At 44.8% G+C, this 288,358-nt stretch overlaps 2 protein-coding genes across 3 annotated transcripts; one reads left to right on the top strand and one right to left on the bottom strand.

Moving 5' to 3' along the window:
• Positions 1-18,035: 18,035 nt before the first annotated feature.
• oatx (organic anion transporter X) lies at positions 18,036-149,638 on the top strand (the record flags this gene model as incomplete). The annotated part of the gene is made up of 14 exons (XM_084336608.1): positions 18,036-18,062; positions 25,391-25,570; positions 29,257-29,330; positions 31,123-31,285; positions 31,753-31,856; positions 83,929-84,083; positions 86,475-86,643; positions 102,930-103,053; positions 105,787-105,902; positions 116,200-116,254; positions 129,402-129,561; positions 130,183-130,291; positions 139,244-139,322; positions 149,507-149,638. 14 exons carry the CDS (start codon positions 18,036-18,038, stop codon positions 149,636-149,638), a joined length of 1,647 nt encoding a protein of 548 aa, XP_084192734.1.
• A 50,882-nt stretch (positions 149,639-200,520) lies between these two features.
• Positions 200,521-283,585, bottom strand: LOC311245765 (uncharacterized protein). 2 transcript variants are annotated; one of them, XM_084335742.1, is made up of 5 exons: positions 283,468-283,585; positions 279,457-279,648; positions 254,035-254,148; positions 223,450-223,566; positions 200,521-202,114 (listed from the first exon to the last, which is right to left on the bottom strand). In XM_084335742.1, the coding sequence occupies exons 2-5, from the start codon at positions 279,623-279,625 to the stop codon at positions 201,624-201,626; spliced, it is 891 nt and encodes a 296-aa protein (XP_084191868.1). In that variant the 5' UTR covers positions 279,626-279,648; positions 283,468-283,585; the 3' UTR covers positions 200,521-201,623. The 2 variants fall into 2 exon arrangements, with proteins under 2 accessions (XP_084191868.1, XP_084191869.1); XM_084335743.1 differs by having other exon boundaries at positions 279,457-279,644; positions 283,468-283,525.
• Between the last annotated feature and the right edge of the window lie 4,773 nt (positions 283,586-288,358).

The following is a 288,358-nucleotide window of genomic DNA, read 5'->3' on the forward strand; positions in this document are numbered from 1 at the left end:
GCAGGTGTTGCAGAGACATTGAGGGAAAACACTGAATTTAATTGTTTTTCCTCGCTGCACCCCTTCCAAAACATTTCAGTTTAAATAAGATATATTAAAAATATATATATTGATCAATTTAAATGTAATTAGATTACACTTACAGTATACTAATGACTATCATACTAAACATGTGCTTTGTGTTTGTACATGAAAGCACATAGAAAGTACCAACAATACAGGTTTGACTTTGGTCAGCTGACTATTTAAAAATAAATACCTGAGGATTTGAGCTAAAGCTAGCAATCTGTTTTCCATTTTTGAAAAGTTGATTCATAATGGTTTTTGAAGGCCTAATTGATTGCCTCATTGTATTGTGTTAAGTTCATGCAATTATCTAATGGCAAAGACCACGGTTGTAGACTAACAATAGCTGGATATGTGGAAGAAGTGTACAAATGTTTGATTGCAGTTCCACAATTTGGACAACTCATGTGAATTTGGTGTGAGGTCTCTATTATATATGACCTTTTGACCTTTTATTATAGTGCCGACATTAGGCCGATAGGTGTGATATTTGTGATGATGTATTGGCACCAATATCTATCATTGTGGCAAATGGCATGTCTCTCTATATTATGGCAAACACATATTTATTTTATTTATTTGGGGATAGACAGATGTCAGACTGACAGTCTGACAGACAGATACACAGATTTGGGCCTTTTCCCCGATGATCCCTGTATTTTGTATTTGGCCTGTGTAAACAAAAACTGTCAGCAGAATCGTACATAGTTTGAAACGTTTGTTTTGTTAGTGCATTTGTCTGCATGTTAGCCTAGCTTAGCACAATGAATGGAAGCGGACATGGCCGGTTAGCCTTCGGGAGAGGTGTTAGTTGGACAATGCCTAGGCTAACCATCCATGTCCGGTTCCATTAATTGTGCTAAGCTAGGCTAACGTGCAGCCAGATAGATTTCTACTTAATGCACAGAGAGGAAACTGGTATCTATCTTCTTGTCTCTCTCTGGAGAAGACGATAAGCTAATTTCCCCAAATGTTGGCGTGTTCTTTTAAGTCAAGCAATTACTTTCCAACACTATACACCATTGAGCATAGTGAGCATTGGGAAAAGTTACTTTGATCCGTCGATGATACGATGACCTCTTCAGTCTTCACTGTGGTATTTCACCATTCAGCTGCAGGATACTTCCTCATTTACCTACTAGACATTTAATATTATGCTTATGAATCTCTGGGTGACCTAAACCTAAGAGGTAATGACTCTTTCTGTTTTGTCGTAAAGTTGTAGTTTGTGAACAAACACTATCCCGTTTACTCCCCAAGTTGTTTCCCCCCCCCCAAAAGAGGCGTGGCCTGATCCCAGATCAGGGAGGATGACGTGATGCTGGTCTGATGGATGGATGGACCGACAGACTGACTTAGCCGTTTGGTCACAGCTAGAAACACTGGTACTGGACGTCCTTTAAGATAAGTCAGTGAACAAAGCCAGCTACTTTAGGGGACAGCTACAGACAGGGGACAGCTGTCATCTCACTGAACTCTGTACCAAGGTGACAGCACCCATCCACCCCCCTCTCCCTCTCTCTCTCTTTCTCTCTCTCCCATTCTCTCATACTCACCACCGTATAAACTCTGAACTCTGAACACTGCCTATCTACAGCGGCCTTCACTCTAATCATAACTATCTCAATGTATAGTATACCCATATGACACTGTATGATAGCCATGTATTGTACAATAATACAGTATATATACTTCTGTTTGAATATATCTGCATATATATCTGCATATATTCCTTTACATCGGCTACCTGTATACAGTATAGTATACTATATCTATATTTGTATATATCCCATATCTACTAGTTATACCACTGGCCAGTATGGCTTACTACCATAGTGTATTTATACCTGTATCATTGTACATAATAATACTGTATACACATCAGATTAGCATATTTAATCAGTAGCAAGGTGCTCTACAAAATAGACAGTAAAGGTGCTCTAGTTGATCACGCTGTCAGTGTGGACACTATCACAAGCTGCAGTTCAGCGAGGCAGCCATCATGCTGGCGGTATGGACACTATCACGCACTGCAGTTCAGCGAGGCAGCCATCATGCTGGCGGTGTGGACACTATCACGCACTGCAGTTCAGCCATCATACTGGCGGTCTGGACACTATCATGCACTGCAGTTCAGCCATCATACTGGCGGTCTGGACACTATCACACACTGCAGTTCAGCCATCATACTGGCGGTGTAGATACTATCACAAGCTGCAGTTCAGCGAGGCAGCCATCATGTTGGCGGTCTGGACACTATCACACACTGCAGTTCAGCCATCATGCTGGCGGTGTGGACACTATCACAAGCTGCAGTTCAGCGAGGCAGCCATCATGCTGGTGGTGTGGATACTATCACAAGCTGCAGTTCAGCGAGGCAGCCATCATGTTGGCGGTCTGGACACTATCACACACTGCAGTTCAGCCATCATGCTGGCGGTGTGGACACTATCACACACTGCAGTTAAGCCATCATACTGGCGGTATGGACACTATCACAAGCTGCAGTTCAGCGAGGCAGCCATCATGCTGGCGGTGTGGACACTATCACGCACTGCAGTTCAGCGAGGCAGCCATCATGCTGGCGGTGTGGACACTATCACGCACTGCAGTTCAGCCATCATGCTGGCGGTGTGGACACTATCACAAGCTGCAGTTCAGCCATCATGCTGGCGGTGTGGACACTATCACAAGCTGCAGTTCAGCCATCATGCTGGCGGTGTGGACACTATCTCGCACTGCAGTTCAGCAAGGCAGCCATCATGCTGGCGGTGTGGACACTATCACGCACTGCAGTTCAGCCATCATGCTGGCGGTGTGGACACTATCACAAGCTGCAGTTCAGCCATCATGCTGGCGGTGTGGACACTATCACAAGCTGCAGTTCAGCCATCATGCTGGCGGTGTGGACACTATCTCGCACTGCAGTTCAGCAAGGCAGCCATCATGCTGTCTGTATGGACACTATCACAAGCTGCAGTTCAGCAAGGCAGCCATCATGCTGGCTGTGTGGACACTATCACAAACTACAGTTCAGTGAGTAAACTGTAATTGGTCCAGTTTTGAGGGAGATCACTTCAGCCGGCAGCCGACTCACATGGGGCAAACGTGCGTCAAAGTACGTCCACTAGAAGAGATTATTTTTGCCACTGACAAGTTCGCTACTGAAACACACGGATACAAGGGGAGGGGATGTATTATATAAACGTATGCTTGTGCTATTACTGTTGTACACAGTTTTGGGGAAGCTACCCAGAGAGCCAAGTACAAGGAGTTGAACTAAAGCAAAACTACCCTCAAGAGAGATATACTTTAGTTAACTATAGTTACTACAACAAAGCTACCCTCAATAGAGATATAGTTTAGTTACCGGTAACTATAGTTACTACAACAAAGCTACCCTCAAGAGAGATATAGTTTAGTTAACTAAAGTTACTACAGCAAAGATACCCTCAAGAGAGATATAGTGTTAGGTTTTGTAGACAACCCCAACAGCACGACACAGACAGGTAGTTCAGAGTTAGCCAAAAACGACGGGCGTATTTATTTTCACAAAAAACAGAAATGTGCAACAAAACAGTAACTCCATTAGAGGGGAATGTCTTCTAGTCAAGTAGGGCTCTGCTGCACTGCCCACAGCAGGGTTGACTCTGCGGCTCTGCAGCCCTGTCCTTAGCAGAGTCAACTCTGCGGTTCTGTGGCTCTGCAGCGCTGTCCTTAGCAGAGTTTACTCTGCGGTTCTGCGGCTCTGCAGCGCTGTCCTTAGCAGAGTCTACTCTGCGGCTCTGCAGCCTTAGGTTATCCCAACTTGCGGGGAAAAGGAAACGGAGAATCTCATTAGTCCCAGAACGCAGAAAATACAGGGCAGAGTCCAGTAACCAAACAAATCTACACTTCTTCAGTGTTGTAGGAAACACACAAAAAACGGAACCAAGGCGGAGAGTCCAGGACAGAACGAGGATTGCAGTTCATGGAAAAATAGTCCTCCAAATGAACTCACCAAAAGCAAAGTCGAAGTGGGTAACGAGGCACGGGTCCACGGGTCCACGGAGGCAGAGAGAGAAACACAGCAGTAACTTCCAAGGGGCGCACTGGAGAAACAACAAGAGGGAACAGCAGTAGAGCTGGTGGTGACAAAACGACCCGACACAGAATGATCAGCAAACCGAGTATAAGAGTGCTCCCGCCGAGCTGATTGGAAACTCCTCTCAGGTGCGTGATGGTAATTGGCACTGAGAAGCGTGCAGTACTGGGCCAGCCCTCACACAAGGACGCGGGAAGGGGGGGTGCGGCAGGGGCTGCAGCACCCCCTGCTGGATGGGAGTGTAACTGCAACTGCAAGGTTGTTTTGGATTTTATTCCAAATTTGTAACCGAGGCTACTCATGTCACAGAGCGGAACGGCACTGCAGATTTACCCTACTCTTGGAATTCATTCAGATCGTCATAGGGGCGCTGTCTCGATAATGCAGTGTTATTAACAGCGTGTAGCCGACGCATGAACCGGTTGGGATTCGAATAGACGCGGCCTGGAAGCGTCAACACGGAACTGGAAATCCGTTGGAAAAAAAAAATAGACACAGCGGCTGCGCCCTGCCTGGGATAGTTAACTTTTGGGACACTGAATTCGCAGTAAAGGAATATATGAACAAGCCAGCAGAACTATCCGAGCCCCCGGGAGGGTGATCGAAGACCTTTTGCATGTCGGCACTCGGCGATCATGTATGCGGGGAACGAATTGCAGAGGGAGGGCGCAACAGCCAGGTGGGGTAAGCTGGGCTGTGATGTGTGCATCAGAACGGTTACATTGTTTGTCTGGCACGCTCAGAGCGCGGAGTTGGGCAGCGGTTTTGATTGAAAAGTTTGATTGAAAAGTTTATTAACAGATTGCAGAATGGGTACAGTACAGTACAGCTCAATACATACAATTGTTTTTTTATTATCCACTTTTTCTCCCATTTTTCTATATTTTCTCCCATCTCAATTTCGTATCATCCAATTCAACCCCCCCCTGTCACAAACGCTGTTTCTTGCCTCCCACAAGCCGGCTGCAATGTGGACTAAGTCATACATAGCACAAGTCCCCTCCGGTACTTGAGGTAACAGCAGTTGCATCTTTTCACCTGCGCAGCTCGATCTCTCAGTGGCGAGGAGTAACGCGTGGGAGGCTCACGCTGCCCTCGACACTTCCTGATTCTACTGCGCAGGCGCACCAACCGACCTGTAGGAGTCGCTGTCCACAACGCCCGATCCCCACCCATCAGTTTCCCACCCCCTAATACGGCCAATGTGTATTAGTACGGACGACCAGCTAAACTGAAAGCAAATGTGGAGCGCTGGGCTCGAACAGGCGAGCCCAGCGTCTCCAGATTTCGTGGTGAGCGCCTTGCCCACTACGCCACGTAGCCGCCCAATACATACAATTGTTAAGGGGATGCAGACCAGAGAAAGACTTTCGTCTTGTTTACATCAGGGTCCCCCATTTTCAATTCATCATAGTATCCTCTAGTGAACGAGAGTGTTGGTTATGACGTGACAGACAGTGGAGCTGTTTGCAGATAGCGAGCATTTTGACGTGTTGACGTTTGGCGATGTCTCGCAGACAATACAACTACAAGTATAATTATATAATATATATATTTTATAAAAAAACGAAATTATATAAAAAAAATGTATTATTATTATTATCGATATCTCAGCACCCCCACTCCCCGCGGACTTCTCGCGTCCCTGCCCTCACATATAGTTTAGTTAACTAAGTTACTACAGCAAAGCTACCCTCAAGAGAGGTATAGTTTTGTTAACTATAGTTACTACAACAAAGCTACCCTCAAGAGAGATATATAGTTTAGTTAACTAAAGTTACTACAGCAAAGTTACCAGTTAGGGGCTGAAACCCTAAAACAGCACAAAATAAATAAACAGTGAAGTATCTAGGCTGCATGTTAGATGGTAGTCTAGATGGGGAGGCTATGGCCTCCCAAGTACTGGGCAAAGTCAATGCCCGCACCAGGTACCTAGCTAGGAAAGCCAACCTCCTTGGCAGAGGTACTGTAGTCTCAGGCTACTAGCAAATAGCCTAGTACTCTGCACTTTGATTATGGTAGTGTGTCTTGGTTTGAGGGCCTGACAGAGACCATAAAAAATAAGCTGGTATGGGTGGTAATGGGTCTTGGCCCCCGCACCCACATAGGGAGGAGTCACTTCCAGGAGCTAAACTGGCTTCCTGTGGAGGCCAGAGTTACTCAGCTCAGACTCAACGTAGTGCACAATATTATCAACCAAAGGTCCCCTAGATACTTTCAAAACTACTTCACCCCGGTCAGTGAATCCCACAACCACAGAACTAGTATATAGAGCAGGGGTCGGCAACCCTAGGCACGCGTGCCACCATTGGCACGCAGGAGCATTTTGATTGGCACGCAGCACCCATTGACATTTTGTAAGTCGACTCTTTTGCACACCCCTATGACATGTCAAATCACCTCTTGAACAGCCATTGGCTACACTTTTTTTATTTAGTTTGATTGAGGTGTGTGGGGCCTCCCGCTTGCATTTCCCTTTGTAAGTGCCGCGGTTGCGTTCTGCATAGTTGTAGATGTCATGATGGCAACCGTGCTAGCTAAGAAAGCTAAGGTAAATGAGCTTTATGTGTGCTTTATGTTTGGAAAATGTTCTTAATGAGGTTATGGCTACGGTGGCAACGATTGTTAACTGCTCGAGGAAATACAAAACTTGCATGTCCCGCTCTACTCCGCGGTTAGGTGGCTACGCTGTGGAACAGTTTGTCGGCTGCTTTGATAAAGAAAGGCCAAGACTACCCGGCCAGAACTCGAGGACGAGAAGTGAAGTGGGTTGTGAAACTGATGTTTCTCACGGATATTACGCGACACGTCAACAAGCTCAATCTCCGACTGCAAGGTGCAGGGCAGACTGTTTTGGACATGTTTCGGAGTTCATAAGACGATTTGGGGACAAAGCAAAACAGGGATCACATCACACTTTATTTTCCTACAGATGGGTTTGCATGTGAACATGAACTTGAATGTGCATATATAGATCATACGCGCATATATGTGGCATGTTCATGCATGCGCACATGTATGCACTTACCTGGGATTGATGTGTTTTTAGAGACTGAGAAACAACCTTATTTTATTGGAGATCTGTCCATAAAGACTCTAACTCTCTCTAGGTGCCTGTGCTTTGTGTGTGTGTGTGTGTGTGTGTGTGTGTGTGTGTGTGTGTGTGTGTGTGTGTGTGTGTGTGTGTGTGTGTGTGTGTGTGTGTGTGTGTGTGTGTGTGTGTGTGTGTGTGTGTGTGTGTGTGTGTGTGTGTGTGTGTGTGTGTGTGTGTGTGTGTGTGTGTGTGGGTGTGTGTGTGTGTGTGTGTTTGAGGGTGTGCGTATATGGAAGTGTCGGGCTAGGGGAGCCGTCCACCTTGTATGTATGTGGTGCTGAACTTCCTCCTCCTTCCTTCTGCTTGTTATTCGTCAGGTCTTCACTATAGGCGTTCGGAGATAATGCGGCCGGTTCCTGTTCTGGACCACCACTAAGCTCCATTTTTCTTATTCTCTCGTTCCTTTGCCCTCGGCATAGTATCCTAGTACTACTCTTTGTGTTCTTTACTATTAAAGTCGAACCTGTTTAAGAGTATACCATCTCCGTCTCTATGATTGCCTACAACAATTGGAACTCATCTACCTCCATCCTGACACTACCCTCAAGAGAGGTATAGTTTAGATATAGAAGTTACTAAGTAATTCAAACTAAATAAAATAAAAAATGCAATGACATCTGCAATGATTCGATTAGATTCAAATGTATTGTCATCATACAGCACCAGTACAATATAACGAAAATAAGTTTGCATCTAACCAGAGTGAAAAGGTAACGGTAAAGTGCATTAACAATATACAATCTAGAAGTGTTACAGTATTAATATGTACTGTGTTACAGGTATAAATACACTATGGTAAGCTATACTGGCCAGTGGTATAACTAGTAAGAGTAGATATACAGGTATAGATATAGTTTATCCCGGTATGTAAACAGGTATATTCAGACAGATGTGGATATGGAGATATATACACAGTATATACAGTATTATTGTACATGGCTATCATACAGTGTTGGTGTACACAGTGGGTAGACTATAGTTTGAGGTAGGTAGTTATGATTACAATGTAAGGGAGTTGTAGGCAGTGAAGGCAGCAGATGGGTATAAATTGAGTATAGGCAACTGAGTTCAGAGTTCCTACAGTATGGGCAATGCAACGCACAATTATAACCTATAGGCTAAGACTAAATAAAGTGACATAACACTCAATTGAAAGTGGGGGGGTGATGTCATCCATTTTTATGGTAGCCTCCACCCAAAATTGTAGTTCCAGTAGTTATCCTACAAGCTAGCCTAGCTCAGCACAAATTTATGGAAGTGGATACGGACCAGCTAGCCTAGCTTTTGGCTAAAAACACCTCTCCCAGAGTTTTAAGCTAGTGGTCCATACCGTCCATATCCACTTCCATTCATTTCGGCTAAGCTAGGCTAGCTTGCAGCCGGATAGCTTTCTAGTGAACGCACAGAGAGGAAATTGGTATCTTATCTTCTTATCTGACTCTTATTTCACATAATATGTGGAGTGTTCCTTTAAACTACTACTGTAACTAGACAAGTTGTGAAAGTGTGGGTGACACCTGTGCACCATCGACCAAGGGAGGCGGATCTCCCTACCGAATCCAACGACCCCTCTCGCAATTCTCTGCGACAAACGGTTCAAAAGATACAAAAAAGGGGCGGGAGTTAAGAAAAGGGGGCGGGCCAAAGGGGAAAAAAGAAACGCGGATCTCCCCGCCGAGTCCAACGACCCCTAGCAAGTCTCTATGACAGTTCATGGGATATGAAAGGGAGCATGGACATGGCTTCAGGGTGGGGGCGTGGCTTCTGAAACTGGCGTGGTTAATCTAGACCAATGAATGTAGAAGTCTGTATTGAGTTTATTGACACCTCCCATATCAAATCTTAACACATTGACCGCCAATAACGTTGTACGACTGGTTTGCTGGTCATGCGAATTCCGCCAAGCCAAGGCGTATTTGAGTTCATATTTCATTTTTTGGCCATGGTATTCATAATTCCGCCACCCAGCCTCTGCTGAGACAGTGGGACTCTGCACAACCGTGCAACGTCAAATAAGTGGGATCTTTTTCCTCCAGTCTCATCGGCGAACGGTAAGAGGACAGTAACGTTACTTTCAGCTTGATTGTTTATTCTTTTCAATGCAAACCGCTCTGATCAATATATCACCCATACTACATAAAGCATTTACTGACGATCACAGAATTATAAACGACCCCCCCCCCCCCCCCCCCACTTTCATCCGTGCATGATGAGTCATAACGTTTAGGATCGTATTCAGTTGAATTTTTTAATATAGTGTGTATCGCGAATAAACTGCAATCGATCATCTATATTATGCGTTTAGGCCTAACTAGCGTTCTAGGAATTACTGCAAAAAACGCTAAAAACATACTTATATTCTAGACGGTATTTTCGTATGAATCTATGAATGAAAAGGTATAACGTTCCTACATCCTGAACGATAGCTAATCGATGTTGAATGGGCCATAGTAATGTAAATTTAGCAATACAATTTAAAAAGTTATAGCCCTGCAAAGAAGGTGAACATCTCCATAGGCTTAGACTGGTGGCAGTGATCATACATTGATGGATAGAAGCGTGGCAGTCAATGTGTTAATGGACACACATCCATCTTCAATGCATTTCAATGAGGCGGTGCTTCACGCATTTAGAGTACAACAAAAGCAAAACTATAAGATATGAAGCTTAGATATGTTGATATGAGTACTAGAGGCAGATGATAATGGAAAATGGTGCTTTACAATTTTGTTCCTCACATTCACCCATTTACTCACACACCGACGGCGGAGGGAACCATGCCAGGTGCCACCCTTTTCATAGGAAGCAATTAGGGGTTGTGTCTTGCTCAAGGACACTTCGACACGCTGCCCAGGAGGAGCGGGTATTGAACCGGCAACCTTCCCATAACCAGACGACCTCTCTACCTCCTGAGCCACTGAAGGTTTATATACAGCACAGAGAGCGTGACTGTAAAACAGTCAATGAAAGTGTCAATATCATCAAAATGAAAAGTCCTGACACCATTGTATATGAACAAGATAGTCAAATGGCTTTGTCATGTTTTCATTATGACAGTTCACTATGTAAGTGTTTTCCAAAGCAAAAAAGTCAGTTCTGTATCGTTAGTGGCTTAGCTTGGCATCGCTACTGCACTATCTCGCGTACGTGCACGCGTACTGAATAAACCACAAATGTACCTCTAATACCAGTATTAGTCTGACCACACCCCTCATCAGCTAACCTTCATAAGCAGGTGTGTGGTCACCTGCTCTCCTCCTTCTCGCTTTCACCACAAGGAAGAGGTGCCTCGGTAGATCCCCACACTTGACACCATGATGGAAGAAATTGGATTAGGAACAGCTTGGGAAACAAGGATACGTTGACATCATATCTTTATTTTCTCTCTCACTATTTTCGAGAAAATACGGCGATATTGTCTTCGTACTGGAGTGTCTAGAAGATGATGATCATTCTACAAACCCTCCACCGGTTTTCGTATTGGGAGCACGCCGCTGCATGCTTCTCAACTGCAGTTCCTTGCTGTGTTTGTTGGGGTGAAACCTGTCAGGCCACAGCTGAACTGTCGGACATGCCGCTGTTGTGAGGAGCGGTGCGTTCCAGGTTGGGTGAGTAGTGTTTGCTGGCGGGCTCCACTTGTCTGTTAGTGCTATGGGGGCTACTTGACAAAGTTTATGGAAACCGGCCCCAGGCTAGGGTCCTTTGTTTAGCCGTCTAGGCGACAGAAGGCCTTGGTCTGGCGACCATTATAGTTTTAACTAGTGGGCCGCGACCATTGACACTGGTGATCCCTGTGTGTTCTGGACGAGTGGATTCTCTCTGTCACCGTGTTAAGACCCCATCTTTCATATCCAAATGAGAGTATTCCTTCACGAGGGGATATGTGCATGTAATGTGCGATAGCGGCAGATTCATGTTCAAAGTCAGCTATACAGGCCAGTTGGTACTGTGCTGATTCCGCCGGACGTGGTAATGTCACCGTTGTGAAGCGGTGTTGACGTCTTGTTTTCTCTTTTCTCTTAAAAAGTGAGGAGGGTTCAGAACGGCGGCCTGTCTGGGTGAGTGTTATGTCATTGTTTACATGTTCATAGCTTACGGTTAGCCGGTCGGTGGCCTGGCGCGGGGTAGCTTTGCTTCTCGCGCGCCGCCGGGAGCTCGCTCCTGATCGCGTGCGTCGTTAGATCGGCGTCTCGCGAGCGGAAGCAATAGCACCCGAACGGTTGGAGCAGCCGTTAGCTTGATGCTATTCTGTTGAACGTGCTTTGATTTTAACATGTTTTACACTCTTGACCACGACGTCATCCTTGACAGGGGATGTTCGTCGACCCTGCCTGAGCCTAGACGGGGATTGCGTCAACAAAGAGGACTGTAGCGACTGGTGGAGCGGCGACGCTGCCCGGATCGAACAACACAGGACGGCTGTGTTCTACGGTGTCTTGTGACTGCACTTCACTGATCTGCGTTCCGGGTAGGTACGGGGTTGGCCAGACCTCATAACACGTCTTCTGGTTTTACCTTGCTAAATGTATTGTGAATAACGGTGTTTTTTCCCAAAACGTGTGTTGTTGCAGTGCATTTGGGATACGTTGCGGGTTGTGTGTGAGCTGTTTTTGTCACTGGCAGTTAGCTTCTCCGTGCAGATCGTGATGTATTGATCTGGTTGTTGTGTGAGAAACATCATGGTGTTTATGTGTACCGTGTACTCACTACTAAGGCAACTAACCTATGAAGCTATGCTTGGTGACGAGTGAGTAAAAGAATGTTCTTTCTCAGACTGTAATGACAATGAACAGTGAGTTCACACATTAACAGGTTTTCCTGTTTTAACTGGCCGTATTGAGGGTAAAATAGGAGGATTGTGTTTCCCCCCCCGGTTCCCTGGGGACTTTATCACCTCCTATCAGACATGTTGTGCATTAATTGTGTCTTTTGTGTGGTAGGGATACGATGTAACTCTCAGCTTGGTTGCTGAGGTTGTGCTAAATCTGCTGGAGAAACTTATTTCCTAAAGGGAAATTGGTTTGGTTGCTGTCATGTGTGCTTAGCAAGGCCTGTGGTCGATACTAATCAAGAATGATGTATTCTCTCATTGTGAAAAAAACGGCGTTCCTCTGTTGAGTGTTTTTGCCATTTTTTGTAGGTGATGATGGGTTGTGTGTGTCATGTGACCTACGACTGGGTTGTACTGGCCACAGAAGCACATGTGTATGTTGGACCGGGGTTCTTAGAGCCCTCTCTATTCTGTGTTTTTCCTTAGTAAAAATCAGATAGCAGGTTAGCTCGTGCGCTGTGTGGAGCTGTGAAACGCTTCATAGAGCTGACTATGACTGTGTCATATTCTCTTTTTGTCGTTACGTCGTATCATGGGTGTGGGGTCGTAAAGGGGTGAACTGGTAACCTTTCCTCTCCCCATTGTTCTGTCGGTCAGGGGTACACCCCCTGTCCTTCAAGGTTCCCGTCACGTGGCGGTTCGGCACGTTACGGGGGGGGGGGGGGGGGGGGGGGAGGGAGTTCCTGGTCCCACGGCCTGGTATATTGGGCGTGTGCACCGCAGGAATTCCCCCGCCATAGAGTACGTCACCGTGCGCGTCTCTGTTGGTAGGACTTCCGTGTGCTGTTCAGGTCCATGTGATGGATCTGTTTTCAGGGGGGGTGGTCAGGGCTCCTCCTCACCAAGCGCCTACTCAGGCCTTCTGTGAGTTCGGACTCCTTCTTCCATGTGAGGAAGCCTCCATCAGAGTACAGAGCCTTCCTCCTCAGATTGTCAAAGTGAGTGGACCCTCTAGAAGGGTCCTTTTCTATTGTATGTATATTCGATTCAATTCGTTTATTGAGTGTGTATGGGTTCGGTGCCTCTTCCCCGGAGGCCCTAAAACCAGTTTTTTACATGGCTCAAGGTGCAATATATTCTTTTCAATCTGTACAGCTCGCGTGGGAAGTCTCTCTGGGGATCCCCGTCTCTTTCCTATGGGAGGGTGGTGGGATGTAAAAATGTGAACATTTTTTACCCCGGCTGTGTAGACTGGGATACATACTGTTGATGCTTCCTTCTTTCTATTCCAGAAGTGTTGGAGTTAGGGAGTGTCACACCCCTCTTGTCGTTCCCCTGGGCGCCTTGGGGATTCAATGACAGGTCTAAATAGCCTGTTCATTGATGGGGGTGTGTCCCGACGCACGTATAGTGCTAGCTCGCTGTAAACAGGCGATTGACTGGCACGCCTTGGTTGCTTGTGGTTGAAACAGCGTTTTTATAAAGCAACTGAGATGGGGGTTTTTCCTCTTCCGGCGACCACATCCCATGACCTGGGTGGGTTGTCGACGGATTCTCGTTCATGTCTGGGGGATGATGACGGGATGGATCTGAACATATGTAGTGGGGTCTCACGCCCTTGGGGTGGGCCACCAGGCGCGGTTCGTCCGAACGTCTGGGTGGCGCCTTCTTTTCATGTTAAGATCAACACGCATATCTGCCCTTCTCCTGGAGTAGGCATGTCGGCGTGGTTAGGGCACGGGACTGGTTCTGGTCACGCTGGTCCAGATCAGTTGAACCCGTTGTCCGCCGGGGATGCAGATCTGCTGTTCTGGTACCCTGAGGGACTTGGGCTTTTTTCAGGGGGAAAAATGCCAGGTCGGTCTGGGTGTCACAGGGTTAAGCGCTATGGAGACCCTGGTTGGGTATGTTTTTACTCAGCACTGTCGTCATGGCTTACAGCCATGCCATTCTGTACGCGCTCGATCTCGTCGGATCTCGGCCGCTACACAGGTTGGTCCTGGTTAGTACTTGGTTGGGAGACCGCCGGGGAATACCAGGTACGGTGTGCTTAGGGGCTGGTTCTCCATTATTTTTCGCTCCTCTCTCACGCATGGCGAAGAGGGGCCTGTGGGGGTGGTTTTTTGACCTCCTCTGGTGACCCTGTGCTTCCCGTACCGCCAGGCCCGGTCCGAAGTGATGTTTGCGACCCGTAGGCCTGGGTTAACCCTTTTTGGAAACTGAAACACTTGTACTGCGGTATAGCCGGTGTATACCCGCAGGTGTGTTTTGGAGTTTTTTCTTGAGGGGTTATAGGAACAACCACCGCATTGGGTAACACCGAGGTGGTTGATTCCCTGGTGTGTTGGAGCAGTGTCAACTCCCGGGTTCACCGTTTGAGGGTGCCCCTGCACGTTCATGACGTCTGCCAATCGTGTCAGCCTTCTCTGCCTCGACCCCTCTGGGTGGGGGTTGTTAAATGGAGGCTTGGTCATGCAACACCGCCAGCTTACGCTCCTTCCGCCGGGGCGGCTGTGTTCAGCTGTCCCCTCTGGCGCCTGTCTCGTCCGCAGTCTCCAGGCTAGGGTTAACAGCCTGTTGCCTGGTTTTTCCCCGGTGCGCTGCCTGCTTCCATTGGTTAACCTTTTTGTGTGCTTACGGCCATGCTGACTGCCTATTCTGCAGGGTCAGTGTGCCAGGCGGTGTGCTATTGGGGGGACGGGGCCCGCTCGGCTTACGGCCATACCGACCTGAACACGCCCGATCTCGTCCGATCTCGGAAGCTGGGCAGGTTCTGGCCTGGTTGGTTCCGCCTGGGAATACCAGGTGCAGTAACTGAGGGGCCTTTGTCCGAATACGCTGGCGATGTGGGGGGCGGGGCACTACGTGCCCACCTGGTGGGGTCTTGATGCTGGCATCATGGACTTCTCCGGGCCCCCATTCTAGGGAGTCCAGTCCTTTTGGTGGGTCTGGGTCTTCCTTCGTGCTCCGCTGCTACGGCCTTGCCACGGGGTTGGGTTTGCCCTTGACCCCGTGATTCTGGGGGCAGTAACGAGGTTGTTCCTCCGTTCGTTCCCGGGTGGCATGCGGGTTGTGCGTGTGTGTAGTCGTGGGGTCGAGCCACGGTCTGCTCACCCTGTGCGTTGAGTTGCTTGAGTGCCTCTTCGCACGGTCGGGTCCGTCGCCCTCCCGTGACGTCCCTAATAGGGGGGCTACCCTCCATTAGGGGGGGTCGGGGGGGCTCGGCCCTCCCTGTTCTGATGGTTTTGGGGGGCTGTCAGCGGGGTGTATTTGTCAGCCAAGTGGCTCCGCTTGGCCTCCCTTGTGCAGTAGCGATGCCAAGCTAAGCCACTAACGATACAGAACGTTAGGTTATGACTATAACCAAGTTCTGTTAGTTAGGGGCGATGCTTGGCATCGGACGGCCGCTGCAGCCCTTGTCCTCACCTTGTGGTGAAAGCTTGGGAAGGAGGAGAGCAGGTGACCACACACCTGCTTATGAAGGTAAGCTGATGAGGGGTGTGGTCAGACTAATACTGGTATTAGAGGTACATTTGTGGTTTATTCAGTACGCGTGCACGTACGCGAGATAGTGCAGTAGCGATGCCAAGCATCGCCCCTAACTAACAGAACTTGGTTATAGTCATAACCTAACGATCTTGGTGACACTAATTGAAAATGCTCAAGACAGCACTTTGCACAGCCATTTGAAAGTTACACATTACTGTATTTAGTGAGGTAAATGAGTACAAGACACTGAATGTAACTGTAATGTACAGTAAACATGAGATATACTGCTTTAACCCATTATTACTGTAGTGTATAACAGTGCTTCCCACTTGTAAAATGCTGCAGTACAGTACCATACTGTAAATATGGCAAATATTTACTGTAACACTACTTTACACTACAATACAGTAAATATGTGCTGCAATAAAGCTGTAACTCTAAATGTAAAATGTAAAAAGTGACATGTTCTTGTCCCACTGTAAGCTTCATGTATGACACAATGGCAGTAGTGCAGTGCAGCTTGTTTAGTGCTGAATTACTGTCCAATATACACACCTGTTCTCCTGACGAAATGTTTGAATACAGTAATTGAATTTACAGTGGTTCTCCCAACATTTGGCTGCAGCCTTCAACCAGCCTCAGCCGTTGTGAGGCCGTGATTGACAACATGGTCCACAATTCGAATTGAATACCCATTTACATAGTACATAAAATGTATGTACTTGGCCTCTTCTTCCTCTTCTCCTTTTTTGTCCCCTTCCCCTTCCTCCCTGCATCGTCGCCCCTCTTCCACGATGCTGACCTTCCATTTCTGTGTCACAGTATTGTCGAAAGACTATGTCCTGCTCGGTTCATATATGTTTGCCAATTGAGGGTTCATGGGATTCAACTCTGAGTGACTGTGGCGAAGTGGCTTATCATTGGTTACAACTAATGTTTCACACACTCCTCCTCATCAGTGAAAGCTGAGGTTCACCCGAGAGATTTGGGAGACATTTTCAGGAAAATATTATAAAGAAATTTATAAGATTGGCTTGACAGATTTTGACAACTAGTTCAACATGTATGTATGTAATGACTCAAGAAATGAGGACATGACATAAGCAAATGATAATGTTATAAAACAGCAGATAATTGTATGAAAGCAATGATGCATGTCCAAAAGCATTTGCAATTTGTTGGAAGGAATGAGAAACTGCTATATGATGTGCAGTTGTGCACAAATGACTAAATGTTGTGGAGGTTGAACTGTTATGATCATTTTTATTCTGATCGGAGAAATGCACCAAATCAATTGAGAAAACCCGAGGGGGGGGGGCAGAGGAACAGAACATTGTCAACATTAACTCAACCGATGTCAACCGGCAAATGACAACCATTAACAAGCGAAACAAATAATTATCCACTGTCAGGGTGATCATTAACAACATCTTTCGAGTCGCCGTCGACTTGAATACTCTGTAGCAACAGGTGCTATATGGAGGGGTGGACTTTATCCTCCACATAAGTTGATGCGGAGTTTCGCTGAAGTGCGCATTCGGTTATTTCCGTTCGCCTTTTCCCATGCGCAGTTCCAAATACCAGTGCTTTCTGGAGAGCATACTCCCTTCACTGCTCCATCCATTCAAGTCCAGATGCTGCGACAGGACTTTTCTTATTGGTAGGTGCGCTATAGAAACATAGATTTAAACAAACAAAACGTATTGTTGGGTTTTACTCTGGCTTTAGGGGGAATCCTGTTGTTAGGTTATGTGGATGAATTGAAGGTTAAACTGTATAGTTCGCGCTTACTGCATGTTTAAACCAGTAGCAGAGTCTCTCTTTTTGTATTTTCTTCAGGAGTTATATATTTATATATAAAACAGACATTGCACCGCTTTGAGACAGACGATAGGCAAGCTTTGGATATAGGCCTATACCGATTTCTGCACAATAATACTTGGATCATTGGTGGTCCCCCATCCCAAGAGCAAAGACTGCCTATTTCTGATCCAAGTAGCCCAGGCTGCTGTTTTTCGAAGTCTTTCTTCGGAATATTCAGAATTAGACCAAAATTCGATCGTATTTATTCCCCCGCCCGTTTTATAATAGCTATTTTTGGTATTTTATTTTATTCCCTTTGGAGTACAAGAAGTAGGTATAAAGTAGACCAATACAAAGATCCCCCCCCCATCCATTTTCTTTCATTCTAAAAGATTCAAATGGATTCCTGTGGACTTTTGGATAAAAATAAAATCAAATGAATGTGTAATGTAGGTGGCAGCATTAAACAATTCTAATAGGATTATTCAGTTTTATGTTGGATTTATATAGGTCTAAAAGTGCTAAATTAAATACCCTAAACAACGTAATGCATGAGATGAGACGGATTAGTCTTTCAGACAGAAGTCCTATTTTGAGTTAATATTTTCAAGAGGTTAAAACAACACGCATGTGCGCGCACACACACACACACACACGCACAAAGTCAGGTGCCAATCTTTGATGCTGAAAGGCGCCACAGGCCTCAACAGGCGAGGAGAAGCCAAAAGATGGGCTTTGCTGACCTTCTAGAACAGGTGAGTAATCGTAATATACTATAGAACTGAACTGAATATAGAACTCAGAGGTGATGATGTCTCAGTCGCAGGGTAGTTCTTCCAGAATTACTTCTACTTTGCTTTCAGTATATATGCTAGCTAGATGATTTATTGTTTGTAGCAAGGCTTTGTTAACGTGTATACTTAGGAACACCACTTAGTCTGTAAGGTCCCCCAATACCTAGTAGCCAAGAGTAAAGACCCTAACCCATATCAAAACAGCAGTCAAAGTGTATTTTCAGCACTATGCTTTTACTGATGTTTTTGAAATGTTCCGAAAATAAGAATTTAACGGAATAATGCAAATTCTATTTCTCTTTTATCGTAAAAACGCCAGGAAATGACTCAATGTTAGCATGGTGTTATTCACTGCCAAAGATGCAAATACAAATTTGAATTTATATTCTCCTTTGTTTCACAATATTTCTGACACTGGTAATACATTCCCTGAGGTCCATAGATATAGAAGAACATACTAATTGACCTTGTAGAAGTGGAGCAATCTTCCATTTACAGCTTAAGGATATAGGTTCACTATACAGACCGTATTCAAATGTTTCCAGTCACATATTACAGCTTCACTGGTAAGCTTTAGTATTGAGAAAATCCACTGTAGCTTGTCAGCATGGCTTAAACACAGTCCAATGGGGCAAGCATTTAGGCATTCTCACAGTTTAAACACAGTATAAACAAACATGTCATTTAAAGTTCATAATATATTTAACATAATGTTCTACTGGAAAAAAACGTTTAATTTTTTTACTTCATTTTGCACTTCCACAATTTCCCCCCCTCTTGGCTCCATCCATTACACTCAGGGACGTGCACAGATTTTTTTTGTGCTTAACCAAAAATAGAGGGCACCTCAAAGGTGCAGGCACTAAATTATTTTTGTGTTTTACTGTGCAGTCTGGCACATGTTACTTTATGTTTATATTAGATCCTTTTATACCGTGGGAAGGGGGGAACGCAATTTCATTTTTCTGTATGTCTTGCACATGAAGGAAAATGACAATAAAGTTGACTTTGACTTGACGTTGACGTTGAATAGAAGGCATAATTGCTTGAATAAAACTTTCAAATTCCCTTCCCTCCAAAAATTACTGAAAAAGGCTCTTGAAAAATATTGGGAAATTTGTCCTTCCTTTGTTACTTCCTTTCCTTCCTTTGTTACAGCTACTATTACTTTTTGTTACTAGCTACTAGTTACTCTGTGTTACTAACTACTAGTTACTCTTTGTTTCTAGCTACATAGTTACTCTTTGTTTCAAGCTACTAGTTATTCTTTGTTACTAGCTACTAGTTACTCTTTGTCAAAATATAGCAAGAGACCAGGGGGGAGGGAGTGTAGAGGGCATCGCCTGGGACTCCAGGGGGGAGGGAGTGTAGAGGGACTGAGACTCGGAGCGCAAGAGACCAGGGGGGAGGGAGTGTAGAGGGCATCACCTGGGACTCCAGGGGGGAGGGAGTGTAGAGGGACTGAGACTCCAGGGGCGAGGGAGTATAGAGGGACTGGGACTCCAGGGGCGAGGGAGTATAGAGGGACTGGGACTCGGAGCAGCAGGAGACCAGGGGGAGGGAGTGTAGAGGGACTGGGACTCCAGGGGGGAGGGAGTGTAGATGGACTGGGACTCCAGGGGCGAGGGAGTATAGAGGGACTGGGACTCGGAGCAGCAGGAGACCAGGGGGAGGGAGTGTAGAGGGACTGGGACTCGGAGCAGCAGGAGACCAGGGGGAGGGAGTGTAGAGGGACTGGGACTCCAGGGGGGAGGGAGTGTAGATGGACTGGGACTCCAGGGGCGAGGGAGTATAGAGGGACTGGGACTCGGAGCAGCAGGAGACCAGGGGGAGGGAGTGTAGAGGGACTGGGACTCGGAGCAGCAGGAGACCAGGGGGAGGGAGTGTAGAGGGACTGGGACTCCAGGGGGAGGGAGTGTAGAGGGACTGGGACTCCAGGGGGGAGGGAGTGTAGAGGGACTGGGACTCCAGGGGGGAGGGAGTGTAGATGGACTTGGACTCCAGGGGCGAGGGAGTGTAGAGGGACTGGGACTCGGAGCAGCAGGAGACCAGGGGGAGGGAGTGTACCAATCTCCCAACTTGATATTTTGATTCAATCAATATATCTGTTTGGCAGAGCGGGCTGAGCAGGCGTAACAGGAATGTATTTATTTATGGAAAGAAATATAACAATAATAATTATTTCAAAAGAGCACTTTCTCTCTAGGAGGCAACACGGCAGATGCTCAAGCACCCTTTGAGGTCTATGTACAGTATTTGAGGTTTATGTATGTACAGTAGGCACATGGCCTACATTCCTTTTCTCAACACTAAAGCTGTTAGTGAGGTTGTGCTGCACAATTATAAATTATGGGAAAAAACATTGTATTAAGATAATGGACATAACACTTTCAGCTCCAGCCATTACCCTTATCCCTGTTGTAGCTAATGCGCCAGCTTTCCATAGCCTATTTTCACTGTGCATCACTATGTTTGGAGAGCTATATCTATATTCTATATTATAGCTATGGAGACAATACTATGGTCATTTGACAGTCACTTTCTCCCGTCAAACAAAAAAAAAGAGAAAAAACGTTCATGTATATGTTCGCACGTTATCCCGTGGTGAATATTGTATAGTTTAGGAGTGATCGGGGCTAATTCCTGAAAAGTTGAGTTATAGGGCGCTATGTGAATTTGACTAAAGTCGTTGGCGTTTCTCGCCTGGACACGCTACTATTTCCAAATCAAATGTATATAATAGGTATTATGTTTTATCAAGCGTTTTTTGAGGCTCTGATCGTCATCAATGGCATTAGTTTTTAACACCACACACGCTGATCAGCTGGATCGATATGAAATCATTGTAGGCATGGGAGGAAACTAACTTTTTGGCTTACCAGCCAACTGGCGAGTATCTGATTTTTTTTACCAGCCAAACAGATTTTTTACCAGACAAAAAAAATCGCTAATTGTGATAATTACTTCTTTGTATGTCAAGCCGCGTCAATGTTGTGTATGCATCTGGGTAGGCACACTGTGCCTTTAAGACAGCACGGTGGTCTTACGACAGTGCTGTGAAGTACCGTCAAGTGTTGTGGTAACGTCAGTTGGGTTGGTGTGCTGTTGTGCACAGTGCACTGGTTGAGCTAGCCCCTTTCGTGACTGCGATGTGCAAGCCAGGGGCTTTTGAGCATGAAATAAAATGTCTAACCTTACGTCGTAGTCCGGTGCTTTTTTGGAAACATTATAGTCATAACAGATACACCTAGCTGGCTGCTTTGAGCACACAGGGCTAACGTTAGCTAGCAAGCAGCTATAGCTAAAACGCTAACTAGAAGCTAACCACTGTATACAGTTCCAGTAGACTAACATTACACCTCTGTGATTTAAATGTGTCCTTAGTAACTTATACTCGAGGGTTGTACTAGGGTTGGATGCAGTTCCCCGTTGGTCAGTCTGTCTGTTTTCCATCTTCTGCTGTGTTTAACGTTATCTGTTTGCGAGTGCTCCTGATGGCTAGCCTAGTACCGCGGGACTTTTATTATTATATGTCCGCGGGTTGGCCAGTACTGCGCAAACGTTTATTAAACATTATATGTCCGCGGGTGGTCTTGTGCAGTGCTCTCGTGGCACTGTCAACTAAAGCGAACACTCAGAAGACGTGCAGAATGTTTTATTTTTTTGTATACTCGCCAGCAGGGGAGGAAACTAACTTTTTGGCTTACCAGCCAACTGGCGGGTATCTGATTTTTTTTACCAGCCAAACGTAAAAAATACTAGCATTTGGCCAGTAAAGTGGCCTAATTTCCTCCCCTGATTGTAGGATCAAGGTGGAATTGACATCAGATAGTCCTTACCTTTGATCAGGGTTATTCCAAAAAGAATATTCCAATTGTCTGATCGCGATTTCCAGTATTGGTGTCCATCGGGTCCCCGACATAATCCGGCACAACACATGCATAGAGTGTCCTGGACGCGTTCCAATGTGATCGGGTGAACCACTAGGCTTGCCTGGACCAAAATGTTTCACCCAGAGGGGTTTAGATGTGACATAGGGTCTGGAACAGGGTTTCAAAAGGTGGGTGATACTGCCACCTAGCAGGATCTGGCCGGTACTGCACTCTCGGGGTCCCAGTATGCCTTTTAACAGTAACATAGAGGTCCGTGACACTGAATAGAATATTAAAATTGAGAAAAAAAAGGAAAAACAATCCAAAAACGCAATATTAGGTTTTTGGCGCCCAGCGGTTGTCGAGCAAACACGTAATATTACGTGGTTGGCGCAGAATGAGTTAATATTAATATATTTATATTTAATTAATTAATCATTATTTATTCATTGTTTAATTTATTAATAAATTATTGTAATTTACTAATTACAAATGGTAATTTACTGTACAATAGTCTACTGGGGGCGACAGTGGCTCGGGAGGTAGAGCAGTCGTCTGGTAATCCAGAGGTTCCTGGTTCGATTCTCACTTCTCCCGGGCAGTGTGTCGAAGTGACCTTGAGCAAGACACTTAACCCCTAATTGCTCCTGATGAGCAGGTTGGCACCTTGCATGGTTGCCTCCGCCGTCGGTGTGTGAATGTGTGAGTGAATGGGTAAAATGTGAGTAACAAATTGTAAAGCACTTTATTATTATTATTATTATTATTATTATTATTATTATTATTATTATTATTATTATTATTATTATTATTATTATTATTATTATTATTATTATTATTATTATTATTATTATTATTATTATTATTATTATTATTATTATTATTATTATTATTATTATTATTATTATTATTATTATTATCATTATTATTATTATTATTACTACTACTACTATGATGATGATAATGATGATGATGAGTTTTGTTGTTATTATCAATGTTATTATTAACCGTTTCTGCGCCAAAAACGAATTAACTCGTTATAGCCCGCCAATCGTTGGCCGCCAACAACGAGTATACTCGTTATTGGATCCGTTTTTCTTTTATTAGCTATTTCCATTCATAATTCATCCTGCTGTGCTGTAGGACTGGGTGCCACTCTGTCTGAGACCGCAGCGGTCCGATACGGCCTCCTAACGCAATTGCACCCCATTTGAAACGATGTGGTTTATTTTCTCGGCCGAGCTGAGCCATGCAGGTGGGGTCTATACACTCCGGCAAGACTCTGGCTTATATCGATGCATCGACTAGGCTCCCCCCCTTTCATATGCAATGCTGGATAACACTGGATACACTGACGCGACCAGTATTTGGAATGGCGATCAGATAATAGGATTATTCTTTTTGCAGTACATCCACAAGGTAAGGACTATATGTTATCGATCTTGTGTTGATCCGATAATTCTTTCCCCGTGATCGAAGCGTGTCGGGATCAGTGATGCCAGTAACGCGTTACTAAGTAACGCGTTATTGTAATCTGATTACTTTCCCCCGAAAATAGTAATCTAACGCGTTAATCTTTAAAAGCCAGTAATCTGATTGCAGTTACTTGTCCAAGTGGCTGTGCATTACTATTTCGTTACTATCTCATCATAAATTCATAATGCAGGCGGAATGCAGTATTTTATTTCGTTTTCGACAGTCAAAAATACATTTTGAGCTGTTTTTCTTTTGGGAGTGACGTGGTGTGGCAGTGAAAGGGTTAAATACAAGAATGTGTCCCGCGGCGTGACTGGTCCCTCTGTCTGTGAGTGACTCTGCTTTGGTTCAATCACATCCACAGTCTGCGAATCAGAGGCAGAGTAGGGCGGGTCTTCACAGCACGTCATGTGACATATGCGCCAATCGTGTGACAGCAGGGCTCCGTCGTCGGAGAATTCCACCCCAAAAACGCTTGGCAAAATTAAAAGTGAAACCGCAAGATGACTTTTGCGGTTTCTGTTCAGAATTCCACCCCAAAACGCTCGTCTAAACGTAGCCTCAGTCACTACTTCACGGCGGAGGAAACAAAATACTGTCTACCGCTAAAAACAGCACATCCAATTGCATTGAAAGCATCTGGAATCACAACACTAGCCGACGCTTCGACTAGGTACAGGAGGGTTGATGGTGGCAGAGCAAAAGCTCTTATTTGCCAGATTTACAGTTAATTTACATGTTAAAGAGAGACTGATTGTATGTTTATAGAGAGACATTTATAAAAACAATTTAATAGTTACAGTTGATATAATTGAATAGTTCAGCCTGCATTTGTTAGATGTGATACACTGGTTTTGTAAAACCACTGGCTGGCTGCTCTAATGCTGTGAGCATCATAGACTGTTGCTTTACCATACTTGATGGTACAGAAGCTGAAGCACTAGTTTAACAATTTACGTTATGTGCAGAGAAACAAGTTAAAAACAATTTATGCACTTTCAATAAAGCGTTTAAAAAAAAACTGTTGGGGGAACGACGACGACTTCGTAACCTAGTTACTTTCAAAGTAACTAAGTTACTCTGATAATCAAGTAATCAGTAAAGTAACTTAGATTACTTTTTAAAGGAGTAATCAGTCATCAGTAATCAGATTACTTTTACAAGTAATCTGTGGCATCACTGGTCGGGATGGTGTGTGTGTGTGTGTGTTGGTAGCGATCAAAAGCACGGAGTGGCCCCGCGTCCCCGTCTCCCTTTCATGCATGATGAAAGATAATACCGATAATCTAGCATTGATTTCAGATTGATTGTTGATTCAAGCGAGGAATGGCAACGTGTTTTGTGAATTTCACTAAAACGCTGTTTTCGCGTCTTTTAGTTTGAGAATCACTCAAACTATACTCATATTCACCACGGTATAAAACGGAAATGTACGGATGAAAAAATTATCTGTTTTTTGCATGTTGACCGGAAGAAACTCACTGACAATCGACAATGTTATTAGATCCATAGCTATAATATTTAATATAGTTTTAGCAGTTGCAAACACCGGCATTATCCCATTGAACAAACCGCTAGCACAAACGGCCATACGCCCACAGCGCCATCTGGCGATCATTGTGTTAATCAAATAAAATCAAATAAAATGTATTTATAAGGCCCGACAACACACGTTAATGTCCCCATGGGCCGTACAGGTCTTCTTTAAACAAGTCAAGAAGAAAACATAACAATAAGTCAAGAACAGAACAAGATGTTGGTGATAGTAGTGTTGCAGACGGACAGTTGGTAAGCATGCACTCGTGTGTAGTGAAACACAGATGAGTGCATGCAATAGCAACTGAACATTTTGAAAGATTAAAGATAGAGCTAATAGCGATAGCAACTGAACATTTTGAAAGATTAAAGATTAATGTTGTTCTGTGTCTTGTTTGCGTGGAGGTGGGTGGTTTTGGGCGGTTCCAGTTTCTCCATGTGACCCTGATCTCCATCCCGGGCCTGCTGATGGCCAGCCAGAACCTGCTCAACAACTTCACTGCTGGCATGCCGGGCCACCACTGCAACCTGCCACCCAACTCCACTAGACTCACCGCAGCCGTCCAGAACATGTCTCTGACTCAGGTAGAGCAGAATGATCTGTCCGTCTGTCCGTCTGTCTGTCATTCTATTTGAGCCAAATCGGCCTCACAACCTCTCTCTCTCTCTCTCTCTCTCTCTCTCTCTCTCTCTCTCTCTCTCTCTCTCTCTCTCTCTCTCTCTCTCTCTCTCTCTCTCTCTCTTTCTCTCTCTATTTCTCTTTCTCTTTCTATCTATCTCTCCCTCTCTATCCCTGCCTCTCCCTCTTCTCTATCTCTCTCTCCCTCTCTCTCCCTCCCTCTCCCTCTCCCTCTATATCCCTCTATCCTGCCTCTCCCTCTTTCTCTATCTCTCCTCCCTCTCTCCCTGTCTCTCTATTTCTCTTTCTCTCTCTATCTCTTTCCCTGTCTCTCTATCTCTCTATCTCTCTCTCTCTCTCTCTCTCTCTCTTCCTCTCTCTCTCTCTCTCTCTCTCTCTCGCTCGCTCTCTCTCTCTCTCTCTCTCGCTCTCTCTCTCCCTCTCTCTCTCTCTCTCTCTCTCTCTCTCTCTCTCTCTCTCTCCCTCTCTCTCGCTCAATCTCTCTCTCTCTCTCTCCCTCTCTCTCTCACACTCTCTCTCTCTCTCTCTCTCTCTCTCTCTCTCTCTCTCTCTCTCTCTCTCTCTCTCTCTCTCTCTCTCTCTCTCTCTCTCTCTCTCTCTCTCTCTCTCTCTCTCTCTCTCTCTCTCTCTCTCTCTCTCTCTCTCCTTTTCATTACTCCTGTTGTCATTAGTGTATCCAGAAGTCATAGAACTCCACTGTTGTTCAAAAACAAAGGTTATGTATTATAACCGTAGTTATAATAAGCCTAGCAAAGCGTCTTGCTTCACCTATTTGGACTGCTCTGGCACCAATGGATGCCTGCAGAAAGGATTTTACTCAATGCACTTATCACTGACCAAGACCACACCCTCTCTGCTTGGCCTATAAGCAGGTGTGGCAGCCGTCTGGTCTCCCTCCCAAAGCTACTTTCACACAGAAAGAAAACGAAGGGGCAACAGAGGGTAGATCTGCATCTTCGGGCCTCAGACGCACTCCTATCCGAGATCCGGGGGGTCATCAAAGAGAAGCCGGCTATTCTCTGTCCTCACTCCACAATGGTGGAATGAACTTCCCACCAGTCAGGATAGCCGAAACCTGCCCATTTTTCTGTCGTCGACTAAAAACAGACAGAAATAATCGAATAAAATATTAACCTTGAACTGTCTTTCACTAATATGCACTCGGCTACTAAGGAATCTACCTTCCCTATATTACCTACTATGCTAATATACACTCAAGTCTGTAGCACTCAAGTTCGGCACTGTTTGATGAACAATAGTACTTACCCATAGCTGCCAGAGTTGTACCATTCCTGCTGACTTCTTGTACAGAACAGAAGTCGCTTTGGATAAAAGTGTCAGCTAAATGACTCAATGTACAGTAAAAGTAAATGTAGGGTAAAGATGCTTTGTGAGTAGGCTATTCATATAACCAGGGTTAAAATAGATAACCATCATTATATCATAATGCACCATCATACTGGCTTCAGTATCTTGCTTTGCCTATTGTACAATAGAGTGAAGTTGACACGAAGCTCCGGGTGTCCGGAGCACGAAGTGTCTGAGTCGTCATCAGCGAGAATTACCACCTGGCACATCTGGGCGGAGAAGCCATCTGGACCCTCCTCTATGACCCGTATAGCAGGTGGGAAGGTCAGGGAAGCCTCGGGGGGCAGTTTTTTTTTTTAGATCCACTAGGGGGAGTGCCTTCTCTTATTGCCCTGACAAGAGCTGTTGAATCACGGCGCTGACGAAACAAGACCGGCCATCTGGTTCTTCTCTGGCAGAAGCGGCGCTGGTGATGAGGTTCAGAATATCCTGGTCATCTCGGAGGATGACCCTGAAAAGAGGTGTTCGCTTGGTGGAGCGGAGTGAGACAAGATATGATAAGAATCTTCTTATACAACGTCCAGATGCTAGGAGCAAACCTTCAGTGAGAGGGAAGCGAGAGGGGGAGGTTAGACTGCTACCACACCTGCTGTCAAGAAGAGAGGGGGAGGTTAGACTGCTACCACACCTGCTGTCAAGAAGAGAAGGGGAGGTTAGACTGCTACCACACCCTGCTGTCAAGAAGAGAAGGGGAGGTTAGACTGCTACCACACCTGCTGTCAAGAAGAGAAGGGGAGGTTAGACTGCTACCACACCTGCTGTCAAGAAGAGAAGGGGAGGTTAGACTGCTACCACACCTGCTGTCAAGAAGAGAAGGGGAGGTTAGACTGCTACCACACCTGCTAATATGTCAAGAAGAGAGGGGGAGGTTAGACTGCTACCACACCTGCTAATATGTCAAGCAGAGAGGGGGAGGTTAGACTGCTACCACACCTGCTAATATGTCAAGCAGAGAGGGGGAGGTTAGACTGCTACCACACCTGCTAATATGTCAAGAAGAGAGGGGGAGGTTAGACTGCTACCACACCTGCTAATATGTCAAGCAGAGAGGGGGAGGTTAGACTGCTACCACACCTGCTAATATGTCAAGCAGAGAGGGGGAGGTTAGACTGCTACCACACCTGCTAATATGTCAAGCAGAGAGGGGGAGGTTAGACTGCTACCACACCTGCTAATATGTCAAGCAGAGAGGGGCGTGGTCCTGATCAGTGACAGACTGCTACCACACCTGCTAATATGTCAAGCAGAGAGGGGCGTGGTCCTGATCAGTGACAGACTGCTACCACACCTGCTAATATGTCAAGCAGAGAGGGGCGTGGTCCTGGTCAGTGATAGTGAAATTCTTTCAGTGGTGCCAGAGCAGTCCAATAGGTGGAGCAAGACGCTGAAGCCAGTATCTTATAGAACTCCAGTATAATTAAGGGGCGATGAACATGGGCACTGTACTCTTCATGGGCGATGAACATGGGCACTGTACTCTTCATGGGCGATGAACATGGGCACTGTACTCTTCATGGGCGATGAACATGGGCACTGTACTCTTCATGGGCGATGAACATGGGCACTGTACTCTTCATGGGAGATGAACATGGGCACTGTACTCTTCATGGGAGATGAACATGGGCACTGTACTCTTCATGGGCGATGAACATGGGCACTGTACTCTTCATGGGCGATGAACATGGGCACTGTACTCTTCATGGGCGATGAACATGGGCACTGTACTCTTCATGGGAGATGAACATGGGCACTGTACTCTTCATGGGAGATGAACATGGGCACTGTACTCTTCATGGGAGATGAACATGGGCACTGTACTCTTCATGGGAGATGAACATGGGCACTGTACTCTTCATGGGAGATGAACATGGGCACTGTACTCTTCATGGGAGATGAACATGGGCACTGTACTTCTTGTTTGTGAAGTAGTTCTGGTTCAGGCAGACTCGAAGCAATCACTCTCACTTCATAAAGCAGTTCCAAGAAAAGGTACAATGCTTTAAAGTTCATTTCAATGATGAATTATACTGACCAGAGCAAACTGTACGGCTCTGTGACTAGTTTGAACAGTTTTTGGACAACAATGGAGTTCTAAGACTTCTGGATATGAGCTATAATGTGATTTTGGCAGGATGGACCGTACTTGTACCATACTAGTAGAAGAAATGCATTGTAGGTTTTAGTCTAGGCTATGTTGACAATAAGAAGAGAATACTTATCCGTTAATGCAATTTGATCTTTGGATGTTTTTGGTTGATTCTAGATGGATGAGAGGCAACTGCTACGAGCCTTCATCCCATTGGACGCTACAGGCACCAAGCTGGCCAGATGTAGAAGGTAACTACAGTACAACCACTCAACTACTGTACAACCACTCAACTACTGTACAACCACTCAACTACTGTACAAGTACTCAACTACTGTACATTTAACTACAGTACAACCACTCAACTACTGTACAACCACTCAACTACTGTACATTTAAACACTGGAGCAGGTAACTACAGTACAACCACTCAACTACTGTACATTTAACTACAGTACAACCACTCAACTACTGTACATTTAACTACAGTACAACCACTCAACTACTGTACATTTAACTACAGTACAACACTCAACTACTGTACATTTAAACACCGGAGAAGGTAACTACAGTACAACCACTCAACTACTGTACATTTAAACACCGGAGCAGGTAACTACAGTACAACCACTCAATTACTGTACATTTAACTACAGTACAACCACTCAACTACTGTACATTTAAACACCGGAGCAGGGCTTTTCCCGGCTCAAAATCTGACCAAGGTGGTACTCAGTTGAAACACCATTTCCTTATCTGGCTAACTATATCGATTGGCTCATTTCAAGAGGGAGGGTTCTTGTCACAGCTGAACTGCAGAAAAGGCACAATGCACATAATTTCTCAGTGTTGGGACAACCCAGCATTCTGTAAAAACAATACAACACACAGGAAAAGGGAATTTTCACAATAGGTGTCCTTTAACCTCTCAAGCCCTAGCCATATTTGCAGAAAGTTTTAAGATTATGGAAGTAAATGGAAGATTGCTTCACTTCTACAAGGTCCATTTGCATGTTCTTGGTATCTACTGGGACATCTATTGACCTCAGGGAATGTATTCCCAGTGTCAGAAATATTGTGTCTGTTACTATGCTTGAGTTGTAATGAACCAAAGGAGAATCTTTTTTTGTATCTTTGACGGTGAATAACACCATGCTAACATTGACCAGACATGATTCTGAACAATTGCCACTGAGCTCATTCAGCACCTTCTTGAGATCAAGTGTACTAAAAATGCAATTTTAAATATGAATATAGAATATAGAATATCAGGCCTATAAATGACCTTATTATGGCCTATCTATGGATCTCCTCTTTACAATGACAAAGTTAAATCTGGATGTAGTACTTCCAGGCACTCATTACAGTGCAGCAAAGACCGTGAATTAAATCTACTGTAAGTAAAGTTACTTTTGTATAATGTCCATAGTTCCACGTTCTTTTTATAGATGTTCACAGAAAGGTAAAGAAACAATATACGTTGTATTTTATGGCAGTTTGTTCGACCTGTGAGATATAATCACGAAAATAATGTAAATATAATTTTTTCAAGTCAGCCAGCTGCAACTTTGACAGCGGCTGGTGTGAGCTGGGTAGTGTAGCCCTGGGTCTCCTCTTTCATAGGACTACAACGATTTCATGACTACTTAATTTCCTCTAATAACACTTAAAATCATTGGTAAACAAACGTAGTGCTGAAAATATACACCTTGACTGCTGTTTTGATAGGGTTAGGGTCTTTACTCTTGGCTATATTTGAAAAAGAAATGCAACATTAGTATTGATCTTATTTATGACGTGAAATAAATCTTGGCCCGGCACCGATCGGGTTTAAGGTGTTAATGGGATTTTCCATACTACATTTCTCTAGCACTGACAATACATGCTAATAATATATACCTCCAGTATCTCACAAACCAAAACACCAGCACAAGTGGTTTTTATATGAAGTTAAATTATTCCCACCTTGTAACAAAAATCAGATTCTTAAAATGGGTGGAATGTCCCTTTATGTAATTATGTTGTGTCCTTCCCTCTCTGAAGGTATGTAGAACCACAGTGGCAGCTGTTGGGCACCAGCAATGGCACACTGCCTTCGTTGTCATCGGGTCGACCCAACGTAAATGTTACAGAGCTGGACACGGAGGAATGTGTGGACGGGTGGAACTACGACCAGACAGAGTTCCTGTCGACCATTGTCTCAGAGGTATCTATCTATCTATCTATCTATCTATCTATCTATCTATCTATCTATCTATCTATCTATCTATCTATCTATCTATCTATCTATCTATCTATCTATCTATCTATCTATCTATCTATCTATCTATCTATCTATCTATCTATCTATCTATCTATCTATCTATCTATCTATCTATCTAGCTATCTAGCTATCTAGCTATCTAGCTATCTATCTATCTATCTATCTATCTATCTATCTATCTATCTATCTATCTATCTATCTATCTATCTATCTATCTATCTATCTATCTATCTATCTATCCTGACACTGTCTTTCTCTCTATGTCTTTGTTCTCCCTTCCTTGTCTCTCTCTCTCTCTCTCTCTCTCTCTCTCTCTCTCTCTCTCTCTCTCTCTCTCTCTCTCTCTCTCTCTCTCTCTCTCTCTCTCTCTCTCTCTCTCTCTCTCTCTCTCTCTCTCTCTCTCTCTGCAGTGGGATTTGGTGTGCACTCTGCGGCCTTTAAAACAGATGAGCCAGACCATCTATATGGGGGGTGTCTTGGCGGGGGCCATCATTTTTGGGGGCCTCTCTGATAGGTGAGAACACATGCACGTGTAATCACACACACAATACACACACATTAACACTTTGGCTGCCTAAGGTTAAATTCATGATATACCATAGATTGCCAGCACTATTTGTCCATGGAGAAAGTCCCCTTCTTTGCAGGGCTATAACTTTTTAAATTCTATTGCTACATTGCCATTATTAGGGCCCATTCAAAGTCCTATATGTATTGTTCATTGTGTAGCAACGTTAAACTTTTTCATTCACATATTCATAGTAAAGTATGGTCTAATGTATAAGTATGTTTTCATCTCTTTCTGCAGCTTTCTCCAGAACGTGATATATAGCCCCAAATGCATTATATTGATGATGAAATACAGTTTGATGGCAATCAGCGCGATATAAAAAATTCCAACTAGACGTACTTCTAGAAGTTACTACACGTCATCTGATGTTGACCGGATGGGCGAGGGAGCGTTTATAATTCCGTGGGCAGCGTTATACCAATCATCAAATGTGGGTCAAATGTTGATAATAGCAGTTAGTATCGAAGACGGTAACGTTACACGCTGAAACTCACCCCAGTCTCCGCGCGCCGTTGGGCGATCATCGTCGAGTAGAAATCTTATCATTATGGGATATATTTTTACCCGGTCCATCTCCAGCTTGTATAATGGTATATACGTCCAAATCATGTTGTTTATCGAGTTATTGCCAATCGATCACCGTGTAGCGTGACGAGCCAGAGTCCCATGAACTATAGCGAGCGCCCGGAAGTACTACGGTCGTCATGACAACCTCTATTCAACATCCTGTTTGGCGATTGCGCCGATCGGCCACCAGATGGCGCTCCTGAACCGCCAGAGAGCTCAGTGGGTCCTGCTGGTGGATCTCAGGCCAGCGGAGGGGACATATGAATCCGATCGCAGATTTTTGAAATATTGATATAAGGACGACGTAACGCGTCCTCCGGCAACTTTAGCATGGCCAGCAAAGACGTCTAAAGACGGGTCCCGGCACTCAAAGTGTTAAAGGTAGAATCTGACGGTTCAGCTTTAACGAGTTTAGGGGACACAGCAAACATACTGCTCTCCGAGACTGAGGCACAAGGAGATTTCCATGTCCGAACCGGCCAGGGAAGAGCGGAAATCTTCCTCCACATCAATCTTCAACACACGAAGCTGAGGCACAAGGAGAGCGGAAACACCTGATTCAAAGGAAAAGGAAAGACTCAAGAGTACCCAGGTCTTTATCATCTAGTACCACTACAGTACCTGTTCAGAGGACAAGGAGAAACTCAGAGAACCCGGGTCTTCATCATCTAGTACCACTGCAGTACCTGTTCAGAGGACAAGGAGAAACTCAGAGAACCCAGGTCTTCATCATCTAGTACCACCTACAGTACCTGTTCAGAGGACAAGGAGAAACGCAGAGAACCCGGGTCTTCATCGTCTAGTACCACTACAGTACCTGTTCAGAGGACAAGGAGAAACACAGAGAACCCAGGTCTGCATCATCTAGTACCACTACAGTACCTGTTCAGAGGACAACGAGAAACGCAGAGAACCCAGGTCTTCATCATCTAGTACCACTACAGTACCTGTTCAGAGGACAAGGAGAAACTCAGAGAACCCAGGTCTGCATCATCTAGTACCACTACAGTACCTGTTCAGAGGACAAGGAGAAACGCAGAGAACCCAGGTCTTCATCATCTAGTACCACTACAGTACCTGTTCAGAGGACAAGGAGAAACGCAGAGAACCCAGGTCTTCATCATCTAGTACCACTACAGTACCTGTTCAGAGGACAAGGAGAAACGCAGAGAACCCAGGTCTTCATCATCTAGTACCACTACAGTACCTGTTCAGAGGACAACGAGAAACTCAGAGAACCCAGGTCTTCATCGTCTAGTACCACTACAGTACCTGTTCAGAGGACAAGGAGAAACACAGAGAACCCAGGTCTTCATCATCTAGTACCACTACAGTACCTGTTCAGAGGACAAGGAGAAACTCAGAGAACCCAGGTCTTCATCATCTAGTACCACTACAGTACCTGTTCAGAGGACAAGGAGAAACGCAGAGAACCCAGGTCTTCATCATCTAGTACCAATACAGTACCTGTTCAGAGGACAAGGAGAAACTCAGAGAACCCGGGTCTTCATCATCTAGTACCACTACAGTACCTGTTCAGAGGACAAGGAGAAACGCAGATAACCCGGGTCTTCATCATCTAGTACCACTACAGTACCTGTTCAGAGGACAAGGAGAAACTCAGAGAACCCAGGTCTGCATCATCTAGTACCACTACAGTACCTGTTCAGAGGACAAGGAGAAACTCAGAGAACCCAGGTCTTCATCGTCTAGTACCACTACAGTACCTGTTCAGAGGACAAGGAGAAACGCAGAGAACCCAGGTCTTTATCATCTAGTACCACTACAGTACCTGTTCAGAGGACAAGGAGAAACGCAGAGAACCCAGGTCTTCATCATCTAGTACCACTACAGTACCTGTTCAGAGGACAAGGAGAAACGCAGAGAACCCAGGTCTTCATCATCTAGTACCACTACAGTACCTGTTCAGAGGACAACGAGAAACGCAGAGAACCCAGGTCTTCATCATCTAGTACCACTACAGTACCTGTTCAGAAGACAAGGAGAAACGCAGAGAACCCAGGTCTTCATCATCTAGTACCACTACAGTACCTGTTCAGAGGACAACGAGAAACTCAGAGAACCCAGGTCTTCATCGTCTAGTACCACTATAGTACCTGTTCAGAGGACAAGGAGAAACACAGAGAACCCAGGTCTTCATCATCTAGTACCACTACAGTACCTGTTCAGAGGACAAGGAGAAACTCAGAGAACCCAGGTCTTCATCATCTAGTACCACTACAGTACCTGTTCAGAGGACAAGGAGAAACGCAGAGAACCCAGGTCTTCATCATCTAGTACCACTACAGTACCTGTTCAGAGGACAAGGAGAAACTCAGAGAACCCGGGTCTTCATCATCTAGTACCACTACAGTACCTGTTCAGAGGACAAGGAGAAACGCAGAGAACCCGGGTCTTCATCGTCTAGTACCACTACAGTACCTGTTCAGAGGACAAGGAGAAACGCAGATAACCCGGGTCTTCATCGTCTAGTAGCACTACAGTACCTGTTCAGAGGACAAGGAGAAACGCAGTTAACCCGGGTCTTCATCGTCTAGTACCACTACAGTACCTGTTCAGAGGACAACGAGAAACTCAGAGAACCCAGGTCTTCATCATCTAGTACCACTACAGTACCTGTTCAGAAGACAAGGAGAAACGCAGAGAACCCAGGTCTTCATCATCTAGTACCACTACAGTACCTGTTCAGAGGACAAGGAGAAACGCAGATAACCCGGATCTTCATCGTCTAGTACCACTACAGTACCTGTTCAGAGGACAAGGAGAAACGCAGTTAACCCGGGTCTTCATCGTCTAGTACCACTACAGTACCTGTTCAGAGGACAACGAGAAACTCAGAGAACCCAGGTCTTCATCGTCTAGTACCACTACAGTACCTGTTCAGAGGACAAGGAGAAACGCAGAGAACCCAGGTCTTCATCATCTAGTACCACTACAGTACCTGTTCAGAGGACAAGGAGAAACTCAGAGAACCCAGGTCTTCATCATCTAGTACCACTACAGTACCTGTTCAGAGGACAAGGAGAAACTCAGAGAACCCAGGTCTTCATCATCTAGTACCACTACAGTACCTGTTCAGAGGACAAGGAGAAACGCAGAGAACCCAGGTCTTCATCATCTAGTACCACTACAGTACCTGTTCAGAGGACAAGGAGAAACTCAGAGAACCCGGGTCTTCATCATCTAGTACCACTACAGTACCTGTTCAGAGGACAAGGAGAAACTCAGAGAACCCAGGTCTTCATCATCTAGTACCACTACAGTACCTGTTCAGAAGACAAGGAGAAACGCAGAGAACCCAGGTCTTCATCATCTAGTACCACTACAGTACCTGTTCAGAGGACAAGGAGAAACGCAGATAACCCGGGTCTTCATCGTCTAGTACCACTACAGTACCTGTTCAGAGGACAAGGAGAAACGCAGTTAACCCGGGTCTTCATCGTCTAGTACCACTACAGTACCTGTTCAGAGGACAACGAGAAACTCAGAGAACCCAGGTCTTCATCGTCTAGTACCACTACAGTACCTGTTCAGAGGACAAGGAGAAACGCAGAGAACCCAGGTCTTCATCATCTAGTACCACTACAGTACCTGTTCAGAGGACAAGGAGAAACTCAGAGAACCCAGGTCTTCATCATCTAGTACCACTACAGTACCTGTTCAGAGGACAAGGAGAAACTCAGAGAACCCAGGTCTTCATCATCTAGTACCACTACAGTACCTGTTCAGAGGACAAGGAGAAACGCAGAGAACCCAGGTCTTCATCATCTAGTACCACTACAGTACCTGTTCAGAGGACAAGGAGAAACTCAGAGAACCCGGGTCTTCATCATCTAGTACCACTACAGTACCTGTTCAGAGGACAAGGAGAAACGCAGAGAACCCGGGTCTTCATCGTCTAGTACCACTACAGTACCTGTTCAGAGGACAAGGAGAAACGCAGAGAACCCAGGTCTTCATCATCTAGTACCAATACAGTACCTGTTCAGAGGACAAGGAGAAACTCAGAGAACCCGGGTCTTCATCATCTAGTACCACTACAGTACCTGTTCAGAGGACAAGGAGAAACGCAGAGAACCCGGGTCTTCATCATCTAGTACCACTACAGTACCTGTTCAGAGGACAAGGAGAAACTCAGAGAACCCAGGTCTGCATCATCTAGTACCACTACAGTACCTGTTCAGAGGACAAGGAGAAACTCAGAGAACCCAGGTCTTCATCATCTAGTACCACTACAGTACCTGTTCAGAGGACAAGGAGAAACGCAGAGAACCCAGGTCTTCATCATCTAGTACCACTACAGTACCTGTTCAGAGGACAAGGAGAAATGCAGAGAACCCAGGTCTTCATCATCTAGTACCACTACAGTACCTGTTCAGAGGACAAGGAGAAACGCAGAGAACCCAGGTCTTCATCATCTAGTACCACTACAGTACCTGTTCAGAGGACAACGAGAAACGCAGAGAACCCAGGTCTTCTTCATCTAGTACCACTACAGTACCTGTTCAGAAGACAAGGAGAAATGCAGAGAACCCAGGTCTTCATCATCTAGTACCACTACAGTACCTGTTCAGAGGACAACGAGAAACTCAGAGAACCCAGGTCTTCATCGTCTAGTACCACTACAGTACCTGTTCAGAGGACAAGGAGAAACGCAGAGAACCCAGGTCTTCATCATCTAGTACCACTACAGTACCTGTTCAGAGGACAAGGAGAAACTCAGAGAACCCAGGTCTTCATCATCTAGTACCACTACAGTACCTGTTCAGAGGACAAGGAGAAACGCAGAGAACCCAGGTCTTCATCATCTAGTACCACTACAGTACCTGTTCAGAGGACAAGGAGAAACTCAGAGAACCCGGGTCTTCATCATCTAGTACCACTACAGTACCTGTTCAGAGGACAAGGAGAAACGCAGAGAACCCGGGTCTTCATCGTCTAGTACCACTACAGTACCTGTTCAGAGGACAAGGAGAAACGCAGATAACCCGGGTCTTCATCGTCTAGTACCACTACAGTACCTGTTCAGAGGACAAGGAGAAACGCAGTTAACCCGGGTCTTCATCGTCTAGTACCACTACAGTACCTGTTCAGAGGACAACGAGAAACTCAGAGAACCCAGGTCTTCATCGTCTAGTACCACTACAGTACCTGTTCAGAGGACAAGGAGAAACGCAGATAACCCGGGTCTTCATCGTCTAGTACCACTACAGTACCTGTTCAGAGGACAAGGAGAAACGCAGTTAACCCGGGTCTTCATCATCTAGTACCACTACAGTACCTGTTCAGAGGACAACGAGAAACTCAGAGAACCCAGGTCTTCATCGTCTAGTACCACTACAGTACCTGTTCAGAAGACAAGGAGAAACGCAGAGAACCCAGGTCTTCATCATCTAGTACCACTACAGTACCTGTTCAGAGGACAAGGAGAAACTCAGAGAACCCAGGTCTTCATCATCTAGTACCACTACAGTACCTGTTCAGAGGACAAGGAGAAACGCAGAGAACCCAGGTCTTCATCATCTAGTACCACTACAGTACCTGTTCAGAGGACAAGGAGAAACTCAAAGAACCCGGGTCTTCATCATCTAGTACCACTACAGTACCTGTTCAGAGGACAAGGAGAAACGCAGAGAACCCGGGTCTTCATCGTCTAGTACCACTACAGTACCTGTTCAGAGGACAAGGAGAAACGCAGATAACCCGGGTCTTCATCGTCTAGTACCACTACAGTACCTGTTCAGAGGACAAGGAGAAATGCAGTTAACCCGGGTCTTCATCGTCTAGTACCACTACAGTACCTGTTCAGAGGACAAGGAGAAACTCAGAGAACCTAGGTCTTCATCTTCTAGTACCACTACAGTACCTGTTCAGAGGACAAGGAGAAACGCAGATAACCCGGGTCTTCATCGTCTAGTACCACTACAGTACCTGTTCAGAGGACAAGGAGAAACGCAGTTAACCCGGGTCTTCATCGTCTAGTACCACTACAGTACCTGTTCAGAGGACAACGAGAAACTCAGAGAACCCAGGTCTTCATCGTCTAGTACCACTACCTGGTGCATCTTGGTGGAGACGCCAGCTGGATCCTCCTCCATGACACATCCAGCAGGCGGGCAGGACAGGAAAGCCTCTATACTCTGAAGAGCCCCTGTGGAGCGGTTGACTTTTGACTCACTGCGGGGACCACCTGCTCTTATGGCACTCCCCTGAATGCTAGGTCTTACAGCACTCTTGTGGGTTTCCCTTGCCAAGCCACATCGCAGTGCTTGGGGATGATGAAACGAGATCAGCGTTCCGGTTCATCTCCGGTGGCGGCGGCACTGGCGATGAAGGTCCAAAGATCCTGGTCATCTCCAGCGGCGGCTGCTGGTGGAAGGCCCTGAAAAGAGCCATTCGGTTGGTGGAGTAGAGTTCATCCCAGCGTAGGTCAAAGAATATTCTCATACAGTGTCCAGATGCTAGAAGCAAACTTTCAGCGTGAAAGACATGGGAGGGAGATTAAGCGGCTACCACACCTGCTTATATGCTAAGCAGAGGGGCGTGGTCAGTGATAGGTGCATTTAGTAAAATTATTTCAGTGAGCACCCATTGGTGCCTGAACAGTCAAATAGGCGAAGCAAGATGCTGAAGCCAGTTTGATATAACCTTTATTTCCTACCCTGATGTCTGACCCTGAAATATTAGCACCTTATAAACTCAACCACAAAAGCTGTATACTCATAATAACTAGGTGTAGAAGGGTGGATTATCCCTGCTTATGGGAGTAGTAGTACACAGCCACCTGGTAGCAGGATACTATAGAATTGGATCTATATGTACCCCCGTCTTTGGCCCGGAACGTCGTTCTGGAGGGCTTGCAGCAGGAGTGAATGGGGCCCAGGATTTACTAACCTGGGGAATGGTACTCTGGTCTCCCTCGCCTTCCAAGGCGGTCAGCAGTAGCTCCCCACACACTCTCACTTCCCCCAGTACCTCCGACAGCCCTCCCACACCCGGTGACTGTCAGTTCAATAGTATTATTGGGCTTCCCTTTAAGCAGTACCCTTCCTTGACCACCTGTATAGACCCTTCAAATGCTATGCTGTGAATGGGGTGTAAGGGTTAAATAATTATGCAGTCACAGTATTTACCCAGGGGTTAGGTTAGCAATTGGAAGAAACAGACACACACACAGTGCTCCCAATTATATCTACTTTGTATTTAAGCCTGGGCAGGTTATCAGTTACAGGTTGTACTTCAGATTTATTCAGATAGCACGTATTCTTAAATGGCACCGGGTGCTCTCACTGATAATGTAGGGGAACACTATTCCCACCATAGGCACCGCATGCTCAATACATTAATAATACCCCGTTTGTACTAGGGGAGACCCAGGCATAAAGTAGAGAAAGCATTGGGAATTCAAACAACAATAATAATACAAAAATACAAAAGAAACCAAGTAAATGTGGGCCCACGTTACCAAAATAAAACCTACACTAAAGCCGGCTTATATTGTTTGGGGTACCCCTTAGACACTGGTTGTTAGCGTTCACTTGAATGGACGTTGATGTGGATACACGAGGTACCGTTTGTACTTAGCCAAGATGGCGGACCCACTCTTATCACCTCTCGTCCAGGTGACAAGATGGCGTCGGACGATCCCGTGAGCACAGCCAGCGGGCTGGGGCAACAGCATGAGCAGTGGTGAACTGGAGGAGCGTGCTGTGATGGCGACCTCTGCTGGTGGGAAGAGGCGTCCTCTGCGACGTCGGGGAGACGTTCACTGCTGGCTGTTGGTTGCTGCTGTCGCGCGAGCTAATACTGTTGGCTACCCTAAACACAGCTAAACTTCGGGTCTGGATGCACCCTCTTGCTATATCGGTTGTACTACTAACGCAACCTGGCTGACTGTACCACCGGTCTTCAGCGCCGCGCGCCCGGTAGTCTACTGGAGTCAGATGGAGCCGTTAGCAGCATGCTAATACACTGCACACTTACTACTATAACCCGTTAACTATAGACGTTAGTCCTTCGTTCTGTATCGCTTACTCACACACTATCACTGGTACTTCTAGGATAACACGTCAACTAGCAAGTACTTCTTATCACCCGTCGCTCTTCAACATAACTTCTGCAACGGGGCTCTTCCGGAGCACACGCCCGCTGCGACTGTTCACGGTCGAGTTCACTCCCGAAGAGAGCTTCCTGGTGCTCTGGCCCCCAGGTAATTCTCTCTTCCTCGTTGCTTCCCTCTCTCCTCCGCTCCACCTGCTACCACTGCCACTCCGCCCCCTGCTGGCAACCGCCACTGATCCCACTCTAGGACCACTCCAGAAAGGGAGAAAGGTGCTTCAATGTTATTGTTAGTGATCCATAATGAAGCCGGAGAAGAGTAGCACCTCACCTCGTTATTAGACCGGGCGAGATATCAAAAGGAACACTGTTTATCACAATTTATACACACACAGGGAAAGTAACAGTTAGTTAGCACTTCTGAATACTTAGTAGAATATTCAGGATGCTACATAGGGATATCCGATATTATCGGCCTACCGATATATTTCAGCCGATATTGGCATTAAAATGTAATATCGGAAATTATCGGTATCGGTTTAAAAAATATATATCCTTTTCTATATAATATATTCTTATTTAATTTATTGTCAAAAGTATGCATAATGTTGTGTTAATTCCATGTCAAGAAATATGTAATGTTAATTACCTGAAATTATTTAGTTTTTTTGGGGGGGAAACCCAGCATATATCGGTATCAGTTGATATCGGTATCGGAAATTAAGAGTTGGACAATATCGGTATATCGGATATCTGTAAAAAAGCCAACATCAAACATCGCTAATAATAACCATTATTCATGTATCCCCCTAAAGTTGATTATTAGAGGCAGAGATCATAGTATTCTCGCAAGTGTACAACATTGAACTATTTTGTTCACTTTAGTTGCTTGTAATCATAGTATGAGGTATCATTTAGTTGTACTGTTATTACACAATGGCACAACATCTTCTCTGCAAACTGTAAATAAATGATTTACATGTTAGAGCTAAAGTATGTCAACGGCTGCAGTCTAATTTCTGGAGCTAAAATATCTTGAAATGTCTTCTTCTCTTGTTGTTCTCTCATCTTCCATGTTTACATAGAGCAGATTTAAAGCCCAACTTGCAGGTTAAACCCTACTCTGCAATTATGGGTAGTTTACATCATTGGTATCTAATTTAATTATTTATTTTTTTCCATTTGACGCAGGAAATTTCACTCAGAAATGGTTAAAAAGGTCCACGCACGAATAACATGCACGAGCAAATCTAAAAGCTTATCAGACGCTAGCACGGCCGTGACGTCACTTCAGGAAACGTATGCCTTATGCCCGTCCGGGTCATGGTACTACTGGATATAATGGCGCTGGCTAACGTTAGCATTATATCTACTGTCTTGAACCATTTTAGATCGGGGGATGTAGAGGAGTTTGGGGAACGAGTAAAATCATGTGCAAGTCCTCTTCTCAGACCTGTGTGGCAAAGCACTGCACACGCATCATGCAAGCTACACGTCGCTGCATGTTAATCAATGGTGGCCCACTCGGTGCATCACAGTGGGCTACTATTGTGCTAACAACGTGCCGCGGCGTCCGGCTTGTCGGCCGGCATGAGTGCCCGATTTGGGGTGGTTCTCTCCTCTTTGTGTGCCCCCGTCCTCGCGGGTGTCCTGCCGGGGAGCTTGTGGACGCGACAACAGCGGCGGCCGTAGGGTGTTTGAGCCTGTAGCGTTAGTTAGCTCATAGTTATCGTGTACCACTAGCGTTACGGGCTCGAGCACCCTACGGCTGCCGCCGTTGTCGCGTCCATGGGCTCCCCGACAGGGTACCCGTGGGGACGGGGGTGTACAGAGAGGAGAGAACCATTTTGGGTCGGGCGTTAATGCCGGCCAGCGAGCCGGACGTCGGGATATGTTGTTAGCACAATAGCTACCAAGCTAAGCTATGTTAGCTTCTAACGGTGTATACACAATATGTACAACGACACAATGATTTACATTATTACAAATATGGTAACGTGGTTGTGGCTTTTACAAATAGTGGTTAGCTTTAGAGATGGATGGCTATGATCACGGAGCAATAGTGTTGTTAGGTGAAACAGATACATTTTCATTCGGCTAGTAGTAGCAAGGCTCTCTGCCTGCAGTGCCTGCAGTGCCTGCCACTAGCTGTGTGTGACTCTCAGAGCCCCCTGGTGCCCTGCACCTGTTGTGACGACATAATTTCGATTACACACGCACGTTATGAACCATTGATTAAAATATCCACGTGCGTGGTGATTGTGTTGGGCAGACTAAATGTTTGATAAAAACGCTAAAACTGGGTCAATTTCAATAATTTTATTTCCTTCTTCATGAAAGTCACCGTTGGCCTAGTCCACATTGTTTATTGAACAAAAATACAACATGCAAGTTGGCCTTTAAAATCATGTACAGGGTTTCACAGAAAGTGTTCCTCCATTTGAAAATAAAAATTAATGAAAATTGTAAAATGATAACAACCGTGATATAAGATAAGATATTCCTTTATTGATTCCCTTGGGGAAATTCAGGCATCATAGCAGCATGGGGGAGGGGGGAGGGGAGGTACAGGTAGTAGAAGACATGATACAGGTTATATAATTATAGTACAGTGGAGAAGTAAAAATACAAATATAATATAAATAGGCAGTTTAAACAATATAACAACATAATTAAGTCTGGATATGGGCAAGTAGGCAATGTAAAAAGGTCAAGGTGCAAGATGAGGATATGTATGCCCTCTCAGTTATATTTCCCCTACAATAAATATAGTTACAATATATGTATAATCTAATAACTAATATCTAATCTAAAAATGCTAAATGCAAAAAATGCTAAATATATGCTCTGATGAAGTAAGTATACAGTATACACATATGGTTACATATAATGTAACTACACCCATGGAGGCCATCGCTGTGCTGTGAGAAAGTGTTATTGCTAGTTAGCTTGCCGTGTACAGTGAGCACAGTAAGCTGGTTTATAAACAAATTCCAGATGAAGTATGGATTAGAGAGAGAGAGAGCGCGCGCATGTGTGGACAAGGAAAACTGTGTGTCCCCATAATGTCCGGGGGTAAGTCCCCCCCACTTCTCGACAGATTTTTAGTAGGCTAAAGCTGCTGGTGTGTGTGAGCATGTGCGTGTGTGTGTGTGTGTGTGTGTGTGTGTGTGTGTGTGTGTGTGTGTGTGTGTGTGTGTGTGTGTGTGTGTGTGTGTGTGTGTGTGTGTGTGTGTGTGTGTGTGTGTGTGTGTGTGTGTGTGTGTGTGTGTGTGTGTGTGTGTGTGTGTGTGTGTGTGTGTGTGTGTGTGTGTGTGTGTGTGAAGGGGGGTTATTGAGTTCGCTCAGTCAGACAGGGAATCAGCCAGCAAGTTAACATATTAGTCAATCATTCCATCGGCCATTTAATTAAGCTGCTCACTTGCCTGATCTAGGGCTTATAACAGAAGTTATAATACACTGTATTGCTGCAACAATTACCAATGTGTTTTACACAAATGGCTTAATAAAGGAATCTGAATCTGAATCTGAATCCACACTATTTTGCGATGCCACCTGTCTCTCATCCCTGTAGTTTAACACTGGTCATTGTGATTGGTTGAAGAAATTCAAACAACCTGGACCCCCCCCCCCCCCCCCACACACACGCACGCACGCACGCACGCACGCGCACGCACGCACGCACGCACGCGCACGCACACACACACACACACGCACACACACACACACACACACACACACACACACACACACGCACACACACACGCACACACACACACACACACACACACACATAACCACACACACACACACACACGCACACACACACGCACACACACTTTATTCCTAAATGCTAATCCAATTCCATGGGGAGTGCCATGGTTTCTCCATAGAGCTTCATTATACATTAGTCAGGAGAGTGCCATGGTGTCTAGATAGAGCTCCATTATACTTTTAGTCAGGGGAGTGTCATGGTGTCTAGATAGAGCTCCATTATACTTTTAGTCAGGGGAGTGTCATGGTTTCTCCATAGAGCTCCATTATACTTTTTGTCAGGGGAGTGCCATGGTTTCTCCATAGAGCTCCATTATACTTTTAGTCAGGGGAGTGTCATGGTTTCTCCATAGAGCTCCATTATACTTTTAGTCAGGTGAGTGTCATGGTTTCTCCATAGAGTTCCATTATACTTTTAGTCAGGGGAGTGTCATGGTTTCTACATAGAGCTCCATTATACTTTTGTCAGGGGAGTGTCATGGTTTCTCCATAGAGCTCCATTATACTTTTAGTCAGGGGAGTGTCATGGTTTCTCCATAGAGCTCCATTATACTTTTAGTCAGGGGAGTGTCATGGTTTCTCCATAGAGCTCCATTATACTTCTAGTCAGGGGAGTGCCATGGTTTCTCCATAGAGCTCCATTATACATTTAGTCAGGGTAGTGCCATGGTTTCTCCATAGAGCTTCATTATACTTTAGTCAGGGGAGTGTCATGGTTTCTCCATAGAGCTCCATTATACTTTTAGTCAGGGGAGTGTCATGGTTTCTCCATAGAGCTCCATTATACTTTAGTCAGGGGAGTGTCATGGTTTCTCCATAGAGCTACACTATACTTTAGTCAGGGGAGTGTCATGGTTTCTCCATAGAGGTCCATTATACTTCTACTCCGGGGAGTGTCATGGTTTCTCCATAGAGCTCCATTATACTTTTAGTCAAGGGAGTGTCATGGTTTCTCCATAGAGCCCCATTATACTTTTAGTCAGGGGAGTGTCATAGTTTCTCCATAGAGCTCCATTATACTTTTAGTCAGGGGAGTGTCATGGTTTCTCCATAGAGCTTCATTATACTTTAGTCAGGGGAGTGTCATGGTTTCTCCATAGAGCTTCATTATACTTTAGTCAGGGGAGTGTCATGGTTTCTCCATAGAGCTCCATTATACTTTTAGTCAGGGTAGTGTCATGTTTTCTCCATAGAGCTCCATTATACTTCTAGTCCGGGGAGTGTCGTGGTTTCTCCATAGAGCTCCATTATACTTTTAGTCAGGGGAGTGTCATGGTTTCTCCATATAGCTCCATTATACTTTAGTCAGTGGAGTGTCATGGTTTCTCCATAGAGCTCCATTATACTTTTTGTCAGGGGAGTGTCATGGTTTCTCCATAGAGCTCCATTATACTTTAGTCAGGGGAGTGTCATGGTTTCTCCATAGAGCTACACTATACTTTAGTCAGGGGAGTGTCATGGTTTCTCCATAGAGGTCCATTATACTTCTAGTCCGGGGAGTGTCATGGTTTCTCCATAGAGCTCCATTATACTTGTAGTCAAGGGAGTGTCATGGTTTCTCCATAGAGCCCCATTATACTTTTAGTCAGGGGAGTGTCATGGTTTCTCCATAGAGCTCCATTATACTTTTAGTCAGGGGAGTGTCATGGTTTCTCCATAGAGCTCCATTATACTTTAGTCAGGGTAGTGCCATGGTTTCTCCATAGAGCTTCATTATACTTTAGTCAGGGGAGTGTCATGGTTTCTCCATAGAGCTCCATTATACTTTTAGTCAGGGCAGTGTCATGGTTTCTCCATAGAGCTCCATTATACTTTAGTCAGGGGAGTGTCATGGTTTCTCCATAGAGCTACACTATACTTTAGTCAGGGGAGTGTCATGGTTTCTCCATAGAGGTCCATTATACTTCTAGTCCGGGGAGTGTCATGGTTTCTCCATAGAGCTCCATTATACTTTTAGTCAAGGGAGTGTCATGGTTTCTCCATAGAGCCCCATTATACTTTTAGTCAGGGGAGTGTCATGGTTTCTCCATAGAGCTCCATTATACTTTTAGTCAAGGGAGTGTCATGGTTTCTCCATAGAGCCCCATTATACTTGTAGTCAGGGGAGTGTCATGGTTTCTCCATAGAGCTCCATTATACTTTTAGTCAGGGGAGTGTCATGGTTTCTAGATAGAGCTCCATTATACTTTTAGTCAGGGGAGTGTCATGGTTTCTCCATAGAGCTCCATTATACTTTTAGTCAGGGCAGTGTCATGGTTTCTCCATAGAGCTCCATTATACTTTAGTCAGGGGAGTGTCATGGTTTCTCCATAGAGCTACACTATACTTTAGTCAGGGGAGTGTCATGGTTCCTCCATAGAGGTCCATTATACTTCTAGTCCGGGGAGTGTCATGGTTTCTCCATAGAGCTCCATTATACTTTTAGTCAAGGGAGTGTCATGGTTTCTCCATAGAGCCCCATTATACTTTTAGTCAGGGGAGTGTCATGGTTTCTCCATAGAGCTCCATTATACTTTTAGTCAAGGGAGTGTCATGGTTTCTCCATAGAGCCCCATTATACTTGTAGTCAGGGGAGTGTCATGGTTTCTCCATAGAGCTCCATTATACTTTAGTCAGGGGAGTGTCATGGTTTCTCCATAGAGCTACACTATACTTTAGTCAGGGGAGTGTCATGGTTTCTCCATAGAGGTCCATTATACTTCTAGTCCGGGGAGTGTCGTGGTTTCTCCATAGAGCTCCATTATACTTTTAGTCAGGGGAGTGTCATGGTTTCTCCATATAGCTCCATTATACTTTAGTCAGTGGAGTGTCATGGTTTCTCCATAGAGCTCCATTATACTTTTTGTCAGGGGAGTGTCATGGTTTCTCCATAGAGCTCCATTATACTTTAGTCAGGGGAGTGTCATGGTTTCTCCATAGAGCTACACTATACTTTAGTCAGGGGAGTGTCATGGTTTCTCCATAGAGGTCCATTATACTTCTAGTCCGGGGAGTGTCATGGTTTCTCCATAGAGCTCCATTATACTTTTAGTCAAGGGAGTGTCATGGTTTCTCCATAGAGCCCCATTATACTTTTAGTCAGGGGAGTGTCATGGTTTCTCCATAGAGCTCCATTATACTTTTAGTCAGGGGAGTGTCATGGTTTCTCCATAGAGCTCCATTATACTTTAGTCAGGGTAGTGCCATGGTTTCTCCATAGAGCTTCATTATACTTTAGTCAGGGGAGTGTCATGGTTTCTCCATAGAGCTCCATTATACTTTTAGTCAGGGCAGTGTCATGGTTTCTCCATAGAGCTCCATTATACTTTAGTCAGGGGAGTGTCATGGTTTCTCCATAGAGCCCCATTATACTTGTAGTCAGGGGAGTGTCATGGTTTCTCCATAGAGCTCCATTATACTTTTAGTCAGGGGAGTGTCATGGTTTCTAGATAGAGCTCCATTATACTTTTAGTCAGGGGAGTGTCATGGTTTCTCCATAGAGCTCCATTATACTTTTAGTCAGGGCAGTGTCATGGTTTCTCCATAGAGCTCCATTATACTTTAGTCAGGGGAGTGTCATGGTTTCTCCATAGAGCTACACTATACTTTAGTCAGGGGAGTGTCATGGTTTCTCCATAGAGGTCCATTATACTTCTAGTCCGGGGAGTGTCATGGTTTCTCCATAGAGCTCCATTATACTTTTAGTCAAGGGAGTGTCATGGTTTCTCCATAGAGCCCCATTATACTTTTAGTCAGGGGAGTGTCATGGTTTCTCCATAGAGCTCCATTATACTTTTAGTCAAGGGAGTGTCATGGTTTCTCCATAGAGCCCCATTATACTTGTAGTCAGGGGAGTGTCATGGTTTCTCCATAGAGCTCCATTATACTTTTAGTCAGGGGAGTGTCATGGTTTCTAGATAGAGCTCCATTATACTTTTAGTCAGGGGAGTGTCATGGTTTCTCCATAGAGCTCCATTATACTTTTAGTCAGGGGAGTGTCATGGTTTCTCCATATAGCTCCATTATACTTTTTGTCAGGGGAGTGTCATGGTTTCTCCATAGAGCTCCATTATACTTTAGTCAGGGGAGTGTCATGGTTTCTCCATAGAGCTACACTATACTTTAGTCAGGGGAGTGTCATGGTTTCTCCATAGAGCTCCATTATACTTTAGTCAGGGCAGTGTCATGGTTTCTCCATAGAGCTCCATTATACTTTAGTCAGGGGAGTGTCATGGTTTCTCCATAGAGCTACACTATACTTTAGTCAGGGGAGTGTCATGGTTTCTCCATAGAGGTCCATTATACTTCTAGTCCGGGGAGTGTCATGGTTTCTCCATAGAGCTCCATTATACTTTTAGTCAAGGGAGTGTCATGGTTTCTCCATAGAGCCCCATTATACTTTTAGTCAGGGGAGTGTCATGGTTTCTCCATAGAGCTCCATTATACTTTTAGTCAAGGGAGTGTCATGGTTTCTCCATAGAGCCCCATTATACTTGTAGTCAGGGGAGTGTCATGGTTTCTCCATAGAGCTCCATTATACTTTTAGTCAGGGGAGTGTCATGGTTTCTAGATAGAGCTCCATTATACTTTTAGTCAGGGGAGTGTCATGGTTTCTCCATAGAGCTCCATTATACTTTTAGTCAGGGCAGTGTCATGGTTTCTCCATAGAGCTCCATTATACTTTAGTCAGGGGAGTGTCATGGTTTCTCCATAGAGCTACACTATACTTTAGTCAGGGGAGTGTCATGGTTTCTCCATAGAGGTCCATTATACTTCTAGTCCGGGGAGTGTCATGGTTTCTCCATAGAGCTCCATTATACTTTTAGTCAAGGGAGTGTCATGGTTTCTCCATAGAGCCCCATTATACTTTTAGTCAGGGGAGTGTCATGGTTTCTCCATAGAGCTCCATTATACTTTTAGTCAAGGGAGTGTCATGGTTTCTCCATAGAGCCCCATTATGCTTGTAGTCAGGGGAGTGTCATGGTTTCTCCATAGAGCTCCATTATACTTTTAGTCAGGGGAGTGTCATGGTTTCTAGATAGAGCTCCATTATACTTTTAGTCAGGGGAGTGTCATGGTTTCTCCATAGAGCCTATTATACTTTTAGTCAGGGGAGTGTCATGGTTTCTCCATATAGCTCCATTATACTTTTAGTCAGGGGCGTGTCATGGTTTCTCCATAGAGCTCCATTATACTTTAGTCAGGGGAGTGTCATGGTTTCTCCATATAGCTCCATTATACTTTTAGTCAGGGGAGTGTCATGGTTTCTAGATAGAGCTCCATTATACTTTTAGTCAGGGGCGTGTCATGGTTTCTCCATAGAGCTCCATTATACTTTAGTCAGGGGAGTGTCATGGTTTCTCCATATAGCTTCATTATACTTTAGTCAGGGGAGTGTAGGGATGCCCCCCGGACCCCGGTTTTAAACGGGAACCGGTACTATATTAGAAAATACCGGAGTATTTATAAGCTCCGACGTCCTCGGTACTGCTATCGATACTCTAGAGAAATTATTATTATTATTATTATTATTATTATTATTTAAAAGTTGCGAACGATCTCTCCTCTCTCTGTCTCTGCACGAGAAGCGAGTCGCAGCGAGTCATTATTACACACACTCCTCGCGAGTCGCGCTACACATACATACGGGTACTCCTTAATGAAAGCGCTGTCAATAGTATGCAGCTGCAGCACGTCAGACCGCAGCGCTTACAAGCCCCGCACATACAAGCCCCGCACACCTGATGTGCTGCAGCTGGAAGCATCTCAGCGCTGTCTCCGTGCTGACGCGCGCTGCACACAGACACAGACAGCTCTGCATGGACTGAGTCGTGATGGCGGATAGAGCGAAGCGTTCACAAGTGCAACAAAACATTTGCCAGTAAGGGTGGCAATACGAGCAATCTATCAAAACATTTGTTTGCAAAACACTATATTAGTTTGCAGAAATGCGCCGTATTCGACTGCCTTGCGCGCAGTGGTCCATCTGCATCCACGTCCACTGCAGCCGGTAAGCCAAGATACGGAGTTTCCTAGGCTAATAACGAATTATTACAAATAGGCTAATAAACAAAATAATTGTTTAGCTACAAATACTACAATCTAAAAACTTTTTATAGATCGTCAAGCTGAGGTCAGCCACCAATGTGTCCCAGGCCAGTGAGCCCACCACACATCCTCCCTCTACCTCCACCACCCAAAGTCCTTTCTCCCTAGCAGCTAGAGGAAAGATGACAGAGGATAGGGTGAACGAGTGTCACAGGGCTGTGACAAAGTTTGTTGTCAAAGGCCTGCACCCGTTCTCTACAGTGGAGTCCAAGGACTTTAGGTAACAACTAATCATTCAGTGTATATCGTTTTTTTTGTATACATAGTTGTCTAACTTGTCTGTTGTTGTTATAAGTTATTATTGAAGCAGCTATTCCCACCACTCCACACAAATTTACAATAATTCAATCATTTCTAATCTTTACTGTAGGGAGATGACCAATGCTCTCAACTGCAAATATAAAAATCATAAAAAAATTATCAAAAAGAACCGATAAGAGTATCGATAAAGTACCGAACCGTTAAGCAGTATCGATAGGAGTAGTAGTATCGATAAAATCCTAACGATACCCATCCCTAGGGGAGTGTCATGGTTTCTCCATAGAGCTTCATTATACTTTAGTCAGGGGAGTGTCATGGTTTCTCCATAGAGCTCCATTATACTTTTAGTCAGGGTAGTGTCATGTTTTCTCCATAGAGCTACATTATACTTCTAGTCCGGGGAGTGTCGTGGTTTCTCCATAGAGCTCCATTATACTTTTAGTCAGGGGAGTGTCATGGTTTCTCCATATAGCTCCATTATACTTTAGTCAGTGGAGTGTCATGGTTTCTCCATAGAGCTCCATTATACTTTTTGTCAGGGGAGTGTCATGGTTTCTCCATAGAGCTCCATTATACTTTAGTCAGGGGAGTGTCATGGTTTCTCCATAGAGCTACACTATACTTTAGTCAGGGGAGTGTCATGGTTTCTCCATAGAGGTCCATTATACTTCTAGTCCGGGGAGTGTCATGGTTTCTCCATAGAGCTCCATTATACTTTTAGTCAAGGGAGTGTCATGGTTTCTAGATAGAGCTCCATTATACTTTTAGTCAGGGGAGTGTCATGGTTTCTCCATAGAGCTCCATTATACTTTTAGTCAGGGGAGTGTCATGGTTTCTCCATATAGCTCCATTATACTTTTAGTCAGGGGCGTGTCATGGTTTCTCCATAGAGCTCCATTATACTTTAGTCAGGGGAGTGTCATGGTTTCTCCATATAGCTCCATTATACTTTTAGTCAGGGGAGTGTCATGGTTTCTAGATAGAGCTCCATTATACTTTTAGTCAGGGGAGTGTCATGGTTTCTCCATAGAGCTCCATTATACTTTTAGTCAGGGGAGTGTCATGGTTTCTCCATAGAGCTCCATTATACTTCTAGTCAGGGGAGTGCCATGGTTTCTCCATAGAGCTCCATTATACATTTAGTCAGGGTAGTGCCATGGTTTCTCCATAGAGCTTCATTATACTTTAGTCAGGGGAGTGTCATGGTTTCTCCATAGAGCTCCATTATACTTTTAGTCAGGGGAGTGTCATGGTTTCTCCATAGAGCTCCATTATACTTTTAGTCAGGGGAGTGTCATGGTTTCTCCATATAGCTCCATTATACTTTAGTCAGTGGAGTGTCATGGTTTCTCCATAGAGCTCCATTATACTTTTTGTCAGGGGAGTGTCATGGTTTCTCCATAGAGCTCCATTATACTTTAGTCAGGGGAGTGTCATGGTTTCTCCATAGAGCTACACTATACTTTAGTCAGGGGAGTGTCATGGTTTCTCCATATAGGTCCATTATACTTCTAGTCCGGGGAGTGTCATGGTTTCTCCATAGAGCTCCATTATACTTTTAGTCAAGGGAGTGTCATGGTTTCTCCATAGAGCCCCGTTATACTTTTAGTCAGGGGAGTGTCATGGTTTCTCCATAGAGCTCCATTATACTTTTAGTCAGGGGAGTGTCATGGTTTCTCCATAGAGCTCCATTATACTTTAGTCAGGGTAGTGCCATGGTTTCTCCATAGAGCTTCATTATACTTTAGTCAGGGGAGTGTCATGGTTTCTCCATAGAGCTCCATTATACTTTTAGTCAGGGCAGTGTCATGGTTTCTCCATAGAGCTCCATTATACTTTAGTCAGGGGAGTGTCATGGTTTCTCCATAGAGCTACACTATACTTTAGTCAGGGGAGTGTCATGGTTTCTCCATAGAGGTCCATTATACTTCTAGTCCGGGGAGTGTCATGGTTTCTCCATAGAGCTCCATTATACTTTTAGTCAAGGGAGTGTCATGGTTTCTCCATAGAGCCCCATTATACTTTTAGTCAGGGGAGTGTCATGGTTTCTCCATAGAGCTCCATTATACTTTTAGTCAAGGGAGTGTCATGGTTTCTCCATAGAGCCCCATTATACTTGTAGTCAGGGGAGTGTCATGGTTTCTCCATAGAGCTCCATTATACTTTTAGTCAGGGGAGTGTCATGGTTTCTAGATAGAGCTCCATTATACTTTTAGTCAGGGGAGTGTCATGGTTTCTCCATAGAGCTCCATTATACTTTTAGTCAGGGGAGTGTCATGGTTTCTCCATATAGCTCCATTATACTTTTAGTCAGGGGCGTGTCATGGTTTCTCCATAGAGCTCCATTATACTTTAGTCAGGGGAGTGTCATGGTTTCTCCATATAGCTCCATTATACTTTTAGTCAGGGGAGTGTCATGGTTTCTAGATAGAGCTCCATTATACTTTTAGTCAGGGGAGTGTCATGGTTTCTCCATAGAGCTCCATTATACTTTTAGTCAGGGGAGTGTCATGGTTTCTCCATAGAGCTCCATTATACTTCTAGTCAGGGGAGTGCCATGGTTTCTCCATAGAGCTCCATTATACATTTAGTCAGGGTAGTGCCATGGTTTCTCCATAGAGCTTCATTATACTTTAGTCAGGGGAGTGTCATGGTTTCTCCATAGAGCTCCATTATACTTTTAGTCAGGGGAGTGTCATGGTTTCTCCATAGAGCTCCATTATACTTTAGTCAGGGGAGTGTCATGGTTTCTCCATAGAGCTACACTATACTTTAGTCAGGGGAGTGTCATGGTTTCTCCATAGAGGTCCATTATACTTCTACTCCGGGGAGTGTCATGGTTTCTCCATAGAGCTCCATTATACTTTTAGTCAAGGGAGTGTCATGGTTTCTCCATAGAGCCCCATTATACTTTTAGTCAGGGGAGTGTCATAGTTTCTCCATAGAGCTCCATTATACTTTTAGTCAGGGGAGTGTCATGGTTTCTCCATAGAGCTTCATTATACTTTAGTCAGGGGAGTGTCATGGTTTCTCCATAGAGCTTCATTATACTTTAGTCAGGGGAGTGTCATGGTTTCTCCATAGAGCTCCATTATACTTTTAGTCAGGGTAGTGTCATGTTTTCTCCATAGAGCTCCATTATACTTCTAGTCCGGGGAGTGTCGTGGTTTCTCCATAGAGCTCCATTATACTTTTAGTCAGGGGAGTGTCATGGTTTCTCCATATAGCTCCATTATACTTTAGTCAGTGGAGTGTCATGGTTTCTCCATAGAGCTCCATTATACTTTTTGTCAGGGGAGTGTCATGGTTTCTCCATAGAGCTCCATTATACTTTAGTCAGGGGAGTGTCATGGTTTCTCCATAGAGCTACACTATACTTTAGTCAGGGGAGTGTCATGGTTTCTCTATAGAGGTCCATTATACTTCTAGTCCGGGGAGTGTCATGGTTTCTCCATAGAGCTCCATTATACTTTTAGTCAAGGGAGTGTCATGGTTTCTCCATAGAGCCCCATTATACTTTTAGTCAGGGGAGTGTCATGGTTTCTCCATAGAGCTCCATTATACTTTTAGTCAGGGGAGTGTCATGGTTTCTCCATAGAGCTCCATTATACTTTAGTCAGGGTAGTGCCATGGTTTCTCCATAGAGCTTCATTATACTTTAGTCAGGGGAGTGTCATGGTTTCTCCATAGAGCTCCATTATACTTTTAGTCAGGGCAGTGTCATGGTTTCTCCATAGAGCTACACTATACTTTAGTCAGGGGAGTGTCATGGTTTCTCCATAGAGGTCCATTATACTTCTAGTCCGGGGAGTGTCATGGTTTCTCCATAGAGCTCCATTATACTTTTAGTCAGGGGAGTGCCATGGTTTCTCCATAGAGCTCCATTATACTTTTAGTCAGGGGAGTGTCATGGTTTCTCCATAGAGCTCCATTATACTTTTAGTCAGGGGAGTGTCATGGTTTCTCCATAGAGTTCCATTATACTTTTAGTCAGGGGAGTGTCATGGTTTCTCCATAGAGCTCCATTATACTTTTAGTCAAGGGAGTGTCATGGTTTCTCCATAGAGCCCCATTATACTTTTAGTCAGGGGAGTGTCATGGTTTCTCCATAGAGCTCCATTATACTTTTAGTCAAGGGAGTGTCATGGTTTCTCCATAGAGACCCATTATACTTGTAGTCAGGGGAGTGTCATGGTTTCTCCATAGAGCTCCATTATACTTTTAGTCAGGGGAGTGTCATGGTTTCTAGATAGAGCTCCATTATACTTTTAGTCAGGGGAGTGTCATGGTTTCTCCATAGAGCTCCATTATACTTTTAGTCAGGGGAGTGTCATGGTTTCTCCATATAGCTCCATTATACTTTTAGTCAGGGGCGTGTCATGGTTTCTCCATAGAGCTCCATTATACTTTAGTCAGGGGAGTGTCATGGTTTCTCCATATAGCTCCATTATACTTTTAGTCAGGGGAGTGTCATGGTTTCTAGATAGAGCTCCATTATACTTTTAGTCAGGGGAGTGTCATGGTTTCTCCATAGAGCTCCATTATACTTTTAGTCAGGGGAGTGTCATGGTTTCTCCATAGAGCTCCATTATACTTTAGTCAGGGGAGTGTCATGGTTTCTCCATAGAGTTTCATTATACTTTTAGTCAGGGCAGTGTCATGGTTTCTCCATAGAGTTCCATTATACTTTTAGTCAGGGGAGTGTCATGGTTTCTCCATAGAGCTCCATTATAGTTTTAGTCAGGGGAGTGTCATGGTTTCTCCATAGAGTTCCATTATACTTTTAGTCAGGGGAGTGTCATGGTTTCTCCTTAGAGCTCCATTATACTTTTGGTCAGGGGAGTGCCATCGTTTCTCCATAGAGCTCCATTATACTTTTAGTCAGGGGAGTGTCATGGTTTCTCCATATAGCTCCATTATACTTTTAGTCAGGGGAGTGTCATGGTTTCTCCATAGAGCTCCATTATACTTTTAGTCAGGGGAGTGTCATGGTTTCTCCATATAGCTCCATTATACTTTTAGTCAGGGGCGTGTCATGGTTTCTCCATAGAGCTCCATTATACTTTAGTCAGGGGAGTGTCATGGTTTCTCCATATAGCTCCATTATACTTTTAGTCAGGGGAGTGTCATGGTTTCTAGATAGAGCTCCATTATACTTTTAGTCAGGGGAGTGTCATGGTTTCTCCATAGAGCTTCATTATACTTTAGTCATGGGAGTGTCATGGTTTCTCCATAGAGCTCCATTATACTTTTAGTCAGGGGAGTGTCATGGTTTCTCCATAGAGTTTCATTATACTTTTAGTCAGGGCAGTGTCATGGTTTCTCCATAGAGTTCCATTATACTTTTAGTCAGGGGAGTGTCATGGTTTCTCCATAGAGCTCCATTATAGTTTTAGTCAGGGGAGTGTCATGGTTTCTCCATAGAGTTCCATTATACTTTTAGTCAGGGGAGTGTCATGGTTTCTCCTTAGAGCTCCATTATACTTTTGGTCAGGGGAGTGCCATCGTTTCTCCATAGAGCTTCATTATACTTTTAGTCAGGGGAGTGTCATGGTTTCTCCATATAGCTCCATTATACTTTTAGTCAGGGGAGTGTCATGGTTTCTCCATAGAGCTCCATTATACTTTTAGTCAGGGGAGTGTCATGGTTTCTCCATATAGCTCCATTATACTTTTAGTCAGGGGCGTGTCATGGTTTCTCCATAGAGCTCCATTATACTTTAGTCAGGGGAGTGTCATGGTTTCTCCATATAGCTCCATTATACTTTTAGTCAGGGGAGTGTCATGGTTTCTAGATAGAGCTCCATTATACTTTTAGTCAGGGGAGTGTCATGGTTTCTCCATAGAGCTTCATTATACTTTAGTCATGGGGGTGTCATGGTTTCTCCATAGAGCTCCATTATACTTTTAGTCAGGGGAATGTCATGGTTTCTCCATAGAGCTCCATTATACTTTAGTCAGGGGAGTGTCATGGTTTCTCCATAGAGCTACACTATACTTTAGTCAGGGGAGTGTCATGGTTTCTCCATAGAGGTCCATTATACTTCTACTCCGGGGAGTGTCATGGTTTCTCCATAGAGCTCCATTATACTTTTAGTCAAGGGAGTGTCATGGTTTCTCCATAGAGCCCCATTATACTTTTAGTCAGGGGAGTGTCATAGTTTCTCCATAGAGCTCCATTATACTTTTAGTCAGGGGAGTGTCATGGTTTCTCCATAGAGCTTCATTATACTTTAGTCAGGGGAGTGTCATGGTTTCTCCATAGAGCTTCATTATACTTTAGTCAGGGGAGTGTCATGGTTTCTCCATAGAGCTCCATTATACTTTTAGTCAGGGTAGTGTCATGTTTTCTCCATAGAGCTCCATTATACTTCTAGTCCGGGGAGTGTCGTGGTTTCTCCATAGAGCTCCATTATACTTTTAGTCAGGGGAGTGTCATGGTTTCTCCATATAGCTCCATTATACTTTAGTCAGTGGAGTGTCATGGTTTCTCCATAGAGCTCCATTATACTTTTTGTCAGGGGAGTGTCATGGTTTCTCCATAGAGCTCCATTATACTTTAGTCAGGGGAGTGTCATGGTTTCTCCATAGAGCTACACTATACTTTAGTCAGGGGAGTGTCATGGTTTCTCCATAGAGGTCCATTATACTTCTAGTCCGGGGAGTGTCATGGTTTCTCCATAGAGCTCCATTATACTTGTAGTCAAGGGAGTGTCATGGTTTCTCCATAGAGCCCCATTATACTTTTAGTCAGGGGAGTGTCATGGTTTCTCCATAGAGCTCCATTATACTTTTAGTCAGGGGAGTGTCATGGTTTCTCCATAGAGCTCCATTATACTTTAGTCAGGGTAGTGCCATGGTTTCTCCATAGAGCTTCATTATACTTTAGTCAGGGGAGTGTCATGGTTTCTCCATAGAGCTCCATTATACTTTTAGTCAGGGCAGTGTCATGGTTTCTCCATAGAGCTCCATTATACTTTAGTCAGGGGAGTGTCATGGTTTCTCCATAGAGCTACACTATACTTTAGTCAGGGGAGTGTCATGGTTTCTCCATAGAGGTCCATTATACTTCTAGTCCGGGGAGTGTCATGGTTTCTCCATAGAGCTCCATTATACTTTTAGTCAAGGGAGTGTCATGGTTTCTCCATAGAGCCCCATTATACTTTTAGTCAGGGGAGTGTCATGGTTTCTCCATAGAGCTCCATTATACTTTTAGTCAAGGGAGTGTCATGGTTTCTCCATAGAGCCCCATTATACTTGTAGTCAGGGGAGTGTCATGGTTTCTCCATAGAGCTCCATTATACTTTTAGTCAGGGGAGTGTCATGGTTTCTAGATAGAGCTCCATTATACTTTTAGTCAGGGGAGTGTCATGGTTTCTCCATAGAGCTCCATTATACTTTTAGTCAGGGCAGTGTCATGGTTTCTCCATAGAGCTCCATTATACTTTAGTCAGGGGAGTGTCATGGTTTCTCCATAGAGCTACACTATACTTTAGTCAGGGGAGTGTCATGGTTCCTCCATAGAGGTCCATTATACTTCTAGTCCGGGGAGTGTCATGGTTTCTCCATAGAGCTCCATTATACTTTTAGTCAAGGGAGTGTCATGGTTTCTCCATAGAGCCCCATTATACTTTTAGTCAGGGGAGTGTCATGGTTTCTCCATAGAGCTCCATTATACTTTTAGTCAAGGGAGTGTCATGGTTTCTCCATAGAGCCCCATTATACTTGTAGTCAGGGGAGTGTCATGGTTTCTCCATAGAGCTCCATTATACTTTAGTCAGGGGAGTGTCATGGTTTCTCCATAGAGCTACACTATACTTTAGTCAGGGGAGTGTCATGGTTTCTCCATAGAGGTCCATTATACTTCTAGTCCGGGGAGTGTCGTGGTTTCTCCATAGAGCTCCATTATACTTTTAGTCAGGGGAGTGTCATGGTTTCTCCATATAGCTCCATTATACTTTAGTCAGTGGAGTGTCATGGTTTCTCCATAGAGCTCCATTATACTTTTTGTCAGGGGAGTGTCATGGTTTCTCCATAGAGCTCCATTATACTTTAGTCAGGGGAGTGTCATGGTTTCTCCATAGAGCTACACTATACTTTAGTCAGGGGAGTGTCATGGTTTCTCCATAGAGGTCCATTATACTTCTAGTCCGGGGAGTGTCATGGTTTCTCCATAGAGCTCCATTATACTTTTAGTCAAGGGAGTGTCATGGTTTCTCCATAGAGCCCCATTATACTTTTAGTCAGGGGAGTGTCATGGTTTCTCCATAGAGCTCCATTATACTTTTAGTCAGGGGAGTGTCATGGTTTCTCCATAGAGCTCCATTATACTTTAGTCAGGGTAGTGCCATGGTTTCTCCATAGAGCTTCATTATACTTTAGTCAGGGGAGTGTCATGGTTTCTCCATAGAGCTCCATTATACTTTTAGTCAGGGCAGTGTCATGGTTTCTCCATAGAGCTCCATTATACTTTAGTCAGGGGAGTGTCATGGTTTCTCCATAGAGCCCCATTATACTTGTAGTCAGGGGAGTGTCATGGTTTCTCCATAGAGCTCCATTATACTTTTAGTCAGGGGAGTGTCATGGTTTCTAGATAGAGCTCCATTATACTTTTAGTCAGGGGAGTGTCATGGTTTCTCCATAGAGCTCCATTATACTTTTAGTCAGGGCAGTGTCATGGTTTCTCCATAGAGCTCCATTATACTTTAGTCAGGGGAGTGTCATGGTTTCTCCATAGAGCTACACTATACTTTAGTCAGGGGAGTGTCATGGTTTCTCCATAGAGGTCCATTATACTTCTAGTCCGGGGAGTGTCATGGTTTCTCCATAGAGCTCCATTATACTTTTAGTCAAGGGAGTGTCATGGTTTCTCCATAGAGCCCCATTATACTTTTAGTCAGGGGAGTGTCATGGTTTCTCCATAGAGCTCCATTATACTTTTAGTCAAGGGAGTGTCATGGTTTCTCCATAGAGCCCCATTATACTTGTAGTCAGGGGAGTGTCATGGTTTCTCCATAGAGCTCCATTATACTTTTAGTCAGGGGAGTGTCATGGTTTCTAGATAGAGCTCCATTATACTTTTAGTCAGGGGAGTGTCATGGTTTCTCCATAGAGCTCCATTATACTTTTAGTCAGGGGAGTGTCATGGTTTCTCCATATAGCTCCATTATACTTTTTGTCAGGGGAGTGTCATGGTTTCTCCATAGAGCTCCATTATACTTTAGTCAGGGGAGTGTCATGGTTTCTCCATAGAGCTACACTATACTTTAGTCAGGGGAGTGTCATGGTTTCTCCATAGAGCTCCATTATACTTTAGTCAGGGCAGTGTCATGGTTTCTCCATAGAGCTCCATTATACTTTAGTCAGGGGAGTGTCATGGTTTCTCCATAGAGCTACACTATACTTTAGTCAGGGGAGTGTCATGGTTTCTCCATAGAGGTCCATTATACTTCTAGTCCGGGGAGTGTCATGGTTTCTCCATAGAGCTCCATTATACTTTTAGTCAAGGGAGTGTCATGGTTTCTCCATAGAGCCCCATTATACTTTTAGTCAGGGGAGTGTCATGGTTTCTCCATAGAGCTCCATTATACTTTTAGTCAAGGGAGTGTCATGGTTTCTCCATAGAGCCCCATTATACTTGTAGTCAGGGGAGTGTCATGGTTTCTCCATAGAGCTCCATTATACTTTTAGTCAGGGGAGTGTCATGGTTTCTAGATAGAGCTCCATTATACTTTTAGTCAGGGGAGTGTCATGGTTTCTCCATAGAGCTCCATTATACTTTTAGTCAGGGCAGTGTCATGGTTTCTCCATAGAGCTCCATTATACTTTAGTCAGGGGAGTGTCATGGTTTCTCCATAGAGCTACACTATACTTTAGTCAGGGGAGTGTCATGGTTTCTCCATAGAGGTCCATTATACTTCTAGTCCGGGGAGTGTCATGGTTTCTCCATAGAGCTCCATTATACTTTTAGTCAAGGGAGTGTCATGGTTTCTCCATAGAGCCCCATTATACTTTTAGTCAGGGGAGTGTCATGGTTTCTCCATAGAGCTCCATTATACTTTTAGTCAAGGGAGTGTCATGGTTTCTCCATAGAGCCCCATTATGCTTGTAGTCAGGGGAGTGTCATGGTTTCTCCATAGAGCTCCATTATACTTTTAGTCAGGGGAGTGTCATGGTTTCTAGATAGAGCTCCATTATACTTTTAGTCAGGGGAGTGTCATGGTTTCTCCATAGAGCCTATTATACTTTTAGTCAGGGGAGTGTCATGGTTTCTCCATATAGCTCCATTATACTTTTAGTCAGGGGCGTGTCATGGTTTCTCCATAGAGCTCCATTATACTTTAGTCAGGGGAGTGTCATGGTTTCTCCATATAGCTCCATTATACTTTTAGTCAGGGGAGTGTCATGGTTTCTAGATAGAGCTCCATTATACTTTTAGTCAGGGGCGTGTCATGGTTTCTCCATAGAGCTCCATTATACTTTAGTCAGGGGAGTGTCATGGTTTCTCCATATAGCTTCATTATACTTTAGTCAGGGGAGTGTAGGGATGCCCCCCGGACCCCGGTTTTAAACGGGAACCGGTACTATATTAGAAAATACCGGAGTATTTATAAGCTCCGACGTCCTCGGTACTGCTATCGATACTCTAGAGAAATTATTATTATTATTATTATTATTATTATTATTTAAAAGTTGCGAACGATCTCTCCTCTCTCTGTCTCTGCACGAGAAGCGAGTCGCAGCGAGTCATTATTACACACACTCCTCGCGAGTCGCGCTACACATACATACGGGTACTCCTTAATGAAAGCGCTGTCAATAGTATGCAGCTGCAGCACGTCAGACCGCAGCGCTTACAAGCCCCGCACATACAAGCCCCGCACACCTGATGTGCTGCAGCTGGAAGCATCTCAGCGCTGTCTCCGTGCTGACGCGCGCTGCACACAGACACAGACAGCTCTGCATGGACTGAGTCGTGATGGCGGATAGAGCGAAGCGTTCACAAGTGCAACAAAACATTTGCCAGTAAGGGTGGCAATACGAGCAATCTATCAAAACATTTGTTTGCAAAACACTATATTAGTTTGCAGAAATGCGCCGTATTCGACTGCCTTGCGCGCAGTGGTCCATCTGCATCCACGTCCACTGCAGCCGGTAAGCCAAGATACGGAGTTTCCTAGGCTAATAACGAATTATTACAAATAGGCTAATAAACAAAATAATTGTTTAGCTACAAATACTACAATCTAAAAACTTTTTATAGATCGTCAAGCTGAGGTCAGCCACCAATGTGTCCCAGGCCAGTGAGCCCACCACACATCCTCCCTCTACCTCCACCACCCAAAGTCCTTTCTCCCTAGCAGCTAGAGGAAAGATGACAGAGGATAGGGTGAACGAGTGTCACAGGGCTGTGACAAAGTTTGTTGTCAAAGGCCTGCACCCGTTCTCTACAGTGGAGTCCAAGGACTTTAGGTAACAACTAATCATTCAGTGTATATCGTTTTTTTTGTATACATAGTTGTCTAACTTGTCTGTTGTTGTTATAAGTTATTATTGAAGCAGCTATTCCCACCACTCCACACAAATTTACAATAATTCAATCATTTCTAATCTTTACTGTAGGGAGATGACCAATGCTCTCAACTGCAAATATAAAAATCATAAAAAAATTATCAAAAAGAACCGATAAGAGTATCGATAAAGTACCGAACCGTTAAGCAGTATCGATAGGAGTAGTAGTATCGATAAAATCCTAACGATACCCATCCCTAGGGGAGTGTCATGGTTTCTCCATAGAGCTTCATTATACTTTAGTCAGGGGAGTGTCATGGTTTCTCCATAGAGCTCCATTATACTTTTAGTCAGGGTAGTGTCATGTTTTCTCCATAGAGCTACATTATACTTCTAGTCCGGGGAGTGTCGTGGTTTCTCCATAGAGCTCCATTATACTTTTAGTCAGGGGAGTGTCATGGTTTCTCCATATAGCTCCATTATACTTTAGTCAGTGGAGTGTCATGGTTTCTCCATAGAGCTCCATTATACTTTTTGTCAGGGGAGTGTCATGGTTTCTCCATAGAGCTCCATTATACTTTAGTCAGGGGAGTGTCATGGTTTCTCCATAGAGCTACACTATACTTTAGTCAGGGGAGTGTCATGGTTTCTCCATAGAGGTCCATTATACTTCTAGTCCGGGGAGTGTCATGGTTTCTCCATAGAGCTCCATTATACTTTTAGTCAAGGGAGTGTCATGGTTTCTAGATAGAGCTCCATTATACTTTTAGTCAGGGGAGTGTCATGGTTTCTCCATAGAGCTCCATTATACTTTTAGTCAGGGGAGTGTCATGGTTTCTCCATATAGCTCCATTATACTTTTAGTCAGGGGCGTGTCATGGTTTCTCCATAGAGCTCCATTATACTTTAGTCAGGGGAGTGTCATGGTTTCTCCATATAGCTCCATTATACTTTTAGTCAGGGGAGTGTCATGGTTTCTAGATAGAGCTCCATTATACTTTTAGTCAGGGGAGTGTCATGGTTTCTCCATAGAGCTCCATTATACTTTTAGTCAGGGGAGTGTCATGGTTTCTCCATAGAGCTCCATTATACTTCTAGTCAGGGGAGTGCCATGGTTTCTCCATAGAGCTCCATTATACATTTAGTCAGGGTAGTGCCATGGTTTCTCCATAGAGCTTCATTATACTTTAGTCAGGGGAGTGTCATGGTTTCTCCATAGAGCTCCATTATACTTTTAGTCAGGGGAGTGTCATGGTTTCTCCATAGAGCTCCATTATACTTTTAGTCAGGGGAGTGTCATGGTTTCTCCATATAGCTCCATTATACTTTAGTCAGTGGAGTGTCATGGTTTCTCCATAGAGCTCCATTATACTTTTTGTCAGGGGAGTGTCATGGTTTCTCCATAGAGCTCCATTATACTTTAGTCAGGGGAGTGTCATGGTTTCTCCATAGAGCTACACTATACTTTAGTCAGGGGAGTGTCATGGTTTCTCCATATAGGTCCATTATACTTCTAGTCCGGGGAGTGTCATGGTTTCTCCATAGAGCTCCATTATACTTTTAGTCAAGGGAGTGTCATGGTTTCTCCATAGAGCCCCGTTATACTTTTAGTCAGGGGAGTGTCATGGTTTCTCCATAGAGCTCCATTATACTTTTAGTCAGGGGAGTGTCATGGTTTCTCCATAGAGCTCCATTATACTTTAGTCAGGGTAGTGCCATGGTTTCTCCATAGAGCTTCATTATACTTTAGTCAGGGGAGTGTCATGGTTTCTCCATAGAGCTCCATTATACTTTTAGTCAGGGCAGTGTCATGGTTTCTCCATAGAGCTCCATTATACTTTAGTCAGGGGAGTGTCATGGTTTCTCCATAGAGCTACACTATACTTTAGTCAGGGGAGTGTCATGGTTTCTCCATAGAGGTCCATTATACTTCTAGTCCGGGGAGTGTCATGGTTTCTCCATAGAGCTCCATTATACTTTTAGTCAAGGGAGTGTCATGGTTTCTCCATAGAGCCCCATTATACTTTTAGTCAGGGGAGTGTCATGGTTTCTCCATAGAGCTCCATTATACTTTTAGTCAAGGGAGTGTCATGGTTTCTCCATAGAGCCCCATTATACTTGTAGTCAGGGGAGTGTCATGGTTTCTCCATAGAGCTCCATTATACTTTTAGTCAGGGGAGTGTCATGGTTTCTAGATAGAGCTCCATTATACTTTTAGTCAGGGGAGTGTCATGGTTTCTCCATAGAGCTCCATTATACTTTTAGTCAGGGGAGTGTCATGGTTTCTCCATATAGCTCCATTATACTTTTAGTCAGGGGCGTGTCATGGTTTCTCCATAGAGCTCCATTATACTTTAGTCAGGGGAGTGTCATGGTTTCTCCATATAGCTCCATTATACTTTTAGTCAGGGGAGTGTCATGGTTTCTAGATAGAGCTCCATTATACTTTTAGTCAGGGGAGTGTCATGGTTTCTCCATAGAGCTCCATTATACTTTTAGTCAGGGGAGTGTCATGGTTTCTCCATAGAGCTCCATTATACTTCTAGTCAGGGGAGTGCCATGGTTTCTCCATAGAGCTCCATTATACATTTAGTCAGGGTAGTGCCATGGTTTCTCCATAGAGCTTCATTATACTTTAGTCAGGGGAGTGTCATGGTTTCTCCATAGAGCTCCATTATACTTTTAGTCAGGGGAGTGTCATGGTTTCTCCATAGAGCTCCATTATACTTTAGTCAGGGGAGTGTCATGGTTTCTCCATAGAGCTACACTATACTTTAGTCAGGGGAGTGTCATGGTTTCTCCATAGAGGTCCATTATACTTCTACTCCGGGGAGTGTCATGGTTTCTCCATAGAGCTCCATTATACTTTTAGTCAAGGGAGTGTCATGGTTTCTCCATAGAGCCCCATTATACTTTTAGTCAGGGGAGTGTCATAGTTTCTCCATAGAGCTCCATTATACTTTTAGTCAGGGGAGTGTCATGGTTTCTCCATAGAGCTTCATTATACTTTAGTCAGGGGAGTGTCATGGTTTCTCCATAGAGCTTCATTATACTTTAGTCAGGGGAGTGTCATGGTTTCTCCATAGAGCTCCATTATACTTTTAGTCAGGGTAGTGTCATGTTTTCTCCATAGAGCTCCATTATACTTCTAGTCCGGGGAGTGTCGTGGTTTCTCCATAGAGCTCCATTATACTTTTAGTCAGGGGAGTGTCATGGTTTCTCCATATAGCTCCATTATACTTTAGTCAGTGGAGTGTCATGGTTTCTCCATAGAGCTCCATTATACTTTTTGTCAGGGGAGTGTCATGGTTTCTCCATAGAGCTCCATTATACTTTAGTCAGGGGAGTGTCATGGTTTCTCCATAGAGCTACACTATACTTTAGTCAGGGGAGTGTCATGGTTTCTCTATAGAGGTCCATTATACTTCTAGTCCGGGGAGTGTCATGGTTTCTCCATAGAGCTCCATTATACTTTTAGTCAAGGGAGTGTCATGGTTTCTCCATAGAGCCCCATTATACTTTTAGTCAGGGGAGTGTCATGGTTTCTCCATAGAGCTCCATTATACTTTTAGTCAGGGGAGTGTCATGGTTTCTCCATAGAGCTCCATTATACTTTAGTCAGGGTAGTGCCATGGTTTCTCCATAGAGCTTCATTATACTTTAGTCAGGGGAGTGTCATGGTTTCTCCATAGAGCTCCATTATACTTTTAGTCAGGGCAGTGTCATGGTTTCTCCATAGAGCTACACTATACTTTAGTCAGGGGAGTGTCATGGTTTCTCCATAGAGGTCCATTATACTTCTAGTCCGGGGAGTGTCATGGTTTCTCCATAGAGCTCCATTATACTTTTAGTCAGGGGAGTGCCATGGTTTCTCCATAGAGCTCCATTATACTTTTAGTCAGGGGAGTGTCATGGTTTCTCCATAGAGCTCCATTATACTTTTAGTCAGGGGAGTGTCATGGTTTCTCCATAGAGTTCCATTATACTTTTAGTCAGGGGAGTGTCATGGTTTCTCCATAGAGCTCCATTATACTTTTAGTCAAGGGAGTGTCATGGTTTCTCCATAGAGCCCCATTATACTTTTAGTCAGGGGAGTGTCATGGTTTCTCCATAGAGCTCCATTATACTTTTAGTCAAGGGAGTGTCATGGTTTCTCCATAGAGACCCATTATACTTGTAGTCAGGGGAGTGTCATGGTTTCTCCATAGAGCTCCATTATACTTTTAGTCAGGGGAGTGTCATGGTTTCTAGATAGAGCTCCATTATACTTTTAGTCAGGGGAGTGTCATGGTTTCTCCATAGAGCTCCATTATACTTTTAGTCAGGGGAGTGTCATGGTTTCTCCATATAGCTCCATTATACTTTTAGTCAGGGGCGTGTCATGGTTTCTCCATAGAGCTCCATTATACTTTAGTCAGGGGAGTGTCATGGTTTCTCCATATAGCTCCATTATACTTTTAGTCAGGGGAGTGTCATGGTTTCTAGATAGAGCTCCATTATACTTTTAGTCAGGGGAGTGTCATGGTTTCTCCATAGAGCTCCATTATACTTTTAGTCAGGGGAGTGTCATGGTTTCTCCATAGAGCTCCATTATACTTTAGTCAGGGGAGTGTCATGGTTTCTCCATAGAGTTTCATTATACTTTTAGTCAGGGCAGTGTCATGGTTTCTCCATAGAGTTCCATTATACTTTTAGTCAGGGGAGTGTCATGGTTTCTCCATAGAGCTCCATTATAGTTTTAGTCAGGGGAGTGTCATGGTTTCTCCATAGAGTTCCATTATACTTTTAGTCAGGGGAGTGTCATGGTTTCTCCTTAGAGCTCCATTATACTTTTGGTCAGGGGAGTGCCATCGTTTCTCCATAGAGCTCCATTATACTTTTAGTCAGGGGAGTGTCATGGTTTCTCCATATAGCTCCATTATACTTTTAGTCAGGGGAGTGTCATGGTTTCTCCATAGAGCTCCATTATACTTTTAGTCAGGGGAGTGTCATGGTTTCTCCATATAGCTCCATTATACTTTTAGTCAGGGGCGTGTCATGGTTTCTCCATAGAGCTCCATTATACTTTAGTCAGGGGAGTGTCATGGTTTCTCCATATAGCTCCATTATACTTTTAGTCAGGGGAGTGTCATGGTTTCTAGATAGAGCTCCATTATACTTTTAGTCAGGGGAGTGTCATGGTTTCTCCATAGAGCTTCATTATACTTTAGTCATGGGAGTGTCATGGTTTCTCCATAGAGCTCCATTATACTTTTAGTCAGGGGAGTGTCATGGTTTCTCCATAGAGTTTCATTATACTTTTAGTCAGGGCAGTGTCATGGTTTCTCCATAGAGTTCCATTATACTTTTAGTCAGGGGAGTGTCATGGTTTCTCCATAGAGCTCCATTATAGTTTTAGTCAGGGGAGTGTCATGGTTTCTCCATAGAGTTCCATTATACTTTTAGTCAGGGGAGTGTCATGGTTTCTCCTTAGAGCTCCATTATACTTTTGGTCAGGGGAGTGCCATCGTTTCTCCATAGAGCTTCATTATACTTTTAGTCAGGGGAGTGTCATGGTTTCTCCATATAGCTCCATTATACTTTTAGTCAGGGGAGTGTCATGGTTTCTCCATAGAGCTCCATTATACTTTTAGTCAGGGGAGTGTCATGGTTTCTCCATATAGCTCCATTATACTTTTAGTCAGGGGCGTGTCATGGTTTCTCCATAGAGCTCCATTATACTTTAGTCAGGGGAGTGTCATGGTTTCTCCATATAGCTCCATTATACTTTTAGTCAGGGGAGTGTCATGGTTTCTAGATAGAGCTCCATTATACTTTTAGTCAGGGGAGTGTCATGGTTTCTCCATAGAGCTTCATTATACTTTAGTCATGGGGGTGTCATGGTTTCTCCATAGAGCTCCATTATACTTTTAGTCAGGGGAATGTCATGGTTTCTCCATAGAGCTCCATTATATTTTAGTCAGGGGAGTGTCATGGTTTCTCCATAGAGCTCCATTATACTTTTAGTCAGGGGAGTGTCATGTTTTCTCCATAGAGCTCCATTATACTTTTAGTCAGTTGAGTGTCATGGTTTCTCCATAGAGCTCCATTATACTTTTAGTCAGGGGCGTGTCATGGTTTCTCCATAGAGCTCCATTATACTTTTAGTCAGGGGAGTGTCATGGTTTCTAGATAGAGCTCCATTATACTTTTAGTCAGGGGAGTGTCATGGTTTCTCCATAGAGCTCCATTATACTTTTAGTCAGGGGAGTGTCATGGTTTCTCCATAGAGCTCCATTATACTTTAGTCAGGGGAGTGTCATGGTTTCTCCATAGAGTTCCATTATACTTTTAGTCAGGGGAGTGTCATGGTTTCTCAGTAGAGTTTCATTATACTTTTAGTCAGGGGAATGTCATGGTTTCTCCATAGAGCTCCATTATACTTTTAGTCAGGGGAGTGTCATGGTTTCTCCATAGAGTTCCATTATACTTTTAGTCAGGTGAGTGTCATGGTTTCTCCATAGAGCTCCATTATCCTTTTGGTCAGGGGAGTGCCATGGTTTCTCCATAGAGCTCCATTATACTTTTAGTCAGGGGAGTGTCATGGTTTCTAGATAGAGCTCCATTATACTTTTAGTCAGGGGAGTGTCATGGTTTCTCCATAGACCTCCATTATACTTTAGTCAGGGGAGTGTCACTGTTTCTCCATAGAGCTCCATTATACTTTTAGTCAGTGGAGTGTCATGGTTTCTCCATAGAGTTCCATTATACTTTTAGTCAGGGGAGTGTCATGGTTTCTCCATAGAGCTCCATTATACTTTTAGTCAAGGGAGTGTCATGGTTTCTCCATAGAGCCCCATTATACTTTTAGTCAGGGGAGTGTCATGGTTTCTCCATAGAGCTCCATTATACTTTTAGTCAAGGGAGTGTCATGGTTTCTCCATAGAGACCCATTATATTTGTAGTCAGGGGAGTGTCATGGTTTCTCCATAGAGCTCCATTATACTTTTTGTCAGGGGAGTGTCATGGTTTCTAGATAGAGCTCCATTATACTTTTAGTCAGGGGAGTGTCATGGTTTCTCCATAGAGCTCCATTATATTTTTAGTCAGGGGAGTGTCATGGTTTCTCCATATAGCTCCATTATACTTTTAGTCAGGGGCGTGTCATGGTTTCTCCATAGAGCTCCATTATACTTTAGTCAGGGGAGTGTCATGGTTTCTCCATATAGCTCCATTATACTTTTAGTCAGGGGAGTGTCATGGTTTCTAGATAGAGCTCCATTATACTTTTAGTCAGGGGAGTGTCATGGTTTCTCCATAGAACTCCATTATACTTTTAGTCAGGGGTGTGTCATGGTTTCTCCATAGCGCTCCATTATACTTTAGTCAGGGGAGTGTCATGGTTTCTCCATATAGCTCCATTATACTTTTAGTCAGGAGAGTGTCATGGTTTCTAGATAGAGCTCCATTATACTTTTAGTCAGGGGAGTGTCATGGTTTCTCCATAGAGCTTCATTATACTTTAGTCATGGGAGTGTCATGGTTTCTCCATAGAGCTCCATTATACTTTTAGTCAGGGGAGTGTCATGGTTTCTCCATATAGCTGCATTATACTTTTAGTCAGGGGCGTGTCATGGTTTCTCCATAGAGCTCCATTATATTTTAGTCAGGGGAGTGTCATGGTTTCTCCATATAGCTCCATTATACTTTTAGTCAGGTGAGTGTCATGGTTTCTCCATAGAGCTCCATTATCCTTTTGGTCAGGGGAGTGCCATGGTTTCTCCATAGAGCTCCATTATACTTTTAGTCAGGGGAGTGTCATGGTTTCTAGATAGAGCTCCATTATACTTTTAGTCAGGGGAGTGTCATGGTTTCTCCATAGACCTCCATTATACTTTAGTCAGGGGAGTGTCACTGTTTCTCCATAGAGCTCCATTATACTTTTAGTCAGGGGAGTGTCATGGTTTCTCCATAGAGTTCCATTATACTTTTAGTCAGGGGAGTGTCATGGTTTCTCCATAGAGCTCCATTATACTTTTAGTCAAGGGAGTGTCATGGTTTCTCCATAGAGCCCCATTATACTTTTAGTCAGGGGAGTGTCATGGTTTCTCCATAGAGCTCCATTATACTTTTAGTCAAGGGAGTGTCATGGTTTCTCCATAGAGACCCATTATATTTGTAGTCAGGGGAGTGTCATGGTTTCTCCATAGAGCTCCATTATACTTTTTGTCAGGGGAGTGTCATGGTTTCTAGATAGAGCTCCATTATACTTTTAGTCAGGGGAGTGTCATGGTTTCTCCATAGAGCTCCATTATATTTTTAGTCAGGGGAGTGTCATGGTTTCTCCATATAGCTCCATTATACTTTTAGTCAGGGGCGTGTCATGGTTTCTCCATAGAGCTCCATTATACTTTAGTCAGGGGAGTGTCATGGTTTCTCCATATAGCTCCATTATACTTTTAGTCAGGGGAGTGTCATGGTTTCTAGATAGAGCTCCATTATACTTTTAGTCAGGGGAGTGTCATGGTTTCTCCATAGAGCTTCATTATACTTTAGTCATGGGAGTGTCATGGTTTCTCCATAGAGCTCCATTATACTTTTAGTCAGGGGAGTGTCATGGTTTCTCCATATAGCTGCATTATACTTTTAGTCAGGGGCGTGTCATGGTTTCTCCATAGAGCTCCATTATATTTTAGTCAGGGGAGTGTCATGGTTTCTCCATATAGCTCCATTATACTTTTAGTCAGGGGAGTGTCATGGTTTCTAGATAGAGCTCCATTATACTTTTAGTCAGGGGAGTGTCATGGTTTCTCCATAGAGCTTCATTATACTTTAGTCATGGGAGTGTCATGGTTTCTCCATAGAGCTCCATTATACTTTTAGTCAGGGGAGTGTCATGGTTTCTCCATAGAGTTTCATTATACTTTTAGTCAGGGCAGTGTCATGGTTTCTCCATAGAGTTCCATTATACTTTTAGTCAGGGGAGTGTCATGGTTTCTCCATAGAGCTTCATTATACTTTAGTCATGGGAGTGTCATGGTTTCTCCATAGAGCTCCATTATACTTTTAGTCAGGGGAGTGTCATGTTTTCTCCATAGAGCTCCATTATACGTTTAGTCAGTTGAGTGTCATGGTTTCTCCATAGAGCTCCATTATACTTTTAGTCAGGGGCGTGTCATGGTTTCTCCATAGAGCTCCATTATACTTTTAGTCAGGGGAGTGTCATGGTTTCTAGATAGAGCTCCATTATACTTTTAGTCAGGGGAGTGTCATGGTTTCTCCATAGAGCTCCATTATACTTTTAGTCAGGGGAGTGTCATGGTTTCTCCATAGAGCTCCATTATACTTTAGTCAGGGGAGTGTCATGGTTTCTCCATAGAGTTCCATTATACTTTTAGTCAGGGGAGTGTCATGGTTTCTCCGTAGAGTTTCATTATACTTTTAGTCAGGGGAATGTCATGGTTTCTCCATAGAGCTCCATTATACTTTTAGTCAGGGGAGTGTCATGGTTTCTCCATAGAGTTCCATTATACTTTTAGTCAGGTGAGTGTCATGGTTTCTCCATAGAGCTCCATTATCCTTTTGGTCAGGGGAGTGCCATGGTTTCTCCATAGAGCTCCATTATACTTTTAGTCAGGGGAGTGTCATGGTTTCTAGATAGAGCTCCATTATACTTTTAGTCAGGGGAGTGTCATGGTTTCTCCATAGACCTCCATTATACTTTAGTCAGGGGAGTGTCACTGTTTCTCCATAGAGCTCCATTATACTTTTAGTCAGGGGAGTGTCATGGTTTCTCCATAGAGTTCCATTATACTTTTAGTCAGGGGAGTGTCATGGTTTCTCCATGGAGCTCCATTATACTTTTAGTCAGGGGAGTGTCATGGTTTCTCCATAGAGCTCCATTATACTTTAGTCAGGGGAGTGTCATGGTTTCTCCATAGAGCTACATTATACTTTAGTCAGGGGAGTGTCATGGTTTCTCCATAGAGTTCCATTATACTTTTAGTCAAGGGAGTGTCATGGTTTCTCCATAGAGCTCCATTATACTTTTAGTCAGGGGAGTGTCATGGTTTCTCCATAGAGTTCCATTATACTTTTAGTCAAGGGAGTGTCATGGTTTCTCCATAGAGCTCCATTATACTTTTAGTCAGGGGAGTGTCATGGTTTCTCCATAGAGCTCCATTATATTTTAGTCAGGGGAGTGTCATGGTTTCTCCATAGAGCTCCATTATACTTTTAGTCAGGGGAGTGTCATGTTTTCTCCATAGAGCTCCATTATACTTTTAGTCAGTTGAGTGTCATGGTTTCTCCATAGAGCTCCATTATACTTTTAGTCAAGGGAGTGTCATGGTTTCTCCATAGAGCTCCATTATACTTTTAGTCAGGGGAGTGTCATGGTTTCTCCATAGAGTTCCATTATACTTTTAGTCAAGGGAGTGTCATGGTTTCTCCATAGAGCTCCATTATACTTTTAGTCAGGGGAGTGTCATGGTTTCTCCATAGAGCTCCATTATATTTTAGTCAGGGGAGTGTCATGGTTTCTCCATAGAGCTCCATTATACTTTTAGTCAGGGGAGTGTCATGTTTTCTCCATAGAGCTCCATTATACTTTTAGTCAGTTGAGTGTCATGGTTTCTCCATAGAGCTCCATTATACTTTTAGTCAGGGGCGTGTCATGGTTTCTCCATAGAGCTCCATTATACTTTTAGTCAGGGGAGTGTCATGGTTTCTAGATAGAGCTCCATTATACTTTTAGTCAGGGGAGTGTCATGGTTTCTCCATAGAGCTCCATTATACTTTTAGTCAGGGGAGTGTCATGGTTTCTCCATAGAGCTCCATTATACTTTAGTCAGGGGAGTGTCATGGTTTCTCCATAGAGTTCCATTATACTTTTAGTCAGGGGAGTGTCATGGTTTCTCCGTAGAGTTTCATTATACTTTTAGTCAGGGGAATGTCATGGTTTCTCCATAGAGTTCCATTATATTTTAGTCAGGGGAGTGTCATGGTTTCTCCATAGAGCTCCATTATACTTTTAGTCAGGGGAGTGTCATGTTTTCTCCATAGAGCTCCATTATACTTTTAGTCAGTTGAGTGTCATGGTTTCTCCATAGAGCTCCATTATACTTTTAGTCAGGGGCGTGTCATGGTTTCTCCATAGATCTCCATTATACTTTTAGTAAGGGGAGTGTCATGGTTTCTAGATAGAGCTCCATTATACTTTTAGTCAGGGGAGTGTCATGGTTTCTCCATAGAGCTCCATTATACTTTAGTCAGGGGAGTGTCATGGTTTCTCCATAGAGTTCCATTATACTTTTAGTCAGGGGAGTGTCATGGTTTCTCCGTAGAGTTTCATTATACTTTTAGTCAGGGGAATGTCATGGTTTCTCCATAGAGCTCCATTATACTTTTAGTCAGGGGAGTGTCATGGTTTCTCCATAGAGTTCCATTATACTTTTAGTCAGGTGAGTGTCATGGTTTCTCCATAGAGCTCCATTATCCTTTTGGTCAGGGGAGTGCCATGGTTTCTCCATAGAGCTCCATTATACTTTTAGTCAGGGGAGTGTCATGGTTTCTAGATAGAGCTCCATTATACTTTTAGTCAGGGGAGTGTCATGGTTTCTCCATAGACCTCCATTATACTTTAGTCAGGGGAGTGTCACTGTTTCTCCATAGAGCTCCATTATGCGTTTAGTCAGAGGAGTGTCATGGTTTCTCCATGGAGCTTCATTATACTTTTAGTCAGGGGAGTGTCATGGTTTCTCCATAGAGCTCCATTATACTTTAGTCAGGGGAGTGTCATGGTTTCTCCATAGAGCTCCACTATACTTTAGTCAGGGGAGTGTCATGGTTTCTCCATAGAGCTCCATTATACTTCTAGTCCGGGGAGTGTCATGGTTTCTCCATAGAGCTCCATTATACTTTTAGTCAAGGGAGTGTCATGGTTTCTCCATAGAGCCCCATTATACTTTTAGTCATGGGAGTCTCATGGTTTCTCCATAGAGCTCCATTATACATTTAGTCAGGGGAGTGTCATGGTTTCTAGATAGAGCTCCATTATACTTTTAGTCAGGGGAGTGTCATGGTTTCTCCATAGAGCTCCATTATACTTTTAGTCAGGGGAGTGTCATGGTTTCTCCATAGAGCTACATTATACTTTAGTCAGGGGAGTGTCATGGTTTCTCCATAGAGTTCCATTATACTTTTAGTCAAGGGAGTGTCATGGTTTCTCCATAGAGCTCCATTATACTTTTAGTCAGGGGAGTGTCATGGTTTCTCCATAGAGTTCCATTATACTTTTAGTCAAGGGAGTGTCATGGTTTCTCCATAGAGCTCCATTATACTTTTAGTCAGGGGAGTGTCATGGTTTCTCCATAGAGTTCCATTATACTTTAGTCAGGGGAGTGTCATGGTTTCTCCATAGAGCTCCATTATACTTTTAGTCAGGGGAGTGTCATGGTTTCTCCATAGAGCTCCATTATACTTTTAGTCAGGGGAGTGTCATGGTTTCTCCATAGAGCTCCATTACACTTTAGTCAGGGACGTGTCATGGTTTCTCCATAGAGTTCCATTATACTTTTAGTCAGGGGAGTGTCATGGTTTCTCCATAGAGTCCCGTTGTACTTTTTTAGCGCCACAGCTCAAGGCACGCAACTCAGTGACGTGATTCAGTGGGTATTGCTGATTGTCTCAAACACGATATGTTTATAAACAACAAACCCGTCTATAGCCTCAAACTTAATGTAAAATCCAAGTTCAGCTGTTTCCATCCTGCCATTCCTTGTATCAAGATGCCCAAATAACACATTTTAGAGTGAAAAAAGTCTTCAATCCGTAAAATGTATATGTAGACAACACCGCAACCCGACTGGCAACTTCATCTGATGTTCATCCCTCGCTCTCTTCCAGCTTCACTCTCTCTCTCTCCATCTCCAAACACTATTGCATTATTTTACTCTGTCTATTCTATTTAAGCACTTTTTTTTACCCTTTTGTTAACCACCGTGTTGTGTAAACATCTCAAATACTGGGTTGATTGTCTATTTTATGTGTATCAGTGATAATCAAACCATAAACAAAGAGGCCTATTAACACATAGGGTGCCATGCAGTATGCCCATCTTTACCACCCTCTGCCAGCGCTGTAACCCTATGGAGTGGCTCACCTTCTTTGCAAGGCTATAACTTTTTTAATATTATAGCTATATCGACATTACTATGGCCCATTCAACATCGGGTATCTATCGTTCAGGATGTGGGAACGTTATATTTTTCCATTCATACATTGTCGTGTTAGTACCAAATCCATTCTGGTCCTTCTCGACCTATCGGCAGCCTTCGACATGGTGGATCATTCCATCCTACTGGACTGTCTCCATTCCAACGTCGGACTCCGCGACCTAGCCCTTGGCTTGTTCCAGTCCCTCTTGGCTGGTCGGACTGAGTGTGTCTCCCTTGGAGGCGTAACATCCTCCAACCACCCCGTCACCTGCGGTGTCCCCCAGGGATCCGTCCTCGGCCCCCTGCTGTTCACCCTATACATGCTCCCCCTCGGCCACATCATCAGCCTGCACGGTGTGTCGTTCCATTGTTACGCTGACGACACCCAGCTGTATATCCGGATTACACCATCATCACCTTCATCACCCCCCACACTGACCGCTTGCCTGGAGGAGACTAAGGCGTGGATGAACGGTTTCTCCAGGTCAACAGCTCCAAAACACAAGCCATGCTGATCGGTACCCCACACCAGGTCCGGTCATCCACCAGCACCACCATCTCCTTCTCCGGTCACGACATTCCCCTCTCCACCCTTGTCACCAACTTGGGCGTGAAAATGGACCCCCACCTCACATACAAAACACACATCAAACACCTCTGCAAGACCTCTTTCTTTCACCTCAGAAACATCACTAAACTCCGTTCCTCACTCACCCTGGCAGATTCCGAGAAACTCGTCCACGCCTTTGTTTCCTCCAGGCTGGACTATTGCAATGCACTCCTCATCGGGATCCCTAGTAAAAGCATTCAAAAACTGCAAACCATCCAGAATGTCGCTGCTAGGATCCTGATGAGGGTGCGCAAATATGATCACATCACCCCCACCCTCAGATCACTTCACTGGCTCCCTGTGGAACACATGATTAAGTACATGGTCTCCCTCCTCACTCACCAGTGCGTACACGGTGGTGCCCCTGCCTACCTCACAAGGAACTCCTCACCCCCAGTCCTCCTCACGCTCCCTCCGCTCCGGCACAGCCTACCTCCTCAAAGCCCCCAGGACTAAGCTGCACACCATGGGCGATCGAGCCTTCTGCTCTGCCGCACCCAGACTATGGAATGCTCTTCCCATCCACCTGAGAGCACCACAATCCGTCGAGGCTTTTAAAAGGGGCCTAAAAACATTTCTTTTTAACAAGGCTTTTTTTTGCCTGAATTTTTTTTTACTTTTATTTTTACTTCTATTCATATTATTATTATTTTATTTTATTTTACTTTTATGTTCTTCCATTTCATTGGTTGTTTTATTCATTTTAATTGTTTTATTCATTTAACTTTTTATCTTTATCTCCTGTAGCACTTTGAGATTCTCACAAATATAAAGTGCGGTACAAATGTAATCTATTATTATTATTAGTACCGTCGAGAATATAAGTATGTTTTTAGACTGTATAGCAGTAATTCCTAGAACGCGCACTATAGGCCCTGACGCGTATTATACATTATCGATTGGCGTTTCGTCCCTATACACGCTATATAAAACATTTCAAATGCATATGATCGCTATACATTATGCTCCATCATGCGTGAAGGAAAGGGGGGGGGGGGGTCGTTTATGATTCCTTGATTGTCAGTAACGGCTTTCTTTAGTAAGACACCATATGTTGATCGGACAGATTGCAATGGAATACATGGACAATCAAGCTGGAAATAACGTTAGGTTCCTCTTACCTGTGCCCGATGAGACTGGAGGAAAAAGATTCCAATTATTTGACGTCGATCTGCTAGATCCATTTTCCGTTTTTTATGACGCAATAAACACCAAAAGCATATTGATTCTTGCGTCTCGAAAGCGATCCCATGCACTCGAGTGTGTATATTGATCCACGTTACAAGATATCTCTGGCAGAGCTTTTTCCCCGATGCACAGAGCCCCACTTCCGGTTTAGAGTGGAGTGTAACTTGCCCGGAATCCACCAGGTGGCGGTATTGAGGCGTTGCCATATCAGACAGGGTCCAGCTGGCTCCCGGAGACTTCCTGGATGAATTATGAATGCCAATAGCGAATAAAAGAAATAACGATCATAAAAATCAACATCCACTCTCCCTTTTTATATCCCATTTTGTGCAGTGTTAGTTAGCTCTTTTGGCTCATTGTGGTGGTGGGTGTCTCTCTGTGTTAATGTGCTACTATAGCACTCTGTGTTAATGTAGTACTGTAGCACTCAATGTTCTGGTTCTTAGGTATATAGAGCAGTGGCTCTTCAGAGGTAAAAGCTCTGGTTCTTAGGTACATTTGGTAGAGCTGGTGAAAGCTCTGGTTCACTTCATTGTGTTTTGGTGTTCTTTATAGTTCGCTGTACATTTCTGTATTAACCCTTTGTATATTTGTTTTACGTTGTGTCACCCAGCCTATGGCGATTCTTTCTTGTGTATTAATCTTTTGTTTTGCACACAGGGACATTGAGGACAGGAAGATACCCTGGGTCTACATTTTGCATCACGTAGGTGACCTGATGTTAAAGACACCAGCTTTAGAGTGAGCACCACCACCTGTACTTTTGGGCGTCAGCGCCTGTAAAGGGGAGGGAGGGTGGGTTTTTGTTTCCTTTTACTATTTTATTTGGTGCCACTAGGTAGTCCTCCTTGCTCTCTGTGTTGCTGTGTTTTGGTTCTTTTGTGAAATAAATACTATTATTTTGCCAATTGTTTCATGGTTTTGTGTCACTACACCCTCACCTAACGTCTATGGCCTTGTGTTGCGTCCCCTTACTGGGGTGCGTAACACTCGTTATTGGCAATGAATGTGTTAAGACTCAGACGACTCCTCCATCGTAAGCTACATCACCGACGATGATGAGGAGGAGTACAGAGCCCTGGTGGAGAGCTTCGTGGGGTGGAGCGACAGCAACCACCTCCAACTCAACACCAGTAAGACCAAGGAGCTGGTGGTGGACTTCCGGAGGGGCAAGAAGAGGCCCCCTCCGATTCCCATCACCATCCGAGGTGGATGTGGAGGTGGTGGACTCATATAAGTTCCTTGGGGTACACCTGAACAATAAACTGGACTGGTCGGATAACACAGAGGCCCTCTACAGGAAGGGACAGAGCAGTCTGTTCTTCCTGAGGAGACTCAGGTCCTTCAATGTGTGCAACAGACTGCTGCAGTCATTTTACCAGTCAAGTCAAGTCAAGTCAAGAGTTTTAATTGTCACGGCATACAGGTATACAATGAAATGCGGGTGGTCTTGCCCGCAACGATGTGCAATACAGTGGTACAACATATAATAGAGTCAAAAATGAAAAAACAACATTGTGCAGTAAACAGGTAACAGGTAACATGGAGTGACATCTCGGTATCTGTACATAGTTATTTACAGAGCATATGGGACATGCTAGTTAGCTTTGGTAGTGCAATACACTGTTCCTGTTATTCTGATTTAAAGTGTCCTTTCCTTTGGCCATAAGTGTGCGTGTGTGCGACATGAGTGTGTGCCCGCTCATGTTAAAGTGTTAAGTGGCTGCTCGTGTGTGAGCGTGCACAGCGTGCGTGTCGTGTGTGTGTTCATGTGTGCTTGTGTGTGGATAGTTCAATGTTCTGAGCACTCAATGTTCATTGTTCATGGCTCTGATGGCCTGGGGGAAGAAGCTGAGCCTAAGCCGCTCTGTCCTAGTAGCTGGGGTTCGCAGGCGTCTGCCTGACCTCAGCAGCTGAAACAGGCTGTTATTGGGGTGGTGAGGGTCTTTCATTATCCTGCAGGCTCTGGATTTGCACCTCTTGTTGTATAGAACCTGCAGGGGGGGTAGTGCAATACCCGTGGTACGCTCGGCTGAGCGCACCACTCTCTGTAGGGCCTTCTTGTCCTGTGCCGTGCTGTTTCCATACCAGGCAGTGATGTTTCCGGTCAGGATGCTCTCTACAGCTCCTGAGTAGAAGGACTGGAGTATCTTCCCCGATACTCTGAACTTCCTTAACTGTCTCAGGTGGTAGAGGCGCTGTTTCGCCTTCTTTACTACTGTGTCTATGTGTGTTGACCATGTCAGGTCCTCTGAGATGTGGACCCCCAGGTACTTAAAGCTGCTCACCCTGTCCACGGTGGCCCAGTTAATCATCAGTGGTGTGTGCGTCTCCTGCTGTCCTCTCCTATAATCCACGATCAGCTCCTTGGTTTTACCAATGTTCAGGAGCAGGCTGTTGTCCTGGCACCAGCGTTCCAGTACCTCAACCTCCTCCCGGTAGGCCTTCTCGTCGTTGTCCGAGATCAGCCCCACCACCACCGTGTCGTCTGCGAACTTCACTATGGAGTTGGAGCTGAACTTGGCCACACAGTCGTGTGTGTAGAGTGAGTACAGCAGGGGGCTCAGAACACAGCCCTGGGGGGACCCGATGCTCAGGGTGATGGTGTTGGAGGTCTGACCCCCCACCCTGACCGCCTGGGGTCTTTCGCTCAGAAAGTCCAGTACCCAGGCGCTCAGGGCGGAGCTCAGACCTAGCTCGATCAGCTTGTCCACCAGTCTGGTGGGGACTATGGTGTTGAACGCTGAGCTGTAGTCAATGAACAACAGTCTCACATAGCCCCCCTTCTGACGGTCAAGGTGCGAGAGGGTGCTGTGCAGTACCTGGGAGACCGCGTCGTCGGTGGACCTGTTTGTCCTGTATGCAAATTGCATAGGGTCCATATCACTGGGGAGGGAGGCACAAATGTGGTCCTTGACCAGCCTCTCGAAACATTTCATGACCACAGAGGTGAGTGCCACCGGTCTGTAGTCATTTGGACATGTTGGGGAGGGTTTCTTCGGTACAGGGATGATGGTAGACATCTTGAAGCAGGCAGGGACCACTGACTCCGCCAGGGATTGATTAAATATGGCGGTGAACACTGGGGCCAGCTGGTTGGCACAGGACTTGAGTATGCGTCCTGTTATGCCATCTGGGCCAGCAGCCTTCCTGGTGTTCACCTGCATAAATGCTCTTCTCACACTGTGTTCCGACAACGAGAGAGCGTCCCCGCCCCCCCGCGGTTGCCCCCCCCCCCCCCTCCACAACAGCCGGCGCGCCAGTGACGTCACTAGCCGGAGAGCCAGCAACGCCACTGTCTACACCAAACGGTGCGTAGAAGATGTTGAGCTTGTCCGCGAGGGAGGCGTCGTCGCTCCCCATTGAGGGGGCGCTGACTTTATAGTCAGTTATTGTCTTCAGTCCCTGCCATAATCCTCTTGTGTCGTTTTGTGCCATTTGTGTCTCCAGTTTATCAGCATATGTCCCCTTAGCAAGTTTGACAGCCTTGCGTAGAGTATAGACTGAAGCCTTATACTCCTCCATGTTTCCTGACTCTCTACCCAGGTTGTAGGCGGTGGTACGAGAGTTCAGAGCTGCTCTAATAGTGCTATCCACCCACGGTTTCTGGTTTGGGAAAATCCGCACCGTTTTTCTGGGGACAATACCATCGGCTATTGTTGTAATGTAGCTCACCACTGTGTCTGCGAGCTCGCTGACGTCACTGGCGCTTCCTTTGAACATATCCCAATCCGTTTCTGTAAACACGTCCTGGAGCGTGGCCTCTGATTCGTCGGTCCACTTCTTTGTCTCATGTGACACGACGGCGTCACGTGATCTCTGTTGATATGCCGGAAATAGCAAGATGGAGTCGTGGTCGCTCGAGCTTGTGGACCCCGTTAATGGCGGAGCGGCTACTGCCTTGTAGCCGGCTCTGAACGGGGAATAACAGTGGTTGAGTGTGTTTTTCCCTCTGGTGGAGCAAGCGATGTGCTGAAAAAAGGACGGCATCACTTTCTTCAGGTTGGCCTGGTTGAAATCGCCGGCCACTACCATCGCTGCGTCTGGATGTTTGATCTGGTGTCTGTTGAGGTGATCGTGTAGTTCTCCCAGCGCTTTGCCCGTATTCGCGTGTGGGGGAATATATACGGCGGTCATGACGACCGCGGTGAACTCCCTCGGGAGGTGAAACGGACGGCACAGAATAGAAAGATGTTCCATGTCCGGGGAACACGAGTTTGAGAGAACATGCACCCCCTCGGGATTAACCCAGGAATTGTTCGTGAGGAGGCAGACTCCGCCGCCGATGCTCTTTCCTGAGGCAGCGGTACGATCTGCACGTAATACTGTGAAGGCATCCGAGGGAGATACGCTTTTGTCCGGAGTCGCCGACGTGAGCCATGTCTCTCATCTCCCGTTGGAACCGGAGCCTCGCCCTTAGGTCATCCATCCTACCCTCCAACGAACGGGCATTCGCCAGAAAGATGGATGGAATTGCTGGGCGGTAAGCAGCTCTTTTTAGTCTCAGTCTGATACCTCCACGTCTCCCTCTGTGTCTCCTCCTGCCGTAGCCTTTGTTCTTTTCCTTGCCGCCATTCTCCCGTCTGATTTCTGCTGGCCATTCTAGGTCAAAAGTGTCTCCAAACTCCTCTTTGAGCCCGGGGTTCAGGTCCATAAGTGTCTGACGGTCGTATGACGTACCCGCCAGTGTTGCTTTAAATAAGTGGCCAGCGTCCTCTTCTATGCTGTGGCATGCTGGGGAGGCTACATCAACTCAAGGGACACCAACAAGCTCAACAAGCTGGTGAGGAAGGCTAGCTCCATGGTGGGAGTCAAGCTTCTTAGACTAGAGGTGATGGCAGAGAGGGGGATGATAAGGAAGCTGGCTGCCATCATGGAGAACCCCTACCACCCCCTCTACGACGAGCTAGTCAAGATGAGAAGCTCGTTCAGCCACAGACTCATTCCCCCCCGACACTCAACTAACCGCCTCGGACAGTCCTTCATACCAGCGGCCATCAGGCTCCACAACAGTGGGCAGCGACCAGCAGCCTCCAGGCTCCACAACAGGGGGCAGCGACTGCTACCAGACATTGACCTGGGACTTATAGGAACCCAAGGAGGACAACTTACACTACCTTAGGCATACTGCACCTTATGTGGATACTGTGATACTGTGAATAATGTATATTTCAGTGGATACTGTGATACTGTGAATAATGTATACTCAGTAGATAGTAAATTATAACACTACCTTATGCATACTGAACCTTATGTGAACCTGTGAATAATGTGAATTTTTTTTTCCCCCAGCTAGTTAGATTGACCTAATTGACCTAATTGTTTACACTGCCTGTGTTGTTTTTACTACCTGTACCACCCCCCCCCCCCCCCCTTCCCCCTTGCTGCTATGATGCCTGAATTTCCCCAGGGGGATCAATAAAGGAATATCTTATCTTATCTTATCTAAGATGTTAGATCCTAATATGAAAAACTATGTGATTTAATGTTCTATGCCTTATCTTGACTTTGTCTATTTTGCTACTGTCTAGTTTATGCACATTTATTTGCCTAATTGTATGTCTGCACTTTATGCATTGCTCTTGATCTGCCAATTGTGTGCTCATTTTATGCCTATGTCCTTTTTACTACTGTGAAACACTTTGAGCTTGTATGAAAGGTGCTATACAAAAAAGTGTATTATTACTAGGGCTGTCAAAGTTAATGCTTTAACTTTGGAGATTAATTAAAATTATTTAAAGCGTTAAAATATATGGAGTGAAAAATGTAGGCTACAACGTTCTGAACTTTCAGCAGTATCTTAGCTTGTTCTTTTTTTGCATTGACTCATGCACCTTTTTGAAAATCATCTGACATGAAGATGGAACACATTTCTGTTGTTAATATGATTTATATTACTGGTAGTTCATACAAGTTTGTGTTGATTCTACATTAATTCCATGATTTTACTCAAGTAAATATCTGTTACAAGCTTCGGTCTTAAATAGAAAAATGCGATTTTTAATCTAGATTAATTACAGAAAATTAAGAGATAAATTTTTTTGTATCTATTGACAGCACTAATTATTACTATTATATTTTCTGTTCTCCAGGTTTGACATGAAGGCAATCCTTATTTGGCCATATAGTATCTCTCTCTCTCTCTCTCTCTCTCTCTCAAAGTTTTCCTTGTCCATCTATCTATCTATCTATCTATCTATCTATCTATCTATCTATCTATCTATCTATCTATCTATCTATCTATCTATCTATCTATCTATCTATCTATCTATCTATCTATCTATCTATCTATCTATCTATCTATCTATCTATCTATCTATCTATCTATCTATCTATCTATCTATCTATATCTATCTATCTATCTATCTATCTATCTATCTATCTATCTATCTATCTATCTATCTATCTATCTATCTATCTATCTATCTATCTATCTATCTATCTATCTATCTATCTATCTATCTATCTATCTATCTATCTATCTATCTATCTATCTATCTATCTATCTATCTATCTATCTATCTATCTATCTATCTATCTATCTATCTATCTATCTATCTATCTATCTATCTATCTATCTATCCTGACCCTGTCTTTCTCTCTATGTCTTTGTTCCCCCTTCCTTGTTCCTCTCTCTCTCTCTCTCTCTCTCTCTCTCTCTCTCTCTCTCTCTCTCTCTCTCTCTCTCTCTCTCTCTCTCTCTCTCTCTCTCTCTCCTCCCTCTCTCTCATTCTATCTCCAGGTTCGGCAGGAAGGCAATTCTTATATGGTCGTATTTCCAGCTGGCGACATTGGGCTGTTTCACAGCGTTGGCTAACTCTTACTCCACCTACTGTGTTCTACGCTTCCTCACTGGAATGGCTGTTTCGGGGGTCATACTCAACGCTGTCTCTCTGAGTGAGTATGTCTGTCTGTCTGTCTCTACTTAACGCTGTCTCTCTGAGTGAGTCTGTCTGTCTGTCTGTACTCAGGGGTGCAGTCGTAATATCAGAAGTGCCTGTACTCGGGGCGGCTAAGTGGCGCAATGGGCAAGGCGCTCGCCACTAATGCAGGAGATGCTGGGTTCGAGCCCAGCTCTCGGCATTGCTACCAGCTTGGCTGGTCGTCCATACTAACACAATTGGCAGTGTTAGGGGTGCGAAGCTGGTGGGTGGGGATCGGACGTTGTGGACAGCGACTCCTACAGGTCGGTTGGTGCGCCTGCACAGCAGAATCAGGAAGCAACGGGGGCAGGGTGTCCCTCCCATGCAGACCCTCGTCGCTGAGAGATCGCGCTGTGCAGGTGAAAAGATATGACGGCTGCCTCCTCGTGTACCGGAGGGGACACGTGATGCAAGGCTTCGTCCACATTGCAGCCGGCCTGTGGGAGGCATGGCCTAACAGCATTCGAGACAGGGGAGGGTAGAATTGGACGGTATGAAATTGGGATGGGAGAAAAATAGAAAATGGGAGAAAAAAGTAGATACAAAAAAAGTGCCTGTAGTCTGTTTAAATGACGCCACGTGCACGCGCGCTCCCGCATGCGCATACATGTTCTCTCGCGTGCGCACAGAACAGATGATTATTATGCATAAATAGTAGTAAACATGTTTGTATAGGAAATTACTAGTTTTAGTTTAGTTTTTGTAAATATTGCCTTGAAATAGAAAAGCTGAAAAAGGTAGCAGGATGTAGCCTTCAATATATAAAGTAGGGATGTCCGATATTATCGGCCGACCGATATTATCGGCCGATATCGGCAGTAAAATGTGATATCGGAAAATATCGGTATCGGTTTAAAAAAAGAAAAAAACAATAACAATATTTGTTATATATATATCCAGTGAAATGATTAGTTACCTGAAATTATTCCGTTTTTTGGGGTGGGAAACCCTGCATATATCGGTATCGGTTGATATCGGTTGATATCGGTATCGGAAATTAAGAGTTGGACAATATCGGAATATCGGTATCGGTAAAAAAGCCAATATCGAGCATCCCTAATATAAAGAAATTATATTTTCAACAGATATGGTTGAAAAACAAACAATGTTTTAAATATAATTGTAGATACAATATTGTAGTTACAATTTCTTTAATTGAATTAACTTAAACTAGAAAAGTAAATACAAACTAAATTAACAATGTAACTTACAGTTTATAGAAGGACAGTTTCCTTCTGAAGCACAACTTAATGCCTCATCCTTCCAGTCAGGACCATTTGTCACATAGTGAGAGCTCCACAGCTCAAGCAAACCCCCACCAATTGGTACAGGGCTTGTATTTTGGTTTTGCACTTCTCGTTCTTTGTTATGCTATTGGTATCCTATTGTTATGCAAAGACTAGGTGATAGATAAGTTGCCGGTACTTGGCGCACGGCGCAACGAGTCAAGTGAAAGTTGTGAATGCATTTTTGTGTGCGCGCGCGTGCACATCCGTGCGCGTACTTCTGCTCAGAAAAGTGCTGGGACAGCGTGGTACCGCATGGGACCACCACTGCACCACTGTACTCAACGCTGTCTCTCTGAGTGAGTCTGGCTGTACTCAAAGCTGTCTCTCTGAGTGAGTGAGCCTGCCTGCCTGCCTGCCTGCCTGCCTGCCTGCCTGCCTGCCTGCCTGCCTGCCTGCCTGCCTGCCTGCCTGCCTGTCTGTCTGTCTGTCTGTCTGTCTGTCTGTCTGTCTGTCTGTCTGTCTGTCTGTCTACCAGCCAAGTAAAAACACAATTATACTTTTGTATATTATTTTCGGAAAGTATCATTTGTAAAGTATACTAAAGTTGTGTTAAATTTAAACCACTTCAGTTAATAGTTGTACTTAATTGAAATTAAGTATAACTTCAGTTTGTTAACACATTGGGTGCCACGCTGTTTTCGGGCCCCATCTATGCACTGCCACGCTTTAAAAGATAGGAGTCCATCACCTTGTTTGTAGGGCTATAACTATATTCTATATTATAACTATGGATACAATACTATGGTCATTTGACAGTGACTTTCTTCCGGTCAAGATGCAAAGAAATATATCATTAGAGAGAGAGAGAGAGAGAGAGAGAGAGAGAGAGAGAGAGAGAGAGAGAGAGAGAGAGAGAGAGAGAGAGAGAGAGAGAGAGAGAGAGAGAGAGAGAGAGAGAGAGAGAGAGAGAGAGAGAGAGAGAGAGAGAGAGAGAGAGAGAGAGAGAGAGAGAGAGAGAGAGAGTGAGAGAGAGAGAGAGAGAGATGGGCAAATAGACGTAAACAATAATACATGTTCCTCTCTCTCTCTCTCTCTCTCTCTCTCTCTCTCTCTCTCTCTCTCTCTCTCTCTCTCAGAGGTGGAGTGGATTCCTACTAAGTCCAGGACCTTGGTGGGGACCCTGACCTCGTTCTTCTTCACGTTCGGTCAGATGGTCCTGGCAGGCGTTGCCCACAGCCTCAGAGACTGGAGGAAGCTCCAGGTGGCTGTCTGTGCTCCATACTTTTTCTTCTTCGCCTACAGCTGGTGAGTCTTCTCTTTTTCACTCTTCAGCCTTCGGATGTTGGTTCATCTTTATGAATACATTTATAAATAAATAGATAAATTAATAAATATGAATTCAAATAAAAACGTGTTTTCAAAACAACTTTGAGGAAGGGAAAAAAACACATGGGAAATGCGCTTACCGTCAGACAAGACGATAGATACCAATCTCTTGTGTGTTCAGTAGAAAGCTATCTGGCTGCAAGCTAGCCTAGCTTAGCACAAATTAATGGAAGCTGATACGGACCGCTAGCCTGGCTGTTGGCCAAAAACACCTCTCCCGGAGTTTTAAGCTATGCTAGTAGTCCATATCCACTTCGATTGATTTGTGCTAAGCTAGGCTAGCTTCTTGTGTTTTATTATAAATTCATCCTTGAGGTGGTTTACGTTACATTTACATGTAAGTCTTCTTCCCTCAGGTCATCAGAACATTGAACACTGATCTCTCCACACACAAGTACACATGAGCACACACACATACACACTAGTGATGTTAAGATTCACAGATTCACATTGGTGCACCGGCATAAACGTTCAAGATGCGAGTGCACCGGTGGAAAAAGTGTGCATCGGCTACAATTCAGGTTGAACTCGCAATGCATCTGTTGTTGCGTCTTTACATCGGTCAAAACCGATTCATTCATATAATTTCCTCTCATTCACTTCTGTCAGCACTCAGCAGAGACTATCTTTGCTTCACTACTATGGAAGGTGAGAGCCGCGTCACAGTTATCAACAAACAGGGAAGTCGAGGAGACATGAATATAATTGACCAACTGGCTAACGTTAGCCGCTGTTAGCCGCTCAGCTAACGCTAAACTATCTAACCAACTAACGTGACTCCGCAACACCAGTTCCATTAGTGAGGAAATGGGGGGGGGTATATTGACAAGGCTTGACAACAGAGGTTCAAAAATAACTTCACATTTATTGGCAATTCGTTTCTTTATATCGCTTCCTCCAGGTTCCAACTGTGTTGACAAAATGCAATCCTGGGCCCTCATTTATCAATGGTGCGTACGCACAGATATGTGCGTAACCCATGCATACGATAATTTCTAAGCAAAGTGTGGGACTTATCAATTTGAACGTGTGCTTGACTTTGTGCGTATATTTACGCACAGCTCCGACCGTGCGTACCTGGCGCCCGGTGGTAGAATATGAATATTGCAACGCGGAAATAAGCTTCCGTGCATTAGTTTCAACACTGGCGTGTTCTGCTGTATGACCCGTAATTCATTATAGTTCATTGTAAAATAGCGACAGTAGTGTAATTATTCTCAAACCTGTGAGGATTGGTCCGATTCCGCACGCTTCAAGGTACCAATTACCTTCGCGCACCTGAAGTGAGTTCTAATCAGCTCGCTTCATCTCCCCTTCCTGAGGGGGCTCAACGACGCTGTAACGGATCAGCTCGCGACCCGAGAGGAGCCCGATTCTCTCGACGGCCTAATCAGCCTCGCTATTCGCATCGACGGACGCCTCCGGGAGAGAAGGCGTGAGACGTTCCCCAGACCCCCCGTACTCGTGACAGTACTGCTGTCCGTCCTGCCCCCTCCGCGACTGGTGGTCCTTTCCCCTCCCGGTCTGTGACCGAGGAGGAACCCATGCTGCAGGGACGCACACACCGTAGCCAGGCTGAACGGGAGTCCAGGCTCAGGTCCGGCCTTTGCCTATACTGCGGCCGGGATGGACACCATATCTCCCATTGCCCTACCCGGCCAAAAGACCAGGCTCGCCGGGACCCCGGGAGATCCTGGTGAGCCGTTTTTCCTGTTCCCACACCCGTGCACCACCTAACCGTCTGACGAGCGTCACCCTAGCCTGGGCGGACCAACGGGCGACGGTGGAGGCACTCATTGACTCGGGTGCTGATGAGAGTTTCCTGGACGTTGAGTTTGCCACCCAGGCCAACATTCCACTTAAGGACCTCGAGAGGCGCTTGGAGGTTTTCGCGCTGGATCAGCACCGCCTGGCTGACATCACTCAACGCACCTGTCCTGTCCTCCTCACCATTGCTGGTAACCACGTTGAGAGAATCCAGTTTTTTATTACCAGATCCCCTCTTGTCCCAGTAGTCCTGGGTCGGCCCTGGCTCGCGCTGCATGAGCCCCACATCGCCTGGTCCTCCGGCACCATCAGGGGGTGGAGCTCCTCCTGTCATGCCCAGTGTCTTCAGGCGGCGTCCAGTCCTTCGCCCCAGAGTTCCCCTTGTGTGCCGTCCCCGGACCTCTCAACTTTTCCCCCCGAGTACCACGACCTTCAGCAAGTCCCGGGCTCTGGCCCTTCCGCCTCACTGGCCTTACGACTGTGCCATCGACCTCCGCTCAGGGGCCCCCCTTCCCGGCAGCCGCCTCTACAGTCTGACCGTCCCTGAGAAGGCAGCGATGGAGAAGTACATCTCTGAGTCCTTGGCAGCAGGCCTCATTCGGCCCTCTTCCTCCCCGGTGGCGGCCGGTTTCTTTTTTGTTGGGAAGAAGGATGGAGACCTTCGACCCTGCATTGATTATCACCAACTCAATGAGATCACCATTAAGAACAAGTATCCTCTTCCTCTCATGAACTCCACCTTCGAGCCCCTCACCCAGGCTACCGTCTTCACCAAACTGGACCTCCGGAGTGCCTACCATCTGGTCCGTATCCGAGAGGGCGATGAATGGAAGACCGCCTTCAAGACTCCCAGGGGTCATTACGAGTACCTGGTGATGCCGTTCGGCCTCACCAACGCTCCGGCGGTATTCCAGGCGCTCATGAACGACGTCCTCCGTGACATGCTCGAGGAGTTTGTGGTGGTATACCTGGACGACATCCTCATCTTCTCCAAGACCCTCGAGGAACACGTCCAGCATGTCTGCCGTGTGCTGGAGCGCCTCCTCCACAATCGGCTCTTCGTTAAGGCAGAGAAGTGCGATTTCCACTCCGACTCCGTCGATTACCTAGGCTTCATCATGGAGAGCGGCCTGACCCGAGCTGACCCTCGCAAGATCCGGGCCGTGGAGGAGTGGCCGGAACCCACCTCTCGGAAGGAGCTACAGAGCTTCCTCGGGTTCGCAAACTTCTACCGGAGATTCATCCGGAACTACAGCCAGGTGGCGGAACCACTTACCAGGCTGACCTCTCCCTCCCTGCCATTTGACTGGTCTCCAGCGGCCTGCGCTGCGTTCCGTTCCCTCAAGAAGAGGTTCACCACCGCCCCGGTCTTGCTCCACCCAGACCCCAAGAGGCAGTTCATTGTGGAGGTGGACGCCTCGGATACTGGACTAGGGGCTATCTTGTCTCATCGGTCGGCGACGGACCAGAAGGTCCATCCGTGCACTTTCTACTCACGTCGTTTCCTACCTGCCGAGAGGAACTATGACATTGGCAACCGGGAGCTGCTGGCGGTAGTGGCTGCCTTGGAGGAGTGGCGTCATTGGCTGGAGGGGGCCGAGGAACCGTTCACCATTTGGACAGACCATAAGAACTTGACGTACATCCGTGCATCCAAGCGCCTCAACGGCCGGCAGGCAAGGTGGGCCAGCTTCCTCAGTCGGTTCGACTTCTCGCTGACCTTTCGCCCTGGGTCCCGCAACACGAAGGCCGACTCTCTGTCCCGATTACACTCCAAGGGGGCTCCAACCACTGAGGATCCGACTCCCATCCTCCCAGAGGCCAGGGTGGTGGGAGTGGTCACCTTGGGCATCAAAACCGTGGTCAGGCGTGCCCTACGTTTCCATCCCGCTCCCAGCAACGTACCCGTTTGTCGCGTCTTCGTCCCCGACTCAGTCCGGTCCCGGGTTCTCCAATGGGGCCATACCAGCCGGTTTGCCTGTCACCCCGGCGTTCATCGCACGTTCTCCTTCCTGGCTCGTCGATTCTGGTGGCCCACCATGAGGAACGACGTCAAGGAGTTTGTTCTGGCCTGCACGGTCTGCGCCCGCAGCAAGGCCTCCCACCAGGCACCCTCCGGGCTTTTACAGCCACTTCCCATTCCGAGCCGCCCTTGGTCCCATGTGGCGTTGGACTTCATCACGGGTCTTCCATCGTCCCAGGGAAACACGTGCCTTCTGACTGTGGTGGATCGGTTCAGCAAGGGGGTTCACCTCGTGGCCCTTCCCAAGCTTCCCTCAGCTTCCGAGACAGCGGACCTCCTGACAAGCCACGTGTTCCGCCTCCATGGTTTCCCCCAGGACGTCGTCTCGGACCGGGGTCCCCAGTTCACTTCCCAGGTATGGCGGGCCTTTTGCAAGGGATTGGGGGCAACTGTCAGTCTTTTGTCTGGTTATCATCCCCAGACCAACGGACAAACAGAGAGGATGAACCAGAGCGTGGAGTCTGCTCTCCATTGTGTTGCCGCCGAGAGACCCGCTTCCTGGAGCCGGTTCCTTCCCTGGGTCGAGTACGCCATCAACTCCCTGGTCAGTTCCGCCACCGGCCTCTCGCCATTCGAGGTATCCCTGGGCTACCAACCCCCTCTTTTCCCTGCACAGGAGTCGGAAGTGGCAGTTCCCTCCGTGCAGGATCATCTCGACCGGTGTCGTCAGGTCTGGGAGATCACCAGGACTGCGCTGCTCCGGTCATCGGAGCGCGCCAGTCGTGGAGCTGACCGACGCCGGATCCCTGCGCCGACGTACCACCCTGGGCAGAGGGTATGGTTGTCCGCCAAGGATCTTCCGCTTCGATCCTCGGCCAAGAAGCTTAACCCCCGGTTCGTCGGCCCTTTTGAGATCCAGAAGGTGCTCAGTCCCATGGCGGTGAGTCTTAAGCTTCCTGCGTCCATGCGCATTCACCCCGTTTTCCATGTGTCCCGGGTTAAACCTGTCTCTCTCAGTCCCCTGATGCCTCCTGCTCCAGATCCGCCTCCTCCCGAGATGGTGGACGGACACCCCCAGTGGAAGGTCCGTCAGCTCATGGACGTCCGACGGCGGGGACGGGGGTTCCAGTACCTGGTGGACTGGGAGGGATACGGTCCGGAGGAACGGAGCTGGGTCTCCCGCCAGCTCATCATGGACCCCGCCCTGGTCACCGACTTCCATCGGTCCCATCCGGGGAGGCCGAGGCCGGGCAGGTCGCCGGGTGGCTCCCGTGGAGGGGGGGGTACTGTGAGGATTGGTCCGATTCCGCACGCTTCAAGGTACCAATTACCTTCGCGCACCTGAAGTGGGTTCTAATCAGCTCGGTGGAGCCCTTATATACTCTGGTGTTCCTAACGTTCTGTGTCGGGTCGTTTTGGATTACCACTGGCTGCTGCTTGTTTCCTCCCGTGTTGTACCTCGTCTGTTTCTCTCCAGGACGTCTATGGAAGTCGCCGCTGTTGCTTTGCGCTGCCATCCGTTGGATCTCTGCCTCGTAGACCGCTTTGCGCAATTGCGCCTTGGTGAGTTTTGGAACGTACTTTTTTTGGATACTCTGTTTTTCTCGCATTTTCCTGGACTCGGGACCTTTCTGTTTTTTTGTGTGTTTGGGTAACACTGAAGAGGAGCCGCTTGTTGTTGTTACTGACTCAGCTAAACAATTCTGGACTGCATTGTATTCCGTTCGCTCGTCTTGTTGACATTATCTCTCTCTCTGTTTCCCGAGTGGATCGTCAAGTAGCTGCAGAGCCGCAGAGTCAGAGGCGCAACGCCACAGTGCCGTCTCTGCTCTGAAGACGAGCTGCAGAGCCGCAGACAACTCTGCCAAGAACATTTTCCCTTTGTGCTTTAGTTGTTTTCGCTCATTTCTGTTTTGTAAATAAATACGCCCTGGTTTTTGGCTAACTCTGAACTACCTGTCTGTGCCGTGCTATTGGGGTTGTTGACAAACCATAACAAAACCCTATAAATATAGCATTTGGAATAGGTCTTTCTTTCCGAATGAATGCAGCATGGTTTATATATAGCGTTATCGGAATACTATGGGGTGCACTGACTGCAGTGCGCTTGCGGGGAACTGTTTTCAGAGATAGCCGATAGGAATGAATGAATGAATGAGGGGCAGTCTAATTGCCGAGAGAACATAATATTAACTAGAGTCCGCTATACCCGAGACACCTCCTTCATTTGTACCGCAATTTGAGACCGAAATAGGACCGAAACAAAACGCACAAATGCCATCCCCATGCACATTCAAGTCAGTCTCCACCCTCGGGTCTCTTTGGCCACCGGCACGGTCCATCGTGATATTGGAGATGGATCGAGCAATAGACTGTTACTGTACCACCCATGTAGCTGTCAAAGCCCCATCACAAATGCAGTTATGTGAATAGAAAGGGATTCCACTCAGTGATGCGCATTTGCCTGATGCATGTCGTTGCTGCATGCCGGGAGGAAGGCAATGCTGCATGTTTTCAATTCATTAAATAAAACGGATACTTTTTGCAAGGGTTTACTGATGTCATACAAATAATCAACCAACTACATACTGTAACTTTTCAGTGCACGTTTTTATTTACATTGTGACAACAGCCTTGTGAGCTCCCGCACACAGACATGATGGAATTCAAGTTCAAGTTTGTATTGATCACATATAGGCAGGCTACACATGGCGTAGGCTTCATGGCAGTGAGATTCATTGTTTTTGTATATGCTCTCGTATTATTGTTTATATAGGCTACCTAATACCGACATCAAAATAGATTGTATGCCTCTACAAATCATATGCAGGTAGAACATTTACGGACAACTTTAATCCCTGGGTATTAATCGAACGAAACGAAGAAAAGGCATATTCCAGCATGGTTATTAATGACACCAATGGCAAACAGTGGTTAACGGTCTTTATTAGTGTTTGCGCTGCCCAGGCAGCAATGGTCTTTAGGAAGTTAATAGATATCATATCCAACATCACCGTACGTGTACACGTCTGTCAGCCTGTCGCGTATTTCTCCCATAACACGCTTCGCTCGGCTTAGTCCACTTTTCCACATTTCATGGGGGTGTTTCATTACCATATATGGTTAATTACGGGCGGTTCTATATGCAAATACTTAAAATCGTGCACGAGTGCGGAGCGTAGAACAAATGGTATTTATCAACACGGAGTGTGCGTAGAACCTGTGTACGCACGTGTGATAAATCCCGATTTTTCTGTGCGTACACACATTCTAAATTCTGTGCTTAACACATTCGGGGCCATTGGGATAAATCTCTAGAGGACCGGCAAATGTAAACAGACTTGGGGCTGTTTGTAGAGCTAAATCTATACTTTATAGTATTGCTATCTGTCCATTCTCATTGTCAATTAGGACCATAAACCGTCCCTTCAAAATGGATTAAAGAAAAAAAAATTTCATCAAATCATCTCATTTTATAGCGCCGTGAATATAAGCGGTATACAGCATTTGGTCTAGTATATTTCCTGGAAGGCGAGATAAAGGGCTAATAGATACTAACGTTATATCCAATGGCATTTCCGTTATACAGATGCTACAGTTAAATTTGATTACCAATAACAGCGTTCGTCTAAATAGCCACATAGGCCGATCGTATCGTATCGTATCATAACACGGCTCGATCGGGTTGTAATTTACGTGAAAAAGATCTTACCATGAGCCAGTTGGATTCAAAGAGTAGGGTACATCTGCAGTGCAGCTCGGCGACCTTGAATAGGTTATTAAAATGGAATAAAAGCCAAAACAACTTGCCACGGATATATCCGTGCTTCTGTCCACAACGGGTGGAATCGAAACACGTATATATCCGTTGTTCGTCCCCATTGTGTTAAGAACAAAAATAGAACACTTTCTAAGCATTGTTGATAAATGAGGGCCCTGGTGTGGTCAAATACGGCACATCAGAACGCTCAAACTCAAACACGCTCTCTCTCGCTCTCTCTCACTCTCTCTCTCTCTCTACGTTCAATGATTTAAAGTGGCCAACCGTTACAATATAAATACTAACTGGATAGTTGATGATAAGCATTTAATTTCATTATCTGAAATATTATAAAATCATTAAGTCTGCTATAAGCCATTATCCCTTTGTGTGTGATTATTATTGTCTCACAGTAGTGTGTATATATAAATTGTGTGTGTGTGTTTTTAGCTAAATTGGATAGAAAACACAGTACTGTGCAAAAGTCCTAGGCACCCAAGAGTTTTTATATAAATTGTCTTACAGTAGATTATAACATTTTTAATAATAATATAAACTGCATATAAGGAATACAACCAAATCCTCTGTCATACCATAGAATTGTATCATTATTTTGCATTGTGTTGAATCGTATCGCCCGGAATCGCATTATGTTGAATCAAATCATATCGAACAGTTAACTGTATCTCAACAGGGGTGAATCGTATCGCATCGCCCGGTGCTTCAAATGTATCGTTAATGTATCGTATCGTTGACAACGTATCGAGATGCGCATCGCATCGGCCTCAGTGATGGAGATGCACATCCCTAATACACACACAACACACATTATGCACACACATAAATGGTCACTTTAAACACAAGAAAAGGACACTTTAAAGGAAGGGGGAAAGAAAGGTCACTATAACGTCTTCCACTCGTGCTGTCCATCGGCGGACCGCAAATTACATCACGTCATAAATCAATCTCTCTGGACTGTTTGACAAAAGTATCGTTTTATTTTTCAAACGTATTTAAGTATAAACATCATAACCATGTCACAACAGCATTTATAATGTATATTATCATCAATATGTTAGTTTACCAATAGGTTAAAGTGTTATTAGATAGATTTTCATTTTCGTTTTGGTGTTATTTAGTTACCGATAGTTTTCGACGAGCATTGGAATTTTTTTTATATCTCTTATTATTCGGGATAATAAACCACACAAATTAACGTTATTGACATATGTGACTAGGCATGGTGTTCAGGGTCATGTTGGGGGATCTTCAAATAATTTTTTTTTACATATTTTTTACATACCTTCAAAATAAGACATCACTTGGACATTTTGGTGGGATACTTTTCAAGCTACTTCCTATGAATCATGGTGATATAACTAAATGTATTCAGAGAAAAAGGGCCTTCAAGAGTTTACAGTGTAAAACAACTACAACACTACCCAGAATTCATTGTAATCCATGGCCCCCCTCTCTCTGGGGCAATTAACACCTGGCAGCATTCCAGTCTCAGGCTCTTTGTTATTACAATGACTCTGTCTTGTAACCTTGTGATAAAAAATGTGTGTGGTAGTGAAAGGTTAACCTTCTGTAGTGTGGTAGTGAAAGGTTAACCTTCTGTAGGGTGGTAGTGAAAGGTTAACCTTCTGTAGTGTGGTAGTGAAAGGTTAACTTTCTGTAGTGTGGTAGTGGAAGGTTAACCTTCTGTAGTGTGGTAGTGAAAGGTTAACCTTCTGTAGTGGTAGTGAGAGGTTAACCTTCTGTAGTGTGGTGGTTAACCTTCTGTAGTGTGGTAGTGAAAAGTTAACCTTCTGTAGTGTGGTAGTGAAAGGGTTAACCTTCTGTAGTGTGGTAGTGAAAGGGTTAACCTTCTGTAGTGTGGTTGATTGATTGATTGATTGATTGATTGATTGATTGATTGATTGATTGAAAAGTTTATTAACAGATTGCAGAATGGGTACAGTACAGTACAGCTCAATACATACAATTGTTAAGGGGATGCAGACCAGAGAAAGACTTTCGTCTTGTTTACATCAGGGTCCCCCATTTTCAATTCATCATAACATATATGACATACATGACATACAGATAGACAGTACTGCTACATCTATACATTTATGACATATCAGATTTGCAAATACAGTACTGTTTGTGATACAAAAGTGTCCAGAAAAAGAGTGTATATACATTTGACGTAGAAACTGTACATTGGAAGAGGTTGGGTGGGTGGGGTGGGTGGGGTTGGGTGGGTGGGTGGGGGCTGTACATTGGAGGTGGGGGGGGGGGGTTGGGTAGGGGGGGGGGGACACTGTACACTGTACATTGGAATACTGACAAAGCCATACGTGGTCATTTACTGTACAACTGGGTTAGGACATTTGTAGGGGCCAGTTTAGAATTGCAGTCTCCCGTAGGTGTTTTTTGAGAGTGTTTTTGAAAGTGGGTAGTGATTCACATTCCTTTACAGCTTTGGGTAGGGCGTTCCACATTGATGTGGCATAATTGCGAAAAGTGTTTAGTCCCTTGTTTGAGCCGAATCTGGGTTTAACATGATTTGTGGAGCTCCCTCTGGTGTTGTGATCGTGGTATTCACTGACCTTTGGGAAGTATTTTGACATGTACATGGGTACCTTGGTCGCGTAGTGTATCTTGTAGACCAGGCCCATTGCAAGTTGCTGTACTCTGTCGTCTACTCTAAGCCATCCTAGGTTGTCAAAGTGGGCAGGGGTGAGGTGGGTTCTAGGAGTCAGGTCAAGCAGTAGTCTGACTAGCTTGTTTTGAGATGTTTGCAATTTGTTTTTTAGTGCCTTTGAGGTGCTTTGGTACCATGAGGTGCAAGCATAGTCGTAGTACCCTTGAATGAGTGCTCCTGCTAGAGTCTTCAGGGTATTCTTGTTTACCAGAGAGGAGATCCGGTACAAGAATCGAGTTCGTTGGTTGACTTTTTTTTTTTTTTACATTGGATGCCATTTTGTCACAGGAAAGATTAGCCTCTAGGATGGAACCCAGGTAGGTAATTTCATCTTTCCTTGTGACAATATTGTCACCCACTGTAACCGAGAAGCCGTCGGTCTTGCTGAGTTTATTATTTGAACCGAAGAGAATGGACTCTGTTTTGCCCATGTGTAATGATAGTTTGTTGTCGGTGAGCCATATGCAGATTTTGCCTAGTTCCGAGCTGAGGTAGTGAAAGGGTTAACCTTCTGTAGTGATGTAGTGAAAGGTTAACCGTCTGTAGTGTGGTAGTGAAAGGTAAAGGAACACTTTATACTTTTACTCCACTACATTTCAAAGGAAATATTGTACCTTTTACTCCACTACATTTATCTGAACACATCAGTTACTAGTTACTTTGAATAGAAAGATTTAGCATAGAAAACATTGAAAAATGTTTGAAGCCTGACAACTTTAAGAGGACGTAATCAGAGCAGCATAACTGGACCACATACCACTTTAACATAATCTTTAATCAGAGCAGCATAACTGGAGGTACACTTTGTCATGCTGCGCCTATTGATTTAGCAGCATTCAGATCAACGGTCGCTCTCTTCCCAATATGATTATGAGTTACAGCTGTCTCGCGCTGAGGGGTTTGTCACAAGCAACGAGCTCTAATTGGGCTGGTGCAGATTTCTGATAACGTGATTGGTTCAGATACATCACATGCTCTGACATTCCTGACATTGCTGTTCTCAGCCGCGGGAGATTCAGCCGGACCTATCAAAATGCAGAAACAGCTTGTAAAGAGCTCCCAGAAAAGACGACAACAGCTGTTGCTAGCAAGAGGGTGTAAGAAAAAATAAACTTCTACTGAAGTAGAATATGACATGCCTTCACAAAGCGCATCGATGCGTAAGCTGTCAATTGGAAAGCAGTAGGGCTGACCCCTATTAGTCGATTAGTCGACTAATCGGTCGAAAGGAGCCGTTGTCGACTAGCCAACCTCTTAGTCGAATAAAATTAAAATGTATAATATATATATTCTTTTTATCATTCTTTCCAAAAGAAAAGAGGCCTAGAAGCGTAGCTAACGCTAATGGCATGCATACCAGAGGCTAACTGCCTACGAAAACAGGCACAGAGGCACTGAAAGAGGATTTCACCCATCTAATGAACACACTAGACTAGACAAATATCAAGATGTATCCATCAGTGGACCAATTGCATGCTTTTGCAGAGGACAAGAAGCCTTCAGTCGAATCCGTCAGACATTAAGCACCCCCCACAGCCCAAATGGAATGATTAAAAAAAAGAAAAAATAAAAAGAAAATTATACTCTTATTTTTATTTTTAAATTTTTTTTGTTGACCAATAGTCGACTAACGGCAAATGTTGGCCAATCATAGTCGACCATCCAAATCCTTAGTCGGGGACAGCCCTAGAAAGCAGGAGTGTTTAGACAGCGGGGCGGGTGACCAAACACCAAACCTCGTCACACAGCAGTGGCTGATAGTTCACGTGAACCTCTGTCAATAACAGTAGTCAACTGTAGTCGATTAAATTACTTTATTATGACATTAGGTAGCATTAAATCCAATCTAACGGAATTCGTTCGCTCATAAAATTTGTGACATTTTAAATGTGATTTATAACAGATTGTTGTGTTAATGTCTGGGACAGAAACGGCCGACTCGCGTAAATTATATATTCTGATGATATCACACACCATGATTCTCAACACAAAACGGGAGCAGCACTATGGATAAAGCAATATAAAGAAACGAATAGCCAAATAAATGTGAAGTTATCAATATAACCCCCCCCCTTTCCTCAAGAATGGAATTGTGCCGCAGAGTCACGTTTAATGTCTGGGACAGAACGGCCGATTCGCGTAAATAAATATAGACCTATATTGAGAGGTCGTCTTTTTTTTTTGCTATAACGTTAAGAAGTGTAACTTAATGTTACATGCATGCATTTTTCCGTTCTCTCTGCAATGATAAAAGCATAGCACTGTGTGTTTCAACACCTCTCAACAGGCACATGCATACATAGAGCCCAAGGGGTGCTTTAACACCTGCCTTTTTGAGCCTCATAAAAAAAGTGGGGAAAGGGCCCTTAAAAATCGGGCTTGCACACTATGTGCGCTCGCTTAAAACACACAGGTATAGTGCCCTTTTTAGCCTTTGAGCACCTGCCCCTCTAAAGTCCTGTGCACGTCCCTGCCTCTCAAGTACCTGTAATGAATGAATGCCAAGCCAGACCACACCCCAAGCATTAAGAGCAGCCCAGCGCTGTAGTCTTTTTGGGGAGCATTGGGACCAGAGCATGTGAGCGGAGCGCGAGCGGAGCGCGAGCGGAGCGCGAGCGGAGCGAGGAGCAGAGCGAGGAGCAGAGCGGGTGGATTTTGAAGTGAGCGCGGAGTGGGCTTTAAAATGGGTCAGAGTGACTCCGGAGCGAGAGCTCTCCTCCGCTCCGAGCCGCTCCCAGCCGCTCAGTGCACACGATCACACAGTGGTTTAAACTGATGTAATATACATGTAGTACAATGCCAAAGCAATAGGTGGCGATGTAGTTCAAACATGAAAGCCATTTTCAACCAATCAGAAGGGTGAACGCGTCACTAGTCACTAGTACACATCCTGCTAAGTCAAAACAGAAATCCGCCATCTTTAAATCACATCTGGAACTATTTAGCAACATTTATTTTCAGCAAGAAACAAACAAAGTGCAATAAAAAAAAGGATACATTCACTGTGTTCTGCCTCATTTATTGATGAAACGAAACCAACATCAACACAATGTACCACCAAGAGCGGAGAGTTTAGTCTCACAAAAAGAGCGCTGATGTTGTTAGCTTACATGCTAACGTGAATGGGATCTGCCAGTATAAACACTTAGCATTGCGGCTAGGCTAGCGTACATTAGCATAGTAAAGCTAGTAGAATGGTTGAAAACATTATTTAACAGATTGCAGAATGGGTACAATACAATACGGCTCAATACAAACAATTGTTAAGGGGCCCAGGGGGTGCAGACTGTTGTAGTTTGGTCAAATCAAGCTAATTTACATCATGCTCCAAAAAAGAATCTGCTGAGCGGGCTGGAGCGGCGGAGCGCTTGATGCGCAAATGAAGATGAGTGCTGAGCGAGCGTGGAACGGCTTGGGGGGGGGGGGGGGGGGGGGGGCAACATGAACGAATGAGAGCGGAACTAAGCCGTCCAGAGCAAAGAGCGGATTTCTCGGCCGCTCCACGCCGCTCACATGCTCTGATTGGGACACAATACTGTCGGACAAATAACAATAATTAACTCATTTACAAGTTGTATTAAGTTTAGCAAATAAGGGAACAGATAAATAACATTTCAAAGCAGTCAAAAAAGCAATATTACGGGCGGCTAAGTGGCGCAGTGGGCAAGGCGCTCGCCACTAATGCAGGAGATGCTGGGTTCGAGTCCAGCTCTCGGCATTGCTACCAGCTTGGCTGGTCGTTCATACTAATACAATTGGCAGTAGGGTGGGAAGCTGGTGGGTGGGGATCGGACGCTGTGGACAGCGACTCCTACAGGTCGGTTGGTGCCCTGCACAGCAGAAACAGGAAGCAACGAGGGCGGCGTGTCCCTCCCACGCAGACCCTCGCCGCTGAGAGATCGCGATGTTCAGGTGAAAAGATGCAACAGCTGCCTTGGTCCACATTGCAGCCGACCTGTGGGAGGCATGGCCTAACAGCGTTCGAGACAGGGGAGGGTAGAATTGGACAATACGAAATTGGGATGGGAGAAAAATAGAAAATGGGAGAAAAAGTAGATAAAAATTAAATAAAAAAAGCAATATTGCGATTTTTACATATTTCTGAAGTGCGAGACATTTTCACGATTTCTGATGCTTGTATCTCGCCGCCACAAGTCATGTTTGGCCACGTCGGGTCACATATATTGAAGCGCAGTTAGTTTATCTTCCCCATTTTTAGCATGTAGCAACAATTAGATTTGAAGTTCGTTTCAAAATGGTGCCACCCTGATAAAAATAAAAAAGCTACTGTGTATAGAGTAGATTTCATTATCTGTTCTTATGCACGCCTGGTAATACTAAATCCAAATTGAACTCGGGCATTTGAAAGATAATATATGTATATATATAAATGTGCGATAATATAATAGCGGAAAACGTTTATTTTGTACATTATCTAATGTTAACACGAACCTAAACTAACGTTACAACTAACCTAAAGTTAGTTTAGGTTCGTGTTAACGTTAGATAATGTACAAAATAAACGTTTTCCGCTGCTATAAACGTCGCACTTTTATTTTGACAACCCCAGAAAGGAAGTCATTATATATGCTTTACCATCCTCCTGTTCTGCGTTAGCTCCGGTTAGCTCAGAGCGTCCGGTATAACAATATACCAGCCATTGGATTACTGTTTTCTAAATTGGGGAGGCTTTTAATCGTCAAGGTAAGAGGATTTCAAGTCATGGTATCCATAAACTTCAATCGGTTCGGATCTTTTGAATGAATGAGAATGTAAACAAACACGGCGTCACGTTGAAATCACTGGCTGCGCTCAGGGAGGAGTGGTTGGGCAAAAAAATAGTTCAGAGTGTATTTGCTTATAAAACGTAATTGTCTAATTCAATTATTTTTTATTTCTCCACGTGGTGAATACACAGGTCACAACATGTTTACATGAACGTTTTGGAGTTGTATTTGGAGTGTATTCTGCAATCTGTTAATAAACTTTTCAATCAATCAATCAAACTATACACTGTAAGGCTCCGGATCTGCCTCACTTCCAGTGATGAAGCTAAGCTATGCTAACGGAGCGACTGTTCCCTAAGCTAAATGCACGCACAGAGACAAAAAAAGGTATGCATCTTCTTGTCTAACTCCAGGGAAGATGTTAAATAAGCTAATTTCCCAAAATGTTGGAGTTTTCCTTTAAGATTTTCAGAGTCAAACACATCTACGTGTGTGTGTGTGTGTGTGTGTGTGTGTGTGTGTGCGTGCGTGCGTGCGTGCGTGCGTGCGTGCGTGCGTGCGTGCGTGCGTGTGTGGTGTGTGTGTGCGTGCGTGCGTGCGTGCGCGTGTGCGTGTGTGTGTGTGTTATATATTTGGATATAAGAATAGTTGGAGCCATATTTACAGACTACTTGTCTAATTGTCTGTCATATAGTCTCTGAACTGGTTAAAGGGTTCCATTGATGTTGTGAATTATATTGTGTTTTTATTCACTAGACACCTGGCACATTGTCGAAATTAAAGTTTAAACTTATTTTTTTTACCAAAAATACATTGCAAGTCTCAGTAAAAAGTACTCGACACATGCTTTTAATAGTCATTACCCAGAAGCTTTATAATTATGTATATGTCATATAATAATAATAATACCAATAATAATAAATTAAATAAATGGGGAAAGAATAATATTAATATTAACATAATATACTATGAGCTTCGTTACAACACATGATTCCCATGTATGCTTGATTACAAATATACTTATACTGTATTATGATTACGACAATGTGTTATTTTCTGATTATAATGCATCATAGACACAGTCTTCATAGAAAGAGCTACAAGAAAGCTAAGCTATATTCAATCAGTTTATAATTGTTTTGCGGTGCATACTCGTGGATGTGTGTGTGTGTATGACGTGCATGTGTGTCTGAGGTCAGGAATTTGCTCCACCATGTGGCAGTCATTATGAAATGCACCGTTAGATTGAGTTTACACTGAATTGGCTGTTGGTGGTGCTTGTTTGTGATTGGCCAGGTGGTATTCCGAATCCGCTCGTTGGCTAGTTCTGAATCGTCGTCCAGAGGAAGCCCTGAAGAGCCTGCATAGAGTAGCACGCATCAACGGCAAGCCAGAGATGGTTGAGAAGATTACCCTGCAGGTAGTCTGTCTGTCTGTCTGTCTGTCTGTCTGTCTGTCTGTCTGTCTGTCTGTCTGTCTGTCTGTCTGTCTGTCTGTCTGTCTGTCTGTCTGTCTGTCTGTCTGTCTGTCTGTCTGTCTGTATGTCTGTCTGTCTGTCTGTCTGTCTGTCTGTCTGTCTGTCTGTCTGTCTGTCTGTCTGTCTGTCTGTCTGCCTGTCTGTCTGCCTGCCTGCCTGCCTGCCTGCCTGCCTGCCTGCCTGCCTGCCTGCCTGCCTGCCTGCCTGCCTGCCTGCCTGCCTGCCTGCCTGTCTGTCTGTCTGTCTACCAACCAGCCAAGTAAAACACAATTATACTTTTGCCGGGGAAGTTTGTTAACACATTGGGTGCCACGCTGTTTTCGGGCCCCATCTATGCACTGCCACGCTGTCACCTTGTTTGTAGAGCTATAACTATATTCTATATTATAGCTATGGATACAATACTATGGTCATTTGACAGTGACTTTCTTCCGGTCAAGATGCAAAAAATTTATAATTTTTCCATGCATACATTTGCGCCTTATACCGTGGTGAATATAAGTATGTTTTTAGATCGGTCTGGGGTAATTCCCGAAATGCTGAGGAATAGCCTTGTGCGTGTATTATACTATAACCGTTGCTGTTTCTTGCCTGGACCCACTATTATTCTCAAATCAAATCTATATCATAGGTATTATTCTTCATCATGAATGCGTGAAAGGGGGGGGGGGTAGTTTTTTATGCTTTGATCATCACCAACGGCATACGTTGTGGACTAACGTTACACACACACGTTCGGATCAAGGTGAAGACATGCTTGGATCAACGCAAGATTGATATCATATAGCCCTTACCTTGACTAGGATGTACCCCAAAAAGAATATTCCAATTATCTGATTGCGATTCCAAGTATTGATGTCCATCGTGTCGCCAACATAATCCACCACACATCATGCATCGGGAGCATTTGATTCTTCTCAATCCGACCGTTATAACCACTCCCATTACAAAAAAAAATTAAAAGCCGACCAGAGAAATTAGATCGACGCACAGGCCAAGATACAAGGTTTCAAAGGCTGCTCAATACCGCCGTCTAGCTGGATGCGGCCGGTATTGCACTTTGGCAATCTCAGACTTATTCCCTATGGTAACACCAGGTTCCCTCGATGGATAATGAATAAAAATATAAAAAAAAAAGGAAAAACGACCCAGAAACGTAAAAAAGCTGTTTTTTGGCACTCTACGGTCGGGGCCCAGAAACCTATTAAGCCGTTTTTGGCACCCAAAGTGTTAAACAGCAATTTTTTACACTTACAGCACAGTTTTTTACTACAGGGTAGCCTAGAGGTTCACTCGGTCACATTGAAATGTGTACTTGACACTCGATGCATGTGTTGTGCTGGATTATGTCGTGGACCAGATGGACATCAGATGGACCAGATGGCGATCAAACAATTGGAATATTCTTTTTGGAATAGCCCCGGTCAAAGGTAAGGACTATCTGACGTCAATTCCAGCTTGATCGTACAATGTTTTCATACCGATCCAGCTGATCAGCGTGTGTAGTGTTCACAACAAATGCCGTTACTGGCAATCAAAGCATCAGAAACTACCCCCCCCCCCCCTGGGTGTGGCTGGGTGGGCGCAGCGGTCTAATCGCTCGCCACCAACGCGTGAGACACTGGTATCGAATCCGACGTCAGCGTTGCCTCCGGCTTGGGCCGGCCGTCATACTGACTCAATTGGCAGAGTCAGCGGGAGGGAAGTCAATGGGTGGTAATCTGGTCGTTGTAAACAGCGACTCCTACAGGTCGGTCAGGGCGCCTGCACAGCAAGGACAGGAGATGTCGAGGGTAGTGTGAGCCTCCCACACGTTATACCTCGCCAATGAGAGTCCGCGCTGGCAGGTGAAAAGATGTGGCTGGCTGACTCTGCATGTATCGGAGGGGACATGCGATAGATTCTTCAACCCTCCCTACGACCGACCAGTGGGGGGCAACGATCAAGACAGGGGAGGGGGGAATTGGCACGACTAAATTGGGATGGGAGAAAAACTGAAAAAGAAGGAGAAAAAGTGGATAACCCCCCCCCCCCTTTCATGCATTCATGATGAAACATAATACCTATTATATACATTTGATTTGGAAATAGTAGCGTGTCCAGGGATGAAACGCCAATGCTTTTAGTAGAATTCACATTGCACCCTATAACTCAGCCTATTAGCCCGGATCACTCCGAAACTATACTTATATTCACCACGGGATAACAGAAGATAGTTACTGTCAAATGACCATAGTATTGTATCCATAGCTAGAATATAGAATATAGATATAGCTCTACAAACAAGGTGACACATCCCTATCTTTAAAGCGTGGCCTAGCTAGCTAGAACAGGATGAGGAAAATAGCTGGCCGTGAAAGAGTTAATGACTGTCATACTAAACATGGAGTTTACCTAAAAGCACATAACTTACATAGGTAAGTACCAAAAACACATTGCAAGTATACTCTTGGAAAAGTACAGTTAGAAATGTACTTTTAACAGACTTAGCATACTAAAAATACACACTATTTTTTTTACTTGGGCTATCTCAATTCCATGTACCACTCAACAGTTTCCATTCCTCCCTCTCTTTTGTGTGTGTGTGTGTGTGTGTGTGTGTGTGTGTGTGTGTGTGTGTGTGTGTGTGTGTGTGTGTGTGTGTGTGTGTGTGTGTGTGTGTGTGTGTGTGTGTAGGTCTTGCAGTCTCACATGAGCAAGGAGATAGAATCCAGTAAAAGGTCCTACACGGCGTATGACCTGCTTAAGACTCGAGGAATGAGGCGCATATCAATCTGTCTGGTGGCTGTGTGGTAAAATATTATGGATTAAATAATATTAATCGCTGTTGCATTGTCCACGTAATACTTGCTACCTAGCATTACAATTCAATTCCACTAGCATGCTAGTCGGTAGTTAGAGAGCCACATGGTTTCAATCACTTGGCTTTTGTTGATTGATGTGGACTGGACTGCCTTTCTTTTAGCTGGCAGTAGGGCTGTCACTTCAAAATCTAGTTCTAACGAGTCCAGACTAGGAGAATTTGTTTGCAGTAAATCCAACTTTTATATAATCAGAATTAGGGGTGGACGGTATAAACGGTATACGGTATAAACGGTATGAATTTGTGCTACGGTATGGATTTTGACTATACCTTGTGACCGGTAGACTACAGCAGCTAAGTCACAGCAGTAGCAATGACGTTAACGTTACTTGACGATTCACTCAACGTTTGCAGTGGTCGTTGCATAGTGTTTAATTGTACTGAGTTTTGTTCCACTTGTTCACGGACCTTGCCATAATAGTTTTGGCATTTAAGGCATTTAACAAACAACAGTTGATCGGAAGCCCTGAGACCCTGCGTGCGACTAAGGTAAACCCCCAGTGTACGGACAGGACACGACAGGTGAAGGCTCGACTCCAACCCACTAGCATGAGGAGGAGGATGAAACGCCTGAATCACAATATCCCTGGAGTGAAAAGAGCTCAGAATATTCTTTGGCACGAAGACCGGATTAGGCCTCAGAGTCGCCCCGTTATCGGCCCAAACAGACAGGCACTCAGGCCGCACCGAGAGAGCACATGGCTCACCCACGCATTTAGCGGAGGTGCTGGCTGAACAATGGTCTGACCCCCACTCTCGACCATACGCCACTTCCCAGCGTAAGCCGCAGTAGTGGACGGAGCGCGCGCGTTCCAGATGGCGTTAACCACAGAAGAGTCAAGACGCATCCCCACCAGATTCAGCAGCCAAGCCTAGAGGCTGCCCCAGAAAAGGAGGCAGAACAGAGTTCCGCGTGCCTGAGAGAGGGCCCGCGGTGACCACGGAACAGGCCACGGTGGGGCCACCACACAGCTGAGCCCCGGCCCGGCGTGACCAGGATCAAAGTCCCGCGCTCCTGACGTACCCACCCCAACAGCTGAGCTATCAGGTGTATGGGGGGAATGCGTACAGAATCCCGGGCGGCCACGGATACATCAAGAAGGCATCCACCCCCAGAGAGGGGTTGTCCTTCCGACTGGCCGAGAACCACAAGGGGCACTGGTGGGACTGTCTGCTCGCAAACAGGTCCACCGTGGCCTCCCCGAATCGGTCCCAGACCTGTCTGACTATGTCTGGACGTAGTCCCCACTTGTCAGGGTGAGGACCGCCCCGCGACATCACATCTGCACCCACATTCTCCCTGCCGGGGATGTGGAGAGCCCGCAGGCTGTGCAGATTGAGAAACCGCCATAGCCAGAGCTCAACCGCCGCCCTGTCTGTTTATATACGACGCTGACGTTGTGTTGTCCGTCCTGATAAAAACATGCTTGCCCACCACAAGGTGGCCGAGCCGTTTGAGGACCAGAAGGACTGCCTTCAATTCCAACACATTGAAATGTAGTGCAGACCGGGCAGCATGGTCCTGCCAGCTGCCCCCTACTGCGTTGGCCCGACACGTCCCCCCCATCCCGTGAGGGAGGCGTCGGTGAAGACCGTGATGTGTGACAGCCTGCTGCCCATGGGGACCCCGCTGGTGAGGGCCCCAGGCCCTCCCCAGAGGGCGAGGTCCCCCAGTACTGACATGGGAACCTTCAGCCGCTTCCACTTGTCTCTCACCGGGTCTATTTCCATACTGGAAAACCACCTCTGTATCCTCCTCATGAAGAGGAGGCCAAGAGGGACCACAGAGTGAGCAGATGCCATCATACCGAGCAGGCGCATCACGGACAGCGCCGTAACCGCCTTAGGATGGAACCTCCCTCCCGAGCTGAGAACCTCCACTCGCCGCCGCTCTGAGAGGGATGCCCATATAGACCTTGAGCTTAGAAATAAGCCCAAGTACTCCACCCGTTGACTGGGAAGAGGAGTACTCTACTTCCAGTCTACAGCAAAACCCAGGCTTGTGAGGAATTCCACCACCTGCCTGGTATGAGACCTGGTGATCTTCTCTGACCGGCCGAGGACCAGAACGTCGTCCAGGGTAGAATAAAATTCGTATCCCCTGACGACGCAGAGACCCCAGCACGGTCTCCACGCACTTGGTGAAGATGCGAGGAGCCAGAGAGTAGCCGAACGGCAGCCTCTGGTACTCGTATGCTAAGCCCTGAAAAGGAAGCGTAGGTATGTCCTAGGAGGGAAGATCGGGATGCGAATACGCATCCTACAGGTCTATGGAGGTGAACCAGTCCCCCACCTGACAGCGCTTAACAGGTGGGTGACGGTCAACATTCTGAACCTTCCATGGGACAGGTCCAGTATGGGTCTGACACCCCCCGCCCCCCGATTTCTCGGGCACCAGAGAATATCGGGAGGAAACGCAGCACATCGCGTCCTCCCATGGGACCACAACGGCCTGCTTCGCCGCCAGAGAACGAATCTCCTCGGCCAGGGCTGTCACTGCCGCGGACTCTGATAACAGAGTCTGTACCAAACCCAAAAACGGAGGGCGGGGGTGTGTAAACTGTAACACAAGCGCTGCCCTCAGCGTTCTCTCCATCCACACCGACATATGGCTACTACTGCAGCCATACGTGGTAAAATTCCAAAGCGCCCCCGCCGCCAAGTACCGCTGGTCCGCTACCAACGAGGCAATCGCACCCAAGGGGGGGACCCCGACAGAAGGGCCGGTCTGATACGGGGGGAGCGGCCATCACCCCTGGTGACATAGACTCCCCCGCTGAGCATCTTCCCGGCTTAGCTTGCTGAGGCCAGCCTGCTCTGCAGCTGGACATGCATGGTATGTGGTCCTCACACTGCCCGATAGGGTGGGTCTCTATACACCGTAGCCCTGTAGTGATATTACTACCACCCAAATTACACGTGCCTGCTGACCACCGCGGGATCGGAAGTCCAGACGGGGGAGGCACTAACGTAATACCCGGCCTGGCGAGGGCGGGGTTGGGGGGAACCCATGCTGCGACTTCCTGGGCCTAGAGTTCCCCCTCTGACAAAATTTTTTAGATACAGGGAACCCTGCTCCGTCGACAGATACAACACCAGGCTCACCAAACACAGACGCAGGATGTGTGGTGTGGGAGCCGCTTGACAGCACAGCATTGTTAAAGTAGGCCTAGCTAGCAACTGGGTGTCAGCCCCTGTCTCCTTGAGAAGCGAAATGTGGGGCCGCTTACTCTTCACTGGAAGAACGCGGCCCGCAGCCAAAGGGAACAAATCAGAGCCCTGTGTCCCGTAGTGTAGCGGGGGGGAGTAACCGGAGAGCGTTCTAGATACAGCTAGATGGCAAAAAAAGAATTAGGGCGTGCCCATCTAATATAGCCGAACCCTCGGGCCGCCAAGGCTGTCGGCCTTGTGATCACCTGTTTTCTTTGTGTCCAGGGTATCTCAGGCGGGGTAAACATGGCCGCTGGCCGGGGGCCTCGCCGCAGCCGCTGGCGAGGCCGTGCTCTCACCTCTGGCTGCACGGTGTCGGGCAGCGTGGGGCTCAGGTCAAATACCGCCTGCGCCTTCGTGGACAGACCAAGGTCCACCCGTGGAAAGGGGAGCCCTGAGGAGGAGACCCCTTCCCTCCTCAAGGGGAGATTGCCAACCAAAGACACCTGTGAACAACCGTTGACAGCATCCTAGCCCTCCCTGCGGTTATAGCTTGCGGCTAGGTCAAAAGCTGAATAACCTCAAAACCTCGCTCGATGGTTTTGACGTCGGCTGGCCCTAAGGCCCCGCCACCCGACACCATTTTTGACAGAAAAGCAGCCAATTGAGCAATGTTGCCAGTCGCTGCTAAATCCCGTACCGTGGCGGTATAGGCTTCATCAGCCCACCAGCCACCTGCCGGACCGACTCGCCTCATGGCGTCTGCCGGGCGGGACACCGTTCCACCATGTCAGGGCAAAGGACTGATGCCACGTGCTTCACTAAGCACGGAACACCAGTGGTGGCTGCTGACCAAAGTCTACTACTATTGAAGCACTGCCTCACTAGTAGTCATGTAACAACCTCCACTGCGGTGTGCACCCATGAAGGGATAAATGAAAGAATGAACGAAAACTCTATTAACATATTGCAGAATGGGCTAGCCCAACACACACAATTGTTAAGGGGATGCAGACCAGAGAAAACGCTAGTCCTGTCTACATCAGGGACCCCCATTTTCAATTCATAGATTCACAAAAAGCACACCTGCCCTGAGCCCTGAAAGGGTAAAAAAGCCCCAGCTAAACCCCCAACATTAGACACCGATTGACCGTCAGCATGAATGGTTAAAAGGAGGGAAGACAGTAAAGACAGCCCTCGGCGGGGTACATGGGGAACGGCGCCCCAACATTGTAGCATTAGCATTAGCTGCGCGCTAGGATACTTGGAAAAACATCAAACAGTGTGTCATGAAGACCACGTTCATCCAAATATCTCGCCCCCCACGTCAATACATCACTCGGCCATCTCACGAGACAACGAGCAGTATTACCCATGCTAGTATCAATGCCTGATAGCGCAGGCCCTACCTGTGCACGACTTAGCTCCACTGCTAACCGTTGCGCGACGTCCCTCGGTCCGCTGTCACGAGACGAGGAAAACCCAGGACAGGACCGCTGCGCTGTTATGATGTGCCGAGAAGGTTCCGGGGGCTGGTGAATTTCTGGCGAATACCCAACATTGTGTAATTTCACCTTCCGCTCCATAACAATCTCCAGTTCAAGAAGTGCATCTGAGCTGCTTCCGCTTGGAAACTAAATGAGGAAGGGTGAGGCGTGACCACTTCCGGCGTCATATAGGGACGCATGGGGGTGGCGCGGTCACGTGCAAGTGGGTGCATTTGTTTTTGTTTCTCGTGCACGCTAGGTGCGTGGAGATAAGGGGTTATCTCAGTAGCAGAGCGAGACGCGAGGCCAGTTGAAATGTAACAGTGTTTTTCAGAGATGGAAGTAACTTGAGAAAAGGTTTTGCATTTTTCTATTGCAGTTTTGCACAATAAATGTTCTTAAAATACCTCTGTACTATGTGAAATATGTCCTAGTAATACAAGAGTACAGTAATAGCTGCCAGTGTTTTATCCCTTCAGAAGCATTATATAGACATTTTAAGATAAATGAATATACCATGATATATACCGTTACAGTCTATGCTTCAAATTATACCATGATATACATTTTAGACCATACCGTCCAGCCCTAATCAGAATCCTTTATTGTATCCCTTCCCCCCATTGCCCTGTGCCTTATCATAATCATGAGCAACCCCAAAGCATTGTCATCTGATGCCCCAGAGAGAGAGAAAGAGACAATGAATGTGTATGAGAGACAGAGGGAGGGGGAGAGTAAATGGTGCATTTATATTATCTCATTTATCCAAAGCGCTTTACAATCTTTGTTCCTCACATCACACTCACACACCGACGGCAGAGGCAACCATGCAAGGTGCCGACCTGCTCATCATTATGCACCATATGCTACTGTCACCTGACCTATGCATGCAAGGTATCTGTTTAGTATTATTTGGCTAATCAATCGAATTCACCAGCTGCAAAAATAATAACGTTATGATGATGAAAAATCACATATTTGGAAAATATACGCAGGAAAGTCAACAAAAAATGCCCAATCAGATGCATTAAATGAATGAGTGATTATTGGGGTGTTTTCCTACTTTTGGTACAGTTTTCTTTCACACCTCAAACGAATGGCTCCAGGGTTCACTTGGAAGCAAACCAAGACTCGCATTTTCAGGCTCTGTTGTTTGGTCCGCAGCAGAGTTTCCAAACCAACCGAACTATAAGATAAGATAATTCTCCTTTATTGATCCCTTTCAGGCATCATAGCAGTATGGGGAGGGGGAGGGGAGGTACAGGTATGGGCATGGAAATAGTAGAAGGCAATCAAATTATACTGCCCTGTCAAGGCTAACCGCAGTAACTTCCAAACAGAGAAAAAAAAGAAAAATGGCTTTAAAGTTTTTTGACTTTCCATCCAAAATGTGTTATAGGTAGATAGATGATAGTACCCAGATTTAACATGTATTAATGAAGTAATCTTTAGGCATACAAAAATATGACGTAATTATTTTAATTAACCCCAAAAAAGCAGATACTGCACTCTGCTGCACGATTTCCTTAAATAATTATACAGGTAATGTACAGGCAAAGTGCAGTAACTTCAAATAGTTGTTTCCCCTCCAGCTTTCATAACTTAACCTCCATTTTATTTGGATCATCATCATTCCAATATATTCAGGTGTTAAATTTCATTTTCAAAATGGCTAGGTTAAGTTATGAAAGCTGGAGGGAAAACAACATTGTATTTGAAGTTACTGCACTTTGCCTGTACATTACCTGTATAATTATTTAAGGAAATCGTGCAGCAGAGTGCAGTATCTGCTTTTTAATTAAAATAATTACGTCATATTTTTGTATGCCTAAAGATTACTTCATTAATACATGTTACATCTGGATACTATCATCTATCTACCTATAACACATTTTGGATGGCAAGTCAAAAAACTTTAAAGCCATTTTTCTCAGTTTCACTGTTTGGAAGTTACTGCGGTCTGCCTGGGTTTTGAGTGTGCTTTTGTAGTTACTGCAGTTTTTAAAACCCCATATCTCCAAAACTGAGCGACATTAACATCTGAAACTTGGTCACAAGATAAAACATTTATCGACAAGTTCAATTTCACTCATAACTCAATTAAGCAGTGTCAAAAATATAATTAACTCTGAATATACGCATAATGAGCAAGAAGGCAGTGTGATCAAAGGTGCAGATGAGGGTCTGTACGCCCTATCAGCATGGGTGTAAAGTACTTGAGTAATTGTACTTTGTTATAATACTTAAGTACTGTTTTTGGGGATTTGTACTTTACTCGAGTATTATTAGGTTTGTATACTTGTACTTTTACTCAATTACATTTCAGAGAAAAAAACGTACTTCTTACTCCTTACATTTAAAATGCAGACCTACAAAGTACAAAGTACAAATCTTGCCGGTCCATCAATTTTTATTAGTATATTTGTTTCTCTGGCGGAACTAACGTTAACGTTATTAATCCTGTGGCAGCATTTTATTTTAAAACAGCCAATCAAATACCCATCAAGGGAAATTAACCCGCCCATACCCATGCTTTCACTAATTGGTTCACCACTTCAACTCACCTGGTGCAATGTGTAGTTAAAATGAAAACTTGGCCAATGATGGAATAAGTTTGAGACGCCTGGTCTATCCCTTGCAATAAAAAAAGTTTTTACTTTAACTTTTTAGTACTTTATATTTGATATTTTTACTACAGTTTTTTTTAGACATTACAGTAGACACTACGGACGTGATACATATACATATAAACAAAACAGAAAAAAAACTGAACAAAACACCAACAAATATATAGAAAAAAATAATAACTAGACAATTCCGTGCGGGGGAAATTGTGAAAGTGTGGGTGATGCCTGTGCACCGCCGGGCGTGGTCAACATAGACCAATGAAAGAGGACATCCCTACTGAGTACAATGACACAACCCGCAAGTCTCTACGACAAACGGTTCAAAAGATACACAAAGGGGGAGGAGCCAAACTATGGGCGTGGTCAACATAGACCAATGAAAAAGGACATCCCTACTGAGTACAATGCCACAACCCGCAAGTCTCTACGACAAACGGTTCAAAAGATACAAAAAGGGGGCAGGTCTAACGATAAGGGGGATGGGCCGAACCAAGGGGGCGTGGTCAACATAGACCAATGAAAGTGGACATCCCTACTGAGTACAATGACACAACCTGCAAGTCTCTACGACAAACGGTTCAAAAGATACACAAATGGGGAGGAGCCAAACTATGGGCGTGGTCAACATAGACCAATGAAAGAGGACATAGCTACTGAGTACAAAGCCACAACCCGCAAGTCTCTACGACAAACGGTTCAAAAGATACATAAAGGCGTGGGGCCTAATGATAAGGTGGGGGGGGGCGAACCAAGGGGGCGTGGTCAACATAGACCAATGAAAGAGGACATCCCTACTGAGTACAATGACACAACCCGCAAGTCTCTACGACAAACGGTTCAAAAGATACACAAAGGGGGAGGAGCCAAACTATGGGCGTGGTCAACACAATGAGGGCTGACGCATCCTTCAGTCTCACGATGATTAAAAGAAAGCGATAAGAGATGAAGCTTAGTCACTTTAATATGAGCACTTGAAGGGTTATATGAAGGGTTCTGTGCAATATTGTGTAATTCCGTCGACAATTGTGGCCTGGGTGGCGATCGGGAAACAAGGGGGGAGATGCAAAAAAATCTGGTTTTTGCTACGCCAGGTCACCCACACTAATAATAATAATAGAATAAAGCTCTGGAGTTGGGACAGAAGCATAAACTCTGTCTGCGTCCAATATCAGTTTTAGGAGTTGCGATTGTCTTTCTACTCGTGCCTTATGAGTAGAGGCACTGTAGGAAATGATCTGACCCCTCATGTAGGCTTTAATGGTCTCCCAAATCAGAGAAGGGGAGGTTTCATTATTCAAATTGGTTTCTAAAAAAATGTGTGAATTAATGAAAGAAATTAAAGCCTCCTCTGACAATAGAAGTGAGTTAAGCCTCCAAGGGAATCTATTTGGCTTATGGTTGGGGAAGGCTAATGCTAATGTTACAGGGGCGTGGTCAGAAATTACTATACTATTGTAGACACATGACTGCACCAAGGGGAGTAGGGTTTTGTCCAAGAAAAAGTAATCTATTCGCGAGAAAGTATGGTGGACGGGTGAGAAGAAAGAATATTCTCTCTTAGTTGGGTATAGAAATCGCCAGGGGTCTGACATAGCACACGCCTCTAAAAATCCCTTTAATGTTTAAAAAATAAAATAATTTGTAGCCAAGAGTAAATACCATAACCCTATCAAAAACAGTAGTCAAAGTGTATATTTTCATTTTTACCGATGTTTTATACGATTTATCGGAAATATGAATTTATCGGAAAATGCTAATTACCGGAAAATAAATTCAAGGTAATGACTAAATCCAGATTCAACCCTACCATTGGAAAGAGGAGCAATTTCCCTATCCATAGATGTATGATTTGGCCATAATAAGGTCAAGGTCAAGTTCAAGGTCAAATATGAATTTATAATTAAAATCGATTATCATTAATTACTGTATCTACAAATCCTTCTGTCTAATCATCTTCCCTTTATTAATTTGCTTAGATTTTTTGTACACATGATCTCAATAAGGTGGTGAATGAGCTCAGTGAGCATTTTCTCATACCCGATTTGATTTTCTCGTCAAAGATTCAAAAATCATAAATCATAATTTATATTCTCCTTTTCTTCATTACAATTTACTCAGCCTAGTAACAGACATAATATTTCTGACACTGGAAATACATACCCCCAGGTCCCTAGATGTTCCTAGATACCAAGAACATGCAAATTGACCTTGCAGAAGTAAAGCAATCGTCCATATACTTAGGCATGTACTGTACCTTTAGGCGAAATATTCCTACAGCCTCAGATGTTTTAGCTTTTTAGTACTTAAGTACATTTAAAAGTAGAACTAGAAACCTTTTGACTTTTACTCAAGTGTGTTTTTAGCTAGATACTTGATACTTGAGGAAGATTTTGAGACGGTACCCATACTTTCACTTAAGTATAATTTCTGGGTACTTTTTACACCCCTGCCTATCAGTTATATAATACATTACAATAAATATGGTTACAATAAACACTAGAATCTACATATATACTATGAGTAAATAAAGTATACAGTATACACAGGTGCAGTATACATAAGGTACCCTAACCAGCGTGATATACGTCATATGTTATACATATGATTGACTCACTGACTCATCCAACGAAATGAACGACGACATGAACGGGGCGACAGTGAGAGCAGTCGTCTGGTAATCCGGAGGTTCCTGGATTCCCGCTCCTTCCGGGCAGCATGTCGAAGTGTCCTTGAGCAAGACACTTAACCCCTAATTGCTCCGGATGAGCAGGTTGGCACCTTGCATGTCAGTGTGTGAATGTGTGAATGAATGGGTAAAAGGTGAGGAACAATTTGTAAAACGTTTTGGATAAAAGAGCTATATAAATGCAACACTTACCATTTTAACCAGGGTCCAGTTAAAACCCGACCAAAGACCTCAGGTGTGAAAGCGACCTAAGTCAATTATTATTCTTCTCTCTAGGTTTTCTACCAGTTTTGCGTATTATGGTTTAGCCATGGATCTACAGAAGTTTGGGGTAAGTAGCTCATCTTTCCTAGTGCCCCCTGCCTCCTGCTTTCACTTCTTATCACAACTCGCAATGATGTGGCAATGGTTTTAGTCAAAGTCAAAGTCAAAGATTTTATTTGCCATGTATGGACGAATCCACATTGGAATACAGGTACAGAGCAAACACTGTGGGCTAAATCCACAAAGAATGGATTGCACGGAGCAAGTTGCACCCTTACTTACAATGCATTATGAATTGAAAATGGGGGACCCTGATGTAAACAAGACGAAAGTTTTTCTCTGGTCTGCATCCCCTTAACAATTGTGTATATTGAGCCGTACTGTATTGTACCCATTCTGCAATCTGTTAATAACATTTTCATTCAATCAATCACCGTGCAGATTGATTGATTGAATGAAAGTTTTATTAACAGATTGCAGAATGGGTACAATACAGTACGGCTCAATACACACAAGTGTTAAGGGGATGCAGACAAGAGAAAGACTTTCGTCTTGTTTACATCAGGGTCCCCCATTTTCAATTCATAATGCATTGTAAGTAAGGGTGCAACTTGCTTCGTGCAATCAATTCTTTCTGGATTTAGCCCACTTTGTCTACAACTAATCCAATACAGGAGCAGAGTAGAAACAGTACAGGAACAATATGTAAAAACACAGACAGTATGAAAGGACAAATGCTAAAGTTGATATCAACATCCCCTAAAAGTGCATATCATAGTTAAGTGCATAATGCATAGAGGCACAATTTACAGTAAAAGTGCATATAATCAAAGTGCATGATGCACAGACACACAAAAACATACGGTTATCCTATAACCATAGTTATATGAGTAATAGCGGCGCTCTGCGATGCCTACTGTATCCTATATCAGTCTAACTACTGAATAAATTTCACCACGTGTACATGTACACACCCATCCGCCTGGCCACACCCCCATCCGCTCCTCTACATAAGCAGGGGTGTGGCCATACTAACAGCTCCTTCCCAAGTCTTTCACCACCGAAGGCGAAGACCACAGGGTCCTCAGGGAGTCCAGCGCAGAGCGCCGCTATTACTAAAAAAAAACTGTTACAACCCCTAATATCACGGGTCAAGGGGAAAAAAAAATGTGGCAAGGCCGTAGCAGCGGAGCGCGAAGGAGGACCCAGCCCCAGGAAGGGACTGGACCCCCGGAAAAAGGGGGCCTGGTGAGGCCAACGACGCCGCAGCATTGAGACCCCACCAGGCGGTCACTAGTGACACCACCCCCCACATCGCCAGCGTATCGGACAGGGCCCATCCAAGAACAGGCCCTTCCCCCCTACAGCACGCCGCCCTGAAGCACTCAAGAGGCTACACCCCCACAGCGGGACCAGGCAGCGCACCGGGGAGACAACCCCCAAAGAGGTTGATCCCTCAATCCAGGTAACAGGTCAAAAGGACTCGACCTGAGCCTGGAGCACTGCGGACTAGACAGGCGCCAAAGGGGGAACGGGCGTACGGTATGCCGTGCACCATGTCGCAGCCTCCACAAAAAAAAACCTGACCCTCTAGAGGGGCCGAGGCAGAGAAGGCTGACACGATTGGCAGACGTCATGAAAGGTGCAGGGGCACACTCGCAGGCAGACGGGGTCAAGCCCGGCCTAACCCGAGAGTCGACTCCACTACCAACACACCTGGAAAACAACCACCACCTAACAGGAGGCGGTTGTTCCTATAACCCCCCAAGAAAAAACTCCAAAACACAACTGCGGGTACTTGTACAGCAGTACAAGTGTTTCAGTTCTCAAGAAGGGGTTAACCCAGGCCAACAGGTCGACGAGAACGAGTCCGGACCTGGGCCCGGCGGACCGGGATGTACACAGGGATGCCAGAGGGGTACAAGAACCACCTCGACAGCCCCCTCCCAGCCCCGCCAAGCAGGAGAAGAGAGGGGCGAAAAAAGAATGGAGAAGGACCAGGCTCCTTTAGCACAGCGCAAGGTACAACACAATATGGACCAAGCAATAGTGAAGGATAACACACAGTGACATAACCACGAACACCTCCATAACATCAAACCCTGCAACACCCGGGCCAACCCGACATTTTCCCCCCGAAAAAGCACACGTCCTTCAGGGTACCAGAACAGCAGATCTGCGCCCCGGCGGACAACAGGTTAACTGACCTAGTCCGGTGCGACCAGAACCAGTCCTGTGTCCTAATCACGCCACCATCCCCAGTCCCAAGAGGGGGGTAGGTACGCGTGTCGATCCAAAACATCACAGAGGGCGCCACCAAGACGGTCAGAACATAAAGCACCGCGCCCGGTGGCCCACCCCAGCGTGAGACCCCTCCGCCAATGCTTTGATCTATTCTGTTATCTCCCCCCAGAGATGAACGAGAATTCATCGAGACTAACCTAGTACACTGGCGCTCGGAAGAGACAAAACTCCATCCTAGTTGCCCCATAAAAACGCTGTTTCAATGATGAGCAACCAAGGTGCGCAAGCCCATGTGTGGTTCCACACAGAAGCACCCAGGGCCAGCACTATGTACACGTTGAGACCCAAAACATATCAATGGTAATTCTAACAAGAACCCAGATAACGTTCCCTCCAAGCCGCCTGGGAGAGCGGCAGGAAGCTGGCCAAGACACAGATATGGGTCCCATATGACGTGTCCGAGGGAAAACACCCCCGTCAACCCTGCCCTGTACAAAAGAGAGAAGACAGGGAACCCCCAGAGAGACTTCCCACGTGAGTAATAATTGAAAAGACATATGTAACATTGAGCTACGTGACCAAGCTCAAGACATATGCAACAGAGTGCAGAGCAGAACTTCTTTTTAAGTTCTCACGCACCGCATAACTCATCTTGACAATAACAGAGGTCCACAACATGGAGCCTGAAAATAACTCACGGAAGTCTCACAACCAATAGAAACGCGCCCAGTGACGTACTCTATGGCGGGGGAATTCCGTGACCCACCTGTCCAAATATGGCGTGGGACCAGGGAACTCCCTCCCACCCCCCCCTCCCTCCCACCCCCCCACCCCCTCCCACCCCCCCCCCCCCTCCCACCCCCCACCCCCCTCCCTACCCTGTGACGGCGCGCTGACCCAGCAACGTGACAGGAAGCCCGAAGGACAGGAGGTCCAACCCCCTGACCAATCACAAAAAAGGGGAGGGAGGGTTTATCAGTTCACCCCCTCATGACCCCTCACCCCTGATACGATGCAATGACAAGGCAGAGCCATGACACCAGTCATAGCGTGCTACATGAAGCGCATGTATACCTGTCAAGGTAACAGCTTCACATAGGCTCATGTGCGAACCTGCCACCTGAATTTGTACACCTTTACCCTAAAGGAAGAAAAAACACAGACCAAGAGAGCGGCCAAGGGCCCTGGTACAAGAGCTTACACATGTAACTTCTGTAGGCCAACACCTAACCCAGTTATGGATCTTAAACGTGAAAACGACACACACAACCCTCCATCACAACAAAAAAGTGCAAAAGTACACTCTCACTACTGTAAGAGGAACGCCGTTTTTCATGACGAGAGAAGACACAAGTCCTTGATTAAGCAGAAGCTGAGGGGTTACACCACATCCCCCAAAACATAGTGAAACAACACACATATTGTAAACAAAATCATGTTTGAGGGGAGGGGGGGGCCCAGGGGAAAACCGGGAAACCCACCCCTCACCACCTTACCCCTGATACGATGCCAATGTGTAGAGTACGCTTTACATCATGCACGCCAGCACAGCCGAAGACCTTGTTTGAACAGGCACAGCCCTGCTCATGTGTGAAAAAAACATACCACTTGTTATTGTCATCACAAGCTGAGAGAGGGAATCATCCCTCGATCACATGCCACTATGCACAGCATTGTAGGGTAACCCAGCCAGTTGTGGGCTCAGCCACGTTGTCTAACGTTACATGAACACACACAACTTCTCATCATACAACAAAAACCCAGTTCATTTTTACTCACGTAAAAAACAATGCTGTTTCTAGGTAGAGAGAAAAGCACAAGCTTTGGCCAACACTACCCAAGCTATACAAGCGACCAAGACAATTCACACACAGCACATGTCGTATCTCCAAATGTAGTGAAATAACATATGTTTTGCCTGGAAAAAAACATTGTTATTAACAAAACATTCGGGAGGGGAAGGAAGGAAGAGTGGGGTAATGTCCAATGGACATCTTACCTGCACCAAGGAACGCAGGGCGAAAAGCCACAACACAGACTGGTCTCCACGTTGACAAAAGGCCTCTTGCTGGCGGGGCAAAAAGAAGCTATGGCCGGCGCCCCGCTCCGGCGAGACGCCCCCCTCCTGCAGCCGGTCATGGTGCAGGCCCAACTACATCTTCTGTCAAAGATGATGTCGTAGTCAGAGTGCCAGGGCCTGCTATTCTCACGGCTACGCCAATGGTTGTAGCACAAGCTAACAGCTAACTCTAGGCTAACTGATAGCATCAAGCTAACGTTCCCAGCCGAGCGAAAACAGGCAGCTAATGTCGTAGCTAAACAGCTAACTGGCTAACAGTTAGCACAACCCGGCTAAGAAGGAAGCTAAGCGGCTACCACTGAAAAACTGTACAACGTGAGAAAAGCAATACAGGCCAACACTTCAGACAGCCGCTGTCTTTCCCTCTTCTCATCCGAAGAGAGAAGGGAAAAAAAGGCAATACACGTCCCACTACAGAACGGTGTTTACCATAGCGGTGCCGACAACAAGTCCCTTGCGGACTATAGCCGACTTGAGTATGGAGATATTCTCATAATGAAACACCAAGCTCACCTCCCTCGCACCGGGGTTTTTAATTTTTTTTTAAACTGAGCCAGCGCGGCGACAGTGGGTATCCGTTTGTCCAGAGACCTGGGGAATTGATCCGCAGATTCGGAATCACGGTCCCAGGAAAACAAAGCTCTCGATGAGGAGCTGATGTTAACATGGGCATCAAACCCTCCACGCCGCCAAGTGGCAGCGAAAAAGGATACCAGCCTGGAGCCGGACCTTCGTAAGCTGTGTAGCCGTTCCCCCCATAACCGACACACCTGGCGCCCGCGTTGCAAAAACCATCACGGCAGAGCGCCTCCCAAGCAAAGTGTCCAACTGCAGAGCCGGAGGTAATGCCGGCAGGGATTTGCTCAGCGACGCAAGCCCCTAATACGAAGCTCCGGTGGAAGTCAGAATGATCATCATCTTCTAGACACTCCGGTGGCGAAGACATTATCGCTGTATTTCCTCGAAAAATAGTGAGAGAGAAAACAAAGATATAATGTCAACGCAGCTCCTTCTCTTCAACGTAGCTCCTTTCCAACTATTTTCGTTACTAAACTCAAGTGGCAGTGGTGAAAATAACGAAGGAGCTGTTAGTATGGCCACACCCCTGCTTATGTAGAGGGGCGGATGGGGGTGTGGCCAGGCAGATGGGTGTGTACATGTACACGTGGTGAAATGTATTCAGTAGTTAGACTGATATAGGATATGTTCCAGTAGGCAGCGCAGAGCGTAAGCTATATGATATATAACAGCATTTCCACAAACCTGACTAATAACACACCAAAACAAAATAGGATAATATACAAATCTAGCTTTTGGAGTTATTCAGGCTGCGCACAGCACTGGGGAAGAAACTCTTAGGGTGCTTTCTCACTCACCATTCGGGGTCGAATCAGAGCCGGATCGCACCAGAAAAGGGTGTGTTCATCCTAGTGAGAACGCTCCCCCCCATCCCCCGGGACGCTGATTCGCTCCAAACCTGGACCACTGAAATAGGTGGTCTCGGGGTCCTCGCCAGTGGGAGCGGAGGGCGTGGTGTACAAGCTTGTACTGTAACACTTCCCCCGGGCCTGTGGGACCAACCGGCAACCCTCCGCCCGGTTCGGTTGGTCCAGGACTCAGACACTCACAACCCCCCATCATTACATAACATTGGCAACCGGTGGGCTGAGCCAGATGTGGCAGATCTGGCATCAGCTCACACACCTACTTAACATTCTCATCTGCCATTTATATTTGTTATGTTCTTTGTCTATGTTGTCATTGTTGTTTCCATTGTGTTAGCGTTGTGTTCCCCTGTCTGTGTTTTGTAAATATGTTTTAGTCTTGTTTGTCTCAGTTTGTACAATTGTTATTGTTCCCCCTGTGTGCTCTGTATTCTGTTAGTTCTGTCTACCACACCTGTGTCCTGTTAGTAATTACCCTCTGTGTCTAATTAGTGTTTGTATTTAAGTGTTCTGGGCCAGCATGCACTTGCTGGTTCATTGTTAAATGTTATCTGTGTTTGTCAGTCGTGTATTGTATCCTGTCTTGTGAAAGTAAACACTGTATCGTCACCACGTCGACTCCTGTCTCATCTCTCATCGTATTCACTCTGCCACCTGGGTTCACCATGCCGAAGAAGCACACTCGTAACATTGTACCAAAACACGGGAGATGCTTCTGTATCAACTTGCTGACACACACAACGTTGTTACTGTAATGCTTTCATGCTTGCTTGAATTTTGGGCAGATAAAAACATACAGCAACAACTGGACAATACCCACAAAAACGATATTTATGGGCAATTTGCGAGTTCAGACCTCAACCAAACAAGCATGTGGAGCCTCACAGCTCAGTGGATGAAAACATGAAGCCATGTTACAAGCACAACACTTCCCTGGCTCGCATTAGGCCTGGCATTTTTTTTTGCCATTGCTATGTCAGATGTCTATACATTGGTTTCTTGTTCGAATGCATTTATTTCTATTAGACCAGTGGTGCCCAACCAGTCGGCCGTGATCGACCGGAAGATCAATGACATGCAATATAATTGCCGCGAGCGATGGGCTAATGTTAGCTGCTAACTAGTAATAACAGGCTAAGCTAACTAGCATTAGCTTAGCGTTAGCGTTAACCCTGGAAAACGCTCAAAGCGGACTCCACGACACCAGTTCCATTTGTGAGAAAAGGGGGGTGGGTTATATTGACAAGGCTTGACAACAGAGGTTCAAATATAACTTCATATTTATTGGTTATTTGTTTCTTTATATCAGCATCCAGTCTCCACCGCCATGTTAAAACTCTTCCTGTTGTTGACGTTCGAGCGTGACATCATCGCCTACGGCAAGCTTACACGCTCAAAACGCAAACCGTAAACAAAACCCAGAGCGCACCAAGACTGAGTGTGTACGCAAACTAGAGGGGGGAGAGGGAGGGGGGAAGTTCGCACCCAAGGACGGAACGAGGACGGAACGGACCGGAACGGACCCGAATGGTGAGTGAGAAAGCATCCTTAGTAAATCGAGAGGTAGAGCATGTGATAGAGCGGTAACGTCTGCCCGAGAGGAGGGGGACAAAGAGGCCTGCGGCTGGGTGACCAGAGGGGTCGTTGATAATGCCAGAGGCACGGGAAAGCAGCCTGGCACCATAGATCTCTTGGCAGGCTAACCCATAGTTTCAGTTATGATAGGATACATGATGTCTTGGTGTCTTGATGTCTTGTGAGCAAGGTTATTATAGTTAACTAAAGCTAAACAAAGAATGTATAATCCAAAATAATCCAGTCTTTTTTCATAGATCACGAGATATGACGCGTTATATGCATTATGCCCAAATCGTTTGGGTTGCTCGCCTGAAACTCCAAATACTTCCAAAAATAAAGGTATACCATATACATTATGTGACTCTTCACAGAATCATCAAGGATGGGGGGGGGGGGGGTCGTTTTAACTCAAAACTGCGATCATTACCAAAAGCATGTTTTAGGTCCGGTAAAATATTACTGTGATCGGTACAGAAGCATGTTTTAGGTTAGGTTAAAAAAATACCAGCAGGTTACCTAAGATAGACCTTACCTCAGTCAGAAGGTACAGTGGTCCGATCACGATCGCAATTACTCGTGTATATTGGGCATGGCTACCATACGGGAAAGAATAGGTCTGAGGGATCAAATCTCCTCCGGATTGCTATGTCCTGATCCACTCCGAGGCGGAAGCAGCCGGAGGTAACACAGTACTGGAAGACAACTGATATCCCCAGTTCAAAAGGTAGGAGATACTGCCACCTGGCGGGATTCGATCGTCATTGCAATTCCAACGTAGGCAGCTGTGCCAGGGAGACCCAGGGAGCTCCAATCGAGTGTTTAGAATGGGGATCAAAGAAAAAATATCAAAGGATCAAAACCAGAGAAAAGTCGGGTTTGCCGACTTTTGGCGGTTGGCGACGAAACCCGACTTTTCTTGGGTTTGGCGAGCAAATAGTTAAACAATAAAAACTAAAGTGAAATGAGCAAACCCACTCTGGAAACGAACTGAAACTAAACTGAAAACTAAAAAGTTTTCTGTATGATATATTAACCCTGGCCTTGAGTCAAATCAAGAGACCAATTGTAAGCTCCTTTTAAATGTGGATTACATAACATTGCTGTTTTACACTTTTTATATATTTTTCTTTATTTATTCATGAAAATGTGTTTTGCCTAGTCTTTGTATGGATTTGGTAGTCTGAAACATTACTTTGGCGCTGGGGAAACGGTGTTAGAATCTTTAATCTTTTAACCTCTTAGGCCCGAGCCCTATTTTCTGAAAATCCACCTAAAATATAGTAAATGCAAGATTGCTCCATTTCTACAAGGTCCATTTGCAGGTTCTTGGTATCTAAGGACATCTATGGATCTCATGGAATGTATTCTGCCATCCGGACCCATGCAAATTGAAATATTATTATAGAATATAGAATATGAGGCCTATAAATGACCTTATTATAGCCAACTCGCACATCTATGGATCGGGCCAAATCTCCTCTTTAAAATGGCAGAGTTCAATTTGGATTTAGTATCACCAGGCGTGCATCAATAATGAAGAATGAAATCTACTGTATGTACAGTTCGATTCTTAGAATGGATATGGCTCCGCCATTTTGGATCGGATTTCAACACAGATGGTTGCTAAATGTTCACAGAAGGTAGACACACTAACTGTGCTCCAATATATGTCAATAACATTCAGTTTTGTGATAGAGTATCCTTAGAAATAAGAGAAATACATTTAAAAAATGTCATACACAAGTAATTTGCTTGCAGGAAGCTAGAATTTGATCGGTACTGTAGTTTTTCGAAATGTCAACACTAATTGAGAGCTCTGGATGCCCTGTGCTCATATGACTACAAATCATCATCATTCGGCATTATCACATTTAAAAAAATGTAATCTCACTAATAACACTTTAACCTATTGGTAAACAAACGTATTGCTGAAAATATACACTATGACTGCTGTTGTGACATGGTTAGGATGTTTACTCTTGGATACATTTGGAAAAAAAGGCAACTGACGCATGCCTTCTCTATTTGAACGACCAATTACTTCCTGTTTGATACCCACACAGTTTAAAACCTGCCCGTCTTTCTTCCTGATTTATACACACAGTTTAAAACACGTCAGTCTTTCTTCCTGTTTTATAACCCACAGTTTACAAGCTGACATTCTTTCTTACTGTTTGATACCCACACAGTTTAAAAGCGGACAGTCTCTCTTCCTGTTTGACAGTCTTTCTTACCCACAGTTTAAAACCTGCCTGTTTAACTCTTTGGATGCCAGCGACGCGTTTTGTCGTTAGTTCATGCCGACCTATGAATGCCACCAACGCTATACAGCGTTTGTTTGTCATATTTTTTTTATTGGCGATTTGAATTCATATTTCATCAATCGAGCCTCAGGTTAGTGCTGCAGAGTCTCTCTGAGCTCAATTGGGAAGATGCCGCCCCCTATCGTCTCTCCCTGTGTAACTGCACCCCATTACTTTAGACTGATGATGGGGGGGGGGGGGGCAGTTTCCTCATTTAACTTTTCCGTCAAGCCAACTAAAGAGACCAAGTGATCGCCGGCCATCAGAACAGCATGGATTATGTATTTCCAGCACCCAACGCTGAATCAATAAACACGATCGATATTTGGAATGGCGATCAGGAATTGGAATAATCTTTTTGGATAACATCTGATCTGAGGTAAGCAATTTATTTTACCAGTCTTGGGATAATCAGAGCTTTTTTCACAGATATATCAACGTGTCCCATATGTGTGTGTGTGTGTGTGTGTGTGTGTGTGTGTGTGTGTGTGTGTGTGTGTGTGTGTGTGTGTGTGTGTGTGTGTGTGTGTGTGTGTGTGTGTGTGTGTGTGTCGCTGATCAGGAAATGAGAGAATCGATATTTCAGCCCGCTTCTATAGCGTGCATAAGTACACATATACTATCGATAATCTAGCGTTTATTTGAAAACTATTCATAAATAGGCCGAAAAATTACAAAGTTTTTGTGTATTCCAGAATATTCCAGTAAAGGGCGATTATCACGGAATCTTTATATTTTCCTGAAAAACGAGGGCTTTTAAAAATGCTATAAAATGGAAATGAAGCGGTTAAAAAACAATCCGTTTTGACAATGTTGACTGCAAACAAGTCATTGATAAGCGACGGGCAGATTAGACACATAGCCATAATTTAAGACAGAGATTATGCGTTCACAACGCTATCATTGAAGTGGGTGCTGGCATTCAGCCAGGTAAGTACGACACCCCCTGGTGGCTCTGAAAGTGTTAATACCCACACAGTTTAAAACCTGCCTGTTTGATACCCACACAGTTTAAAACCTGACAGTATTTATTCCTGCTTGATACCCACAGAGTTACAAACTTGACAACCTTTATTCCTGTTTGACAATCTTTCTTGCCCACACAGTTTAAAACCTGCCTGTAACCCTAGTTATATGAATACTGTCTGAGCGTCTCGCTCTGCCTACTGAGATATATCATTATCTCCAGCACCTAGTGCAGGAGAGGTCCCGGACCTCAGGACCGCCTGGGAGACAGAACCCCCAGTCATGTCCATGAGGTAAAACCCAACGAAAGGACTCTGGGAGGACCAGGAGGCCGCAGCACAGATGTCCTCCACCGAGGCCCCCCCCAACAGGGCAGCAGAGGCCGCCACACCACGAGTGGAGTGCGCCCTGACGCCCCCGGGGGGAACCTGTCCAGCCAACGTGTAGCAAAGGGCAATGCCCTCGCACAACCAATGTGACAGGCACTGCTTGGACAGCGCCTCACCCGCGCGAGGGCCACCGTAACAAACAAACACTTGATCGGAAGCCCTGAGATCCTGAGTGCGACTAAGGTAAACCCTCAATGCACGGACAGGACACGACAGGAGAAGGCTCGACTCCAACCCACTAGCGTGAGGAGGAGGATGAAACGCCTGAATCACAATATCCCTGGAGCGAAAAGAGCTCTGGATATTCTTTAGCACGAAGACCGGATTAGGCCTCAGAGTCGCACCGCTATCGGCCCGAATAGACAGGCACTCAGGCCACACCGAGAGAACACACAGCTCACCCACGCGCTTAGCAGAGGTGATGGCCAAAAGGAACGCAGTCTTAAAAGACAGCCGATCCAATGGTGCCTGCTCAAGAGGCTCAAACGGGGCCTCCGACAACCGGCCCAGGACCAGATGGAGGTCCCAACTCGGAGACAGAGAACGTGGGTCCTGGACTTCCTGACGGGCAGACCCCAGGTGGTAAGAGCAGGCAACTGCACCTCCTCATCCATCACGCTCAACATAGGGGCCCCCCAGGGCTGTGTTCTGAGCCCCCTCCTCTACTCCCTGTACACACATGACTGCGTGGCACAGCGGAACAACAACACAATCATCAAATTTGCTGATGACACAGTAGTGGTGGGCCTGATCTCTGCCAACGACGAGAGGGCCTACCTGGAAGAGGTAGAGAATCTGTCACAGTGGTGTCAGGAGAACTGCCTCTCCCTGAACGTCAGCAAAACAAAAGAGATGATTGTGGACTTCAGGAGGTCGGGGGTCAAGGACTACAGCCCCCTCAGCATCGACGGGGCACCGGTTGAGAGAGTGAACAGTTTCAAGTACCTCGGAGCCCACATATCCGAGGACTTGACATGGACCACACACATTGACAGTGTTGTGAAGAAGGCACGGCAACACCTCTACTTCCTTAGGCGCCTAGGGAAGTTCAAAATTAGTCTTGTGCACAATAGAGAGCATCCTGACTGGTAACATCACCTCCTGGTTTGGGAATAGCAGCGCACAAGATCGCAGCAGACTACAGAGAGTGACCTGTTCAGCCGAGCACACAATTGGAGGTGGACTTCCCACTCTCCAGGAAGTTTATAACAAGCGTTGCAGGGCCAAGGCTAAGATAATAATAAGACTCTAGTCACCCAAACAACTGCCTCTTTGAACTGCTGCGGTCAGGCAAGCGCTACCGGAGCCTCATGGCCAGTACAGAGAGACTCAGAAGGAGCTTCTATCCCCAGGCCATCAGGATGCTCAATGACAATGACACTATGTAACAACCCATCATCTCTACACACACTGCACACACATCCACATGTACACACTCACTTTAAACAAACACTCACCGTACCACTCACTTTATTCACTTTAGACACTTTAACACACTTTATATGTATCTATTGTTAAAGAGATTTGCACCACATTCATACCTCATTTCCACCCTACCCCAAGTTTTGTACCTCTGCATTCTACCTCATTGTTACTAATTTTACTCTGTATTGTATATATGTATATTGACTTTACCTACTTTTTACTTCTTAATTTTTTTACTTACTTTCTCTTTACTGTATGTAGCACACTCTCAGGGGCTCATACGAAACAAGCATTTCATTATAAAGTACTGGTATACTGTATTTTGTTAAACAAATAAAAACAAACTTGAAACTTGAAACTAATAAATTGCAGATGACTTTGGGTATGCAATTTTCAGGTGTTTAAGAGGTTAAACCCTGCCTGTTTGATACGCACACAGTTTAAAACCTGCCTGTTTGATACTCACACCATTTAAAACCTGCCTGTTTGATACTCACAGAGTTTAAAACCTGCCTGTTTGATACTCACACCATTTAAAACCTGCCTGTTTGATACTCACAGAGTTTAAAACCTGCCTGTTTGATACCCACACAGTTTAAAACCTGACAGTCTTTCTTCCCTGTTTTATTTTGGTTCTATTGTAAAGTAGTAGAATAAACAACAAAGTAGTAGCACAAACAACAATAAAATAGCTCTCATTTACAAGACAATAATTACAGTGTGGATGTGGTGTGCAAAGTGTCAGGATGCGTTAATGATGATCTCTACCTCTCCTTTCTCTCAGGTGAACATCTACCTCATGCAGATCATCTTTGGTGCCGTTGATTTTCCCGCCAAGTTGTTTGCACTGGGCATGCTCACCTACCTGGGCCGCCGTGTTACCCAAGCAACCTGCCTCATCCTCTCCGCCCTCATAATTTTCGCCAACATATTGGTCCCCGCAGGTCGGTTTCACACCTAACATGACACGATCACACACAGAACTATAGGCACACAAATGTTATTTTATAATGAAAATATGGATTTTGTAGAATTCCTTTAGTCTTCTCGTTATCCACGTTTGGTTCCCAATCTAAAAACCTAAATAAAGTACTAATCGACCAAAAAAAAGTACATAATGTACATTATGGTATAGCCATAAGTAATATATTTACGTATTCTAACGGCAAAAGTCCAAAACAAACACTGCAACCAGGAATTGAACCAGCGATCGTTGCAGTCGCGGGCGAGTGCTCTCACCGCTATCTATCTATGATTATAGTTAAGAGTTAAGGTTAGTTTTAACAATGGTTATGGTTAAGATATAAAGTTAAGGTTAAGGTTCCATCCTCAACAGGGGAACTTCAAAAGAATTTTTGAAAACGTAATTTTTTTTTAACTTTTTGAATATGTAAAATATTAACTTATTTGTAATGTGTTAAATTTTTTATACAATACGTAAATATATTACTAATGGCTAAAACATAACATCCATTATGTATCTTTATTCCTGTGGTTGATTAGTACTTTATTTACATATTTTAGCGAGATCAGGCTGTCTATTGAGCTCTTGTATTGTGGTGCAGACATGCAGACCGTCAGAACCGTCCTCGCCTGTCTAGGAAAAGGCTTCACCTCTGCCTCCTTCACCTGCGTCTACCTGTTCACCGGAGAGCTGTACCCCACTGTGATAAGGTAGGTTGCTGATAGATACATATACTCCCTGTCTCCGGCTGTCCCTGAGCAATGACCGGAGTGTTGAATGTCCCGTGACTAAGACGGGGAGGACGTGACCCTCTTTGCGCCGCCCCTGTGCCTCAAATAGATCCGCTATCAGCTCTATCTTTAATCTTTCAAAATGTTCAGTTGCTATTGCATGCACTCATCTGTGTTTCACTACACACATGAGTGCATGCTTACCAACTGTCCGTCTGCAACACTACTATCACCAACATCTAAGAAGGGAGATCCCCCCTTGAATGGCCCTTCTAAGGTTTCTCTCCTCCACACTGCCTGTGGAGCTTTTTTCCCTATTGTTAGGTTTTAGTGAGTTATTCCTTACCTTCGCGTGGGGTATGTCTGGGAGTGCTTGCATTCTTTCATTTATTTGCATTCATCTAAAAATGTTTGGACCTTATGGTGTTCTTGTTCTGTTCTTGACTTATTGTTATGTTTTCTTCTTGACTTGTTTAAAGAAGACCTGTACGGCCCATGGGGACATTAACGTGTGTTGTCGGGCCCTATAAATAAATTTGATTTGATTTGATTTGATATACAACCCCCACAGTTATAAGGTAGGTCGCTGATAGGACAGGACAGGAAGGCACTCCAGAGAGTGGTGCGCTCAGCTGAGCGCACGGGTATTGCACTACTACCCCTGCAGGACTTATATAACAGGAGGTGCAAATCCAGAGCCTGCAGAATTATGAAAGACCCTCACCACCCCAACAACAGCCTGTTCAAGCTGCTGCGTACTCCGACTCAGCTTCTTCCCCCAGGCCATCAGAACACTGAACACTGAACTCTCCACTCAATACACATGAGCACACACACACACACACACACACACACACACACACACACACACACACACACACACACACACACACACACACACACACACACACACACACACACACACACACACACACACACACGGCAACCGCTAAAAAAATTATCACTTTAAACAAAATGTCACTTTAAAAAATAGATCTTTAGAAACACTTTAAAAGAAGGAGGTACTGTATAGTTTAGATACAGTAAGAGTTAACATTGTAAATTGTATATTGCATAGTAGTGTACATAAGAACCAGTTTCTCAGGAACCTAGCATGTCTTTTTTTTTACCATGCATATCTTTGTGTCTTATCTATTTTATTTTTTAGATGCCTATTTTATTATTGTATTTTGCACAATCAATGCGGGCAAGACCACCCGCATTTCACTGTATGCCCTGGTATGTATGTGACAAATAAACCTCTTGATTCTTGATTCTTGATAGATACATATACAACCCCCACTGTTATAAGGTAGGTCGCTGATACAGTAGATACATATACAAACCCCACTGTTATAAGGTAGGTCGCTGATAGATACATACTGTACAGTATACTAACCCCACTGTTATAAGGTAGGTCGCTGATAGATACATATACAAACCCCACTGTTATAAGGTAGGTCGCTGATAGATACATACAGTATACTAACCCCACTGTTATAAGGTAGGTAGCTAATAAATACATTATACATACAAACCCCACTGTTATAAGGTAGGTCGCTGATAGATACAGTATACAAACCCCACTGTTATAAAGTAGGTCACTGATAGATACATATACAAACCCCACTGTTATAAGGTAGGTCGCTTCTAGATACAGTATACAAACCCCACTGTTATAAAGTAGGTCACTGATAAATACATATACAAACCCCACTGTTATAAAGTAGGTTACTGATAGATACATATACAAACCCCACAGGCTCTTTTATCGAGAGCCAGAGAACAGGGTGAAGAGCTAGGTAGGATGGGAAATACGAAGTTACGATCTGGCAGCCTCATGACATCTGCGGTGTAATTGACATAATAGGCCCACAGACGTCAATCAGCTGCTCCACTGACAGCAGCACACTTGCACTCTACACCTGACTTAATGAGAGAGTGGGAGAGAGCGGGAGCGAGAGTGAGAGCAGGAGCGAGAGTGAGATTAAGAGTGTGCTTTCATTTCAACGTCTCTGCTATTATGATGCCGTCTCCACTTGCTTTCTACTCCTAGATCCTTTGATTGATTGATTGATTGATTGATTGATTGATTGAAAACTTTATTAACAGATTGCAGAATGGGTACAGTACAGTACAGCTCAATACACACAATTGTTAAGGGGATGCAGACCAGAGAAAGACTTTCGTCTTGTTTACATCAGGGTCCTCCATTTTCAATTCATCATAACATATATGACATACACGACATACAGATAGACAGTACTGCTACATCTATACATTTATGACATACCAGATTTGCAAATACAGTACTGTTTGTGATACAAAAAGAGTTTAAAAAAGAGAGTATACATTTGACGTAGAAACTGTACATTGGAGGAGGTATGGTAGGTGGGGTGGGAGGGGAACTGTACATTGGAGGTGGTTAGGTGGGTGGGGGGGGGGTTGGGTAGGCGGGGTGGGGTGGGGTGGGGGAAACTGTACAACTGTACAAGCAAAACTGTACATTGGTAATTTACTGTACATTAGAGGGGGTTGGGTTATGACATTTACAGGGGCCAGTTTCGAATTGCAGTCTCCTGTAGGTGTTCTTTGAGCATGGTTTTGAAAGTGGGTAGTGATTCACATTCCTTTACAGCTTTGGGTAGGGCGTTCCACATTGATGTGGCATAATTTTTAAACTTGTTTAGTCCGTTGTTTGAGCCGAATCTGGGTTTAACATGATTTGTGGAGCTCCCTCTGGTGTTATGGTCGTGGTATTCACTGACCTTTGGGAATTATTTTTACATGTACATGGGTATCTTAGTCGTGTAGTGTATCTTGTAGACCAGGCCCATTGCAAGTTGCTGTACTCTGTCTTCTACTCTAAGCCATCCTAGGTAGTCAAAGTGGGCAGGGGTGAGGTGGGTTCTAGGAGTAAGGTCAAGTAGTAGTCTGACCAGTTTGTTTTGTGATGTTTGTAAAGCCTTTGAGGTACTTTGGTACCATGAGGTGCAAGCATAGTCGTAGTACCCTTGAATGAGTGCTCCTGCCAGAGTCTTCAGGGTATTCTTGTTTACCAGAGAGGAGATCCGGTACAATAATCTAGTTCGTTTTTTTTTTTTTTTATTAAATTTTTTTTTATTACATTTGATGCCATTTTGTCACAGGAAATATTTGCCTCTAGGATGGAACCTAGGTATGTAATTTCGTCTTTCCTTGTGACAATATTGTCACCCACTGTAACTGAGAAGCTGTCGGTCTTTCTGAGTTTGTTATTTGATCCGAAGAGAATGGACTCTGTTTTACCCATGTGTAATGATAGTTTGTTATCAGCGGGCCAGGTGCAGATTCTGCGGAGTTCTGAGCTGAGGGTTTTTTCAACCTGTAACTTGTTCTTGTCAGAGACCAGCAGGGCTGAGTCATCCACGAACAGGAACAAGTTAGTCACACGCTGATGACATTTCATTTGCATAAATTAGGAACAGTAGCGGTCCTAGTATGCTTCCTTGTGGAACACCACAGCTCACTGTGAGGGGGGGGGGGGGGGGGGGTAGGGTACCGTTTACCTCCACCATCTGTTCTCTCCCCTCAAGGTAGTTATATTTCGTTATAGCTTACGCTTTGCTCTATTGGAACTGTCCCTTTAATCATATCCTAAAATGAAAGCTTTCACCTCGTGTACCTGCCCACCTGTTTGACCACTCCCACATACGCTCCTATAAAGCGGGGTCATGGCCATACAACAGCTCCTTCCCTACTTTCACCACCGAAGACCGTGTCATAGCACTGCTTAAATTTAGTGTTAAAGTAATTCGTTTAGTTATAGGAGCTGTGTTAGCATTTTCTTTAGTTTCTCCCTCTCTCACTAATTTACGGGAGAAAGAAAGGATAATGTCGTCACCACCGGAGAGTCTAGAAGATGATGATCATTCTGACCTCCACCGGCGCTTCGCATTGGGGCGCGCGTTGCTGAGCAGTCCCCCGCCGGCGCTGTCTCCGGCTATGCAGCTGGATACTATGCCGTGAGAGGCGGTCGGCTGAGAGAGCTGACGGTCTCTCTGGGCGGGTGATGTTTTGCGACGCGAGCCTCAGGTGTGTCAGTTGTGAGGGGGCAGCTGCGCAGCTTGCGTACGGTCGGCTCCAAGCAAGAACCCCTTCGTTGCCTCTCCATAGCGGCATGGAGGGGGTTCTAGTTTGATGCCCCACGATAAAACAGTGCTCCTCCTCAGTGAGGTCATAGCTTTGTTTTCCTGGGGCCGTGATTCTGAGTCTGGGGTTCAAGTCCCCAGTCTCTGAAGACGGAACCCTCTGCCACCGCTCTGGCCCCGCCTTTCAAGACGAAAGCACCCGGCACGGAGGATGCAAGCTTGGTGTTTCATTATGAGAATATCTCCGAGCTCAAGACGGCTGCAGCCCGCGTACAACGGGGCTTGCTGCCGATGCCGCTGTGTCTGGTAACACTGTTCTGTGAGAGGGACGTGTGTTGCCTTCCCTTTTTTCTTTTGGATAAAAAGAAGGAGAGACAGTCGGCTGTCTGAAGTGTTGGCCTGTATCGCTATTCCTCACGTTACACAGCTTCAGTAGTAGCCGATTTAGCTTCCTACTGCGTTAGCTGGTGGCTATCGATAGCCGGTAAGAGCTAGCTGTTAGCCAGTTAGCTGTTAGGCTAAGCCGTTAGCTTGCTGCTACGTTAAGGCTAGAAACGTTAGCTGGATGCTAACCGTCAGCCTGGAGTTAGCCGTTAGCTTGTGCTAAATCCGTTGGCATTGGCCGTGAGGAAGTAGCGGGCCCTAAGCACTCTGACTACGGCGTCATCTCTGGCAGAAGATGTCGTCGGCCTGCACCATGACCGGCCGCAGGATGTGGGCGTAGCGCCGGAGCGAGGCTCCAGCCGTCGCCACTTCTGGACCCGCTAGCGAGAGGCCTCATCAACGTGGTGGACCAGCTTGTTGTTGCGGCCATTTCATCCTGCGTCCGGTGGTCAGGTAGGAGTCCGTAGGACATTACACTATGCCCCACTCTTCCTTCCTCCCCCTCCCGAATGTTTTTGGTTAATAACAATGTTTTTGTTTAACAAAACGTGTTACTTCACTGCATTTTGGGAGATACGACGTGTGCTATGTGAACTCACAGCTACAAATGCTGGGGTTGCGTTTTCTTGCTTGGAGTGTTGTGCAGTTTTCTTTGAAAATTGTGTTGGTCGCTATTTTGTATAGCTTAGCAAGGCTTGTAAGTTCTAGCACTTGGCCAAGGCTTATGTCTTTCTCTCTACTTAAAAACAGCGTTCTTCTTACGTGAGTAAAAGTGAACTGGGGGTTTTTATTGTATGATGAGAAGTTGTGTGTGTGTTTCATGTAACGTTTAGGAAACGTAGCATTGAGTCCACAACTGGCTGGGTGTTAACCTACAGAGTTGTACATAGTGGCATATGACCAAGGGCCTTGAGTCCCTCTCTTTAGCTTGATATTTTTTCTTTGCTTAAGGGTAATGATACAAATAACCGGTGGCAAGTTTTTCACACATAAGCCAGAGCCGTGGATAAAGCCAGTTTATTACACAAACGAGCTTATCGGCTGTGGCTGGCGTGCATGATGTAAAGCTTTTACTCTACAGGTAAGTATGTGCTTTCATCTGGCGTGCCATGCACCTGGTGTCATGGCTCTGCTTTCTTTTGGCGTCGTATCAGGGGTGAGGTGGTGAGGGGGTGGATAAAATAAACCTCCCCCCTCCCGGATATACTTATATCCTTACGAAACTGATTGGCCGAGAGGATGTGCCTTTCTACCTATCAGTCTCCCTGTCGAGGGCTCTCTCGTCACGGGGGGGGGGGTTCCTGTCTCCCACACCAAATCAGGATAGGTGGGACACGGGTTTCCCCCGGCCATTTGAAAACGTCACAGGCGCTTTTTCTTGCTGGCCAAGAGACATGTCCATGAGTTACTGTTACAGGGCCTGTGCTACAGACCGCTGTCATTGTAAAGGATAGGTGATGCAATGCAGTAGAGACAATTTATCTTCTACTCTGCTCCCTACCAGTAGTGTATATTGGGTCAGAGCCTTCTCCTCAGGGAGTTTCAGAGTCTCCTCCTCAGGGAGTTTCAGAGCCGCCTCTGAATTTCAGAACCTCCCTCTCAGTGTGAGAGCCTCCTCAGAGTTTTCAGAGTCTCCTCCTCAGAGAGTATTGGTCCAATTGTTACATGAAACTTTTTTAATTGGTTTTACTCACGTTGTGGTCTCTCTGGGAGAATCGCTGTCTTCTCCTCTTACATGAAGAGCATAATTGACGTGTTTTTATTCCCAGGCTCGAGAGGCCATTGAAGCACAAGCGTGTTTTCTTATTGGCCAAGAGACATGTCCGTGAGTTACAGGGCCTGTGCTACAGACCACTGTCATTGTAAAGGATAGGTGGATGTAGTAGGGACGATTGTCTTCTACTCTGCTCCCTACCAGTAGTGTATATTGGTCAGAGCCTCCTCCTCAGGGAGTTTTCAGAACCTCCTCCTCAGGGAGTTTCAGAGCCTCCTCTGAGTTTCAGAACCTCCCTCTCAGTGAGGGAGCCTCCTCAGAGTTTTCAGAGCCTCCTCCTCAGAGAGTCTTGGTCCAATGTGTTACATGAACCTTTTTTCAATTGTTTACTCACGTTGAGGTCTCTCTGGGAAAACCGCTGTCTTCCCCTCTTACATAAGGAGCAGAATTGACGCGGTTGTTATTCCCAGGCTCGTCATGTGAGGACCCGTGTCTGTGTCTTTGTAGACCGGCTCCCTGCTGCTTGTCCCAGACAGCAAGGGGAAACGTTGTGAGGCTCTTTCTTGTTAGAAATTCACCGTTACTGTTCTCGGGTTCTTTGCGAGCATATACGCTGTTTTATGAAATCAGCGTATGGTCTTACGAGACCGATCAGCGCTGGCCCAGGGTGTTTTTTCAATGATTGAATATGCTTTGTGGGTCCGGCGCGCCTTGGTTGCCCAACATCATAAAAACAGCGTTTTTTATGCGGTCGGCTGGGAAGGAGATTTTTGTCTCTACCGAGCGCCAGTACACTAGGTTAGACTCGACGGCTCACGTACATCTCCGGGGGGAGATGACGGAGTAGATCAAACATTGGCAGGGGGGGTTCACGCCTTTGGGTGGGCCACCAAGAGCAGTGCGTTTGCGTAATGACCGTCTTGGTAGCGCCCTCTGTGATGTTTTGGATCGACACTAGGGCACGGGACTGGTCCTGGTCGCGACGGACCGGATCAGTTTAACCCATTGTCCGCCAGGGCGCAGACAGGTTCTGGTTCCCTGAGGGACTCTGTGCTTTTCTGGGGGGAAAATGCCAGGTCGGGCCGGACGTCACAGGGGTTGATGTCATATACATGTCACCTTGAGTTGCCCTTAACAGTGGCATGCATTGGTCCATACTGTGTTGTACCTTTTTGCACGATGTTAGGGGGTTGGTCCTTCTCCATTTGTTTCACCCCTCCCCCCCTGTTAAACCGAGGATGGGATGGGGCTGTCGGGGAGGCTGCTTCTGTCAACTCCTCTATGCATCCCTGTGTAGGTCCCAGTCCACCAGGCCCAGGTCGGGCCTTGCCCTCAATAACCTGTTGGCCCTACGTTATTGTGGGGGGGGAAGGCTCCTTGGGAGCGCTTCGGAGCGGCGTGCCAAGGGGGGGAAGGGCCTTCACCTGGTTTAGGCCCTGTCCGATATGCTGGCAATGTGGGGGGTGGTGTCACCAGTGACCGTCTGGTGGGGTCTCGATGCCACGGCAAAAGCCCTCGTTTTTCAGGAAAATATATAGATTCCGTGATAAACGCCCTTTACTGGAATATTCTGGCATACACAAAAAACGTTGTCATTTTTCGGCCTATTTATGAATCGTTTTCAAATAAACGCTAGATTATCGATAGTATATGTGTACTTATGCACGCTATAGAAGCTATCTGAAAAATATATTCTCTCATTTCCTGATCAGCGAGCACACACACACACATGGGGCACACGCTGATATATAGGTCAAAACAGATCCGATTACCCCAAGACTGGTAAAATAAATTGCTTACCTCAGATCAGATGTTATCCAAAAAGATTATTCCAATTCCTGATCGCCATTCCAAATATCGATCGTGTTTATTGATTCAGCGTTGGGTACTGTAAATATTTATTCCACGCGTTTTCCGGGCCGGCGATCAACCTTGGTCTCTTCAGATGCCTTGCCGGAGAAGTAACATGAGGAGGCTGGACCCCCACCCCCCATCAGTCTAACCAATGGGGTGCAGTTACACAGGGAGAGACGATAGGGGGCGGTATTTTCCCAATTGAGCTCAGAGAGAGTCTGCAACACTAGCGTGAGGCTCGATTGATGAAATATGAATTCAAAACGCTATAGCGTTGGTGGCACTCAACTGGCGGCATGAACTAACGACAAAACACGTCTGTGGCACTCAAAGTGTTAAAGGCACAGTTCCAATAGAGCAAAGCGCTCGCTATTACTCATATAACTAGGGTTATAAGATAACCTTCGGATTGCATCCAGCTCACTGATAGACTATCAAAACCAATTGCTTTTAGCTTGTCAATCAGAATGGAGTGATTGACAGTGTCGAAGGCCTTTTGTAGGTCCAGCATGACCATGCCGCAGTATTTGCCCGCGTCCACCTCTTGTTTGATGTGGTTGTTCAAATAGAGAAGGCATGTGTCAGTGGAGTGGGATGTTCTGAAGCCAGATTGGAATTCGTAGATTAGATTTTTTTCCGCTAGGTACTTTTCGACCTGTTCGTAGACTATTTTTTCCATGACTTTCGAGATGGAGGTAAGAATAGAAACAGGGCGGTAGTTGCCTGGGTCTAATTTGCTGCCCTTTTTGTGCAGAGAGTTCACTCTCGCAATTTTTTTTTTTTTTACGTTCTTCCACATTTCTGATGGTAAATTGTAACCATTGCTGTAATGTTCTGTTGTGTTTTCAGACAGACAGGGATGGGCTTCGTCTCCACCATGGCACGGATTGGCAGCATGGCAGCGCCTGCTGTCCTCATACTCGATGAGGTACCATCACCACATTATCACCACAAATCCAACCATATTCTGCTATATAAATGCACCATTTACTGACATGAACAGATTACAGTAGTACTCATACTACTACTTTGGTTGTAGCTAATCTCTTTTCATTTTCAGTAATGCCATTATAAACCGGAAAATGCTGACATCAATCAATCAATCAATCAAATTTATTTATATAGCACATTGTCAACCAAAGTGCTTCACAAAGGATGCTTGGTTCATACACATACAGCTCATTATAGTAATATTCCACAATTATTACATTGATAGTAATAATGGCACACAGTCATAAATTCACCAACATGCGCATTTGTTATACATGCAGGACTCTTTGAGACAGACGTATGCGTATTACCGCTGCCATGTTTGGCGCGGAGCACCCGGGGGGGGGGGGGGGGGGGGGGGGCTGGGGGGTTGGGGTTGACGAGACAGCCTTGGCTCCCCCCTCCAGCACGCATACAAGTTAGCTGCCATCACCAACGTGAGGCGCTGGGCCAAACACGTAGGAGGGGGGGTGGGGGGAGGGGGCTGGGGGTGGGGGAGCCGCATGCCACTCTTATCTCCAAGAGGGCCTTCGACTCCAGCAGCTCTAAGTTCGACCTTGGAGTCGTCCAGGAATTTGTTTTGGCTGACTGACTGGCAACATTTCCCCAGTCACGTCGATTTAAATTTGATTTTGAGTAGAGTGAATTATAACTCTATTGGTTTGAGTGAAGTGAGTTTTAACAACTCCGTCCAAATGACTGAATGCATTAGTCCAAGTGTCCAAGTGTCTTAATCAGTTCATTTTGGTAGGTCCTGTGCGCGGTAAACAGATCCAAAATCTTCTTATTGCAATCCCAAAAGCTCCATCCATATCTCAGCCACTAATCCCAACTACATTTGTTGTGAAGGATCAGATTGAACCGAATATATATATTTATTTATGGATATATATTTAATAGTATTTGTATATCGTTTGATATCCCTTGTATATTCCTTGTACGTGTACACGGAATATCCCTTTATTCTACTACAGCCCATAATAGTTCACTCTCTTATTGGACAAAAGGACCAGGCGCCAGGGACAAGCCCCTGGCGTTCAAGTTCAAAGGTACCGACGAGACATGACCTTACTAGCCTCAGCTCCGCGCAGGAATACGGCTACCGAAAGCAGAGCGGCACTACTTGTCCACTGTGCATATAAATATGGCGCAAGAAATGTAGAATTCCTCTTAGTCCTTTACCCTTCTACCCAACTAAGTAACAAGACGTGAAGCCTCACCCCACGATACCGCGTGCGGTGTAGTACGGCCTGTTTGGCCTTAGAATAGCAGTGAGACCTCGTGCGAATTAATAGCTGAATTGCCAGAGTTTGGCACCGTATTTCTATTAAGTAATAATAGTCTATTATGTATGGTGCATCGTTCGGTTAGAGTTCTAAAGTGAGCAGCACCCCCATCGTTTCCTCGCGTTATCTAGAGTCTTAACCAGGTTGGGCAGACCACGCGTGGTGCTTTCATCCGAGGAGTTCTGGGCGAGGACGAGTGGACCTGCACATTGGATTACCTACCCCGACGACTGCTGAGCCCTATACGGCATGGAATATCTATTTGCTTTGGTGCTTTGATTTGTGGAGCGGATAATCGCCAACACCGGTGAGTGTTGGATTTACCCCGAGAGGAGCCAAGGTGAGACGGCGCTCAGACCAGACTTAGGTCGCCTCGCTTCTTCTTCGTTGTGGACCTAAAGCTACAGCTACAGCTATCGTCTACAAGAGAGCCCAAGTGTATTCATCTGCGGATCAAGGTTCTACGGGCACTGTGTTCTGTACCTGGACTCTCCCTAGAAATCGTTGACCAGACGGGATACAGCCGACGGCTCTCCTACCCCCCCTACTGGCTTACAACCGGCGGGACCCCTTCAGTATATTATCCAGCTATAATCATTAAGTGACCATCGCTATAATTCCCTAAAAGCCAGGTTGTATACTTGCTTCCTGTGTAACCAGAGATTGGACATTCAGTGTTGATTTGCCTACGAGTACTCATTTGTCTTACAAGAGCATTCAATTCAAATCATAAATGTAATAAGTAACTATTATATGTACCCTTTGCTATATATTAAATATTTGACTATTACCTTTGTGTGGACCTGATTTCATATGTGGGAAAGTGTTCATCATACTTAGATATCGTGTACTGTATGGCCAGTAATTAAAGTACATAAAGCGGTAGTGGTTTAATGATACCATACTTATCAATACAGTCAGGGAATTGTACCCCTCAGTTACAATTGGTCCTTCGAGCCGGAGGGTAATTAGTGTAATATTAATATAGTGGTATTAATATTGAAATGGCCTATGATGAACACTCCACGAAACGGTCCTCCTAAAGTAGAACGCCCGCAACGTAGACGACAGCCACCTCAGTACTTAGAGGATTACGCTGTCAGTAAACTACCTAGCCTTCTACAAACAGTAAACGCAGTAAAAGTAGAAAGTAAAATTATGTCCGACCCTATCAACCAGGATACCCCGACCACAGAGGCCCTAGTGGGTTCTAATGTAACTGACCAAGCTCACGGTGGGGACCAGGAGGGAACTGACACGACTTTACCCCCCGCCAATACCGAAGAAGTAGTCCCCCCAGAGCTCCGGGAGGAAGACAACCCTCCAGAGGTGGAACTCTGCACGGAACAAGATGAGGAGAGCGCCGAGGAGATAGAGCTCCAGGACTCCCCAACGAGTACAGCCAGGAGCGGCTCACCTCTACAAGCGTCTTCCCCCAGCGAGGCGGAGAGGATGCTGTCACAGGCGTTCTTCGCCAGCCTGACAGCCTCTACCGAACGCGATCGACTTCAGGGTGAACGCGATCGACTTCAGGGTGAACGCGATCGACTCCAAACACAGCAACGGAGTGAAGAAGAGCACATACGTCTGGAGCTGAGACGCCTTCAGACGGAAGAGAATATGGCAAGAGACCGGGCCGACACCCAGCGTGCCGCTGCCGGTGCCCAAAGAGAAGCAGATCTCACCAAGCGCGACGCCGAGCGCGACAGACTACAAGGCGAGCGCGACAGACTACAAGCGCAGCTAATGGAGCAGCTGATCACCAGGGCAACACCCCCTCCCTCCACAAGGGGTTCCAGAGCCTCGTCAAGACACACGTCAAGGGCACCCTCCCCTAACCGAGCAGGCGACCTTGAACTCGACCACCAGAGAGAGTCTACACCCCCCTCCGAACTCATTCCCCAACTGGTCCAAGGGAGACCCAGCTACAAGGAAGGAACAGCGGACACCGCGGAGAGGCTAAATAGACGACTACAGGATCTAGGTGACCTGGCAGAAGAAGAAGAGGGAGAAGAGGAGAGTCAAGCCCGACAGCAGCACATTACTCCACAGGACCAGGAGGTCCAGTACAGCCCAGGCTATACCCCCGCGGCTCTGCGCTACAGACCCCCGACTCGACTCACGGGTGAGCATGACGCACGACCAGTCCCGAGGAATAGCACCTGGACCAGTGGGCCATGGTACCCTCCCAGTACCAGCCCACCGAGAGGCGTAAGAAGAGACTCGCCCAGGAGGCCTCTCTTCCAACGCTCACCGATGTGCCAGCCATCCATGGCGTCATACATTGGCACACCGACGTTTCCAGACTTCACCCATGAGAATCGAGCACAGTACACGGAGCTCCGGATGTGCTTAGAGACAATGATGGTGGATGTCGCGGATGAACGCCACAAGTATGCAATATTATTGAAGCACCTGAAAGTGCCCCGAGCGCACAACATAGCGCTAGCCTATGCCACCTCTACGACCCCATACACCGCGGCTCTAGCAGCGCTGGACCAGAGATATGGACGTATATGGGATTACGTAATACAGGAGATAAGGCATATCGACCGCCTACCCCCAGCAACAGACAATCGCTCACTAGACGACCTGTCTATAAAAGTACAATCCCTGGTAGGGATGCTGGGGGCGCAACGAGAAAAGGGTATGCACGAACTATACGCAAACTCGAACGTCGAGAGGATTTTAGAGAAGCTGCCGCCCGCCCGACAGGAGCGCTTCAGGCGGCAAAGAGACCACCGTGATTCTAACGGTCCCGAGCCATCCCTCCTAGATTTAGCCGACTTCCTGGCGAGAGAAGTCAGCAGCCTACGGCTGGATACGTTCGTGCGGAGCACACCAAGCTCCAGAGAGGGACCTAGGAGAGTAAACGATGGCCGAAGATCGGTGACTGTCATGCACCAATCAGAATCAGTACCGAGCAGCAAGAACCACAGTACCCCCTCGACGAAAGAGAAGTGGAAGATGGTGTGCCCGTACTGCGAGAAGGAACACTGGTTGTCACAATGTGACCAGTTCAAGAAGATGACCGCTGAAGAAGTAAGTCAGTGGATAAAGTCCAACAGGCGCTGTTACCGATGTGCGCGCAGTCACATGGCAGCCGAGTGCCGCCTAAAGAAGAGGTGTAGTCGGTGTGACGGAGCCCATCTGGATGTCCTACACGACAGTAACAAAAGAAAGCCTGCACCATCCAACAGCACCAAGGCAAGTGTTATGTACATTGACCCCGCTAGCAGCAGCGGCGCCCAGGTGCTCTTAAAGGTGGTCCGTGTAACACTGAGTTACCAAGATAAGGTCATGGACACTTACGCCATCCTTGACGACGGGTCAGAGAAGACCCTTCTCCTCGCGTCCGCTGCGGCCCAGCTGGGGCTGCGGGGGAGCGAGAACCAGATGACGATTCGGACAATAAGAAGAGATCTAAAGACGATAAAGGGCGAGAATGTCTCCTTCACTATCGCAGCAAGCGGGCAGCCAGAGAGACGGTACAGGATTACTAATGCTTTCACCAGCCAAGAAATAGGACTATCGCAGTACACCTACCCCATCGCCAAGCTGACGGAGAAATATGTGCACCTGCGTCAACTACCTATACCGCTCATAGACGGTGCCACCCCGACCCTGCTGATAGGCTCCGACAATGCAGACCTCATAGTCCCGATAGACCGGGTCCATACAGGACCCAGAGGTTGCCCTGCAGCAGTCGAGACCCGCCTAGGATGGACATTACAAGGCCCCCTCGCCAAGTCTCTTAACCGAACAGCAGCCACTAGCTGCCTCCACTCCAGAGCGACAGAAGGAGACACCACACTCCTGCAGCATGTCGAGAGGCTATGGACACTAGAGACAATGCCCTTTAAGAACGAAAAGAAAGACATTCGTTCTAAGGAAGATATCTACGCTATAGCCCTCCTCGAGCACGGGACAAAGAGAGTCAACGTCAAAGGAGTGATGAGATACGCAACTCCACTCCTGAGGCGAGAGGGAATGCCCACCTTTCGCGCTACAAAAGAGGCGACGGAGCGGTATCTATTGAACACAGAGCGGCGCCTAGCCAAAGACCCCGCTCAAGAAGCTGTGTACCGCGCTGAGATTAACAAACTAATCACAGCGGGACACATAAAGAAAATTGACTGGCGACGTCGTGCGCTGCTCCGTGCCTCCCTGATCAAAGACAGCTTTGATCTCCGGCAGCGGGACAGCAGCGACCCCCCAGTATTGAGCAGCCTCTCCCCAGAGGAGAAGCCAGTCGCAGAGGACCCAGCAGCAGATGAAGAGGTCCAACAAAGTGTGACAAATAGTTTCTACGTGGACAACTGTTTACAAAGCGTCTCGACGCCAGAAGAAGCCGAGGCTCTCCTACTCAAGCTCCGCGCCTCCCTGATCAAAGGCGGCTTTGATCTCAGGCAGTGGGCCAGCAGCGACCCGCAAGTACTGCGCCGCCTCTCCCCCGAGGACAAGGCCGCGAGCAGCGATACCTGGATGGCGACCATCCCAGGAGAAGCCCAAGAAATGACACTAGGACTAGTCTGGCGCTTCAAAACAGACTCGCTCCATTATAGACACAAACCCCTGATCAAGGAGCAGGGAAGGTCGACGGCAATACCGACCACCAGACGGAGTGTATACAGAACACTCGCCAGACAATATGACCCGTTGGGATGTATTCTACCTTACACCACCAGGGCAAAGATGATTGTAAGAGCGCTATGGGACAAAGACCAGGGCTGGGACGATCCCATACCCGAACACCTTGCATCCACATGGAGAGAGTGGGAGACGGAACTCCGCTCACTCCCAGGTGTTAATATACGCCGCAGCTACTTCCCACCCACAGTGAGGCCAGAGACATGCAAGATCGACCTGCACGTATTCAGCGACGCCTCCGAAGTAGCCTACGGTTCGGTGGCTTACTTGCGTGCCCAAGAGGAGGAAGGAGAAATACATACTGCTTTCATCCTGGCTCGCTCAAGAATAGCCCCACGCAAGCAACAATCTATCCCGCGCCTAGAGCTCTGCGCAGCCCTAGCAGGAGCGCAGCTCGCCACGTTAATCCAACGTGAACTCACCATTCCGGTGCAAAGAACAATCTTGTGGTCAGACTCCGCGACCGTACTCACATGGATCCGGTCTGATTCGTGCAGATACAAGGTCTTCGTGGGAGTCAGAGTCACCAAGATTCAAGAGTTAACAGAAGTAACCAGCTGGCGGTATGTGGACACCAAACACAACCCAGCTGACGTCATCACCCGGGGAATGTCCCTGGATGACCTCACCCGTCACAACCTCTACAGTGACGGGCCAAAGTTCCTCAAGCTCCCCGAAGAAGAGTGGCCTACACCCACCCCACGGGAGGCGAGTAAAGAGGAGGCAGAGAACAAGAAACCTATGTTCTGTGGGTTGACACACACACTCGTCCCCACAGGCCCGGTTCTAGACGATTGCCTCACCCTAGAGAGTGCGCAGCTAAAGACATTTCTGTGGCACCACCCAGAGGTTCAGCCCACAACTGACATTTCAGCAGCTGACTACGAAGAAGCAGAACTCCTTCTACTACAACGAGCCCAGAGAGACTCGTTCCCCGATGAGCTAGCCTGTCTACAGGGAGCAAAGCCCGTCCCATCAGACAGCAGACTGCTTCACCTGGCCCCCGAGAGCGACGCCCATAATCTCATCAGAGTGGGTGGTCGTCTGCGGAGAGCCCCAGACCTACCGGATGACGTTAAGTACCCGATAGTCTTGAACAGCCGACATAAGGTCACAGAGCTGATCATAAAGAAATACGACGAGGATGTGCACCACGCAGGGGCAGAGAGAGTCTTCGCGGAGATCAGACGTCGTTATTGGATACTGCAAGGGAGAGAAGCAGTGCGGCGCTTCCAGCGAACCTGTCTAGACTGCCGTAAGTGGCGCGCGCAGCCCAGTATACCCCGGATGGCTGACCTACCTCCCTGTCGCCTCCGACTCGGCGACAAGCCCTTTCACTCCACCGGTATGGACTGTTTTGGCCCGCTGTACATAAAGAGAGGAAGAGGAACCGAGAAGCGGTGGGGTATTGTATTCAAATGCATGACCACCAGAGCGATACATATCGAACTCCTTCCAACCATGAGCACAGACTCATTCCTTATGGCCTTCCGAAGATTCACATCACGGAAAGGAAAACCGTCTACATTGTTGTCTGATCACGGGACAAACTTCAAAGGCGGAGAAAGAGAGCTGAGAGAGAGCTTCCAAGCTATGGGCCCAGAACTTAAGACCCACCTCGCTCCATCCCAGATTGACTTCCAGTTTAATCCCCCGAACGCACCTCACTTCGGTGGAACCTGGGAACGAGAAGTACGTTCCATAAAGACAGCCCTGTACGCCGTGCTTGGGGCCCAGACTGTGGCGGAAGAAGTCCTAATGACAGTCCTCACGGAGATCGAGGGAGTATTGAACTCAAAGCCCCTCGGTTACGTCTCAAGTGATGTAGCAGATGTCGACCCAGTCACCCCCAACACCCTCTTGATGGGGCGGCTGGACCCCGCGCTACCCCAGACAATGTACAGGCCTGAAGAAGCGAACGGCCGAAGAATGTGGAGGTACAGTCAAGTACTGGCTGACAAGTTTTGGAACAGCTTCCTACTCCACTACCTACCGTCTCTACAGACCCGCCAGAAGTGGGTGAAAGAGAGAGACAATTTGACAGAAGGAACAGTCGTCATGATCATCGACCAGTCACTACCCAGAGCTATGTGGCCGGCTGGCCGCGTAAGCAAAGTGATCACCGGTGCCGATGGAAAGGTCCGAGCAGCTGAAGTGCTCGTCCAAGGACGGACTTACACCCGACCCGTGGCGAGGCTAATAGAACTGCCAAGGCTCCCTGATACTATTGATGACGACCATGACCCTATGACTTTGTGAGTTGACTGACCCTTACAGCGGACATTGAGTAGTGGACAGTGCGGTTAATCTGTCTCTGCTCAGCTAATTAGGTGGGACTAATTAGGGGGCGGCTGTTGTGAAGGATCAGATTGAACCGAATATATATATTTATTTATGGATATATATTTAATAGTATTTGTATATCGTTTGATATCCCTTGTATATTCCTTGTACGTGTACACGGAATATCCCTTTATTCTACTACAGCCCATAATAGTTCACTCTCTTATTGGACAAAAGGACCAGGCGCCAGGGACAAGCCCCTGGCGTTCAAGTTCAAAGGTACCGACGAGACATGCCCTTACTAGCCTCAGCTCCGCGCAGGAATACGGCTACCGAAAGCAGAGCGGCACTACTTGTCCACTGTGCATATAAATATGGCGCAAGAAATGTAGAATTCCTCTTAGTCCTTTACCCTTCTACCCAACTAAGTAACAAGACGTGAAGCCTCACCCCACGATACCGCGTGCGGTGTAGTACGGCCTGTTTGGCCTTAGAATAGCAGTGAGACCTCGTGCGAATTAATAGCTGAATTGCCAGAGTTTGGCACCGTATTTCTATTAAGTAATAATAGTCTATTATGTATGGTGCATCGTTCGGTTAGAGTTCTAAAGTGAGCAGCACCCCCATCGTTTCCTCGCGTTATCTAGAGTCTTAACCAGGTTGGGCAGACCACGCGTGGTGCTTTCATCCGAGGAGTTCTGGGCGAGGACGAGTGGACCTGCACATTGGATTACCTACCCCGACGACTGCTGAGCCCTATACGGCATGGAATATCTATTTGCTTTGGTGCTTTGATTTGTGGAGCGGATAATCGCCAACACCGGTGAGTGTTGGATTTACCCCGAGAGGAGCCAAGGTGAGACGGCGCTCAGACCAGACTGAGGTCGCCTCGCTTCTTCTTCGTTGTGGACCTAAAGCTACAGCTACAGCTATCGTCTACAAGAGAGCCCAAGTGTATTCATCTGCGGATCAAGGTTCTACGGGCACTGTGTTCTGTACCTGGACTCTCCCTAGAAATCGTTGACCAGACGGGATACAGCCGACGGCTCTCCTACCCCCCCTACTGGCTTACAACCGGCGGGACCCCTTCAGTATATTATCCAGCTATAATCATTAAGTGACCATCGCTATAATTCCCTAAAAGCCAGGTTGTATACTTGCTTCCTGTGTAACCAGAGATTGGACATTCAGTGTTGATTTGCCTACGAGTACTCATTTGCCTTACAAGAGCATTCAATTCAAATCATAAATGTAATAAGTAACTATTATATGTACCCTTTGCTATATATTAAATATTTGACTATTACCTTTGTGTGGACCTGATTTCATATGTGGGAAAGTGTTCATCATACTTAGATATCGTGTACTGTATGGCCAGTAATTAAAGTACATAAAGCGGTAGTGGTTTAATGATACCATACTTATCAATACAGTCAGGGAATTGTACCCCTCAGTTACAACATTCTTCAAATTCAACTTTAAATAAGAATGTGTGATCTTCTGATGACAATTGTAAGAATTGTATGGCCAGTTGGATATCATTGGTATCTTAAGTAATAAATAAACCTTAAAATAAACCTTATTGACTATGCTTGCTGCACCTACAATAGCTAACTGGAAATAGAGACAGTGTCAGCTTCTTTTAGGTACTAGGTAAACCATAAAACATAAACAATGAAAATAATTTATTGGCCTATTTTGGGTCAGATAACAATGATATCTAACAATGATACCCTTTTCAAGACATCTTAAATATGTTGGATTTCTTGTCAGAAAAATAACTATGTATCAGACTTTTGAGGCAAATTACTTACCAATTGTGTATCAAATTTGGATTACAGGTATTATTATTGTTGTTGATCATGTAAAAATAGTTAAAATGAGGATAAACTCCAATTCCCAGGTACTCCCTGCTCTGCCCAGCATAGTGTATGGGGGAGCAGCAGTAATAGCAGGGGGCTTTGCCTGCTTTCTTCCTGAGACTCTCGACATCCCACTACCTGATACCATAGAAGACGTGGAAGAGAAATGGTGAGAGTCACACTACTAGTGTTCCTCATTCAAATAAATGGATTCCGGGAGCCATGAGCTGGGTCAGTCCTCCCCACAACACTCCCTACGGCAGTGTTCGCAGGTGAGAGCCGGTATGTGTATGAGTCGCAATATCGACTCCTACTGTTCAGCAGGGAGGGGATCTGGGTGAGATGGCCCGGACCTCCACACGTGTTACTAATGCAGTGCTAATGGTACTGTTAAGAAAACATACCCTAATGGTAAACTCAGACGGTACTGTTAAGAAAAGGTACCCTAGGTACCCTAATGGTAAACTCAGACGGTACTGTTAAGAAAGGGTACCCTAGGTACCCTAATGGTAAACTGAGAGGGTACTGTTAAGAAAAGGTACCCTAGGTACCCTAATGGTAAACTGAGAGGGTACTGTTAAGAAAAGGTACCCTAATGGTAAACTCAGAGGGTACTGTTAAGAAAAGGTACCCTAGGTACCCTAATGGTAAACTCAGAGGGTACTGTTAAGAAAAGGTACCGTACAGAGGGTACTGCTAAAGAAAAGGTACCCTAGGTACCCCAATAGTGAGCTCAGAGGGTAGGGGAGGGGGTAAGTTGAGACACTTTTCATATTCAGGATCACTACATGAAGGCAATTATGGTTTTGTGGTTTCATCTGCTTTGCTTCCCTGCTTTGCTTCCACATCAGGAATTATCTCTATGTATGTGTGGACGTGTCTTGCTGTGCAGCAGGTGCACAGAATCTTAAGATTTGTGATTAACTCTTAAACCCCTCAATTAAATTGTGAAATTCATGTAATTACTCAATATATGATTTCTTTTAATAATAAATGCCCATTGTAGGCAGGATATGGTCGATGAAGAGAGCTGAGGTAGACGGGAGAAGTAGTCGACAGACTGAAGCTAGGGATGGTGTAGGTCCAGGATATGGTAGGCTGGCAGATCAGGTTGGCGTCCTAGATGAGTAATAATGATGCACTTCCTTATATATATATATATATATATATATATATATATATATATATATATATATATATATATATATATATATATATATATATATATATATATATATATATATATATATATATATATATATATATATATATATATATATATATGTGTGATTTGAATGTGCATGTGTGCCTAACGGAAATAGCATCAAAATGTCCGACGTTTATCACACCGTACCAAAGATCATTCTGACGATGCGATAAAGTGCGATAAATGTCTGACGTTTAGCCGTTAGGCGCATATGCACATTCAAATCACACATATATATAAGGAAACGCATCATTGTTACTCATCTAGGACCCCGACCATATGCTGGACCTACACCATCCCTAGATTCTGTCTGTCGACTACTGCTCCCGTCTACCTGACCTCTCTCCATAGGCACTTTTCACAGCATATCATTGCAGGATAAACACAAGGTGTAATTATAGAATAGAATAGAAATACTTTATTCATCCCGAGGGAAATTTGGCACTACAAATCACTCACAGTAAACAGTAAACATTTAGGTAGACAAAAACAAGGTCACGAATAAGAATAAAAATAAGCCTAAAAATTAAATACGGTCCGGGATATACATTTCCTAATTCCTATGTTATGTATATACATTCTAATATAAAATATACAGTAAATGTACAGTAAAATGTAAAATTGTACAATGTTGGTTTAAAAGTAAAAGTCCAGGAAGATGGTACTGTCACCCTGTGCTCAGTGATGCAGTGAGGCACAGTGATGGATTATAAAGTCTGATGGCTGTTCAGTGCTACATCTAGGAATTAATAACGTTAGTGATTATACATTAGACAGAATCCTAATTAATGTTACTGTAAACTACTGACGAGTCAGTCGCAAGTCAACTAGCACCTGCTAACGGGTCTGACCCTTTAGCTCAGCTGGTTAGTGCGGCCGCCTGTGGATCCTATGGTCCCAGGTTCAAATCCACTCGGTTACATTGGTGGCAGCAGTGGGATCTCACTGCCCTGTGAATCTGTATCCAGGTTCACGTAGCTATGGGGTGGGATCTCAGTGCCTTAACCCTGGGAAAGTGCGCGTATGGATGAAAGAACGTGCAAGGACGCAGTTCTCGGGGGGAGAACGACTGTAAACTAGTAACGAGTCGGTCATAGTCAACCAGCACTTGCTAATGGGTCTAACCCTCTGCCGCCTGTGGATCCTATGGTCCCAGGTTCAAATCCACTCAGTTTAATATGTTTGTTTAACCTGTGATTACATGTCAAAAGGGCCTATTTCGCTCTACCCACCTGTCTTATCTGTGTCTTTGTATTAATTTGTACATGTGCCTGTTCGTCTGAAGGTCCAACTGGAGGCCCGCTGACCAGGAGCAGTTGAACAAAGAGGGAGTGTCCTTAAAAGAGGAAGTGGCCTTAAAAGAGGAAGTGGCCTTGAAAGAGACAAAGGAAGGGGAAGCGATCGGGCTCAATGCTCTCTGACCAATCTGAATGAAAATCGACCAATAGGATTGAGAGGAGCAGCCAATCAGAAATGGTTTCCTAGTATACGCTGCCAATGACTTAATTAGACTGATTATGACTACAATCCATTCAAGCAGACAGACAGCAATGGAGTATAATGTAAAAGGATTATAGTGATTTTATACAGAATACAGATGTGATTACATGTTGGTTTACTCTTGGTCATGCTTTAAAGGGGACCTATTGTGAAAATGCCCTTTTCCTGTGTTTTGCATTGTTTTTACAGAATGAGGGGTTGTCCCAACACTGAGAACATGTTAAATATGTGCATTGTGCCTTTTCTGCAGTTCAGCTGTGACAAGAACCCTCCCTCTTGAAACGAGACATTCAGAATTGCAGCCACAATCACCGTAGTTAATAACGTGCATCCATGTGCATGTGAAGATATCTTGATCAAATGTGCGTGTACAATTTATGGCAACTCGTAAATCCACTCTTTTTTACCTAAAGTGTAACCTAAAATATGTTCCTGGCAACATTTTTAAGACAAGATTGCTATTATAATGCTGGATCTGGAGTTATATTTGATCTGCAACTAAAAGTTGGATCTGATTTCCGTTTGATGGTACAGGCTTATGCACCACTGCTAGCGTACAATCATTATCGTATTTGTATGATAAAAGCAGCTCGCTTGTTACAGGTAAAGAAGCACCCCATTGAGAACAGGACTGAAACAGAGATACAGAGGCTGTTAGAATGAGAACAGGACTGAAACAGAGATAGAGGCTGCTACAATGAGAACAGGACTGAAACAGAGATATAGAGGCTGTTAGAATGAGAACAGGACTGCAACAGAGGTATAGAGGCTGCTAGAATGAGAACAGGACTGAAAGAGATATAGAGGGTGCTACAATGAGAACAGGACTGTAACAGAGATATAGAGGCTGCTAGAATGAGAACAGGACTGAAACAGAGATATAGAGGCTGCTAGAATGAGAAGAGGACTGAAACAGAGATATAGAGGCTGCTAGAATGAGAAGAGGACTGAAACAGAGATATAGAGGCTGCTACAATGAGAACAGGACTGAAACAGAGATATAGAGGCTGCTACAATGAGAACAGGACTGTAACAGAGATATAGAGGCTGCTAGAATGCATTATCTTTTTTTTCCAGCAACAAACTTCAAAGACATGTTTAGTGGACCTCAAAGACCTATATTAACTTGTTTAAATTTACTCAAATAATGTCTCCTGTAAGGGAAAAGCACTTGGTTGTGAGTTTGACAATTTTACACATCTTGATAAAGGTCATAGTTGTAAATGATGACGCTCTAATTACAATTTGTAAATTGGAATGACTTGTACATTTTACTTCATATATTATAGATTATGAAGTAATATAACAGCAGCTGAAAGTAATGAGAGAAAATACTCAATTGTTGTTAATCAAATGTTTTATATGTTAATTTTAGGCAGGTATTCTGACATTTATAATGGATTACATTTTAAGAGTAAGCCTCCTAACTCTGTTAGCATACTGTCCTGCAAACTAGTTTAAAGTGTTAAAACGTCTTCAAGGATGTCTGCCACATGGGTGAAAGTTAAAGGACCAACACCAGTCTAATTTTGACTTCTCGTCATTACCAGAGATCGCCCATCTTTAACAAATGTTGTGTTCGTAGGTGTATTCAATCTTTATTTCAACTTCCAGTGACGTCGAACATACAAACATAATAAACACAATAAGCAATCAATATACAATAAGTGCAATCAAAATAAAAACGTGTACAATCAATTAAAACAACAATTATGGTGGAATGGTTGGTGAACAAGGATGTAAACTGACCAAAGTATTGAGTTTTAGAGTTTGTTGTATGATGTTCCACGTGTCAGGAGCACAGAAGCTATAAGCAGACTTCCCTAGTTCAGTACAAACTATAGGTGCTTTACTGTAAGTGTGAGCAGGGACGTGCACAGACATTGTTGGGAGCAGGTGCACAAAATAAAGGGCACCCGAATTTTCTTTATTATTATGTGTTTTATGTCCGCTTTTTTTTCATGGTCAGACATGACCGACAGGAGAGGGAGAACGGGAGAAGACATGCGACAAGTTATCCCCCGGGAGCGGGAGTCAAACCTGGGACGGCCGCATAGGTGTGCAAGGCACTATGCGGTGCGCCACAAGGGCACCCAGATTATTATGTGTTTTACTGTGCTGTCTCATCAGTCTCTCTCTCTCTCTCTCTCTCTCTCTCTCACTCTTACTCTCCTTTGCAACTTGTCTTGTAGTATTCTCTCTCTCTCTCACTCTTACTCTCCTTTGCAACTTGTCTTGCAGTATTGATCCCTCAATGTCTGAATTATGGTCAAAAGTATGACATAAGTGGACCACATGTGAGTTGCTTAAAGCCATCAATAACTTATAGGCTGAGCAGTAGAGAAGTCGACACTCCAAAAAGAAAAACACTTATTATGTTAATTAATCAAGATGAATAGGTCACCCCAACAGCAAGCGTACTTACAAGCCTGAACACCAATACCAACATAATTGCTTCAGTAAAATTGCATCCATCCCCTTCCTTCCTCCAAAAATGACTGAAAAATAAAGATATTTGGAAATGTTACTTCCTTTGATACATCGTCTCCTTCCATTGTTACTAGCTTGTTACTTTATTTACTTACAGAAAATACTGAAAAAATTGCTTGAACTTGAAAGATATTTGAAAATCTGTTACTTCCTTTGTTACTTCCTTTCCTACTACAGACATAATATATAGTATATACAGGTATGTAAGCAGGAATATATGCAGGTATATTCAGACACAATGCATTATGATCCAGGTCCGAACGCAGTGCCAAATGCTGGTCCTCCTCTGGTAGTAGAGAGAGATAGATCAATTACTTTCGTGCTTTCTGAATAACTTTACCTTCTGATATTTCAGTAACATCATTTAGTCTAGTCCAGCGGTTCCCAAACTGTGGTGCGTGCACCCCTTGTGGTGCGCGAGAGCCCTCTTGGGGGTGCGTGACATGAAAAGGCTAATGGCGGTGCTATGGTGTTATTTTACTAATAAATATAACTAAAATACATTATTTCAAATGGGGATTTTCACTGTATAAATCATGAAATTTACGAAACTGTTCAATAAAAAAACATACGTTTTAATAATAATAATAGAATAAAAAGATGTATCCAAAATGCACTCTACTTCCTGCCAAAAGGCCATATAGGCGCGCGACCGGGACCGGTGCGCTATTATTGTGGCAGCATATATTAAGCGTATATTATTAGTGTGTTTCCACACTTCATGCGTTCTTGGTGATGAAACGAAGTTGTCATGGGTGAACCTGTAAACAGCCTAACAACACCTCAACCAACTCACTGAGCAGCTACGGACATATTTCCCACCTATGGATGCATCTCAAATGTGGATTCAACCCATTTGAAGTTTCCCCTCCTGTCACTACAACCGCAGCAACAGCTGATCGACCATCTGATGGAGCTGCGGTTCAAACGAAAGCCACTTGTGGATTTTTGGACCGAGGCAATGACAGCATACCCATACCTGGCAAAGCAAGCCGTGAGGATTTTAATGCCCTTCGCCAAAACTATCTATAATCTATTGCGAGGCTGGATTCTCTGCTCACAGCAGTGAAGACAAAATATCGCCAGACTGCATGATGTTGAGAAGGACTTGCGCATTCAACTGTCTTCAATTGCCAAATCACCAAACTTCGCAGAGCTTTGTGCTCAGATGCAGGCCCATCTGTCGCATTAAGCCGAGACACGAGGGCAAAGTGCCGCGAATTGTGCTCGAGTGCGTTGTCTTTTTTATGTTGGGCATTGGGGGTGCGTCAGCTAGGTCGGGAGGTGACAGGGGGTGCATGGCCAAAAAAGTTTGGGAACCGCTGGTCTAGTCTAAAACTTATAGTTGGATGTGGGTTGTCATAAAAGAACACAGAAGGGGAGCTCCAGTAGCTCACCGCATATCTCGGCACTATTTCTGCGTCGGGGAAAACCGTGCTGCGTCACGGATCTGGTGGACTCCGAGTTCGATTCCCAGACCCGCCGTCATTTGCCAGAATGTCTTCCCCTGCTCTATATTCCGTTTCACCCTGTATCTGTCGGTCATGCTTGACCAGAAAAGCGATAAACGCTAAAAAATAAAGTAAAAAAAAAAAAAAAACACACAGAAATAATATTATCCAGTATAAGATGTATACCTGTGCAGTTTTTATGAAGCCACCGACATTCAAGGCAGGTGCCAACAGTGTACATGGTGTAGAACTCTGCTCTGTAGTTGGGAGATAACCTACTCCACGTAGCAGCAAAGTAAGCCATTTCCATAAAGTTGTGAAAACATGCATAGTTTTCAGTATTGTATACCGCTGCGCCCTTTACGAAAGCACTTACTGTATAATGTGCCCATCTCGTGGTCAGTGGACACAGTGTCTCTGAAGGTGGTTACACACCAGCTTTATTTGCTTCATAGAGTATCGCTTCATTGAGGATAACGGGAAAGCACACAGATTGGCAAAATATAAAAATATAAGTCAGACTACACACTGACTACACTGTTGACAGCACAATGAGACTAAGCAAGGATTTTTGGGCGTAAGGTAGCAGAAATATGAACAATAAATAAATGGTGATGTTATGGTTTGTAAACAACCCCAACAGCACAACACAGACAGGTAGTTCAGAGTTAGCCAGAAACGTATTTATTTCACAAACAGAAATGAGCAACAATAAAGTAAATGCATCCGAGGGGAATCCTTTAGCCGAGTAGGGCTCTGCGGCCCTGCAGCTTGATAATCCTTTAGCCGAGTAGGGCTGTGCGGCTCTGCAGCTTGATAATAATCCACTCGTGGAGAAAAATAAAACGGAGAATGTCATTAATAGAAACGTAGAAATTACAAGGCAGTGTCCACTAACAAGGCAGAGTCCGGTAACAAAACAAAGCGACAATTGCAAAGTGTAAATACGAGGCACGGGTCCACGGAGGCAGAGAGAGGAAACAGCAGCAATGTCCAAGGGCGTACTGGAGAAACACACAAGAGGAACAAGCAGTAGCTGGTGGTGACCAAAACGACCGACACTGAATGTTCAGCAAACCGTGTATAAGAGGGCTCCCGTCGAGCTGATTGGAACTCCTCTCAGGTGCGTGATGGTAATTGGCACCTGGAAGCGCACAGTACTGGGCCAGCCCTCACAGGTGAGAACATCCAAACACATACCCCTGATGTATTCCTCTAGTTAAGTGCCAATATGGATAATAATACATATAGCGATTTTCCTAATGCTCAAAGGCACGTTACGAAACAAACAATATAATACAATACAGTTTTAGTTGATACAATAAAAAATATAAAAAGATGAGAGAGGAAGGAGTTCATTGGTTGAAAGCAAACCATTGCTCAATTGCCCCCAAATACGACTTTATAAACCCAGAACCTTTCAATAATTATTATTATTATAACTTATCGCGTGCGTACTGCTTCTGAAATGGATTATATATTGCTGTTAGAAGAGTTATGGCGCTTTTCCACTGCATAGTACCTACTCGACTCTACCTATACTCTACTCGCTTTAGGTACCTGGTACTGGTTCGTTTTCCACTGCAGGTAGTACTTCGTTTGTCTCCGTGTGGGGAGGCGGGGCCGCTGACATACAGCATGAGAGCTCCGTGAGCATAGCTATGTCCGTGGGGGCTTGGAGCAAGCCAGAGTTTAACACAGTTTCAATCAATCAATAACAACATTAACCAGACTCTCGTTGTTTCTATTCTGCTAACGCTAACGTTACCTCTCATTGTGTCTATTCTACAAGCTTTAACGTTACCTCTCGTGTCTATCTGCTGATGTTAACGTTAGAATTAGCATTAGGCTAACAACAAGCTTTAACGTTACCTCTCGTGTCTATCTGCTAACATTAGCATTAGGTAATAACCGGTTTAAGATGGATGGTGATTACCTCACGTTGTGTCTATTCTACTAGCATTAACGTTACTAGTACAAATGTAGTATCTTCCTAGCTTAATCTTCGTACTCTGCGTTGTGTTTAAACCTTAAAAAGCTCTTTGAAGTACTACTGAGCTACAATTGCAGATAACCATGTATATGATGGTTTCTGCTAGTACACGGCGCGGCGGTTGAAGAAATCGAGTTCCGAGCAGTTTGAAGAGAATCCGCTTTTAATGAAAAAGGATTTCAACAGATGTTACAAAAGAAATATGTGCAATGAACCTACGAGATGCATCCAATATGCCGGAGGATCGTAGAATTCAGACTAAATTCTCAATAAAAAAGCTTGTCTATAAACATTCTCGCGTCTCGGCTTCTCCAAGATGGTAGTTGCGGGGCCGTCTTTCTGCTCGTGGTTTCCTCAATATCTAGTGGAGAAAAGAGTGTGTATTCTGCTAGTTGTTTCCTGGTCTGGTCTCGTGGGGTTTGTTTCTTCCTCTCCCATCGAGGAGTTTGTCATATTCAAATCTAAGCTCCGCCTCTAATGTTACGACAGGCGGGCGTATCCAAGAACTCGCATCGAACTTTCTAATTGGAGAACACTTGTTTTAGCTCTCAATAGGCTAAGCCCTACAGTGACGTTTAAGACTGAATTTATTACTGGGCGTTTTCCCGCAGTTCAAGATGCCCTATTAGGTCACAGAGTGGACTCAAACGGTCTCTCTTTGATCTCTGCTACATCTGCTGTCTTTTGTCTTAGAGGAGACAGCAGCCCCCCTTAGTGGGGCTTGTCTGGCGCCTTATAAGGCCGTTTCTTTAGTATCTTTGTATATTCAATCTGTCTGACCAGATGGTTCTCTAGTCGCTTGGTCGATCTCAGAGCTGTAAAACCACACATTTGTTGACTTTCCCAGGAGATCAAACAGCCACTGTCTCTCACTTAATCAGCGCCTGCATGTCTCATCTTCCCCCATGAGGAGGAAATCTGAGACAGGCAGCTGCTTGTACCAAGTCAGAGATGGGTGTCTATGCCTCGTTGTGTTACAGAGAGAGGGGAGATGGGGGGAGAAATTGTGAGTGTATAGTACCTGTTCCTGTTGCCATTCTGTAATCGTTGGTTGTGTTGTACAAAATAATATATAACAGTTTGCTTTGACTGAAAACTACCACAGTTCCCCCGGTTTGGGGATTAATGATCCCCAATATACTTGTTAGTATTTTCTCAATCAAACTGTTTACAATTACCTTAACCTTACTGTTTAGCCCAGTTACCTAAGAACCAAACATTTCCAGAATCCTTCTAACTCATTTTCCATATTTGTTAGTATCAATTGCTCTCAACACCCACATTAGCTCCCTCTTCCACTGACCGACTATGAATCCATTTATGTTTACACAGTTCTCTATTCACTCACACCGTTTAACAATTTTCCACTCATTTGCAGGTTATACACAATGTATCAGTTATATCAATTTCACTTCAGTCTAGGTCCGTCCCTTTATGCAAAAAGATGATCGTACCAATTACCAGGTTTAGACTATACTTATGTGTTTTTTTAACCAAACGTGTCTGTTTTGTGCAATCCACTCTGAAAGAAAAGACCTTACATTGCATTTATTATCAAAACATTTCTAAAAAAGGAGAGAGCTCAGCTAATGAAAAATCAAAAATTAATATATACACGCCCTCTCCAAGGCCTATCAGTTACACTATCCCTTCTTTCGCCTATGTATACCGTTGAGGCTTCTGGATGACTCGTTTTGGTCGAGTATCTCGTTCCGGGCTTGTGCTAAGCACTGGTTCCTCCGGTTCTTCTGGTACCTTCTCCAAATCCACAGAGGAGAAATTATTATGTTCCAATTCATAATCTTCTCCTCTGTCTGGTTCCTGTAAAAAACCTTCATCTTCTACTTGTGGCCAATCGTGGCCCCCTCGGTCTGGCTCGCCATAATCATCCGGGGCTTCCCCATCGTTTGGGGTTAGCGCCACCCCAATTTCATCTTCCGCCGCTTTCACTTCGCCTTCATGTAACGGTTGCGACGCCCCGGTTTTACCGTCAAGGTCTTGTGGTTCAGGTTCCCATTCTTGGTCCGTATCGATTGCTTTTACACAATGAGTAACGTGAAACCACATAGGCGATCCTTGAATTTGTAAAGCCCTCTCGGTGGCTCAAACGACTTTGTATGGCCCTTCTCGTCTCGCGCCAAACCACTTGCGTCTAAATACTTTAACATAAACGTAGTCGCCTGGTATGATTTGAGGTGTAGTCTGCCTATTCACCTCATCCCCGGTTTCATGCTCCTGTCTACTGGAGACATGATCCAGAATACTTTTGTGTATCTTTGACATGTATTTTACGTACTCACGCATGTCGTTGTCCAGGATGTCCAAACTCGGACCTTTGCCTGTCGCGCGCAAACCTGGTACTACCATGCAGCGACCTAACATCATTTCGTGCGGTGTCAGACGCAGTCCGCGAACCTCGCTTGACCGGCATGCAAACAGTGCTAGAGGGAGAGCGTTCAACCAATTCAGTCCTGTGTGTTGACAGATCTTTACCAGCTTGTTTTTTAGCGTCCCGTTCATGCGTTCCACCATCCCCTGGCTCTGCGGATGATAAACGGCCCCCAATCGCTGTTTTATGCCTAAATGTTGGAGTATTAAACGTACAGTTTTGTCGACAAACTCTTTTCCGTTGTCTGACGCGATTCTGTCCATTATTCCGAAACGGGGAATTACCTCTTGGCATAAGAACTTAGCCACCGATGCTGCATCCTTGTGCCGGGTGGCGCACGCCTCCACCCACCTTGAAAAACGACAGACAACGACAAGAATATATCTCTTCTGATTAATGGGCTTAATCATGTCAATGTAATCAATTACAAGGTCTCGCATTGGGCCATTGGGCGTGGGGATATGTCCTGGTGACACACTAATCCCCTTACGTATATTGTTTTTCAAACATATTACACATCTCTGTATCACATGATCAATTTGACTGTTCAAATCTGGTGCCCAAAAGCCATATTCTCTGATTTTTCTCCTTACCTCTCCTCTGTGCGCATGGCAAAAGTCGTGAGCCGTGTGGATCAGCAGTCCGACCAGGCCAGCAGGAGCCACCACAAATCCACTGACGTCGCGCCACAAACCTGAATCATCCTGACAAGCTCCCCTGGTTATCCAGAGGTTCCGTTCTACCTGACTAGCCTCCTCCTGGAAAGTCAAAACATCTTTGTAGGTTATCTTGTCCTCTAACTCAACTCCGTGTGTGATAACCAACACCTTACCTGCTCTGTCGGCACCTGTCACTTCCTTGGCAGCTTCGTCTGCTCTTTTGTTTCCTCGAGTTATTTTTGACTCGTCAGACTGGTGGGCAGCACACTTGATTATCGCAATCTGCTTTGGTTTCATAATTGCTTCTAACAACCGTTTAATCTGACTACAATGTTTTATGGCGCTTCCGTCAGCTTTCTTAAAACCTCGCCCTTTCCACACTGTGCCATGTAAAAATGCGGTACCGTGAGCATAGGCACTGTCTGTATGAATATTTACAGTTCTGCCCTCTGCCATGTTACATGCTTCCGTCAGTGCGACCAACTCTGCTAATTGGGCCGAACAAGGTTGTGATAATGCTTCGGCTTTTTCTACCACAAATCCTTCGCCCTGTGACCTTACCACGGAGTAACCTGCTTTTAGTCCCTCGCCAACACGATAGCAAGAGCCGTCAGTCCATAATTCCAGATCTGGACTGCTAAATGGAAACGCCTGCAAGTCTGCTCTGAGTTTAGAGTACCTCTCGACTTCGACTAAACAGTCGTGGGGTTCTCCATCCTCAGGCGTAGGGATGTCCGCTGCCGGGTTCGTTATAGAACACCTGACCAGCGTCACGTCTTCCTGTTCCAAAAGTCTGTAGTAGTGTTTAATGCGAGGCATCGTTAGTGCATATTTACCGGACTCCAACAGACTCTTTAAGTCATGCCTCACCATGATATCCACTGGATATCCCATCATAATACTTGCGGCTTTTTCGTACATCGTATACACTCCAGCCATTTCTCGGTAGCATGGAGCCATCCCCATCTCTACTTCCGAGTAGGCAATTGAGTAGTACGCCATCGGCTGCGGTCGCGCCCCCACCCCTGTGTTCTGGGCCAACACCGCACACGCCTGCTTCTGATCTGGTGAAGAAGAGACGTAGAGTATGAATTTCTTGGTATAGTTAGGCAAAGCCAGGGCCGGCGCCTCTAACAGTCGGGACTTGATTGTTTCGAATGCCCGTGAGCCATCTTCGGTCCATACCACTTTACTGCTCAGTTTATCAACGCCCGTTTCTTTCATCATCTCTCTCAATGGTTTCACTATTTCCGTATAGTTCTCGACCCAGGGAGAGCTGTACCCCATTATACCCAGAAATCCCATTAGCTGTCGTACCGTCACAGGCTTGGGCGCCGTCCTTATGGCCACCAAATGTTCTTCTGAAATAGCCCGATGGCCCTGTGAAATTGTTTGTCCTAAATAGATCACTTTAGGTTTACAATATTGCAACTTTTTCAACGTTTTCCGCCAACAGTTGCAACAGTTTCACGGAATCGCGATGACATGTTTCCTGATCGTCCGCGCACAGTATCAGATCATCCATGTACTGAATGACCCTAGAGGTCACGACTTTATCCAACCCCTCTAAATCCTCCCTTAGGATTTTGTTGAATATGTGTGGCGAATGCTTTAGTCCCTGCGGGATCCTAGTATACTCATAATATTCATCCTTATAAGTAAAACCAAAAAAATGCTGGCACTCCTCGCTCAAGGGCACACTAAAATATGCACTACACAAATCTATAACCGTAAAGTATTTAGCTTTCGACGGGATAAATGTCAATAGCACATGGGGGTCGGGGACATCTGATGGATAGTCAAGTAACACCTCGTTGATAGCTCTTAGATCATGCACCAGCCGGTAAGAGGTATCAGGCTTCTCCACGGGTAGCAACGGCGTGTTGCTCCGGGGATCAGTTGTTTTCCGTAAGACTCCTGCGGCTAAAAGTCCTTTAATTTGTGGCTCGATTCCAGCCACCGCTTTCTCCTTCAATGGATACTGGTTCTTCCAAGGCAGGGTGGCCCCCGGTCTAAGCTCCACCTTCACAGGTTGAGCGGACTTGATTAGTCCAATGTCAGTGCTGTTCTTTGCCCACAGCGTCTCAGGCACCGCCTCCATCATGTCCTCTTGGAGGCTTGGTGCATTAGGATTAGGGAGTTCTCCCAGTGTCTCTTGGGATAATTGCACAGTTTGGGGACGCCCCATCCCTGTGCCTTGAACCATGATCTTAATAAACCTTTTATCAGGGCTTATCCAGATCCGTTTGTTTTCTTTCATCTGTTCAAATTCTATCCCTTCAGCTTTTTTCATCATTTCGCCTATGTGTTGTTGATCACATGAGCTGATTACCTTCAAAGTCACATGGGGAACACTATCCATAATGCCGTGTTCTTTAAGCAGATAGTCGCTCCGTGCAATACGTAACGCTGCTCCCTGTGGCCCCAATATGATATTGGTAGCATTCAGCTGTACTTTGTCTGGTTGCACCCTCAGCCACTCCTTAGTCTGTGACGAGTTTGCATCTCTATGATACTGCAGAGTGCAATGATAGGGGGTCTTTGGATCCCTTGCTTCAGGCATATTGGCAGTGATACATTTCTCCCATTGTAAGGCGGGGCCAAGTAGCTCTTGGTCCAGTCCCCCTAAACAATAGATCTCTGGTGGTTGACTGTCAATTCGTTGTACCATCTGATAGTACTGGTCTTCTCGTTCGGCTATCACGCAACCCTCCGCAGTACATTTAATGTCCATCCCCAGTAACCCCAGCCCATCTCGGCCGAGTAAGTTAATAGGTGTGCTTTCTGAGACCAGCACAGGGAGAGTCGCTTCCCTGCCTTGATATCTCAGAGTCACAGGTTCGGTAACAGCCGTCAGCTGGTTTACTCCCTCAAATCCAATTGTCCGTACATATCGACCGGACATGGTTAGGTGCGTCGCGTCTTGGGGTTGTACTACCGTGTAGGCCGCGCCGGTGTCTGCCATCATCTTGACAGATTTGTCATTCACCGTTACGCACACAATAGGCTCCTCCCTTAAAGACGACACTGACAGCTGACACCTCCCCATTGGACTCTCTGGGCCTCTTCATAGTGGTTCATCTGGCCCTCTTGATGGATTTACCGGGCCATTGTTCGCATTCTGGTCTTGGACTCGGGGTTGACCTTGGTCTTGCCAAGTTCTTTCCTGGTCTCCCCCTCTGGGTTGACAAGCCTGTCCACATTCCCGTGCGATATGACCAGGCTCCCCACACGTCCAACACACCACCTTCCGCACCGGGAATCCATCCGGATTCCGACCTCTGCCTCCACCTCTTCCTCGTGGTTGCCACCCGACTGCTCCTCTCGACCTCTGTTGTTGGTCTGGCGCATAACCCCCTTGTGTTCCCACTTGAGCCCGTCTCTGTCCCTGTGGTTCCCCTTCATAGCCTGTCCCCCCTCTTGGTTGTGGGGCCTGGACTAAGGCTTGAAGGTATTCCACTACCTTCACTGCATCAGTTGGCTGTTGATACATGATCTTACGTTGTTGCTCCGTATCCTTCTCCTTTGCTCTTTGCTCTTTTTTCCGATACAGGTCAACGTAATGCTCTACTTGATCAATATATAAGTCCAGCGCCATCCTTGACAATGACACCACCTCGGCCAATCTCTGTCTTACCTCTAGGGGGAGGCCGTTTTCAATCTTGGCTCTTAACGAGGCTTCATGCATAGGGTCAAGTCCCGCCTCCTGACCAGTTGTGTTCTTCCACGCGGCATAGGCTTGTCGTACGTACAGCCTGGGGTGCACTGTTGTCTCCAAAGTACCAATCTGAATTTGGTCTGCGTGCAGTCTCGTTGGATAGGCTTCTCGTAGGGCCGCCCACATTACTCCCCTGTACGCTGTGAACAGGTCCGCATCATGCGCTCCAGTCCCCACATGGCCATGCAGGCGAGCCATCTCCAGTATCTTTTCCATGCCGTCTTTTCCCATCATGTTTGTCAATATTTTCTTGACATCCCCCATTGCCATTTCTGTGCCGACCATCAACTCCTCCAGTTGGGCAATCCAAGGGTTGGCCCCATTCTGGAGGGGCGGCAATTTCTCAGTCACCTGTGTCATGTCCGACGCCTTCAGGGGGTGATATTCCAGGTCCTGTCCTCTTATTATTATAGGAGCCATGCGGATAGGGGTTTGCTTGTCTTTTGTCTGTGATCTGGTCTGCGTTCTCTCCCTTACAGCCTCTTGTACTTTCTGGAGGGCCTCTTGCTTCTCTCCTTTTTTGTCTTGCAGGGCAATTTGCTTTCCCTCAATGCCAGCCCGCACCCTCATGAACTCCTGATATTCCTTTCCCTCCGCTTCCATGCTTGTTTGGTCGGGAACTTGCCCTGCTAGGACCACTTGGTCCCTGTCCAAAGCCGTGAGCGCCTGTTCTATCTCTGTCAGATCCTCTTGTATCCGTGTCATCTGCCCCCCAAGTGCGAGGTCGATAGCCTCTGGCTTCTCACCTACTGCATCTATCTTCGTCCACTGGGATATCGTGTGACCAATCTTGTGACTGCCAGGGGCTACCCCCTTGCGGGGCTGAGGTTGGGGGGAAGCAAATTGCTGGGGGGTAATAAGATCTCGGTATATAGAGTGGGGCGCAGGAGCTGAGGGGCTTTGGAGGTACTCTGGCTGGCGGACAGACTCTCTCTGGTGGTCATACTCTCTCTGGTGGTCATACTCTCTCTGGTGGTCATAAACTCTCTGAGGCTGGCCGTAGGTTTCCTTCACCCTTTCCCACTCTTTCTCTTTTAACATTGCCTCATAGCCTTCCTTTCCCTTTCTTTCAGCTGCTTGTATCACTCTAGTTCGCTCTGACGTCTCTTCTATCCTTTCCCTTGGTCGTGAGGTGGCCGCATACTCTCTGACTGACCCAGTCTGGGCTGACCTGTCTGGTAGCCGTGAGGCGGCCACACCCTCTCTGTCTGACCAAGTCCAGGCTGACCTATCTGGTTGCCTAGCTGTCAGCTGAATAGATGTCTTTGCTTGTCCCTTCTCTTTGTTCCCCAGATCATCTGTCAACTGGTAAGGGCTTATCATCTCTAATAAAGGTAGGATGGGGTATATTGTCTCCCCATTCCTACTGGCATATGGCGGGGGTGCTAAAGCTCCCTCAATTCTTTCCTGTTGGGCCATAAGATAGGAGGCTGGGGTGGGTGAGGTTAACTGCACTGCACTTTGGGCGGTGACAGGTGTTGTCTCAGGGGCCAGGGGAGTTATGGTGACCTGGACTACCCCCTCTACTGGTTTGTCTGCATCATTGCCATTTGCAATGGCCTTCTTTTCACTATCTCTCCTCTCAGCTTCCCGTGCATAAGCTGCTAAAAAGCTTGTTTCTTGCAACCTTTTCTTTGCTCTTTCCTCCTCGTTCCCTTGATATCTGTATGCCTTAATTAGTGTTCCCACAATAGCTATTAACCCCAAATCAAAAGAACCCTCGACTGGCCAACGTTTCTCAAGCTCCCATCTTTCATTCCATCTTTTTGATATATAAATTGCTTTTTTCAAATAATATCTGTTACCTTTTGTCGTGTCGTGTTCATTGGCAATAATTTGTACGGGACTTTCTTCCATCCACCCAATTACGGTCGACTTACCTGCGTCGGTTGTGTCTTTTATTTTCTTATATGCGCTTTTTCGCCCCATTTTTCTCTTGTCTTTTTATCTTGTAACAATGGCAACAGGCAGAACAATAGCTTGTGTTATCCCTATCTAAGTGTAGGTGTCTATGCTTCTTGTGACTAACTCCTACTCGGACAGCCAATAGTGGCACTGTGAGCCCTTCCTATTCTCTTCTGTCCCTTGTTCAGTTGAAATTCCTATTCTTACCTGATTTGTGGTGTTCCGCGTGTCCAATCGAACTGCTGGAGATCAGAGCACACAATGACAACAGTTCTTGTTAATTTATCAACCGGACTTGTACTTTACTCTGTCTTTATAATCAAATCCCTGAGAGGTTCCTTTCATTCACTGTATGAGTATCTTTTTACTTTCCTCATACACTCTTAAACATGAGACAATTGTAATTGATACATGTGTGTGATACCACCCGTTTCTACTCCCTGTTTTTCTTCTCGTTCGATCTCTGTCAACACACTGGGTTCCTATTTTTTGCCGAATCTCCGCTCTCCTTTACTTCCGCTTGATCCTGCTCCAATTCTGATACTCCTCGGAAAACAAAAACATCTTGATTAATATAGTTACATTCATTTTTCACATTCTTTTTCATTATTTAGTACCACACCCCCCAGGGGACACCTGTCACCCAGACACGTGTCCCCCAGAGGTAACCTAAAGAATGCCACGGACGCCGCGCCACGCACGCCGTGAGGTGTCAACCCTGTTTACTGAAGAGACCTTGACAGCCCCTCCACAGTGGTCTAAACCCACCTCACCACAGGTACCAAGCAGTCAGCATCCCGGCAACCTCTCCCGTCCTTCAGGCCAGTATCCCCAGAGTCCAGTGCCCTGCCGGACGGCCATGCATAGCCGACCAGACCCAACACCGAACCCCGGGTACACCGCCCCACATCACACAGTCAATCCAAACGTACCTACTATGAAAAAAAAAAAAAAAAAACACAATTGCATACACAACCCTATCTCGCCAACGGCAACGCACGGTCGTCCAGGAACGTCCCCCGCCTCACACCCACACGCACCCCCCGGCCCTCCCACTCCCCAACCCTGAATGTCCACCACCCAGATCAGAGAATAGTTGCCAGCGCGGACGCCGGGCACCTCGGCTCTATTGGAACGCCCACACCTACCCTGCCACCCTCCGCGCCATCCCTTATCACCATCATCGCACACGCAGGCGCAACCGAGCGGTGCGGGTCCCCAGACGCAGAACCAACCGTGCCGAGAGTCCTGAACACGTACGTCACACACACCCTGATAACATTCACACAAACCACTATAACCGCAAACATCACCACAGCACACAGCAAATACTTAGCAATCGTCCATCCTATGTAGCCCATCCAACCTTGACCCCAGCCCTCCCACGAGTCCTCCCGCACGGGCTGCATCTCCCTAGTAATATTCTTCAAATGTTCTATAACCTCTGGCATCCCTACTTCATCATTTTCGGGCACATACGTGCAGCACTCCTGGCCTATTAACGCACACGTACCCCCTGAAGCTGCCAACAAAAAATCCATAGTCGCCCTTGTCTGCATCTCCATTAACCTTAATGCCCGCATTTCCTCATTTCCTAGGCTAAATCCCTTTGTCGTTGTGATCGTCATCTCCTCAAACAACGCAGCTAAATGATCAATCTCCTGCTCATTAGCATATGTCCCATACGCAGGATATGCCATCTTAAAAAAAGTATCTGGTCTCACAGCTCGTGCCTTCCTAGCCCCACGGTGCGTCGGCAAAACATCAGTTATCCTCATTGCCGGCACCAGATACCCCAACGCACACCTTCCTTTCCAACCCGCCGGCAACGCCGCATACGCATTCACACCACAAATCCAATATGTACCTTGGGGAGCCCGTGCAGCCATCTTTGCAGCCCCCAGGCTCACCCCCCCTACACAATTCCCCAGCGTGCCCACATATACACCATTCTCGCCGTCCTCACATCTCGTAAATTCCTCTGGCCTAACTGCCACCGGAATAGGCGTAACATCCAACTTAGCCTGCTCCGCCACCGCCCCTAGCAAACCCTTTGTTTTATGATACACCTCTTGCCTTTCCTCACTCACTCCCTTACATAGGAAAGGCAGATTAAAACCCTTCAGCACAGAGTTATGACACTCAGTGACTGGGTGGGCTATAAGCGGTAAACCGGCTGCAGAAGATTCTGGCGCTAGGCCGCACACATAACAATCAGTCTTATTCGCACTTTTCGCCACCTCCCTCGCAATTTTTATAAACACATCCGTGTGAGGCTCACGCAACTCCCGCTTGTCCACATCTATATTTATAAGCTCCGGTGTCTGGTCCCAAAAATACCACATAACCCCTGCCGTACACAATATGACAGCTGTTACCAGAGCGCACGTCACCAAAGCGCACTCCGCATTCCTAGACAAACCCAACATCCTTGGACCGGCCTGCCCTCCTCCTTGTTATCCCTGCTTCTCTCCTCCTGCTGTGCGTTTCCTACTCTCCCTGCAACGCCCCACAGACAACAACCAACAACATCCCTTATTACAAATTGTTCACCATACAACATATAACCCCGTTCTATTCCCCCCCTAACCAACCCTCCAATATATCCCTAATAGGAGAGCGGAAGAGAGGGGGTGGGAAGGCGCCCCCGGGCCGGGGAGGGGGACACACACTGGGAAAGGCCCGGGAGGGAGGGAGCACACCCAAATCCCCCAGAGGAGAGGAGACCAGGCAAGACCAGAGTACGTCATGCTAGACAGGAAGGGAGGGAACGTCCCGTGAGGGAGTATACCACTAGGGAGGGAGTGACGTACCTAGGAAAGGAGCTAGGACAGGAGGGGAGGGAACGTCCCGTGAGGGAGTACACCACTAGGGAAGGAGTGACGCACCTAGGAAAGGAGCTAGGACAGGAGGGGAGGGAACGTCCCGTGAGGGAGTACACCACTAGGGAAGGAGTGACGCACCTAGGAAAGGAGCTAGGACAGGAGGGGAGGGAGGACTCGACGAGGGGGGGGGGCCGAAACAACAATACCACCTTATACCACAACACTAAAACACAACCTATCCCTACCCGCCGGTTGGCGGTGTCTCCTAACCTTCCGATTTTGGTGGAGACCGCCAGCCAAATCTATCATGGGTCTTCACCAGTGTTTTAAAGGCCGCCTCCGCTTCTTTTTGACTCAAAGACACCCCCTCTGCTCCCTCTCCCCCCTTAACCATGCGACTCCGACCCATCACCAAACTAGTAGCAAACTGCCTCACGACAGCCTCCATGGTGTAAGCGCTAGACCAACCACTTGGTGTCAACAATTCCATACATATGACCCCACCCTTACTCACATAACCATGTTCTAACGGCGGAGAGAGCACCCGCATGAACGGCGGAGAGAACGGAAAATCCTGAGGAAAAGAGACACCCAGCAATATAAACTCCGTCTTAGTCTCCTTCATATCCTGCCACAACAAGGAGTCCACATCTAACTGAAACAACCTAACCTCCCAGCTGAACAGATTATCCCCAACCAACTCCACTGTAATAAAACCGCCGCCCTGTCGTCCGATCTCCTGAAGTTCCCTCATAAGCCTTTTCGACCGGACCAGGGCTCCCCGAGTCATTGGCGACGATGCAGATGGCGCACTGGTTCCCCTCATTCTTGCGATCATCCTTGCGAACCAGCCCTGTGGTGCAGACTGCCGTTCCACCGTCTGGCCTTTCACCATCCTTCACTAGTCAGATTAGTCAAGCATTAGTCAACCTCAATTGCTCAATCAATCCCCACACACAACACCTATACCCGTCAGTACTCTAGACCCTGCCTACAATGTCCCAGACCCCAGACTGGATCCCCCAAAAGGGACCCAGAAATTAGGAAAGAAAGCCAGGGCAGAAATCAGCGCGTGGGGGGGGGGTCTCGAAGGAAAACCAGGAGAGGGGAGGGGGGGGCACACAGTCCCATACAGACCTGTTTCAAACCATAAAACACATTACACAATATGCCATACTTTGCAACTGCCCAAACGCCTCCTATGGAGGAGGAGGAAGAGAGAGAGAAAGAAAAGAAAGAAAGTTACAGAAGAGATAAAAAGAGAGAGGGGGAGAGAGAGAGAGAGAGGGGGCCAAAGAAAGAGGGGAAGAGAGAGAGAGAAGGAGAGAGGGAGGGAGGGAAAGAGAGAGAGAGAGAGGGAGGGGAGAGAGAGAGGGGAAAGAAGGAGTGCGGGAAGAGAGAAAGGGAGGGAGAGAGGGGAGAGAAAGGAGGGGAAGGAAGAAGTGCGGGAAGTTAGAAAGGGAGGGAGAGAGGGAGGGAGAGAGGGGAGAGAGAGGAGGGGAAGGAGAAAGAGGGGGAGAGAGAGAGAAAGGGAAAGGGGGAGAGAGAGAGAGAGGGAGAGAGAGAGAGGGAGAAAGAGAGAGAGAGAGAGGGAGAACGAGAGAGGATGAGAGCGGGAGAAGGGGAGAGAAGGGAGAGAGAGGAAGAGGGGGAGAAAGGGGGAGAGAGAGAGAGAGGGAGAGAGAGAGAGAAGGAGAAAGAGAGAGAGGAAGAGAGAGAGGAAGAGAGCGGGAGAGGGGCATTACGTACACCTAACCATATACCACAACACTACCTCAGGACGGGAGTCAAAAATGCCTCTACCGCCTCCTAGCGTAACACCAACACCCTCACAACGGTCACCTCCACACCCCTCCAAAAACCGGTCCCGTGCCCCAGGTTGACTCTAACGCCACCTAGTGCACTTCCAACCACATCACAATCACCTAAAACGGCCGCGTTGCCCAGGTTGACTCTGGCGCCACCTAGTGCACTTTCAACCACATCATAATTAATTTCAGTCACTCCGCCTCACACACAATGACCTTTCTCACAAGTGCGCATGCGCACACTAAGGCGGCCCACTCATTCACCGTGCATCCTGCACACGTTTAAACTTCCAGCCAATATTTTGTAAACATTAGCCCATTCCTCATAAAAGACAATACAGTTATACTGCAATTCTTCCGCTTCCACAACATACAGTACTGAACATCCCATGCGAGCCACGACGAGCTATTTGTTCATAGCAGCCAGCCGGTCATAGCATGTAGCTTTAGCCTAGCCTCGCGCCATGACACGCACGAGTCCTGACGAGAACGCGCTCTGTCCAGCACGAGCACCGACGAGCATGCACGCGCCGCACTTTTACCAAGGGCTGGGTGGCTCAATGGACGAGGCGCTCGTCCCTATGTGCCATATCCAATATCAAAAAACCGTTCTCAGTCATATATCAAGTGCCAATTTACAGATTTAATCCATACTATATCACACAACGTACAACATAACCATAAGTCCTTCCACTCATACACAAATAATGCCTAACCATAGCTGCAACATCATTCATAACCAACCCATTTTAGTTCCTGACGCCCGCGGTAGTCTCCACATCCCGTCAACAACCACCGCGCAACTTCCTAAATGCAACATCAGGCATATTTACCCTCCGTACTATAGACAGTGTTTAAGTTTACTATATTGCTTTCTATAGCCTTTTAATAACCTTTTCTTTAAGTACTTATTTTGTTACAGCCTAACGCAGTTAATTAACACGCCTGCTGCGCTCAAAATCAAACAAGACCCTTACAGTCTGCCCGGCACGGTCCTAACACGCACACGTACCACCGTTTAACTTTGAGCACGAACCAGACCCCGCTTCTATTAAAAAGCCACGTATCTGGGTGTACTTCAGCTCCTCCGTAGAACTATTCCCCGTACTCTGTAACCACACACGCCACTCACCGGTCCCGAAGGTTCACCTCATGCTTACCACACTTAACTCGCATGTTCTGAATGGTAACAGCGCTCTGTACACTTCCCCATATTCTCTGTACAACAGTACTCCAGTGGAACTCCCCTGTACCCAATTTTCACAGAGCTTCCCCTTCCATTCAGAACACCCAAATCATTCCTCACTAACTGCGCCCCCGTCTCGAGTATTATTTTCTAGGGTTCTAATAATCCCTCGAGAAGCGCACCATCGCACGCAAAACGGACCACCGTGGTTTCCTGGCCAGAGAAACCGTAGTCAGTCGCAATACGACGCTTATAACCTGTCTCGCAAACCAGTTTTGGCGGTGCACACTCATCTTTACCATATCTGACTTGCATGTTCTGAATAGTAACAGCGCTCTGTACACTTCCCCATATTCTCTGTACAACAGTACTCCAGTGGAACTCCCCTGTACCCAATTCCACAGAGCTGCCCCTTCTATCCAGAACACCCAACTCATCACCCATTACTTCATGTTCACATGAGGTTAAGTCTTTAGCAAACCCCCCTTTGGTTCGAATTGAACACCCGTACACTCCATAACACTCACCTTCTAGCGTAACTCTCCGGCTACGCGAAGACGACCTGATGTTGTTGTCGATGTTCGAGGTGAAGAAAGAGGGAAAAAAAATTCTCTTTTGTTGTCGTTCAAAACGGACGTTTCTATTCAAGGATCACAGCACCAAAAATGTAGTATCTTCCTAGCTTAATCTTCGTACTCTGCGTTGTGTTTAAACCTTAAAAAGCTCTTTGAAGTACTACTGAGCTACAATTGCAGATAACCATGTATATGATGGTTTCTGCTAGTACACGGCGCGGCGGTTGAAGAAATCGAGTTCCGAGCAGTTTGAAGAGAATCCGCTTTTAATGAAAAAGGATTTCAACAGATGTTACAAAAGAAATATGTGCAATGAACCTACGAGATGCATCCAATATGCCGGAGGATCGTAGAATTCAGACTAAATTCTCAATAAAAAAGCTTGTCTATAAACATTCTCGCGTCTCGGCTTCTCCAAGATGGTAGTTGCGGGGCCGTCTTTCTGCTCGTGGTTTCCTCAATATCTAGTGGAGAAAAGAGTGTGTATTCTGCTAGTTGTTTCCTGGTCTGGTCTCGTGGGGTTTGTTTCTTCCTCTCCCATCGAGGAGTTTGTCATATTCAAATCTAAGCTCCGCCTCTAATGTTACGACAGGCGGGCGTATCCAAGAACTCGCATCAAGCTTTCTAATTGGAGAACACTTGTTTTAGCTCTCAATAGGCTAAGCCCTACAGTGACGTTTAAGACTGAATTTATTACTGGGCGTTTTCCCGCAGTTCAAGATGCCCTATTAGGTCACAGAGTGGACTCAAACGGTCTCTCTTTGATCTCTGCTACATCTGCTGTCTTTTGTCTTAGAGGAGACAGCAGCCCCCCTTAGTGGGGCTTGTCTGGCGCCTTATAAGGCCGTTTCTTTAGTATCTTTGTATATTCAATCTGTCTGACCAGATGGTTCTCTAGTCGCTTGGTCGATCTCAGAGCTGTAAAACCACACATTTGTTGACTTTCCCAGGAGATCAAACAGCCACTGTCTCTCACTTAATCAGCGCCTGCATGTCTCATCTTCCCCCATGAGGAGGAAATCTGAGACAGGCAGCTGCTTGTACCAAGTCAGAGATGGGTGTCTATGCCTCGTTGTGTTACAGAGAGAGGGGAGATGGGGGGAGAAATTGTGAGTGTATAGTACCTGTTCCTGTTGCCATTCTGTAATCGTTGGTTGTGTTGTACAAAATAATATATAACAGTTTGCTTTGACTGAAAACTACCACACAAACAACCAATAGCGAGTTATATTGATCACGCTATGTTCGCTAGCCATGCTAAAACGCAAGCACATAATAGCACCTAAGCTAACAACAAGCTTAACAAATCAGCTATCTTTTTGTGAGAGTATACTCTCCGCTCTGTGGTAAATTGGGTTGATGTCGGTTTTGTTTCATCAATAAATGAGGCAGAATACACAGTGAATCCATCCTTTTTTTGTTTATTGCACTTGTTCCTGCTGCAAACAAATCCTGAATGAAATTAATCCTAAGCGAGGCATTAAAGATGGCGGCTTTCTGTTTTTGTGCAGACGCTTCAACGTGTGACGCGTTTCTCTTCTGACCAATCAGTGGTCTGCAGTGTTTCACGTGACTTTTCTGGTACCAGTTCTACTCGCTTGGAACCTCGACAGAGCAGGGACTAAAAAAGTACCCAAAAAGTACCCAAAAAGTACCTGGTACCAGGTACTTTGGCAATGGAAAACCGAAAATGCCGAGTAGAGTCGAGTAGGTACCATGCAGTGGAAAAGCGCCATTAGATGCTGGCTGCCCAGGCCGTATGCATAGAACACATATTTACAACATCTCCTCTCCTTCGCCGTCGACTAAAGACGCACTTCTTCAACCATTATCTGAATAAAAAAAAAAAAACTACAAAAAAAAAAAAATCTAACCCTAACTAACCGTACTGTCATGCACTTGTCCTAATAAACTAACCTACACTGTAGCACTCAACACTTTGATGAACATTGTTGCTCAGCTGATAGAGTTGTGCCCTTCCTGATGGCTTGTCGTACAGAACTTGTAAGTCGCTTTGGATAAAAGCGTCAGCTAAATGACTAAATGTAAATGTAAATGTCCTCCCCTCTCTCCTCTCCTCCCCTCTCTCCATGCTCCACGCCTAAAGTTCTGAGCGGACTCTGGGTTTTAGCCACAGGGACCTTTCAGAGAGAGATGACGGGTGACAGATCCGGTATTTCCGAACCGGATCTGTCACCTGTCATCTCTCTCTGAAAGGAGAGAGCATATCAGCGGCATACAAGCGCGCATTCGTTCAGTATTGACAAAGCCTACTTTGCTGGAACGATTTATTTCGCACTATACAGTACGTGGTATACGTATAAGTACAAGTATAAGTCTTTATTTGTCATCAGATTAACACATACACACACATGCGATGAGCGACCCACAGGAACACAAACACACATGCACGAGTCGCGAGACGTGTGTCATTTTGAGATCAGTCGCAAATCGCTTCCTGTTGAATGGATCAGACAGGGGGATCAGATGCCGAACCACGGCTGTTTTACACACGCCTCATTCGCCTTATAAGGAGATGGCGGGCGTGTCTGTATGCAAATGAATTTAGCACGAACACGCATTTCAGTTTAAGATGAATGGGATTCATCATCTAATCTATGTTTTAAATTATGGCTATGTGTCTAATCTGCCCGTCGCTTATCAATGACTCGTTTTCCAGTCAACATTGTCGAAATGGATTGTTTTTTTATCGGTTCATTTTTGTTTTATAGCATTTTGAAAAGCCCTCGTTTTCAAGGAAAATATAAAGATTCCATGATAAAAGACATTTACTGGAATATTCTAGAATACACAAAAACGTTGTAATTTTTCTGCCTATTTATGAATCGTTTTCAAATAAACGCTAGATTATCGATAGTATATGTGTACGTATGCACTAGGGATGTGCATCTCCTCACTGAGGCCGATGCGATGTGCATCTCGATACGGTGCCAACGATACGATACATTAACGATACATTTGAAGCACCGGGCGATGCGATGCGATATGATTCACCCCCTGTTGAGATACGATACGATTCGATACGATTTGATTCAACATAATGCGATTCGGGGCGATACGATGCGATTCAACACGATGCAAAATAATAATAATAATAAATAATAAAATTTTATGGTATGACAGAGGATTTGGTTGTATTCCTTATATGCAGCTTATATTATTATTAAAAATAAAAGAATCTACTGTAAGACAATTTATATAAAAACTCTTGGGTGCCTAAGAAGACTTTTGCATAAACTGTCTTTTCTATCCACTTTAGCTAAAAACACACGAGAGAGAGAGGAGAGAGGAGAGAGAGAGAGAGAGAGAGAGAGAGAGAGAGAGAGAGAGAGAGAGAGAGAGAGAGAGAGAGAGAGAGAGAGAGAGAGAGAGAGAGAGAGAGAGAGAGAGAGAGAGAGAGAGAGCCCCTCCCCGTCTGAGCGGCCGGCGACAGTTGATGATGTCACACACTAGACTAGGTCACTAGGATGCGTCAGATACTTTCCGACCGTAGCATTATTGTCAACAACACGGAGCTGGATGGATTGCATGAAGCGATATAATTAAGAAATGAATAACCAATAAATGTGAAGTTATCTTTGAACCCCTGTTGTCAAGCGTCTTCAATATACCCCCCCCTCCTCACTAATGTTACTGGTGTTGCAGAGTCACTTTAGTTAGACACTATAGTTTAGCGTTAGCTGAACGGCTAACTGGCGTTAGCATGTTGGGCAATTCTATTCATGTCTCCTTGACTTCCACTGTTTGTTTAACTGTGACGCGGCTCTCGCCTTATGTAGTAGCAAAGCAATAGTATCTGCGGTGTGTGTGTGCAGTCAGAGTGCACTGATGACAAGTGGATGAGAGGAAATTATATCAATGCATATCGGTTTTGACCGGTGCAAAGACGCTACAACAAGATGCATCGCGAGTTCAGCCTGGCATTTTGCCGACGCGGACTTATTCCACCGGTGCACTTGCATCGTCAACGTGTATGCCGGCGCACCGATGCAAATCGATGAATCGTCACATCACTAGTATGCACGCTATAGATGCGAGCTGAAAAATCGATTCTCTTATTTCCTCATCAGCGATCACAGCCACACACACACGCATAGGGCAAAAGCTTATATCGCCGTGAAAACAGGTCTGATTATCCTAAGACTGGTCAAATAGATTCCTTACCTGAGATCAGATGTTATCCAAAAAGATTATTCCAATTCCTGATCGCCATTTCAAATATCGATCACGCTTATTGATTACAGTGTTGATTCCTGTAAATACATAATCCAGGCTGATTTCCGTCCCGCGATGACTTCCATGTTGATCAGACTTCTTGCCAGCACAAGGAGCGAGTTGGCTCCCCTCCAGAGATCTACAGATCCCAGTTCAGTCTAAGCGACTGACATGCAGTTACACAGGGATAGACGATAGGGGGCGCTTTTTTCCAATCTGAGCTCCTGTAGGGGCTGGTGTACCAACGGGAGACTCGGTTGATGAAATATGAATTCAGATGGCGAATAAAAAAATAAAGCAATATTTTCGTCGTGGGCACTCAATGGGGGGGCTGATAAAACAAGATATGTCGTCCGTGGCACTGAAAGGGTTAAGAATGGCTTGATGAATGTGGCGGTGGCTTTTCTTATTGTTCTCTTAACAGACAAGCAAGAATATAAGAAAAATAATAAGAGAGTGTTGTTGAATGAGGCCCATTGTGAGCATTACACACACACTGCAAATGACTAAATAAATAAGAACTAAACCCAATTGCGCGGATATAACTATAGTGGAATAGACTAATGAATAGATGAATGAATTCCATATAAATCTATAGCTTATTAACAATGGAGCAGCTGATGCAGGCGGCTTGGTGAGAATACTGTACATACAGAGCGCACCTGGGCACCCGATCAGCGCACACACTGTATACTATATATGTGCGTAATGAATCGTTCCAGCAACAGTATAGGCTTCTATTATTCAAATTACTTGTTTTATTAGGAGATTGCAGATATGTGCTGCCCCCCTGGTTCATGACCTACTGTTGCTGGAACGATTAATTATGCACATATAGTATAGTATAGTGTGTGTGTGTGTGTGTGTGTGTGTGTGTGTGTGTGTGTGTGTGTGTGTGTGTGTGTGTGTGTGTGTGTGTGTGTGTGTGTGTGTGTGTGTGTGTGTGTGTGTGTGTGTGTGTGTGAGTGAGAATGTGAGAATGTGAGGCATAAGTTGTAAAGCTCTTTAGAAGAAAGTGCTTAAAAAAGTGCAGTCCATTCATGTCTTTGTGTCTTAACAGAATTCAGCCCAGATAATATAATATAATAGTAGTTGGCTAGTTGCACGCTTCTGGCCACCTCCCGCAGTGCGCGCATACACTCGTACTGTATACAGTACATGCAAAATTAATCGTTCCAGCAAAGTACTGTAGGCTTTGTCAATACTGAACGACTGTGCGTTGTCAAGAGCCAATCGCACAGGTTGCCTCATCTCATCTGGCTCTGCAAATAGATCTAGAGTCTGAATATCTCCGCATATATAGCCTGATGACTGACACATCTCTCTCAAATCCATTCTGAGAATGGAATGCAGTGCCCGCGACGCGGGTCTTGATTGATTGATTGATTGAAAATTGTATTAACAGATTGCAGAATGGGTACAATACAGTACAGTTCAATACACACAATTGTTAAGGGGATGCAGACCAGGGGGTGTAACTGTACATTGGATTATCGACGAAACCTTACTTGGTCCCAAGAAGAGGGTCTCGTGTATTATTGGGTTTAATAGGACATTTACTGTACATTGGAGGGGGTCGGGTTAGAACATTTACAGGGGCCAGTTTCGAATTGCAGTCTCCCGTAGGTGCTCTTTGAGAGTGGTTTTAAAAGTGGGTAGTGATTCACATTCCTTTACAGCTGTGGGTAGGGCGTTCCACATTGATGTGGCATAATTGCGGAACGTGTTTAGTCCCTTGTTTGAGCCGAATCTGGGTTTAACATGATTTGTGGCCCTCTGGTGTTGTGGTTGTGGTATTCACTGACCTTTGGGAAGTATTTTGACATGTACATGGGTACCTTAGTCATGTAGTGTATCTTGTAGACCAGGCCCATTGCAAGTTGCTGTACTCTGTGTTGCCCACATTCTCCATCAGTGTGGTGTTGGGGAAACGCTGTTTGGGGCAACACAACACAGACACTGTATTTATGGGTCAAACACCATGTTTATTGTCCATAGGGAGAGAAGAGTGTTAGAGGGGGTTGCCTGGCCCGTGGTGAACCCCAAGGTATTCCGTGAGGGGAAGTGGGGGGGGGGGGGCAGCCGCTCCAGGCGTGGTGTCCCAGCGGTTGTCACGCTGTGGGCAGCCATCAGTCTTCTCCGTCTCTAGGGAAAAAGGACATTATGTGTGAGCTCTCGGTTGAGCTGAGTCAGACTAACCTCCCCATGTGCTGTCAGAAGCCTCCTTTTCTGTGGCTGCTGATGAGGCCTGATCAGTTCCTGGTGTGGGTGATTCACCAGGTGTGACGAGGCCTGATCAGTTCCTGGTGTGGGTGATTCACCAGCTGTGACGAGGCCTGATCAGTTCCTGGTGTGGGTGATTTACCAGCTGTGACGAGGCCTGATCAGTTCCTGGTGTGGGTGATTCACCAGCTGTGACAAGGCCTGATCAGTTCCTGGTGTGGGTGATTCACCAGCTGTGAGGAGGCCTGATCAGTTCCTGGTGTGGGTGATTCACCAGCTGTGATGAGGCCTGATCAGTTCCTGGTGTGGGTGATTCACCAGCTGTGGGGGCTGATTGCCATGCTGCCTGTTTCTCCCAGCTCTCTGCTGTGGGGCTCCATGACTTGGTGAATCCTGTTTGTGTGGAATAACAAGCCAGGAGACTAGAGCGTGTGTCAACTGTGCGTCTGTATTGCAAACCAATAACATGGGCATCACAGCTTACATCCTGGTCCCTGCTGGGACGTACCAACTGCACACACCACTGTGGGGGGGTTTATTTAACATTCCCCATTCCCTTGTAACATCTCCTTTATTTTATTTTTTTGTTTAAACACTTACAACATTCCTTAGTGCAAATTATTATCATTACAAGAAACCCCATAAACGTCCTTATTTAAAACCCTAATCATCTTTTCTGTGCATTTTTCCTTATTTTTTATTTTCTTTTACCATACCCATTAACCAGTCTCTAACCATCATGGATGAAAAAAACACTCTGCTCTATTAGTTCAGTCTTTGTGGTGTTCTCACCAGCCTACCACTGGCTCTATAAGTTCAGTCTTTGTGGTGCTCTCACCAGCTACCACTGGCTCTATAAGTTCAGTCTTTGTGGCGCTCTCACCAGCCTACCACTGGCTCTATAAGTTCAGTCATTGTGGCGCTCTCACCAGCCTACCACTGGCTCTATAAATTCAGTCTTTGTGGTGTTCTCACCAGCCTACCACTGGCTCTATAAGTCCAGTCTTTGTGGCGCTCTCACCAGCTACCACTGGCTCTATAAGTTCAGTCTTTGTGGCGCTCTCACCAGTGGCGGCTCGCCACTAGGGGCGCTCGGGCGCCGCCCCCCCGTCAGGCCCTACCCTGGTTATATGAGAGAACAAGAAAAATAAGTTTTTAGTTTTTAGTTTTATAGCCCTATAAATAATATAAACATGTTTAAAATTAATAATATTTACTCATTTTAAGTATGTTTGTGTTTCCAATGCACAATATAACGTTATTATCGCAATTAAAAAACACTCGTTTTCCAAAGCAGGAAGTGACATCACGTTTTTTTTATTTTTTTTATTTTTTCGTATTTCTCGGCCCGGGCTATACGCGATAGCGCTCTGAGTGCGTGTCACAGTTTGATCGCTGTATCCGTCACAGCCAATCAGTGCATAACGCGTTGTGCGTTGAAATATGACTATTATGTTGGAATCCGGGCGCGATTTGAAGCGGTCTAGCCAGTAGCGTCAAGAATATCTGTAGCCGCATTTCGCGGAGACGCTCTCTGATTGGCCGACGCCAGTATTTTTTTCCGTAGCAGAATTTCACAGAGACGATCTCTGATTGGCCGAATCCAATTTCTAGGTTATTCCTAGGTTGTTCGGTGGAGATAGTTGTGTTGTTGTGAGAATGATGCAGGCAGCTGTTTGTCTTAGACGAGCGTGCCGTGACTGCAAGTTCTTTAGACTGTTAAGCTTAGGCACTCTTTCAAAGTTGGTTAAGGTTAGAGTTTGTCTTAGAGCATGGCGATAGAACGCCAGGTAGTTTGCAGGCTGTTCGAGGCGGAAATGGACAAAGACACAGCTCTTCACTCACACAGCTTGTTGGCTAACAACAAGCTATATGGATGCGGAGGGACAACAATGGATGGACATCAACACAGGCTGGATGGACAATGCCATGGAGTGGATATACTTTATCAACAAGCCAACAACAAGGTAGATTAGCGATCTTAACTCTAGTTTAATACATGATACGTTGTCTACTGATGCCGCATAACGTTGTAACGTTACAGCTTTCGTTAGCTACTGCTAGCTGTTAGCTCCGTTATCTTAGCTGGCCACTTTTATAATTACTTCATGGAAACGGAGTAACGTTAACGTTTAAACGTTATGTCGAGGTCATACAATACTACAGTCGACATAAGGTTAACGTTACCCCGTTTCCATGAAGTGTTTAAATAGCAGCAATCTTGTTGAAAATGTAACTTTACTAAAATGCTCTCTCTCTCGCTCTCTCTCTCTCTCTCTCGCTCTCTCTCTCTCTCTCTCTCTCTCTAATTTCGCCGAATGTGGGGCATAACCACTCAGACAATGAATGGTAACTTGTTTAAAATAACGAGCTTTACAAATGTGTTTATTATTGAATGGATCTGACATCATCTGAGAGAGAGAGAGAGAGCGAGAGAGAGAGCGAGAGAGAGAGCGAGAGAGAGAGAGAGAGAGAGAGAGAGAGAGAGAGAGAGAGAGAGAGAGAGAGAGAGAGAGAGAGAGAGAGCTGTGCGTGTTTGTGTTGGGCTATTGGAAACGTTGTTGCATTTGACTGACTGATCATATATTGATAATATTCGCCAATGCGTGCCTTGTACATGTTTGCAAAATTTTTGGTATAGCGCCCCTAGTGGCGAAGTACCCACCGGCCGCCACTGGCTCTCACTAGCTACCACTGGCTCTATAAGTTCAGTCTTTGTGGCGCTCTCACTAGCTACCACTGGCTCTATAAGTTCAGTCTTTGTGGCGCTCTCACCAGCTACCACTGGCTCTATAAGTTCAGTCTTTGTGGCGCTCTCACCAGCCTACCACTGGACGTCCTGTACTCTGGCGCCGGTGGAGGGTCCTCTGCATGCTGTTACAGGCCGCTCCACCTGGACGGCCTGACTTCCTGGGTGTGTTACTGTCCATCCCTTCGCTGGGCGGACTGCTGTGTCGCTCCTCAGGTGGGCTGCTGTGCTGAACGCTGTGTTGCTCCAGGCGGTGTCCGGTCACATCCCCCTCCGCTGGTCGCAGGTCCACCCGGTTCCGCCGGTAGAATGTCCCCTCGACCTCCACCAAGTACTATCTGGGGGTCACCTGTTGCAGGCACACTCCACTTGCCCGTCCTGTCTCCAGACAGGGGCTTCATTCTTATGTCCTGGCCGATACACAGCTCAGGCAGATCTTTGGCCGACTTGTCATTACCAAGCTTGGCCGTTTGATGCTTAACCCGCAGCTTCTCAGGAACCCCCGTGACCACGCTGGGGCCCAGGAGCGAGTCAGCGACCGGAAGTGGGGGCTTCAGTCTCCGGGACATCAGTCTCTGCGCTGGGCTGCTGAGCGTGCCCTCTGTGGGCGTGTTCCTCCACTGCAAGATAGCCAACCATGGGTCGTTACCTGCACTAGCTGCCTTCTTGCACAGGTTTTTCACTATCTTCACCGACGATTCAGCCTTTCCATTAGACCTTGGGTGCCTGGGCGAGGACATGATGTGGTCGAAATCCCATTCCTTTGCAAACGCAGACCCGGCGCCATGGGCGGGCATTAGGGGGCCGGGCCCGCCCACTGAGTCAGCTGTGCCCACCCTGGTAAAAGAAAAAATAAAAGAAAAAATTGTCAATCAAAGTCGACTATACAAATCCTTAGTCGGGGACAGCCCTAGTGGGCACTGATGTCAACAACAACACTACTGAAGCTAGCACGGCACTCTGTGAGAATTCGTTTTCTACCCTCAAGAACGTCTTTACAGAACATCGCCTTAGTATGCTTCATTGACGCAAGGCGAATTTAATTCAGTTGGCATTTGAGAAGGACTTAACAAAAAAGTTCAGGAATGAGTGGAGGGGCAGTGTTTTAAGAAGATTTCACTCTGTCCCCAAATGCCACTTGCCGCTCTACTAATGATGGTGAGTAGCCTGTGGAGGAATTTTGTTTGCTTTTTTATGCACCTTATTTTTTTAGTTCAGTTCAGTTTGTCAGTGAATTCAGAAGTGTTGAATAAATGGAGACTTTTCAAAGATATAGAATAGAATAAAAATGTATTATCCTGAGGGAAATTTGACACTGTTATGGTTTGTAACCGACCCCAATTGCACAACACAAGACAGGTATGAGAGTAAGCCAAGAACGGGCATTTATTGAAAACACTCAGAAAAACGGCACTGTCCCTTTAAGGGAGAACACCAATACTGGATAAACAAGAAAAGGGAAAAGGCCCAGTGCCTTTAAGAGGCGAGCTGGCTAAGGGGAAGGCAAAGGGAAGGCTAAAGGAAACAGGGCCGGGGCAAGGGAAGGCAGGAACAGGGAGGACTAGGAGGACTGGACAGGGAGGACTAGGAGGAACTAGAGAGGGGAGACAGGGACAGAGGCCCGCGGAGGCGGGCTGGGGACAGGGAGGACTGGAAGGACTAGAAAGGGAGGACTACTGGGAAAGAGAAAACAGGGTGAGGCCTTGGAACAGGGCGAGGGCTGGAGCTGCATACTGGGACAGAGAAAAACAGGGTAAGGCCTAGGAACAAGCATTAATGAAAGTTGCTGCTCTGCAGCTTCTCCCGGGATGGTTAGTCTGGGGAAGCAGGTGGGTACATCAGAGCCGCTCTGCAGACTTCTCTCGGCAGATCTCCGAGGTGGGTAAACGGGACCGAGAAGGAGAGAGGGAGTGGATTAGCTCAGAGTACAATGGGGAACAGAGCAGGTGACAGGAGAGGTGACTAGTCCCAAAAACAGAGTAATCAAAGTGACAGAATCTTCGGTGTATATAAACACTGAGTGAAGTCCCAAAAATACAAATCCAAGTAAATAATATCTTCGGTGTGTAAACACACAGTGAGCGATGTGAAGGCCAAAATATTATCCCAATGAAACAATCCAAAAAGGTTAAACGCTGGGTGAGTGACTGTCTGATAAAAAGCAGGAAATCTTCAGTGTTATATAAACACACGAAAAACGGATAGGATCAAAGACAGTCATAAAAACTCACCCAGGCGCTGTGCGTAAAGAGCGTTGGAAACGAACGGAGCGAGCGCGTCGCCACGGGGAAAGGGTTGTCCAAGCGGAGGTCTGAGTGGTGCGCGACTGCTTGGAGTACGCGCCGGTACGGAGGGCGCATCTGGCGCGGAGGTCTGAGTGGTGCGCGACTGCTTAGTGTACGCGCCGGTACGGAGGGCGCATCTGGCGCGGAGGTCTGAGGGGTGCGCGACTGCTTGGAGTGCGCGCCGGTACGGAGGACGCATCTGGAGTGCGTCTGCGCGGAAGAGCGCGCCAGGCTCGGAGGTCTGGATGGTGCGTCTGGGCGTCTGCTGCGCGGAGGTCTGGATGCGCGCCAGGACGTCTGCTGCGCGGAGGTCTGAAGTGGATCACTGGGATACCTCCCGTGGAAGTCTTAGAGAGCGCAGTCCAGTGTCTCCCTCAGGCAACGGCGACAGGAGGCGAAGGCTGGAGCACATCTCACGCCGGAGATGAAAACAGCATAAACAGACAGAGGACCTCCCGAAGGAGTCTTGGTGATAGAGAATATGATACGGAATGAAACGGCATGTTACGGCACGACCCGACCAGGGACAGAGGGGAGAGCGAGGTACTTAAAGCCCACAGGGGAACTAATTAGAATGCACCACAGGTGCGTGAAGGTAATTGATACTTGAAACTAAAAGTGTGTGTTCGGCGCCAGACCAATCAAACACATAATGACAGGTAGTCCAAGGGTGTGGTTGCTGAAGAGCTGAAACGTATAAAAGGGAACCTGTGTTGAAAAACTATTGTGCCCCCCCGAGAACATTTTACAAATTGGGCCTTACACCTTAACACCGTGGTGTCTGCTGAGAAATCAGAATAATGATCAACCATGAGTAGGAAGTCTTTGCCCGCTTGTCTGAACAAATCCATACTGACAATCTGCCACGGCCGTGTTGGGAGTGCATGTGACATCATTGTCTCCCGCATGTGGTGTCCCCATTAGGCCTGTAGGCGGAGCTCTAACCTAGAGCATGGGTTACACCGGGCTGGATGTGCCCCGGCGTGACACACCAGGTGGAGTGAATGACTGAGCAAGTTAGCTATTGGTATGGAAGTGAATAAAGACAGACGCTGGTCCATTACTCATTCTTATTACGACATAACATAATTGCGAGCAGCATGGACAGACAGGTTGCTTACAGCTTCTTTGTGCACTTCGCAGTAATTGTGCAGCACAAAAGCAAGCATAGATCACAGTAGGGAGGTCCTCTGTGTTTATGTCCATTGCTCTCCGGAGCATCGCAAAGCGCGCCTTCAGACGTCCAAATGCACACTCGATCACCATGCGCGCCACGCAAAGCTGTAGCCCGTAATACTGTTCCTGTTTGGTATTGCCATCACCAGGGTATTCCTTCATCAGATATGGCATCAGTGGATATGCCGGATCTCCCAGAATAAAGATAGCAACAGGGTCTTCGCCCGGCACCAGCTGTTTAGGGCAGGGGGGGATTGTCCCATCGGTTAGGGCAGTACACAATGGCGAGTTCGCGTCGTGTACACTGCCGGGCCACATGACATGAACATCCATAAAACAGTAGTTCGAGTCACACATCGCTTGTACATTGAACGAGTGTCTCCCCTTTCTGTTGATGTAGTCTGCACTGGAAGCACCTCGGGGTCTTTTGATTTCTATATGTGTGCAGTCGATCGCACCTAGACATTGAGGCATTCTGTGTGCTTCATAGAACCTGGCGACATGCTTGATTGATTGATTGAAAAGTTTATTAACAGATTGCAGAATGGGTACAGTACAGTACAGCTCAATACATACAATTGTTAAGAGGATGCAGACCTGAGAAAGACTTTCGTCTTGTTTCCATCAGGGTCCCCCATTTTCAATTCATCATATGACACACATGACATACAGATAGACAGTACTGCTACATCTATACATTTATGACATAACAGATTTTCAAATACAGTACTGTTTGTGATACTAAAAAAATCCAGAAGAAGAGTATATACATTTGACATAGAAACTGTGCATTGGGGGAGGTTGGGTAGGTGGGGTGGGGCTGTACATTGGAGGTGGGGGGGGGGGGGGGGGGGGGGGGGGGGGGGGTTGGGTAGGGGGGGGGGACACTGTACATTGGAATACTGACATACATTTGACATGGAAACTGTACATTGGAGGAGGTTGGGTAGGTGGGGTGGGGTTGGGTGGGGCTGTACATTGGAATAGCCATGCTTGGTCTTTATTGTACAACTGGGTTAGGACATTTGTAGGGGCCAGTTTTGAATTGCAGTCTCCCGTAGGTGTTCTTTGAGAGTGTTTTTGAAGGTGGGTAGTGATTTACATTCCTTTACAGCTTTGGGTAGGGCGTTCCACATTGTTGTGGCATAATTGCGAAACGTGTTTAGTCCCTTGTTTGAGCCGAATCTGGGTTTTACATGATTTGTGGAGCTCCCTCTGGTGTTGTGATCGTGGTATTCACTGACCTTTGGGAAGTATTTTGACATGTACATGGGTACCTTGGTCGTGTAGTGTATCTTGTAGACCAGGCCCATTGCAAGTTGCTGTACTCTGTCGTCTACTTTAAGCCATCCTAGGTTGGCAAAGTGTGCAGGGGTGAGGTGGGTTCTAGGAGTCAGGTCAAGCAGTAGTCTGACTAGTTTGTTTTGAGATGTTTGTAATTTGGTTTTTAGTGCCTTTGAGGTGCTTTGGTACCATGAGGTGCAAGCATAGTCGTAGTACCCTTGAATGAGTGCTCCTGCCAGAGTCTTCAGGGTATTCTTGTTTACCAGGGAGGAGATCCGGTACAAGAATCGAGTTCGTTGATTGACTTTTTTTTATTACATTGGATGCCATTTTGTCACAGGAAAGATTAGCCTCTAGGATGGAACCCAGGTAGGTAATTTCATCTTTCCTTGTGACAATATTGTCACCCACTGTAACTGAGAAGCCGTCTGTTTTGCTGAGTTTGTTATTTGAACCGAAGAGAATGGACTCTGTTTTGCCCATGTGTAATGATAGTTTGTTGTCGGCGAGCCATATGCAGATTTTGCCTAGTTCCGAGCTGAGGGTTTTTTCAACCTGTAACTTGTTCTTGTCAGAGACCAGCAGGGCTGAGTCGTCCGCAAACAGGAACAAGTTGCAGTCACAAGCTGACGACATGTCATTTGCATAAATTAGGAACAGTAGTGGTCCTAGTATGCTTCCTTGTGGAACACCACAGTTCACTGTGAGGGGGGGGGATAGGGTACCGTTTACCTCCACCATCTGTTCTCTCCCCTCCAGGTAGGATTGTATCCAGCTCACTGATAAACTATCAAAACCAATTGCTTTTAGCTTGTCAATCAGAATGGTGTGATTGACAGTGTCGAAGGCCTTTTGTAGGTCTAGCATGACCATGCCGCAGTATTTGCCCGCGTCCACCTCTTGCTTGATGTGGTCGTTCAAATAGAGAAGGCATGTGTCAGTGGAGTGGGATGTTCTGAAGCCAGATTGGAATTCGTAGATTAGATTTTTATCCGTAAGGTACTTTTCGACCTGTTCGTATACTATTTTTTCCATGACTTTCGAGATGGATGTAAGGATAGAAACAGGGCGGTAGTTGCCTGGGTCTAATTTGCTGCCCTTTTTGTGCAGGGGTGTTACTCTCGCTATTTTGAAGTCCTTGGGGACGTGTCCCTGTTTTATGGAGAGGTTTATTATGTGTGTGATGACTGGGGTGATGGCGGCTGCTGAGTCTCTGGGAATTTGGAGGGGATGTTGTCATGGCCAGTGGCCTTGTTCGGTTGGAGGGCGCTCAGTTTATTGAGTACCTCATCTGTAGTTACCATTTCCAGTTTGAAATCGTCTTTGTGGACGCCTAGGTTCTTGTAGTATGCTACTATGTGTTCTACCCCATACTGCCCTGAGTGGGAGGGTAGTTTGTTTACCAGTGTTGTGGCTATGTTTGTGAAGAAAGTGTTTAAGTAATTGGCTACATCCAGTTTGTCTGTGATGAGCGTGTTGTCCGTCTTTATGTTTATGTTTGAGAACCTGGTTTTAAGTTTTTTACTGCAGCCTAGTTGATTATTGAGTAATTTCCAAAGTTCACGTGGTTTATTTTTGTTTTCCTCAGTTTTGTCATTGATGAAAATTTTTTTTGCAGTTTTTATCATGGAGTTTACGTCATTTCTTAGTTTCTTTCTAGTTTGAGTTCAGTCACGTGGGCTTGGAGTTCACTGCTCGTGCTTTTGGTAAGCTTTGACTGACTTTTATGAAATTCAGAGCATTTTTTGTCTCTGGCTTTCATAGCGGTCAGTATTTCAGTGTGCATCCACGGCTCAGCGCGATTTTTTACCCTGGTGGTTCTTAGGGGGGCCATGTTGTTTAGTATTGTTGAGAATTTGGTTTTGAAGCCAAGCCAGGTTTCTTCAACCAGTGTACCATTGAGTTCATCTGACCAGTCCAGGCTCTTCAGTTCAAGGTTAAAGGCCTCGCTAGAGTACGTTTTGAGGTCTCTAGATGTGACCATTTTGTGACAGCCAGCCTTTTGCTTTGGCTTTTTGCGGGAACAGAATATCATATAATGATCACTTAACCCGCATGCTATCACCCCTTTATTGATTTATATTTATATTTATGCTGCTTCACCTCAGCCTCTGTTCTCGGCATTCTGATGTATTCTGGGCCCAGGTAGGTGGTGATGGCCTTACGGACTATGATGGAAACAGATGGTCGAGATATTCCAAATGCATTTGCAACTTTCCTTTGTCTGCCACCGGACATGCGGACGGACGGAGTCTCTCGCTGAGGTTGATCACGGACAATTTCGACATTCTAAAGTTCTCACGCCACTCCTCAGGAAGCGTAATGCCGTCGACAAAATTCGTCCACCATTGTCCCGTTTTCCCCAGCCTCATCCAGAACCGGCGCTCCACATAGGTCCGATATTGCCGAACCCGGAGACGGGAATTCTCTTGTGCGTGAAGCATTCCCAACTGGCGTCTGATAGCGCGGCTTGCTATAGCGCGGCTTGCTATAGCACGTCTTGTTCTAGCACTTGTTCTAGCACGTCTTTCTATATCATCTCTTATAGCGCGTGCTGTTATACCGCGTGCTGTTATAGCAGCGTGATGTGATATCAACAACTTGAATAGCGATTGTACCAATATAAACATAGCGCACACCTGAGCTACTTGATCGTTCATGTTGAGTTATCCAGTGCTGAAAAAATATGACTGGATCCTGTTCTCTTCCGGTTCTCTACAACGTCGTCACCGGACGTTGGTGAGGGCGTGCAGGTGTCGGTATCTACTGCGCATGGGCGTTGAGCAACAACGGCTCCGCGCAGATTACACGGCATGTTGTCGCGAGTTTTGGCGAGGAAAACACCTTTTCAGCGTTCCCGCTAGGGCAGCGCGTTTTCCTGCCAAAACGTCATTTCTATCTAATAGGGACAGCAAACGTATTCAAAACGTATTCAAACAAAAACAAAAACAGTGTGTGTAACAAGGGCCCAAGATATGCGTTACCTGCATGCAGACACTTGAGAAAAGGTTTTGCATTTTTCTATTGCAGTTTTGCACAATACATTTTCTTAAAATACCTCTGTACTATGTGAAATATGTCCTAGTAATACAAGAGTACAGTAATAGCTGCCAAACCAGTGTTTTACCCCCATCAGAAGCATGTATATACCGTTACCGTCTATGCTTCAAATTATACCGTGATATACATTTTAGACCATACCGTCCAGCCCTAAGTCCAACCCATCTATTTTAGCTTGGAGATATCCCGAACCACTTTTTAAGCTGTCGGGGGCCACAGTCCTCATAAATGGGGATGGGCATTTGACCCTCTGTGCACGCCCACTCTAGTTTTCCTGTAGATAAGGGCAGTCGCGTCGGAAGTGACGATTACACCCACATTCCCAGCACCCCCACCCCGTTCTCCATCACGTTGTCACAACGATGGAAATAAGTCAAGAGGCTTTTACGTTACTATCCTTGACAGCAATGTATGCTGGAGTAATGATCTGTATATGTTGTGGAGTCTAAATAAAAACCTGAACCTGAAACCTGACGTCTAGCCGGGGGAATGGGGCTCTAGCAGTGTATGAAAAGGGAACAGACACTGTGGGCAGAGACTTAGGGACAGATGGGCTTGGATTGGCTAAAGTCTGTACAGTGGTTTGCAGAGACTTAACTTCCTGCTGTAGGCCCTCTACAACCCCAAACAGCGTGTCCATTCGCTCATCACTGGCAGCTTTCTCAGTGACTCCATGCACCTGGGCATCGGAGGCCAAACTACTGCCCTCTAACTCCCTAATCAGCTCCAGCTCTGCAGCTAGGTTAATGGCATCCTCTAAGTTTGTAGGTTTGGCACTTCGAAGACTAACTCTCAAATCCCCATTCCCAACATTGGAAATAAAATGGTCCTTAGCCAACAAATCTTGGGTGTGGGAGTCCACAGAGGGGTCAGCTTTAACAGGTTAAATAACATCTGCTTTATTACGTATTAACGTAAAAACACAAGGCCAGGGTCCCGTCACTGCAACGTCACAAAACAACATTGTGGATATGTTACAATTACACTCTAAAAACGTTCCATTTGACTATGTAATATAACCATAACGTGATTACGTAGGCAGGCAGTCACCTCACAACGTTGTGAATCCGTCCATCGCAACTTTATAGATTTATGTTGCAGACACATTGTTTACATGTCTTTATTGCTTTTTTTTACCTTTCCACAACATTACTGATTGGTCACTTACTTACTAAACCCTGACCATATATTTAGATTTTGTGTATTATATCATGGTGTTGTCACTTTGATCTCCATTCTATCCTACCAAACAAATGCCATTGCTTCTGTAATTCAAATTTGCAATATAGGTAGTAGTGTTCGAGCCCAGCGCTCCACATTGCTTTCAGTTTAGCTGGTCGTTCATACTAATACACATTGGCCGTATTAGAGGGTGGGAAACTGATGGGTGGGGATCGGGCGTTGTGGACAGCGACTCCTACAGGTCGGTTGGTGCGCCTGCGCAGTAGAATCAGGAAGTGTCGGGGGCAGCGTGAGCCTCCCACGCGTTACTCCTCGCCACTGAGAGATCGAGCTGCGCAGGTGAAAAGATGCGACTGCTGTTACCTCAAGTACCGGAGGGGACTTGTGCTATGTATGACTTAGTCCACATTGCAGCCGGCTTGTGGGAGGCAAGAAACAGCGTTCGTGACAGGGGAGGGTTGAATTGGATGATACGAAATTGGGATGGGAGAAAATATAGAAAATGGGAGAAAAAGTGGATAAAAAAAAATAGTAAAAGATAATAATAAGGTTATTATTTTTTTATTATTATTATTATTTGTATTATTATTTGACATGTGTTTTAGTTTCGACAATAACATTTCATAGTTCTATGTTTTAGTTTAGACAATATGATTTCATAGTTCTGTGTTTTAGTTTAGAGTAGACGATATGGTTTCATCGTTCTATGTTTGTTAGTTTCTACAATATGGTTTAATTGTTGAGTATTTTCATGTTTTCACCATTAGATTTATTCCTCAGTAAAATTGTATAGATAAATGACAAATCAAAATAATAATTGTTAGTCAGAAAATAAAGCCTTCCATACAAGATTTTTAAATGTAATGGTTTATTTAATTTTCACATTTCTAACTTAGTCTACTTATAAAATGATCAATTCCCACGTATGACTTATTATGACTTGTACAATGCATACATTGAATTAGCATATCATACATTTTTATATGTTTGATAGTGAATTTTGACATGTTTCAATTAACTTTCAATGCAATTAATGAAACATTTGATTTCAAACCAAATATAGAAAAACCTTCACTATCTAATCCAATAAAAAATGAGAATGGATGATCTATCATCAGCAAGTAAATAACATTTTCTGTTATAATTTTGATAATTTGAGCAAAACTCCATTGATGTACACAATAATGACAAAATAGTTAAAGTCACTTCTGCAACAGGTTGCTCTGCAATTCCCATACACCACGAGCAGTTAGATGACACAACAAACACTGAAAAGGTAATTTCATGTAAGACTAGAAACATGTTTTTAAGACAATATTTGTGACATTACTCTCAAAGAAAGGTGTCCATATAAAAATAATGGAGCATTTTCCTCTCTAGTCTGTGCACCACAGTTTTCTTCAGTTTCTTCACAAATCAGTTAGAACACAAGTACAATCGTATGAGACATAATGGGGAGATTATGTGAAATGGGACACCCTTATGAGCTATGTGGAGCTTGAGAATAGGATCCCTGATACTAAACAGATAGTATTTCAAATATAAGTTTACTAACACTGTGTCTAGTTTTAAAAACATGCATACAGTAACATTTATAACCTACAAAACAAGACTAACCTAAGACCCTAAAAAGTACTACTACTACTAAGTACTACAATTTAAAACAACAGTACCATTTAAGTGGATTTCAGAGTAGAGTAACTCATTCATATGTCCCCATGTTGAAGGTATTCAAGCTAGAACATATTTTTGTAGCAACTGTTGCCTTAAGTTCTTTTTGAAAACAGACAAAGATGATGACATTTGTATAGTGTTATCAAGCTCATTCCACACCTGAGGACCTCTGCGAGCCACACTAAAGCTTGTACATTTGAGTGTCTTACCCTTTATGAGTTGTTTCTTTTCTAGTCTTACAGTATGTGCATGCGAGGGAAGGTACGTCAGAATCAGGTCACAAAGTCTGTAGTTGGTGGGTGACCCCATACTGAGGTCAGGCAATTCCTGTAATCTTAGTATTTAAACCACTAGACCAACATGTTTACATCATACCAATGACATATTGTCCAGGAGTATCCATACCATCTCATTCCTCTGAGGGATACAAATCCAGCTGCTGTTATACAAATAATTTCTAATATAAACATGCAGGTCAGTTAATAGGTTTCACTTTCAAAGAATATTCTTTTCCAGGTGAATTTTCTTGTGTCTTTTCAAAAGATCACCACGTGTCCTGGATTCCTGAAGCTTGTTGTGCACTGGTCACACGGATAGGGTCTTTCTTATGTGAATTCTCTGGTGACGTTTTAAATCACTCAGACCTCTGAAGCTATTTCCACACTCACCACAGGTGTAAGGTCTTTCTCCTGTGTGAGTATGCCGATGGTATTTCAAGTGTCCTGGATCCCTAAAGCTCTTCCCACACTGGTCACACTTGTAGGGTTTTTCTCCTGTGTGAGTTCTCTGATGACATCTCAACTGACTTTGATCCCTGTAGCTTGTTCCACACTCCTCACAGTTATAGGGTTTTTCTCCTGTGTGAATTCTCTGGTGAATTTGCAGACTAGCCAGCTGATTACATCTCTTTCCACACTGGTCACAAGCATAGGGTTTCTCACCCGTGTGAATGAGCTGGTGCCTTTTCACAGCCCTCTTTGAACTGAAGCTTTTTCCACACTGGTCACAGCTGGGACCTTTTCCTTCATCCAAGTCTCTTTGTTTCTTCCCAGGCACGACAGGAAGCAGGAGGCTATCTGGATGGAGAAGAGTGTCAGAGAAAAATATAATTGAGCTTTAGTTACTATGCAAGAGGTGCTAGGTAGTAACACATTGTAGTCCAGAGTTCTCCACTGTGCTTAGAGTTAGTTTCATGCACCAGTTCAGAGCTACATTCAAAATGTATTTCATTTATTCTGTAAAGTCCAGACTAAACAGTATCTGGAGCAATATAATAGAATAAATAAGAACTAAACTGATCGCCTGCAAGCAAGCATCCTACTCCCACTATACACCAACATTAACAAGTGTTGCAAACAGAGACATCAGATGTGACGTCAATTAAATGATTTGGCCAAATTCCACAGAGAGGCAAGATGCTGCTTGAGCACCATAACGTTTTTATTAAATGTTTTACTTTATGTACAATAGTTTGTTTCCTGTAACTGTTTTAACTGTACAATACAGAGCATTACTGTATGTCTTTTTCTTTACTGTAACGATTACAGTAAACTTCAAATAATCAAATATCGTTTTATTTTTGTCTTTCATAAAACACCAGCACTATACTGCAGGTCACAGGGGTTATGAGGAAATTAACATTGCATAGTCTCTTTTGGTAACAAGTATTTTGTGTTTGACCGCATTATTTGATAATGGCCGTTTTATTTTAAAATGCACCAATAATTAAACTTCAACAATGAACATATCCACTGTTGATACACTTTAGCATGAAATATAATACAATTTGGTTCAGCTGTTCAATTAATTGTTTTAAATATCTAATGTTCTGGTGCTGTGATAAACATTTGCATATACTATTCTCTGATTTGACACTGGTATTTTTATTTTGCATGGCATATTACATTTTGAATCCAAATTTAGCAGTATAGCATTCTGTGTTAAGAGTTCTGCACATTGAAACTATGATGTGCAAAATGAGTCAAAGCAATCGTAAAAACTGTAATAGGTTTGACTTTCAAAGAATATTATTTTCCAGGTGAATTTTCTTGTGTCTTTTCAAATGATCTAAGCTACTAAATCTCTTATCACACAGGTCACAATGGTGTGGCTTTTCTCCTGTGTGGACATGCTGGTGTTGCTTACGGATTTCATTTATCCTAAAACTCTTGCACAAAAAGTGGGGCCTCTCCTGTGTGAATGAGCTGGTGATTTGTCAAGGCTCCTAATTGACTGAAGCTCTTCCCGCCCTGGTCACAGTGGTAGGGTTTCTCTCCTGTGTGAATGTATAGTCGATTTTCTATGACCTGTACTTAAATAAGAATCAAATGAAAATGTAGAATAAGGAGACAGCAGACCGGATCAGATTGGTAGATGCTTCCACGGTGGAGGAATAGTTTAATTGGTTCAGCAGCATGAATCAAACATCAAAACCCTTCCTACCATTTTCTTCAAATATCATCTACTTTTATAAGCCTATCCTAGCATCACATGACTATGTTGCAATCAAGTAGATGTGCCCAAGTGTGAGTGTGCTTTGTGGGTGTATGTGAGTGTATGTACGTGTGTGTGTGTAATATGTGTGTGAGTTTATGTGTGTGTGTTTTACCAAATTGATAGGCCTATTTTTGCCAACTCCCTAACATTCCTATCTGTTAGGGCGTTTTCTCATTAGGAACGGTTGCCTCTGTTTCGTTCCATTCCGTCCTCTGGAACGATAGTCCCCACTGGCCAGCTTCCTCACTACCAATCTCGTTTCGTCCCCAAGCACACTTGAGGGAGCAACACCCCAATACAGTAGGTGGCGGTATGCACCATAGTTGGTTTGCTATAGCTGGCGCTTCAACCCATCTTTGGTCTCAGATAAAGCATTTCGGGATCAAATGAGATAGAATGAGACGTGCTTTACCGGCAACGCTTCTCTCTCATCTCTCCCTTTCACAGACACACATTCGCCCAACTTACGTCGCATACACGCACATACACGCATGCACACACACACCCAGAGACGGAGCGGCGTGTTATGTTTGGAGGAAGAGAGAAGCGTGAGAGAAAGGGAAGAGAGTTTAGCGAGTTTAAACGCAGATGACGCAACAATAAATGCTCCCTGCACCCTGATGTATGTCTCTCTCTCTCTCTACACAGCACCTTAAGGTGGTATTGAGAGTGCACATTATAGATATAATGTGCCCTCTCAATACCACCTTAACACATTGACTGCCACGCTATTTTCCCATCTTTGTACTTAGTGTGCCAGCGCTGTAAAGTATAGGGAATTTCACTGTGCGTTGTGGTGTTTGCAGGGCTATATCTATATTCTATATTATAGCTATAGAGACAATACTATGGCTCATTTGACATTAACAATCCATCGTTCAACATGTGAAAAATAATACATTTGTTCATGTATACGTTTGCGTGTTATACCGTGGTGAATATTGTATAGTTTCAGAGTGATCCTGGCTAATTCCTGAAAACGGTGCTATGGAGCAATACGTGAATTTTGCTAAAAGTGTTGGCATTGCTCACCTGTACACGCTACTATTTCCAATTCAAAGATATATAATAGGTATTATGTTTTCATCATAATATGCTTTGATCCCCAGTAACGGCATTCATTTTGAATACTACATAAGTTGATCGGCCGGATCGATATGAAATCATTGTAGGATCAAGGTGGAATTTATGTTATATAGTCCTTACCTTTACTAGGAGGTATCCCAAAAATAATATTCCAATTGTCTGATCGCGATTTCCAGTATTGGTGTCCATTGGGTCCTCGACATAATCTGGCACAACACATGCATCGAGGGGCATTGGACGCGTTTCAATGTGACCGGGGGAACCGCTAGACTTGCCTGGAGGAAAATACTGTGCCCTGAGGGAATTAGATGTAACACCCAGTGTGAAAAAAGGTTTCAAAGGGTGGGCGATACTGCCACCTAGCAGGATGCGGCTGGTATTGCACTTTTGGGATTTCAGAATGATTTCCTATGGTAACACCGAGGTCTGTGATGATATAATGAATAAAAAAATCGAATAAAAGAAAAAACTACCAAAACCAGGGAAATCTCTGGTCTGGCACTCAACGCATGGCGAGTTAACCCGAGAAATCTCGGGTCTGGCAGTCAATGTGTTAAGCCAGGTGCTGTGTAGAGAGAGAGAGAGAGAGAGAGAGAGAGAGAGAGAGAGAGAGAGAGAGAGAGAGAGAGAGAGAGATAAGCTGAATTAAAAACACAGCTTCCCTCGGAGCAGGTTTACAGACTCAATCCCAAACGGACCTAAATAATATTTTTATTGAAGTATGAATACAACTCTGTTCTGGGCAAGCAGGTTAGCACCCTCCTCCTTAAAACTCAGACAGAAGCACTTGTTACAGCAAGCCTCTTCCGTGTTTTGGTACCACAGTTGTGCTCACATTTGCAATCGTTCCGTGCTGTTCCGTGCCCAGGGATGCTGATTCGCTCCCCAAACCACCTTTTCAAGTGGTCCCGATTATCCGTCCCCGGGGACTGAATGTAGCGTTCTCATTACACTACTTTTGGGGCAATCGTGCTCGGATTCGGCCCCGGATGCCTAGTGAGAAAGCCTCCTTATTCTCATCTGTTATTCTCATCTAAACTTCTGTGTGCGTATGGTACTTTAGCTGACAATTGTGTTGTAATCCTGGATATTGCCTAATTTGGCTTTTTCCACAACCTTTCTCCATCCTCTCCTGTCCAGGCCCATCTCAAGTTATTCTCACAGACGTTCTTTTTTTTTATACATTTTATTATTAAAAAGGGGTGCAGATACAGTAGATGCATTTCATCAAATAATAATTTCTTATTTCATCAAAATTTCACAAGAAATGCTTACATGAAATCATATTGCTACACTCTATAAGTACCCCACCCATCACTCCTGCTCCCCAATTCCACGCCATCCTGAATATCCCCCAGGCTACATGAATAACAAAAGAAGAAAATAAAGACAATTGAGGATCGGTAGAAGAACTATACCCAACAGCAGACCACCCAAACACCAACCACCACAGCACATGAGCAGCAGACTGCGACGGCAGAACAAGCCATAACACAGCAAAAAAAAACGAAAGCACATCAATCCCCTGCAACCCCATTGTAGCCTCCCTTAATCCTCCACTAAGAAGTATCTTATATTTATTCCCACTCTTCAGCCTCCCTAAGTGTACTCCATCTATCCCTAAACACTTCTAGACTGTCATTACCTTGTACCAATCACCCCTCTATTATGCTGTGATGCCTTACCTGCCTTTTGAATATCTCCAACTGCAATTCATGAATAAAGTGTGCTTTAAAAATTAACCTTTTTCCCAAAAGAATAATCATTTACAAAAGGAAGATTATATTTCTTTAACCCTTTCACTACCACACTACCAAACGGTTAACCCTTTCACTGCGACAATACGGAAGGTTAACCCTTTCACTGCCACGCGACAGTCTGTAGTGTGATAGTAAAGGGTTAACCTTCTGTGTGGTAGTGAAAGGGTTAAGTCACCCAACAGTACAGTCTGTAAAACAATATAGCAACTGATATTGCAATTCAATAACCAGTTTTGCACACCATTCCAAAAACTACCCAAGGACCCAAAAAAGGTGTGGCAAATCTTCTGTCTCTTCCACACAAAATCTACACTGATTTGTCCGTTCAATGCCCCAGATCCTTAACATCCTCCTTGTTGCCAAAGTTCTGTACAGTATTTTCAGCTGGAAGACTCGCATATAGGTGTCTATAGTTATTTCATATATATTATTGTATATCAAATGCCAAGGAAGTGGTACATCAACAAGTTCTTCCCATTTTTGTTGTATCTTATACGGCTGATGAAATATACCCTTGGTCTTTAGTAGGGCTGACCCCGATTAGTCGAATGGAGCCATAGTTGCCTGCAACCTCTTAGTCAAATGCAAAAAAAAGAAAAAAAAAGAACGCTGACGCTAATGGCACACATACCAGCGAGGCTAACTGCCTAAGAAAACAGGCACAGAGGCACTGAAAGAGGATTTCACCCATCTAATGAACACACTAGACTAGACAAATATCAAGATGTATCCATCAGTGGACCAATTGCATGCTTTCGCAGAGGACAAGGAGTCTTCAGCCAACTCCTTCAGACATTAACACATTGAGTGCCAACGACGAGATTAGTCGTGCTAACTCGCCACGCGTTGAGTGCCAATGATGAGTTTTCTCGTCGTTTAATCGTTATTTCTTTTATTAGCGATATCCATTCATTTTTCATCCATCCAGCCTGACGTTATCATTGTGAATGGGTCTGAGCTCAAAAAGGGCAAATACCGCCGCCTATCGTCTCCCGGATGGTAATGCACATCATTGGATTGGATTGGGTGGGCATGTGCATCAGAAATAAGTCCGGCCCGAGGTTTTCCCATCTCTGGCAAGCAGTATCGTGTTATCACATTCACTGGCGAGGCTCGGAGCAGCGTCGATTATGTGTTTTGGTGCTATAACGTTGGATCAATAAACACGATCAATATTTGGAATGGCAATCAGGAATTTGATTAATCTTTTTGCAGAACATCTGATAAGGTAAGGACTCTATTTTACCAGTATTGGGTTAATCTGATGTTTTTTTCTCAGCCATCGCAGCATGTCTGTGTGTGTGTGTGTGTGTGTGTGTATGTATGACGTTAGCGCTGACCAGGTCATGGATAATATATTTTTCAGCCCGCTAGCGTGCATAAGTACACATATACTATCGATAATCTAGCGTTTATTTGAAAATGATTCATAAATCAGCCAAAAAATGACAACGTGTTTTGTGTATTCCACTAAAGAGCTATTATCGCGGAATTTCTCTGGAATTACTAGAACTCTCCAAAACTATACTCGTATTCAAAACGGTATAAAGCGGAAATGTACCAATGAAAAACCAATCCGTTTCGTACATGTTGACTGCAAGCAAGTCATTGATAAGCGAGGGGTGTTTTAGACCCATAGCCATAATTTAAGATATAGTTTAAGCCTTCGCAAATTTCCCCGACCTCCCATTGACTTCAGTGCTGGCACTCTAGCCCATATATGGTCAAAGGGGCGTGGCACTCAATGTGTTAAAGGGGAACTATTTTACTATTTCTTTCACTATTTGGGCACTTTTACACAATTCCTGTGAGTCTATGGAACACCTCTGTAATATATATATTTTTTTTTATTCATTGTTTTGTATTTCTAATCAAGTCCTCAAAAACAGCATTTTTCTACCTCAAGATCTCGAGCTGTTTTGAGCCTGGGCTCCTAAACCACTGCGGAGCGTCGTCTTCGCCTGAACATTAACATGCAGCAGTGACTATATGACATCACATATAGGCACATTTTCAAACGACTCAGTTCAGTGAGGGTGAATATTGTGAGAGGAGAATTGGAAGAATGCGCCAATATGAGAATTTTGAGACATAGATCATATTAATATAAGTTCACATAGCTAGGAAACAATGCTAAACACTCAAAAAGGCCATTTATAAGATAGTTCCCCTTTAAGCACCCCCCACAGCCCAAGTGGACCGACCGTTTCACAATGAGGGGCGGGCGGAGTTACTGTTCAATGCCATCGTTGTATAGAACTGGCTCGCCTGAGTATTTAAACCCCGCCTGCCCAGCTCAGATCGGCTCCTAAAACACAACAGCCCATTTACAATGAGATGCAATAGCTCTGCCTGGCAGTAGAGGGCGGTGTTGACCGTCTGCCAGCTCAGATAGGCTCTGAAGGGTATACCAGAGGCTGCAGCTATGAATTATGAATAGATATAGCGAATAAACGAAATAACGATTCCAAAAACGAGTTAACTCGTGTCTGGCGCTCAACGCATGGCGGGCAATAACGAGTTAACTAGTTTTTGGCGCAGATTGTGTTAATATACTTGAATTAAACCATAAGATATGTTGAGCTATCTCATCTACTTTGTCTGGAGGGTGATACTGGAATTGTAGCCAACTTTGTAAGGATTCACTTAAAAATGGTGACAGTTCAAAGTGCCTTTGTTTTGTAAACCATTGAAAGTGGATACTATCAAGCTGCAAAAAGGCCATCCTTAAACATGGGATGAGCGCGCTTAAGTAGCTTACTACAGAACCAATCGGGGTTCGAACAGAACTTTCCAATTAGTGATGATTTCAGAGAGAGATTTAACATTTTTATATTTTATAGTTGTACACCTCCAAGTTCATATTCATTGTAAAGATAAGCTTGTTTAATTTGATCTCACAGACGTTCTTACCATGTAAGCTATACAAAACTGACACGGCTGGTAAATATGAGTGTTATGCAAAATGAAGCATGTCTTGTTCTTTCTTCTTAGCCAAATACAGATGTGTCTTTCTGTTTAATTACTCAAAACAGGTTTTATCCAGCCGTAACATGCTTGAGTTACATTCTGGAACCTTCGAAAATGTCCTTTGAGACCCTTATGTGTTATAAGGACCAGAGACATATAGTGTGTGTGAAGTATTTTACATAGGATTTTGGTATTTATGAGCCTTTTGCTACCACAAATGCGGCTGTGATTTTCCAAGTGCCCTGGATTCCTGAAGCTCGTTGTGCACTGGTCACACGGGTAGGGTCTTTTTCGTGTGAATTCTCTGGTGACGTTTTAAATGACTCAGACTTCTGAAGCTATTTCCACACTCATCACAGGTGTAAGGTTTCTCTCCTGTGTGAATATGCGAATGGTATTTCAAGTGTCCTGGATCCCCAAAGCTCTTCCCACACTGGTCACACTGGTAGGGTTTTTCTCCTGTGTGAGTTCTCTGATGACATCTCAACTGACTCGGATCCCTGTAGCTTGTTCCACACATCTCACAGTTATAGGGTTTTTCTCCTGTGTGAATTCTCTGGTGAATTTGCAGACTAGCCAGCTGATTACATCTCTTTCCACACTGGTCACAAGCATATGGTTTCTCTCCTGTGTGAATGAGCTGGTGCCTTTTGACAGCCTTCTTTGAACTGAAGCTTTTCCCACACTGATCACAGCTGGGACCTTTTCCTTCATCCAAGTCTCTTTGTTTCTTCCTAGGCACGACAGGAAGCAGGAGGCTATCTGGATGGAGAAGAGTGTCAGAGAAAAATATAAATTAGCTTTAGTTACTATGCAAGAGGTGGTAGGTTTTATAGTAACACATTGTAGTCCAGAGTTCTCCACAGTGCGTAGAGTTAGTTTCATGCACCAGTTCAGAACTAAATTCACAATTTATTTAATTTATTCTGTAAAGTCCAGACTAAACAGTATCTGGAGCAATATAATAGAATAAATAAGAACTAAACCGATCGCCGCGGATATAGCTACTGTATAGTGTAATATACTGTATTAATATGCCATATACTGTCTTCTCTATGATATTAAATATTGTTGGTTTGATGTATTCCTATTGCTAAATGAAATAAATGCGTGGAGCAACGGCTTAGTGAGGCAGCCTCAGCACACGAGCGCACACACGTACTGTGTACGTGCAAAATTTATCATTCCAGCAAAGTAGGCTTCTATTATTCTAATGACTTGTTTTATTAGGTATTATAGTAGTAAGTCCTACTGTAGAACATGACATAATTTAGCATGACATCTCATTTAGTAATGTCAATACTGAATGACTGCATGATTGGCTCTTGACAAACACGCAGTCGTTCAGTATTGACATTACTATATGAGATGTCATGCTAATGTCATGCCAATATATATTTCAGTTAGTTAGATAGTAAATTATATTGACCTATTTGTTTACACTGCTTGTGTTGTTTTTACTACCTGTACCCCCCCCCCCTTCCCCCATGCTGCTATGATGCCTGAATTTCCCCAAGGGGATCAATAAAGGAATATCTTATCTTATCTTATCACTTTGATATGACAGACATCCGTGGAATTAAATAATTATAATGATAATAAATACGACATTATTTGTATCATTAAGAATTATGTTTTACATTTATAGTCATGACTCAATGAACCATGTCAGAAAATAAATAAATAAGAACTAAACCCGATCGCTTCGGATATAGCTATAGTGGAATAGACTATTAATATTCCATATACCGTCTTGTTATTATGATATAATTTATTGTTTTATTTATTTATCACATTGCTTGCGCACATCTAAGAGCCAGTGTAGAAACGGCTTGATTGTATGTTACTATTGTACTTACATTTGCACTCTGGTTGGAGCCAAACTTATTTTCGTTGTATTATACGTGCTGTATGATGACAATACATTTTAATCTAATTTAATCTAATTTTGAGAGATTATAAAAAAAATTATTATTATCATTTGGAGTCGCAAATCGCTGTTGCGCTACGGAGCATGCGTGTGTCTGTACAGTATACAGTATCAGCTATTCGTTCATCTATTCTTAGTCTATTCCACTATATCATGCGATTGGGTTATTAAGATGCAGCAGGTGAGGCAGACGGTTAGTGAAGATACTGTACATAAGGAGCGCGCACACATGTGTGTGTGTGTAATGCTGATTCCTCATTCAGTCATGACTATAAATGCAAAACGTAATTGTCGTATTTATTATCATTATAATTATTTAATTCCGATGATGTCTGTAGAATCGACTTGAACGCAATCACCAACTATTTAGCCCAAATGAAGCCTTTTACCAGTGCATTGTGCATTGTATGTTACTATTGCACTTTACTATTACATTAGCACTCTGGTTGGATGTTGTATTGTATGTGACTTCCTGCTTCTGCTCTGCAAGCTGCTTTTTACTGTCTCCATGTTATTCTGCCCATCGCTACCTTAATGATTTATTATAGCCCTTTCAACTCTAAATACTCTGTACGTTAACTCCCAGTTCCTATGGTACTTCTCCAGAACTGTGAATTTATTTATTAAGATTTATGACAGCAGTGCATCGTCGAAAGGACGAGTAGCAGGATCTCTCCGTGGGAGGATTAGCGAGATGAAGAAGTCTCCGTCTTATCAGCTAAACACAAAGGACTGTGTCAAGCACCTGGAGAGAGGATTGCACTGCTGAAGGTGAGGATATTTCATAAAGACCCCAGTTGTGAAGCGACCAGAGAAGGACAACAAGGCCCACCATCACCAGCTAAGTACCTAGCTTAGCTTTAGTTTAGCCTAGCCTGAAGAGACCGGAAATAAGGCAAGATGCCGGGACTCGACTCTCCGACAGAATGTGCTAGTTGCCTGAGGATGGGTACGAGGATTGTAGAGCTGGAGGCTCGGGTTTCTACCCTGTACAAAATTCAACAGGATGAGCGACTCATTGACTCTATGATTGACTCTATGGTTGATGCTGCTACAACTAGTATAGCCACCGATACTGTGGCTGAGAACGACCCCTGGCCCAGGCTAGGAGAAGATCCCTGGCCTGCAGGCTAGGAGCTAAACCAAAGCAGTGGACTACTGTCGGGGCTAGAAAGAGGAATAAACTAACCAGGAACACGTCTCGTATTACCTCACCCCCAGCTCCGCTAGGAAATAGTTTCAATCTACTCTCGGAACTACACATATCAACACCTAAAGCAAAGAGACTTAGAAGCATGGTTAACGATGCTAGCGAAGCTAACAACAAGCATACCGGAGCTTACGCTAATGACAAGGCACCAAAGGAACGTCGTGTTAGCCGGCAACAAAGATACGAGGATAGCTATCAGAGCTACTAGCGAAACGCAGAGACTAGCAGAGCTAACGGAGCTACTCTGCGCCGAGACGACGAGGAGTTGCTATCGAAACGGCTAGCAAACACTACATAGCCTGAGATAGCGGCTAACAGTGAAGAGACTTCTGCGCCGAAGAGCGCCACAGGATTGTCATGGTAGCCAACGCCAAAGGTACGAGGCTAGCGCTAGCAGGACGGCTATTGAGACGGCTAATGGGATGGCTAGCGAGACGGCTAGCACGGCTATTGCAACAAGGCCACAGGACTGTTGTGAGAGCCGACAGACAAACTGCCCCAGAACTGTTGGAAAGAATTCTAACTTCACACAGAAAACAGACTGCATCTTGATTGGAGATTCCACAACAAGGTATGTGGAAATGGCAAACACAGAAAACCTATGTCTAGACAATACATGGGTCAAGGAGTTATCTGAAATACTTCCAACACTCATCGGACCAGCCAGAACAAAAATTGTCATTCACTCTGGATCTTTTGACATCCTGCGAAAGAAAACAGGCACAGAAACACTGAACGAGGATTTCACCCGTTTAATGAACACACTAGACAAATATCAAGATGTATCCATCAGTGGACCAATTGCATGCTTTCGCAGAGGACAAGAAGCCTTTAGTCGATGACATACATTTCAATTCATGGCTAGAATCTGCCTGTCATGTACACAGACTGAAATTCATTGACAATTTTAATGTTTTCTGGAGTAATCCCGAATGCTTTCAAGGAAATGGTTTTTTCCCAAATCGCCTCGGATCGAGGCCGCTTGCAGAGAACATATGTCATGCCTTAGTGACCTCCAAGGACATCAAACTCATACAAGCACGAGAGATAATCACGAAGGACACACTCACCGCGAGGAATGGCACAAGATGTTCCAACCCCCAGGGCCACCGGAAAACTCGTCTGATCAAATGTCCCCAAAAGAGCTCATCAAATCAGCCGATCATGCACTAGAAGAGATGGGTACCCTGCTATCACCAAAAAAAGCATTAAATGAATAGTACAAACACCATGCCATCTCTCAAAATATACCGGTAATATTAACCAGCCAATGGCATGGAAAAAACTATACAAGCCATACACCATAAAATATGTGTACACCTGCTGTTAATCTCAAAGCTATCAAGGTCCAGCTAAAGCAGATCTCCTCTCATGACATAGAACAAGTCCAACAAATTAAATTAGCCCTCCTAAATGTCAGATCACTGAACAATAAAAATATTTTAGTAAATGATCTGATTAAAGATAATAAGTTAGACTGCATCTGCTTAGTAGAGACATGGCTCAATAACGACACAGCTACATCAATAATGATAGAGACCTGCCCACCAGATTATAGTTTTTTATCAAATACCCAGAAAAAAACAGAAGAGGAGGAGGGGTTGCAGCAATTTTCTCCTCAAAACTCTTGTTTAAAATCACAGATCTAGGTGAGTTCATATCGATGGAATATCTTGCCATTGAACTCAAAACCGAATCAACCATAATCATCACAATATACCGCCCGCCTAGACACTCACCAATATTTATACAGGAGTTCTCTGAACTGATTTCACTGTGTTACCAGATACGATAAGGTGATCCTAAATGGAGACTTGAACATTCATTTTAATAAGAAAACAGACTCCAAAACTATAGAGCTAAAAAATCTACTGGATAGCTTTTATTTAACACAGCATATAACAAATGCAACCCACCGGCTTGGAAATACATTAGACTTAGTCATAACAACAACTGGGCTAAGCATAAAACAGTTCTCAATAACTGAATTACTTCTCTTCGACCATCACTGTATATTCTTTGATGCTCAAATAACCCTTACTAAAACAAAAAAATAAATCATAGTTCAAAAGAGGCTCCTAAACGACAAGGCTGAATCAAAGTTCATTAATCTTATCAGACTACATGAATCACACAATCATGACAGCTCTCTAAATGAAATGGTAGAAAATCTCAATGATGCACTGTCATCTGTATTATATTCTGTCGCCCCACTAAAAACTAAAGAAGAAAACCAGAGCCTCCCCCTGGTTGAACTATAATGCGGTCAACAAAGAAAAAAATAAATGTCATGCAGCTGAGCGAAAATGGAGTAAAACAAAAAACACTATTTGCTGTGATACAAAGATGCTTTAACTGCCTATAATAAAACCGTCCGCTTAGCAAGGAAAGACTACTTCTCTAAAATCATTAGAGAAAACGCTGGAAACTCCAGAATCCTTTTTTCCACTTTTAGCTGTTTCACTGGGTGTCCCCCAGGGGTCAGTATTGGGTCCCCTCCTATTCACCATCTATCTCCTTCCCCTGGGCACAATCCTCCGTCACCATGGGGTCCACTTCCACTGCTATGCAGACGACACACAGGTCTACATCTCCTCCAAACCCACCACTGCCCTTCCCCCACCTCCCTCACCACCTGCCTTGAGGACACCAGGAGCTGGATGAGCAGAAACTTCCTGAAGTTAAATGGCAGCAAAACTGAGGCCCTGCTCATCGGCTCCAAATCCACCCTCACCAAATCATAAAACACCCCAGTTCCAAACATCACCATTGACGGCTTCCCTGTACCCTTCTCCCCCACCTCTGTAATATCTCCAGACTCCGCCCATCCCTGTCCCAATCAAACACGGAAACCCTGGTCCACTCATTCGTCACATACCGGATCGACTATTGTAACGCTCTCCTCACCGGCCTTCCCACCAAACTCCTCAACAGACTACAACATCCAAAACTCTGCTGCCAGGATCATCACCTGCACCAACTCATCTGACCACATCACCCCGTCCTCATTCAATTACACTGGCTCCCTGTGCACTACCGGATAAAAAACCTCCTACTCACCTTCACACGTATTTTAATTTTTTTCTTTTTCTTTTGCTAATTAAATAAATGTATTTATTATTTAAATGCCTTTATTTCATGTTCGACGCAGACGGTAGGCTATATATAGCACATTTTGTTATTAATCTTATTAAACTGTATAGATGCTTCACCAATCACCTTCTCAGCCGCTACTGTCTATGTCACCAACATCTTTATTTAATCACACTTTCATCATTAAGCAGGTAACCATCAATCTTGGTATCCAAGCTGATAAAATCACTCCATTAATAGAAAGAGCAGGAGCTAAGTCTTTTCAGCCATCTTTTCCTGAGCATTATTAGCAGTGAAGTGTAGAAGAGAGGAGACGGAATGCGATGGTTGATCTTCACAATATAATAATGTTTTTATTGTGAATAGCGGATCACTCAGTTGCTCATATAACAAAAAGGGTGAGACCCAAAGTCTCCACAAACCCTATATAACATAAAGAAAAGGTGAGACAGCACAGTCTCCGCAATATGTGTCTGGTGAACCCACAACATTTTTTAAACAATGCAGAGTCCAGTTTGCTGCTGATATTAAGAGCTTCAGCTGCTTCGCGAAGCTCTTGGAAGCTCTTGGAAGCTGAATGCTCTCTTCTTGAGAGCCAAGCATGACACCTGTTTCAGGTCATTCTGATGAGAGAAATCAAACCATTTGTCTAGGTAAGCGAGCGCTCTCTGATAGAAAATTAAAAAGTCCTGTTCGATCGCAGCAGCCTGTGTGGTAGGAAACCTCTGCATGAGAGCACTGGTCTCGAATCCAAAATAACGGTCCTTTGATCGTTGTTCAAGTTTCAGTCTTAGACTGGTCATGAGCTGGAAAAGCTCACAGACAGTTGTGTCATCCCCCTCAACTTCAAGCACTGCGTCGTAAAAAAGCTTTAGGCTATTCTGCAGAAACATCAGGTATGACTGACGTCACACACACTGCAGCTGCCTCGGCCTCGGACTGTCTGACAGTGACAGGCAGCGCGACTCGCGAGACTCGAGTCGAGCTGCTCCGCTCGGCTGCGCATTGGTTTGACGTCGCCCGATTTTTTTATTTTAAATATAAGAGGGTATTGGAACGAGGCATTAAATTAACAACATTTTAACAATTTTTGTATATTTGAATAATAAAAAATTAAATAAAAAAAAATTAAAAAAAATTAAATGGAATTGCGGGACATTGTTATGTTGTAGCGGGACGCGGGACAAACGTCCCAATATCGGGACAGGTGGGCAGGTGGGCACCCTACACTACCCCCCTTAGATCCTATCCGCGCTGAGCAGGCGCCCCGACCGAACTGTAGGAGTCGACCCGGACCCACCCCGCCAGCTTTCCCACCCTCTAATACTGCCAATTGTATTAGTGTGAACGGCCAGCCAAGCTGGTGACACGCCGGGAGCTGGATTCGAACAGGCGAATCCAGCGTCCCCGCCGTTGGTGACGAACGCAATCTCCGCTACGCCACCTGACCGCCGGTCAATCACGATATTCTAAACGATCGTCTTGAAAACCTTGTCGGTTTCTCAGAACATGTGCTAAGCTGGTTTAAAACATACATCAGAGGGAGGAAATTCTATGTTAAACTAGGAGGCCACATGTCTGACATATACAACAACTATGGAGTTGCAAAAGGGAGTTGCTTAGGTCCTTTACTCTTCTCCCTTTACAACAGTGGAAAACTGCCAAAGTAATACCACTGCCAACATTTTTTAAATTGCCATTATCAGGATCTAATAGTCGTCAGTTTTAAGTAAACTGATGGAAAGAATAGTAAGTGAACAGATTAAATGCAATTTTTCTTTGATCACATTAATCACTGATTTTCAACATGCATATCGTGAAGGACATTCAACAGCGACTGCTTTAACCCAAATGACGGATGATTGTCTGAAAGAGATAGATAAAAAGAAAATAGTTGGCGCTGTCTTGCTTGATTTTACTGCAGCATTCGACATCATTGATCACAAATTCTTACTTAAAAAACTTGAATGTTACGGTTTCTCCTTATCTGCATTATCTTGGATTCAAACTTATTTAGCAAACCGGAAACAAATAGTTTTTTTTAATGGGAGTTACTCAGAAGTTAAAACGGTAAGGTGTGGAGTACCCCAAGGAAGTTGCCTTGGGCCTTTGCTCTACCATATTTACAAATTACATGCCTCTTGTCCTAAATAAGTCCTATATTTCAATGTATGCGGATGATTCAATGATTTACACATCAGCCTCTACAGCCAATGAATAAAATACGGTCCTAAAGGCAGAGTTGCAATCAGTGATGGAATGGATAAAGAATAACAAACTAGTTCTAAACATATCAAAGACAAGTAGCATCATTTTCGGTTCAAACCATACTCTAAGAATGAACCCAGTCTTGAAACTTTTGATAAGTGATGTGGTAATTAATCAAGTCCAGGAGACTAAACTCCTAGGAGTAACATTAGACAGTAAATTGTCATGGTCACACCATATAAACAATATAGTAGTGAAAATGGGAAGAGGGATTTCTGTTGTTAAAATATGTGCTCATTTGTTACCACTCAATTCTATCAAACAGGTAATTCAAGCTCTGGTTTTGTCAAATCTTGACTATTGTCCTGCATTATGGTCGAAGGTAATGATGAATAAACTGAAAAATGTCAAATGGTACGTATAGCGCTTCGCTGTGAGTACAGAACTAATACAGAACTTGGTTACTTGTCAAACATAAGTTACTCTGCTCACTCCTTGTATTCACTAGGAATATTCTTGTTACAAAGATCCCCTCAATGTAACAATGTATCTATAAGTCTTGACAGACACAACCATTCCACCAGACATGCTTCTGCACAAGGTTTTACACTTCCAAAAGTGAGGTTGAATGCAATGAAGCGAACTGTCATGTTCCATGGTATGCAGGAATGGAACTCTCTTCCCAGACATGTTAAGCAGGAAAATAGTAAATGTCGGTTCAGAATCTTGGTAAAACAACATTTTCAACCAAAGAAATTGACATTTCCTGATAGATAGTGTGTACATAAATGAAAATGTATGTGTCTGATAAAGAGATAGGGATATACGTAGATGAAAAGGTATGTGTCTGATATGGATATATTATTAGAAGATTGTATAATTGGTTGATATGAACATATATAATGTATGTAAAAGCTAAATAGTATATTATTCTGTATTGTATTATGAATTAATTAGGAGTAGGTATTGTTGTATTGTATTATGAATTGATTAGGAGTATGTATTGTTGTATTGTATTATGAATTTGATAAGGAGTATTTATTGTTGTTTTAATTGTCTGTATGCCATGTGAATGTTGTGAGTGTATAAAGTCTGTAACTGTATTTTACGTGTTATGGACCCCAGGAAGAATAGCCACAGCACTGCTTTTATTTGGATCCTCAAATAAAAGTAAACATGTTACCGCTGGGTGATATCATCAGAGAACATAATGTAGGTCTCCATAGCTATGCGGATGATACACAACTGTACATATCTGCTGAACCAAATGATACAGCTATTAACTCCATTACAGACTGCTTATTGGCAATAAATAAATGGATGAGTAAGAACTTCCGGAAACTAAATGAGAACAAAACTGAATTTCTAATTATCAAGTTCAAGTTTCAAGTTTCTTTAATAGTTGTCATACAGAAGTACAGAATACTTTTATACAAAATAGGTCTTACTGTTACGCTCCAGAGACTGTGCTAGACAAGATAAGTATGAAATAAAATAGTATAGCATGTAAAATAGAAGTAAAAATAGAGGTCACAGTGTTCAGTATAGACATATGTACAATGTTCGATGCAGAATAGAAGTAACTGAGTTACCATACAATATACAATATACTATGCAATGTACTAATATACAATACTATATAGTGCAAAGCAGAAATGGGATGAGGTACAATTTAGGTACAATTTACAGTAAGGTGTACGAGTTGTAGTGCAAATCCTTTACCAATAAATATAAAGTGTGTTTAGGTGATCTAAAGTGTGGAGAGTGGGTGCTGCCGTGTGTTGTTTGTTTAAAGTGAGTGTGTGCGTGCGTGTGGGTGTGTGTGCTGTGTGCATTTGATGGTTGTTGCATAGTGTTTATTGTTCGTTGAGCAGCCTGATGGCCTGGGGATAGAAGCTTCTTCTGAGTCTTTCTGTGCTCGCCTTAAGAGTCCGGTATCGCTTGCCTGACTGCAGCAGTTCAAAGAGGCAGTTGTTCGGGTGGCTGGAGTCCTTTATGATTCTCCTAGCCTTACCACTGCACCGCTTGTTGTAAATGTTCTGGAGGGTGGGAAGCCCCCCTCCAATTGTGCGTTCGGCTGAACGTGTCACTCTTTGTAGTCTGCTACGGTCTTGTGCAGTGCTATTCCCAAACCAGGAGGTGATGTTGCCAGTCAGGATGCTCTCTATTGTACATGAGTAGAAGTTCTTAAGGATCTTCTGACTGACTTGGAACTTCCTTAGGCGCCTGAGGAAGAAGAGGCGTTGTCGTGCCTTCTTCACAACACTGTCAATGTGTGTGGTCCATGTCAAGTCCTCGGATATGTGGGCTCCGAGGTACTTGAAACTGTTCACTCTCTCAACCGGTGCCCCGTCAATGCTGAGGGGGCTGTAGTCCTTGACCCCCGACCTCCTGAAGTCCACAATCATCTCTTTTGTTTTGCTGACGTTCAGGGAGAGGCAGTTCTCCTGACACCACTGTGACAGATTCTCTACCTCTTCCAGGTAGGCCCTCTCGTCGTTGGCAGAGATCAGGCCCACCACTACTGTGTCATCAGCAAATTTGATGATTGTGTTGTTGTTCCGCTGTGCCACGCAGTCATGTGTGTACAGGGAGTAGAGGAGGGGGCTCAGAACACAGCCCTGGGGGGCCCCTATGTTGAGCGTGATGGATGAGGAGGTGCAGTTGCCTGCTCTTACCACCTGGGGTCTGCCCGTCAGGAAGTCCAAGACCCACTGGCAGAGGTCATAGTTCAAGCCCAGGTCCCTGAGCTTGGCTATGAGTTTGGAGGGGACTATGGTATTGAATGCTGAGCTGTAGTCGATGAACAGCATTCTCACATAGTTCCCCTGCCTCTTGTCCAGGTGTGATGCTGCTGTGTGCAGCACATGGGCTATGGCGTCCTCCGTGGACCTGTTAGGGCGGTATGCAAATTGCAGGGGGTCCAGGTTGATGGGGAGGGAGGAACAGATGTAGCCCTTCACTAGCTTCTCAAAGCACTTCATGGCTATGGAGGTGAGAGCTACAGGGCGGTAGTCGTTGAGGCAAGCGGGCATAGATTTTTTGGGTACAGGGATGATGGTGGACTTCTTCAGACAGGTGGGGATGACAGCCTGTTCTAAGGACAGGTTAAAGATGTCAGTGAATACCGGGGCCAGTTGGTCGGCACAGACTTTTAGGACGCGGCCGGGGATGCCGTCCGGTCCTTCCTGCCTTCCTGATATTCACTATCGGCCCCAAAACAAAAAAAGAAACGTTAATAAAGAACCTGGGAGGACTAATTCCTTGGATCAAATCTGAGGTCACAAGTCTCTGGGTTATCATAGATTCAGAACTGAACTTCAATTCTCATATTAACAAAGTCATTCTTCCATCACAGAGTTAACATGAGAATTGAGTATAATGTGGATATTAGAAAGTTGTGTTGGTATGAGAATTTAGTAACGATTAGCGTTACCCTGGCTAATTAGCCACCGTGAGCTTGTCGTAACTAGCTGCCGTAATGTGTGGTATAACGTTAGTTGGGAATGTCGCAACATGTTCCTCATAAGCACGAGGGGCCGCTATACAGACTTGTGATGCCTGAAAACAGAATGAAAATAGTTGAATCCATTTACAGGTTGTAAATGCACTTTATTGTAATAAGTTTACAAATGCCAAATTGAAGGTATTTTATTGAATGAGACAATGATATGCACTTTATTGTTATGATAGATATTTCATTAATATAATCATTAATATCTAATATCTTCTAAGCTCTTCTATCTAAGCTCCTCTGGTCGTCTCCCTCACGCTACATGTGGCCAGTGGGTCGAGTGACCAAGCCTGTCTGATCATCATTTTTAACCAGTGGCTCGCTAAATTTGGAACCCACATAGTATAAAAGCATGATTGTGTCATCATTCTACAGCCTCACAGCCCCCATGGAGGGCTGTGGTCTCCAGGACTGTTCCTAGTTCTCTGTGTTCCTGTCAATAAATACCATCGATTGACTTCACCTTCGTCTCCTGGCTCATCATATCAATCCAAAGAACTCAGTTTTATACTATCAAATGGAGGCGCTGCTGAGATTGATTTGGGCCAGATGACAGACCAAGAACACCAAAGAAGGACCGCTGGTGCTTTTTCTTCAGTAACAGAATGAGAACTCCTGACATCAGAAGGAAAGGAAACATGGAGAATGGCAAAGAAGACGTTGCAAGAAGGTCCAGACATTCACTAGCAGCTGTCTGTGGCACGTCTTCAGGATCAGCTGTGGCAGAGAGGGAGGTCGGCAGGCAGTCTGTGCTGGTCAGAAAGGGCTCTCTCAGGGGAGAGATGCCAGCAGCAGCCCCTCAGACGTCAGAGACCCAGACCACCAGACGGCCCTCGCCGTCCTCCGTGGAGACCAACCTACAGGCTGGAGGAGGAGGCAGCTACAGCCGCAGGGGCCAGCTAACGCCCCATATCTCCTCCACCCAGCGAGGCCAAACACCGCAGCCTGGTACAGATCATCTATGACGAGAACAGGAAGAACAGCAGTAGGAGAGACACTGAGGCAGAGCTGAAGAAACGGGGTATCAGCTGGGGAGATGCGGAGAAGACAGCTCAAAGACACTGAGGCAGACCACCAGAAAGACATCTTGCCTTAGAGCTGCACTCTGGAACGGGGACTTCTCGTTCAAAAAGGAGAACTTTGCCCTGGGAAGGGAGACCTGCATGCACCTCTATTGGGGGTAGAGTTCTCCACAGTGCTTAGAGTTAGTTTCATGCACCAGTTCAGAGCTAAATTCACAATGTATTTGATTTATTCTATAAAGTCCAGACTAAACAGTATTTGGAGCAAGAGTGGTTACATCACAGCTATGATACAGGTGATTTTAATTTGGCCCAGGAATAAAGACCCCTTTATCCTCAGGTTAAGGCCGTTTTTAGATTGACCTTTATTAATAATTAAGGGGTGTGATGTAGTCAAGGATATAATGGATATATAGGAAGGAAAACTAGAACCTCCAAATGTAATGAATGAGAGTTGAGGCTAAAAAAAACACTACAAAGAAACTAGCGAATATTGATGCTAGGAAATGTGCGCCGCCATTTTGTTTGTAGTCATATGAGGAGAGGAGACCCAGGGCTTTCGATGGCCGTTGGAATTTCTAAAAACAACACTACCCAGCTCAAGCCAGCTCCTGTCAATCATATGACTTGTGGATTTACTTTTTAATTTATCTTATTTTTCTACCACAAACCTGAATGTGTATGTTATTGGCATACATTAGAATGCAGTTAGTTTCTCTACCTTTCTGTGAACGTCTAGCAAAAAACGGTGTTGCAATCTGATGAAAGATGGCGTAGAAATGTCCATTATAAAAAAGTAACTGTACTTACAGTAGATTTCATTCACGGTTTGTGCTGCATGCCTGGTGATACTAAATCCAGATTTAACTGCCATTGGAAAGAGGAGATTTGGCCCAATCCATAGATGTGCGACTTGGCCACAATAAGGTCATTTATAGGCCTGATATTCTATATTCTATAATCATATTTCAAATTGCATGTGTCCGGTTGGCAGAATTCAGTACTGTATCACAAAACCTTCTGTTTAATCATCTTCCCTTTATTAATTTGCTTCGATTTTTTTGTACACATGATATCAACAAGGTGCTGAACTGTCACGGATGAGAGTCAATGAGAGACTAGTGTGTAGTCTGATTTTGTTGAAATATTTATGCTTTACATCAGTGGTTCTCAAACTTTTTACACCAAGTACCACCTGAGAACGTAGCTGGCTCTCCAAGTACCACCATATGGCCGACGTTAAAATAGTCTATTCAGCTATGCACAGTTCACGCAGGAGGCAAATGTATTCCTAATACCATTATTTATTGTTAACTTTTGTCAGACACAGCCACAATGTACAAAGGGGTAGCACTAGAACTAGCAAACTCTTCCACACAACTCATACAATGGAAGGGGCATTGAGAACATAATAACTAACATTCTCACATAGCAAGTGAGAAAATTAAGAACAACTGTATTTCTCTCTCTCTCTCTCTCTGAAGCAATGTCCTTCATTCTCTCTCTCTCTCTCTCTCTCTCTCACACACACACACACACACACACATGCACGCACGCACGCACGCACGCACACACGCACACACACACACACACAGCATGTTGACAACTCACATAAGCAGGGCCGGACTGGGGAAATAATTCAGGCTGGGAAATATAGTGTGAAATATAGCCCCAGTCAGGCCACTTTCTAAGTGGGGGTCCCCCACCAGGAATTATTTTGTTACAAAGACTTCATTTCCTGCATTCTGGTGCAGGAATTTTAGAATGTTTACCCTTTAAATTCCAGTGTTTGTGATGGGCATCACAAATTATTGTAAAAAAAAAGAAAAAAAAGAAAAACACATATTCAATACATTTTCGAATTGTAACCCTTTAAATGCCAGTTTGTGTGATGGCATCACAAATTATTGTTAAAAAAACACACAAAATTTAAAATATTTTCAATATATCAAATGCAAAGTAAATGTTTCTGGGGGGGATATTACAGGCTAGGCATGTGTCAATGATTAGCAACAACACAGATTTTGATGGATTTTTTGTAATGTCAGATTTAACAACAACTCTTTTCAGAAAAGTGGGAGTATTTCATTTTTTATCTGACATTACAAAAAAATCTAAAAATAAAAATGGTTATGATCAGGGCTGAAGTTGAATAAAAGATTTATGACTGTTTACTGCATTACTCTCTGTCACAGTGATCTCCTGGTTGTTCCCCACTTAGGTTATCTAACTATTGCACCGCCGCAACTAGAAACACTGGCCTGGCCTGCTTCTAAGTTCAGTGGCCTGACTGCAAACATTTATTTATTTAATTTTTTAAGTACCACCAGCAGTACCACCAAGTACCACTAGTGGTACGCGTACCACAGTTTGAGAACCACTGCTTTACATAAACCTGTATGCCTCTTTTCGCAGCTGTTGCTTACTAGTGATGGTCATAACTATGGCACTAGACAAGCCTTGAGGGGTCAGTTCGCCCTGCCGAAACCCAGAACTGAAGCCTTAAAGAAGACTGTAATGTACAGGGCAATGTCCTAATGGAATAGACTCCCACAATATTGAGTTTCAATTACCAGTAAAGTTGGATTCAAGAAGAGACTAAGAAAAGCTGTAATGCAGAAAGAGATTGATTTTGGTAAGTCTAATCTGTGTCTGATGAATGAATTATTGTGTTGGGTTATGTATTCATTTGGAATGTCTTTGTCTAATGGTTATGAGGAATATTAGTATATGGAATGTCAAGCTGTTTTTGCACAAGTTTAAGTTTTCTCTTAGATGTTTCTGTTTGTTGTTTATATGATATTTGATTTGTTCTATATGTTTGTATATTTGTTATTGTTCTATATTTGTTTGTATGTTTTATTGGTGTTTTATTGATATTTGTTTTATTTTATGTTGTTTTATTGATTATTATTGTTAGATTTGTATATGTTTGTATCCAGACCCCAGGAAGAATAGTTGCTGCTGAGGCAGTGACTAATGGGGATCTGAAATAAAGAAATAAAGGCAGAGCCCAGTGGCAGTTCTATATCATACTAGCTTCCGCTCAGCGTCATCTGCACTAACCTCACTTTGTGCATTTGCACTGAATAAAAATTCACAATGTACCTTTACATACCAACATTCGTCTGGCCACACCCCCATCCTCTACCTTCATATAAGCAGGTGTGTGGCCACACACTCGCCTCCTTCTTCACTTTCACCACAAGGAAGTGCCTGTTATATACATCACTTGACGAGGTTGTTTAACACTTTGATCGCCATGGTTAAATTCATAATTTACCATCCCTAGCCAGCTCTATTTGTCTATGGAGAAGTTCCCCTTCTTTGCAGGGCTATAACTTTTTTAATTCTATTGCTAAATTGACATTATTATGGCCCATTCAATGTCCTATATGTATTGTTCAGGGTGTATCAATGTTATACTTTTTCATTCACATATTCATACTAAAATACGGTCTAAAGTATAAGTATGTTTTTATCGTTTTCTGCAGCTTTCTCCAGAACTTGATTTATAGCCCCAAATGCACTATATTGATGATCAAATACAGTTTGGTAGCGATCGGTGCCAGATGAAAAATTTCAACTGGAGGTACTTCTAGAAGTTATTACGTATCATCTGATATTGACCGGATGGGCGAGGGGGCGTTTATAATTCCGTGGGCAACGTTATACCATTCATCTAGTGTGGGTCATATGATCATCAGATCAGTTAGTATAGAAGACGTTAGAAAATAACGTTGAAACTCACGTATCTTCCTTGCGCCGTTGGACGATCAGCTTGGAGTAGACAGTTTTCGATTATGGGATGTTGATCCTGATGAACCATTTCCAGGTTGTATAATACTATATACGTCCAAATAATGTTGTTTATTGAGTTAGGGCGAGCGATTGATTATCCAGTGTGTTGAGATAGAGTCCTGCTAATGATCGCGAGTGCCCGGACGATTTATGGATGAGCACTTCCTGTTTGACAAGTCACTTCCTGTTGGCGATCTGCCGATCGGCCACCAGATGGCGCTCTTGAACCGCTAGAGAGTTGAGTGGAGATCAGATGTATATCTCAGGACCCCGGAGGAGAAATATGATTTCGATCACAGATTTTTGAAATATTGACATCAAAGACGAGTTACGGCGTCTTCGGCAGAATGAGCATGGCTAGGAATGACGTCTAAACACGTCATCGGCGATTAAAGTGTTAAGCTGAAGAAAGTTGAGTCACGTGTTTACATTTTTTCTTGCTTTTTTCTTTCTCTCATAACTTTAAAAAGAAAAAAGCTAAGTCATAATGTTTACCTCGGAGGGTCGCGCTAGCAACGTTACCCTTCACCAGCGGTTCTCCATTGCCTCCTCTGTCGTGCGTCTTGGAGCGGGGTTGAGGCCACTTTCGTGGTCGGCAGCCGCGCCCGGTAGACGTCCGATAGGTAGTTTGCCTCTCCAAGGAGCTGGTGCACCGGCGCCATCTCCTGTGCGATGGCCTGGTTCCGGCTCTGGTTCCTTTGCCGCCGGAGAGTCGTCCGCTGTTGGGCGGCCGGCTCCTCTGGTGGCGGAGGATTTGAGACGCAAACTTTTTGCGTCGGCTCGCTCCCGTCGTAAGATGGTGGCTTGTAGACGCGAACGCCCTGGTTTTGGTGAGTTGCTGGAGCCGGATGAGGATGCGTCTGATTCTCCATGGCCGATGGAAACAGAGGACTACGTGGTAGAAGCAGACGGGTTCTTATTTGACACCCGGTGGAGACATGTCCGCCGCCCGTCCAGGTAACACTGGAGGGGGGTGATAGGTCTCCTTGGGGTCCCTCGTACACGGATGTTGGGTTAGAACCTCCGACTCGGCGGCGGGATGCCCTGCTATCAGCCACATCAGAATGTGGCTCTGTAACCAGTAGTCTGCTGCATGTGAGGGACGCAAGCTCGGTGGGGGAAAGTATGCAGGGGGAACTGCGTGCTTTGTTCCCCGAGCTTATGGTGGCGGCGGCGGCAGTCGCAAACGGCGTGCCGCTGCCGCAGCCACTGCCTGTTCCTGTCCCTGATGATCTCATAGGTCATCTATGGCAATGCCGTCCTGTGAGAGAGATGGGTGTTGTCTGTCCATTTTTCCCCTCGATGGAGGCCTATGTCCGTCAGGGACAGGTGGTCTCCCACATCATGGGCCTCACCCCCGTCTACGTGCGAGTCACGAGGGTGGTGGGTTTGGTAGACGGTATGAAGGAGGGGGTGCCTCGGCTTGATAGGCCGATGGCAGCTCTCCTTTGTCCTGAGGTGGTGTGGGAGCCGTTACGGAAGCCGGTTCCCCAAGGGAAATCGGCGAGGCGGTTGGCTTACTGGAGTGACCAGTCATTTATCTCCGCGACTCAATCTCTGGCTGCCACTTCTAACATCGCGCAGCTGGCGAGATTCATGTCCGGGATACTGACGGGCGGTACGGAGCTGATCGATTTGCAACATGATCAGCTCGCCCAGTCGGCAGGAGCCATCCTGCATCTGATCCAGCTGCAGTCCGTCGCCGCTGGGAAAGTACGCGCCCTGGCCACTCTAGCCCAGCGCCACCTTTGGCTGGAGCAGGCGTGTGTGCCGGAAAGGAAGAGGACTCCACTTCTGACGGCACCCCTCTCCGATGCTGGGCTCTTTGGGTCGGCGTTGCAGCTGATGACCTCAACCTGCAGGGAAATGCAGGAGGAGTGTTCCGTGCTCCAGCCTCATTTCCCCCCGCCCGATGTCGCCGGTGGAGTCAGACGGAAGGCTCGTCGTCGGGGTTCCGCCGCCGTAGCCGCCGCTGCTACCACCGCCACTGCTGGACCTTCAGCAAAGAAGGCCAGGAGGAGAGAGGGCGCCTCCGCCACTGCAGCCGGCCCATCCACGCTCGGAGGTGACGGTAGGGATCGTCGTGACCAGCCTCCTATCCTTTACCGTCCCTCCGGGGCTCCCCGGGGTGGCAAGTCCCGAGCGGCTCGTGGCAGGCGTCGCTAAAGTGACTTTTTTCCCTCTGTGGTCCCCCCTGTTCCCTTCCCGGCCCATCGTATGATTTTGTTAAAGAAATAAAAGGTCCCTCCTGGGAGGGACTATTTTTTGTTACAAACTGTGTGTTTATTCACTACATATGATGGGGATACGATGTGTGAACCTTTTGCTAGTGTGGGTTTGATAGAAGGGCTAGACTTTAAGTCTTGTTGGTCGCTACATTTCATGTTAGAGCTTAAGCAAGGCCTGCAGCTTACACTCGGTTGAAAAAGGTTTTTTTCTGCCTCGACCTGAAGGTTAGGTTCTTCACATAAAGGTAGAGGTTAGTTGTGTGCTCTGTTGCTTAAACAGTGATATTTTCAATTCATGGCTCACGTGGGAAGTCTCTCTGAGGATTCCCGTCTCCTCTCTGTGGTGAGGGTGGCGGGATGTAAAAATTTAAAGAATTTTTACCCTCAGCCGTGTCACGTGGGATTCATGTCAGTCTGTGTTTCTTTCTTTTTTAATAAAAAAAGGAAAGAATATGAAGCACGACAACTCCTTGTCGTTCTCCCAGGCGACTTGAAGGACCAATGTCTGGTGTCTGGTTAGACTATCCATTGATGTGTTTGGGTCTCGACGCGTACATAGTGCTGGCTCGGGGTGTTTCTGATAAGAATCACGCATAGTGCTGGTACGCCTTGGTTGCTCATTATTAAAACGGCGTTTTTATAGGGCAACTGGGATGGAGGTTTTCTCTTCCGAGCGCTTGTTACTAGGTCTCGACAAATTCTCGTTCATATCTGGGGGATGTTAACGGAATAGATCAAAACATAGGTAGAGGGGTCTCACGCCCTTGGGGTGGGCCACTGAGCGCGGTACGAATGGGACCGTCTGGGTGGCGCCCTCTTTTCATGTTTTAGATCGACAGGCGTACCTACCCCCTCTCTTGGAGTGGGGATGTCGGCGTGATTAGGGCACGGGACTGGTTCTGGTCACTCTGGTCCAGGTCAGTTAACCCATTGTCCGCCGGGGACGCAGATCTGCTGTTCTGGTACCCTGAGGGACTTGTGCTTTTTTTGGGGGGGAAAATGCCGGGTCGGCCCGGGTGTCACAGGGTTGGGCGTTATGGAGACCCTTTGTTGGGTACAGGTTGTACCCTGCGTTATCATAAAAGGGCTGGTTTTCCATTATTTTCGCTCCTCTCTTACGCATGGCGAAGAGGGGGCTGTTTGGGTGGTCTTATGGACCTCCTCTGGCATCCATGTGTGCTTCCCGAGCCGCCGGCCCCAGTCCGAAGTTGTGTTTCGTCGACCCGTAGGCCTGGAATAACCCCTTTTTGAAAACTAAAACACTTGTACTGCGGTATAGCCAGTGTGTACCCGCACGTGTGTTTTGGAGTTTTTTCTTGAGGGGTTATAGGAACAACCACCGCATGTGGTACCAAGAGGGTGGTTGATTCCCTGGTGTGTTGGAGAAGAGTCAACTCCTGGGTTACCCGGTTGAGTGTGCCCCTGCACGTTCATGACATCTGCCAATCGTGTCACCCTTCTCTGCCTCGGCCCCTCTGGGTCTGGGTTTTTTGGTGGAGACTTTGTCATGGTGCGCAACAATGCCAGCATACGCCCCTTCCGCCGGGGGGGCTGTTTCAGTTGACCCCTTTTGGCGCCTGTCTTGTCCGCAGTGCTCCAGGCTCGGGTCAAACGCCTGCTGCCTGGTTTGAGGGATCGACCCCCTCTGGGGTCGTCTCCCCGGTGCACTGCCTGCTTCCGCTGTAGTGTAGCCTTTTGAGTGCTTCGAGTTACGGCCATGCTGACTGCCTGAGTTTGCCAGGGTCAGTGTGCCAGGCGGCGTGCTAGTGGGGGGAAGGGCCCGCTCTTGGAGGGGCCCTGTCTGAATACGCTGGCGATGTGGGGGGCGGTGTCACTAAGTGACCGCCTGGTGAGGTCTTGATGCTGTGGCGTCGTTGACCTCTCCGGGCCCCCTTTTTCCGGGGGATCCAGTCCCTTCAGTATGTCTGGGTCTTCCTTCGCGCTCCGCTGCTACGGCCTTGCCACAGGGTTGAGTTGCTCTCAACCCTGTGTTTTTGGGGGCGGTAACGAGGGTTGTTCCTTCCGTTCGTTCCCTGGTGGCATGCGGGTTGTGCGTGTGGGTAGTCGTGGGGTCAAGCCACGGTCTGCTCACCCTGTGCGTTGAGTTGCTCGAGTTTCTCTTTGCACGGTCGGATCCGTCTCCCTCCCGTCCTCTAATAGGGGGGGTATCCTCCATTAGGGAGGGTCGGGGGGGCTCGGTCCTCCCCGGTTCTGATGGTTGTGGGGGGCCTCAGTGGGGTACATTTGTCGAGCTTCAAGCTCCCGCTCAGCTCCCGTAGTGCAGATGACGCTGAGCGGAAGCTAGTATGATATAGAACGTAAGGTTATGAATATAACCAAGTTCTATGAATACTAGTGACGCTCAGCGTCTGGACGCCACTGCGGCCTTTGATCTCGCCTTGTGGTGAAAGATTGGGAAGGAGGCAAGTGTGTGGCCACACACCTGCTTATGAAGGTAGCGGATGGGGGTGTGGCCAGACGAATGTTGGTATGTAAAGGTACATTGTGAATTTTTATTCAGTGCAAATGCACAAAGTGAGGTTAGTGCAGATGACGCTGAGCGTCACTAGTATTCATATAACTTGGTTATATTCATAACCTTACGTTTTTCATGTCTGGTCATTTTTAGCATGGTGTTATTCACCGTCAAAGATGAAAAATAAAAATAACAATATTTCTGACACTGGGAATACATTCCCTGAGATCCATAGATGTGCAAGAATCCAAGAACATGCAAATGGACCTTGTAGAAGTGGAGCAATCTTCCATTTACTTAGGTATGTATTTTAGGCGGATTTTCAGAAAATAGGGCTAGGGCTCAAGAGGTTAATTATTTATAAGAACAATGTAAGAAGCACTATGATGACAAAAAGAATGATCAAATCAAACCTTTATAAGTACAGTGTAAGAAGCACGATGATAACATAAAGAATCATAAAATCAAATCTTTATAAGAACAATGTAAGAAGAACTATGATGACATAAAGAATGAAGGGGATGTATTGTGTAAACATATGTCATGGGCAGGCTATGAATTATATTGCAAGAGAACAATAAGATAATAAAGACAAGAAAAATAAAAGTAACATACTGATATCCTGATGGTCTGAGGGCTCCTCCTGCAGCCGAATGGAAATATCCACGGGTGGGTCTAGTAGTGTGTCCTGAGCCTCTTCCTTCTTAATAATCAGTAGGTCGCTGAGTGAATCTGGAACAGAGGGAGACAGCAACTAAGTATTTATAGTAGCATGGAAAAGTATTTGCCCACTTTCTGATTTCCTCTGTAATTACATATTTGTCACACAGGATGTTTTTAGATCTTTAGACAACATCTAATCCAGGATGTAATTGATGTCCTGAGCCTCTTCTATAATGATTGATAGGAAGTTGGAGGGTATATCTGGGGCAGAGGGAGACAGCAACCAAGGAAAGAATCCACTATTTGGCTTATGTGCATTAAGTGACTTGAATGTTACATGCCATACCATAGTGACACAATATAGGCACACACTTCTGAGTAAATATATTGTTAGTTCAAAATAACCAGTAAGGCAAAACAGCAACTGGTTTAAAGAACATTAGTCCAAATATGTTTATTAATGTGAAACAATATATTTGTCCTTAATGATATTAATCACTGCAATAGTCTTACAGCCAGGGTCTGAAATTAACTTCTCATAATAGTGGCTACTTGTTTAGGCTATAGTAAGGTCGAATTTATATTTCTAGCTGTATTATTATGGTGCTTCTTTGTGTCATAGTTTATACATGGCTTTTAAATAAATAGGTAGGTTAATCAAGCTCACTCAAATATTTCCAACTCGAGTGAACCTCCGTTCAAATCTTTCAATTGATCATTCTGATGCGATTCAATCGCAGATCAAATATGAAGATCCAACAATTGTGTCCTATTTCTTGCCCAAAATGTTGTCAGAAACATAAACCGTGATTGGATTCCCTCGTTCCCCACATGTTATGCTCAGACAGATTTTAGTATGAGTTTCAAAGCCTATTGATAACAAGATGAACGGAAGCGCAAATAACGATCTTTAAATACTTGACCTGTAAACATTTCACCTGCTTAGTTAATACAATCTAATTGTAATTAAGATATTTGCTGGAAAAGATCATCGCTTTTGTGCATAAAACACTAGATATAGGCAAAAGATCTGGAGCAGCTGATGGGCAACTTTTCAATTTTCAATAATAATCCATATGTTGGACACATTAAAGCCTATTGGAGGTATATTGATGATTTATTTGTTGTATGGTCAGGCACTAAAGAGGCTCTGGAAGAGTTCCACTTGTTTCTCAACTCTCAGAGAGAGACTATTAAGTTTACTATGAATTATGATTCACATTCCATAGCATTCCTAAATGTATTGGTGAAAAAGAGAGACAATATTGTCCATACCGAAGTTTTCAAAAAAGAGACTGATCGAAATTCGTTCCTCCATTATAGCAGTTATCACCCACCAGAGCTCAAGAGGAGCCTTCCATTTAGTCAGATTTTGAGATATAAACGTATCTGTATTACAGATGACATTTTTGATACACAAGCCAAGGAGCTTTGTCAGAACTTTAGATCTCTAGAGGATATAGTGAGGCCCTTATTGAGAATTCTCTTAATAAAACTAAACAGATAAACAGACAATCCCTTTTTACTAGGGATGTCCGATATTATCGGCCTACCGATATTATCGGCCGATATCGGCATTCAAATGTGATATCGGAAAATATCGGTATCGGTTTTAATTTTTTTTTTTTTTAACATTTCTAGAACCTTTATTTACCCAGGCAAGCAAGTAAGAACAAATTCAGATTTTATTTATTGTCAAAAGTATGCATAATGTTGTGTTAATTCCACAACAAGAGATATGTAATGTTAATTACCTGAAATTATTCCGTTTTTTGGGGGGGAAACCCTGCATATATCGATATTGGTTGATATCGGTATCGGAAATTAAGAGTTGGACAATATCGGTATATCAGTATCGGTAAAAAAGCCAATATCGAGCATCCCTACTTTTTACACATAAAGACAAAGTAAAAAGCAACTCAGTAGCATTGGTGTCCACCTTCAGCCCTATTTCTAGAGATATGCGTGATATTGTGAACAAATACTGGTACATTTTAAAGTCAGATCCTAAGATCGGAGGTGTGTTCCAGGAACCACCCAAATACTTCTACAAATGGCAACCTAACTTAAGGGACCAGTTAGTTAAAACAGATTTTCCCAAAAAATTTACCCATTTTATGGCTAATATTCCAAATGGCAATTTTCTGGTCTTGAGACCACCAAGAGGCGGCGACAGAGACAGGCTCTTGCTACAAAGGGAATGCTTTTATATTCATTATCTGGATTGTTTAGAGCCTAGAGGCCTCAATGGGGAAAATGTTTTGACCTGTTTCATTTGATTATTTCATTTCATTCGATTGTTTATTATTTATTTTCATTTATCATTCTTTATATTTATAATTGAAAGATGGCTTATATGGGTCATGAGTTTAAGTTCAAGTTCAAGTTCTTTAATAGTTGTCATACAGAAGTACAGAATACTTTCATACAAAATGCTTCTTACTGTTACGCTCCAGAGACTGTGCTAGACAAGATAGTATCAATAACATAATAACATAATATAGCATGAATTTAGAAGAAGAAAATGAGGTCACAGTTGTTCGGTATAGACATATGTACAATGTTCTGAGTTACCATATAATATACAATACACAATACTATGCAGTGTACTAATGTACAGTACTATCTAGTGCAAAGCAGAAATGGGATGAGGTACAATTTTAGGTACAATTTACAGTAAGGTGTACGAGTTGTAGTGCAATCCTTCATCCATAAATATAAAGTGTGGGGAGTGGGTGCTACAGTGTGTTTGTTTAAAGTGGGTGTGTGCTATAAAGTGTGTGTAGTGGGTGCTACAGTGTGTTTGTTTAAAGTGAGTGTGTGCGTGTGGATGTGTGTGCTATGTGTGTTTGGTGGTTGTTGTTGTGTAGTGTTCATTCATTGTTCGTTTAGCAGCCTGATGGCCTGGGGATAGAAGCTACTTCTGAGTCTTTCTGTGCTCGCCTTGAGACTCCTGTATCGCTTGCCTGACGGCAGCAGTTCAAAGAGGCAGTTGTTCGGGTGGCTCGAGTCCTTAATAATTCTCTTAGCCTTCCCCTTGCAACGCTTGTAGTAAATGTTCTGGAGGGTGGGGAGCCCCCCTCCAATTGTGCGTTCGGCTGAACGTGTCACTCTTTGTAGTCTGCTTTGGTCTTTTGCAGTGCTGTTCCCAAACCAGGAGGTGATGTTGTCGGTCAAGATGCTCTCTATTGTACATGAGTAGAAGTTCTTAAGGATCTTCTGGCTGACTTGGAACTTCCTTAGGCGCCTGAGGAAGTAGAGGCGTTGTCGTGCCTTCTTCACCACACTGTTAATGTGTATGGTCCATGTCAAGTCCTCGGATATGTAGGCTCCGAGGTACTTGAAGCTGTTGACTCTCTCAACCGGTGCCCCGTCGATGCTGAGGGGGCTGTAGTCCTTGACCCCCGACCTCCTGAAGTCCACAATCATCTCCTTTGTTTTGCTGACGTTCAGGGAGAGGCTGTTTTCCTGGCACCATCCCGCCAGGACCTTGACCTCTTCCAGGTAGGCCCTCTCGTCGTTGGCAGAGATCAGGCCCACCACCACTGTGTCGTCAGCAAATTTGACGATTGTATTGCTACTCCGCTGAGCCACACAGTCGTGTGTGTACAGGGAGTAGAGGAGGGGACTCAGAACACAGCCCTGGGGGGCCCCTATGTTGAGGGTGATGGATGAGGAGGTGCAGTTGCCTGCTCTCACCACCTGGGGTCTGCCAGTCAGGAAGTCCAAGACCCACTGGCAGAGGTCATAGCCCAAGCCCAGGTCCCTGAGCTTGGCTATGAGTATGGAGGGGACTATGGTATTGAATGCCGAGCTGTAGTCGATGAATAGCATTCTCACATAGTTCCCCTGCCTCTTGTCCAGGTGTGATGCTGCTGTGTGCAGCACATGGGATATGGCGTCCTCCGTGGACCTGTTGGGGCGGTATGCAAATTGCAGGGGGTCCATGTTGATGGGGAGGGAGGAGCAGATGTAGCCCTTTACTAGCTTCTCAAAGCACTTCATGGCTATGGAGGTGAGAGCTACAGGGCGGTAGTCGTTGAGGCAAGCAGGCTTGGATTTTTTGGGTACAGGGATAATAGTGGACTTCTTCAGGCAGGTGGGGATGACAGCCTGTTCTAAGGACAGGTTAAATATGTCAGTGAATACTGGGGCCAGTTGGTCGGCACAGACTTTTAGGACGCGGCCGGGGATGCCGTCCGGACCTGCTGCCTTCCTGATATTCACTTTTTTAAAGGTCCGCCTCACCTCATGCTCTGTTACCCTGAACACTGCGCCTCCATCAGCAGCCGACCCCCCCCCCCCCATTGCCGAGGCTTGTGAGCTGGTGTTGTTATTACCAGCATCAAACCTCGCATAGAAGGTATTGAGGTCGTTTGCTAAGGAGATGTCACTGTTCAGTTTGAGGGAGGCGCCTTTGTGGTCTGTCATCGTTTTGAGCCCCTGCCACATAGCTCTAGAGTCAGCTTGTTCAAACTGGAGTTCAATTTTATCCCTGTAGCGCCGTTTGGCCTCTGACACTGTCCTCCTTACGTTGTGTCGCGCCACCTTGTGGTCATTCATGTTGCCTGCCACTAGGCCGTCATTGTATGCTTTGGTGCGCTCTCTCAGAGCTTCACGGACGGATTTGTCTACCCAGGGTTTTTGATTTGGGTAAACTTTCATTTTGGTAGTGGGGATTGTTTCTTTCACCCTAGTACAGACATAGTCCAGCACTGTCTCCGTGTAGGCATTAATGTTATCTGTGTCGCGGAACACAATCCAGTCTGTGTTGTGAAACACTGACCGGATCGTATCCTCTGACGTCACATCCCATTTCTGCACCTCTCGCGAGACTACGGGAGTAGTTTTAATTCTTTGTCTGTACTTTGGTGTAAGGAAAATGGATGCGTGATCTGACTTGCCAAAGCCACTATCAGAAGGAGCCTTGTAGCCACCTTTAAATTGCGTGTAACAGTGATCTAGGATGTTACCGCCTCTGGTGTTGCAAGTCACATGCTGGTAGAAATCAGGCAATACCTTTCTCAGATTGGCGCTATTGAAATCTCCCAGTACTAAAATGGCGGCGTTAACGTTCGTCGCTTGTATACTATTTACCTCGTCGTGGAGTCTGGAGAGCGCGGCGTTGTTGTTGGCTTGCGGTGGAATATACACTCCGACCAGGACGATCGCCGTTAACTCCCTCGGGAGGAAGAAAGGACGACACTTGATGGTTATATATTCCAGTTCTGGGGAGCAGTGGTTGGATAATTCCTTCACATTCGTTGGATCACTCCAATTTTTGTTAAACATGAAGGCAATACCTCCACCACGTTGTTTACCGGACTCTGATTGTGTCCGATCCTTCCTATGGATAAAGAAGCTGGTTGAATCGCGTGATCTGGAACCTCCGGTGTTAGCCATGTTTCGGTGAAGCAAAGGACATTGCAGTCCCTAACGTCTCTTTGATATTGAATCCTTGCTCGGATGTCATCCAGTTTATTGTCTATTGATGTAGATGTAGGCCTACTCTGTATAAAATATATATAAATATTAGAGGTGGGCATAGATTAATTTTTTTAATCTAGATTAATCTATCTGCAATCCTGGATTTAATCTAGATTAATCTAGATTAAAATGGCTAAAAAAAAAAAAAAAACTGCCGAAGGCATTCAAAATATGTGTGTTCTACCCAAATAATGACCAGAAGTAAGTTCTTACTTTTTCTTTCCTCCTTATGTTTCTCAGGCCAGGTGGCCCATTACACCATGAGCCCATCTCCCGTTTCCAAAATGCATTACAGACTGTTTGAAAAAGCTGTTTTGCTATGATAATTGGTAATGAAATATCAAAATAATGTTCAATAAGATGTACTTGTGTTTAATAAGTTGTTTTATTCAGAAGTTAACACAAATAAATAATATTACCAGTACAGTACAGTATCTAGCACACTCTCAGGAGCAAAACAGAAAGAATATATATTTTTTTTTAGATTAATGCGTTAATTATATTACCGCGCGATACTAGTATAGCGTTAACGCAGCACGTTAACGCCGTTAACGGCCCAGCTCTAATAAATATATATAGATATATCCCTTTGTGATTTACATGTTTCTTTTTGATTTACACGCTTCTTTTTTATTTACATATTCTGAAAAGGTTGTGCTTGTAAGTGGTATTTTGTACTTTTTTGCAGATCTCTTGTGGGAATGTGTTGTCACTTCCTATGTTGTCACTTCCTGTTTGTCTTGTATATACTAGGGTCACTTACCCTTCATGCTTCATGAAAGCCATTCTGAAGAAGGTGTGTTCACACCGAAACGTCATGATTACAGGCTGCCAATAAATTTGGAAAAACCTGGAGTGCATGCCTGGACATTATTTCCCTATTTTTATGTATGATATTAGAGGTTACAGCACCCAGTGTCAAGTCTAGTGAGGTAAGCGCGTTCTACTACTTTTTTCAACTTAACAGGAAGCAATCAGACCAAGAAAAATAAGACCACTGACCCCTTTAGCTAAGACCTAATACCATCACAGCTGGGATGCCTTCTATCTGTTTAGCTCCTGGCTGCAATCCAATCCAACAGGGGGAACACAGGATGTGTTCCATTTATAAGAGAGATACCAGAATAAAGTGCTCCAAATAGTTAGGTTACATGTGAACAGAGTTTGATGAAATGAAAGAATGAGAGGAGACACACCTATGGAGACAAAGACATACAAATATGATGGAGCAGAGGAAGTAGAAGACAACATCAAGATAAGAGAAAGAAAGGTAACACACTGATATCCTGGGGGTCTGTGGGCTCCTCCTTCATCTCAAAGGAAGTATCCTTGGGTGGTTCTAGTGTGTCCTGAGTCTCTTATTTTTTTTATCATAAGTAGGAGGTCTGTGGGTGGATCTGGATCAATCAATTGAATTGCTTATCAATAACAAGGGACACCACCCTACTTTCATATCTGAACCTGGAGTATATTTCCTGTAATAGACTTCAACAAATGCTTGCTTTATGCAGCCATTTAACACAAAAGGATGACCCTCATGCATTGCAAATTTGCATCAAATTCAAAACAGAGTGATGCACAAAATAACTTAAAGAAAATAATAATTTAAAACAATGAATAAAGTGTGCATGAAATAATATGGGAAAGAAAACGTTAGGAACTTGTTACATTCACCCACACAATGGCTGAGTACTCACCCACCCCCCCCCCCCCCCCCCCTCTCGCTCTCTCTCTCTCTCTCAAACACACACTCTCCCAGCTCTCTTTCTCTCTTGCCCCTTCCTCATCTCTCACCCCCCCCCCTCTCTCTCTCGCACATACATACACACACACACACACACACACTTTGAGTCAGAAACAAACATAGTATCAATGAGAGTATCAATAATACACCTGAGTGAAGTCTACCGGTAGTTAAAAAAAAAAAATATATATATATATATATATATATATATATATATATATATATATATATATATATATATATATATATATATATATATATTATTTTTTTAAGTTAATTGTGAGTTAAAAAGAATAGTGGCATTAATAGAATTGTGCGTTAATGCATTAATACCGCGTTAACTTTGACAGCCTTAATATCCATGCATACTCATATTAGTTAAATCACTGCCTAGAATGGTTTATTACCATAGGGTATTCATACTTGTACACCACTGTATATAATGAATGAATGAATGAATGAATGAATGAATGAATGAATGAATGAATGAATGAATGAATGTATGAATGAATGTATGAAGGACGAATGAAAACTTTATTTAACAGATTGCAGAATGGGTACAATACAGTACGGCTCAATAGTCAATACACACAATTGTTAAGGGGATGCAGACCAGATAAAGACGTTTGTCTTGTTTACATCAGGGTCCCCCATTTTCAATTCATATTGACATTTATGACATACACAACATACATGACATTTATGGCATAGGGACATACAGGTATTTAGTACTGATACATTTGTGACATAAACGGTATTCAAATATATAGTACTGTTACCCATAGATCCTGACAGAGTATATACATATGATGGGGAGGGGACTGTACATTAGGAGGGGGTCGGTGGGTGGGAGAGAAATATACATACGGTGGGGAGGATACTGTACATTTAGAGGGGGTGGGTGGGTGGGTGGGAGAGAAATATACATGCGGTGGGGAGGAGACTGTCTATTAGGAGGGGGTGGGGGGTTTGGACATTTACGGTGGCCAGTTTCAAATTGCAGCCTCCCGTAGGTGCTCTTTGAGTGGTTTTGAATGTGGGTAGGGATTCACATTCCTTTACAGCTTTGGGTAGGGCGTTCCACATTGATGTGGCATAATTGCTAAATGTGTTTAGTCCCTTGTTTGAGCCGAATCTGGGTTTAACATGATTTGTTGAGCTTCCTCTGGTGTTGTGGTTGTGGTATTCACTGACCTTTGGGAAGTATTTTGACATGTACATGGGTACCTTAGTCGTATAGTGTATCTTGTAGACCAGGCCCATTGCAAGTTGCTGTACTCTGTCGTCTACTCTAAGCCATCCTAGGTTGTCAAAGTGGGCAGGGGTGAGGTGGGTTCTAGGGGTAAGGTCAAGTAGTAGTCTGACCAGTTTGTTTTGTGATGTTTGTAATCTTGTTTTTAGCGCCTTTGAGGTGCTTTGGTACCATGAGGTGCAAGCATAGTCGTAGTACCCTTGAATGATAATAATGAATAATAATGAATGATAATAATAATAATAATAATAATAATAATAATAATAATAATAATAATAATAATAATAATAATAATAATAATAATACTGTATATATAAATTACATAGCTTAGCATGCCTGTAAAACATTTATTAAAAGCCCAGGTTTTTATTTGCTTCAATCACTGAACTCACCTCACTTTTATTTGGGACAAATCTTGCTCAGCAAAGATGGGAAGTATCAAATTATTTATTTAAATCATTATGAATATTACTTGTATGGCATGTACACATCAAAATAAAACAAATAAAGAACTGAGTATTCATCTAATAATCCTATCATTAACACTTCACTGGACCAGATCCCCAGCGGTGCTCAGGACAAGATGGCTGATAAGACTTGGCTCCTTCTCTTTCCATTAATGCAGTGATTCTATCAGCTTGTTTACCAAGATTGATGGTAACCTGCTAAATGACAAATGATGATTAAATAAAGATGTTCATTAAAACTACCATAAAAAACAACCAGATAAACTAAATGTAGATTGGGCTTCTAACTAAGATCTGCATGTATTTGTCAAAACATGTAAAAACACCCCGCCTTTATTTGAAGTTTTACAGTATCTGTAGCTTTGTCATATATACTCCACATATTTCACATGTATACTGAAATGCACTTTACTGCTACTTTGCCCTCTGGTTAGATTAATCTCATTATACTCTACTGTACTTGTGCAATGATAAAAAATCGAATCTAATCTATCCCCTTCATGGTTCTTCTGCCCACTCACTCAATTGCAGTCAAATTGGCAGTGAGGTGCGTCTCTATTGCTATAAGATGTGAGAAACCCCAATGATGTGCTTTTGTGCAGCCAATTCTACTGAAGTATAATTTTAAATGCTGGGTGTCCATTTTGGTAATGATCTATTAAGCCAGGTATCCAGCGCCACCAATGGTGGCTTATATGTAAACATAGCAACAGGCTAATGGAAGTTAGCAGCACCTTTCTTCACTTTTGAAAAGTAATATAGATGAATAGAACTAATGAGTTCCACTTGGTCTGGCAGATCTACTAATAACCGAGCTAGCAGATGAGGTTAAACCACACAAGTGTGTTGAATGGAAAGGGACAAAAATACTCTATTCTAAATACCCATACCTCTGTTCTAAACTAGGCTTAACTATACTACGTTTCTAAAGTGACCAACATGATGCTACTGTAAATTAATTGGAGCCTTGTGTTCTTAAATGTAGATACATTTACTACCTCGTATGCCAATACCAAGTTAAGACCCTCGCCTCCTGAACCATTTACCCTCGTAGGCCTTGGATCAAATCCCACCAGAGGAAGATGTTCAAGAGACTGTGTGGCAGCTAAAGGAATGCAGCTCGTAATTTAGTAATGTAATAAAACACATTACTTCCTTGGAGGAATTGCCAGGTGTCCATCATAATAAAATAAAAAACACCATTCATTGATTAAGACCAGTTTAATCTACAGATAAACTATATAACTATCACGATACAGTGTCACAGATTTATGGAGTTCATAGTTATTTCAAAGGAGAGAATTTTTTACAAACAAATGAACAATTTTAAATAATGCTTTTATTTTCACAATGCAATAAAATACTACACATTTTTGTTGATAAAATTCCATGGCATTTCCATGACCATTACATGATAAAAAGCACAATTTCCATTTCGTCAATGTCTATGTTCAATTGAGACATTTTATTGTGTTAATTAATGTGCAAGGCTTCACGTGTTTTTGTCATACCTTCAGCCAGGACTGATATTTTTCAGTTGACAAGAAAACAACATTATGAAATATTTTCCATGATATTTTCCAAATCTTTGGGGACATACATCATTTCCATAATTATCCAGGCCTGCAAAACACAACAATTATTTCATTTAGTCATCTTCCATGACTGTAGGAACCCCGACTTTGGCCGTCACTCCCATTCGGGTGATGACCTTACGAACCATACGTTATTCTATAGAGATGATACAGGTAGAAAATAACAAAATATCACAAACTATATCTACAACAAATATGCACCAACATCAGCCACATATTTTTTTCTCACCACTTCCTGTAGTAAATAATCTGTTAAGTGTGGCATATTGAAATTGAACCCAGGGTGTATCATTTTGAATGAGCGCTCTTATCAAGTCCATGCTACAATGGGGGTTTGTTTCAAAGGTAATGTGTATACGAAATACTATATTTCTCACAATTTGACATGCTAACATAAAGAAACACAAACAATTACCTCAGTAAAATAAAGCCTATAGGCTGATAACATTGGTTTACAATCATATTTTATCACTGCTTCAGTTAGTTATTAACTCTGCCATTGAGCACAAACAGGACATTCCCTTCTATAGCCATGTTTGCACCACTGAGGGACTTGTTCAGGAACTCAGTGCACTGCACGGACCAGGGTGTAAACAGAAGTTCCGTGAGATTCTTTTATCCCCCAAAAGACTCTGCTCTGGGGGTAGGACTTTTCCCAAGTAAATCTTTTTTTTTTAACAGCAAATCTCTTAGTTATAATTAGATTGTATTAACTAAACAGGTGAAATGCTTGCAGGTTAAGTATTTAAAGATTGCTATTGGCTATTACTAGGCAACACAGGCAATGACACTACAAGCCCCCCAATGTGGAATGTGTATTATAAAATGATATCTAGTGATCTATGCACAAAAGTGATTATTCTTTACAGCAAATCTCTTAAATTTACAGTTACAATTAGATTGTATGAACCAAGCAGGTGAAATGTTTGCAGCTTGTTTGTTATTAGTAGGCAATTCAGGCGTGCCTCGTTTGGAAATAGAGTCATTGTCATCTGGACTCAATGCAAAGAAAAATATATGGCAAAAGATTTTGCAGGGAACATTGGTTTGTGATCATGAAGACAAGGGAAAATTGTCTTTCAGTGTTCTAATGAGACGCTGGAATGACTGGACATTTTTCACACGTCACCGGACTAATTTGCCCAATCTTCATGGATCTTTTCACCACGGTGCAAATGCAGAGAACAATGGTCCGAAGGAATTTAAAGTTCCGTGCAATGCAGTTCCTGGCAATTAACACTTTGAGTGCCAACGATGAGATTTCTCGTTAGTTCATGCCAACCGTTGAGTGCCAACGAGACGAGAGATCTCGTTTTTGATCGTATTTTTTTTTATTAGCGATTTCCATTCATATTTCATCAATCTAGCCTCCTGTTACCACTGTGACTCTGTCTGAGCTATTGGATTGGATTGAATGAAACGCATGGGGGAAAAATATCCTGCTTCCACATTTTACTTCTCAGGCATGTAACTCGAGCCGATCGGATTCATTGTGGACCATCAGAACAGCGAATCGGTGTTTCAACCACCCAGTGTTGGATCAATAAACGCGATCGATATTTGGAATGGCGATCAGGAATTGGAATAATCTTTTTGGAGAACATCTGATCTGAGGTAAGGAATCTATTTTACCAGTATTGGGATAATCAGAGCTTTTTTCACCTACACAACGTGGGCCCTATGTGTGTGTGCGTGTGTGTGCTGATCAGGAAATGGATCATCGATTTTTCAGCCTGCTTCTATAGAGTGCATAAGTACACCTATACTATCGATAATCTAGCGTTTATTTGAAAACTATTCATAAATAGGCTGAAAAATTACAGTGTTTTTTGTGTATTCCAGTATATTCCAGTAAAGGGGGAACTTTCATAAAACGAGCGTTTTTCAAAATGGTATAAAACGGAAATGAACCGATTAAAAAACAATGTTTCGACAATGTTGACTGCAAACAAGTCATTGATAAGCGACGGCCATATTATACACAGACATAATTTAAGATATAGTTTATGCGTTCACAAATATGAGAGCTCTATCATTGAAGTGGGCGTTGGCACGCAACAGGGTTCCGGGGCACGGAAACAGTTAAGAGTTCCTGGTAGTTTCGGTGCAAACACAGCTTATTTATCATCTCCCACATATCTCCTGCCCATACTTAATTATTATTAAACCCATGTGACCTGAACTGAGCTCTGATTTGAGTGTAATGGGCTCTCTTTAACTGACTCAGTCAATTTAAGCTATTTTCAGTCAACTCCTTCACTGTGTGAATACACTGGTGTACCCCAGGTTCATACTATCTAATAACGCTTTTCTGCTAATGGTAACATTAATGTGATGTGTCTCTTATGTGAATACTCTGTCTCCTTAAAATAGTTGATTCATAGACACCCTCTCACTGTGTTTTTGTCCTGTGTGAATATGTTAAATGATGACCCTTTAAGCTACTTAAATGCCTGAAACTCACACCACATTGATGACAGCTGTAGGATTTCTCTCCTGTATGAAGACGCTGATGTATTTTTAAAGTTTTTTGCTCACTGAAGCTCCTCCCGCATTGGTCACAACAGTACGGTTTCTCTCCTGTATGAACACGCTGGTGTACCTTTAAATTACCTTGTATACTGAAGCTTTTCCCACATTGGTCACACGGGTACGGTTTCTCTCCAGTATGAACACGCTGGTGTGACTTTAAATGTACTTTTTGACTGAATCTCTTCCCACATTGGTCACAGTGATACGGTTTATCTTCTGTATGAATATGCTGGTGTGACCTTAAATTACCTTGTGTACTGAAGCCCCTCCCACATTGGTCACATTGATAGGGTTTCTCTCCTGTATGAGAACGCTGGTGTGTCGTTAAACATCCTTTTTGTCTGAATCTCCTCCCACATTGGTCACAGTGATAAGGTTTCTCTCCGGTATGAATACGCAGGTGTACCTGTAAATATTTGTGATTGCTGAAGCTCATGCCACAATAGGCACAGTGGTAGGGTTTATCTCCTGTATGGCAACGCTGGTGTACCTTTAAATAACTTTGGTTGCTGAACTTTTTACTGCACTGTTTGCAATGGTAGGGTTTATTTCCTGCGTGTTTGTGATGGTGACTTTTTAGAAGTGTCTTTCTGGTGAAGTTCTTTTCACACTGGTCATGCTTCTCTCCTGTAGTGAAGTTATTTTCACACTGGTCATACCTCTCTCCCGTTTGAATTGTTTGATGTGTCTTCAGCTGCCTTAAATCATTTAAACTATTTCCATGTGTCTCACAGGGGTAGGATTTCTCTCCTGTATGAACATGCTGATGTAGTTTCAGATCTTTCTTTGTAGTAATGGTCTTGCCATACTGGTAGTAGTGATGTCTTGGTCTGTCCATGTTCTTCTGTTTGTTTTTGGAGGGAAGGCCAGGGAAGGTATCTGAGTTGGAGATAAAGGGAAAAAAGAGATTTAACTCAAATAAAAGGAAGCATTTATTTTATTTTAATAAAATGTCGGGTGGACAAATAACTAAGGGAGCATAGATGTTGAAGCTTAAACCGGGATGATTCAATAATGTAAACATTAGGGGATGATTCAATAATGTAAACATTAGGGATGCCTCTTCTTGGTCAAATAGTCGATTAATTGGTCACATTGGTCTTAGTTAATATATCAATATACAGTCATCTATGCTTTTTTTCTATGCTGAATGCACTTGCAGTAGCACTTTTAATTTTATTAAATAAAATGTCTTTTTTGTTTTATAAGTTCCAGATGGAGAAAATAGTGGGACTGACGAAGCGGAACTGACGACAGCGTGAACTCTTGTTCTTTTGTTTTCTCACCGGACCAACCACCATAGAAAAAACGAACTACTATTGTATTAACTGCTTCTGTGGGCGTGCTTCCCCGGGAGGGACTAGACATCGTCTCGGCCGGAAAAAAGGTGAGCTAAGTTTGGTCAGCTGACCCATACCATTTCTCTGCCCATTGAAAAGCAGCCTTACTATGTTAGGACTAGAGCTGAGATTGGTGTGAACACTCCTAGCTGGCTTGGCTGTTAGGTTTATAGTAACAATTAGATTACATTCTATTGTCATTGCACAACACAAATAAAGTGCATAGCAATATACAGTGTAACATGTGAATATGTGGAGTATACAGTCAAGTTCATAAATATTTGGACACCAGCTAAATCTGGCTTGGCTGTTAGGTTTATAGTAACAATTAGATTACATTCTATTTTCATTGCACAACACAAATAAAGTGCATAGCAATATACAGTGTAACATGTGAATATGTGGAGTATACAGTCAAGTTCATAAATATTTGGACACCAGCTACATTTTCATCATTTTGGCTCAGTACACCACCAGAATGGATTTGAAATGAAAGAATCAAGATGTGAAGAAAACCCCCTTCACAGTTGGCCAGATCAAGAACACTCTCCAGGAAGTGGGCGTATCTGTGTCAAAGTCTACAATCAACACTTTACCAGAAGTGAATACACAGGGTTCACCACAAGATGTAAACCATTGGTGAGCCAAGAAAACAGGAAGACCAGATTAGTTTGCCAAAAAAAACATCTAGAAAAGTTCTGGAACATCCTATGGCCAGATGAGACAAAGATTAACTTGTACCAGAACGATGGGAAGAGAAGAGTATGGAGAAGGATCCAAAGCATACCACCTCATCAGTGAAGCATGGTGGCGGTAGTGTTATGGCGTGGGCATGTATGGCTACCAATTAAACTGGTTCCCTTGAATTTATTGATGATGTGACTGAATTGTGGATGAATTCTGAAGTGTTTCGGGGCAATATTATCTGCTCATATTCAGCCAAATGCTTTAGAACTTCAGATGGATAATGACCTGAAGCATACTGTGAAAGCAACCAATGAGTTTTTCAAGGCAAATAAGTGGAATGTTATGCAATGGCCAAGTCAATCACCTGACCTGAATCCAATTGAGCATGCATGTGTGAAGTGGCACAGAGGTGAGTGGCAGCCTTTCTTAGCAGCTCCCACATCCCTCTACTTTTTACCCCCTATTTACTCCTTTTTACTTATTTATTGTGATTCTACTTTCTATTAACTAGGTGTCTAAGTGACTGTCCATTGATTTACACCAAGTTAATGCAAATTGTTAACAACTTCTGTGAAGTTAGCTGAGTTAGGTCAAGTCTAGCTGAACAACAGACAATGGACAACAACACCAGCGGGCTAGTGTACTCGTGTGAGGCGCTCCTCTGATTTCGAGACAGAGTTGCAGCGCCACCGAGGAATCTACCAGCCGACATAAGGATACGCAGACGGGAAATAGAGCTGGCACGATCGTGAGGGACAGGACGAAGGATAACAGGAGATTTAAGCCCTGTCGTTATGGGGAACGTGCGATCACTGGGAACCAAGACGGACAAGCTCTCAGCTCTGGGGAACAACCAACGTGAGTACAAGGAGGCTAGCCTACTGTGCTTTACAGAATCCTGGCTGAATGATAACATCCCGGACAGTATAATCGAACATGAGGGCTTTACGGTGGTGCGGGCCGACAGGGCGACAAAGCGGCAAGAGGAGAGGCGGAGGGCTTGTTGTCTTTGTTAACTCCAGCTGGTGCCACCCTGGGCACATCACCGTTAAAGAACGTATTGCTCACCATGGAGCGCTTCTTCCAGGGAGATTTCTGCTCTTCATCCACGTGGGAGAGGATGCAGCTACACGCGCTGCTCTCCGGTGCAAGCGCGACGTGCGGCACAGAGCAGGCTCCACTGCTCGCGGAATACGACCGCCTGCTGGGAATGGTTATTTGTGCGCTCTGGTCCCCTGCTCCCAACAAAGCCACGGCTACCAGCACGCCCTCCTCCACAAGTAAGGCCTCTACTGCCACCGCAGCAGTTAGCGTTGGTCCCGCAGCCTTCACTCCCCTGGCCGTTAGCATAGCCGTTAGCCTAGGCTCCCCAGCTGGTACTGCTAACCCCGGCTCCGTTGGCCCAGTCCATGCTACTAGCACAGCTGTTAGCCTAGCTTCCACAGCTAGTGCTGCTAGCGTAGCTCGCGCTGTGCGTAGGTCTCGGAGAGCTGGTAGTGCTAGAAAGGCTAGCTTAGCCTCACCTGCCAGACCACCGGTGGTTAGCACCTCAGCTAGTCCTACTAGCATAGGTCATGCGGCCCTCACTGCCGCGGCAGCTAGCACAAGCCCAGTAGCTAGTACTGTCCCTGTAGCAGTTAGCATCTCAGCTAGTCCTACTAGGATAGGCCCCGCGGCCCTCACTACCCCGGCAGCTAGCACAAGCCCAGTAGCTAGTACTGCCCCTGTAGCAGTTAGCACCTCAGCTAGTCCTACTAGCATAGGCCCCGCGGTCCTCACTGCCCCAGCAGCTAGCACTAGCCCAGTAGCTAGTACTGCCCCTGTAGCAGTTAGCACCTCAGCTAGTCCTACTAGCATAGGTCCCGTGGCCCTCACTGCCCCGGCAGCTAGCACAAGCCCAGTAGCTAGTACGGCCCCTTTAGCAGTTAGCACCACAGCTAGTCCTACTAGCATAGGCCCCGCGGCCCTCACTGCCCCGGCAGCTAGCACAAGCCCAGTAGCTAGTACTGCCACTGCAGCAGTTAGCTTATGCTCCGCAGCCTTCACTGCCCAGGCTGTTAACACTGCCCAGACAGCCAGCTCAGGCCTTATAGCTAACAAGGCCTCTGCTGCTGGGACCGCCCCGTCAGCCGGCAAGGCCCTTGTGGTTAGCTTAGCCCCTGTAGCCAATGTAGCTTTGGCAGCTACCCCCTTAGCTCTCTCAACAGACACGGGCCTCATAGCTAACAAAGCCTCCGATGATGGGACCGCCTCGTCGGCCGGCAAGGCCCCTGTGGTTAGCCTAGCTCCCGTAGCTTGCACAGCTAGCAAAACCTCTGCCCCCACAGCTAAGTCAAGGTTTTATTCTGTTAGGAGGCTCAGGGTAGGCTTGTTCTCTACCACTAGCTTACTCCCTCCTGCTACTGCTAGCAAGGCTTATGCAACTGGCAGAACATTGTGATAAAGCAGCCTCTACAGTAGCTACCTACCTAGCTGGCCTCGCGTGCACAGGCCCTATAGCTAACGTAGCCTCAGATGCTGGGACCGCCCCTTCGGCCGGCATGGCCTCCGTGGTTAGCACAGCCCCTGCCGCTAGTGTAGCCTTGGTAGCTACCACCTCAGTCCAGTCCGCTAGAGCCCAGTCTGCTAGCGTAGCACGCACTTTTAGCAGGTCTCAGAAGGCTAGCATAGTCCCTCCTGCTAGTGTGGTATCTACAGCCAGCACCTTAGCCCTTCCTGCTAGTGTAGCATCTACAGCTACCACATCCCCCACTGCTAGCAGACTCTCTGCAGCTAGTACTGCTCCTGCACTTAGCTCAGCCCCTGCTAGCGTACTCCAGGTTGCCTATGTAGCCTCTACCACCAACATGTCTCCCACTGCTAGGACTGCCCCTTAAGCTAGCAAGGTCAGTTTCCCCACTGCTAGGACTGCCCCTTCAGCTAGCAAGGTCAGTTTCCCCACTGCTAGGACTGCCCCTTCAGCTAGCAAGGTCAGTCTCCCCGCTGCTAGGACTGCCTCTTCAGCTAGCAAGGTCAGTTTCCCCACTGCTAGGACTGCCCCTTCAGCTAGCAAGGTCAGTTTCCCCACTGCTAGGACTGCCCCTTCAGCTAGCAAGGTCAGTCTCCCCGCTGCTAGGACTGCCCCTTCAGCTAGCAAGGTCAGTTTCCCGGGAGCCGCCCCATCGGCTAACCCCTCTGTCTCGTCCGCTAGAGCCCCTGCTGCTAGTCACCTAGTCCTGTCAGCTAGAGTCCCTACTGCTAGCGCCTTAGCCCCGACGGCTGGTGTAACCCTAGCAGCTAGCACAGGCCCGGCAGCTAGCATATCCCAGGTAGCTAACCCAGTTTCTACTGCCAGTTTAGCCCGTTAGGGCGACTCTAGCTGTCCCTGTTCCTCCTCCGGCTCCCGGGGAGACCCCGACGCCTGGTCCGGGTCGTGCTCCTGTCCCCGGGGAGTCTCCTGCCTCCGGCTCCTCGTCTGGTCCAGCCCGGCGCTGTGGTCTACGCCGTGGTCTACGCCGTGGTCTGCACCGAGGTCGATCTGCACCTGGAGAGTCGTCTGGTCCAGCCCCGCGGTGTGGTCAACGCTGTGGTCTGCACCGAGGTCGATCTGCACCTGGAGTCGTCTGGTCCAGCCCTGCGCCGTGGTCTACATCGTGGTCTACGCCGTGGTCAACGCCGAGGTCTGCACCGAGGTCGATCTGCACCTGGAGTCGTCTGGTCCAGCCCTGCGCCGTGGTCAACGCCGAGGTCTGCACCGAGGTCGATCTGCACCTGGAGAGTCGTCTGGTCCAGCCATGCGCCGTGGTCAACGCCGAGGTCTGCACCGAGGTCGATCTGCACCTGGAGAGTCGTCTGGTCCAGTCCTGCGCCGTGGTCAACGCCGAGGTCTGCACCGAGGTCAATCTGCACCTGGAGGGTCGTCTGGTCCAGCCCTGCGCCGTGGTCGACGCCGTGGTCTGCACCAAGGTCAACGCCGGGAGGGGCTCCCATCCGGGGTCCCGCGCCCGGTCCCAAGATCTCCACCTGGAGTGGTCCCCGTCCGGGATCCTGCTCTGGGGTCGTCGCCTCCGCCCTTCATCTCCGGGCCCCCCCGTTCGATCCCGGGGTCTGCACCTGGGGTGTTCCCCGTCCGGGGTCCTGCTCTGGAGTTGTTGCCCTCGCCCCTTTGTTCCGGGCCTCCTCACCGGGCGCCTGTCCCAGTGCCCAGCCTCCGCCGTTGGGCTCCTGTCCCTGTCTCCAGCCCCCCTCACCGGGCCCCTGTCCCTGTCTCCGGCCCCCCTCGCCGGGTCCCTGTCCCCGGTCCCCCTCACCGGGTCCCTGTCCCCGTCTCCAGCCCCCCTCACCGGGTACCTGTCCCCGTCTCCAGCCTCCCTCACCGGGCCTCTGTCCCTGTCTCCAGCCCCCCTCACCGGGCCCCTGTCCCCGTCTCCAGTCCCTCACCGGGCCCCTGTCCCCGTCTCCAGCCCCCCTCACCGGTCCTCTGTCCCCGTCTCCAGCCCCCCATCTCCGGGCCTCTGTCCCTGTCTCTAGCCCGCCTCTCCGGGCCTCTGTCTCTGTCCCCCTCTCCAGGGCCCCTGGTCCCGTGCCCTGTGCGCCCTTCTCCGGGCTTCCCTCTGGTCCTGTTCCCCGGCCCCCCGGCTCCAGTTTTCCGTGTCCTCGTCCCCAGTTTTTTCCGGGGTCTCTGCCCTTCGCCCTGCCTGTCCCTGGTCGGTCTTGTGGGTCGTCTGGGAGCCTCCCCTTCGGGGGGGGGGGGGGGGGGGGGGGTACTGTCATGATCTGAACTTTCTGGACAGTCCTCTGGTGCCTCCGGGCGGTCTGTTCACGGTGCTATGGGCCGTCGCCCTTACCACCCTTCATATGGACCTTTACGTACATATAGTCAAATCTGTTGTTGTCCTCATGCATTCTCATTCTGTCACAATGTTGAATCCCTACCTGGCTCAAGACCTGGCTGCCTATTATTAGTTATCACTAATGCATGTCTAGTGTCCTTGTATTAGTGTCTAGTCCTAGTTCCCCGTGTTGTTATGTTACAATGTTATTGTTAGCGTCTAGTCTTGTTCCCTCTGTGTATTCTTGTTCCTGTGTGTATCCTTATTCATGTTCCCCCCTTCCCCAGCGTATTCATGTTCCTGTGTGTATCCTTATTCATGTGCCCCTCTTCCCCAGCTGTTCCTGTTTAGCAATCACTGTTAGTATATATTCTCCCTGCCCCTGTCTCCCAGTGTTGCGTCATTGTTTTGAGATCCCTGTTTACCGTTCTCCGGAGTACCCTTCCGTGCTCTCCAGTAACCGGCACCCTTCCGTGCTTTTCAGTAACCAGCACCCTCCCGTGCTTTTGTTATTTTCCCCATTGTATTGTATCCTCGTGTTCTTGCTCAGTAAAAGCTTGTTGTTGGAACGTCGACCCGTTGCCTCGTCTCTCTACCCTACACAACACCGTCCTGCGATTGAGTCCTCACCTCTCCTAAACTCCAAATTACCACATAAAATTGGTTAGTGCAATCTTACTGATTGTATTTCATCACATGAATCTGACAGTTGCTGTTTGTGAAGACATTTATTAGGCTTTTATTTATTAACATTTATTTATTTAACATATTATAAATAAATATATAAATATTTCAAATAAGATTGCTTTTTGTTATTTTTTCTTGTTCTTTCACTTGTTTTATATACCGTAATTCCTCTAATAGTAACCCCGGCTTGTATTTGTTTCAACTGTAGCGGATACCAGGCTTGTATTAGGAGGAGGCATGTATAAGAGAGAGGCCTATATTTCTAATTTTCAAACGGATCATAATGAATAAATCAACATTTTGTGTCAGTTTGAACCCAGTAAAATGTACTGGGTTCATTTATTGAAACAAAGTACTGTATGAAATACGGTAGTAAACAGTGCAATTACAGGTGGTCAAAAAAAGTTAAATAAAGTAAAATAGTGCAATCACAATACTGGTATAATAATAATAATAATAACTTTGTTTTATACAATTCTGAGGTAGGCTTACTCTCTTGGTAAACATTAACACCATACCATTATATGGTATTTACTGCACAGCCAGGCCAGCATATAACAACAATAACAAAATATACCCGGCTTGTATTAGGAGGCCGGCTTATAATTACTTAGCTCAACAGCGCACCCGGTCATTAATAGAGACCCGGTTTTTAATTGAATACCGGTTACTATTAGAGGAATTACGGTATTCCAATACATTTTAAATTACGTATCTGTTTTTACTTGTTACTTGTCTGCTGGCATGCAGTTGAACAGTTCAACAATACAAAATGTATTGCCACACTGCATTTTACCTTTACATTTTTTAATATGAACAAAACTATATGCACAAAATAAATAAGTTTAGATATTTTATTTGATTATCATCATCACTAGATGTATTAGGTAGGGATGTGTGTAGCAGCTGGTTTGCTGCCAATGGTAAGAAGCAGGGCACATTTCATCCAAGTAGCTCATCTCTTGCTTGATTCTTGTCTGCGTCTGATGTTAGAATCCATGCCTCATGAAAACAAGTAAAATCCTCCTCACATCTTGTCAGTTGCAATTCAAGTGTATTGTATGTAAATCACGACCTTGATGAGCCAAGCTAAGACAGACCAACCTCAGCAAAACCCAAGAGATTACCACGTACTTATACACCTGCATATAACCCATACAACTCTGTATGTACAATAATGCTGTATTTACTCTTACCATATATATTATATATATATCCACGTCTGTACATACCTGCATATAATCATTTTTACAACTCTGTAGAGTGTAGATAGTTTAGATACTATATCTATTGAAGATATAACGTTTTGTACTGTTGCTTGCTGGAGCCACTTCAGCACAACCCCGGTCAGAGAGTGGACACAAGAGACAGAGAACAGTCCTTTTGTATTTTAATTAGGATTTGTTGTTGAATGAGAGATCTCTCAAAATGAAGGAGTGTTTCAGAGTGATAGTATTCCAGAGTGGGTTTCATCCAGGTTGTAAGGCTGGATGAAAGAGAGATTAGTGTCCGGTAGTGAGTGAGCGAGTGGTATTCTGCAACAGATAAGCAGAGTATACAGGGTTTTAGCAGAATACATACTTCATAACATATAACATAACATGCTGGCATCTAAAGTATACACATAACTGAAAAGATGCTACAGCATATTAGCAGAGGTAAAGGTCATATGTATTATGCATTATACAAACAAACGCAACACAAGGCGGCAAACCCCAAGTCATAATCAGGGAGATGTAGACACAAATTTTTTTCAGGATTCAGTTATAGCTGTTTATACTTGCCGTTACAACCCTGATGAAGCACAGGAAACCTGGATCAGAGTAGCAGTTGGAGAGAGAGCGAGAGAGGGGGGGGGGGTTTGTAAAGGCCAAATGGATTATTATTATTATTATTATTATTTATGCGACCGTGGGGTGGCGCTTCTGTTTATATGAGCGCCAGGTACACCGACTAAGGTTTTGAGATGAGTAGATGGAGTCAGTTACCACCACTATGTGTTTTCTGGCATTTCCAGCCGTGTTAAACTTAGTGGTTATCCAGTGACATAATTTTTCCATCTCTCATCTTTCTTTCTTTATTATTATATTATACGTTTTTATTAGAGGTTGTGTATTGTTATGTACCCGTTCCCTTATCTACAGAGTTGGGTCCATAAGGCTTTTCCAAACCATAGCGTCTTTGTGTTTTGGACATGTGGGTTAGGGTAAAGGTTATTTTATTAAATTTTTAAATTTCGGGAGGTTCTATTTGTAGAGTCCGGGGGTTAAGTGAGTCATCCAGTTATGCCAGATGTGATCTCCCGTTCTCTTGGTCCAGTGGATTCCATCCCTGATTGTTGTAAATAATCTTTGGTCTAGTTTGGGAAGGCAATCCACCATACCCTCCATTTTTTGGTTTAGGGTGTTAATATTTTGTTTATGGGAATGTCCCATGTTTGTGTCTGTGTTAATAAGTGCTGAGAGGAGGCTAGCATAGGGGAAGGCCATTCGCGCGCTTGTAATTAGTTCTCTAAAACTCTCTTCTAGTCTTGCGGTGTTGTTCTGCTGTTTGTTGTTAATGCCAAATGCCAGTATGACCAGCTCGATGTCGGCTGTGGGTTCTGTTTTATTCTTAAGTATGTAGGCCGCATGCTTGAGATTTGCTCCCGGGTAGCAGTCGACCTGGACCCTTTTGTTGTGGATGGTGGGTAGGTTGGCCAAATTAGAATCACCCATCACTATGAAGGGTCTGATTGGTGTCAGGGTCCAGTTGGTTTTATCCCCGCGGTGTAGGTGTCTTGTGTATTTTGGTCCTATGTTATCGGTTAGGGGGCTGGGTTGGTGTGTTTTAAGTGGCAAGTGTTTGGTCTCAGGAAGCCCTGTGTCTATGTGTGTTGGCAGCAGTGGCATCGCGTGGGTAAAATAACTGGGGATGCCAATTTTTTTTTAATTAAAATTTTATTTTTAATATATATATTTAAGCCAAATAATATTGTGACAAAATAAAAATGCACACTAAATAAAAATACACATTTCAAGTGTAAACATACAGCTATACTATTCCATGGGCTAGATTTAATAAGATTCGAGCTGAGTAAAGCTCTTCCCACACCTCGAGCGTGGCAAATGTGCAGAGGCCAGAGTACTTAGTTTGCTGACAGACCCGTTTTAAGGTGTGGGAAGGGCTTTAGTCAGCTCGAATCTGATTGGCTAGTATTGGTTTTGGACTCCACATACATGAATCACATGGTGGAAGCTGGAGAAAGACACCTCCCCTCTGCCTCCTCTCCTCTGCTGCAGTGACTGCCTCAGTGACTGCACTGTGTCTCAGTGTGTTAGAGAGAGTGAGACGGAGAAGAGGGAGAAATTTCAAAAAAAAAATAACATGAAAAATAATGATTTTTTATTATTATTGTAAACTATATAAAAAAATATTAATTCATATTTTAATAATGGGGAAGCCTGGCTTCCGTTGGCTTCCAGGAGGATTCGCCACTGGTTGGCAGGGGGGTGATCTGGTGTTTGGGGTTCTTTTTTGGCGTGTGTGTATCTGTGTCCGTGTTAGTATTGGGGTTTGGTGTGGATGGCCGCTTTCTCTTTGGGGCTTCCGTGTCTGGTTTAGGTTTCGGTGTGTGTGTTGATTTTAGTGTTAGGACTAGTTGTGTAAAGTTTTGAAGTACCCCAAAAGCCATGGCTGCTAGTCTGTGTCTGGACCATGGTATGGCAGCATCTGAGGCCTCTAACCAGCGCAGTGTGTTGAAATATTGGAGCTCCTCAAGGGCGGTTGCGTGTGCCTTTGCGTAGTCTGAATTTAAGATTCTTATTTAGTTTAGGAGCCTATTTCTGATGTTGCCGTATATACGTTCAGAGGTAGTTAGGGTCGGTGCCGAATCCGATGTGTTAACTAATGTGAGTCTGTGTGTGATTTTATCCAGTTGTTGTCTGGCATTGCTCTCCTTCTTGTGTAGGTTGCAGTAGGCTATTAATAATTTTTGGAAGGTCTTGCACAGGTAATGGAACTCGTCCCTGGGAGGGTTAGGGTTAAGGTTAGGGTTACGTTTTATGGGTGTGCTTTTTGCAGTATCTGTAGAGAGGAGTAGAAGAGGAGGAGAGGAGGATTAGTGAGTGTATATTTACATTTAGTCATTTTGATACGACTCGGCCGTCTGGAGAGGAGAAGTAGCCTGTGAAGGTCTCTCTCACTGCAGCTGCTTCTCTGGAAGCATTGTTGCTGCCGACCCTCGGGATGTTCTGCACTGCACCCTGCGACTCTGCTGGCACAGTTGTAGTGTGGGGATTCTGGGGAACATCCTCTCCGTCACAATCCCAGCGCAGGAAGTTGTGGAGGATACAGGTGGCCTTCACCACACGCTCAGCAACCTCTGGGAACACTCCGAGAACCCTCCTGTAGAGCCTCCACTGGGCGGCAAGGATCCCGAAGGAGCACTCCACCATCCGTCTCGCATGCGATAGGCGGGTCCGCCTACAAAAAACATCCCTGGTGGACACATAGCCTGAGGATGCAACACCTTTAGGCTATGTGTCCACCAGGGACGTTTTTTTGTAGGCGGACCGCTTTGAAAAGCCAAAAAAAGCATGTTCAGGGCGTTTTTTTAGGGCGCCGAGGGCGTTTATTTTTGCGTCATCTGCGTCACGATCAACGAGTCATCCGCATCATTAGTAGGAGGTCTGCGCCTGGACACACTTGATTCAGCGCCACATGCTAACGTTACGCCCTGCTGAACGGCTCTGAATTTTTTTGGTCTGAGGTAAGTAGCTAAAACGATCTTGACTTCTGTCGGAATTTAAAACTGGATAGCCCGCTTCTTGTTGACTGCAAAGATGAATGCCAGAAACCGAGCCATTGCTGTTGCTGCTTTTGCGGGTATTGATGAAGACCCCCCTGTCGCGAGAAGGCGTGTGTGGGTGCACGCCATTAATCGTGGTAGGAGGCAGTTTGGTGAATATCACCGGCTTGTACAAGAGCTGCGTCTGGACGATGCCCGGTTCAAGGCCTACTTCAGGCTGAACAAGGAGCAATTTGAGGTGGTACTCTTGAAGATCGGGCCGAGCATAGCCAAAATGCAGACCAACTACAGGGAGACCATCAGCCCTGCTGAACGGCTCTGCATTTGTTTGAGGTGAGTAGCTAACTAACTTAAAACTAGCACCAATGTGGCTAGCTAGCTAACGTTACTAACTTAAAACTAGCACCAACGTGGCTGGCTAGCTAACCTTACTAACTAGCACCAACGTGGCTAGCTAGCTAACATTACTAACTTAAAACTAGCACCAACGTGGCTGGCTAGCTAACGTTACTAACTTACTAACATTTTGAGAGATCTCTCATTCAACAACAAATCCTAATTAAAATACTGTCTCTTGTGTCCTCTCTGACCGGGGTTGTGCTGAAGTGGCTCCAGCAAGCAACAGTACAAAATGTTATATCTTCAATAGATAGTGTTCTGAAGGTCCAGATTAACACATAAAGTCCACGTTTATTATTTTGTATACCTTATATATTGTTTATTCGTATAAGATATATATTTCACGCCGTTTATTTACCTAAGAGTATTTTATCATTCGCCTCGTTTCATATGTCCATTCCTAGTCAAGTTAGACAGCGCTCTCAGTATCTAACACTGAGTGCTGAAATCCCAAACATTATTAAGAAAAAGGCGAAGGCCGGACCAGCACTCAGATTAAAAAAAATTGTATTTAATGGCAGCCTATAATACAGACATGTTATCATTCACCTCGTTTCATATGTCCATTCCTCGCACCACAGACAGCGTGAGCGCATGCGCGGGTTCAGAACTTGCCCGGGCAGAGTGTGTGGGAGCGTGCGTTGGAACAGCAGTAAACAAGTCACAACGTATTTTACGAGAGAGCTGGTCTGCTACTGAGATGTAATAACAGCATTGTCGAGCCACGAGTTGGAAACGGCAGAGTGACATAGTTTGGGAGAAGTGAAGTAATAATAACTTAGATATAGATTTGCCGACGGGCAGATAATAAAGGACCGTGAAAAGACGTTGGGTCTGAACCCAGCTGCGTTCTGGATTCAATTAGCTACTGCGGACTGTGTGCCGGTTAGCCTTAGCATAAAGGGCTAACTAGCTATTGACCATGCCATCGGGCGTTTGGAATATTAGCTATTAAACCTGCCATCGGGCGTTTGGAATATAGGAATCCGGTCCGTACGAGACCCCTATCCAGCGACGACAGGATTATATCACATGGGTCTGCAACAGCCTCTGGAGTAGGAACTCCAGAGAACATCGTCTCCATCCTTCCCTCTCTCTCCCCCATTGCTATTCTCTCCATCCCCCTCCATTCAGAGCTCAAACGATCTGGTACCATTAGTGTAGGAACTATAATTAATTCGGACATTGTTGCATGGAAATTATATTAGTATAAGAAAATCAGTGTATATGATATGTGTGTTTTATGTTAAACATTAAAGTGATTATTGAACTTGGTATCACTGTCCCCTCACAGTTAATAGAGTGTCCGCCATCTTGTGTATATTTAATATCTGGTTAATTAATAATTTAGTATTTGTCAAGCTCATAATTTAAATACAGTCAGGGTTGTGTAGCCCCTCAGCTACATATAGTATCTAAACTATCTACACTCTACAGAGTTGTAAAAATGATTATATGCAGGTATGTACAGACGTGGATATATATATATATATATGGTAAGAGTAAATACAGCATTATTGTACATGTATCATACAGAGTTGTATGGGTTATATGCAGGTGTAGTACGTGGTAATCTCTTGGGTTTTGCTGAGGTTGGTCTGTCTTAGCTTGGCTCATCAAGGTCGTGATTTACATACAATACACTTGAATTGCAACTGACAAGATGTGAGGAGGATTTGACTTGTTTTCATGAGGCATGGATTCTAACATCAGAAGCAGACAAGAATCAAGCAAGAGATGAGCTACTTGGATGAAATGTGCCCTGCTTCTTACCATTGGCAGCAAACCAGCTGCTACACACATCCCTACCTAATACATCTAGTGATGATGATAATCAAATAAAATATCTAAACTTGTTTATTTTGTGCATATAGTTTTGTTCATATTAAAAAATAAAAAGGTAAAAATATCTTACTTAAATAAACAATTTGAGGTGTTCAACCAGTCATATACATAAAGGACACTTGTCAGAGCTTTACTTTTATCAATAACAAAATGTTTAGGACACAATAACTAATGTCCAAAATGTCAGTTAGAACCTTGAAATCATGGTACCACTAACGTTATTGAACTGGCAGTTAAAACTCAGCTAGCTAGTTAACATAACTACAAGGTAAACAGCAAACTAACATCAACCTAAGATAATACGAACTGACAGTTATTAGCTAACGTTAGTATTGATTGAATTGCTTTATTGATTGATTGAGGTAAATTATGATGAACTACAAAGAAAGCTAACAGCAACCCAACATGATAATACAATTAATCATTCTCACCTGAAACCCCCAAATGAACAGAGACATCTCTCCAGGCTCTATTTTCGACATTGTTGTCATGATACCCCTTCATTGTCATGTCATAAATGACATGATTGTCCGACACTGCAACAATCAGCCTCTCAGCCATTTCTTATGTCTTTATTTTTCAAATGATAAACGCAGACGATGTCGAAATAATTTGATGTAGATGGCGCCATCTAACTTGGAGCTCAATCTGCTTGAGGCTCGCGCCGCAGCGGCTCCGCCCACCTGCTCGATGTTGATTGGTTGGGGAAAAGAAGTTACCTAGATGAGCGTGCTCATTTCCCAAAAGTTGAACGAGTTTCAACTTTATGAACCGAGAGCGCTCAGACCAAAAACGCTGCCGTCGAGAGCTCATAAAACGCGAGGCGCGGCTCTGGGAAGAGGAGCGCGCCTGACGCTTCTCCAGCATAGAAATTAATGACAGAAAAGAGCTGACAACTCATAAAACGTCCCCTATGGACACAAGCCCTCAGGCAGGTCGAGCTTCACTCTTGGCTTGCAAGTAAAGTCTCTCTTACCAGTAGGGTGGTAGCTCCCTGTTTTCCACTCATCCTGGAAACTATCAAAATCTCCCAAATCCTCCTCTTCCCCCTCCTCGTCAAACATGCCGCGCATCCACTGATCCCGGTTTACTGGGTCAGCAGGAATGTCGTCAGAGTTGGAATCTTCCAACTCATCAAACACAGTGCTGTATTCCACATCTTCAATATCGCTCCCGTCGCTCACGTCATCCATCTTAGCTGTCAAACTTGAGCTGTCAAACTGACTCAGCGCAACTTGTGAAAAGAAAAATAGTCAGACGGTCACGCTCCACTCCTTCCTTGTGTATTTCAGCAAATCACAGTAAATTTCATTACTCACATGCCTTTAAAAACACTGTCTGAAATGACCTAGCCATTACATCCGGTCATAATGGTAAATACATGCACATGGCTCATCCGGCCTTAAAAAGGTATATACTAGGGCTGTCACATTATTTTTGATTTTCGAATTTAATTTAGAATTTACACGAGATTCAAACGTAATAATAATAACTTCAATAACCTTTTGTGGAGGATACCGGTAAAAATGGTAAAACACGTATTCCAAATAATTACTGGTCATGGTTATTTTCAGTCTTGCAATTTTAATATCTCTCAGGAGTAGACCAGCACGGCGGCGTGACTAAGTGATGTAATTTGTTTGACAAGGTCTGGCGGAGAATTTCCTGAACGTTCATCGAAAGAGCAGGCCTGAAACTACATAGTAGCTAGTTTTGATTTGGTGTTGATAGCCCAAGAAATAATTGAAACAGAATAATTTCAATTCGATGCTAAATAAGGTTTTACGCATGCGTAAATTGTACTCCATTTCTATTATTATCTTCGCCGTTTTTGATCACGCTAGTGATCACGCTAGTTGTCTGTCTTTTGGAGTGCGTTTGGAGTTGTTTTGTGTCATTTCAGAGGAGGATTATGAGGTAAGGTAAGATAATAATTTTGTATACATAGAATTGTTTGTACATAGGCAACCTGAGGCAACCTGAGGGCTCATTTTCATTATTTCTAATGCTTCATGGAGCAGGTTTACATTTGCTCAGCCTCATAGTAGAAAAACACATCTTCTAAAATCGTTTGTGTTTTGTGTTGTACAGTATGCAGTATACAATATGTATGTACAGTATGAAAACAAACGGTCAGGTCATATAGGTGACTGTGCTGAAAAGAATGATACCAAACATAGCATGGTAAAAAAGAAAGTTGTCAAAGCGCTGAAAATAGCTTAGAGTCGAGAGGTTTTTTTTTACACTGAAATTCGAATTCGAACTAGTCTACAATTCTGCAACGAATATCGAATTCGATTTTTTGTTAAAGTGACAGCCCTAGTATACACACAAATGTTGCATCCGGTCTAAATGGATTAATAAGTAATGCTGCTGCACAGACACGTGGAGTCTGTCAATCATCAATCACATTGTAGCTCGTCTATCATTGAACAGCCAAGGATAGCATATAGCGCTGCATAAACACTGACAAATAAAGAGTAGCAAGGACTAAGCCACCCATACCCTAAACAAAAGCTTTTGTTCATCCGCTAGCTGCATTTCTTGCAGGGTACCAGCGTGTGCACTGCCCCCTGCAGGACTCTGGCTAATGGTTTTGGTTGTGTGTCAAGTTCAACCATAGTTAAATACCTACATCATTTTGACTGTTGAATATTCTATTAACCACGCCCATCCCTAATTGATAATGGGAGGAAAGAAAGCTCCATTGGACACATAGACGGGGACACACAACTATGCTGCAGCAGAGTAAAGAGAACAAGAGAAAAGAAAAGAAAAGAAAAGAAAAGAAAGAAAGAAAGAAAGAAAGAAAGAAAGAAAGAAAGAAAGAAAGAAAGAAAGAAAGAAAGAAAGAAAGAAAGAAAGAAAGAAAGAAAGAAAGAAAGAAAGAAAAGTAACATACCGATATCCTGATGGTCTGTGGGCTCCTCCTCCAGCCCAGTGGAAATATCCATGGTTGGGTCTAGCGTGTCCTGAGCCTCTTCTTTCTTAATAATCAGTAAGTCACTGGGTGAACCTGGAGCAGAGAGAGACAGCAACTAAATATTTATATTTCAGTGTTTTGGTAGGATTTTCTGTGACTTGAATGTTATTGTTGAGTTAAAACTCATGAGTGGAGCATGTCAAGACACCTCAGACAACTACCAACTACATCTCCCAGAGTGCATCAGCTGCAAGATGGCTGCCGTTGGCTGATTGAACAGCTGTTAAAGGCTGGTGGTGGAGACACTCACAGAACAAGCAAACAAAGCAAGCTGAAGGTGGTGGAGACACTCACAGAACAAACAAACAAAGCAAGCTGAAGGTCGACCCAAGGAGCTCTACCCCCAAAGACGCCAATGGTCGGTTATGTTCTACTTATTCTACTGTTTATTTATACTTCTGCTTAAATGTGGTTAAAATCAGGCTAATTCAATTGTGTGTTTAGTAGCTCCAACTGTTTCAGTCTACACATTCACTTGCTTGAGAGTTGGTTTTCATTTATGTTTAAAAGTATCTTTACAAGTTAAGACCAAGTTAGAAATGTTAAATTGATTTAAGAATTTGAAAGACTACTAAAAAGGTCGACAACTCATGTTTAAAGGTTTAAAATGCCTTGTTCAATCAGAGCTGATCTACAAGCTTAAAGTTTAGCTATATTTCTTCACTTATTCAATTTAAAATACCAAATGTTTACTTGACTTGAATCAAATGTTTACTAACTTGAATCATTTATTAAAGGTTACAATTCAGAAATGATTCATTGAAAATTACTTTAATAATTGGGTTAAAATGTCGAGTTAATTTAAGACTGTTAAAATGTCGACTTTATAAGGTAATTTAATACTTTACATTTTGGCATTCATTGTGTAAACACTATCGTTAAAAGACGTTTGATTATTTAAAATATATATTTAATGTTTAAAATCAACCATGTTTAAAAAGAACTTATTGGTTTGAAAAGATGGTTATTGTTGTTTATTGTTTATGTTTATTGCATTGTTAAAACCTTTTTCTTTGTTTTCGAAGGTTTTCAACCTATATGAAGAACCAACCAGTCAAGAATCAACTGCAACTAAAACTGTTGAAAAGTTGGAGTTGGAACTTGGAGTTGTTTCCTTATGTCCTTTGGAGTGGAAAGCAAGAGTTGACTTTACAGTTGAAAACCAAGTGCTAGCAGTGGAGGACGAGGATAAAACTGCTTCGACCCAATACTGCTGACACGGAAGGGAAAGATGGCTGAAGATATGGCGGAGGTCAAAGAACTAAAGAAGGAGAGGACCACAGCAAAACGCCGCTTCACCAAACAAGCCAACCACATTGCCAGAGGAGCAGACACCATGCTGCGATCCGAGCTGATGGATGAGTTCAGCACACTCTCACTCTGTTATAGAGCCGTGCTTGAGGCAAATGATGAATTCAGGTTTGGGCTGGAGGCTGAAGTAAAACCTGAGGATGAAGGGCTTGACGAGAAGGAAGAGGACGACCTCAAACATACTTCAAAAGAAGCCGAAACAAAGATGGGAGAGATCAAAGACATTGTGCAGCTGATCCTGTGGTCCAAATATGGAAAACATGAGCTGGAAACAGCTATTGATGGAGCTGAGAAAGTAAGTGAAGCAGCAGGAACTGTGCCAGTGAGGACTGAATCCTTAGAGTGCTATGAACAGCACCTAACGCTCTCAGACGAGATGGGAGACAAGGCCATCTCTATAATGTCCACGTGGGAGAAATGGATACCTGACGAATCCAGAGATGAACTGAATGCGAGGCTCAGGAAGCTAGAAGACACCCTTCTCAGGCTGAAGATGAGGAAACCTCAGTTTACATCTGCACGCAGCCTGAGGAATGCTGAGCAAGGCACAGGAGTTGCACCACACCATCCGACGACACCGTTGGTGAGGATAAAGCCAACCACCCTACCTACCTTCTCTGGAAATAAGAGAGAATATCACAGATGGAGAAAAGATTGGGAAAGCCTGCAAAGGCAGGGAGAGCCATCCGGATCCCCTGAAGTTAAAAAGATCCAGCTCTTGGACAGCGTGGAGGAGAAAATCTCCAAAGAACTCAGACTTTCTACCTACACTACAGCCAGAGACATTTTCAGAGTCTTAGAGAACAGGCATGGAAATAAATCAAGCATCACTGTGGAAATCCTTGAAGAGCTCGACAGGATACCATATGTAAAAGGAAACCAGCCAAGAAAGGTCATCGACCTTATACAAACTGTGGAGAAGGCTCTGTCAGATCTCACTGAATTGGGCAACTCTGGGGCCATGAACAACGCACTTGTGATCAAATCAATTGAAAGCAAGTTACCTGACTTTATCAAGAGAGACTGGTTGATGTTCATGGTAGATCCCAGCAGCAATGTCACAGCAGAGAACCATTTTGACATGCTCTTGAAATATTTGAAGAACCAGGAAGACGTACTGGAGAGGCTTGATCAACTAAGAATTGTGGAGAAGACTGACAAGCCAGATCGCCCGGACAAAAAGAATGAAAGAAAGTTTGCCTCGACAAAGAACACAAAGAGACTAGAGCTTGACGTATGTGTTGTCTGTGGACATAACCACAAACTGTTCTTTTGCCGGAAGTTCAAGGGACTGAAGCTTTCGGAGAAGACGGCTGCCTTGAAGAAGCTGGGAGCATGCAGGAAATGTCTCGGATGCCATGACGGAACTGCATACTGCAGAGAGACATTCCTATGCAGAAATGCAGACTGTAAGAAGGGAGGAAATGCTGCAGACCACCACTATATCCTCTGCCCAAAAGGAGAATTCAAGCCTCGATGGGAAGAAGGAAGAGGTGGAAGAGACGGCAACAAAGGCAAACTCACAGAGGAACAAGAGTCGTTCTTGTCTGAACTCTCCTCTGAAATGGCAGATCGAGGCAGAAGGGCTTTTACTAACAAAACTACAGTGGCACTCAAAACCTCCGGCCAGTCTGAACTACTGCAAAGAAATGGTCTCGCCGAGCTTCCTGTCATCATGATGCTGATGAAAGTCACTGCAAACGCTGGTCAGAAAATTGGGACATTGATTGACCTAGCGTCAGATACAAACTACATCACCCATAAGGCTGCTGAAAGACTTGGGTTGAGAAGAGAGAAGATAACATTGATTGTGCATGGGGTTGGAGGAATGGCCATGAAGGTGGACACTCAGAGATACCTCCTCAAAGTTAGAGTGAAGACTCCTACAGGCACTGAAAGAGCCCACAAACTAGTCTGCTACGGCCTAGATGAAATCGCCAAGGTCCATCAAGTGATTCAACCAGAGAGGTTGCAAAGGTTTTTCCCGGAGGTCAAGCTTGAAGAGCTGGAAAGGCCAGAAGAGGTTGAACTACTCATAAGCCACCGAGAGGGAAGACTTGCTCCCCAAAGAGTAAAAGTAGTTGGAGACCTTGTCTTATGGGAGAGTCCACTGGTGAAGATGGTGGGCGGAGCACATCCTGATCTGCATGAAGAGGTGGACGTGGAAGCATATGAATCAAGAACTCACTTTGCTCGCTCCATGAGAACAGCAGCAGTCAAATATCAAGAGACATTCACAGTTGCCAGTAACCGTGAGTTCCTTGAGTGGTGGCACTGGGACAGCATCGGAGCTGCATGTGAACCAAAATGTGGAGGATGTCGCTGTGGAAACTGTCCACCAGGAGGAAAAGAAATGACCCTGGCAGAGGAGAGGGAGTATGAAATCATTAAAGGAGGCCTCACCTACAAAGAGGAGGATGCTCACACCCCATCTCCACACTGGGATGCAAAATATCCTTGGACCGTAGATCCTGTCTGTCTCCCCTACAACAAAAGTGCAGTCCAGGCCTGCTTCTTAAGGATGGAAAAACAACTGAGCAAAGAACCAGACTGGAAAGTCGCATACACAACCCAAATCCAGGAAATGGTCGAACGAGGAGCAGCCATAAAACTCACAGATGACATCATTGACAAGTGGACTGGACCAGTGTGGTCTGTGAGCCACCTGGTGGCGCCAAACCCCCATTCAGTGACAACACCAGTTCGTATTGTCTGGAACAGCAGCCAGAAGTACAAAGGCGTGAGCATGAATGACATCCTTCTTAAGGGACCAGATGTACTCAACCCTATTAGAGCTGTACTGCTACGGTTCAGAGAAGGTGTGCATGCAGCTCTAGGAGACATAAAGAAGATGTACAACTCTGTGTGGCTGGAGCAGCGTGAGATGCATCTACACAGATTCCTCTGGAGAGACAGCCCAGAAGAGGAGATCAGTGAATATGCAATCACCAGAGTCAACATCGGGGACAAACCTGCTGGTTGCATCGCTCAGTTGGCTATGAGAGAAACGGCGAGCCTGCCCAGCTTTGTTCACTTGGAAGATGAACGCAGAGTCATTGAAGAGGACAGTTATGTGGACGACCTCTTGACCTCCCACAATAACCTGGATCAACTCGACAAAATCACTGCAAAAGTTGAAGAGATTTTGGGAGCTGGAGGCTTCTTCCTCAAACCATGGGTCCGGTCAGGGCAAAGTGGGAGGAAAGGAACAGAGAAGGAAGTCCTAAAAGAGGAACAAGGGAAAACCTTCATTCTCCCAAATCAAATGAGGGAAGAAGACAACAAAGCTCTAGGCATCGGCTACCAAGTGGACGAAGACAAGCTCTACATGTTGACCTCTGTTAACTTTTCCAAAAGAAAGAAGAAAATGAGAGTTGGCAAAGATCTCCTCAAAGAAGAGGTGAGAACCGAAACACCAAACCCACTGACTAGAAGGGCTCTCTTAAGCCAAGTAGCCGGGCTGTACGACCCAATTGGCCTAGTAGCACCGGTCAAGCAGAAGGGAGCAATTCTTGTCAGAAAGGCATTCCAAGAGGGAGGAGGTGGCAAGCTGACCCAAGAAACCTGGGACAAACCACTCTCGGAAAGCATCAGAGAAGAAGCCATACAGCTTTTTGAAGAATATGTACAGCTTGGTCAGGTGAAATTCTACAGAAGCCTCACACCAGCTGACTGGAAAGGAAACCCTTGGGGCATCACATTCTCTGATGGAAGTGACAAAACCTTTGGAGCTGTGATGTACTTAAGGTGGGAAACATGTCATGGCATTGAAGTTCGGTTCGTGGAATCAAAAGCCAAACTGACACCTCTGGATCAAAAGGGAGAAGCTGTAAAAGCTGAGATCTGTGGAGCAGTCTTCGCAGCCAGAATCAGGAAGTATGTGGAAAAGCATGCTCGAATGAAGATCGAGAAATGGTTCCATCTGCTGGACAGTCAGACGGTCCTTGGGGCAATCCAGAGAGACAGTTATGGGTACCAAAGCTTCTTTGCCAACAGAGTGGGTGAAATCCAAAAGACTGCACCAGTGCAGGACTGGTGGTGGATCCGTGGAGGTCTGAACATAGCTGACATCATTACAAGAGGAGGCACTCCTGAAGATTTAAAAGAGGATTCCACCTGGCAAAATGGACCAGATTTCCTGAAGTGGCCAGTGGAGGAGTGGCCCATTAAATCAGCTGGAGAGGTAGCTGCCCAAAGTCAAAAGGAAATGCCAACTCCTCTAAGAAGGAAGCCCACTGGCTGGGTCAAAGATCTTGTGGAAATAAGAAGATTCAGCAACCTGTCCAAACTGGTGAGAGTCATCGCCTGGGTCTATCGAGCTGTCAAGCAGTGGCTAGAGAGGAAGTGCCAGGTGCCAGGGCAGTCAAAGTGGGAGGCATCACCCAAACAAGCTGGGTTGACTGTAAAAGAAATTGACAACGCATCTGAAGACCTTTTCCTCGCTGCTCAAGAAGCTATAGCCTTCCCAGAGACGACTCTAAGCAGATTGGCAGTGTACAAAGACGTGAACTCTGGACTCCTACTTTGTGGAGGCAGAATCCAGATGTTCAACGAAGTGAAGACTGCAGTGCCAGTCTTACCTTTTGAATCGTGGGTGTCTACATTGCTGGCACAAGAATCCCACAAAGCAAACCATGAGGGAGTAGCAGGAACCCTTCTTCGCATGAGGAAAAAGGCTTGGGTGATAAAAGGCCGGAGACTTGCCAAGAGGGTGGTTGACAGCTGTGTCGTTTGCAGAAAGAACAATGTAAAACAGTGTCAACAAATCATGGCTGACCTGCCTCCAGAGCGAACAGGCCCAGCTGCACCCTTTGAATTCACCACCATGGACCTGTTCGGCCCCTATGAAGTGAAGGATGAGGTCAAAAAGAGGACCAGACTCAAGGTATGGGGAATCGTCTTCTGCTGCATGGCTTCCCGAGCCATGCACACTGAAGTGGTGAGTGACCAGTCATCCGAAGGATTCCTGCTCGCCTATCAAAGGTTCACTTCGCTGAGAGGACACCCCAGGAAACTCTGGTCAGACCCTGGCTCTAACTTTGTGGGAGCCAAGCCTGCTCTGGAAAAGCTTTACAAATTCCTTGACCAACTGAACAGGCCTGAACTTGAAGGAAGAGCTGCCAAACATGGCACAGAATGGTCGTGGAAGATCCACCCCGCAGACTCTCCCCACAGGAACGGTGCAGCAGAGGCAGCTGTCAGAATAGTGAAGCGGGCCTTAAGCAACCTTGGTGGAGAAGGTGTTTTCACATGGGGAGAATTCCAAACGTTTCTCTTCATGGCAGCCAACCTTGCTAATGAGAGACCCATCGATGCAGGAACTCAAAGCAGGGAAGACTGCATAGAGTACATCACTCCAAACTCTCTGCTTTTAGGACGTGCCCATCCTAAAGGTGACCCTGGAGACTTTCAGTTTGATGGCTACCCATACAAAAGACTTCAGAATATTCAGGCAGAAGTCAGCAAGTTCTGGAAGAAATGGAGCCAATTGGCCGGTCCTAATTTGTTCATAAGGAACAAATGGCACACCAAAGAGCGAAATGTTGCTGTTGGAGATGTGGTCTGGTTGGCTGACCAAAATGCCCTGAGAGGACAGTACAAGCTGGCTAGAGTAGTCAGTGTCAACGCTGACCGCAAAGGCATCATAAGAGATGTGCTGGTGAGGACCTTTCCCAGCTATCCTGTCCCCATCACGAAAGCAAATGACAAAGGAAAGCCCACAAAATCAAATAGTGAAAACCAAAATCCCGGCCACAATTCTGCATCGAGATGTCAGACGGCTGGTCATTCTACTTCCTACTGAAGAACAACAGAGGCGTGAAGGACTTGAGTGACCTCTGTGGTTAAGAACCCAGGAGCTCAAGTGGGAGGTGTTGAGTTAAAACTCATGAGTGGAGCATGTCAAGACACCTCAGACAACTACCAACTACATCTCCCAGAGTGCATCAGCTGCAAGATGGCTGCCGTTGGCTGATTGAACAGCTGTTAAAGGCTGGTGGTGGAGACACTCACAGAACAAGCAAACAAAGCAAGCTGAAGGTGGTGGAGACACTCACAGAACAAACAAACAAAGCAAGCTGAAGGTCGACCCAAGGAGCTCTACCCCCAAAGACGCCAATGGTCGGTTATGTTCTACTTATTCTACTGTTTATTTATACTTCTGCTTAAATGTGGTTAAAATCAGGCTAATTCAATTGTGTGTTTAGTAGCTCCAACTGTTTCAGTCTACACATTCACTTGCTTGAGAGTTGGTTTTCATTTATGTTTAAAAGTATCTTTACAAGTTAAGACCAAGTTAGAAATGTTAAATTGATTTAAGAATTTGAAAGACTACTAAAAAGGTCGACAACTCATGTTTAAAGGTTTAAAATGCCTTGTTCAATCAGAGCTGATCTACAAGCTTAAAGTTTAGCTATTTCTTCACTTATTCAATTTAAAATACCAAATGTTTACTTGACTTGAATCAAATGTTTACTAACTTGAATCATTTATTAAAGGTTACAATTCAGAAATGATTCATTGAAAATTACTTTAATAATTGGGTTAAAATGTCGAGTTAATTTAAGACTGTTAAAATGTCGACTTTATAAGGTAATTTAATACTTTACATTTTGGCATTCATTGTGTAAACACTATCGTTAAAAGACGTTTGATTATTTAAAATATATATTTAATGTTTAAAATCAACCATGTTTAAAAAGAACTTATTGGTTTGAAAAGATGGTTATTGTTGTTTATTGTTTATGTTTATTGCATTGTTAAAACCTTTTTCTTTGTTTTCGAAGGTTTTCAACCTATATGAAGAACCAACCAGTCAAGAATCAACTGCAACTAAAACTGTTGAAAAGTTGAAAATAAAAAGTGACTTGGAGTTGGAACTTGGAGTTGTTTCCTTATGTCCTTTGGAGTGGAAAGCAAGAGTTGACTTTACAGTTATGCAGGACTATTTTTCAATTTAAGAAATTAACACATGGTCTAATGCAGTGTTTCTCAACTGGTGGTTCGCGACCCAAAAGTGGGTCGCAGGGCAATTATTTGTGGGTCGCGGATGTGTCTGTTAAAAAAGTAAATAATAATTTAACTTTTTTTTATGATAATTTTTTTTTCACTACCTATCTTTGTGAAAGTGGCTTCTCATCTGTGGTCCAGCTGAAGACAAAGCAGATTGGACATTGAGCATGACCTCAGAGTTGCTTTGTCTACCATCACCCCAGACTTTGAGACTCTTCAGGAGCAAACAACATCCCCAGTTATCCCATTAGTTCCCTGGGATGTTAAAGGAAAACTCCAACATGTTGGGAAATTAGCTTATTTAACATCTTCCCTGGAGTTAGACAAGAAGATACATACCTTTTTTGTCTGTGCGTGCATTTAGCTTAGGGAACAGTCGCTCCGTTAGCTTAGCTTAGCTTCATCACTGGAAGTGGGGGGGTTTTACAGCCTGACGTTCCCTACAGTGCCCTACAGTCACCAAATACACGCTCTGAGCTAACCGGAGCTAATACTAAAGCTAATATAATGACTTCCTTTCTGGGGGTTTTCAAAATAAAAGAGCGACGTCTATAGCAGCAGAATACGTTTATTTTGTACATTATCTAACGTTAACACGAACCTAAACTAACGTTACAACTAACCTAAAGTTAGTTTAGGTTCGTGTTAACGTTAGATAATGTACAAAATAAACGTATTCCGCTGCTATAGACGTCACCCTTTTATTTTGAAAACCCCCAGAAAGGAAGTCATTATATTAGCTTTAGTATTAGCTCCGGTTAGCTCCGAGCGTGCAGTAGTTAGTAGTATATTATCAATACCAGCCATTGGATTACTGTTTTCTAAATTGGGGAGGCTTTTAATCGTCAAGGTAAGAGGATTTTAAGTCATGGTATCCATAAACTTCAATCGGTTCGGATCCTTTGAATGAATGAGAATGTAAACAAACACGGCTTCCACGTAGAAATCACTGACTGCGCGCAGAGAGGAGTCGTTCGGCAAAAAATAGTTCTGAGTATATCTGCTTAGAAAACGTAATTGTCTAATTCAATTATTTTTTATTTCCCCACGTGGTAAATACACAGGTCACAACATGTTTACAGGAACGTTTGAGTTGTATTTGGAGTGTATTTGGTGACTGTAGGGCACTGTAGGGAACGTCAGGCTGTAACCCCCCCCCCACTTCCAGTGATGAAGCTAAGCTACGCTAACGGAGCGACTGTTCCCTAAGCTAAATGCACGCACAGAGACAAAAAAGGTATGTATCGTCTGTCTAACTCCAGGGAAGATGTTAAATAAGCTAATTTCCCAACATTTTGGAGTTTTCCTTTAAGCTAAGAAATCTGGTAAGAAGGATATATTATTTATTATTATTATTATTTTATTTCATTGTGTTTTTAGCCCTAGTTGCACTTTTGTTGCAACCCCAGTTATCCCATTAGTTCCCCCAAACTTACTGTAGGTCTGTTATGTTAAGCTAAGAAGTAGTGTTGTCACGATACTGGAATTTCGACTTCGATACGATACCCTGAAAAGTATCGATACTTCGATACCATTTCGATACCCAAAAAAAGAAAAAAAAATATATATATATATATATTTTTTTTTTTATAAACAAATTTAGCTTTTGTTGCTGGTTGATTCTCCTCAGCTTCGAGTCTGGTACTATAAGAGAAGATAAATAACACTTTTAAAACCCTTTGTTTATCTTTAGATCACACATTTAAAAATAACTGTTCATCTCACTTCAATCATTTTTATTGCAAACGCAGAACATGGTATTTTCTCAAGCAGACAGATGTAAACACTGTAATCTGTGTTGCATGTACCTCACAAACTGAACAGTTAGTAACAGTTTCGATTTTTATTTAAAGATAACGAGAGCGAGAGAGAGAGAGAGAGAGAGAGAGGTATCGGTAGATAGAGAGAGAGAGAGAGAGAGGTAGCGGGAGAGAGAGAGAGAGAGGTAGCGGGAGAGAGAGAGAGAGAGAGAGACAGAAAGAGAGAGGCTATGCTCGGAGCATTTTAGTAACATTACATTTTCAACAAGATTGCTGCTATTTAAACACTTGATGGAAACGGGGTAACGTTAACCTTATGTCGACTGTAGTATTGTATGACCTCGACATAACGTTTACACGTTAACGTTACTCCGTTTCCATGCAGTAATTATAACGGTGGCCAGCTAAGCTAAGGGAGCTAACTGCTAGCAGTAGCTAACGTTAGCTGGTAGCTGTAACGTTACAACGAATCAGCTGTTGATATTATGCGCCATCAGTAGACAACGTATCATGTATTAAACTAGAGTTAATGGTTTAATGCTTCAGTCACAGTGACGTTGAAAGAGCAGCTGTCACAAACCTCTTTCATTTCTTTATGGAGATCCGCGCTGGCACTGCTCTAACACCGCTTGCAAATAGCATTGGGGAAGCTTTAGCTTGTCCTTCGTTGTTTACTTCAAACCCGAAGTACCTCCAAACAGCACTTCTGCTGTTTTCTTTATCCACAAGCACAAGTTGCGGAGGCTCTGCATTTGCCATCATTTTCAGCTAAAAGCTCTTGTTTACAAATACAAACTGAAGACTTCTCTGTGAGGGGGAGGGCTGGACTCGGAGCAGGCGGAACAGCGAGTCAACAACTTGCTGTAGAACACTCGCCAGCTGGTACCGATACTGCAGAAAGTATCGGTATTTCGGGAAATGAGTATCGAAGCCGTTTTAAATATTCAGTATCGATATGTATCGATACTTCGATATTTTTGACAACACTACTAAGAAGTCTGCTAAGAAGGATATATTATTTATGATTATGATTATGATTATGATCATTTCATTGTGTTTTTAGCCCTAGTTGCACTTTTGTTGCAACCCCAGTTATCCCATTAGTTCCCCCAAACTTAGGTCTGTTATGTTAAGCTAAGAAATCTGCTAAGAAGCATATTATTTATTATTATTTTATTTCATTGGGTTTTTAGCCCTAGTTGTACTTTTGTTGCAACCCCAGTTATCCCATTAGTTCCCCCAAACTTAGGTATGTTATGTTAAGCTAAGAAATCTGCTAAGAAGCATATATTATTTATTATTATTTTATTTCGTTGGGTTTTTAGCCCTAGTTGCACTTTTGTTGCACTTTTTTGTTTTTAACAGTGCATGAAAGATTGTGTATTACTGCAATTTTTTTTTTTTTAATAAATCATAGTGGTTAAAAAATTTGGGTTGCGACTTAATGACTAAAGAAAATGTTGGGTCCCGAGGCTAGACCAGTTGAGAACCACTGTTGTATAGTCTGATGGCTGTTGGAATGAAGGACTTCCAGTGCTGCATTTAGGTAGTGTGAGCCTAGCACTGAACATGCTCCTCCTGTCAGCCAAGTCTGTGTATAGTGGGTGGGAGGGGTTTTCCCTGATGGCCTGGAGCTTAGCAAGGCTCCTCCTCTCCGCCACCCTCGCTAGAGAGTCCAGCATCACCCCAGCCACGCTACTGGCCTTCCTGACCAGCTTATCCAGCCTGTTTGTGTCCCCTGCTCTCAGTCCGCTGCCCCAGCAGGTCACAGCGTACAAGAAGGCGCCCGCCACCACCGACTCATAGAACATCCTCAACATCCTTGTACAGACATTGAAGGATCTCAGCCTTCTGAGGAAGTAGAGTCGGCTCTGGCCCTTCTTGTACAGTGCCTCTGCGTGTTTTGACCCGTTCAGTTTGTTGTCGATGTGCACACCGAGGTATTTGTACTCCTCAACCATGTCCACATCGACTCCCCTGATGGAAACGGGGGTCACAGGTGCACTCCTCCTCCTCCCCAGCTCCACCACCAGTTCCCTGGTCTTTGCCACATTTAGCTGCAGGTGGTTTTTATCGCACCATGTGACGAAGTCCACTACCAGTTCCCGGTATTCCCTCTCATCACCGTCCTTCATACATCCCACTATCGCAGAGTCATTAGAAACTTCTGAAGGTGGCAGGACTCTAGGGCTGTCTTAAATACTTCGAAGCTTCGTTCGATGGGCATGGGATTCGAATGGGAAAATTAAATTCAAATATATATAAAAGAAAAAATCTATTAAAAAAAATTATAAAATCAACACATTCTGCGCCACGCAGTATACCCATCTTATACCACTCTCTGCCAGTGCTGTAACCCTATGGAGTGGCTCACCTTCTTTGCAGGGCTATAACTTTTTAAATATTATAGCTATATCGACATTACTATGGCCCATTCAACATCGGGTATCTATCATTCCGGATGTGCGAACGTTATATTTTTCCATTCATACATTGTCGTGTTAGTACCGTCGTGAATATAAGTGTTTTTAGAGTGTATAGCAGCAATTCCTAGAACGCGCGTTATAGGCCCTGACACGTATTATACATAATCGTTTGGCGTTTCATTCCTATACACCAGGGGTAGGCAACCCTAGGCACGCGTGCCTGCATAGGCACGCGGGGGCATTTTCATTGGCACAGGGGGCAGCATTAAAAAGAAATTTAAAAATAAAAGATTTTTATTTATTTATTTTTTTGCTTTGAAATATTATAGTGAAATATTTTGCACTGTTGTCGCATTTATCTTGTTGAAAGCCTCCCACAGGTTCTTTTTTTTAAGTCGAGTATATCAAGGAGGCTTTTCTCTGTAGCTCAGATGTTTTGTTTGAAGGCTTGCCAAACAAAGAGACAATCAAATCAAGGATAAAAGATATCCCCATGTCAGCTTGAAGTGTCGAGCGACGCATCAACGAAATGTCAGAAAATATCAGAGAACAGCAAACAGCTGGATTAAAAGATGCTCCGGTGTGCAGCTTAAAGTGACCAACTACAGCCCCCAGATAACGGAGCTCAGTAAAGCAAAACTGTTTGTCTGCATTGCACCCCCGCCCCAACTCAGATTTAGGGTTGATACAACCATCATAATAATATTGTTAATAATAACAATAACAATAATGATGTAATAATAATGTAAAAATTATCATTAAAAATACCTGATTATGAGAAATGTTTTTTACGATGCATGGAATATTGTTGAGGCACACTAGTTACAACTATATTTCAAACAGGCACTTCATGTCAAAAAGGTTGCTGACCCCTGCTATACACGCTATATAAAAAAATTCAAATGCATATGATCGCTATATAGGGGTGCACCGATGTATCGGTCGATAAGTGCCTTGTTGACTGCAATCTGCCTATCGGCCGATAAGCTCGAATGTGCCGATGGCAGTAGCCGATAAGTTCAGTCGCGTCCTGCACAACGCCGCCCCCAGTCCCCCACACACACACACAAGCTACTGCATCAAAGTTACTACTAAATATTCAACATTCTCTTTTGAGACTCCGCTTCAGACTCTTATCATTTGGCACTAAAAGCTAAACATTGTCACCGATATGGCTGTCCGCAACATGTCATTAATTGTGTACGCGAGGTGGTCGCTCAGTGACGACGCTAACATGAGCTAGGTTAGCTAGCATGAGCTACCGGGAGATGGAAAGACTAAAGTTACTGGTGAAAATGTGATTTACGTTGGAATACTCCTTTGCCAACTTGCTGTACTTTGCTTGCAGGTCTGCAGCCATTATTGCTGGATTATGAATAGCCCCAACTTTAGCCAAGGTAACGTTATGGCTAAACCTTTAACGTTAGCTTTTGGTTAGCTGTTCAATGCTAATAACAGAACCAAGCGAACCCATCACAGCTCCCCGTCAACACCCCTCTCTCGGGAAGATGGCATTTAAGAAAGTATCTGCTGTTAAAATGACACAAACATTAGTTTTGTGGCATTAACGTTATATAGTTAGTGTTACACGTTCAATAACATAAGCATAGTATTTACCCGAACTACTAGCTCAGTTCCTTCCGTTGCTCATAGAGCCCTGAGAGTTGTACCCAATCCATTCTGCAATCTGTTAATAAAGTTTTCAATCAGACAAATGTATAGAAAGGCTTTGTTTTATTATAACATTCCTTGCAGTAAAATCATTATGTCTCGTTTGGTCATCCTGTGGAGCGCTGGTCGGCGGGCAGCTAACGTATTAGCTACGGTAAGCTTGTTGTGGTTCTCGCAAGCAGATCAATGGCGGCATGCCCGGAAGTAGAAAATGAATAAACGCTTGCCGATTGGTGGTAAGAACAGCAGGAGGTGGGTGCTAGCGGTGTGACGTAATTGGCCGAATCGACTGTCAATCAAAATTGTTCTATTGCATTGGTTGAGACAATAGTATCCAGCTGCAGACCATACTGGGAGAGGGATAGTGCTACATGGCATGGTGGAATTAATACCATAAACATATTTCTTGATGTTTCCTTTTTTTAAGTAAGTAAAGAGGCCTACAAATACAAACATACAAATATACAGTAGTTTCATTAAAATAAAAAGAAATTACAAAAAAAGATATATAAAAAAAAACTACAAATATATATTTTTTGCCACAAATATCGGTATCGGCCGATTGTGTTAGTTGAACAATCGGTATCGGTGGCAAATTTTCATATCGGTGCATCCCTATTAGGGATGGGAATCCTAATTGGGAATCCTAATTGGCCGATGCCTGGAACCGTGTGGCTCCCGTGACTTTCGATTCCCTTATCGCTGCCAGGTTTTTCCTAGTTGCGCAATAATGTTAGCGTTAGCATGTAGCCATGGCAGACTATTTGATTCCTTAAGGGCTCGAAATTGCCTGGGTTTTGGTAATATGCTCCCGAAATGCTCCCGCTGTTTGGCTACTTCTATGTGCAGTGAAAACTACTTGAATGCTTTAGAACCTAGTCATTGATTTAGATCAGGGTGAGCTAAAATTAGCCGCGGAGCTAACGCTAGCTAACGTGAGCTAACGCTATTTAATCAAGCTCACAAAGAGAGATAAACAGCTGACAGCGGATAGTACAGGTACAAATACAATAAAACAGCAGGTGGGGGCTGTTGTGTAAACCTTGTACTCTTTAGTTCACATATAATGAGAGGCGGAGTGTTTGTTTACAAGTCTGTAAGCCAGGAAGTACAGTGGTGCAACATACAAATGTGTCCGTGTAGCGACACAAGCCAATACCTTATAGGACAGGGGCCCGGGGAGGGAGCGCTCTCTCTCTCTCTGTGTGTGTGTGTGTGTGTGTGTGTGTGTGTGTCTGTGTCTGTGTCTGTGTCTGTGTCTGTGTCTGTGTCTGTGTCTGTGTGTGTGTGTGTGTGTGTGTGTGTGTGTGTGTGTTAAGGCTGAGCCCGAACGTTCGTTCGTTACGCTGACATTCGGACTTTAATTAATAGGTTCGAACGTTCGGTGAAAAAAAAAGAAAGGATGCGCACGGGGTTGAGGTGATGTGAAGCGGCGCGTCAGGCGCTCGGCTCAACCAGCATGGTCTGCCGGGCTGCAGCGGGATACTATTTCTCAACCAGAGCTCTATTTTGATTGACAGGCGATTCTGCCAATTACGTCACACCGCTTGCACCCGCCTCTGCTGTTACCACCAATCGGCAAGCGTTTATTCGTTTTTTACTTCAGGCAACGCCGCCATTGATCTGCTTGCTTGAAGCCTCAACAGACTTACCGTAGCTACCGGGGAGCCGTAGTTAGCTCCCCGCCGAGGAAGTAATCGGTAACAAGGTTTCCGTAGGTGAACCTGCAGAAGGATCATTAATGAATACCAGCCTTTTTCGGCCACGGAGCGCAAGCTTCATGGCGGGAGGTGGTTGCGTTGGAAACAACAGCAGGCGCACGGTGGACAGACCCGTCCACCGTCTACCTCGGAACGGTGGTAGGGCGGACGGGCGGCAGGCGTGTTGGGAGCCCGGCCGTTCCGAGGTAGACGGTGGACGGGTCTGTTGAGGAGCGTGCGGCTCCCCTCCCCGTCGACCAAGAGTGAATACCTGTTATTGAACGTGTAACACTAACTATATAACGTTAATGCCACAAAACTAATGCCGTTGTTTATCTAGCCCCTTACGTGACTGCAAGGGCTATTGTTTATCATAGTAACTTTGATTCAGTAGCTTGTTTATTTTCTTCTGAGTGCTTTGTTTAATTACATGTTTACATGAACAGCCACCACTGTAAACATGTTTTTCACCAATAGACTATGCAATGCCGCCCTCCGTAGGATCTATAATAATACAATAAAAAAAATTATTATAAAAAAAAATGAAAAAAAAAATTATTAATTTTTTTTTTTATTAAAACATTTTAAAAAACGAACGTTCGATAAACCCTGGCGAACGTTCAAACCCTAAAAACAGGGTTCGGGCTCAGCGTGTGTGTGTGTGTGTGTGTGTGTGTGTGTGTGTGTGTGTGTGTGTGTGTGTGTGTGTGTGTGTGTGTGTGTGTGTGTGTGTGTGTGTGTGTGTGTGTGTGTGTGTGTGTGTGTGTGTGTGTGTGTGTGTGTGTGTGTGTGTGTGTGTGTGTGTGTGTGTGTGTGTGTGTGTGTGTGTGTGTGTGTGTGTGTGTGTGTGTGTGTGTGTGTGTGTGTGTGTGTGTGTGTGTGTGTGTGTGTGTGTGTGTGTGTGTGTGTGTGTGTGTGTGTGTGTGTGTGTGTGTGTGTGTGTGTGTGTGTGTGTGTGTGTGTGTGTGTGTGTGTGTGTGTGTGTGTGTGTGTGTGTGTGTGTGTGTGTGTGTGTGTGTGTGTGTGTGTGTGTGTGTGTGTGTGTGTGTGTGTGTGTGTGTGTGTGTGTGTGTGTGTGTGTGTGTGTGTGTGTGTGTGTGTGTGTGTGTGTGTGTGTGTGTGTGTGTGTGTGTGTGTGTGTGTGTGTGTGTGTGTGTGTGTGTGTGTGTGTGTGTGTGTGTGTGTGTGTGTGTGTGTGTGTGTGTGTGTGTGTGTGTGTGTGTGTGTGTGTGTGTGTGTGTGTGTGTGTGTGTGTGTGTGTGTGTGTGTGTGTGTGTGTGTGTGTGTGTGTGTGTGTGTGTGTGTGTGTGTGTGTGTGTGTGTGTGTGTGTGTGTGTGTGTGTGTGTGTGTGTGTGTGTGTGTGTGTGTGTGTGTGTGTGTGTGTGTGTGTGTGTGTGTGTGTGTGTGTGTGTGAGAGAGAGAGAGAGAGAGAGAGAGAGAGAGAGAGAGAGAGAGAGAGAGAGAGAGAGAGAGAGAGAGTGAGAGTGAGTGAGAGACAGAAGTCAGAGGAATAACGACCTGTTATTCAATAGATTAAATTAGTTTAAGAATAAAAAAATAAATACATTTTAAGAGAATCTCAAATACATTATTTTATTTAAGTGTAGGCTATAGTTAATGTTTTATTTTTTACAGTTTTTGTATTTTTCTGACATGGGGGCTCAACAATAAATGACAATCAGAAATGTCAAGTTGCATGTTGTTATTCTAACCAGCTTAGACCCCTACGCTCTGCATCTTCTGGCCGCCTCAGATCTACTCCTATCCGAGCTCCGGGAGGGTCATCAAAGAGAAGTCCCCTATTCTCAGTCCTTGCCCCACAATGGTGGAATTAACTACCCACCCCAGTTAGGACAGCCGAATCACGTCCAATCTTTCGCCGTCGACTAAAGACGCACTTCTTCAACCATTATCTGAATAAAAAAATATATATCTAACCCTAACTAACCGTACTGTCATGCACTTGTCCTAATAAACTAACCTACACTGTAGCACTCAACACTTTGATGAACATTGTTGCTCAGCTGATAGAGTTGTGCCCTTCCTGATGGCTTGTCGTACAGAACTTGTTAGTCGCTTTGGATAAAAGCGTCAGCTAAATGACTAAATGTAGTTCTGTTGCATTTCCAATTTATTTATTTAAATTATAAATCGATCAGGTATCGATAAGGGAATCGATAAAGAATCGAATCGATAAGCAGAATCGATAATGGAATCGTATCGATAAAATCCTATCAATTCCCATCCCTAATCCCTATCGCTATACATTATGCTCCATCATGCGTGAAGGAAAGGGGGGGGGGGGTCGTTTATGATTCCTTGATTGTCGCTAACGGCTTTCTTTAGTACGACACCATACGTTGATCGGATAGATTGCAATGAAATAAATAGACAATCAAGCTGGAATTACCCTTAGATTCCTCTTACCTGCGGCCGATGAGTCTGGAGATTTTTTTTCCCAATTATTTGATGTCGATCTGCTAGATCCATTTTCTGTTTGTATGACGCAATAAACGGCGAAAGCATATTGATTCTTGCGTCTCGAAAGCGATCCCATGCACTCGAGTGTGTATCTTGATCCACGTTACAAGTAGGGATTGGTACTGAATTTGGTACTTTTGAGGTACCGAACCGAAAACACGTCGGTACTACTGAGTATCGAATCAAGTGAGAAAAAAATAAATAAAAAATTATAATTTTTCTTTTTTTACTTTTTCTTTTTTTTTAACTTTTTTCTTTTCATGTCAACGTTCACACGCACAATATATGCTTACCTAGGATTTGACTTGATTCAACAACAAAGCAGTCGGAGCAATGACAAGCCGAAAACTGTCGAAATTGTAGTTATTTGAAGTTTGGATTTTTTTTTACGACTGAGGTAGGTAAATTAAATGTCTTGAGACTAAAGTACCGAAAAAAGGTACCGTTGGGTACCGGTATCGATTCACAGGTACCGGTACCGGTATCGGTTCAAATGTGAAAGGTACCCATCCCTAGTTACAAGATATAGAGATCTCTGCCGGAGGATTTTCCCTGATGCACAGAGCGCCACATCCGTTTTTTTAGAGTAGAGTGCAACTCGCCCGAAATCCACCAGGCAGCGGTATTGAGGCGTTGAAATATCAGACAGGGTCCAGCTGGCTCCCGGTGCCTTCCTGGATGAATTATGAATGCCAATAGCGAATAAAGGAAATAACGATCATAAAAACGAGTAAACTCGTTGTTGGTGCTATTCGATTGGCGGGCAATAACGAGTAAATAGTTTTTGGCGCAAGATGTGTTAACTACAACAAGCAATGCCGTTTGTTATTTAAGATGAGGTCGGGCTCGGCACTGACAGATTTGTGTTCATTGTGCTGCTTTTATAAAGCCTCAAATGACGGCTTACAATATTTCATGAAAGCAAAGTGTTTCGTTTGTCTAAGATTTAAAAAGGTTTAAACTTTACAGCACTGACAAAGTTGAACAAAGTGCTGTACAAGTCCCACAACATAAAATATATATATATATATAAAAGTTAAAAAAAATGTATCTCGAAGCTTCGAATTAAAATCTAATCTCGGCCCCGAAGCTTCGAATGCCAAAACAAATTTCGAAGGTCAGCCCTACAGGACTCTGACCGATAGTGGAAGTCGTTGGTGTAGACTAGAGTTTCTGAAAATGGGTCGCGGACCCGTTTTTATTGGGTCGCCAATTGGCAGAGTAAAATGCATAACACAGGGCTTGAAATCCCTCCTCCTGCTCCCCCCTCCCCAAATGTCCCTTTTCTGTACATTCGCTAGTTTGTACACTCGTGCCTTGTGAGTTGACAGTGACTAGGGATGCCCCGATCGATCGGCCACCGATCGTTATCGGCCGATAATCAGTATAAATATGCGATCGGGGAATTCCGATAATTTGTCATATTCGCCGATCGCGGAAACTGATCAAGTGGATATCTCACTCGCTTGTCTCAGACGCACAGGACCTGCAAACTGCTCCTCCTCCCTAGCCCCGCCCGTACCCGTGTAGAGTTTGTAAACACGGAGGCGGACCTCCTCTGCTGAGTCTAGATAGTGCATTCGACCTGAGCTAACGTTAGCTACCTAGCTATCGTTACTGTTTAAACAAAATTACCCAGTCAACTATTCACTTTTAGTAGGCATTGTCTAACGGTATTTAGCCGGCTAGCTACTGATAGCTCCGGATATCAACAAATGCCCCAGGAAGTCCAGTAGCCCATGTTGATATCTCCGTTAGCTTGCGTTAGCTTGCGTTAGCTGACGTTAGTTCACGGTTCAAAACGAAATGTCCGATTGAACTAAATAGTTGTCTTAACGTCATCTAGCCGGCTAGCAGTAGCTACAGATAGCTCCTGATATCAATGTCTTATAACATTGATTGAATGCGTATTCGAGCTGAGGGCTTGCTGAATGTGAAATGACCAAAGCATAACGTTACCAATAGGGTCCCGCTGCAGCGCCGGAGAATCCTTTTTGGAGCTAGGGCTACTAGAGTACACACAGTTTGCAGATAGCGAGCATTTTGACTTGTTGCGTGGTGGCGATGTCTCGCAGATAATACAACTACAAGTCTAATTATATAATATATATATTTTATTAAAAAAAAAAAAAAAATTATATAAAATAATTTTTAATTTCTTTTTAATCAAAAACGATCGGTATCGGATCGGTATCGGCCGATATGGCTCACGACGATCGGTGATCGGTATCGGTGGCAAAAAACGTGATCGGGGCATCCCTAACAGTGACCATTCTAACCAATCAAACGTGAGCTTGGTGGCTTGTTTACCACATCCTCTATCTTTCTGTCCCAACGTTAGCTGCTATAACGATTAGCTAACGTTAGCTTAATAACGTTAAATGGGTTAAAAATATGTGTAACTATGGAAGGAGTAAGCCGACCGCTAAAAAATAAAACCCACTGCGGCAGCGAGAGCGGGACCACAGAATAAAATAAAGTTTTGAGAGGATTGGTCGTTTGGAGATAGCGGTGTTTCAAGAGACAGTATGATGCTGGCCTGGGCTGTTATGAGTTGTTCCGTGTGCCGCAAGTATTTTGAAAAGAAAAACAACACGTTTGTCATCTGTAGTAAATCAATGAAGCTGGAATCCATTCGTGACCATGAACAGAGCCATTGTCAGTCACATTGGCTGCATGTCTGTGTCCCGGATTAAATCGGAGCCTCTCTCAAGTACTTTCTAAAAACCTGCCCACTGTACCAAGATATCAGAGACATATACTTCCCATGAATTGCAAACACCAAAAGAGAGTTTGAAAACATGACAAATAACGGAAAACTCCCATACCTACTGGGTCTGAGTGGAGTACAGCAATGTGCAACTGTACAGAAAAGGACATCCAATGGAATACAACCACCATAAAGGCTGTCAATCATGCAAGTATTCCTGCACTACCTGTACTGTACTGATCTCTGTACTACATATACCTGACAAACAAGCACATACCTTTAAATACACTTGAAAGACTGCTGCTGTTTCTAAACGTTATATTAAGTTATCTGAACAATTATATGATATGTGAATACATTTTTGGATTGCTCATCTCCAGCAGGTAGAGTTCTCCTGCTTGGCTAGGAAAGCTGTAGATGTGTTGATTCAGTTTGGCACCACATACTTATGTGAATCTGGGTTTTCTACTCTAGCATACCAGAAACAGGCTAAATGCTCAGCATGACCTCAGAATAGCTTCAAAAACCAAGCCCAGAATAGATATGCTGGTTGAAAACTTCAACCAGCCACATACCTCTCATTAGATTTCATTGTACCATAGATGAAATATTATACCCCTTCTAGCATGGCAGGTCAGTAGAATTTTAAAATAAGTCAGTAAAAATGTATCAGAAATTGAATGTTGCTCAATGTTGGGGTTTAAGGTTGAGGGACAGAGGGAGGGGGTAAGAAATGGAGAGTTGAAAAAGGGGTGATAAATAGAAAGGAGAATAGAACATGTTTGTTAATTTAAAAGTGTTACAAAATTGTATGTGCATATTTTATGAGGTGGTGAGAAAATTAACATTACACTCTGATTATTGCTGTGATGTACTTTTATAATGAAATAATTCATGGTTTGTTGTGTTCTTTATCAGTAGTTTATAAATGTATGTTATGGCAATTCATGATGTATTTTTGTAAGTTTGGGTCCCGGGGAAACACCAAATTTCTCTTTTGGGTCTCGAGCTGAAAAAGTTTGGGAACCCCTGGTGTAGACGGTGAAGAGGAAGGGAGAGAGGACTGTCCCCTGCGGGGCCCCGGTGTTGCTGACCAGTCTGTCTGACACACAGCTCTGTATGCCAGACTGTTGACCGGAACCCGTAAGAGAGACCACACCACCCATGTCCTTGCCTCCCTTCATTGGCTTCCAGTACACTACAGAATAAATTGTAAGGTTCTCCTTTTCGTTTTTAAAGCCCTTAACCCTTTAATCGCCAAAGACGACTTAACACATCATTCTCCGCCATGCGTAATCTGCCAATGACGTCGTACAGTGTCTTTGAGATCAATATTTCAAAAATCTGTCATGGCAATCATATTTCACCCACAGAGACTTGAGATCTCCTGTAGATCTCCTCTCAACTCTCCAACGGTTCAAGACCGCCATCTGGTGGCCGATCGGCAAATCGCCAAAACCGGAAGTGACGCGCGGAAGTGGTGCTCGCCAATATTTTGTCCGGGCACTCACTATCGCTAGCGGGACTCCATCTTGATACACTGGACATCGATCGGTTGCAAATAACTCGATAAACAACATGATTTGGACGCATATAGTATTATACAACCTGGAAATGGATCGCATATATCAACATCCCATAATAGCGATCTTTCTGCTCCACGCTGATCACCCAGCGGTCAGAGGAAGCCGCGGTGAGTTTCAGCGTGTTTGATTATTATTAACCGTATAATCTGCTCTGATATATATATCGCCCATACTACATGAATCATTTAACGTCGGCCACGGACTTATAACCCCCCCCCCCCTCCGGTCACCAGCAGATGATGAGGCATGACGTTTAGGACCTTGTACAATTGAAATTTTTTATCTGACGTCAATCGGTATCAAACTACATTTGATGATCTAATATATGTATTTGTGGCTATAACTCACGTTCTATGGAATGCTGCAGAAAACGATAAATAAAACTTTAGACCATATTTTAGTATGAATGTGTGAATGAAAAAGTAGAACGTTGCTACATCCTAAACGATAGATACTTGATGTTGAATGGGCCATAGTAATGTCAATTTAGCAATACAATTTAAAAAGTTATAGCCCTGCAAAGAAGGGGAACATTCTCCATAGACAAATAGAGCTGGCAGAGGACTAGGCCTGCCGCGATAAGTAGTGATGCACGATATATCGGCCGCCGATATAATATCGGCCGATATGGCCGTTTTTTTACACATCGGTATCGGTCCGATATCAAGATAGGGCAGATAAAAAAAAAAAAAAAAAAAAAAAAAAAACGTTTTTAATTTTTTTTTTTTTTTTTATATCTTTTTTTTCTTATTTTTACATGTTTTGGCCTTAAATAGTTTCAAAAGATCAGTCATTTCTGAAAATAAGTTACAAAAGTAAAAAAAATTATGCGTTTTGGAAAATAGCTCTTTATTTGATTATCATAAAAAAGTGTTTTCTATACAGAGATATCGACATCGGTAAATATCGGTATCGGCCAGAACAGCAATATTAATATCAGTTATCGGTATCGGCCACAATTTTCACATCGGTGCATCACTAGCGATAAGCAATAAATCGATTAATTGTCGCGATAATTAAAATGAATGCAATGATTTTGACGGGCGCGATTAATTGCTATTTGCGCGTTTGTTTTAATGAGGCGGACCCAGTGCCCCTTGTCAGTCACTGTCCGTGTTGGGAGGCGGGCCGCTGGCTTTACTACAGAGCACAGCACAGGAGCTCCGTGGGGCTAACGTTACCCCTCATTGTGTCTATTCTACTAGCATTAACGTTACTCATACAAACAGAGTAAACACAGTTTTCAATCAATCAATCAATAACAACATTAACGAGACCCTCGTTGTGTCTATTCTGCTAACGCTAACGTTACCTCTCATTGTGTCTATTCTACAAGCGTTAACGTTAGTTAGGCTAACAAGCTGTAACGTTACCAGTCGCGTCTATTTGCTAACGTTAGCATTAGGTAATAACCGGTTTAAAATGGATGGTGATTACCTCACGCTGTGTCTATTCTACTAGCATTAACGTTACTCATACAAACAATCAATAGCGAGTTATATTGATCACGCTATGTACGATAGCCATGCTAAAACGCTAGCACAACATTAGCACCTAACCTAACAACAAGCCTTAACAAGTCAGCAATCTTTTTGCGAGACTAAACTCTCCGCTCGGTGGCAAATTGTGTTGATGTCGGTTTTGTTTAATCAATAAATGAGGCAGAATACACAGTGACTGTATCCTTTGTTTATTGCACTTGTGCCTGCTGCAAACATAATGATTATGAAATCCTAGAGACGCGTCTCTATTCTGACCAATCAGTGGTCTGCAGTGTTTCACGTGACTTTTCTGGTACCCAAAGTACCCAAAAAGTACCTGATAATCACAACAATACTTCCGGTCCGGTCGGTGGGCTTCAAAATAAAAGTCTAAAACACCGGAAAAGACGGAGCGGTGGGCTTCAAAATAAAAGTTTTGGGAAATAAATGTCTCAAAAAAAAAAAATCTCTAACCGGTCGCAATAATATCGCTTATCGCGATATTTTCGGGGGCAATTAATCGCCCAGCAAAATGTGTTATCGTGGCAGGCCTATAAGAGGACGGTATAAAATCAGAATAATCCCTGGCAGATAAAGGGTTAATGGTCAGCCCCCCTCCTACATCTCAGACCTCCTATCCCCCTATTCCAACACCAGGTCCCTCAGGTCAGCCGATCATAGGCTCCTGACAGCCCGGAGGTTGAACCTTAAGCTCAGGGGAGGCCGTGCCTTTGCTGTTGCAGCCCCTGAACTGTGGAACAGCATCCCCACCTACATTAGGCTTGCCCCCTCGATAGATGCCTTCAAATCTAGACTCAAAACCCACTTCTACCTATTAGCTTTTCCCGATGTTCACTGACTCATGCCCTGTTTTCCTGTGTGTCTTCCTGTGTGCCCTCCCGTAAAACGGAGATGTGATTGTTGTCTATATGTTGTCTAGATGTATGTGTATCTACCCTCTGTACAGCACTTTGGTTGACATGTGTCATGTTAAATGTGCTCTATTAATAAATCTGATTGATTGATTGATTACTTGTTTGGTATCTTGTATTTTTTTCTGTTTTTTCATCTGTAACTTCTTTTCAGATGACTCCAACATCCAGCTCTTTGCAAAGGTTTTGTCATTGGGGGAACTGGCATTTTCAATGTTGGTTAAACCTAGACTATTAAATGTTACAGAGAACGATGGAATATTGAACTTACATATGTCCTGATAATCTGCGGGTTCCTCCTTCACTACACTCATGTCCAGAGCTGGATCTGAGTCGAAAGTCGCTTCTTTTTTGATGTTCAGTAGGATGTCTTGGTCCAGCTGGTCCTCAGGTTCCTCCTTCACTCCGGTAGGAACGTCCCTGGATTCTAAAGAAGCCATCTTCTACTGGAGCTAGTCTCTTCCTGTAGGAAGTCAGGCTCCAGGTTAGTGTGTTTCACCTAGGGGTTGGGGGGGGGGGGTCGATACAGCAAAATAATGTGATGTTTTGGGTGTCGATATTATATTGATGCAGTGACACTAAGTATCAATATTTAAGAAAAAAATCCCCATGCCTTGCCATTCCAATTTTGCTGCAATAAAAATGATTGGACTGAAAACGTTAACTAATTAGATAAAACAGATGATTTTTTGTATTGCAGATGTTGACAAAGTTTCCGTTGGAGATTTGCAGTTGAAGAAGGGTAATATATTGCAATATCGTGACTCAGAATTGTGATGATATGGTATCGTGGGGCCTCCCCTCCAGTGGGTTACACCAGATGAGTTCAGGTAGAAAACGATGGCGGGTAGGGAGGGGCATGAGTCATGCTTTCCCAGATTGAGTACTACTTGCATGAATTACTCGAGTAGTATGAACTCAAAGTGGGCGACATCGATATGGCCTCTAAAGGATTTTTTGGCTATATCACGATACACGATATATATCGCGATATTTTTTGGCTATATCACGATACACGATATATATTGCGATATTTTGACATTTCCTCTAAATCACTTAAAAATCCTTGATTTAACCCTTTGATGCATACAGTCTAGGGATGCCCCGATCACGTTTTTTGCCACCGATACCGATCGTCTATGAGCCATATCGGCCGATACCAATCTTTTTTGGTTTTATAAAAAAAAAATATTAGGCTATATATAACTTTTTTTTAATTTTGTATATATTATATAATTATACTTGTAGTTGTATTATCTGCGAGACATCGCCACCACGCAACAAGTCAAAATGCTCGCTATCTGCAAACAGCTCCACTGTCTGTGTGTATACTCTGCTTTGGTCAAATCACATTCAACATTGCCATCTTTGCAGTGTTGTTATGGAGCATGATAGCTAATTAGCCAATGTTCAGCTGCAAAAACGAATAATGTCAATTATAAGATATTGATATCAGGAGCTATCTGTAGCTACTGCTAGCCGGCTAGATGACGTTAGACAATGCATCATGTATTAAAATAAAGTGAACTATTTAGTTTACTGGGTCATTTCGTTAAAACAGTGAGCTAACGTGAGCTAACGTTAGCTACCTAGCTAACGGAGGTCTCATGCTGGCCGATCGATCGGCACGGGGCATCCCTATCATTCTTAAACTGAAATGCGCATTTGTTGATATCAGGAGCTATCAGTAGAGCCAGTTAGACAATGCATCATGTATTCAACTAAAGTGAATAGTTGACTGTGTAGTTTTGTTTAAACAGTAACGTTAGCTAGGTAGCTAACGTTAGCTCACGAGCGATAGCTAGTTAGCCAACGCTAGCCAGCACTAGAGCTGCCGCGATTACCGCATTACCGCGGTATCGCTGTTACATCACGGCCACCGCAGAGTAGGCTGAATACCGCGTCACCGCTGTTTTTTATAATAATAATAATAAATTACCCTCCTCTCGTTGGGCTTGCGGCTCTGCAGATATACCCTACTCATCTATCGAGGTTCCAAGCGACCCTATTGGGTACCAGAAAAGTCACGTGAAACATTGCAGACCACTGATTGGTCAGAAGAGAGACGCGTCACACGTTGTAGCGTCATGCAGTGTGTTACCACCAATCGGCAAGCGCGTATTAGGTTTTTACTTCCTGAATGTCAGATCATCACAACACGGCTAATAACGTTAGCTTTAACTCTCCGCCGGAGTGGACTACATCGCTCCTAAGGAGTACTAAACGAGACATAATGATTTTACTGTCTGCAACGAATGTTATAATAAAAGCCCTTCGTTCTATACACTTGTCTGATTGAAAACTTTATTAACAGACCGCAGAATGGGACAACTCAGCACGCTCTGAGCAAAGAAAGGAACTGAGATATGAATAGAGTATTGCTTGCCTTGCTATTGTCCGGTAAATACGCTGATGTTATTGAACGTATAACTATATAATGTTAATGCCACAAAACGAATGCCTTTATTATAAAGTAGTAACTTTATAGTAATAATAATAAGAAAGGGTCGGGGGGGTTAGGGGTAACCACCCCTGCCCGCGACACCGAGTGAACGGCGCACGACCAGAGTGGAAACTTCGAATCCGTGTTTCACTTTCAATAACTAATGCGTGCTTGCCGAATCCCAAACAATATTCATGCTGCAAAGTCATCCTCTAAAAATAGACATTTAGACTAGAGGCAGGCTATATGCTATAAAGAGTAGACTACTACTAAAAAAAAAAATGCATTCAAACTTTTTTTTTTTTTTTTTTGTGTGCATGCGGTAATAACCGCGGCGGTAGGAAATATTTTGCAAATTTGTGCGGTAAGGAAATAATCAATACCGCGGCATCTCTAGCCAGCACTTGCGAAAACGAATATATCAGGAGCTATCAGTAGCTAGATAACATTAGACAACGCCTCATGTATTAAACTAAAGTGAATAGATGACTGGGTCATTTTGTTTAATGCTTGTTATGTTGAAGAGGAGCTCTGAGGTGCTCATCCACTCGACTCTTGCCGGGTTTGTTGACATGCCATGGGTCTGGGACTCAGAAACAGGGTCCCCCAATTTCAATTCATTATAACATTTATGACATGTATGGAAGGCAGGGGTGAGGTGGGTTTTAGGAGTAAGGTCAAGCAGTAGTCTGACCAGTTTGTTTTGTGATGTTTGTAATCTTGTTTTTAGTGCCTTTGAGGTGCTTTGGTACCATGAGGTGCAAGCATAGTCGTAGTACCCTTGAACGAGGGCGCCTGTAAGAGTCTTCAGGGTATTCTTGTTTGCCAGAGAGGAGATCAGGTACAAGAAACGGGAGCATGTCTATGTTCCCCGGGTCCCATGTTCCCCGGGTTCTATGTTCCCCGCTTTGATTGATTGATTGAAAATTTTAGACCACCAGCCCTGATTCCAAACTCTAACCTTAACCAGTTCGAAAGAGGGCCTAAGCTTAACCGTTCGAAACAAGGCGGACATTAATAATTAATAAAATAATAAAAATTAATAAAAAATGTCAATCTATTAATCAATCAAAGCGGGGAACATAGAACCCGGGGAACATAGGGCCCGGGGAACATAGGGATGATCCCCAATAGTCTTGTTCGTTGGTTGACTTTTTTTTTATTATTACATTGCCATTTTGTCACAGGAAATATTTGCCTCTCTAGGATGGAACTCACTACTAAACGTATATTTAGTAACTATCAGTATCAGTAACTTGTATATAGTAGACTGGTGGGTTTTTCTGCTATAATGCGTAGGTAAACGTAGCTGAGCCAATAAATATAAAACAAAGCTACATTTCGTGATTCTATCAGATCAAAACATCGCTCGGTGAAACTCGAAATGGCTCGAATAGTGGACTTCCTGGTTACTTGATCGATCGGCAGTTGTTTCTCCCAATGGACTCGGGGAGTATAAAGAGGAGGCGGGTTCTAGGAAGTATTTAGTCACTGAGCATTACTTGGTTGCGGGAAAGACTGACCTGTGTGAGGCGACGCCATTATCCAGATCATGTTTCTTTTTGTTATGCTCAATCATTGATATCTAAACAATGCCAGTTTTGGCGTTTTGAAGATTAGACTACCGTGGGATTAATGTAACGGGTTCAAAATTTAACAATCGACCTAGTAGGTTAGCTAACCGCTACATGCTATCTTCTGTTTGTCGGTTTATGGCGTGAAAGATAGCCGGGTAAACAATCCACGTTATGTTTCTCTGATACAATACATTGATACAAGGACCGAATACAACGTTAGTAAAGGGGTGTCTTCACAAATATTATTAAAAAAAAAACTCACTACGGACGGTCCAACGCCTGCTTTTCTCCAAAACAGTCGAGTTTTAGTCCATAAATTGTGTGTTTTCACCAAGCTTGACGTTTTCGTGACCACTAGCTTGTAGCTTCGTACCGTACTACTACTAACCATACTCAACTTGGCGCACGCGCACTACGACGAAACTAAAAAAGTCACCCACAGAAGGTTTGGGTTGCCAGATATGCGGATGGACCGCATTTGCGGCTTTCAGCTACAGATGCCAGAATGTAAGTTTATTAACAGATTACAGAATGGGTACAGTACAGCTCAATACATACAATTGTTAAGGGGATGCAGACCAGAGAAAGACTTTCGTCTTGTTTACATCAGGGTTCCCCATTTTCAATTCATCATAACATTATGACATACACAACATACAGATAGACAGTACTGCTACATCTATACATTTATGACATACCAGATTTGCAAATACAGTACTGTTTGTGTTACAAAAAGTGTCCAGAAAAAGAGTGTATATACATTTGACGTAGAAACTGTACATTGGAGGGGGGGTTGGGTAGGGGGGGGGCACTGTACACTGGAATACTGACAAAGCCATACTTTGTCATTTACTGTACAACTGGGTTAGGACATTTGTAGGGGCCAGTTTCGAATTGCAGTCTCCCGTAGGTGTTTTTTTTAGACTGTTTTTGAAGGTGGTTCGTGGGTTAAATCTGGGTTTAACATGATTTGTGGAGCTCCCTCTGGTGTTGTGATCGTGGTATTCACTGACCTTTGGGAAGTGTTTTGACATGTACATGGGTACCTTGGTCGTGTAGTGTATCTTGTAGACCAGGCCCATTGCAAGTTGCTGTACTCTGTCATCTACTCTAAGCCATCCTAGGTTGTCAAAGTGGGCAGGGGTGAGGTGGGTTCTAGGAGTCAGGTCAAGCAGTAGTCTGACTAGTTTGTTTTGAGATGTTTGTAATTTGTTTTTTAGTGCCTTTGAGGTGCTTTGCTACCATGAGGTGCAAGCATAGTCGTAGTACCCTTGTATGAGTGCTCCTGCCAGAGTCTTCAGGGTATTCTTGTTTACCAGAGAGGAGATCCGGTACAAGAATCGAGTTTGTTGGTTGACTTTTTTTATTACATTGGATGCCATTTTGTCACAGGAAAGATTAGCCTCTAGGATGGAACACGGGTAGGTAATTTCATCTTTCCTTGTGACAATATTGTCACCCACTGAAACTGAGAAGCCGTCGGTCTTGCTGAGTTTGTTATTTGAACCGAAGAGAATGGACTCTGTTTTGCCCATGTGTAATGATAGTTTGTTGTCGGCGAGCCATATGCAGATTTTGCCTGTATTGAGCCTACAGTACGGCTCAATACAAACAATTGTTAAGAGGATGCAGACCAGAAAAATACTTTCATCTTGTTTACACCAGGGTCCCCCATTTTCAATTAATCAAGACATTTGTGACATGCATGTATGTATTAGTTCTGTATGTATTAGTGAAGAAAAACCTCTTCACAACTGAATATATCCAGTTGGAACATACATTTACATTTAGTCATTTAGCTGACGCTTTTATCCAAAGCGACTTACAAGTTCAATGGGCCTGGTCTACAAGATACACTATACGACCGGGGTGCCCATGTACATGTCAAAATACTTCCCAAAGGTCAGTGAATACCACAACCACTACACCAGAGGAAGCTCAACAAATCATGTTAAACCCAGATTCGGCTCAAACAAGGGACTAAACACGTTTCGCAATTATGCCACAACAATGTGGAACGCCCTACCCAAAGCTGTAAAGGAATGTGAATCCCTGCCCACATTCAAAACCGCTCTTAAAGAGCACCTACGGGAGGCTGCAATTCGAAACTGGCCACCGTAAATGCCCAAAACCCCCACCACCTCCTAATAGACAGTCTCCTCACCACCGCATGTATATATTCCCTCCCCGCCGTATGTATATTTCCCTCCCACCCACCCACCCCCTCCTAATGTACAGTCCCCTCCCCATCATATTGTAATAAATACGTGAGTTATACCAGTAGCAGGAGAAACTGCTACTTAGCAGGGAAACTGCTATTTATCCAGATGCCTGAAATAACCAACATCACAACCGGGTTTACAAGGGATACCAACTTTATTTATTTAAGTCCTATGCTAAACAATGATCTGAGCTATCAATTAAAACCTATGAGCCATGAAGCCAATACATCTTTCCCTTCTGTGACATGCAGGGTTTAACAGGACCAGAGAATGCAGCAGGTATAGACAGACGTCCCCTAGGTAAATTTATATCACCTCTAAGTTAATCACTCTATACATTACAGCACTACAGCACTATCACATCTATAGGTAAACCCTTCACCTCTAGGTGGAGCACATCTCACAGCACACTTTAGATATGGGCAACAACCCTTAGTTTGAACGAGGTGCGGTACATGCACACTGTACAACAATAGTCACACACACTTTATCCGACCAGCTCTGGTCCATGTGAATATCTAGGGCCTCGCCTACCGCTATCAGCCCACCCTCTCGCTGTACCCTCCGCCACCTCTCTCACTTGGTACGGCCTCACGTCTAATAAGACACTTTATTACAACACCTAATTCATACAGGTACTAGGGGTCTCTAATTGGGGGGACTAATCGGACCACGTAAAGGTCGTCTGCAACCGTAACTCAGTCACCCTCTGATATGAGGCACGCAATTATGAACATGCATAGATACATCCTATTACAGTAACCCACGTCAAAACACCCTCTTTAAGAGGCACGGCACGTTTATACAAAGGGGATGCCTAATCACACACACGGCCCGCTAATCACACTCCCAAATAGGCACCGGTAGAAAATGGATCAATTGAACACACTAATTATAGCAGACTCCCCCAGGTCCGAATTACCCCTCCCGCTTGCTTCCCCTGTTCCCCTTCAATGGGTCACACAATATCTATACAATATATACCAGCCTGGGCTATATAATAAATAGGGCATATAAAAGGACTAGTCGAATATGCAGGTTAATTAAGGGCACGATATCATACAGATAAGGTAAATAGAAATTACACAATATCCCATATACAATATATATATATACAGTAGGCCTACACAGTTATAAAAATAGACTGTAATACAAAATCCTATATTAAGTGCAAGTGTGGGTAACAGTGGACTTAACTCGCCGCACGGCGCGACCCCCCCCGAGGGTCGAAGCGTTGGACCCCGTCCACTCTCCGGACGAATGTTCCGGCACACGGTGGTCCTCCAGGATACAGTTGGATTTGTAACCTGGTAACGTACTCGGTGTCCGCGAGGACGAGCCGAGTATAAAGTCTTTTGGGAGCGATGTAACTCAGACCCTCTATGTCCCGTCCCTAACTATCTCCAGGAGGTTAAGCCTCCCCTCCTCTTGCTACCGGGAACTATGGACGGCTATCTAGCTTGTCTTCATCGCCGGCGGATAACTCTCCACGATCGACCCCACCCCCCGGGCCCTAACAGAGTCTGGTTACTGCGTGCGTGCTCCAACCTCGATCTCTGAGACCCACTGGCTTATCAAACAGTCTCAGCGTCTCATCCAGCACACAATCAAAAAACACCTGCGTTCAATAATGAGCCACTTGAGTCCCGGCTCGTGACGTCATCACTTCGGCCCATTCACATCACACTTCCCCCCCCCTTAAAGAAAGGACTCGTCCTCGAGTCCTATGCCGACATGTCGTAGTCTAAAGACCAACGGGGTACCCTCCGCTGGCGTACTGGACGTCCCTCCTCGACAGACCCTGCAGGCCGACCTTCCTGCAGCCCCGGACTGGACACCACCACCTCCGACTGGGGCGCAGCTTCAGTCGCCGCAGGAGCCCCCTGTGTCCCCTCTGCTTCCTCCGGCCCCCGATCACTGGCGGTCTGGTCTCCTGGGGCCTCCTGTGCTCCTTCTGCGTCCTCCGGTCCACCCTCGCCGCCGATCCAGTCCACTGGCTCCTCCTGTGCTCCGTCTGCGTCCTCCGGCCCCCGATCAACGCCTGTCTGGTCCTCCGGTGGTGGCCTCCCCCCCGCAGAGCCATCCCGGCTGGACGATCGATGGCCGACCCAACTGGCACCAAACGGGAACCCCGAGGACTGACGCCGGCTGGCCAGGTTTGGCCCACTCCTCGGATTAGATCTCCTGGATGCTGGTACTGGATTTAACGGGGCTGTCAAAGAAGAGGTGAAAGGTTTGAGTCGGTTGAAGTGAACCACACTCTCCGGCCCTCCCTCCACTAGCACTAGCCTATAAAGCACATCGGTCACCCTCTCCACCACTCTAAAGGGACCTTTGTACCGCCTCTGGAGCTTGGGACACACCCCACGCTTCCTGGCCTTATTCTGAACCCAAACCAATTCCCCCTCGGAATAATATTGAAAATTGGCCCTAAAGTCATAGGACTTTTTCTGCTGTTCCGAGGCCCTGGCCTGGTGCCTTTTAACTGCTTCCACCACCGTGGACAATGTATCCCGCAACCTAGACACATAATTGTCCACCGAGTCACAGGACTCCTGATTGCCCACCTTCAGCATAATATCTACTGGCAGAACAATTTCCTGTCCAAACAGTACTTTATATGGGGTGAAGGAGGTGCTAGCATGCACACTACTACGATAGGCCAACATAACATAAGGCAACAGTGTGTCCCAGTTTAACTGATTGTCCTCCACAAAGAGAGCCAACATGGACAAAAGGGTTCGATTAAAGCGCTCCACCAGGCCATCTGACTGGGGGTGGTAGGGGGATGTCCTTGTTTTCTGCATGTGCAGAAGCCTACATAACTCCCTGAATAGGTTTGACTCGAAGTTACGACCTTGGTCGGAGTGGATACTCCTTGGCGCCCCAAAACGACACACCCACTCCTCGGTCAAGACTTTGGCAATTGTC

Source organism: Notolepis coatsorum (genome assembly GCF_963971535.1).
Source record: "Notolepis coatsorum genome assembly, chromosome: 19".
Taxonomy (NCBI): Eukaryota; Metazoa; Chordata; class Actinopteri; order Aulopiformes; family Paralepididae; genus Notolepis; species Notolepis coatsorum.

Bases quoted from the DNA above. Each gene is read 5' to 3' on its own strand.
- LOC311245765 (XM_084335742.1), bottom strand. From the start codon at position 279,625: ATGGCTTCTTTAGAATCCAGGGACGTTCCTACCGGAGTGAAGGAGGAA. The intron at 223,567-254,034 runs GTATGTTACTTT...CCTCTGTTCCAG, and splicing joins CACAGACCATCAGGATATCG to ATTCACTCAGCGACCTACTG. The intron at 202,115-223,449 runs GTATGTTACTTT...TTCTCCATCCAG, and splicing joins CTCAGACCATCAGGATATCA to ATAGCCTCCTGCTTCCTGTC.